The sequence below is a fragment of the Toxotes jaculatrix genome, chromosome 18, assembly GCF_017976425.1.
Source record: "Toxotes jaculatrix isolate fToxJac2 chromosome 18, fToxJac2.pri, whole genome shotgun sequence".
NCBI classification, from domain to species: domain Eukaryota; kingdom Metazoa; phylum Chordata; class Actinopteri; family Toxotidae; genus Toxotes; species Toxotes jaculatrix.
Genome location: NC_054411.1, coordinates 16,355,401 through 16,575,720, shown reverse-complemented (window position 1 = coordinate 16,575,720; position 220,320 = coordinate 16,355,401). Strand labels below are relative to the sequence as shown.

Here is a 220,320-nt window from a genome sequence, read left to right as displayed (position 1 = left end):
GAAGAAAGAAAGGAGAGAGAGTCACAGAGTGAGACAAACAGAGAGAGAGAGAGAGAGAGAGATGCCCTCTTTCAATCTGGACTTCTCTGGCAGCACTCTGTTTCCATGGCAACAATTAAAATAGGCCTACATGCGCACACATACAGACACCGTTGATGGACACAGAGATATACACACACACACACACACACACACACACACACAAACGCACACACACCAGCATACACACAATTTGCAATAAGCATTGATCATGTAAATGCAGCGATGTGGCCCAGCAACACACTCTTTTTCATGCATACACACACACCAAACTTGCCATCTCCCTCTCCAAATTTACCCCATTGCACACAATAGTAACCTGCAGCCGCACACACCGACACACACACATGCCCCTAGCTGGGCTACAGATTATATTAGTCAACGCACTGTGTAACTCCAATGATCATTCAGAAAGATGAGGCCATTAAAAAGTCCCATAGTGAGTCAAAGCATGTCTCACAAAGAAACACAAAAGTCTTGTATTAAACTGTACGCTGTTACACGAGCGAGGTTATGACACTAAATTACCCCATTTCCCCGTCAGCCAGCCCTCGCGTCTCACCCACCATTTGCTCTATTAGCCACACCAGCGCACACAGCAGTCATATCAGTTACACACGGGTGGACCACAGATAGCCTCTACCAGTCCAAGACCCTGAGGGTCTGAACTCCCAGATACACACTTTCACTGTGCTTTTTTCCCAACCTGTTTTTATGAGGAAAGTTTTTCTGGATGCACATGAACAAGCAGTTCATGTTTGCATTTACTTAATAGTGTTTGCATAGAATTATTTAAAAAAAATGAAAAAATGCCAAAGCAACCATTTATTTCAGAACATACAAGACATGTATATGTTATAATAAAGAATAATTACAAATAATATTAATAATCTTTTGTGTAGACTAGAGCTGAAATGATTTAAATCAGTTTGAATCAGGTTGATTAACAGAAAATAATTATTTCAACAATACAATAAAATACAATTCTCACAAAACGTTTTTTCTACTTTTCTATAGTAAGATAGAAGAAAATAGTAAGTAAAACAGTAACATCAGTAACTAACCTTGGTTTTTAGACTGTTGGTCAGAGAAAAGAAACACTAAAGCAAAAGCTTTAAAAACCTGGTCTCAACATTTCGGTTTCTCAAAAACTAAATTTTTTGGAAAAAGGTATTATTATTATTATTATTATTATTATATTATTTATTATCCTTAGGTATTATTTCTTAAGAACTACCCTGCTTTGTTACGACTGTGTGGCTGTAAACGACCAGCAGACTGTCATCAGATTTTGATTCAGATGTTACTACATTGTGATTGGTGCACCGAGGTGACATTACACCACCTTTCAGCAACTGAGCCCCACCCACCTTTAACTAGTGAGAAGAAATCTGAAATGTGAAATAACCACAACGGTTCTTTGGTAGAAAACGGTGTGATCTTGTCAGACTCAATTACTTATTATAAGAAGCTGACTGAGAAAATGTGTTTTCATGGCCTTTAAAACACACACAATGCCCTCTGGGAACCTGTGATTGAATGTTTTTTGTTTTTTTTTTTTCAATTTGCCGACATTTTTACACACCGAACAATTAACTGACTATTTGAGAAAATAATTGGTAGATTGATTGAAAAGTCGTTAGTTGCAGCCTTCATTATTTTGTTGCCAGTTTTTCATGCTAAACACACTGTTGCTCAGTGTTTGTGCCACCCAGGATCTGCTTCAGAAATGGTTGCTTGCAAGTGACTGCAAGACACTGCGGTAAACGCACATAAATTCCTGAAAGGATCTGAACGACAGCTTGTTGGTGACCGGCTAAGTCTCAAACCGTATAAAAGATCTATCACACTTTGGTGAAACACATTCCTACACAATATGAGGCCACATTTATTTTCAAATGCAGAAAATATTTTTAATAATACAGCAGGATTACGGAGAGTGCATTTCTTCTTTTTGTACTCAAATCCTTATTGCCTGGTTATGGCTGCTTCAGCCTCTGTTACTGTACAGATGCAAAAAGGCATCGGCCAATTAGGTAAGAACACAGTGTTTCAGGTAGTTACCCACCCCAACCAAACAAATCCAGGTACTAAGTGGACCCAAATGGACTATAAATGGGGTAATAGTCATTAATGAAAGTCAAGGCTGACATGGCTCATATTGCTGTAGTGAAAAGTTGACAGAGCAGGGGATATGAGGCATGACGCAGCTCTGTAATTGGCTCCCCTCTTTTTTTTTGTGTGTGTGTGTGTCAGCTATAAATCACACAATTATAACTAGCAGGGAGTCTACAGTGGATCTCTGCATGTGTCAAGTGCAGACCAGCTATTAGAGGGCAGGTCATGATGTGGTCCTGTATGGAACACACACTAACTGCACACACGCACACACACACACACGTATACACAATCAAGAAAATTGGCTTTCCAGTCAATCAAAATAGCTCGCGTGGCCTTACAGGTGAACTGGCAGCATATTGTTTGAGTTTTGTCTTTAATATATGTGACTGAGCAGCACTCTGTTCCCATCACTACATATTCTGCTCTGACTGTAATAAATCCACACAGGACAGGAAACATTACAGCCGAGAATGGTTTGTGCGCTTGTGGGCAACATAAATGTGTCTGCGTGTGTGTGTGTCTGTGTGTGTGTACTTGATGAATTTGGTTTGAAAGGTTGTGAACAGCACGAGCAGTGGCTTGCTCTCCCTAATGCATTTTTAGAACTGACATTTATGGGTTGGTTTTTTTTTTTTTTTTTTTTTTGCTCAAATGAAAGCCAGCAGAAAAATGTAACCTTAGTGCTAATCTTTAGCGATGAGACGGCTTTGATTCAAAATTGATTCAACGGCGCACAGCGCATGACAATATTAAAAACATTTCTCAGTCCGTGGTAGCGTTTTGTGAAGGCGAGCCCCCTTCCGCCCTGGGGATGTGACCAGGCCACACTGTGGGTCACTGCGCCGCATACTGATGAGCAGAGAAATCAGCTGGATACTGGAATCGCTGCCAAACCTACGATACGTGAGAAAATGAAAGAAATGCTGGTCTAATGTGAGAACTCATTATAAACTGCTCTGATAAATATTCATGCAGCCTGTCTGTGCAGCCTGCTGTGGAGGTGGAAGGTGGTGTGTGAGTGTGAGTGCGTGCCTGCGTGTGTGTGTGATTATGTGTTTGGACCTGTGTCTGTACATGATGTTCTGAAGCAGCTCACCAGCCCCCTCACCAAGGCAGACCAGCCAGGCTCAGCAATCACATGTTCTCTGAGGCTCCAGGACCAATCTACTGGTCTAATGGTGTCTATTCCCAGAAAGAGGGGACGCTGAATCGCTCCCTTCCTCCTCGATTCCCCCTTTCTCTTTCTTTCATTTGAACTCTATTTATCTCTTTCTCTCTCTGTTTTATCATTTTGTCTCTTCAAACAATGCTTCCTCTAAATTCTCCCACTTATCTCTCCCTTGCGCTCGCACTCTCTCATCGCCCTCTTCTCATTATGTGGTAAGTGTCAGGTTTGTCGATGGTGTTATTTGCATGAGAACTGGAGGACAAAGGCGACTGGCAATTTTTCACATTTATTGCCTGGTTTGATATTTAGGAGGACGGCAGAAGATGGCACGGAAAGACAATCTCCCTATATCTCTCCGGATGACTTCAAACTGTCTGTGGTGCATGTACATTATCTTAACCCGCTAAGTCAGGCGTGCTGTAGTAGCTTCATTTCTCCTTTTAATTGAAATGAGAATGTCATGATGTGAGGCTCACAGAAGCAGAGTAAGTACCAGGGGTTTGAGAAATTGCCCGTTACGTCAAACCCACACACACTTGAGGCTACTTACGAGTATAATTCTTTTGTCAGGGCGAGCTTGTGATTTCATTATAAGAAATGAACAGATGAGGAGGAGAAACTTCATCCGTGACTTTTAACGTTCAGCGGGAAGAAAAAAATGTTGTTAAGTTGTTTGGCACCACATTGTGCTTTTCTTTATGTTTCCCAGCTAAACCCACACAGGTGGCATCTTGCCCTGACCCAGAACAAGTGCCAACAGGTGATGAAAGAAAACGTTACCCAGACAACCTCTTTGACCGCGCGCAGCAGCGAGACGTGGGGGCGGCTGATCGCACTCACACAAACTGTGGCACCGTGGTGGGTGGGAAGAAGGGAGCAGACTACCCAGGGCCTAAACTGCAACACTTGCTGTAGCCTTCAAGTCTCTATTTAAAAATAATGTGTCGGGCTGTTTCTCTTTTCACCGTTTTGAAATTGGCTGTTGTTGAAATGCAAAAAGCTGTAAGCAACGAAGGCAGACACAAGCAGAAATGTCCCCCCTAGACTGATTTTGAATATAGGACAGAAGACAGTATTAAACTGTAGTTGATCAGAAAGTTAATGTGGACTGTGGGCTATGGATAATTAGACATACAGATGCTTGTTATATATGGAATAATTACGGCAGCGGGAAAGTGATGGGGGCACAGTCCCTTCCTGTGCATAAGGTCTATGATTACGCCTCTGCACACATTTCCTACTTTATTTATAAGTTGAGTGCTTGTGTGTGACTGTGTGTGTAACCTGCTGTACAGTGTTGTGTCCTCCAGTTGCTTGCAGCTCTACCTCTCCCTTGCTTGTCTGTGCCTGTGCTCCAGGCCTGCTGCATCCAAGAAGACAAGCCACAGAGAGAGAGCAGGCCCTCTTTACGCTAAGCCATTTCGGTCTGGACAAGATGCATGTTGATATTAAAAGTGAATCTGTGTCTGACTTCCACTTTAGCAGCTGCAGCCCCCCGTTAAAAAAACAGCCCTGCTCAGACACTCATCAATATTATCCACAAGTCTATACTTTATTTTCCTATTCAGTCTGGCAGAAGAACGAAACACGCTTCAGGCATCGTCTGAAACAAACCATTGATTTAAAATTTATTTTAAATACGTTTTGTCTTTCTGTTTATGAACATTTTAAAAAGAATATTTATCCAGGGATTTGCTTATGATGCCATGAAGTGTTCATATGTAAGAGAAGATTTTATGGTTCTTGTCATATGTTGCACTTTTTGTTGCTGCATTTTGAAACTTTCTGCAACTTAATGGCAAACTTACATTTTTATTGAGCATAACTGCATTTAGTAAGCTGATGCAACTGATTCCTATATTAGTTATTGCATGAGCATGCAGGGGGCTACAAGCTTTTTAAAATAGTAAGTAAAGATTTATTAAGATAATAAAGTATGTGTCTTATTTATCTGTCTGTTGTAGTGTTAGTGGGGAACCAGAGCGCCTGTGGTTATTTCACAGAGTGCAGTGTGCAGGAAGATGCCAAGAGAACAGAAGGTAGGGGCAGGCAGCAGGTGCATTTATAAAACCATTATTAAATGCATCATGATTCCCAAAACTGGACACTGGTTAGAATTGGACTTACTATGACAAGCTGAAGTTGATCCATACTCACTGGCACAAAGGCCAAGTCTTAACAGACTTTAGATCTTGTGTTGGTGAATGTAAGGTAAGCCCTTAGACAAATCACGCCACTTTCCCCAATTACAGGAAAGTATTAAGTGGCCGTCCCTAATGAATTAATAAAATTATGAGGATCATAAAAGTCCAGCTGGCCACCAGCCAAAGTTCTGTGTGACAAGAAGCCGGGCAGAAATCATGTAAATGCTAAACCCAGGAGCCGTTCTGGAGGTCTGACTTAACACGGGCCTACTGGACTTTGACAACTTCCCATGGCTACTGAAACTGTCCCCTGGGGAACTGTGGATCAGGTTTTAAAAATTTATCTCCAGCTCCAAATTATCCAGCAATCTACACTCTACAACATAATGTTCTTCCACAACATAATGTACCACAGCCTAAACATAAGGTACAAAACTATCTACTGAGCTTATCTGCCCTGATATTGTTATACACTTTTCTTCACTATCACAATCTTCATTGTTATGTATCAGTGATTCACCAGATTTCTCAAAGGTGTGTGCCCTGCTGAATGATCTTATGCAAGGCAACTGTTGCCTGGACTGAACCAAGTGCTCACTGGTAGACCACCTGTGGATTATTTGAGTTTCATCCAGCCCTTCTAAATGTACGCTGAGGGGCTGTAACATGTCCAAAACTGCCTTCTAGCTTATGTATGGCGTACTATTAATGACATAAAAATGAATCTGCAAAATGCATAAAGTTTACTGATAATTACTGGATGTAAATGATGAGGCTTGTTGAGTTGCACTGCACAGTCACCATGGTGCATCTATGCTGGAAGCAGAGAGGCAACACTGGGCATTGATATCAATAATGCCCATATCTGAGTAACCATGCAGACGTGCTGCCCAAGCTCCCAGCAGCTGTTCTTACACCAATCGAGAACGCCCTGAACTCACTTGGCTAATTCCCGGGGCAGACAGAGTCATAATGTGAGGCATTTTGTCATCGTTTCCTGAGCTGTGGCAGCTGGTGAACAGGTAAACCTGCCTGCAGCTGTATGATGATGCGCTGGTCCTGCAGCGAGTCAGACACGGGCATAATGCATGATCAACTTGTTCGTCCGCACACTTCTTTAGAGCCAGGGGTCACAACAGAGTAAAAACAGTATTGTCAAGTCTCAGGTGGTGTGTGTGTGTTTATGTGGGCATGCATGTTTGTTACTAACCATCTTCCATCGACCATCGGCTGTTTATTTCTGCATATCAAGTCTTCTATAGACACAAAGACACTTAAACACTTCAGACTGACAAATGTGTTTTGACAACACTCAGGGAGATAAGCACTTGGTCTCTAGGATCTCTCCCAGGGACACATTTCTATTTACACCTACTCCGCCTCACAGAAGAGACGCTTAATCTTCTCCATGATTTGTGGCTTCCGCACAGAAATCCCTCTCTCCACTCTGTTCTTTCTTTCTTTCTCCTCCATCCTCTTACTTCCTTTACGCCTCATTTTATCTACTTGCTGTCTCTCTTCAGCTGCCTTGCATCAGCATTAGTGCTTCAGTCCATGTGTCATTGTGAAAGACCTTTACAGGGGTGTTTATACGCGCAGAGTTATGCGGCAGACTGCATTGTCTGCTGAAAGGTAAAGCTAGGGATAGGAAGAGTACGGTGCATTGAGTGACCCCCCCGTGCCAATAACGCCGCTGTAATCACTTTAAATGTGTTTTATTGTCAGCTTTTCACAGATTAGAGCTGCAATAATCTGTCCTCCTCCATCCATCTCATTCCAAGCTGTTATTTTTGGCACAAGGATTCTGCCTTTTTGGATTAGTAGGTGTACAAGAGTTTGTTGTTTTTTTTTGTTGTTGTTTTTCTTTGTAGGGCTGAGTGTGTTCGTGTGCGTAGTAGTGAGAAACAACAAGGTTGTATATAGAAAGGTATGTGAACCACTTCATTGTGTGTGGGGAGGGGGGGGGGGGGGGGGGGGGGATCTCAGGTGGATGCGGTGCACGATTGGTTTCTTAAAAGAAGCTACTGGAATACAGTGTGGCTGCATGCTCAAAATCTGCCTCTTCAAGTGGAAATCAACATCTCATGGGTACGCTGGGATAAATCAAAACCCGATCCCTGAAATATGCTTAAGCAAGAACATGGCCTAATCCGCTACTGCACTGTGTCTGCCGTCTCTGCATGTACAATGCACACATCACTAACCCTGTAAAGGGAAGGGGACAAAGAAAAAAAAACCAGTGTCATTTTTCAACACCTCATCCACCTTCAGTAAAACATCTTACATCTTCTAACATCTGGCCACATCTTAATTATTCTGTGAGCTCTCGCAAAGTTCAGCCATTTCTGCAACTTCAAAGGAAATGTGAGTCCACATGTAGTAACAAAAAGGTTACATAAAGTCAGCCACCCATAATATTTCACTGACCTGTCTAATTGATACCACCTCGGCTGACACGCTTGTAGGAAAGCTATCTCCTCTCACTCTCCCCTGCGGCTGAATATTGACTGATGACTTTCATTTTCAGCTATCAATTCTGTTGCTAATTTTACACAGCTCAATTAACTCCAGGTATTCTTGCATGGGACTTTCTATGATTAGAAGCTGTATGGGGACGGATTTGACTATCTAAGCCTTGAGGCCAGCACCTTCGCTGGTTTTCAATAGAAGAGGATACACATATCTCCAGTGGGTTTTTTTTTTTTTTTTTTTTTTTTTAGATGCTGTTTTTTCGCATGATCATCACAATTTTCTTGCCGACGTAAGGCTGCCAGGGCTGTCTCTCTTGCTGTCTTCCAGGGCTGGTGTGCCGAGCGCCTCTCTGCTACAGGATGATGATGAGACGCCCCGCAGGGATAATGACATCTAAGACCGTCTCTCCAACGGATGTCCCCCGGATTTAATCCCACCCAACGCTTAGCCTGAGAGAGAGACGCGCACCCCAGAGAAGAACGGCAGCACTACATACAGACGAGTAGGTTTGCCAGTTCAACAGGCACCAAACGCTGAGGCAAACAAAGAGACAGTTAGTCGGTCTGGCCAGCTCACCGGCAGAAATCCAGCAGGAATAGAAGCAGACGAGATCAAACGCACTACCACAGGTGAACACCTAAGCATTGTGGGTGGCACCAGAGTAAAACTGGTCTCCACAAAGCTAAGACAGCTTTTCTAATCCAAGAACAGTATGACAGGATGTCTACTGCAGACACACTACAGATAAAATGCCTCGGTGAAACCGGATAGTATGTTCTCTGAGAGCTGATAATATAACTTCCCCTGGATGAAAGCAGTTTTTAAAAGCACCTTTTACTGGAGAAGAAATTCTTCTTCTTCGCCTGCTCTCATCCACAAAATGATCAGCACAACTGGTCAGCTACACAATACCCACCTTACAGCTATGAGAGACTGAACGTGTTCTGACCTCTGCAGGTCAGACACACAGTAAATGCAGTGCTTTAAATGGACAATATGTAAATATTTTAGTTTAAACCATTCAAAAAACTAAACTAAGATTATGCACAGAAGGTGAAGAAATAACAGTTTTGATAGTTTGTCAAAGACATCTTTGCATTGTGTTGCAGAGAAGTCTACTGCAGCTAGTCCTGGCCCGTCTCGTAAATACCACTTTGCACCTCAAGAGGTGATAGTGAGTCACTGTGGCAGTCCAACATGAGAGGATGAAGAAGTAGCAACTGTGAGTAGGCTGTAAACCTGTGTTGCTGACATCCTCTCGCTGCAGCATTCCTAAGTACATATCAATACTCATTGTCGATACAGATAGAAAACAGGCAGAGACCATCTGAGATACCAGCAAATGTACAAATGTACTTATTGTGCAAGCGAGATTTTTTTCACTGTAATAAAGAGTTGTTTTATCGGATCTATGGTCTGAAATACAGTAAATAAAACAAAATTATTACATTGCATTAACACCTAAACTAACAATCACATGGATAGTGAATAAAATCATCATAAAATTTTTTTTAATGTGAGATTCAGATATAAAGTCAATCCCACGCTTGAACTAACTTTTCAAACAGCTCAGTGATGCACCAACTGCAAACAGTTTACTTATAATTATTCATGGATGCAAATCTAACCAAACGGTGGCACCGACTATCGGGAGCGTGTGTAAAAGACGATCAGACTCCAGCTCAGGTCAGGAGACCTCCAGAGCCTCTGTGCGCCTGTCTCCATGACTACCAGGAGGACTCCATTTGCAGTGCCACAGTCAGCAGAGTGAATCGCTCCAGTACCTTCAATTAGCAACCCATTATCATTCATGAGTTTGTTTGTGCAAAGCTGTAAGATTGAATTCCAGTTAGTCCTTCCTCCTTGCACTCGCCCGCTGATATAATGTAAAAGGAAGCAGAGGCGGCAGCGCTACAGCGGCAGCCCCGTGCTCCGTTCCAGCTCCGCCACCGCGCTCCACTGGGTTATTTCTGCTTCGCTGAGGCCTCGCTCACCCCTCCTATCTTTTTAGGACGGTGTCAGTTGTACTTGCAAGACACACAGAGGTCATAAATTAGCAATAGGGCCCCTTGAAGGAGACATGTTGTTAAGCTTCAACCTGGTGGTACTCCTAAGAGGAGCTTTTAAGACTCACTGTTTTGCATATAAATATATTCATAGATTTGGGTTTTATTTATTTCATTTGACAGTATAGCGCAGCCGTTGTCGTTGCCCCTTGACAGTGAAAAGCGGAAGAGCAGAGCTGCTTCCTCTCTAGCCGGAGCTGCTCCTCTCACAGTCTCCGTCCTCATGAATGGCACAGAAACAGGAGCCATTTTCATTGTTTATCTCAGATCCAGCGCTCATCTAACATGACCAGTGGACAAAAGCTTTCTCGATTCCATCATAACACTGACTGCTCTCTCTTCTCCCCTTTGATACGGTCACCCAACCCAACAACAACATATTTCACTTGTTGTGACACAATAAAAGGAGTGGTAGTGTGTGGCAAACAGGGCCCACTGGCCTAGTAGCTGTTTCTGTCCTCCAGGCTGTTTTGTGTGATATAATGGTGTTGACCCCAGTGGCGCCAGGACCCTCCATATTGAGTTATTATATTTATGCAACCGCTAAGCTCCTCAGCTATTTCACAATGCTGTCAGCCTACAGTAGTTGTGCGTGGCCAAGGCCTGCTGTGGACGTTCTCAATTTCTGGTGGAAAATTGAGAATTGAGCAACGAGAGGGAGAGAGAGAGAGAGAGAGAGAGAGAGAGAGAGAGAGAGAGAGAGAGAGAGAGAGAGAGAGAGAGAGAGAGAGAGAGAGAAGGAGACAGAGCGAGACAGAGAGAGTAAGAGTCAGAGGGGGAGAAGGAGTGAGCCCTGTATATTTTATTCAGTGGCAGCAAAGTACAATTCATAATCACGGCAGACTGATTCACAGTTTTAATTAAAAAGTAGCCTTATAGCGCCGGTGGTAACATCTTGATTTATGAAGACCCGACCACAGGCTCCCATCCACCAGAGAGAGTGAGTCCACCGTGGAGGAGGAGGGCCGGGGGGAGAGGAGCGGAGGGGGGTGCGAACACTCATGAGGAGAGGAAGTGTCTCGTTTCTCACAGCAAGGTGGTTGGCACTGTGGGCTTATAACTCAGTGCGAGTGTGTCGGAGTGTGAGTGCGTGACAAGCATATGTGCAGGTCTGTCTGTACGACATATCAACATGGCCGATATTAGCAGTTGATTTCAGTATCAGCATATAGGGTGGCTTATATGTGAGATGAAAATGCAATACAGAGGTCCCAAAGCTGTGTTTGAGGTTATTTAGAAACAGTGTCAGCTTTACGTGGTTTGTTGAGCAGAAAGCGATGTTTACTGTTTTTTAACAGTAAAAAGTCCTGATATCTTGTTCACAATTCTTTTATAGCCAAATGTAAGGGGCCTTTCTTTATGTTATATGTTTGTGTTAAAGAAACAAATGTATGCTTATACATTTTTATTGATTTTAAAGCCCTCAAACAGCTGCATGGCACAAAAATCGGATTCCCGCACATATGCGGCCTCAGTGGGGCCTCCTTCCCTTTTTAATACATCCACTGCCAGGTAGAAATAACTGAATTAACAAGTGAACACATGCATCTGTTGTCGTTATCAGTAATTAGATTTTCATAATGCACTCAAAAAAGTCTGTACAATCTGAAATGTATGTGACATACAGCAGAAGTAGCATAATAAAATTTTGGAAACGCTATAGTAAAATGATTTTACACACACACACACACACATACATATATATACTTAATGAGTGACAGAGAAACAAAACGGAATGAGTTCACCTTATCTGACATCCTCAGTAACATGAGCTGCTTCATAAACAAAAGGCAATGCCGCTACCACTAATTTAGTACATACACAAAATACTCAGTCAAACTATGTAATCAGTCAACATTAAACGTTTGCTTGTAATGCTTATCATAACTGCAGATACACTGATACATTCTAGGATTTTTGAGGGCCCTGCCTCTGTGTTGTGGCCCCGAGTACTTAGGTCCACTATTCCCCTCACTACGCTGCCTCTGCTCTCAAATGTACCAGCCTCAAAAAATCCAGTATGAGTCAGACTCCAGTCTGCATGTATGTGAGCGGTTATACTTCAGGATGCTAGCCTCTGACCTGATATACTAAAGATAGATACCAGTGGAGAAAAAAAAGAAGATAGATAGGTTGTGGTATAGATATTGGCTGTAGAATAAAAAAGCCTTTTGGAAAACGGCCAGCGCTGCAAATTTAACCAGGGCTGATGGAATTTGCGTTGGTCTGACAGTAATGTTAAGTTTATGTCAGCCCCTCCATTTAAATCACCACCATAACAGAATCCCTTGATACACAGAGATTTTAATTAGAAAAATGAGAGAGAGAGAAAGAAAGAGAGAGAGAAAAAAGAGAGAGAGAGAAAGAAAGAGAGATAAATGCAGAGAGAGGATGACAGAAAAGAGGGAAAGAGGGAGAAATGGTGTATTAGATGAGAAAGAAGATGCAGAGAGAGCAAAGAGAGAGAGGAGAACAAGGAAAAGGAACAGGAGGGATGGAAAAAGGGAAAGAGTGATTACAGGAGTGAGATAAGTGGAAAGTAAGAGTTCATTGCTGCATTGAAGTGAAAACTAAAAAGCACAGTGTGCCTCTACTTTCCTTATGCTTGCTTTTATTTTCAATGGCTCACTGCAGCGTTGTAGGACTTCTCACTCTCACTCTGTGTGTTCTGTGTTTTTATGCGTGTGCATCTGTGCATGTGTGTCTGCTTCCTTCTGTGCTCTCCCATTCTTTGTCACTCTGGCTGATTGATTTTTTTTAAGGTCTGGCTCACTCTCAATCACGACAGAAACCACATACAGAAAGTATATACACACTTATACACACACACATACTGTACATGCACTGACACTGACAAACCTCATACTCTCGTACACATATGCAGAAGCACACTGGACTGCTGCATCGATTTGAATGCATACGCACACTATGAAATAATCCTTTTATGATTAAGGGACACATGGGCTCAGTATAAAGTAATGAACACACACTGTCACTGTCTTTCAGCCTCTTCAATTGCACAACTGATCTATCACACAGGATACACACTTCCAGAACAACCGAGCAAAACGAGGCTGTAAAGGCAAGTAGATGCCGATCCTACAGCAGAAACTAACATTATGAGAATCAAAAAGACATGTATCTACACCACACTGTCAGCACTGTGTGTCCAATATTTTGTAGGTGTGGAAACACACATATGGAAAATCATTAATGTCAAAATGTTGAGCAAAAAGTCGCCTTAAAGTCCCACACATACACACACACACACACACACACACACACACACACACACACACACACACACACACACACACACACACACACACACACACACACACACACACACACACACACAGGAGAACACAATACGTAGATCCGAGTAACGCTCCACAGAGGAGACAGTATCTCATGTCACCCTGAGGGTTTTCCTACTTCATAATAAATATCAGATACATGGGCAGCAGGTTCCAGATAATGCCAGAGGACAAGTTTGTCATATGATAATTCCAGTGGACTTCAAAGTGAAATATATTATTATCCTGGTGTCAAGACAGAGCTCGGCCTTTTCAGCTTCAGTGTGTAGCAATCCCTATCACGCATACAGAGGGGTCCTCGCACATCATCAACACGTGTTCCATGTTAAAATGCACATGACACTCAACAAAAGAACGAAAGTGTTTTGAATTCTTATGCGACTGCTTTTGTGCAAGCAGGACTCCTCCTCCGCTAGTTTAACTCACATGTTTTTATACAGTAAGAATGTTCATGTTCAGTCTTCAGCCATAGGTGCGTGTTGTTTTTTTTTTTCTAGTTTTGAATGGGACCTGTCAATCATTACCTCTTGTCTATAACTGTAACTATTATGAACATTTATTATCTAAAGTGCATCACAGAGCATATAATTACAATATGTGACGGCCTCGTGAACCAAAAACAGCTTGAATCTTCTGTTACATGTTCAGCTCTGAGGATTCCTATGGACTGCAGACGTCATATAGACCTACTCGTCTGGGACATTTTAAGGCCGATTGCCTCTCTGCCCTCCACTGACTCTTATGATATTGTTAACTACGTGTTTAATGAAGCGTCTCGGTGACCCTGTGTACATACTGCAACATTGCCTGGGTCTGCCTCCAGTCAGCCATGTTTATCTTATTGTCCAGGGAGGAAATAAAAATTTGTATAGCTTTTGATGTTTTATAAGTGAAATATGTTGTGGAATTTGTGGAGGTCAAAAAAAAACCTTCAGAGAACTCAACTCATTTTTGTCAAATTAACTTGGTTTCACGATGGTTCCAAGTCCAGTAAGTCCTACTGATTATCGAGTAGGATGAGAATTCAAAAACTACTCACAGCCTCTCTCTCTCTCTCTCTCTCTCTCTCTCTCTCTCTCTCTCTCTCTCTCTCTCTCTCTCTCTCTCTCTCTCTCTCTCTCTCTCTCTCTCTCTCTCTCCTTCCTCTGCCTCTTTCTCTTACACACACACACACACACACACACACACACACACCCTTAATGAGGGTGCTATCAGGGTCTGACTGTGTGAGCGTGTTCTAATTGTCTCATCTTTCGAGGTGGCACATTCTTGGGCTGAGGCTTAATTTAACACCCAGTCCTCTTTACACCCTGGCCCACCACTGCCACACATGCGCTCACTTACCCCAGGACTCACCCCTCCAAAAGCATTCTTGTACACTAACCGTCACCCCTCTCTCACACACGTGTCATTGTTCACTCTGTGCCCTCTCATCTTTCGCTTACTGCTCCGTCACCCACCAACACCCCATCCTCCACTCATGGTAAATTAATTGGCAAACTGCTGTCATGTGATACCAACTGGATTAGAAACAAGTGTGCAGTCCGATCCCCTTGTTATTCTGTTTACCACCAAGAATACACCTCTGACCCCGCTGCAGAAACAAGAGTCCAAAGTGTTTAGCACCTTTAAAAGTTAGATGATCAAGTCGTCTCCGCTGGCTGGGAGACAGTGGACTGTCTCCAAAACAGTGCTTCTGGTCACAGTATTCATTATTCTGACAGGAGACCAGAATTTAGCAGTAATATTATAATGTGTCCAAATAATTTGTTTCCTTTTCCCCAAACCATGTTGGAGGAATGAGTCTGAAATGAAGCTGCAATAACAGCAAAGTATCAAACGACACATGACAACAATGTGACAAAGGGAAAAGAGTCACTCATAGTGATGGACCTTCACCGCTTGTCTCCACTGACACCAAGCAGCCCAAAAAAAAAAAAAAAAAAAAAAAAAAAAAAAAAAAATCAGTTATTACAGGTTTAACAAAACAAGACAATCCACATGTTGTTACTCAAAATTATACAGGCCCATATCCAATCTGTAACAACTATGTCATATCAATAGTCACACCACAACAATATGAAGACTAACCTATTGGCTTTTCCAGCATTTTCATGATAGTAGACAATGCCACAAATGACAGCGTGTGGAAATTGATCCATAATTAATTCCGCGAGTATGAAATTTCAAGTGCAAAGAAATGTTTGCCAGGAGTTTTCTCAATTGCACAATCTTACATCGGCACTTACATCATTTCCTGCAGCTCTGAAACTCTGGTTCTGGCTTCCAGAAATCAATGCGGGACGCAAACAGGAACAATCGACTGAATACACAGAAGAGGTTAAATGGCTGCATGAGAGCTGCATCGTCTTCAGGTGCATTGAGTTTAATCAGTCGGACTTTGACAAACCTATTATGTTTGTATGCCTTACAATAGCTCACATCACAGCCTCCCTTTTGTCTGTCTGCCTAGTTGGACGTTTTACAGCATCTTTCTGTTATATACGAGACAGACTGGCACATATGAACTATTCTCTTCTTCCCTGCTCTCATTCTCTGGTTCTGGTTCTGGTTCTGGTTCTGGTTCTGGTTCTGGTTCTCTCTCTCTCTCTCTCTCTCTCTCTCTCTCTCTCTCTGCAGCCTAGCTGCCACATATCACAGATTTTGACAGTACGTGGATGAGGTCCCTCAGGGAGGCATTAGCTCCCTATTGGGAGTTCTTCTGCTAAACTCCCGGCGGGCATTTTTTTTTTCTTAACACAACCCAATCAATAACTTTTAATATTATCTACTGGCAAACAGAGTCACAGGAAAAGGCTGTAGGTGGCTTTAGGACAGACCGAGGCTGAGGCTGAAAGCCTGCGAGGCGGCAGGCAGGGCAGAGCAGAGCAGGCCGTGGAGCTTTGCTTTGCTTTGCTGAGGCCACTGAAGCAAGGTGAGCATTAAGCTATGACATTTCAACAGCAGCAGGGCTGGGAGAGGCTGCCTCTCGTCCGGGTTATCTTCAGCTCTGCTCGCAGAAGAGAGCGCTCTCAGGGATGGACGAGGGTCACTGCCCATGCTTGACCATTTCATCTTTGCAACATCACAAACAGGCTTTTAGAGATTTTTTTTTTTGTAGTGTGTGTGTGTGGCTCAGCTGATGATGCACCGCCATCCAATCTCATAGCAGGGGGCGTAGCTCGCTCCTGAACAGTGTATCAGGGAAAGCAATCCCTTTTCTGGTATAAACTGATTTATTGTCCAGCACAGCTTTCATAATAGGAAAGAAAAACGTAGCTTAGTCGAGCGGAGATGAACAAAAAGAAGTTTAAATAGCATTACTTAGCTGCAGCTTCTGTACAACAAGACATTAATCAAATTCTGTAAGCAGAACATTAATCACGTACTAAGACACGAGTGTTATTATTCCGAATTAAAACTGGATCTGAGGAGCTGAACTGAAATCAAGGATGACAACACCAAGTCGCTCCAAGTTGTACAGAGTTATGTAAAACCTATACTCAGTTTGAGCCACAACCGAAAAACACAAAAGTCTTTGGACAGCATCAAAGTTCACTGCCCCTCCCACTGCAATAGGTTTACAGTATAAACCCAGTACAAATGAAGACTAGGCTTGTTTTATCATTTGGCTGCAATCATCTTTTCTCTCAGCTATACAATAAAAACCCTCTGACACCCTCTGCACTGTTACTCCTCCAGGCATGAGCACAAGTGTTTCCTGTCGATCGCGGCTGCGCAAAGATGCTGACCTGTAGCACACACACACACACACACACACACACACACACACACCGAAACAAATCATTCACCCGCTTCAACGACACAACCTCTTGATGAGTCCAGAAAACAACAAGTCAGCGGCAGTCGAGCGCAGGGCTGCTCTTCCAGAGAACTGCTCACATCCCTCCGCACGTTTAAAGTCAAGTGTTGTGCAGACGTGTGCATTCATACGATATTCAGGAATTTCTAGACAGAAACAATCACACCATGATCTAAATATTAACACAAATAGGTACCCACAAAAAAGAAACAATAGTGAAATGCACACACACAAGTATAAATACATGAATTAAACACACTACAACATAAACGTAGAGAGACACGCACATTAATCTCTGTCTTTACAATTGATTCATTATTTGTTTGGCCCAAGAGGGCAGGCACGGAGGGAGACAGGAGAAGCAGACATACACCGTGAGATGAGGGAGACAGGAGCATTCTGATGTCAGACAGGAAGATCACAGTGTCAGATTCTGAAAACCCCCAGTTTAGTCTATGCAGCCAGTAAATTGTGAAAAATGCCCATCACAGTCTCCCAGACCACAAGATGATGTCTTCAGATTGTATGTTTTGATCAACCAACTGTATAAATTCACTTTATGATGACATCAAACAGAAAACAGCAGTGTCTCACATTTGAGAAGCTGGAACCAGTATACATGGACATTCTTCCATCACTTCATTAATCAATTAAAAAATAAATTAGTTGTTGATTAGATTCCCGTTGATCAACGAGTTGTCTCTGCATTAGATTTATCCAACAACTGGAGCACAAACACTGACAGCACCTGGAGCCTCCTCACAGCAGCATCGGAGGACGTGCCAGAAAATAACAGATGCCACCAAAGCAAATGTTGGAAGTGCAACGCTCAGCTAATGATTGGATCTGCAGGCCGTTTTCCAGGTGACTTATGTCACTGCTCCGCTGCTGGAGACAAGGATGAGTGAAGCTGTATTGATCTGCTGTTTTGCAACCCAACCGATGCCACCACACAGACCTCAGCTGTGTTCTCAGGTCAAGTTAAAACACGTGATCCTACCGTGGTCCAGATTCAATTAATATTAACTGAGAGAATTACTCTGCGATTCATGAGCACCAGGGACACCTCGTATGACTGTGCTGCTGTATCTTACAAGTTTATTCAATTACACGATAATTGAACATCAGTGGAGCTGAGATTGAACAATATGATTGGAATTCATTACAAAGAGAAACGTGCCAGGGCGAGTGTGCCGTGCCTGAAAAGTTTCTTCGAATAAGACTGAGTTATTGAATTAATGAGATATGCCCACACGCTGCTGTGTAATGCTCAACATGGTGACAAAACAGAACAGAAAGTAGCACAGGCACATCAGAAGTCATCGTCTTCCTGAGAAAACACACAGCTGCACTCTCTCTATCCCACACGCCACGTCCCCAGAAACAACTTCCAAAACACTTCCTCTTTTCTCCTCCTCTCCTTGTTTCTTTTCTCTTGTCCTTTTCTTCATCAAAAGCCTCCTAACTCCCCGGCTCTTGAATTTGCTCTAATTTAGGAAGTCGAAGGGAAAAAAAAATAAACTTCCTTCGCCTTCAGAAAAAACAAGAAGCATAAAAGAAGAATGATGTCAATTATGAATATTCTCCCAAAATAAGCAGACAAGCGTACTGGCCTATTCAGCAGAAGAATGCAACACCTGACTTAAAAAAGCACTGTTGCAGGAAGACATACATATATATAAATATATATAAAGAAACCCAAGAGGTGCTCATTTATCTCACTGTTCTGCTTCAATACAGAAATCTTAACATTGCATTCTGTGCATCAGCGAGGAGGAGAAAGATGATCCTAAAATATTTCATACTGTATTTCACACATCAAAGATTGTGGCCTCAATATTTTCTACCAGTTTTGTGCATTGGGTATAAATGATGATGTGAAGTCGAAATAAGAGTCTGCTGTTAATTGGATTTGAAAAAATAAATAAATAAAAAAGAAAGTCATGCTGCACTTAATTAATGACACTGAGTGGTAGTAATGTAATGAGGGACCAAAATCCCATTTAGGGCAGGTACACGGGTTGGAGAGAAAGAATTTAAAAAAAAAAAAAAAACAACTCATGAGACATAATTCTTCTGATATGTCTTCATTTTTCCCATTATTCCAGCCAGTGTGTTTTCTAAACAGTGTATGTAAGAGCAGGAAGCTTGCTGGACTTAATAATAAAGCCCAACCGACTAATAACTGGTAACTGTAAGTATGAATACAATTTTTCCTTTCAAAGACAGTGTTGTTAATGAGATCCACCGCTGCTAATTCATATATATGGTAATGTTGTATGACGTAAGGCAATAGTAGGCAATCTGCAGAGTCAGCGTTAGCTGAGGCAGCTGTGTGACTTTCAGCTAACGACAGAAGGCCGAGGGCTGAGGCACTTCATTACGAAGCTGTCGCTCTGCTCCTGGCTCTGGCTAAGGCACTGGCTTCAAGTAACAGGAGGAACTGTGTACTGGCAGCATCTGTAGTGTGCTCACACAGTGTGCACAGAGTCCGTCAACTCCGCCCCCCCCCCCCCCCCCCCCAACCACCCCACCCCACCTCACCTCATCCCCACCATCTCCTATCAAAAAAAAAAACCAGAAAAAATGTAGTTTCTCACTCTTGCTCCTCTGCACCAAGGCTCAGTCTCTTAAACGTCACAGCTGATTAATAGTGCATGGGCAGAGACAAAAAAGAGGAGGGAGGGAGGGAGAGGAAGAAAAAGGAGAGGCAGAGAGGGAGAGAGGTGGTAGGCAAAAAAAGATTGTGAACATCTTATGAGCAATTAAAAAAAAAAAAGCTTAGCACTTAGGAGTGAGGAGATGAATGTATGAGAAAGCGATGGAATGTGCTGATATGATAATGGCCTCTCGTGGGCCCTTGTGGCAAATACATTTGCTCTGTGTAATTTGGTCCTGGGACAGCGAGAGAAGAACTATGTCGTCTTTTATCTTATCACAAAAAACAACACCATCTCTCTCCCTCTTTCACACACGCACACACACGCACACACACACATGATCACAGCTGATGAAGGGCTCACATACACACAAACAACCAAATGGTCGCACCCTCCTGCCACAAAAATCTCATTCAACAAATCCTTTAATTGCCTGATCAATGCCTGTAGAGCCATGCAAATGAGGCCGATAGTCGATAGGGGCTGGGTCAGGTCGAACGTCCACGAGCTGACGCATGCCATTGATCAAAGTGCACTGCGCTAAAAAACCCTGGATTAAACCATTCGTCTGTGGGCTCCACCTTGAACTGTAATGCCGACCCTCAAGCAAACCTGGCGTGAGATACAAAGCCAAAAAAAAAAAAAAAAAAAACGCCTCCAGAAGTTTTCGACCATCCATCACTGAGCTTTAGGAAAGACGCGCTCTTAGGGAGGCTGCAGAAACACACGCAGGTGAGATAAGATGTTGCAGCGGCTCTCTGCAGGGACAACGAGAGAAAACGAAGAACGGCTCGGGCTGTAGAGAGGCCTCATGCATCAATATTGTCTTACCTTGTGTTTTGCCAGCCAAAGTCTCATCCCAGCGTCTCAGAAGTAGCATGATGGTGCGGCCTGGGACTCCTCTCTCCCTCTCATAGCCTCAGACTGAGGGAGGCTGAACTACAATCAAGAGACAAGAGAAAAGACAATATGATTATTGATTGTTAGCAGCTACTGCATCTTAAAAATATCTGAATTTTGATTATTTCCTTTCAAGGATTTCTGGAGATCAGTTTCTGAAGTAAAACACTTTCTGAAACCCTTCTGCTGTCCACATATATCACACTGAAACAATGAATTCAAATTTAGAGGCTTTCTTTTTCCCTGTGAGGAGACAAGACTAATCACCTGGAATGATACCGCCTGTCAACATCCTTAGCCAATTAATAGAAAGATGAGTTTAATTAACTTTAAAAAGTGGAATAAAATGGTCGTGGAAGTAAACTAGTCCGTTATCATTTTCAGGTGTCACTCCAGCAGCAGGTTTGTTTGCTCTATCCAGCCGCACTTTATCAAATAAACGCGTTTTAGGCTTCATGATTAATTGAATTACACCTCTCTACCACCTCATTAGGTGTATGGGATTTACTGAAGCAAATACAGATGTTCATGAATGGAGAGGTGAGATTAAAAAAATGAGGCGACGTTGCCGAGCATTTATCTCTTTTCCACATCATAATCCTTTCGGTGTTGATTGCGAACGTGGACGTTTCTTTTTGTTGTGGGGGGGGGGGGGGTTGCGCCGGAAACTCACAGCAGTTTTAGGTAAAATCCTCGACGGGTCAGGAGGGTACAGCAGCAGTTTCGAGGTAATTGTACTCCACAGGAGCAGCTTCACTTCTGTTCCTCCGAAGAGATGTTTGGCGTCGCTTGTTTTTCTGACGTCTGCCAGTCTGTTATTGCAAAGGGAACAGGGAGGACAGAGGGTTAGAAGCAGGTCACAGGCAGTTAGACTCTAATAAAATCAAACTGCGCTTTGGCACAGTGTTGCAACCTCTGACCCACTCCCCTTACAATTAATAAGCTAAGATTAAATGAAAATGCACATCTCGATGCTTAAAATGCTTATCTGAATACAGTTTGCTGTATTATTGTTTACAGTCCAAATCCAGGGCGAAGGCCATTTCTGATCTATAAAAAAAAAACAAAAAAAAAAACAATGTGTCTCTACCCTTAATCTGTTTAAATCCATCTCACAACTCCCTTTAGAAAACTGTGTGCGCATGTGTGTTTGTGCAACGATAAAACTGTCTGATTTCAGGAGAATTCAGCCTAATATGATAATTTTTTTTTCCAAATACTGTAGTACTGTAGTATTTAATACTCTCTGCCTTCATCCCCAACAACCTCCCCCCAATTACTGCTTGTGCCAGATCAGAAGAACAATAAATAGCTTCTATTAATCCTGATTATCCATAACTATCATGAACACACTCCCGAGTCCATATGAGTGTCTAAACTGAGAGTGTGGGCCATACTTTAGGTAAATAAATGATTAATTGAAATATGTCGATGAATAATAAACCAGTCTCTGAGGGGTAACAGATTGTACTTTTCATATTTAATAGATTGATGGGCCTCGCACAAACTCACAACATGTACACACACACACACACACACAGCAACATGTAATCAAAGACAAACACACTTATGCCATGTACACCCGCCACTTCGCAGTCGACACGTGAAACGGAAGGGTTGAACATACAGTAGATTAAAACATCAAAGAAGGCCTACGCTGCTCTCTTGAAACACCCAGGCTCTTTTAGCTTGTTTCTTAGCTTATACTAATCCCACAAAGGAGGCCCTAAATGTTGCTTTTCTGTACACACTGTGTACTCCCCGTCTCTTCTCATGGACGGCATCTAAGTCGATACAAGTCCTCTTAATCAGCTCCGATGAATTATTGAATAGCCTTTTTATATCAGATCATGACCCATATTCTGCCTGCTTGAAGTGAATATGCTGCCAATAAAAATCGAGATGTACTTTTTAAAGTCGGCCCACATAGGCTTCCTGCTCGCTCTCTAATGGCTGAATAGGATTCAATCACACACTGCAGAACGTTACGAGCTTTAGATGGAGCTCCGCAGACTGACACGCACGTTTAACAAGATGATGGACGAGGTCGTCATGCAGCGTCACACATGATGTGAATCCGAGGTTTTAACTCGTACCACGCCGTGGATTTCAGAAGCTGAACTCGCCTTTGCATGTTTAAGGTGCGGCGTCTGATATGCACACACTAACATGCAGCAGTGCTTTAGAATGCAGCCGTCCCCTCGAAGGGCACAGAGCGGAAGTTATTTGAAGATAAAATATCTAATAGAGCGTTATTGCTGGTTTCATTAATGCAGATGCAGTGCTCAGAGCCAGACACAGGACTTGTATTGTTGTCTCATTAGGTCGCACATGGGGAGAAAGAGAGACAGAGAGAGAATCAGTAGGAAGAAGGGATAGGATTATGAATCTCCTTAGCCCCTGCTGTCTCTTCTCCTGGCCTGTTTATCAATGACGACTGCAAACACTGCCTATGAAATCTCTTAAGCTCTGTTTGGAGACTTTTGGCAGACTTCTTTTTCCACGTAAGCTTCTGTCATCAAACGGTTTCAGACACTAAAAATTGACAGGACGCCTGAAATATGTCATAGCGCCACAGTTGTCAAAATGCAACTGGATTTACTGTTCAATAAAATTTGGTGGCAATGTATACACACACATTATTGATTCAGAATGACGGCACACTTTAAATTTAGCATTACACTCTAACAAACAAACTGGGTAAAACATTAACGGCTCGGTCACATTTGGCAGGAACATTTCCCAACATGCAAAATATGATTCTACCTTCCAAGGTGACTCTGTAATGAAACCTGACCTAAAAAAAATATATATTCTTGTCTGTAACAGAAAGGTCTCATCATCACAAACGCGGTCCAGGACACATGGAAGTGATGCTCAGCTGCATCCATCTTCCAAACTGTTCATTTGGACAGTGATTGCTCACTCTACCACCCAGCTACGCTCTGAGGGACCGGTGAAAGCGCTATCAGCGTCCTCTCCATAACACTGGTCAAATCCGCTGTATCTGCTGCAGTTTTTGAGCTAAGTGGGACATAACGTTCACATCATTGTCCACTTTGCTGCAGCCTCCATTCCGACCACACTGCCAAGACAATTACGTAGGTGTGTTTCACCTCTTCATAAAAACTGACATGTACTATTTTTGTGATCATTACAGTAAGAAGACAGCGGCGAGCCAAGTTATCAGAGGCAGAGTTTGCACCCGAGACGTCCATTTTGCGGCGCGGCAGCTGTGACAGCTTTGACAGACTACCTGGGTTTAAGTGCCCATCTGTGGATAGGCTACAGGGGTCACATGTGTGCCAAGAGCACCGAGCAGAATGGGTAATGATCCTGGGTTATGAGACCAGGTCCCAGGTGGATTTCACAGGTATGGAGCCGTAACCTTGACCGCGCACCGTGTGTGCACACACACATAGACACACACACGGTATAAATTCAAACTGCTGTCAGCCACATGATAGGAAAGTTAATCAGAGAAAAGGGGTCAATTGCTGCTGCACCTATGATGGATAGATGGACAAAGTGCCTGTGTGTGTGTGTGTGTGAAAGAGAGAGAGAGTGTGGGGGTGAATGTGAATTCTGCTGCAGACACAGACTCAAATTTCATTCCAACACACTCCACAAGAAGATGAGATATACTGACAGTCTCCCACTGTGAAGCATTTTGTGTGTCTTTGGAATAACAGCAGATAAAAATAATTACACTGAGAAAAGGGTAATGTAGTCTGCCTCTTCATGTAGATTACTTTATTGATCTACATATATATTCCTCTCACACACGCGCACTCCACTGCTTTAAATAAGAGTGTGGAGCAGCACTGAGCAGGTGATTTGATAGGCAGGAGTGGCTGCTCCATCGGGCAGAGCAGTGGCTAAAGTACAAAACTAAGGATGAAGTATGGAGATTCGTTTTAACATGTGAAGTAAAACTGTCAGACACTCTACATTAAAAGATCTGAGCGTACGCATGTGATTTTATTTCACATGAGTAAAATGCACAAGAAAGAGCATTAAAGGCTCATGGGAAAATAAAAACACTACAAAGGATAAATGGTGGTGAAGTGAGAGGGAAATTACTCATCTGTTATAATCCGTCATTAGCCATTTAAATTCGGCCTACACACACACACACACACACACACACATGTACATCCATGACGGGTCTGCACACCCACATATACACAAACACACACACACACGCATATGAATGCTGGGTTAATGACCAAAAATACTAAAGGTGAATATCTGCATCAGTATAATCATCATCCAAAACATGCAACAGCAACAGCATGTGTGGATTCAAAGCACCGTACTCACCTATTTAACCCTTAACACTGAGAAATATTAAATCTAATCGATTTTGAAGGCTGGAGAAATTGTAAGAATCATGGCTATTACATCAACTAATAGACAAAGATGTTGCTTGAGTCTTTAATCCGCGTTAGTAAAATCCCATTAAGATTCAATAGTTGAAAAAGAAATATTGAAATCAGCTTCAGTCCATTACAAAAAATGTCACAAAAAAAAAAAAAAAAAAAAACGTCCTGAATTTAGAACAGTTTCTGATAACTGTTAATTATGTTTTTTCATTTGGAATCAAATCCAGGATTTAAAGGGTAATTCCACAGGAAAACAGCTATATCCAGAGTCCCTTTATCAGGGTGACGCTTGCTCAAAAGTCCCACTTCCCAATATCTTCATGTTATGAAGAGGACAGGCATTAAATCTCCTTCAGGAAAAAGGGTAGAAATATAAAAGATGAGATGAACAAGGAAATGAGTTGTGTGGTTTGCTTCACTTTGCTATGCATCTGTCTATTGCTGTGCCTCTCTGTGGCACACACACAAGCACGCACACATACACACACACACTCCAAATTATTCAGTTACTTTGCAGTCAGCTTAATACTTCCGAGCCAACCTATCGTCTGTTTTTCTAAAATGCAAAAGATTATTCATGCATAATCTGCCTCTTGTATTTCAATAAATGGAAGTAGTCAAGCTGATGAATTGCAAAATCACGTCACCAAAATGCAAAATAAATAGCAACTCCTCTCTGATGCAAGCAAGTCAATGATGTGTGAGTGGCAGGACATGAATTTTTTTCGGATGGCAAATGAAAAAAAAAAAAAAAACTAAATGGAACAACAAATAAATCAATGAGTGGATCAATTCAGAGGGGGTGAGAGGGTGGAAGTGATGGAGAAAAACAGATGTGAAGAGAGGTGAGTCAAGAGATTAAAGCTTGAGGCAAAGTGAGTGGGAAAAAAAGTGAAAATTATGGTGGAGGAAAAAAAGGGAGAAAAAAAATCCTCTGGATGATGGAGCCAGTGTTTTTTTTTTCCTAGTCCATTCTCTTTGAGTGCTTGTGTGTGTCTGTCGGCGGGAATGAGAGTCAGTTCAGAAAGATACGAGACAGAGAGAGAGAGAGAGAGAGGGAGAGAGGGAGAGAACGCGACAGAGGGAGAGAGAGAGAGAGGAAAAGAGGGCAGAGGAAAAGAAGGAGGCAGAGGAGTGTATAAACACAGATGACACCCCCGACAGAACGGACAAGCGCTGGCTTAGAAATGCGCTTCGAAACAACAGTGCACTGTCGCTCATGAATCAGGCCTGTGCTCAGTTTGACCTTCACCTGATAAACGTGAAGCGAGGAAACTTAAACACGCCTCAGTTTGCTAATAATGGACATTTCCTCTACTGAACGGATGCAGAGTTTCTCCCAACGTGCATGAATGCAAACAAAAGGACGTGTGAGGTGGAGGGTGTGTGATAAAGGGGCATTTCAGACATTTTAATGAAAGAAGAGACTTTTGTGCAACAACATAGAGATGACAGGGCAGTCAGAATGTGGTTCCATGATGACGACTGGAGAAGGTGCTTGCTTGATGAGTCACTGTGGTCTTGGTTGAGGAGAACGAAAAGAAACAACAAGTCAGATAACACAGATTATAGTATGCAAGGGGAAAGTGACGCGACGATGACATGGCATGAGGCAACAATCAGCTGAGAGCCGGATGGGAGGGGAGCCAGAGCTAGATTGTAGGCCAGTGAATGTGTGTGTGTGTGTGTGTGTGCATGTGTCTGTGTCTGTGTGTGCGTGCGTGTCAAGGTGTGTACCCCACACAAAACACCTTGCATACACAGAAAAGGAACAAAGACTTTGAGACAGACACTAAACACTAAATAGACCTACCTATGGTTAGACTTAAGAATCGCCCAAAAAAGATGCATAGGATGGTAGGAGGAAAAAAGAGAAGGGGGAAAATAGGAAAAGGTACAACAGTGAAAAAGCCATAAATAGAAAATACAAGCAAGCCAATTAAAATGCCTCTATTAAAGCTTTTTAAAATAAGGAAATTAAAACAGTGGTGTAGTCAAAAAGTAGCCAAAGTTACGGGTGGAGAGTGAGTGAAGTGGTGGTGGTGGGGGGGAGGAGGAGGAGGAGGAGGAGGAAGGAGGCAGTGAAAGGAGGAGGGAGCGTGGGCTGCACAGGGATAGAAAAGGCTGGAAGTGATAGCAGTGGAGAGGGAAGGAAGAATGAATGAAGGGGGGTAAAAAAGAGGATAAAGGGGGGCAAAAAAAATCCCCCTCCTCTTTCTCTTTCTCTTTTTCTCTGTCTCTCTGCCTCTCTCTCTCCCTCCTTGTCTGGCTCATAAATAGAAGAAATTGTTGACCAGGTAAATGGCGAAATAGATGAGAAGACAGAGGACCGAGAGAGCAAGCAAATGAAAAGGTAAAGCACCTCCCAGCAGCGCAATGAGGAAAAAAAAGAACAAAAAACGAAAGATAAAAGCAAATACTCCAGTGGCCTCCGTTGTCTCCAGTCTATATGTGGGAGGGGGGATTGGCTATTGCCAGTTGTTCCCCTTCCCCGGCTGCCTTCTGCTTTCTTCTGTCTCTCCTCCCAAAAAAGACTTCCCATCCAGATGACAAAAGCCACAGATGTCCTCTCCTCTCTCTCTCTCTCTCTCAACTCTGGTCTGATCTCACGTGCCACTCACACAGGTTAGACATTGTTGCAGCAGCAACGCACAGTATCATCAATATTGCTCAGTGGGAGGAAAAAAAAAAGGCATTGGGGCTGCTGCTAGTCAAGCACTGCCTGCCTCATGAGGAAGGATACTGAGCTGGAATTGCTCTGTCTCCCCTCTCCCGCCCATCCCTGCGAAAAGATGGGAGGAAGGGAGGTGGGCCCACTCGCTGCATTAGTATTCATTGAAAGAGTGTGTGAGAGAGAGAGACAGAGAGAGAGAGAGAGAGATGAGGGGGAGGAGGAGAGGGGTGCCTTCCAACAAATGTCGAGGAACCAAACCGGTGTGCAAAACTGATAAGAGACTGGCTCCCCCTAGAGTCAATTATCAATACACAAGCTCAAATAACTGGAAACACTGGGGGTAAAGCGCTGGCTCGCAAAGTCTAATGACCTGTGACCTGCCTTCAGGGCATCCAAGCACCTGCCGTTTGAACATCTGAGAACAAATTCACTAATCCAGTGTTGCAGTGTGTCACTCCCACTGCATGGCACCGCTGTAATCCACTTACACTGTAAGTCAATGTTGGATATTATAGGGCAAATGTAAAGGACTGAGCTTTGCTTTTCTCTGAAATCAGTGTTTCTCCTCCCTGAGCGAAGAGGCGCTGCCGTCCTTTGAGGCTACACACTCTCGGTTTTGTGTAAAAAAAACTGGACAAATCATTAAAGGACTTTCCGTTCACGTCCGTGGTGTTGTGAAGCAAAGCGATCCTTTTCTCTGCATTTTGCCCTAAGCCAAACTCAGTGTTGCTATGGTGACAAATGACTGCTCAAAAGTGTCCAAATCAAAGCTACTGGCAAACAAAGATAGGTGGTCAACTTCACTCTGTCCGAGTGCCTTTCTACTGTTTCATTTATTCCCACAGCCAACATGGCAGCGCATGTAAAGTTTTGTTCTATCTATAATAAAGTTGTTATTTATAGTAAATGGAAGAAGGAGACGGAGCGAGGCAGAGAGTGGCTGACAGATCCTGAAAGAAAATATGATTACGAATCCCAACAGCCTCCTCTGCTGACCCGTTTACCAGACAGTAATTACTTAACTCACAATCAAACTCCAGCCCAATTTAAATGACAAGTGGGGTGTGTAAAACTGAAGAGCCAAAATTGTATTCAAGTTCTGCTTAATTTCTGCATAATGCATCAGGGACTTACCTCACAATGAAGTTGAAGATGAAATCCATGTGAACGAGGTTCAAAATGTGTCAGAGGAGGAACAGTCGTTGCAGCTTTCCTCTCTCTTGGCTGATGTCGAATGGCAGCATTAACACGGGCAGCACTAGAAGGAGTCTGTGACACATTCAACAGTCTCTGCTCCAGCTTTCGCCGACTCTCAGACATCTGTGAAAATACAACAAAGACTCAGGGAAGAACGAACAGGGTGCAGCCATGTTCTTTTCCTAATGACATACTTTTGGCACCTGTGAGCTCAGGCCTTGCCTTGTGCTTCAGTATAGCAACTGGAGTTCAGCACCTTAATAAACTTTAACAATAACCAAAGAGAGATGGAGAACGTTAGCTGTTTCATATCTAATGTGGCTACATTAAATGTGCACCAGTTGCTGTTAGCATTCAGAGCTCTGATGTAGGAGGTTGACGAGAAAAGTAAAACTAATTTCATCAACACCGGATGGTAAATACACACAAAAGAGCTAAGCGTAGACTACAGGCGCCATATTACAACATTAAGACGCACAAATACAGCCACTTATAGACTGACTGTTTATATCTTTACATTTAATTAACGTTACCTTCAAACTGTTGGAGAAAATGTCAGTAGAGAAGAAGCACCACATGTGTTGGGGACTGTTCAGTGACTGTTCAGACATACCGCCGCCTTGTGGTGGATGTGCGGTAGTTTGATCGACTGTGCAGTGTTGGATTGAGCACGCCTGGTTCCGTGCGCCGAACAATCACAACACCGTTCAGAGATGGCAGCGCTGTCATCACCGCTACGAGTCTGTCGGGGAATACTGAAAGAATTACGAGCCATCCATGGGCCGAGTTACAAACAGTCTCTGGCCTACAGCTATGTTATGGACCAGTTTCGTAAAAATAAGGCGAGTTTCTCACCGACTGCGTCTCAGCTTGCGTTAGCCAACTTAGCCACCTGCTATCACCCACAGCATGGCTAGTGTAAGCTAAACCTACAACCCTTGAATCATAACGTTGCCATTTCGCTTGTTATGTTAAAATAATGTTCGCCCTTCAGCCTTTCGTTAAACGTGGGAATAGAGTGAATATCCGGCTTGTCACTGGTGGGTTGTTTTTACCAACTCTGTAAGCAAGAGTTCACCGCAAGGTGACTGTGGAGCAGGAGGACATGTTAACATCAGTCAGCAGCTGATGAGCCTTAGCGCAGCTCAGTGTTCAGGCGCAGGTGATAAACTACCCCCTCACTCTAATGGGTAATTAACAACACCAGCGCGTATCCAAACCGGAAGTGTGTTTAAATCATCGTCGTTAGGCCTCTTGAGTTAATGTGAAAACGGTATAAGCTGACAGCATCATTCACTGTAATCATCTACCAACAGCTTTAACAGTATTTTCAGTGTTTGTGGTTCCTCGTGTTCTTCTGTCCATCCAGTACACAGCTGCCCGTAGAAACAAATGGTTGGGGTTTTTTAAACAAATAGGCTCAAAGCTTGTGTTATTTATACTTGGGGAAACATGGCTTACCGCAGTGGTTGAATGCATGTGTAGCCACTGAAGCAAAACAGCTAGGAGGAACTCTTGCTTGTCAGTGTGTATTTGTCCCAGCTCTGTAAAGCCTTTAAGGCATTATAATGTATATGGGAAGCTGTGTAGGGTCTGGACCAAATGCTTACTGTCCATTTAGCTGTTACAGTTGATGAAGGGAAAAAAAAACACTGTGGTGGAAAATCCTGTGATATGGGCATATTTGTTTATGTTGTCGTCCGTTAATACAGTCGTGGCTTACTAAACCAGATGGGCCTTAAGGCTTTTCTTAATAAATGTTCACTAGTTTTATTGTTCTCTGTGGTGATTGATTAAATAAACAAAGCAAAAAAAAGAAAGAAAGACATACTGTGCAAAGGAACTGACCACTTGGCAGCCACCGTCACTGTTATCTACTCATGTTATGATCTGATTCATCATTTCATTTTCACTAATATTTCCTTTCTTTCCCTGCTAACAGGTAACGGGAGAAAGGTACTGCCGTGCCCAGCAGGAGGCACACCATGCCTCACACACATACCTGTGCCTGCTTGCATCTACCAGGAACCACCTGGTTCTGCACAACCTTTACCATGGCAAGGGAGAGCGCAGCCCTGAGGAAGTGGCTAGCTTAGTGGGGCTCAGGTTGCCCACACAGCCAGGAGGCAAAGGCTGGGAGAAGTGAGGACAAGGAAGGGTCCTACATCTTGAAACTCCCCAGAAATGGCTTTTCTGTGGCTGATTCATCTAATCTCGTACCATTCGCCTCATATTAAGGGATAACTGTAACTCCAGCTGGCAGACTGGAGACTCTGCCATCATGGACTGTATTGAGGGAGCACCTGTTGTCGGGGGGTGGGGTGTTGAAGCAACTGTGAAAGTATAAGTAATGATTAAATATCTGTTGTTGAGCTGTAAATATACTGTACCCTACAGCTTATCCACGCCTACTTTTATTTGTTTCCTAACTGGTGAAGTTTCTTTTGAAAACCAAAAGCAAACATTAAAAAAACCTGTAAATACATTTTCCATTTTGATTTCATTTGTCCCAGTAAAATATGAATCACTGTTACACTTCCTGTGTTTTTTTTTAAGAACTGGGTTACACATATCACATTAACAAACATCCTGCGTGCATGTGAATTAAACTGGTAATTAAATCCATCTATTACTAAATTTACATGCACAGAAGGAGCCAGAGCCAAGTGAATATATATCACACTAATCAAATGGATGGACTCACTGAGGATATTTAACATATGTTATTTGTTGAATGTGAAATTAGTCACATGGGTTTGGTGAATTCATGTCTTCATGGTCACAACTGTTTGCCCAGTCATCTGTGAAGTTCTTTACAGTTTTTCCTATTTCACCTGTCGTCAGCTAAAGCGTAACACTGCCTGTCTGCCAGCTGTGTTCCAATGTTTTGTATTTGCATGTGTGTGTGTGATGTGGTGGACAACAAAAAGCAACCTATGTACAGTCTAATGCAAAACAATGCAATAGCCCTGCAGTAAAAACCAGCTCGATGAAGCTTCTGGGCAACCTAGTGTAGTTAACGAAAAATCACAATATTACAGTCTTTGTTGCTGATGGTCTTGGGCTTATGCAGAAGATGTTTGAGACATTTGAGAGTATATGACTGAGCTCATTAAAGGTTATGTCTTTTTTCCATGTTTTGCTTGTTTGCTTTTCCTGTTTACCCCCAGCTACAAAACAAGCAGCTCTTCAAGTTGAATAGCAGTGGCCATTATTACTAGCTGTTAACAGCAACTGTTTAATCAAGGTTTCAAGGCAACAGTGTTGCTGCTTCGTGCATCGGTGGCAGACACAGCAACACTCCGCAATGGGACAAGAGGAAAAGTCTTAAAAGTCCTAATGTTAGATGCCAAACACAAACAAACTGCAACAGCAAAGAGGAACAGTGGTAACAAGTAAACCCTCATCATCACTGCAGGGACACTTAAAGAACAAAGACTTGACAACACCACAAGCTGCAGCCTATAGCTGCAACATCCTGACCATGAGCTGTTCAATATGTGAGCTCTCTCTCTCTCTCTCTCTCTCTGCTGCCTGTTCCCTCCATCCACAGCTCCCTCAAACAGTACCTCAGTTTTTTTCTGGCCTAATGTTATCATCCCACTTTTTTTTTCACTAAATCTACCCTTCCTGTTTCCTCTTACTCTCCCGTGGTGACTAACATTGCCTTCAGTGTGAATTTAAATAGACCAACCCTAAAGCAAAACAACTCACAGTGACACAGGGAGTAAGACGTGCACCCATGCACTGCCCCCAAACTAACACATGCACACACAAAAAATACACACACAGCCCTGGAAAAAGGAAGCCCAATGCATACTGACACACCAACGGCTTGTGTCAAAATTCATATTGTGCAAAAAGCAGGATGTTAATGTGCCTCTCCACACCCCACGGTTTTATGTACCCTGGAGCAGACAACCATGACAAACAGAATGAGAAGGAAACCCTGACAAAAGCTGACTATCACTGAAGGTTACTGCTACTGTTTTTGGAGGGAGATTTGGAGGAGGCGACTCCCCACAGACTCTGTACCCAGACTTAAGTTATGCAAGTCTTAATATTTTTAATGTCAGCTCAACCTGTACGCATGTGGGGGTTATAATCTGTGGGAAATGGTGCTGTCATCCCGATGCCCCGCTTTTGGTGAACTCAAACATTTTATGAGTGAAAGGTGGTGACATAAGTGAGCGTCATGCTGGTAAGAGGAAAAATTAAAGAGCGGAGGAGGAGAGGAGGAGGGCGGAGACACCTCCAGCCGTCAGAGTGGAGGCTGACTTGTTCATTCCTTGGTTCGGTAAAGGGGAGAGGAGTCTGCATCCCTAACTTCTGTCTCCGAGAAGACGAGGGGAAAAAAACACGCATCTGTTGTGTTCAGCGGACCAAAGCGCGCACTCTTCTCTGGAGGAGAATTTTGCGCTTTGAAGCATCTGGACACTGGTGCAAGTTACTTCTTGTTTATCAAGGTTTCTCCAGGAGCTGGACGAGCACATAAGGGAGAAGTCGGTCGAGAAGGCAAGTTGATTGCAAAAAGCACAAGCACGAAAGGGAGGATAAACAACAAACCAAAAGGAGCGGAGAGAGGAGAGGTGACACGGCCGAAGCGACATGTTTGGCATGATCAAGAATTCGCTCTTCGGAAACACCGAGGAGACGGAATTTAAACTGCTCAGCAGTGAGACGAAGGTAAGCACCTGTCAGACACAACTTAACCACTCTGATATCTTTAAAGCCTCTGCAATTTCTGTCCTATGCGTTTCTCTCCGTGGCTTTTGGCGCGTACAGCGATCATTACGCACAGTAATCCTGTTGTACTGTAAAGGTCCACGGTCTCTCCCTCTGTTTGCATGGATATTTAACCAGCTCTTAACTCCAATTTGGTTATATTATGGTAAATTCGGTTTTAAATGGTCGTGTTTCAGTGTTTCCCTGCTGTCATCACAACCCCAGTAACCTTGACTGACAGCTGACTGACAGTTAATTGCTTGTGACCTATAAGGATGCCTGCTGAGCCGCAGTGTGGGGCAAAGGGGCAAACCAGCCAGAGGTCCTCTGCCAATCAACAAGGCAGACATGAATGAAGATGGCGATGAGCTGTGCATAACCTTAAAACAATAATACACGCACACATACACACATACGAACACTACACTAAGGTCAGAAAGGTTTCCTCTTCACCGTTAACCGCAAAGCTGTGGGTCACTGCTTTTTCCATTATGACACTGTGGAAGCGTGCGTGTCTGTGTGTGAGAACCAGAGCTAGTGCGTGCACACATACGTGCGTGCGTGCATGCGTGCGTGCGTGTGTTTGTGTGTGAAACCTCAGGGGACAGGCTAATTGACCCTGCAGTGTCTTTGGTTAACCCCTGAGCTCAGATATGGACTGGCTGTGTATACTGATACACTGACCATCGCTGAGGAGGACAATGACATAGAAAACCGATGTCACAGAGGAGGAAGGGCATGCCCTCTCCATGTCCGCATCCCACCGCTTGTTATGTTTATGTACATAATGTGTTCTCCTATGCTTAATGTATGCACACGCGTTGGACAGATTCCAGTAAGCTCAGTGATGTGTGTTATGGACTGAAGGAATGCCCAGCAGCCATTTCGAGGTTCTTCTCTAGTGCCCCGTTGACCTACAGTGCACCACTGTAAATGTGCATCTAGCCATGTAATGTCACGGCTGGAATGGGTTTTGAAAGTGGCTTTGTGTGTCTTTTGTCTTTGAATAGCAGCTAACTTTTCACAGAGAGACAAAGGACTTCCAGACCAACTGACCAGAAGGGCAGGGAATCAAATGACCCAAAGTGACATACACTCACAGAACAGGCAGATCTGTTCTGACACTGCATGCAGACAACTCATGTCTGAAGCTGAAATTCAAAAAAATAGACTGTTGAAGCCAGCCGTATGTGCACAAATGAACAAACTGAAATTGAAAAATAATGCATTTTAATGCAGAGCCGTCCAAGAAAACGTTCACGTTTAATTTGACAATTTGCTGAAAAGTGTGGACAGAGAGGATCACCACTGATCAATCATAAATGCAGCACAATGTCCAAGGGCACTACAGAGCGTTCACCTCTGCCGATGTTGAAAAGTCAGAGCTGAAGCTTCATCAAATCTCTGGGTTTGACTGATGTTTAAACAGCAGGCATTGAAATCAGAGCTCGTCACCTGATCTGTGCACTTGTCACCCGCCTGACTCTGACACCCTACACTCTTAATTAAAACTGACACAGAATACAGAGGAGCTGCCTTTCAGGGCATACACACATACCTATGCGCACGCACACGCACACACATATTCACAGCAACACATCGGTGAAATTTAGTTAGAAGTTTGCTAATGAATCTAGACAATCATTTTAACAGCAAATGAAATGACAAGGCAGCTTAACAGCCACAGTGTTGATTATACCTTTTATCTGCTTTGTTCAAGGCACAGAGTAATTATCACTTTATAAGCTGGCATAAGACAGCGGTTAAACACACACACACATATGCACACAACCACCAGACACATGGCAGACAAATTAATTGCACCACTTAACTAAAGTCGGGCTCTGCTTTCTTGGGATGTCACCCGTACACAATGTTAATGGTGGTCCCACTGCCAAGCCATACGGACCAAAACCCTGGTAATTGCTATGCAGGAGCCTGTGTACCTGTCACAAGTTAGACTTTCATGATAACATAGTGTTATCTTGTATGTGCTGAGGAATGATTACAGGACCTCCTCACAGGTTTGTCAAGTCCTCAGCGCTGAGTAACCACCAGAGCTGGATCTGAAGAAGATCAGGGAGGATGAAAAGTTTGTTAGTGACACAAATGCGGCAGTTGGAAGATATAAAAAAAAAAAACCAAAAAAAAAAAACCCTGTCACTTTAGTATGGGGCCAGAGTCACAAATTCATTTACAAGATGAAGATGCAATCATTCGCATGATATTTTTAGATTTTAATTTTCCTTCAGGGAAGAGAAAACATACTCAAGGAGCACAAGTGAGAATGAGAATATGCAGTGGAAATGATACCCTGAGCATATTTCCACTGTTGCCCTTTTTTTTTTTTTACTGCTGATATTATGTTTAAAGAAATCTGCAAAATAATAAACTGTATATTTAACAGCAGCCAACAGTTTCCTATAGATTCATGGTAAACATTATAAGGAGTACAAATGACAATGGCATTATAAAATGAAATTACAGTGCTAAAAACTATTAGAAAAACACGCACAGAGCCATACGCTATAACACACGCCATAACTACACAGTATAATCATGTTAGAGGAATGAGGAGATGTATTTGAAACCTGCATCACAGTCTCTACAGTAACCAGATTCTTTCAAAACCTATTAAAGTTGTTGCTCAGCAGCATAGTTGAGTGACTGTGCTCCACATTAACCCCACTTAATCATATTTAATGCAAAACTGTTGCATCATATTAACACTGAGCGCCTAGGAGTGTGTGTGTGTGTTTGCCTATGTGCTGTTATGTAACTGTGCATCTCTTGCCTATTATTCTCTGTAAGCTGACTGAACCCTGCAGAGCAGAAGAAGAAATTAAATCAAATCAGTGTAAATACATTTCATCTGCATCTTATTATTTGGCTGCCCACGATGGGTTCACACACCCACGTGTGTGCAGCCACACACACACGCTCACACACAAACACACGCTAAACCCTCCAAGTGTAAACTCCTGGGGCTTTCGTCCTTAGGAGCAGATTGTCAACATCAGTGTGTCAGAGGTGAATCATATCTGAGCTTAACCTCTCCCATGCACCCATCCCCAGGAAGAGAACAACTGTATGTGATTTTGCACGTGTGAGTGTATGTGCACAAAAGCAATTTCAGTGCATTTGTGCACTTGTGCATGCCACAATGTGTAGCTGTGGTTGGCCTACTCATGCCTGAAAGCTAACCCCTGATTTCACTCTCTTCCCTAGGATGGAGTAAGCTTTGAGGTGCGGCGATACGATGCCGCCAAATACGCTGCCGTCTCCTCTGAGGGACGAACTTTTGACCAAGTAACAGGGGAGCTAGTGAGGAAGCTGCTCATGTACATCGGTGGGAGCAATGAACAAGGTAAACTGATCAGAAAACAAAACTGGTGGAACAGAGCACTAAGATTTCTTCATTAACATTATAGGATCCAATGTGGCTCATTAGATGCCTCTGTTAGCTTTCCTGTTCACATGGCTAAATAAGGGCCGCAAGAAAAGTATGAAGCAAGAGTGTTTTTAAAAAGTTTTTTTTTTTTTTAAGTCTAATTCATTTAATCTAATAGAGATTGAGTCTTATGAAAGCAATGGAGCAGAAACACGTAACATTTTTAAATTAGAGTAAGTGTTTTGCCTAATCTTTGACAAGAGGTGCGATTTACCTGGCCCGTTTTGCAGTGTCTGGATAAAAACTGTGAGTGCTGGCATTTGCGTTATGATATTATCTAATTAACAAAAAAATCACACAAATCCTGACCTTTAGGTTTTGGTAGTCTGCTTTTCAGGACCGTGGAGTTTCTCTGCTCCTCTCTCCTCTGTGTTCCCCCTTTTTTTTTTTCTTTTTAATGTCACTCCCTTTTTTGTCTCACATATCATCCTATAAGGTGAATCCATGGGCACAGCAGCTCCCATCATCATCACAGTGTACCCACGGAATGACGGCGTTCTGTCCCGCCGGTTGGTGGTCGGCATCCGTATTCCCTCCATCTACCAGCAGAGCCCCCCGACTCCCACCGACAGTGCCGTCAGGATTGAGGAGCGGCCCGGCATGACCGTCTATGCTCTGTATGTGTCATTTAAACATCGTGGTATTATGCATGCTGATTTGAGATGCTGCAAAATGCTGAGTGTACTAGTCATTTTTTATTTGTCCAGTTTTTGGAACCGAATATAGCTGAGAAGGAGCAGAGTTACCTCATCTGACCCGAAATGCACTTGAAGCTATTTTATTTTTGGAGGCCTCATTTAATAAGTTTAGTTTCCTGCAGGGTGATAGTGGTGGAGATGGTCCTAAGGCAGATTTACTTGACCTCAGTGGTGCATTTAGTTTTAAATATCAGTGTGCATTTCTACATTTTAGCTCCCTGTTTCTTTCTAATGAGACAGCACCTCCGTTAAAAAGTCCACATAATTCACCCCAAATGAACTCTAATTAACCACGTCATTTAGATCTTCCCTGTCCCTTTTTGCTGTGTTCGCAGACAGTTTGGAGGCTTCGCAGGGGAGAGCGAGTACCGAGCAGAGGCCTTGCGTTTGACACGCACCCTGGGTGAGACAGCCCCCTTTCAGCGCAAGCAGTACTTCTGCTGTAGCTACGACCCACCACTCAAGCCTTACGGACGCCGCAACGAGGTGTGGTTTCTACAGGAAGAGCCGTAGGAGGCGCCGGATCACGGTCAAATCTCATGCTGAATTCTTTATTCAAGCTTAACTACCCTTTCACCCCTGACAGCCCTGTAGCTCTAACAGTATTTTGATTGGTAAGAACAATATGGGGACTTGATAGACCTTTGAACGCACATGGACAGACAGTGATTACCCATGTTGCCTTTACCCATCTAGTCTTCTGCTCGTCACACATACAGTATAGTTGCCACTCGGAAGTTAGGTGTTAAAGCAATGGGACAATTTAGAGTTCAACATCAGTGCAGTAGCATTCTCTCATTTCATTATAACATTTTCTGTGTTTCTGATTTGAACTCACCCTTGTAGCTCAGAAGCATGAGTGATTTCAGGCTGGATATTAAAGAAAGCACCTTTAGGAAAACTGGTCTGCTCCTGCCACTGGTTTACAGCTGTGGAACAGAAAGTGAGAAAACAGTGAATAATCTGAATTTAAATACAACTGAACTGATTATTTTCATTCCTTTAAGAATTACATGTTTGTCCTTACCGGTAGATGAAGTCCCTGTAGAGATCCCATCTCCCTGAAGAACGCACAGTAGGCCTTTGCACATCTTTAAATTAGTTTATAATATAGTGATGGCAACAGAGAAATGTATAGAATTAACATTAGACACATGTTAGTAAAAAGCACACATCCTTTTCCTGAGTAAGGAACTGGAAAGAAACAGGAGCTGAGCCATAATGTGGAACTAGTCTTTATGAATTAATGGGTGGACAGCTGTGAGTGGAAATTAGCAAGCTATTGATATGTGTTGTTATATACTTTGTGATTATATGTTGGACCACAGAGCATTTGTGTGTAGTGGATATTTTGTGTCTTAGTGCATGACAATGCTGTCTTTATTTATTCAGACTCTAAAAACTGTGTTATGTGATACATCTGTGCAGTGTGATTTTCTGTGGTAAGAGTGAATATGATGTTCGGGTTTGATAGTGTTTCATAACATAATAAATATCTTATTCAGTTAGAGTGGATCATTTCTACTGTCTTATTTCTTTATTTTGTCAGGGACAGTATCTGTTACTAAAAGGTGTTTGTTTCTGGGTGTGACAAAGACCAGACAAACACCATCTGTTGTTTCACGTAACTCAGAATAAAAAAAAAAACAAAACAAAAAACTTAAATCTGAATTAGTCAGCTTCAGTCAGGAAAATTATTGCCAATAACCTTTCATGATGCAAAAGAAAGCAAGCAGTACGCAGCAAACTTGAGTAACTGAGGGATAAATAGTAATAAATTATCAAATATTTAACATTAAAACACAAGCATAACTGATTCAATGCAAATTAGAGATCAAAAATCAGTGTTTTAATGATGAAAATGCCAATTAGATATTTAAAACCCAATTAAGTTATTTTCAATATGAAGATTAGATAAACCTGTTCAAATTTAACGGTTTAAAGTCAGATCGATGACAAAAATATCAAAATGTGAAATTTAATAAATGACATTTATTAGATTTTAATTGACAAGACAGAATTCAGCAAAAGGAATAATAACTGCAAAAGAGATATTAATATACAGACATTTGATTAATTCAAGCAAACTAAAACTCAAACCCCCCCCCAAAAAAATCCTCTCTCCACTAATACTGTGTGCACATCGTCCTTCAAACAGGTGTTTAACTGATGCACACTGAGGGAGATTCAATTACACGGCCTGTTGATGCCTCACCCTAGTTTAATTAGCAATAAATGGTTCGCATTCAAAAGTTTCAACAGGAGGAGAAACACCCTTAATATATCGGTGTGGCCCTGTAACCCCACACTGGTGTGATTACTCAAACAGAAGAGTTCTAGTTTCAGCTTGGCTTTGCATACATGAATACAATAAAAGCCAAGAGTAGACCAAAGGGTCATTCAGGCAACCCCAGCTTGTCATCTATAACCTTATGATGTGAGGTTAAAATATTGCACATACATGGACTTGTTATGTAAGAAATCTTTCTGATCTCTTTTTTTTTTTTTTTTCAAACCTTACGCGGCTCCTTTTGATAACCACCACCTCTAACAGATGTTGAACTATGAAGGGGACTGTGAGACACGGGTCATATATAAACTGGAATTACTTAGACTGTAATTTAACTGATATAATAAAGGATCACATTGGTCTTATCTGAAGGAAACTTCAACTATGAGGATCAGTCAGATATTGTGTTACTAAACACTATTCAACCCAAATCTGGTTTTGTATATAGATAGCAAATATTCAACGCAAACCTCTATAGGAAACACACACGGTACTTGCAAAGATACTGCAAAAATACTTTACTGCTTACAGTAGGAGTTGCTGTTGTTAATAACTATAAGAACTGCAATCAAGAAATTGCTACAAAGTGTTATGGTAATAAATCTTTCTTTAAAAAAAAATACATTCCCCACGCTGCCTCCTACTTTCAGCTCTTAATAAGGACAGTCCAGGTGGCCTTATCCACGTTCTAGAAATCTAGACAGAAATAAAATAAATCCCATCACTGAGAATGTTAAGAATGACGAGACTCTGAAAAGCCAGAGTTAAAAATGGTCAATCATTTGAAATTAACTTAAGTATAAGGAATGAACAGTAGCTAAATATTGTGATTGCTTTGCAGGCTATTCAAGAATCCAAAATATTCATTCATTCATTGGTGAATTATCACTGACATCTTTGAGCCCTCTATTACTTGTATTTTCTGTTTTGTAATCTGCAATAAAGTGGGTATCCAACAACATTATTCCTTGCTTTAGAATATATTTACGATACAGAGGAAGAGAGGAGTGTCATTGAAGTGACGGCGCCTGAGCCTCAGTTGCTTTTCTTGCTAGGAGAGTCTGGATAAGGTGCATATGGTGGAGGCCGCTCCTGTGTGGCAAAAGAGAGAGAGAGAGAGAGAGAGAAAGAAAGAAAGAAAGAAAGAAAGAAAGAAAGAAAGAAAACATTTTTTAAGTGAGATCTCTTGTCACTGCAACACAACTGCAGGAGAAGACAAGTAAAGCAGCTTACCATGGGCATGTAGACATTGTGTGGGTTGCTGGGATTGTAATACGCGCTGCCCGCTGCTTCAGCCGCCTTGGAGTTACCTGTGCATGAAATGAAACATGACAAAAACGGTGATGACTGCTGAACCTATTTAGGAACAGACGCTAGAGCTCCTAACACTGTAAGGAGAACTGATGCGAGGACGACAGTATTAGTCATGTGAAGCACAACAACTGACAGCTCCAGAAATCCTCGAGACAAAATTCAGTGGCACAACCCGAGGATGCACGGAGGCAAACGTCCGACTCAAGCTCTTCCTTAAAATAGACATATGACAAACTGACATTTCAGCAGTGCACCAAGCTCACCCCACGTGCAGAGTGAGACTGTTTTCTCTGAAATCCACAAGGTGCCAGAAGTAGCCGGAGTATCGGGAGGGAGAGGAGGAGGGGAAATTGTTCATCCTTTGTAATTTTGATGTGTAGTAAATGAGACATCAGCACCCCTTTTTTTTGGTGGTGAGCTTTGAAGTGATTCACTTTGAGGCAGACAGATCAGATCTGACGGGTGCAGCGACACAGACATACAGGGAGGAAAAATTAGAGAGACAGAGAGAAACAGACCTGGAGGTGGTGGTGGTGCTGCTGCTGTCCAGTTCTGAGGTGGTGCAGACCAATTTTGGGGTGGCCCAGGGTACGGAGGAGGTGGGGCCATGTAGTCAAAACCAGCTGGGTACATTCCTGGAACACAGAAGACAGACAGAAAAGAAAGAGAGGTGGAGTTTTAAGGTCAGCTGAGGTTATGGTCTGTTGGCAATTAGTTACACAGCAAAGAGCACAAAAAACCAAGATAGACCAAAAAAAAAACAAAAACAAAACAAAATGCTGACAGGAAGAGAGAAACTGGAGCATTATTTGTGCCTCAAGCATTCGTTCTTATGTGCAATGAGGACACTGGCAAAACCTACGCATTCAAAAACAAATATGCATGCACTGCATACACATGCATGTAACCTTTTTTACTACATTTCTATTGAGCATGAAAGTGAAAAAAGAAAGTGAATGAAATCTACAAAACAGAGCCAGTAAGTTGTTATTTTAGCCAATTATATTTGCCAACCTAAAAGCACCACACTTTATTTGTCATGGATACCTTCAGTCGAAGCTATTATATAAATGTTACATTGCAAACTACTCAAATCTGTACCTGCAGCAGCTGTTGGATAGGTGTAGCCCATGTTGCCAGCAGCAGGGGGAGGCCCCTGGTAGAATCCATTCTGCTGGGGAGGAGGTGGGTAAGGATAGCCATTAGGAGCAGGTGGAGATGGGCCGTAGCCATTCATCATTCCAGGTGAAGGATAGCCGTAAGAGGCAGCACCATTCTGGGCTGGAGCAGCACGAGAAGCTGGAACACATGAGGAGAAAATATTTTTTCACCGCCCTATAAAGGAGCATTCAGTTGGATATTTAGCATTGTATAATGCTGACTGTAGTTATTAAGAAAACTAGCATTCTAACCATTTGTAGCCAGTTTGAAAAGATGCTGTCCCAAATCGATGGCTCCTCCACTGGGGAATGACATCTTGAAATGGGCCTGGCCCTCCCAGCCACCTGATGAAAGAGTTGAATACATTTACAACCAATTTAAAACAAAAGCTACATGTGTTTTATTATGGATGTCAGCAGAAGTAACTATGACATGTAATCATTTGATTTGGAATAACATAATACACCTAACTGCATTTTATAATGTGACTATCATGATTATTATAGCTGGAAAAATAAATAAATAAATCGAATCATAACCTAATGATTAAGAGTAAAAACAAAAGGCCACCTACCACCAGGCTCAGCTGAAACTGTCCCCTTGATGTAGTTTGCTGCAAAAACTGGCTGCTCAATGCTGCAGCCCTTCATCAGATAATAGGGGAACATGGCTGAACCCAGACAATCCTTGGTGTTACTGGACACAAACAGCAACTAAGCCAATGAATGAGGGAAGAGACAGAGAGCATGTGGGGAGAGACACAAGAGGATCTATGAGAGTATGAACACCATCAACTTTCCAATCAAGAGGAGAGCTGCAGTAATGTTATATTAACTGTATTTTAGGCAATTTTGTCTGTACCCTGTATGGTGTGAGGTAAACTGTGCCCTTCTTGGTCCCCTTCAGCAGGTCTGTCTTACAGGTGACATCGCTGAATGTCAGTTCCACGTTCTTACATTCCCTTAAAACACTGGGTAAAGAAGAAGCAGGTGAAAAAATAATGCAACCTGTTACTGCCACTGTAATAGAACCACGTATACAACTGTCGCAACATTACAAAATATTATGCTCGAGTCTAACATGACTGTATTTCACAAAGTGTAACTAACCTTACTCACACAATGTTAAATGAGTATGACATATTAGGTTTGACAAGATGTCAACATCCAAACGAGAACTACCTCTATTTCCTGTTTTGATAGTCGGCTAACGTTGCAAGTTAGCCATCTTGCGTAAACCTTACTGTCAAGATGTAAGGAGGGTCTAAAGTAGGTCAGTAGTAAAATCATACTACATCGGTTTAAAACAGTAAACACAACATTTGAACTGTCTGCGCACATAGCTAACACAACAGTGTTAGCTGTGCGCAACAAATGCCTTAGCTATGCTAACGTTAAAACCAGGCCAGCTAGCGGGAGGCTAGCGGTTGGATAGCACTGTGTTGACTACGCACTGGAAAACAGAAGGTAAACAAGCCAAAAAGAGAGGCGACAGACAGTTAGCTAATGTAATGAAGCACACAGAAACAACATAAAACACACACCTTTCTCCGTTGTTTACCAAAACGCCGCCGTTCTGCGAATGATTCCGATTCAAAGCCATGTTTGGGATCCGTCTTTTGCTCTCCTGTTGCCTGACACAGTCTGACCGTCAGCCCTGCGGGGGATGCCCCAGAAACGTCACACGCGTTACGTCACGACACCGTCTGACAACTCGTGATTTTACCGTGAGACCGTCAACATCATTAACATACAAACATGGTCTGTTTCCCAAACCTGCCCGTTTACACCACCGTTTGAAATCGGATCGGGTGTAAACGGCTGAAGGTTTAGTAAAATATAAGTTTTAACCTCACCATGGGAGTTCAACGTTCAGGACTCCTGAGGAGAAGAGCTGTACAGAAATTCATTATGTCCTGCAAGAAAATGTGTCCTGGTAAAAACAACTAATCTTAATTTGACAGACACCACCTCATTCACGCGTCAGATGAAATTTTATGAGTCATTTAACCTGCCCATGTGCAATCTAACCTGTCTCTGCAGTTAGCTGATGGCAGCTCATTACCTGACGGAGTTTTGATATTAATCACAGATGTATGGGGACAGCATAAATGAACCCTGACAGGATGCAGAAGTGAATAAAGGTTTAAGATTTCTTATGTAATATGTGGATGGGTACAAGTGTTGCCATAGGGAGAGGGGGGGGGGGGGGGTCGAGGTTGGCAAGGTCTTTGAGTTACGCAATGATTTCATTTAATGGCTCCCTGAGGATACGCTCGGCCATGCATGCGCCCAGCATGATATGTATTATTTAAGGATTGACCTTTTTATTAATCACCAGCTTATTCTGTCCTGCTTTTCAAATCAGCTGTAATCCTGGAACACAGGTGGATAATGCTGAGAAAGTCTGAGACATTACTGCACTCTTTTCATTACATGAATGACAACAAGCGCCTACCTTATAGGAGTGAAGCTGTAGTTCCCCGCCTGAGGAGGAAGCAAGCTTCAAACTAATCAACACTGATTAACAGGTGTCACGTGACCCCGTCCCCCCAATGTCAAAGAAAGGACCGGATGTTTCTGAAGCCCAAAACTTAAGGAGATGAATTATCATTTGATTTCTTTAGTGTTTGCCCTCGCGGGTCAGCACTGCTGGTGCTTCTCAACCGTCCCGATGAAGAAAACACCTGAGCAGAAGAGAGCACGGCTCGCCCTGCCGAGGGTCACCTGCTCTGCTCGAAGAATAAAAGCCGTGTTTGGTCCTCTTGTCAAAAACAATATACACGTTACAGGTAAGATCCATGAGAAGGCTGGCAAAGAAAAATTTATATTTAATATTTCATGTTTGAAAATCTCGATATTGCACTGAATCCATGAAAACTGTGTTTGCTCTGTTGTTTTCTCAGACATGTCAGGGGCCACAGTCCCTGTGCCTCAATCTGAGGGGCCCTGTGGGGTGAGAGTGGGCAGAGAGAAAAACCAGAGCCTCTCCTTCTTCAGCAGATATGACAGCTGCTACGCTCAGATTGAGGTAAAAAATAACAGTTTGTGTGAGACTTTAAACAAGCAAGTTCTCCCTTTTGTCAACCCAAAAGAGAAAACAGATATGCAATGTGTGTTTGTATGTTTGTAAATCCAAAACGAGCACATGTGGCTTCTTAACATCCATGTTGTGACGACCTTTGATCCCCAGAGCAGCAAAGTGGTCATACCTCTGCAGGTCCAGCTGACAGGAGAGGATCAGTGGTTCAGGGTAAATATCAGCTGTCCTCTGATAAAGAGGTACAGCGAGAGGACTCCACTTAATCCAACACGTGAGTGGACACAGCTGACAGAGCGTTAACAAACTGACGTTTTGCCGTGCTAGTTTATGAGACTAAAAACATGGGTCTTCCCCAGCGTTACCTGGAAGGTGTGACACAGAAAGAGCTCTGCGTGTGGACTGTGGCCATCAAACCATTTCCAGCGATGCCTGCTACAAACTAGGTTGTTGCTATGATGCTCAGGATTTCACCTGCTACTACAGACTCAATGGTAAGATTATCCATGGTGGTACTGAATACATGGAAGTGATTTGGGATGAGTTTGCAAAAACATCCTCCCCAACATACTGGCACATTTACTGTAAACTGCATTTTCCTGTCTGTTAACACACCCTCCAGCCTGCTCTCTGGATGGACATTTCGTGTTCTCAGTAAAGGCTACAGACACAGACCCGCCTATCACACCCAGCAACCTCATAGTCAAAGATCAGCCGCAGTGTTTCCCTGTGGTCACCACCCCGGACACGGCCGTCTTCAAGATTGGAGTCATGGACTGTGGTGCAAAGATGAGGGTGATGCTGCTTGTCGAGAGTTTTATTTCCAAAATAAGATACCTATTATCTGAATAAGATATCACCTACTAACTATATATACAGTAAGTTATGCAGAGTCACTGTCAGTAACCAGCTGTTTGAATTTGGATCCCTTCTCATCTGTCTGACTTTTAGGTGGATGGAGATGTTTTGATCTATGAGGTGGAAGTGGAGGAGCTGAATAGTGAACGTATAACCGAACATTCTCCATTTAGGTCAGTTTTGACATCTTGTGCACACTACTGTAGGGCTGATAGCTCCGGCAGAGTGCTTACTGGTTCAAAAATAATTTCTCACAGTGAGTTTATACTGTAGTGATGGCAAATGTACTGATAAGTGTGGGGTTTCAGTCTCCAGGTCCTGTGTGAATATGCAGCATCGGATCTGAAGCGTGCAGCAGACTTGCTGTCCTTGTATGCAGTGACAAACCCACCGCCTGTGGTTGCACTGGGAACCATCAGAGTGCAGATGAGAGTAGCCACAGGTAATAAAATGGAGAGCAGTATGGGTTTGTTTTTCATGCATTTTGAATGTGTCAGGTCCTCAGAACAAAACCTAAGCGACTGTATTTGGGAATTATTGTGTATTATTGTTTTAGATGCATCCTTCACATCCTTCTTTCCCGAGGACCAGCTTCCACTGACCTTGCCCCTGCGTGAAGCTGCGTATGTGGAAGTTTCCATCGCCCAGCCGTCCCCAGACCCCACACTTGCCTTGCGTGTATGGGATTGCTTTGCTTATCCCACATCTAGACACTCTGTGTGGACACTTCTCTACGACGGGTAGGGTGGTGGCAGTTATAATAGTAACCCCCCATCCAAAAAAAAAAACATTTACAGAAGTTACAGTGCAACTGACTGTTTTTTTTTTGCTCTTGGATAGATGCCCAAACCCTATGGATAACATGAGAAGCTCTGTCCCTGTGGACAACCAGGGGAAGACTAGCTCCCACTCCCAAATAAGGAGGTTTGATGTCAAGACCTTCGCCTTCGTGGACCCTAATACAGGCCATCCAAGTGTGGAGGAAGTAAGGTGTCAGTAATACAAGAACGTGTATCTCTTTAGACATGGCAATGTGTAACTTTGGCAACTTGGTTGTGTAATCTCTCACTTAGATGTACTTCTACTGTTGGGTGGAAATCTGCACAGATGATGTTGACTGTGCACAGAGTTGTGCCATCATTTGTGAGTATATCATGTTTCACCTTGTGCTTTTGTATGTACTTTGAATTTGTGTAGCTGTTAATCTTCCCCCTCCCCTCTCACAGCATCTGAGGGTGGAAGACAGAGAAGAGAGACCATGTCTGAGTCAGACCAGGTCCACTTGGTGTCCTTAGGGCCACTGTTGCTGGGACAGAACAACTCTGAACTAGAAGACAATCCATGTGTGAAACAGAACACAAGTCAGTCCTACTCAGTGCCAGACTATGGTCACAGTGTGAATGACCAATGGCAGTACTTCAATATAAATGGTTTTTTCCCTCTTCCTCAGTGTTCAGGGTGACAGTGTATACCCTCTCTGGTGTTGGTGCTGCCCTGCTGCTGATCCTGCTGTTCACTGCACGGTCAAGCATCGCAAAGTGTCAGAAGACAGAAATGCAACAAGCTTGTGATGCGCAAGTTGACAGTGAACAATGTCAATAAAATCATTTCACCTTCTCTAGTGTGCATTCAAATATACGTTTCTACTCCTCATTTACTTCAGGATTGGATACTAAGACACTTGTGTGATTATTTGAGATAAAGAGTAAAATTGTTTGTGATCATAAAACAAAATCATTGGTTCAGAACAGTTCCAAAGCACAGTTCATCTCCCCGGAGGTGCAGGTAATTCAATAACCATCAAAATAAATCAATCGGAATAATATTGGTTTAATGACACAAAAATGCTCCTTTATACAAAAGGTTTGTAATGTAGCAAAAATGCACAAAAGCAGTGAAATGAGCAAACAAGATTCTCGGTAGTTGATTCAGTAAGGTCGGAACTTTCTCTGTGCCCTCAGCAGAGCTATTCTCTGTTTATCCTCCTCAAACTTTTTCCTCAGTTCAGCAATATCTGAAAAAAAAAAAAAAACATAAAATATAGTTAACAATCACAGAGAATCTTCTTCACTAAACAAGTTCTAGCCTCCAGATGGAGTAAAAGTTATCAGTAATACCATTTAAATATAAGCAACTTACGTTCTTTCTGTGTGTTTTTGTGCTGCCAGGTGTAGAAGTTCATGAGCTCTTTCCTCTTCTTCTTCCGCATCTCTTTCTGTAGAGTCCTCTGGTTGGCCGCCTCGCTGTGGGGACGGGCCTTGGTGCCCTTGTGGCCTCTTGTGACTTTCACCCAGCCGTCCTCGTCCTCTTGCTGCTGCTCAGCCTCCTTCCTCTGCCGCTCCGCTTCCTGTGGCAAAGAAAACAAACCCAGGCTGAAGTCGAGTGGACTAGATGGCAAGGGCCGATGCTGATAGGACGAGCTGCAAAAATTCTCACCTCTTCTTTCCGCTTGTCGTAGTCCTCCATAAAGGAGTTGACTATTTGTTGCAGTTTGTCCGGCTGAATGAAAGACTCTGTGTACTGTTGAATCCATTCTGGTGGAAGAAAATTCACCACATAATATGCATGCATCTAATAACTAGTTGACATTTAAAATAAATACAAAGCAACAACTACAATATGAAATAAAAATGAGAAAAATAGTATTAAATCTTAAATTAACAGAAAAAAAAGCCAGTGCAGCCACTCACTCTGTACTCCTGTCCTCACTGGACGCTGCTCTGTGCAGACCACCAGTGGGACACTGTGCGGGTGTGATTTAGCTGCAGCTACACTGGAGGACTTCTGGAACACAATGTAGCCGACTTTGAAACCCTGGAGGAGACGGACAGAGACACAAGAGATAAAATAATGACCTGAAATATGCTGAATGTACAGGTAGTGTGAATGTTTGTTTATAATGTGACAGAAGCAAGAGGCCAAACCTTTTTTTCAGCTGGTTTGAAAAACTTGGACAGCTTGGGTCCAGACTCCTGAAAGGAGCCCGGGTGGTCTCTCAGCTCCACGGACTGAACACAGCCGAACTGCGAGAATAAGTCCCTGACAACAGCCTGAAACACAAGCAGCAGGGCAGGAATGACAGTCTCCAACTGTTACTCTACGATGACAAATTAATTTAGATGATTTTAAAAAATCATCTGGACCTGATACACTGACTGAGGGACAGCTAAATAAACGGTACCTCTGAGCAGTATGGGGGGATGTTGAGGACAAATAAAGTCCGGTCCAGCGGTCTGTGCGAACTTCTCTCTGCTCGTACTTTGTGCTCTTTCACATACAGTTTGTGCTGTGCAGCACTGTCGGAGCTAAACTGTAAGGACAGCACTGCGAAGAGAGACAGGAGTAAAAACCTGAAGCCAGCACATCATTCAGTATAACATCTGTGATCACCAAGCGATCCCTGCCCTCCAGGCTGTAGAGGGATACTGATTCATAATCACCCAAACCGTGTCAGGTGACAAGAAAAAAGTTCAGTCCTCCGATTAATCTGTATTGTAGCAAAAAGCTGAAATAAAAATACTTAAGTTTGACAAACCATACCTGTAAATCCTCCAGGAATAATACAAGCCTGGCTAGTAGCATGTTTCTTCTTGGTCGGTGCCATTTTGGTGGGACCTTTCACACCGGAAGTACAAGTAAAACGCAAACGGAAGGGATTTGAATGTTTTTATTTTATTACTATTATTGTTGATGTTGTTGACGTTAGAAGTAAATTGAAACACAGCCCAAATAAAATTTAAACGATATGGATGTCTGCATCGTATCATGCCTGTTTTTAATTTTTTTTTTTTTAACCAGTGATGTTTACAAATAGCCATTTCAAACACAGGAACTCTCTTATAAAATCTCCATGTTATTGTTTTTACTTTATTACTTTAACCTACATAAATTTTTTTTGAGCTAAAAAAAATATATAACTATATAACTATTTCATTTGAATGCATTCAGGTTTCAAAATAATTCGATATTACTTTTGTTTTGGGGGTTTTAGTAAATATATAATATATGGAGTTCCATGTCCAAAAGGGAATTCCTTTCACAGGTAATGGTTTGAATTTACTGGCTAATCAAACTGTGATAGCACCTGAGAAAGGTAGATAGATATATAGATATAGATATAAATATAAATATAAATATAGATATAGATGTGTGTATGTGTGTGTGTATGTATGCATTAGTTTTTTGGCAGACAGGAAAGACAAGTCGTAGGCAACATCTACAAAGCTAAATATTTAATGGTGACATTTCACAGACAGATCTTACCTCTCTAGTCTCTCAACTGACAGACCAAGAAAGCAACAGAAAGTAATTTACAGGCCTTGGAAAATAATCTGAGTGTAATGTATACTAGAACGAATTAAACATTTACTGCTTCAAAAACTGGACAACCAAGTTAAACCAGCCACAAACAGAGCACACAAGAATCTGGATTCCACAAGAATGGTAAAAACCAAATAAAACTTCAACATAATATGACTGTTTGAGAACTGGTTTAGTGAAGTGATGGTATTACAGTTTCTGTCTATCTGCAATTTACACACAAGATCTTTTCAGTTATTTTGGCTTTCAGACCTCTTCTCCAGTTAGACAGAGCTGTGCCAAAGATTCAGTGAAGGCAACTTAATTGTCCTGCGTAATCAGACAGACATGGTATCTACTGAATTTTGTTATTTCTGTTAGTGTCGTTTGGTCTATGTTCTGTTTTATGTCTATGATTGTTTTATGACAATCCAAACAGAGGAACAAACTATATAACTGAACACACCTGTGTGAATGTACAGGGCCTTAAACATAACAAATCTCTCAACAACGACAATGCTGATCAGTATCCATCAATTAGTTTTTAGGTCTTTTTGCCCCTTCTCCTTTTTTGGGATGTTGGCGTTGATAAGAGTTAAACAGGAGTATTTAAAAACCTCAACATATTCAAATGGGATGACATTGAACTGACAAAAAAAAAAAGAAAGAAAAAAAAAATCCCTACACATCGACGTTGATTTGGCATCCCACACCACAATGGATTAAAACAACAAATCACGTTTCTTTCCCCTGGTCCATCTCAGAAGCGAACAGGTGACATTTGGATACCACAAAACCAAAAATGGGATGTTGCGTATCCATGAATTTCACGTTCAGAGTTGTCATGTATATCAAATGTGTAAAAATCAGTTTCATATGAGAATGGTGACTGCCTGCTGTCAAGGTGAAAACCACAGTTTGTACGTGGACACAGAGAATGCAGTAATACGTTTATGAAAAGACAATGTATTCACATTAGACATGAGTTATATCTTGATGCGAAAGGCGGTGGCCTGTGAGCTGGGGGGCTCAGTGGTGGAGGTGGACTGTGCAGTGGACTTGAACAGAGCTTTGAGGATGGTCTGGGGGTCCACCTCCGGAGTGGGCTGAGAGGAGGCTCGCTGACCAGCGGGACGAGACAAGGAGGGGGGCAGACCGTCTTTCTTTGTACTGCTGCCTGCGCCTGGAGTGTCACTGAGCCTCCTGCAGGAGCCCAGAAGAGAAAGGGCTGTCACAATTCCTCAAGACCACAAAAGGTTAAAACAGTGCAGAGGGTTCTGCTTCTGCTTTATCTTCAAACTGTAGCTGCAATGCAAATCACACTGGGTTTCTGAGACACTAGTTGGTAACAGCTACTGCCTCTGAAATTTAAACATAAAGCTTGTGAAATAACTGTTCCTTCTTTGGGTCTTCAGGTAGTACTAGGCAGTGCTCCCACAGGTCAGAACTGAGAACTGGGTGGCATTACACTCTGTTAACTTCAGACACATGGTTCTCCTGAAACTTCTTCCATCACAAATTTAATTTTGCAAGATTTCCATCACAAAGCTAAACTTGATTACATCTAATTTTATCAAAACCTATTGTGAGTGATCAAGTGGAAACACTGTGTTCTTTGCTTAGGTGGAATAAGCCAATCACAAAATGTGTTTTCTGAGTGAATGCTTCTTCACAGGCAACTCAATGTACCACTAAATAGCTTGCTTAACACTTGTTCAAATGAGGTAATAAATAAATCAGGCCCTGATAGTCACTGCTTGAGCATATGCAGTTGATTACATTTAGATTTAGTACAAGCAATTTCACTGATCTTTATACGTAAAAGAAAAACAGCAGTTGTAGTAACTTACTAAAAATATGCAAAATAAAGTATGTGCATGTGAAAACAGTCAACTTCAGATTAATTTGAAATGAAGGAATGAAGCCCTGCAGGCTCACTTACAATAGAATGGGCTGATCAGATGTGATGACATTTCCCTGAATATGAAGGTTACACTTCATGGGTTGGCCTGGGGGCAGACAAGAAGAAAAGATAAGAAAAGAAACAATGATACACAGAAACACTCTTAACTCCTTCACTTTGGTTACTAACAGTCTCAGCAATGCAAAGCAAAACCAACCAGGCTATCCCTCAGTTCAACAAAAACAGCAAGCATTTACAAAGATGTCCTCAACCAGCAAACTTGTCATTCAGTACTGTAGGATTTAATCTGTATGCAAAACAGGAGAAAGTGCCCAGAACCCAGAGAACCATTTGATGTGTGTGTCCTTGCTACTGGCACTCACCGTCCAGGCAGCGGTTGTTGTACTTCCTGTATGCGCTCACAGCGTCCTCTTTACGGACGAACACCACTTCAGCCACGCCCACCTTCACCAGCCGTGCTCGCTTCAAGGCACCGCACACACAGAACAGTTCCTGTGGATAAATAGATGGAGAATAAACAAACGTATGAGTCATCATGGAACAACAACATTCAGCACATCACTGAATATCAAGCATAACAAAAGGGTTATAGGCAAACAGTGGGATTCACTCACAACTATGTCTTCCTCAGTGACCCGGGGATGCAGGTTGTTCACTGTTATTTTTGTCCCCTCCAAAGGACTGAAAGCAGGCTAGAAAGAAATATGACAAGACCACATGATAAAGCACATGCAATAAAAATGCCTGACTTAAAAAATGTGTGTAAGTGTTGTGGTAGAGATAACAGGCTAAATGTCTTAACTAGATGTCTGTCTACCTGCACCAAATTCTAAATGTAATCAGTTGAGTGAACATCAAATACTGACATGAAATCAATATCTGGATCAGCCATTTTACTGTAAAGGACTAAGTAAGGAAGGAAGCATCATGTAAAATTAAGAGAGATGGGGAAAGCAGAAGGTTTGAGGTCTGGAAAAATATTCATAATATACAAACTATTAAAACCCACACGTCTTTTGTTTTTTAAGCTACTTAAGAGCTTATCCACAAAATGTTTGCGATAGCTTATATCACTGTTCACAAAATTAAATCTGGATACTGCTCAGTATAGGAAACGTCAGCCATGTGAGACACTCAATGTAAGCATTTCTAATAGATCGACTTACTCAAACATCAATCAAACTTAACTTGGTTGGTTTCTCTAAACAGGCTAAATTTGAAATGTTACTCACCTGTTGTATCCACAGTAAATGCAAATTACTCTGAATAACAATATAAGGTGGAGACAAGCTACAAAAGAAGAATGAGTGCATTCTGAGATACAGCTGCAATCAAGAGATGCTTACCTGAGGGAGAGTAGGAGCCGTTGCGCTGGTTTCTGCTGTGCTTTGCTGGAGGGTCCTGGAAACTGGCTGCAAGGCTGCAGCTGAGGACCGGGCGGCAGCCATGCTGGTGTTGGGCCGGGTGGGAGCCACAGGAACCGGAGGACGTGGAGCTGTGTAAGCATCGTTTTTAACCACCTTGGTGATTGGGGCTGACATGGAGAATGTGGAGCCTACTGCGCCAGACTGTACAAAGTAGAGGAGTTTAATTTAATGAGGGACTGAAATACTTGCTATGCGGTACTTAAAGTTTGAGTTGAGTCCTACAGTATATGAGATCAGATCTTCTGTCTAGAAGCAGCTCTTACCCGTGATTGTAGCATATTGTTTGCAGTAGTGATCTTTATTTGTTTACTGGAGGGGCCATCATGATCATTTGTGACAGGCTATGGCAGACAAAATGTAATAATTAGCACCACATTTCATAGTTTTAGTCATTATACAGGTGAAACAGTGGTCTTTCAGATAAATATTCTCATAAACGCAAGAGTTAATCGCAATCTGTCATGTTTGAATATTCCAAGAAAAACAGCTCTACCTGCCCAGCCGCACGTATGCCACCTGACATCCCCACAGGACGTTGCTGTGAAAGGAAGCATCACACATTAGTAAACACTACAGTACACTTGTGTAATAACATAAACATACAAACATGTAAGCTATGTCACAGATCTTTCGTAAACAAGATAACTTATTTTAACCTAACCTGGATGGTCTTGGTTATTTTCAAGGGTGGGGTGGCAGCTGACTGTGTCTGTGTCCCTCCAATGCTCCTCTTCAGGCTCAGCCTATCACGAGCATCTATCATTCTTTTATTATTGCTCAGCTGTGGCATAGGGCTGCCCCTCACACTCAGTCCTTGTACATTAGGGGCAAACTGCCTTGTGTTCACACTGCCAGGAACACTGGCGTGTATCTGTATCTGCGGCACAAACGTCGGGCTCTGTAGTTGGTGTGTTACTCCAGTTTTCTGCGTTGTTTGTGCGGGGACACTGAACTGATTCTGCCCCTGTTTGCGTGAGTTTATCATCTGACGAGCGTCTTGCACTCCTCCCGCTCCTCCCCTGCCACGGATTTTGAAGCGAGCATCTTTCTGTCCCAGCTTTTCTCTGGCATCTTTCACTTGAAAACCTGAAGGGAGACAGGGGATTGGTGGCACACTTAGTTTCAATCCCCAAAACATACCACTCACACGTCTGTTCAGTGGTTTTCACTCAACATAAGGCATAAGTGCACATAGCATTTGTCTGTGCAATAATGGTGGCCCTTACCCGTTCCCCCTCCAAGCCGCTGTCTGACATCATTAACCCCAATCTTCTGCCGGGCATCAAAACTCTTGCCAGTGCCTCCTGCACCCCATCCAAACGTGGGCCTGAGAAAAAGAAAAACAATTCAACACTGGTACTGAAACGCCTACTGGGATTTTATAGATGGTGCTGCTTTTCACATTTTAAGATTCCAAAATCTCATAAAAAATGTTAAACATTTTGGCAGCAAAGCATGCAACATTAAAGTTCATTACTTTATCAAGTACAATTTTTATTGTTTTCACGCAGTACAGGAGGTATGCTTTTAGAGACTGGCACAGCGTTATCTGATATTTACAACAGAATATAATTTCTCCTTCACTTCCTAACAGTGGTGGAGGGCCAGCATTATTAAAATCTAAACGTAGATTTGAGCAAACTACCATCCTAATTTAAGCCAGTGCTTGTTTTGCTGCCAACATAAATATTAGTTTACAATATCATGAATAGTAGCTTCGAAGCTAGCTACACTTGATTTGATGCTCAGCTCCAAAACACAAGCAAAGTACTGATTTTCAAGTTTCAACATTATCGAGATTACTAAAATTTGCTTAGTTTAAAAGGGAGTTTGTTGAATAAGTAATCCATATTTTCCAGATTTAAAACTGAATAGCTTCAGACTTAGGCCTACATATAATATCAGCTGCATAGCCTAGCCTTTACGACGAGGCTAGTCAGACGTTGCTGGGCTGCAATGGGCTAACGTTAGCTTACCGTAACCAACTAGATACAAACAGCCCTCAATACTCGTTAAGCTTTTAGAAGTGTTACTATAAGTTGCCACGCCATTACAAAGTGAATATACATCCTTGTAATAGTAGTTTTACTACCGTTTAGCTGAAGCCTTGAGGTTAATACCGCGCTGTCGTATCACTTCATCCAAAGAAACGTCTGCCATTTTCTCACACTGCCTCGAAGCGCATGCGTACATGAGAAATCTTTAAGTAGGACTACGGAAGCCGATGCATACCAAAATGCAAAATGGCGGTAGGGGACTGACGATACGTTGAAGTGTTTTAATTGATTTGTTTATTGATTATGTATTTCACCATTAAGAAGTGATGTTGACGAAGTGGAGAAATACGCACTACACTGCCAAATGATGTGCTGTCCAGTTTCAAATAAACAATCTGCAATCGATTGCTCTGGTAAAAATGCGACTGACGTGCATGCCTTAGTACCCATGAGCCCTTGCGCCACATGATCACAACAAGTACTGTCTTTTAGGGGCACAAATGTAGAGTCTGGCCAAAAAACACAGTGTAACATGTTATGTCTACAAACTATTCTTTAAGAGACACACAGCCGTTAGTTTAATCTAAAATAAACTGCTGCCGCTGAGCCATCTGTAGCACCCTAACAGAGAATGCCTGGACACTGTCACTATGCCGGTCTTCGTGCATTGAGTAGGCATGCCTTAAACTGATGAGTAAGGAAAATAACGACGCGGGGTGACGCCCGTGTCCTCGTTCAATTAACGAGATGAATTTTTGAAAGGGGACAGGTCTGCTTGTTGAGGTGACTCGCCTACTTTGCGAGATGCCTCGCAGGACAAGGACCTTCCCTGAACCCCCACAACTGTTATAAAAATAAAAGAAAAAAAACATACCCAAGTCAACGTTTTGGTATAACTACTTAGAATGTTTAAATGAACACATTAGTTAAAACTCAGAATGCAACATCAAAAATACAGTTTGAATCAACATTTCTCTGATGCAGAGAACAGTCAGTTGCAAAAATGTAAATGTAGTTTACTGAATAACATACAGCACTGTTGCTCTGTGTTCCATTAGTGCGCGCCTTGAGCAGAGTCAGTACCTCGACCAGTAAAGTGCGACGCTCATATTTTATATCTGGTTTAACTAAACTGGGTCTGCTGCTGAAGATGGTTATATAGGCATAATTTCACACGTTGCTTCATAGCCTGCATTGTACACGAAAATCATATAAATAAATAAAAACATTTTTTTGAAAAACAAAACTTGGTCACTGAGCAGAAAAACTACAAGTCCCAGCATACAGTTGGGCAGACGCAGCTCCAACTTGCTGGGTCAGTGCCCTCGAGCTTTTCATCACCGCTGCCTCACGTCAGTACCTCGCGGATCCGTTAGAGGAGAAATGGCTGCAGCTCTGTCCCGTGCCCTCAAACTGCCCGGTAAGATGCGCTACACGTATTTCTACAAGACAGACAAAGAGACGTGTCAGACTTCAGCTTATAATTTACTGAAACCATCATCAGCCGGGACCAGGCGGTCTGTGGTGGTCTTCTCTTTCAGTTCAGCTCTTTAAATGCAATTCATTGATTGAACGCCCTAATTTGTCTCACACAGTTTCATCTGACATCCGTATCATCGTCTCACGTCAGTGTACAGGTTTTCCAGAGGATGTTATATAAGATGGATTTTGTTTTGTGTGCATGCAGAGCAGCACACTGACATGTCTCTGTCCAGGCGTGTCTGCTGCGTGCTGCCTGTTAGCTAGCTGCTAACGGTAAAGTGATGCAGAGTAAACTAGCAAAGCACGACAGTAAATATCACATCTGACAGCGGGCAAAAATACTGGACTGCATATATACACTAACACGTGTACGTATTACATATGTACAAACAGTGTTGTACATTCGCTGTTTTATTATTGTAATAGTATTTAATTTTTAATAGTGTTCTTTTGCTATATTTTGAGAGGACTGTAATTGTGAGCAGGCTTCGATATTTATTTGTTTATTACTTTGAAAAAATAAAATAACATGTAATCACTATGAAATGTATTATTATAATTGGTAGTAGTATAAAGATGTTATAAATAAGATAATTTAAAAAAGAAAAGTATATATATATACATATATATACTTTTCATTGTTTTGATAACATGGAATTGTCAGTGGGGGAAAAAAGTATTATGTTTTGAGGATTAAGGGACAGCAAAATGCATTACTGGATGTTAAGACCCTTACCTACAGAAGGAAAATACTATTATTTTTAAATTCCCAGAGTAAAGAAAGCATACATCTACAATGCTCCAGTATTGCAAGGGAATAAATTAGTAATTGTGTATCAATAATATATCAACTTTGTATTACAATACAATAATAAATAACTGAGTAACCACACAGGACAGTTGATCCTCACCAGCACTTTCTGCGCTTCTGCAGGGAAGAAGGGCTCAGAGCTTGGGGAGTACGACCCTCTCACCCAAGCAGACAGCGAGGACGAGAGTGAAGAGGATGATCTCGTGCTCAACTACCCCCGAAATGGCCTTGGCAGGGACAGCTGTCTTGGCACGGGGTCCTCGAAGCTGCGGGGTGGCAGGTCGGGCAGACTTGTGGGGGCCAAGGATGAGGCACAGGAGGACGAGGAGGAAGAGGAGGACGAATGGAGAGAGCGACTCCCCAGCAAATCCAGGCAAGACCGAGGCGACAAGAAAGGCATGCAGTACTGGAGCCACAAGGACTTGGGCAGGGACAGGGCGGGGGAGGACAGAGGGGGGTCTCATCCACTGGGGGACGCTGGGCTGGGGGTTCACAGTACTGATGCGGAAGAAAAGAGGATGAGGACGAAGAAAGCTGTCCGAAGTGCGTTTTTCTTAGTGCCTCTGGTCTGCGCCACATTGCTCGTGCTGCTATGTGCATTCCTGATCCCTTGCCAGAAGGGAGACCTGGATAAGAGGCCACAATGGGAGAGAGCGCTGGGAGATGCAGGAGGTAAAAGACATACATTAGCTATATTTTAGTATTTTATTTTATTATTATATTTACCAGAGTGCTGCCATCAATAATAATGCTGTCTTCGTAAGGACTTGCTGGGAGTCTCTTTGGCTAGACAGCATGGGCTCACCCTTTAATTAGTCATCTGTAATTACACAGGACTGTGAGCATCACCCTACCTACCACATGTTCAGTTTCAGCATGCTCTATGAAAGTATTGTAGAGTGACAATAAGTATAAACCCAACAGTATTATGTCTTTACTAACAACAATAGTATGTCTTTAATGACCAGATAAAAATATTTAGCAGTACTTCAGAAAATGCACATGGACGATACAGCCAAGAAATGTGATCATCTGTGTTTTGAGGCTTAAATTCTCTTATACTTTTTATGTCATATCACAGTTTGTAGACTTATAAGTTTCAGTCAAACACTGACTAGGATTCAGTGGGTGCTCATTTTGTTGTGCTTTCTCGGTCCAGGTGTCGCTCCACCCGCACTGGCGCTGTGGGATGTTGACGGTGATTCGGTGGAGGATGTGTTTCTCGGTGTTACTGAATGGACCACTGACACTCATCCCACACAAAGGAACAAAAGTAAGTAAGTGGGGAATTCTTTGAAAAGGCGTGGACAGTGATCCTGATTTTTGTCCACCTCACTGATTCGGAAAAATTTGTTAAACATAGGGGCGCTTTGTATAAGGACAGTGGAAGAGAATGGTGTCAAAACATCCTCGTCATGTGCATACGTCACCTTCCTCTATGTGCCTGGATAGCACCTAGGTGCTGCAAGTATCTTAACAACCCTTAATTATGCGTATTTGTGTAAAATTTATCATCTAATCTTATCCTGCTGATCCTGATTTAAACCTGAATAAACTTTAATATCTCATCCTTTTTTTTTTTAAAAACTTGTTCAACCTTTCTCGTTTTTTGTAATCCTTTACGTTTCCTTGGTTTCATGATGTTTGACGTCTTTTCTTCATCCCAGTTTACAGTGCGGTGGCGCTGTCTGCAGTCAGCGGTCAGGTGCTGTGGAGGAAAGTCATGGGGGAGTCTGTGATGTACATCCAGTGTGGTCTGCAGTACAGCTCCCAGCCGTCACCCGTGTGTCTCCTCATCAGCAAGTCCACCCTCATGGCTGTCAATGGCACCACAGGTTAGAAGACAAGCTATTTAAGCTACATACAGCGGGTAAAATAAGTGTAGAGCACGTCACCATTTTTCTCAGTAAATATATTTCTAAAGGTGCTATTGACATGAAATTTTCACCGGATGTTGGCAACAACAAAGAAAAGAAAACAAATAAGTCATGTGTAATAAAATGGAATAACAAAGGGAAGCAGTATTGAACACATGAAGAAAGGGAGATGCAAAAGAGAGCAGAGACACCAGAAATCTATCAGTATTTAGAAAGCAATTGTTATTGTCCAAGAGCCAAGAACCACTTGTGGAAAGCTTCAGAAAGACCTGGAATTAGCAGGTTGTTTCAAAGAAAACAATAAGAAATGCACTCAACCCCTGTGGCCTGTATGCACGCTCAGCACACGAGACTCCATTGCTGAAGAAAAAGCAAGTGGAAGCTCGTTTAAAGATTGCTGCACAACATTTAGACAAGCCTGTGAAATACTGGGAGAATATAGTCTGGTCAGATGAGACCAAAACTGAACTCTTTGGATGCTGTAATACACAATAATACACACCATGTTTGGAGGTCAAATGGCACTGCACATCACCCCAAAAACACCATACCAACAGTGAAGTTTGGAGGTGGGAACATCACACCCGAGCAAAGCATGCGACTAGTTTGTCCATACGGGAGGCTACAAACCTTTTGTATTTGGTCTTGGGCGAAGTCAAACGGATCAGCTGTCCTCATTTGGAGAAACACGTCAATAAGGGTAGCCTTCCCCAGGTATTCAAAGTGTAAAACAAAACAAGGTCAAAGAGGTTTTCTTTCACTCCTCAGGGAAGAACTTATCGTCAGTCCAGCTCAAGAACATTGAATCCCAGGCGGTGTTACTCCCAGACCTCCAAGGCGACTCGGTCCCAGACCTGCTCATAGCCACCCTTCCTGCAGATGAGGTATAGTTACAATTGTATGTTAATGTTTGGGCTCCCTCTTTTTTTCCACCCAGAACATCTGGCTTATCCAGATGTTGCTTTACAGACTTCAGACTTTGACTTTGGTGATGAGGTATCAGGTAATATTTCCTTCTGATGACTCTTCCATGTAGACCATGTAGAACAGGGGTGTCAAACCTGTCCACAAAGGGCCGGTGTGGCTGCAGGTTTTTGTTCCAACCAAGCAGCAGCACACCAGACTTGACTCATTTAATCAACTGATCTCAGTCTTCAGACAGTTGATTGGTCAAACTGTGTGCTCTTCATTGGTTGGAACAAAAACCTGCAGCCACACCGGCCCTTTGTGGACAGGTTTGACACCCCTGATGTAGAACCTTCCCACAGCTCCTCCAGTTTATTTTTTTTTTAAATTTCAGACAGTGGAAATTTCAAGCTGGAAGCATTTTGATTTTTTATAGCCTTCATATTCAGTAACTACATACCTGTTTCTGCTGTATTCATTTTCAGGCTTTGGATCTCTCCCTGACCTTGATCTCTGGGCTGACAGGGGCACAGCTTGGACGTTCTGTTCCTTTCAATCTCACTGGACAAGGAAAACTGATCGGCCCTCTGCTTCATGAGACACAAAAAGGGGCATATTACATCCTATTTGGACTAGGTAAAGGAATATAAGTCAGCAACCAAAGTACAGGCCTCAAACATTACTCTAAAAAAGACTCAGTTTCTCATGTTTTAGCATTATGAAGTGACTGATTCAGCTCATTGCCATTCTACAAGACTCTGTGTTAATGTCGGTTTCCTCAGGTAATGTGGAGGCCATCTCTCTGCGTGATATTTACATTCGCGCCACTGGAAAAATGCCCGTAACTCAGGCACTTAAAATTAAGGATCCGGTGTGGGAGGAACCGAAGAAAACCAACTCGTCCTCCTTCGTAGACATTTACAGGTACGCCTCAGTGACTGGCACTTGGCTCCGGTTACGCTGTATAGACGTTTCTTTGTCTGTTACATACTAAGCCTTTAATCAGACAGTATGTTCCAGAGATACAGTTACAAGAGTGATGCCTGAACTATCAAACGAGTGCTGATTTTATTCCTCTGTTTATTCCACTGGAGGTTGTAAACATACACAGTGACAGAGACTGCAATGACAGCTACTCTATTAGACAGTTTGTGAACTGAAATAAGTCCCAGTCTCACCTCTGTGATCTTCTTTTCCAGAGGATCTGAGGGTGTGGAGTTCCTGCTCCCTCTTGTGTCTGGTTTAGGCAACAACCACAACAGCCTGGACACTGTTTCTAACCTGAACTCCACCAGGAGTGACTGGGTGCTGGTGTATGGCTCCAGCAAAGTGTCAGTGCTCAAACAGAGGGACATGCGCAAAAAATGGACCTTCAACTCCCCTCCCATTCACAGGTAAAGCCCCTCTGCGTATCACTATGTCACTACTGACTGAATTACTATTACATTTAAGCTACTTATGCTCATTAACTGCTGAAAACAAAATGAGTTCCATATATATATATATAAGAGCTGTGCAAAATAAAATATTTCTTTTCTGGTCATAGCCAACCAGCCCTGGGACACTTCAATGATGATGGAGTCCTGGATCTTTTCTTTCAGCATTCGGCAAACGGTGTCATGAAGGTAAAACAAGCAGTCCTTACGTACACTTTCTTTCAAGGCTCGTATTAATGCAAGGAAACGTTAGGGACACCTTTACCTGGCTCTGATGGCTGTGTTTTTCTCCTCCTCCCTGTCTGACAGGCACAGGTCGTTGACGGGGCAAACGGGCAGTCTCTCTGGTCAGCAGAGTTCGTGTGTCCTCGTCTTGTTGTGGAAACTTCGGCGATTTCCACCTCGACGGGCCAGTCAGCTTTCCTTTTTTGGGCCAGGGAACCAATCAGTGCACAGAAGAATGTTACCAAGACAACTGTGAGTCTGTCACAGAGGATTGTAGAGGGAAATCAGTTATTCTCACTCAATACAAAAAATGTGCAGAAAACAGAAAGAGCCTGTTCTGTATGAATCATGTTCACGGCTTATTTTACTTCATTGTCTTTGAGTTTGAACTGGATCCATCAATAAAATAGTCAATGTATGTAAAAAACAACAACACCTGTCCATATTGACTTGTGTAGGTGGCACCAGGTGTTGCTGCAGCTGAGCCTCTCATCAGAAAACTCTTCTTGCTGCACCCTGCATATCCCACAATCCTGCTGGAGCTCACGAGTACCACAGACACCGCAGTCGCCTCTGCAGGTAAAAGTCGCCATAGTTCAAATGCACTCTGGCTGCAGAATATTGTAGAACAATATCTGTTTTTGTACCGTAACCACAAACATTTGCTATCCAAAGGTCTGATCAGCTGTCATGAAAAGTGTTTCAGTAGTAAATGAGAAAAAGATGCCACCACAGTAATTACACACTAAGTAATTCACATGTCCACATCATAAAAATAATCTACATCTACGTATTTTCTCCTGCTTCCTCTCTGACAGTGAGTTATCAGGAGCATCAGAAAGACGCCTCCTACATCACCGTATCCTCCCGGCCCACGCCTGACTCGGAGCCCGGCGCTCAGATAGTCAAGAGCATGAGCCTCAGAGCTGCCATCGCCAAAGGAAAAACTGTTAGAGTGGTGGAAAGCAGCAAGGCCGGGGCACCCGTGAAACCCGGAGCGTTTGAGGTCAACAAGTTCTTCAGGCGTCTGTCCTTCAAACGTCAGGTGAGAGAGACACGAGCGTGAGACGCAGGCGGTCGAATCAGGTGGAAGAGCAGAGCCCAGACTTGCTTGAGGCTCACGTTCAATAACAACATTCGATTATAAGCTTCTCTGAACTGTGTTTCTTTGTTTAGTGATGAGCGGGTTCGCCGCTACCACACCCTGTGTCACACGAAGCGGTACGACTTAAAGGGGCTCATGTGAGGATGAAAGGGACATAAGCTGCTGATAGCTCTGCACTAAGGAGATACTAAGAATTCATTTGAGGCTGTTTACGTCCTGTTAGGCACACTGAGTACGAATTTAATTTCTGTTACTTGAGAAAGACGCAGATTTTACTGTAAAAAAGAACAAAACATCATTTGTAGGTAGGCATTTTGTTTGTATTATTGTTTTGATTTATTTTATTGTTTGTACAATGATAAAGCTTATTTAAATTATTTAACTTGCAGAGAGGGAAGTCTGTAAATTTCAACTGAATGTTTATGATCGCGTGGACTCGGTGGCAGAAGAATAACTTTATCACTGACAGTGAAGATGAAAGAACATCTCCATGTGTTTACAGTATGCACAACTATATAAATACAAGGCCAGTATATTCATGTGGTGTCATCTCCCCCAGACATGCATTTTGTCACGAAGCCTCTAATTATTCTTTCTGCTCATTGCCAAGTGAAGTAGTATTTGTATTTATTGCTGTACAGTATTTATTGATTTATTGATTGCTTTAACGTTTTGATCTTTCTTGTTTGATTTATCTTGTCAGATTTTGTATGAGTGTATAATCAACCACTGTTTATTTTCTCTGAATAATGTGGCTGCAAAGGGTTATGGCATTAAAATGTAAGCTCCAACTTCACGTTACAAGAGAAAGTATAAAAATGACTTCTTTACGAAAGACTGCACCGTGCATCCTGTGATTATTTCCACCCTCATTCCAGCATCTCAAGTTTCTGTGTTGCACAGACAACCTGCTAATAAGGGCTTTCTATTGGAAGAGGTGATCGGTGTGTTGTTGCAGTAGCGCAGGGCGGCGCTGTTGCACCTCCACGTCCAGAACTATCTCCCGTTTTCCGCATTGCTGCCGCATCAAACGCTTGTGAAAACATGGCGTCGGCCCTGGGTCGCCTGGCCAGGCTGTCGGTCCTGAGAAACGCCCGCACCTCGCCGCTGAGCGCCGCCGACGGGCCGGGGAGGACCGTGGCACCGTGCCGGACAGCCGTGTGCACATCCTCCGGTGCCATTCTGCCCAAACCCAAGAAGGTGAGTGTCGATTTGAAGGGTCAGTGCGGTGTGTGGAAATAAAAAGGAAACCTGCTCGGTTACGAAATTAGACACCGGCAGAGAAGGGAGGGGAGCTCTCCTCGTAGAAGATGAGTGAAATAATAAGTTGAGTGCGTACTCACAAACATGCTAGTAAACAGCTCTGCTGCAGTCTTTCTCTCAGATATTAGAAGAAGTCATCCTTGGACAAGCTGCTTGACTTGAACTAACTTAGTTGTCTCTATGGTGGGACTGTGTGACACTTGGGGAGCAGACCCCCTTCGGCCTTATCCGGATTGCTCTGGTAGTGGTGCCCTTCTTGTATGTGGGGACTCTGATCAGCAAGAACTTTGCTGCGCTGCTGGAGGAGCACGACATCTTTGTCCCCGAGGACGATGACGATGATGACTGAGGGGTGTGTAAGGCTTCCTGGTTATCAGGTATCACTGGCTTGGATTGTGGGCTTCACTGTGAATTGTGGCAAAAAAAAAAAAAAAGTATACACACAGACACACACACACACTTGCTCAGTCTATTTGGTGCATGGGCGACAGCTGTGGGAGACATTCAACTTAAAGAGGCCCTAACCCAGAGGGAGACCCCTCCACTACAGTACTGACTGCTGCATTTGAGTACAAGCTGAAATATGGAATTTCATATTTCCAACCATTGTAAATAAAAAAAAGTTTGCAGCATGTCGAATTAGTATGACTGCCTACATACTCAATGGTCAACATTATTATTATTTTTTTTTAATTTATCCCACATTGGCAGCTCGAATGCACCAGTAGAGAGGGGAAGAGTACAGTTCAGTGTAGTGCCCTTGTGTGCTTCTGTTTTGTTTGTGATTTTTGCAGCTGTTGCTGAACAGATTTCTAAGTTGATAAACTCTGTCCCTTTATGGATGCAAATTAAAGCAGGATAAACATAAATAATTTTTTTTTTAAAAAGTCACAACTCATTTTTCTTTCCTCCACAGATCATCTTGCTTCATCACTACCACCTGGAGGAGTCTGAGCCTCTGAGCAGATAAATGCCTTCCTCTGCTGTGTTCTTATGTCACCACTGTCTGCACTGGATTCAGGGTTTTTGCTGTTATCCACACTGTTATAGGGCTGTTCCAGGCTGATCATAGCGTACTGTATTTGCATGCACTACTCAAGTCTTAATAAAGGTAATGATAATTGTAAAATGCAGCACATGCTCACTGATGTTTGGTACAAGTGGATGGCAGTTGTGAAGACATAAAACAGACACCCCACAGTCAGTCACATCCACAGTGCAATGCTGGTGTCACATAACTGAATGTAACAATGATGAACATAAGTTCTCATTGTTTATGTTTATGACGTCTGTCCTAAACTCTACTTCGAATGAGCCACCAATCAAAATACAATACAACAAAGTGATTAAATCCCTGCTTGATATACAGGTACATTTAAAGCACAGTCGAATTCCCAGGTCCATAAAATACCAGAGCAACAGTTCTTCCATACTATTTAAAAGGGGACGTTTCATTCAAAATCTCCAAATGGAAGACATTGTTGAGAACAGCTTCATTAAGAATTAAATAATTTGTTGAACTGTCCCTTTAAGTTAATTCCAATAAGACTATGACTGAGAACAAAAGACACAACTTTAGGCATGTGGTAGTTAAGTGTGTATTTACAGTAAAGGGGAACATCTGTTTCACTGGACACAAGCAAAGGGAGGACAAGAGATCAGCAGGTAGCTACACAGTTCATGGGTCATGGCCCCGGTAGAATTTGGACAGGAAGTCAGTGGGACGAGGTTCCTCGGTCTCATGGAAATAGCGCATTACATGGGTCTTCTGCTTCCAGATGTGGATTGTTTCCTGGAGCTCCATTTTACCCTGAGGATTAAATAATATGTGCACACAAAAATGTTTAAGTGCACCTGAGAGGAAACGGCATATTGTTGGAACAGCCAACTTCTACACTCATTCAACTGAGGTGGGAAATTTGGATCCACAAACACTGATGAGAGGTACTGGACGGCCTATCAGTTCTATAAACAAGGTAAAATGATAAACTGTTGATGTCGTTCACAGTTTAGAGCAAAAGTGACTTTACCTTAATGACTAGCATGTCAATCACACGGGGGTCGGTGATGTGCTTGTTCTTGTCGAACATCTCCCTCACTTTGTCTCTTCCCTGACGCGTTGTGATGTCCAGCTGAAACACTGCAACTGTAGAGAAAGAAATATGAGCAAAAAGTCAACGTTTCGTCCACATCAACTTCATCCAGGAACTCAGGCGTTGGCTATGAATACAAAACTTAATAAAGTAACAGATTAATGGTTAGACTGATAGACTGAGCATGTGTGTGTGCTCTTTACATAGAAAATGAAAATATCAATACTCACTACTATTACCATTTAAATTAAAACACTGAGCTATTATGGGACTGATGAGGTGGACAGCTTACAAACTGTAAGCAGAATTTAAACCAGCCTCAGTTTGTGCTTCTCCTGTATTAATTAACTGGAGCTGAATGTAAACATACATTGTACATAAAATGACAGACGCCCTCAACTAGGACATAAAGACAAATTTCATCTTCATCAGGTGGTGTCTCAGTTACATGGGTGAGTGAAACATTTTTTTTTTCATGGCACCACAATCTGAAATACAACTGATAAGTATTGAACGAAATAGCGGAAAGACTAAACATTGCACAGGAAAAAAAAGGAGCTCGCTGTTTATCGCTTTCTCATTATCCATTTACTTTACATTATAATATCAACGTTTTTATCAAAAGCTGTGAAACAGAAAACGTCTGCACAAATGTATTATGTTTAGGTTGCTACTTGCTAGCAGCTAATGTTATGCTGAACCTTCACAGACACGACCTTGACGCTCGCACCGCTTTTATGTATTTTTTGTCCTCCCCAGCGGACCGACATACCTGTGTTAGGGACCTCTCGGTACCAGGCTCGGTACAGCTCCCGGACCCTGCGCTTAGCGTCATCGAGGTCTCGGCTTAAAATCGGTTTGACAACTTTAGCGGCACCAGTCGCCACTCGGGTCGCCGTCGTGGACGCCATGACAGCTGCCGCTTAAGCGTTTCCGGTTTTTCTTACTCGATGGTGTAATTATGTTGACAAACACTGTGGTGCCACCTAGAGGGAATTCAGATTCAAGGAAGAGACGGTCTGTCACCGACAGCCAGGTATAATTAAGGTATATAGGTGTTTGGCACCACTAAAATCCAATGCAAGTGTTTCTGTTGAACTGTTTTTTTATTGATTGCAAAAAATGTGTATAATTTACAAAGATGATACAGGCTCTTCAGTATATTAAATATGAAAAAGTTTTCAAAAGGCAGGTAGATACGTCATTTTATCACAATACATACTGTCAATAAAAAAAAAATTGGCTCATCAACGCAACACCTGTCATTTGTTGTGGTGGCGGCACACAAATGCCGATTATGATCAGGGGGGACTGGAAGCATGAGAGTTCCTGCTTCTCAGCCGTGGTTTAAAAATAAAGACATCTGTGATGTGGGACAACGTTCATTCAACAGCTTTTACAAGCATCCCAGGAGAAAGCTGACCCCAAATACGCCTCTATATAATCAGATCAACTTCCGATTCAGCTTGCCAGGAATTAGAAACTTTTGCTGTCTTGTCCTGTATTAATCCCATTTTTTTGTTTCAGAATTTCGCATTCACAAGCATCACACAAGCACAAATATTACTAGGTAGAAAATAATTACACCAAATGATAAGCTCCCATTTCTAAAGAAACGTGTGCCATTTTCACAGAGTAAACATGACTCAAAAGCTGTACAACGGAAAACTGAGATGACAGTAGCTCTTCTGCAACTGTGCTAACTCTTGCTGTCTCAGACAGAAGACACAGTGGCAATGAGACATTAATCCAACAAAAAAAGCTGATACAGCACAAAAACTCTTTATCTACAATACCTGATAAAAAAAAGAGAAAAACATGTCACTCAACAAATATTCCAGTTTTAAGACCAAATGCGCACTCATACACGCTTGTACTCACAAAAGCAGTTAAAAAGCAAGTTAAAATTAAAAAAAAAGAAGAAAAGTGCAGTTTTATATATCATGTGTGGCCCAGTGTAATGAAACCAGCTAATAGCTACTCTATGCTGCTCATTGGCAGAATGATTGAAATCTAAGGCACTATCATGGTCCCCACACAGCCAGAACTGTACAAGTCCTACAATCATCTCCTCTGCTCCTCTCCTGTATCTGTCTTTGATTCAGTCACCACGATGCAGACACACCTGCAAAACAAAACAAAAATACACAGAAAGATTTTAAAAAAAAAAAACTAGCCAATACAAATTTGAATTAATACCTGCCTCTAAAACTCTCAGTAGGGGCAGTGACACCGCACATCATTTCCCTGTCTATTCTACACGAGTCCACACCTGTCACTGTGTCTGGCAGAACATTAGTACCAGCAGCAGGTCCTCAGTGGTCCAGGCTGTTGCCCAGCTTTTGCCCCTCCTGCAGAGCAGCCATGGCCAGCTTCAAGTGCTCCTTTAGACTCTGGATTTCTCGCTCGCTCCGGCCCTTCATCCCGCTCAGCTCCTCGTGCACCTCCTTATATCGTTCACAGGCCAGCCGTTTCTCCTGTGGGGCAAAGAGCGTCAGACGAGCTCAAGTTCCCCAATCTGCTACATCAACCTGCTCTCGTACTGTCTAAGTTTTACATTACATCCACTAAGAAGAAAACATTCTGTCTAAATGTGCTAGAAGTGTGTTTAAAATGAGATGATTCATGTGGTATAACACTTGGTGTTTATGGACCACCTAAGCCAACTACATAGATTTATCTTTACGACTATAAGACATTTAACCATGACATTTTTCAAAGATGAGAGGATTAACATTCCATGTTATTCATGTAATAATGTAGGATTTATACAAGAACAAACAAAAAACCACCCACAGTACCGTGTTCAGAAACTGCAGTTCATTCCTCAGACAGCTGATTTCCTTGTGCAAGTACTCAATCTCGTTTTCTTTCACCCTGAGGAGAACCTGGGAGAAAAACAAAATACTGTGGTTTTCTTTTACTGCCAAAAAAACAACACGCAGAACATATTTTTATGACCCTCAATCCTTATAATTATCACTTGAGTCCACCAAAAACGCACAGTAATTGTGCTCTGGGTGATTTATGATAAGCCGTGTTTCTCTGTAATTTATACAGTACATAACTTGGGCTTCTGGCCAATTGCTGCTTATCATGACATTCCATTTGTATTCTGAAAACTACAGCACAAGTTTGGTAACCAGAGAGAGGATATATGAAATGCTAGATTTTTGCCACATTAGGTTTTGCTTTATTATGCCTCTCAGAGACTTGGTGACATGTCGGTATCATGTGTTTGGACAGAGCACAGGCAGGCTTCTCTCTGAGACTGATGCTCATCTCATGAGTTCAGGCATCTCCCCGATGAAGTGACCTTCAGCCAAATATGTAAAACTCACTTCTTTAGCACTGTACATCAGCAGAAATGTATTTATGAACACTTACTGTGACTTAAAAACTGCATGCCACGCTTTACATACCAACATGATGCCTGTTAAATTTCAAACTTGCACTATTACCTCACCTATGACATTTAGTCATGCAGGAGTTTCCTGAAACTGCATAGTTAGAATAGTTGCAAGAGCATTTTTAATCTGTTCTCCCCCAATATTACCAACTGCACACTACTCCATATTAGATCTGTAAGCTTTAGTATGATTTAATTGTACATGACATCAGATGACCTACATACACGTACCTCTGTGCAACACCGGGCTAAACTACATCCAGTAACTACACATTTTATTTTATCCATAGTGCAGCTACACTACTTTGTGATGAGTGAAATTTGAACACTTAACTAAACTAGAATTAAAAAACTTTTGTTTTTCTAAGACTCATTCATATGTGTGCACCCCATTACAGGTGTGGCTGTCCGTTCAGAAAGTTATAAGAAACCAGCAGACACCCCCCCGCCTCATCTGCTTTCAGTTCTGAGTATTCAGAATCCGTGTTTTTACCTCTAGTTCACCAGCCGTCCTGTCTTTGTTGTCCTCTGCGCCCTGATCTGTGATGGGAGATCGTATACGGCTGATCTCCTCTGTCAAACGGGCCTTTAAGTCCTGCAGAGGAAAATATTTGGTTTTTAATCATTTTGAATGACGCCCACTGATGGATCACTGGTCTTATATAGCCGGAGTGCAGATTCTTTTCTGGCATTAAAAGTAAATCTTGTTGAGCCTGGACACTGCACAATAACAGGCTGATGAGAGACCTAATTGTATAGTTGAGAAATGTGGGACCATGCTTCTCAAAATTTCTCAAAAGTCCAAACATTTATAGTCACACAGTCTGTAAAAAATCTCATCGTGTATTTAAGAATTACAACATCAACGAGAACAATCTTTCACCTCAGCTTAGTGATGACAAGACTGCTCCACCTCACCTGGTTCTCTTTCCTCAGCTGCTCCATATCTCTCTCCTTGCGGCTGATCTCTCTCTCTCTCTCTGCGTTGCTCTGCTCAGCTCGGTTTAGCTCCAGACACTTCTGAGAATAGCGATCAGAAAGTCCAGCCAGCTCTCTGTGCAAGGACTGAGATTCTGCCCTGCAGAAACAGACCAATATCACATAAAACTGTTGTAGAAATCAGAAATACATACAAAATAATCAGGTTCAGAATTAGTAATAATTAGCTCAGTGATATACTCTGCTATGCATACTTCTAAAGCTAAGTTTAATCTTACTGTATAGTACGTATTGCATTAATTAACAGCAACATAATGTGGCTCATAAAGTATGAGTGTTTTGTCCATTTTCATGAGGAAAATATTTTCTGCTGTGGTTTTAAAACATCTTTACTGCTCATGACCAGTAGCCACAAAAATAAGGAGTATGCCATGAGCAAAAAAAAGAAAAAAAAGAAAAATGCAGAGTAGGCAACACAGATAAGCCCTAAAATGCAGGTTCCAGTAGCAGACAGCGTTGTGTCAAAGGCCTTGTGAGGCTTACAAAGGAAAACTAATCCATGACCAAATTCTTCTACATTCCTTAAGTGCCTAACAGGACCCAGTGGCCGCTGTGGTAATGGCCTTGCTTAGACGAGGAGCCCTGGATTATTGTAGCGTCTGCAAATTCTACCTTTTATTTTGCAGAAAACCCTTTTTGTGGCCAACTAGCTCCCACTTAAAAGCACAAGGGAGCTATTCACATAAATTACCAATGCTGGCCTGCACTGCTGGAGACTGAGGGCCAGGCTACAATAACTGAGAATTTATTTTCAAGGCAATATGGACTAAAGGCTTACACAGGACAGAGGTCCTTGTGCAAGCTCTTTATAAGCTTGTATTTCTACATACATGGAAACTATGTATTTTTTTCCAATATATTTTTGTTAGCTACTCAACAGCCATGCTAACAGACATAAACACTGGATGACTGTGTCTGTTAGCATGTTTGTGGGTGACAAGTATACATCTCTATCACACAGGCAGAAACTTTGATTTGAAGTTACTCACTGTTGTTGGGCTTGCAAAGTCTGCGAGTCTAGCACCCCGCTGCTTAGCCTCTTGACTTTCTCCACCTCTCTCTCCAGCTCCTCTTTGTGTTTCTTCTTCAAAGCCTCCATCACTGAAATACAAACACACAAGCGTGACACAACTGCTACATGATCTCTCTATAACAGCACCTCAAGCTTTTTCTGACTGGGGAAACTCGGGGATCAAAGAAACCGAGACCAGCTGAGAACAGCTCTTCAGAACAAGGTTTGATGTGAACACAAAACGTTTTTTTATAGCCTTAACCTGCATTAAAAAGACAGTCAAGTTAAAACAAGTATGCATTATCAACATAGTATGTATTTTGTAAGATTAAATGACATTTACATAATTCACAGACATCCAACACCTGAATATGGAAGTGGAATGAGGACACTACAGAGGACAGAGAATAACCCAGTGATGATGATAACACCCCGTTCCTATACTACTTAATGTGAACAGTGAACTCCATTTGACCTTTGACCCCAACCTAGATTCTTTTAGGACCTTCTTGATGATTGGCCTCAGTAAAATTAACTATTAGTGCTGTAACATTTAATCATATTTTATTAAGAAAATAATGGCTGCCTTCACACATGCGTAACACAGCTATTTTGGTCTTTATAAACTTTTCTCCCCCGTCTGGTGCTGACCTCGTGCAGTGTCCTGGGTCTCCTCCAGCAGCAGCCTGTCTTTCTCAGCCTCTAGCTCCTTGATCTGGCGCTCGTGCTGCCTCTGCAGCTCCTCCAGCGCCTGTCGGTGAGCGCGCTCCATGGCTGCCAGGCTGCGGCCGCAGGGGGCCTGAGGGCCACAGCCGCCCCGGACACCTCCACCACCTCTCCCTCCCCCTCCTCCCCCTCGTTTCAGTTCCTCCACCTGCTGCCTCAGTGACGCCACCTGAGAAAAGACAAAGACAGAGGTAAAGCCCACTGAGCGACAGAGGTGGGGGACAGAAGACTATCAATGTAATACGTGATTAGCATGTTTACATAAGATGGCACAGAAGCTGGTGTTGGCAGTGAAAGACATAAGCAGTAACACTTCTGTTTTTTTTAAATGAAGTACGACTCCAAAGCTTAACCAGGCCCAACAGGAATAATTCAAACTTACTGAACTGCAAACACAATAACCTGAATGAACACTTTCACCAAATCAGTGAGTCTGTTGCAGAGTCCCACTGCCAACATGTAATCTACACATAATCACAGGCAGAACCACCAGGTTGAGCCATTGTTTTCTTATGGAAACACTGATGATGCCAACATTCACTCCACTGCCACCCCGGGTTTTGAACATTGGCTGGATTTTATGCTTGTTGGTGCGCTTGAAGTTCAAATTATTTGAACTTTAACCTCCCCCACAGCTGATCTATCAAAGCCTGTCTAATCAGATTCTCGCTAAAAGAAGAGGCTTAAACACAGAGGAAACGTCTGGGCCACAGCCGCTTCTCTTTAGCATGAATTTAACAGCTGTTTCTAAATCATATGAATATGTATGATAACATATCGTGGTGCAAATCAGCCTGCGTGTCATGTGTAAACAGCCTCAGTGCCAGAGTCTACAAACCCAGATTCAAACAAAGATGCACATCACAACACACAGAGACAGAACAGACAGGAGCTTCAGCAGCATTTCCCATATCGCTCGTAATCTCCTTAGGTGCTCTCATCATCACTTTTTATGTTTTATTTTCCACTGGATAATATTTCAAATGGAAAACACTGCTGAAGAGTAGGGCTTGGTGAGAACATAGTGACTCAAGTGTTAAAAGCCAGAAACAGGAAATGTTACTTCATCCGGACAGATGAAGGGTTAATTTGCATTTTATTTAATTTGCAAATTGGAAAATCATCTCCACGCACTACCTCCCTCTGCAGCGCCTCATTGGCTGGCTGGTTGGAGGAGTGTGATCCCATTGGTGGTAAAGAGCTCATCTTTATTGGCATTTGTTCAATCTCAGCCCACTTTTTCTCTATCTCATCCTCCATGCGCAGCCTTTGGTTCGATCCTGTGCCCGTGCCCTTCCTGGACAGCACAGCTTCCCACTGGCTACTTGTGTTCCTCTCCTCCTGCCATTGGCTGTGCTCCCTCCCCTGTCCCTCTCCCGCTTCTCTCTGACTGGCTGGGAGAGGACTGGAGGAGGCGGAAACAGGGGACAGCTCAACGTAGTCAAACCTACGGTGAGTGGCCGGGGCGGAGATCGGAACCTCCGACTGAACATCGCTGTGACGTGATGAGGGGCGACGGGAAGACAGCAGAAAGCGTGACTGGGAGTTTTCCTTGTCACTGCTGCTGTCAGGTAATCTAAAGAAGATTAGAGAAAACAATTCTAAATCAAGGTAATCCAAATAAAATCAAACAACAATGAATAAATCAAGGCATGATTTCTTCTTCGACTATCTGATACCCTCATAAATCCTCTTTTAAATCAACTAAAGAAGTAACTGATCAATCACAATTTCATCGGGGTTGATACAATAACTAAATCAATGGCATTCAAGGCACAGTTGGCGGTGAGTCATTATGAAAACAGAACATACTGAGTACTGCCATTCTGTGTTATTAATGGGCCTCTGATTCATCTACATCTGCCAAAGCATACAGCAGCTAAGACAAAGGCAAAGTTACTGGTGCATGTGAGCAACAGAGCCTCTTATCTGACTGTATTTAGCCAAGGCTGAGCCGTGGCAATTCGAAAGAATGCTAACCGGTGTTAAAATACTGAGTGTAAGCAAGCACATCACAGATTACTGGTAGAAGGAAGCATACAACCTGCCTAGAGGCTGCCTTTTAGGGCAGGGAGTTACCAAAAACCCCAAATAATGAGTAACTTCTTCAATGAATTAAAGTAAGACAAGCAAATGTTAATTTTTACATTATAATTAATCATCTGCAAATATGTAATTCGGTCATTTTCAGTCAATATAGTAGCTGTAATAGCATCAGAGGTCAGAGCATGTAAATGCATGCAAATGATGTATTTCTAAGTTTTAGCCTCTCAAATCTCAAATGCATCTGACAAAATGCTTTATGCTCCACACAAAAGTTGATTATATTAATGTTTTGTAAGTTTTTGACACATTCAACAATTCAACTGGGAATTACTGTGTGAGGTCTGGAGAGCTGCTGGGCCGGATACACTTCTTTAAAACCTCGATCCAGTTCCGCCTGATCCCAGCCGTCATGGCAGACAGCGTGAACACGGCCTCCCGCGTCTGGAGAACAAAGAAAAAGAGGACGCAGTTTAAGGTGATACGAAGATGTGACACAACTGGGATGAGATAGAGATGATAAAGGAAAACTGAAAGAGAAAGATACAGAAAGAAAGGTGGAGGAGAAGCAAAACAGAGATGTGAGTCATGATAACGGAATAACAAGTAAATGAAGCAGACACTGAGCACGGGTGTGGTTAGGGAAGACAAAAAAGGGGGCGAATATAAAGAAGAAAATCAGTCACATACACAGTCTATGGAAGAGTCAAACCTGTGACATAGATATTCACCTGTATCTGAAAGCCGTAGTTCTTCTCCACATCAAACTCAGACACCTTCACACAGGATTTTAGGTCAATCTCTCCGTCCATATCATCTTTCTGTGCAGGAAACACAATAATATGCTCACAATCGACACAGAAACAGGATATATTCTTCCACTTTTTCACTGCCATGAATGATACAATATTCTTGTTTATGCTTGAAATGCTCATGCAAGCTTTTTTTTTTTTTTACTAAAAACCATGACTGGGTTCATTACAAAAATCTCACATATGCAACAGAAATAAAAATATACCTCCTCTGCACATGAGTCTCTGTAGTACTTCAGTCCAGCATCAGTCAGAACAAACCAGTGCTTCTTCCACTGAACACATAAGATATTGATTAATCCAAGATTGAACTGAGATCGGCAGCTCTTAAGTACAGATATGAAAACGATCAAAACAACACAAGGATAATATCTGAAACTGTAACATCAAACAGTGTAGTATTAATATCTTATTTTGAAAATAAGTCTGGTCTGAAAGAGCAATGACAAGCCTTGACAGTGACACAGAGAACCCTCATGTTAAAGTGAGGACTTACAGTATGTGACATGTGAAGCGAGAAGCTAATTCACTCAAGCATATCATTCAAAGAGAAGAGACACCTGTTGTGCCTCAAGCCATCAAGCAATTACAGTGATAACAGGATAATCTACTGCTATCACCTTACACACAACCTTTCTCATTAGGAAGGAAGGATCGAGGGTAGTGAGGATGGAAGGAGAGGAGGATGTGACACCTGACTGGAGTACGAAGCTCAGCTTTACTGTACTTTACCTCGCCACTATCGTCCAGTTTTGACATCCATCCCTTTTTGAAGTTCAGGAGGTCGGGCTGCAAGGCAAGGAGGACACGTGTCACGTTCGCTGGCCTTCATTTGTATGTTTGAGAGAAATGTTACAGAGCTTGAAGGACAGAACTCTGTTGTCTGCGTTTTACAGAGAACAAACACACAGGTAACGTCAGCAGAAACAGAAAGAAAAGAACTAGATGTAACAAACAAAACAACAGGACAAAGCATGCTACAAGCCCACATCGAAGGGTGGGGCATACTCAATATAATGACATCTCAAAACAAGAAATTAGCAGCAACCACACCACCACAGGCTTCCTATCACTTTACATGAAGACAACAGATACAATGCTGGTGACTTATTTTTCCCACAAAGGACATAAACCAGTTTCTATTGTGGAGAAACTTTCTTAAAATGCATGTTGAAACTGGTACAGTCATTTAAAGTCAACTTGTGTATACACTTCTTTGAAACTATGTTTTGAAACATGAATACTTTTAGATCACTACATTACCTAATGCTTTAATTCAGTTTTAGCACTTAATATTCATCATGATGATAGTATTGTACATTGTGATCATTCAATAAAGCCCTATGTTGTTTAATATAGCATCTCAACAAGACTGTGTTTCAAACAGGGTGCTGCTCTGTTGCACTGCAGCAATGCAGATATATGAAAAAGGGCACTGGCTGCAAAGAAAGATGCATATGAAGTGTGAAAAATGACAGGAAACAAATGAGACTACAAAGGAAAAGGACACAACATATCTGAAGAAAACAAACAGAAAGACTAGGACTTGGAGCAGCACTTAGTAAAGGAAGAAAAGGTTTGGAGACTTAACAAATTTGGAAGGGAAACACCAGTGTCTACAGTCCCTCTTTTGCTCATGACTCAACCCTGATGCACATTATGAAATATTTTGCATGTCTCTTGCTGCAGCTGTGTGGTAACAGAACATACATTAATGTACATGCTTCAGCTACTCTACACCATTTCCAGTTTTTGCTTTTGACACGGTGGCAGGAAGAGGACAACTCGAGCCAGGTACCTCAAAATCTGATGATCCCAGATTAAGATTAGGCAGCTTTCTCTAACATACATTCCTGACTTTGCTTATCTCTCTTTCACTAGCGTGTACATTCCTCACTTCTAAATCTCTTACTGCATTTGTCGTCTCATCTCCCACTGGTGTCTCATTTCCATCACTTTTCTCTTTTCTCTCTGTTGCAACTGCTTGTTGTTCATTTCATCTGCTTTCTACATCATATTGTTCTGCTCCCTCTTTGTTTGAGCTCTTATTTAATTTCTCAGTCTGTGCTGTCATCTCTAACCGCCCCTATTCTGTATTTATACTCCCTTCCTGGCTTGAGTTGTGTTCTTGTAAGCCACAGCACCACCCAGTTTTTCTCTGCATAAGCCAGTTCATCTGTGCTACTGATCTTCTTTAATCTAACTAATTTTAAGGTCTGATGACCATCAACAGGCTGCGTGAAAGGAATAATGTGTTGAGCAACACCATGTTGAGAAGACATGGATGTATTACTAAATTTGATAAGCCCTGTGTTATATTTAATTTTTCAACATTAATAAATGATGTGGATAATCACAACTAATGGCTGGATCATCAGGTGCTGGATCATCAAATACAATAGGAAACCTGTTTCAGAGGCTGACAGCTGTATTTTGTAAGACAGAGGAGATTAAAAAGGATAATCACCGGTGACTGTGTTTTCTGTCCTTTTTTTTTTCTTCCTCACCAAAACTGTGCAAGTACATGGAAATAAACTGCAGGAGCAAGTTACAATGTGTCAACCCTCATTATAAATTAATGTTATCTAGACAATTCATGCCCATAAGCAGGGTGAGGGAGCGGCCATGAGGGGGGCAGAGAAAAGGGCAGCATCTGTTCTGAATAAACCTAATGCAGCAGTGTTTCTCCTTGTCATGTGCTTCAAGATCAGTGACCTTGCTTAAATGGTCAGAGGCAGGAGGAAGAAGGTCAAACGCTGGCGACAGTTCGGGACAACGTCCACTCTTCCTGACTCCTGTCTCCCATCAGTATAGAGGAGCATTGTCTGGTGAGCTTAGCCTTGTCCTTTGGGCCTATTACAGCATGTGTGGTTCCCTTCTTCACTTGCTTTCTGTTCAGTTAAACAGATTAGCTCTCAGAACAATGTGAATAGGAGCATACCTAATGATGCACTCACTGTGATCACAGTTCATACATTACAATGGTACAGAGAACCACATACCTGGATGTTATTTTATTTTAAAAAATAATAAATAAATAAATTGAAAGGTTTTCTAGTTTGTCTGTGTGCAAACAAGGACCATGTGTAACAGTTGGTTGTAACAACTGACACACAGGCTATAAGCTACTAACACTTCCTGCTACTGTAAACAACACAGGGTCAACAGATCACACTGCATAACACCTGGAAACTTTCTTTTTAAGATTTGCCACAGAAACGTAGGAATCTTGAGTTAGCTGAGCACACGGGCGTTACAGACAGCACAACGAGTATGTTTCAGTTTTAAGCTAGCGAGAAGTTGGGAGTCATTTCTGCCCATTTAACGTACACACCCCTCGAATCAAACAAACGGTGGCTAGAAGAGTCCGTTAAAAACTAGCTAAAGAGTCCACATTAACATTTCTTAAACACAAAACATTTAAACAAGGCAGATCTCTGCCCAGGTGCTATCCATTCACCTATCTAGGTGAATGGATAGCACCTGGGCCAGGCTTCATTTGAGATATGGTAAATGCAGGAAGAAGTGACAAGACAGGAAAAACAAACTGCTCTGAAGGTGTAACTGAACTTACCGTCATGATAACAGGGTCCAGAGAGGGTAAAATAAAGACAAAAAAAAGGGAAAGTACCGTTACCTCACGCAAAACAAAAACCTCCTCCTGCTCTCAAACGGTTCACTGCCCGGCTTAGTTTAACCACTCAGGCAAAAATATGACTTTCTTTGGCGTTACGCGAAATTAAATAAAACCCCGCCATTCATACCCGTGTTAACTTAACCAAGCGGACCGCCAACGTCCATGGCAGATTTCAGCAGTTTGGGGAACGTGCATTCATCCGACTAAAACATGGACAAACCGCTGGAATTTAAAGGAGGAAAAAAAAAAGTTTTAATTTCTCAACTTTCTGACAAGTCGTGGGAGGCTAGTGTTAACGTGTGACTTGGCTGTGGCTGTGGCTGTAGCTCTGCTCGCTGCTCTCTCTCTCTGCCCCTGTCTGCCACTTCCTGGGCGGATCCGCGAAGATCGTTTGAGAAAACAAGCCTACCTAACCGCACGGTGCTGGCTCTGAAAACTGGGGTCCGAGGACCTCCAGGGGCTAAAAGGGGATTAAGTGGGGGGTCCGCCCCCACCTCCCCCTCTTACCCCCATACTCCCCTGCCACATGAGAAGTATTTTCGTTCTGATTAATTGCACCCACAACAGATTATGGCAACAAGAAAATGTACAAAAATGACAAATGTTCAGTTTGAGGTGCCACTACTTCACTTTTGCTGAGACCAAACCTCTGAAAAAGTCTTTGGGGGATCAGTGACACGGAAATGTTTAGTTATCCCCTACTTTTTACAAACACACAGAACACATTTACTGGCTATATATATATTTTTCCTAACTGAATATCTTTGGGCTTGCATACAAAGTGGCACTCCCCCCTCCAAAATCCTCTCTTGGTAGCTATTGGTTTCAGTTCAGGAATTTCAACACATGCCCCAGCAGACCACAATTGACAAAGCTCAGTCAGTCTTATGAAATGCCTCTAGGGTGTAGGTGAAGTCTAAAGGCACACAACAAGCAGAGAATTTATAAAAAAAAAAAAAAGCCACATGCTGTAGATAGAGATACACCAGCAGGTTGGTTTGCCAAGTACATAAAAACCTGTACGATTATACACAGATTCTGTGTGAACACTGGACAAGCTGCCAGCAGCAGCCTAGTAAATATGTAACAGAAACACTGTGTATACTGAAATAGATGAAACTGCAATGAACTGGCATTGAACCATGTGTGCTTTAGGTTTATGGTGTTCACTACAAACATTAGAGATAAGGGAAAATCAACTGTACAACTTCACTCCCCATATGGCCCAGTGGGAGAGAGGTTGGCCCCCCACACACACACACACATTCATATAGTAAGAGAACACACTTGTACTGTAAGAGGACTGGCTACACCACATACCTGCATTTGCTCTGATCTGTGGTGATTATCTTTCCAAGAACTGCCTTCATCGCCTGTGGGACTGCCAGACCTCTGGAAAAGAACAGCTTGTAGTGATGAAGATAATCAAAGTCCTAAGGAGCAAATACAGAAACCTCCAGAGGTTCCCATCCACAGACTTTTTCAAATCTGGTGTTTACTATGTGGAAAATGTGGTTAAGTATTAACACATTAGGCAGGTGAAAACACAGTTCTACTGCAATGGATTATACTATGTAGGTGGAAAAGGTACTTAATACAGTGCACATACTGTTGGATTTAAAGCCCAATTCCCAGCCCTTCTATATTCTCTCTGTTCCCAGTTATGTCTCTGTGCTTTGCACAGAGACATGCAAAGACATGAGTACTGTTAACCTTTCATTAAAGGTAAAATTTTGCCAGAAATAATCATTTTTTCAAGGTTACTCCAGGAAAACATGGATTTAGACAGCAAAATCAAGAGGAGAAGAACAAAAAATTCCTTCACCAGTCTACCTGCAGTGAGGTGGAGGAGTGAGCCCGAGACAGATACCCAGTGCCACCATAGTGCCACTCTCTTTCAGTGTCCACTGTATCTTCCCAGTCTCTGGATGGATGTTTGCTCAAGGAGTGGCTAGAACAGCACAGACAGGTTATCAGTGCGTTTGGTCAAATTTATCCAATCTGATGGTGCGAAAGAAGCAAAGCCATCTAGATTTAGGATAAGTTGTTTGTAATCTGTTACATTAAATACCATGAAATATGTGTAACTGTATCAGTCTCACTTTGTGGTTTAATATATTAAATCTAACCTGGCTGGTTTGAAGAGCTCCTGTCTCCGAGAGGGCTGCTGGTTCTGTAGCCGCCTCATATGGTCTGATCCCTCCCTCTGATGGATCATTTTGACCTTCGGCAGGTCGGCCATCATGGCGTATTCCTCCCTGTTCCGTCCCGTAGACCCCACTGACAGTTGGCCCGACTCAGAGGACTCCATGGAGCTCTGGGAGGAGGTGTGCCTCCGCATTTGAATCTGAGGCGAAGGAGAAGGGCTGCGTGTGCGGTGGGAGGGCCTCTTGTCATTAGGAGAGGGGCCACAATCCTCAATGACGTGTCTCTCAACCCCAGATCTGACGCTGCCAGGGCTCCTGGGTGTTTCCAAAGTGACGAAAGCTGTTCTACTGCCGTTCGTGGTCTGTCTAGAGGGTGAAGCAGCACGAGATAATGAAGAGCTACGAATGGAATGAGCTGATTCCCGCCAGGACCGTGGTGAGTGTTTGGAGTCAGATTTTGAGTCATTGTAAGTGTTTTTTCTGTGGAGGGAACCCCTGGAGTCGCCATTCGTGGCATTTCTGAGGACTGAGTAGCCTGGTGGGGTACTGTTGCCTCTTCCAGAGGGAGAAGAGTTGCGGCTGTTGTGTGTCTTGCTGTGCAGGGAACTGCTGGTTTCGTTTTTTTGCAGCGAACATTGGTCAGTAACGTCGTACCTTTTCCTTGAAGGCAATGAGTTGTGGATATCACGACTTCTGACAGAGCTGTTTCCTTCAGACTTGCGCAGCAGAGACTGAGAAGGAGCTTCATAACTTCTCCTTGAAGGTGAGGAGTTACGACTTCCAAGACTACGACTGTTTGATGAACCACTGGTGTCAGTTTTTCGAAGTTTATACTGGCTTGGGGTTTCATAGCCTCTCCTTCCAGGGGAGGAACAACGACTGTCACGACCTCGACTGCCACCAACAACGGGGCTTGATTCAGTCTTACGGAGTATGGATTGACTTGGTTTGTCATAACCTCTTCTGGGTGGAGACAAGGTTGGGCTTTCATGTTCAGGTTCCTGATCATTCAGTCCATTCTTTGCTGTTGAATTTCGCAGCAGTGCTTGACTTTCAACATCGTAGCCCTCTCTTATGGGGGAGCCACAGCGTCCATAGTGACTATGTCTGTTCAGAGACATAATTGATTCAGATTTACGAAGGAGGGATTGGCTAGACGAGCTGTAATTTCTCCTTGGCGGTGATGAACTGCGACTGTCACGTTGACTGTCAGAAGTTCTCCTAGATGGTGATGTAGTACAACTGTCACGCCCACGTCCGTATGGTGCAATGTTGGTGGTTTCAGTTTTGCGGAGAGACATTTGGCCTGGAGGGTTATAGTTCCTCCTTGAGGGAGATGAGCTCCTGCTGTCATGACCCTGAACACTCAAAGACCCATTTACTTCTGTTTTCCTCAAAGCACTCCTAAAATCAGAAATTGTGCCAGATTGGGTTTTGACTGAACCTGCAAACGATTTAAAGTTTCTTGGCAGAGTTCCTGACTCAACACGTCGGGCATGTGTGCTTTGCAAGGAGCTTCTGGATCCCGGTTCTGTTCCTTGAGACCACCCTCCACCATCAAAGTTATGCCTGCTGAGGGAAGCAGTGGACTCACTGCGTCTGAATGGTAAATTTCCACGTGAGGGAGAAGAAGAGCGAGACTGCAGAGCTGAGCTTTGCCTTGAGGAATCAAAACGCCCTGATTGATGATAGGTAGAAACGTGAGATGAAGGGTTTCCCCGGCCATATGAACTGCCAAAACCCTTTCGGACCGTTGAAGCCAGAGACTCTGCTATCTTAAAAGGAGTAGGACTTGGAGAGCGAGGGCCGACTTGCGCCTCAACCTCAATGGCAATTTCATAGGGGTCAGGAGGAGGGATTTCAACAGGGAGATCCTCGTTTAGATTCTCCGGTATTTGCCTTTCAGAGGCCACACCAAGATTAGGATTTCTGAAGGGGATGGTGTCTTTGGGCTCCACATTTCTGCTGCCGAAGATGGGACGTCCTCTTTCCAAATGGCGGAAAGGAGCAGGCGGGCTGTTATCACGAAGAGAACGGGCACCCGCTGCCCTCCCCAGGGAGAAGTAGCCACTTTCACGTTTCTCTCTGTCTTCACTTACCCCTAGAAGACAAAAGGAGTCAGGCAGTGTGACAAAAATAGAAAGAGGACGGGATAAGAGAAATAAGAGATGCACACATCAAAGTTCAACTACTGAGCAACTACCAGAGGTTTCCTGACACAAACTGAGCTATATTGTATTACTGATAATTGCTCTGGGACACCTCAGCTGGTGACATCAAACAGTATTGCCAAGTAAAGAACACCTTTGGCTGTAACTGGATATGGATTGGTCAAGTGCAAAAAGTCATAGGTTTACTGAAGGCTCAGTCTACTGGTCCACAGAATCAATATAGAGAGCTACATGTGTTCAAAAAAAGAAAGATTAGGTGGTGCTGTCACATTTCTCCCTCTCCTTACTGTGATTATTTGATTCTTCTGTATCCCATCAGCCAAGAAATGAATGTAACAACTGACAAACAGAATACAAGGTCAGCTTTCACGTACCTGACCGCCTAGTGAAGCCATCTCTGCTCCGAGCTTCGTCCATCCACGCCCGCGGGTTGGGCCGGTGGGGTGGAGGGTCAAGCCGGGTCATGCCAAGTTTGGTCGAACGGCGGCGGATTGGCAGGTATTCGTCTTCTGCACTGACAGAGCCGCTGAACTCTTGGTAGTCGCTCAGGTCACGACAGCTACATGGAAGGGGAGACGGGAGCAGAATGACGAGGGTAGAGATAGAAAGGTGAAAGATTGAGAGAGTGAAGAGCCAGGAGGAGGGGAGAAAAGAAAGAGACAAAGACAAGGAAGAAAGAGAAGCATTAAAACTGCATAACATGGATTCCATAGGAAAAACTATGCAAATGCATCACACAACATGAAAGTTTGTGGTCTGAGAACATGGTGCATAGAACTGGTGAGATTCAAATAGCATGACTACACACTACAGTACTTGCCAATGTTTTAAAATGATTAAACAGTACTTGTAATGACAAGTTTAGCTCATTAAAACACTTAAATTATACATTTAAGTCTACAAGACAGGTCTACAAGTCCATACAACATATTATCACAGTCCAGCATCCCTACCTGTCAGTGCTGTCGTCGTCGTCGCCGTCGCAGATATAAAGCTCACAGTCGGGGCTCAGGATGCACAAAGAGCTCTCCCCATAACCTAGACGTCCTCCAGTGACATCACAGTAGCTGCTCACCACCGACAGACCGTCAGAGTCCTCCTGATTGGACGAGAAGTCAAGACACGGGCCTATCACAATGTCGCAGCAAACTCCATCTCTCTCTAAGTCACAGACGAAGATGCTCTGATGATCTTCTTGACATTGACTGTACCTCCAAACAAAGGTGAAGCTTAAAAAATAATATCAAATCTTGGACAGTTTTTTTAGTGTGTTCACAGAAAATAGGTAGTGACTTTACATCAGAGCAGGAATGCACATACGTAACAATCCTACATCTGTCTGGCTAGGTCCATCTCTGAGTATAAACGGATAGGTGAACAGTGTCTGTCCTCTCTGACACACACTCACATGTTCAGTCTGCTGTTCGATTAGGGTTACACCTCTGTAACACGACCTGCCTCGTGGCTTTCCTCATTCATATTTCATCACTTTTTTTTCTTGCCATAAACTCATCTCTTGGAATAGATTGTCTTAAAATGTGATGTAACACTGTCTGTAAATGTCAGTAACTGGCACAGATCTCTACAACTTTCAGGACATTGTAAATATGGTATTACAAAGGAACTTTAGCGCTACAATCCACTGTCCACCATGTTTTGAGATATATTACTGTCACCAGAGAACTGCAGTTATGTCATGAAAGTAGAATAAACAGAAAAATGCAGACTTGTCACAGTTTTACTGTAATACTGTGAACATGCCCATCCTTTCTGTATATTGCCCCTTTGTCTAAAATTACAAGTGATTCCCGAGAGGCCAGTAAGTGATCCAGCTTCGTTAATTTATAATGGGAGCTGCTGCTATCGCCCTGCTCCTGGTCGTTACCTCTCATTCGTCGTCTCTGACCTTTTCTTAATTTACCCACAAGCAACAAAGCCTCATACAAGATCTCACAGACTGTGCTTACATGTTGGCTTCATTAAATTAAGAGACACTTTGTGATATTTTACTCACACAGAAACACTGACATTGAAGACCCATTTAAATATTCTTTCCAGTTCCAAATTGTATCATGAAATTTTGTTGATCATTTCTGATCTGCAAGACAGATAAAAACTTGAGCAATAGCAGTGGTGTCCCCTTCTGTTTCCCTTGACTTCTCATCGAACCCCAGTGTATTGACTCCACCTGTGACCTCTAATGCTCTCTTCCTGCCCATCTTCAGGTCGAGCTAATCCCATCACTCAGCACTTATTCTACTCTTGTGCTCATCTCTACCCAGTTACCTAGCTGCACAGTACATATCCCGCCCTCTTCCTTTCCGGCTTCTCTTCTTTCTTACCTTGCTGCTGGTGTCTCTTTCCTCTGCCTGGGATGGGATTGGCGTTAACAGCACTCCTTTACCTGCCCCAGTCCCAGTTCCAGTCCCAGTCCCAGTGCCTGATATGGATTTCTGCTGTGGTGCTACCTCAGTGCTCTCCCCTGCGCCGGCGTGCAAGTGCCTCTGGCGCAGGCAGTCATGGCAGCGGGAGGGGTCGAAGATGTTGGGCTGGAACTTGGGGCAGATGGGCTCATCGCCGGAGAGGGGCATGGCTTGTCCGGAAGGGGAACCTGCCCGCTCATTGCATCCCACACAGAAAACTGAGAAGGAGGGACAGAGAGCATTTTCACAATGAAATATACTGTAAAAACAAACAAACAGTATCAACAGAAACCATACAACACTTCTATAAGGATGAACGAAGGACTGTTATGATGACTAAACCACAGGAAGTCGTTGCACATACAAAACCCAACAAAAGTTTAGTAGCGTTATGTACCACTACATGTTGTTGTAGTGAAACAGTTCCAAAAACCTGCAGGGCACCTTTCACAACACAGTGTTTGGTGACATAAGAACAAGTAAGAACTGTAATAGTCTTGCTTTTAAGTATAACAAAAAAAAAGATCCTATATGCTGCTGAGTCTGGCTGAGACTCTGTTACTGCAGACAGGTGTAAGCACAGAGCGTATTAAGACAGCAAATAGTAGGATAGTGAAAATAGCAGACATTTTGTGATGTCTACATTAATAAAAATGGTAAGAGAATTGATGAGCATTACCTGACAAGAGAAGCTCCCACCGTCAGCTCAGTCTATAATATGTCATTAGGAGTCCGAGGATAAACTGCCCATCAAACCCCCATCAGGCACATGCCTCCTCTTCCCCATGCTCTCTATCCTCTCTAGCTGCCAAACTCTCAAATCAATCCGATTGGCTGCTCTCACAATGAGGGAAACTGAAGCATCCATGGCGGCCATGACGGCTCGGAGTTGACACAGCAGAGACCCTGGAGCACACACAGACCTTGAGCCAACATGGTGCCAGTGGCCTGCCGGTTCCTCTATTGAGGGGTTGTATTAAATATCATGGGCTTTAGAAAGCGAAATGAAACGCTCATGCTAGTGACAGCTGGCACACGCTGGCTCAGGTTAACGTAAATAAATAAACACTGGTGAGGTGGGGCGGGGGGGCTTTGACATACATTAAAACCAGTGGCTGTGAGGTTTTAGGTTCTTCACCCTAACAGTGAATAAGATGCTGTAAAAGAAACAGTGGCTGGTCCTTCTTTACATCACACACAGGTAACACGGAGCTGTGAGGAAACAGAGCTAAGGGTTGATTTCCTGATGTTCTGGAGAGGATGTTGACAACAGCGTCAGGTTTCCTATTAAACAATGGAGCACAGAGGGACAAAATTCCTCACAGAGCACACTGACAACGTGTGACATACGACTTCAACACAAGGGTACTTATCAGCAAGGTTAATCTCTTATTTCATCAAAATTTCGGTTAACACAGTAAAGTTTATTTTAGGAAATAACACTACAGAAGCAGTTTCTTAGAAAAATGTACAAATTTGAGCACAAGGTTTCAGGTACTGTGGTAGTATTGTCATAACAGACTCCACGATGTAGACACTGAGTGTCCACAGGAGCTTGTGTTGACTTTACAAACGTCTCACGCTCAAACACAGGAGCATAAATCTGACACAAGAGGTCAGATCTCTTCACAGTTCACAGTTATTTTTACACACAATCTCTTTCAGTCCTGATGATGCACCCTCTTTCCAGTCTGTCGACGTCTCTGCCACTTGCTGGTCCTCCCCGCTCTCTTTTTCATCTCTGTGACACCAGGTCTCTTGTCTGTCGGACGGCCTCGTCCTCCTCGGCCTTCCTGCTTCCCTTTCCTCTTCCGCTTGCTGTTGTAAGTGTTGAGTGACGCCGTTAGGGAGCGGATCCTGCAGCGGGGGGGGGGGGGGGGGGGGGACAAAAACCCAGAGCTGGAGTGAGAGCGGCTGGAAGATGACAGGCAGATAAATTTAAGAAACATCTGAAGAAAGTCATTATGTCACCACTGTGGGTTTGGGGTGTGTAGCACATTTAGCACCAATCAGAGAGTGTGTGTGTGTGTGTGCAACCACGCATTCACTGCAATTACTTAATCCAACACTTAAGTTATTAAAGGTCAAAAATGATGACAAGCATTTGTCACAAGTCCCAGAGCCCAAAGTGACGCTGACAAAAATCCAAAATACCAAAAATACTCAATTTATGAAAATAAAATGCAAGTCTCAGCTGTTACGCTGAGACTTTTCTTCATGATGAACAGCTTACTTTTTGTTCATGATAGGGTTCCCGGCTTTTCTTGGCATTGCATTTGTTTTCTCCTCCTCTTCCGTCCCCTTTTCTTCATCCTTACTCTCCCCGTTAGCCTTGAAAGCAAAGATCCTCAGCGTTAATGCTGTTTTATTATCATCATCATCGTGACCATGTAGAGCTATGAGCAGTAAACCCAAAACTACACCCAACGCCAAGAGAGAGCAAGAGCGCACCTGAAGCCTGTTAAGATGAACTAAAGCTTATCTGTTTACCTGATTTCCTGCAGGCCCAAGCAGGTGAGCCCCAGTGAGGTCGAGATCACTGATGGTTGTAACGGTGACGGTGTGGTTAGGGTGATCGTACTGTACAGACTCTGTCGTGCTGGTTATCACATCTTCCATATCATCTTCATCGTCCTCTGAGAGATGGAATGAGGTGAGGGGAAAAAAAATAATCAGTACAAATTCTAAATGGCTACTAACTGGTAAAACGATCTACAACTGACTTATTCTTTTTACTCACCTAGAGCTTCTGTCCTCTCCTTCAGCATCTTCATGTATTCCTTATGCCTCTGAAAGCAGACAGCCAAACATAACATCAGTACATCCTTTCCTTCCTTCCTCGCACAGTTCACTTTGTGTTGACCCAAATCAGACGTTAACCCCCTGCTCTGCCACTTTACACTTACCTCTTCCCGAACTCTAATTTGCTCTTCCTTAATTTTCTTTTTAATTTCTGCCAGTGCTGCTTTCCTCCTTTCCACCTTGCGCTTATGGAAACCGGTAAGGTAGTCCCTGACAGACAAGAAGAGGAAGAAACTTAAGGAAAAGGTCAGCTTTTTCAGTCTCTGTGGGTTAATATATTACATCAACAATACAATAACATTAATAATTAAGTCAAACTTGGCGTGGTATGTTTTATTTTTTTAAGTGAGACATCTGGCTAATAATTCAAACTAAAATCTTGGCCAACAAGGGGGGTTTAAGGATCATGTAATACAGAAAGTTACTCAAATAAAAATAAAACAAGAATTAACAGTATTTCCAATGGACAGAATAAAGTTGGACACCTTAATACTTCAAAGGTTAAAGAAAACTCTGCACTAAGACATCTGCACTTACTTTGTTTGGGTTAATTCTGTCATTTAAAAAACAACAACACATAAAACACGATAATTTGCGCTTAAAAATTATTGTTCAAAAAAACATAAATACTTGGTAGCAAGCTCATGCTAACCTGATATTGGAACAGTGACGGCAAATGCTAAGATGCTAAGAAACTTACTGTCTGTCTTTGTCGTCAAACGTTACGATGCATTTGTTTTCTCTCTTCTTCGACCCTGGCTTGAATTTCGCTTTATTGGACACATTGTTGTGCTTTTTTCTGTTCTTCATGTTGTACACGTGAGTTTACCCTTCGCTACTTCCGGCTTGTCTTTTTTTTTAAAGGAGCGCTTCAGTAAACGTCGTCCGACTAGATGCACGTACAAAGCCTAAAGAGTTCCACTCAGACCAAACGTTCAGGACAACATGATGATTTTGCTGTTTCAGACGGAGCTTCCGGCTTATCAGTGACTGTGGTCACATCACAACTCAACACGAATGTTTTAAGAGACGCTGTTGCTGCTGCTTATCTTATACTGCTTATTAACCACATGATACATATATTGTCTGAAACTGCTTATCTGTTGATAGCATGATGTCTTTAGGGTCAGGTCTCCTTATCTTACTGAGGGATTCATGAGAATGTCAAATTAGATTACATGGTCTGTACTTGATGATATAATAACAGCTGCTATTCTAGTCTCCTTGACTCTTGCATTTCACATTTTCTTATTAAGTAACTGCAATGTCCTCTGCCACCTTTGTGGTAATCAACTGTTTTCAGCACCAGACTGCCACTCCCTCCAGTGGCAGGGACTCTTTATGTATCCAGGCATGTCATCTCTCTCTGTGAATTGCTGAGAGAGTCACATTTTGACAGGGCTGTCCAGCGTTCACTGTGCTACACAGTGTGAGTGTGAGAAAGAGGAAACCAGTGATCTTCACACAGCTGTCCTTATCAGATTTACACTAGCATTCGCACCCGGCCAGCACTCATGTTCAGATGAAATACAAAATGTGGTGTTCTCTCTTTTTGTCTGTTCCAGTGTTTATATTTGTACTTCTCAAATTACACATCCACAACCAGTATGATGCTTTTACTTTTGAAAGGTCATATATGCGCCAACCACTGCCATGTGCTGTTTTATTATAAAACAAACATCAAAATGAACACAAAAATTCAGACAATAAAATACATCACGGGGAGGCAAAAAACATAATTATGACTGCAAAAACACCAGCCTGCCAACGGCTGGTTGTTGCTTTCTTGTTTACCATTCAGGAAAGCTAAATCTAAACTTCTATAAGTATTGTCAGGACTCCTTACGTTACTTATTGACAGCTTGAGTTGACCTGGAAGACAGAGTTCTGGACATTTCTAATAGCATAAATGTGTGTTTGCTTGTATTTTACAAACAACATAGAAATTGCAGCATGTACCAAAGAAAGAGTGATCCTAAAATATCGTGCTAATTGTTTAAATGCGGGATTTAGCTGTCCAATAAAATACACATCTTCCTCTTAGAGATTCTCCCTCTGACAGTTTCTGACCCTAGGCTGCTTTACCAACATAAAACAATAACAATGATAAAATTGAAAACTGCTCCCTTCCAACCTCCCAAAAAAAGCATTTATATTAATATTACATAAACATTAAATAAGATAATCAGAGCACAGAAAATGGGAATGACAGGGGGAAAAAGCAAAGTGGACAAAGATTTCACAAATCTAAAACTCCTCCATCAGTCCAAATATGATGAAACATAATAGTTTTTTTTATACATAACATCAAGGCCATTTTGCTTGAGAGCTTTACATTATGTGTGGACATTGCTTCCGAGAAATACCATTTCTCACTTTTATCACTGTGTTTAGACCATCTTCACTTAATTTTCACGCCTCAAGGTGACACTCCACCCAAAATCTTTGGAGTATCAGATGCTCGCTGCCTGTAGACTCCAAAGATGTCTTTCACAGATGGACAGCAGGGATGCTGAATACTCTGCCTGCACTATTCCTGGCGATTTAACACATACAGTGGAAACCTGTGACTACCCATCATGAATTCACCGTTCATAGCCACTGTTCCTCATCAGAAGAAGCCACATTGCAAGGTTACAGCAGGTGAGTGTTTGATAGTAAAATGATTTTTGGTGGAGAATCACTTTTAAGCGTGAGTCAGCCGACTTTGATGGAGACCATTACGAGCCTAATCTGACGCGTTACAGTGCTTTCTGTGACATTCGTCTTCTCTCAAGCAGTAAGTAAGAACTTCCTGTTTATTCTACTTCTGTTTATCTGCCTATGTACAACCTATTTACAATCACATTGTGAGTTTGTATGCAATTCATTTAATATGTACAATACCGGTCAAAGGTTTTAGAAGACCCTCATTTTCAAAGTCAAACTGAATCAGTCCAAGTCCAGTGAATAATCTTAAACAGAACAAAGGTAAGATGTAAACTGCCCGTCCCTTTCTTCATTTCTTAATTCCTTTTTCAGACATTAAGAAACTGGTTAACTTGCAGCTACAATTCCTACAAGTGTCCCAACTTTTGTTGCTGACTTATAAACCCTCTGTCTGTACAAAGGCATCGCTGGAGCAAACTCTGTGGCTACACCCTCTGATGCATTATTAGGACAATACTGTTAGGTAGGAAGTGGTATTGTATAATGTTTTCACACTGGTGAGAAAAAAAGCAGAAACTGAGGTAGTCTAAAGCTTTTGACCGGCAGTGTATATGAATTTGTGTGAATGTGTGTGTCTGTAGGTCCATGATTGACTGCTTCCCTCTGTTATTTAGATGTTCCGCAAATCCAATCATTTTTTATTCCCTGTGTCTTGTCTGATAGGAAGGAACATGTCAGCAGTAGCTGTCTGCCATTCTTGCAACAGCAAGTCAAATTCCTATAGTACTGTCCTGCTGCATCCTAAAGCCTAAATAAAGCAGCTCAGAAAGGTTTGATCAGAATGACGCTGCACTGGATTGAAGCGTCGTTTCAAATGGTCACTTGATTCAAATTCAGGGTAACTGACATGGTGCTTAAGTATCCTATTTTGCTCCACAGTACAATGCTGGCATTGTACAGTGTATGAGGTAGATAAGAAGAGACACTACTCAGCACTGTACAGTTAAAAGCAGGCTACTCTCTGTCTGCATCTTACAGCCCCAGCCATGCTTAACAGATCTCGGCTGCCTACTCTTCAATACCCTACAGCCCTTAATCGAAGCTTGCAAGTTTATTAAGACATTACATATTTATTGTAGCGCTCATGATGCTGTGTGTCAATAATGATTGTACAGCTTAGCATCCTACAGCTAATCAATGCACTGCTGCATTGTATTATCTTAAACAGCTATGAGATAATGGTCCCTTTTCCCTGTGGGGCCTATTTAACCTGATATTCCATGTGGTTTAGCATTGTTTCTAACGAGGCAGTTAGCCAGCATGGTACCATTAATAACCAGAAGGGGGCGTGATTGTACTGCAACACTGCAACTAAGCATCAAAGGAGCAAGTGTGTAGCCTTTAGGTGTTTAGCCGCGTTGTGGCTACTGAGAGTTATATGAAGCTGTGACAGTAAAAATCAGCTGTCTGTGTGTGAGAAAAGTTTGAAGCAAGAGTCATATTCATGGCCCTCGATCAGCGTGAGGGTGACAGTATTATATAGAATTAAATGTTGTTGGTGGATGAGTCTGGTTAACATCTTTGTATGTATGACAGTAAATCACAGAGTTCATTTTTCAGTGTATTGTGAGTAGCCCTAATCTGAGTGTGTTTGCGTGCGAGTGCTCAGGAGGCGGCGATGGTCGTGCCCCCACTGAGGCGCAGCAAAATCTGCTGACAGTCCTGCAGGGACCGACGGTCTCCCACCCGCTCTAGGGTGCGCTTGGCCTCGGCCAGCAGGCGGGCACGGTGCCCGGGCGGGGTTAGGAGGGGCATGGGCAGGTGGCGGCAGGCCAGCAGGATGGCATGAGCCCTCTCCCTCTCACCCAGGACGCATTCACCTTCTGAAAGCAGCGGGTGGGGGGTGGGAAAAATGCAGGTTAGTGTCCGTTGCCTTCTGGTGTGTACATCTTTGTGTGTATGAATACAGCCTTGTGTTGCTCTCTAGGGCTGTGTAGAGTGAGCTTTTCAAATTCACCATTAATATTTAAAATTATGAATGACCATCAGGGAGCTGATCCTGAGCCAGCAGTCAAGGTGAACTCCTACTCTCAGCCTGTGTGAGTGGATATGATTCAGTGAGGATGGTGATTCTGAGGTTTGTACTTCACTAATCAATGTATAAATCTGAGTTTGAGTTTCCTTACCAGCCGTGTAGGAGCTGTGTGTCCTGCGTCGGAGGTTGTGCTCCAGCAGCTGGTGTGTCCTCGTGGGACTGGCTCCAGCCATCAGCCTCACTGTGGTCTCATGAAGAAACACCTGTCGGACACATCAGAGCCACAATGATTGTTTTGTCTGTGTGACGCAAAAGCAGGAAAACACTCAGCCCTCATATGATTTCACTCCACATTTTCTATCTGTGATATATACAGAAAGCATTCTGCCTTCAGTGGAGGCTTTCACACAAAGCCCCTCGCAGCACAAACAGTGAACATTTTTCAGTCAGTTGTCGCACAACAGAGTCTCGTTCAGTGATTATGATAAAGTTCATGTGGTTCTTCGGGGTCTTGCACAAGTCAAAACATAACAAATGATAGCAAGCGCTGTGAAAGCAGCAGTTGTTAAAGGCCCCCTGGCTACAGTAATGACTACTCCAGTGAATCATACAAGTAGGACTGATGATATGTTAAACTGCGGGGAGATTTCTGCAGCTGGTGAGACTGGGAAGGAGTTTTTCACACAGTAAATACAGTGATATCATGAACAGCATTAGCAGGCCCCAGCTGATTTACCCGCTTATAATCAGAGCAGCGCAGAGCTTTTGGAAAACACTGAAGGTTATAAAGTGCCTGAAACATATTGTGGTAATTATTTCTTTTACCATTTAGCTTGCAACATCTTAACAATTGTGAATAGCTGATAGCTTTTCAATCTTTTCAATCTTTTCAATCTTTTCATTATCCTATGATTGTTTCTTTCTACCCAAACTTTAGTGACTGTATTCCTGATTCCTTGACACACAGTAGCTCACATATCTAGCCTTGGATGTACCTTGTGTTGTGCCTGTCTGTAGCACTGGGTGAGCTTTCTGAGGGCGCTGAGGTCCCTCTGGAAACCAGCCAACTGGGATCCAGGTGCCGGGCCAGGTTCTCCGTTACTGCTGCTCCCGCGCTGCCATAGACTGGTCCTCAAGGTCAGCAGAAGGTCACAGACCAGGAGCTCCACCCCCTTAGGAGAGACGAGGGACAAAGGTCAAAGAGCTGTTTTGTTGCATTTACAAAAGAAATACTGATTTATATTGTTCTGAGGTCGATTTATATTTGTAAGAGACGAATTTGAAACCCAAGGTGTGACTCAAAGCTGCCAGTACAACCACAACCCACCCACAACAACCAACCACCATCATTATCAGTGCACTTTGCCCGACATGCATGCTGAGAATCAAAACGCCAAACTACATGATGTTCAGTGCTGTCTCGTGTGAAATGGTGGGGTGTGTAGTGGGTGCGTGCAGATTGGGGAGGCCTCTGTACTGCACTGCAGACACATTGCACTCGGCTTCAGGATCATGCAATGCAACTACAATGCACCACAGCCACCTCCTGCCACCCACACTGTGCACACACACACACGCACACACACACACACACAAACACACAGTACCACATCAGCCTTCCTGGACCCCAAATGAGCATGCAGTGTGTGTGTGTGTGTGTGTGTGTGTGTGTGTGTCTTTGTAATTTGAAATGAAACATGCAGTGTAAGGCAGGTTTTTCTGGAGTCTGTGTGTGTGCAGTTGAAAGACAGCAAACCAGATTACGTAACAAGCACAAACCCAGGGCAGATCTTAAGATATCAGTGATAGTGTTTGTGACAGCTTCTTTGTATTCTACCTTGTTCAGCCAGTTCCCAGACTGGGTGAGCGGTACGGAGATGCTGGAGCGCAGGTAGCTGCTGGCTCTGTCACAGTGGGACAGGCAGGTGACTACACCTTCCCCCTTCAGAGGCGACAGGCTCATCTGAACGGCTTTGCAAAGCAGCAGCACAGCCTTAGGAAGAGAGCGGCTACAACAGAGAAGTTAGACAGAAACAGTGATGGGTGGTTACTCTAGGGTTTTTTTTAAAACAAGGACGGATATGTTTATCTTTATTTACATCCTTTAGTTTAATCGAACATTGAGGTTTGGAATCTATAATCCTGTGTAAAAGGTTTGACTTCGACGTCTCTGAAAAACCAAAAATGACCAGTTAATTTAAATGAAATGCTTCACCATGTTTACTCTAGTCTCTGTAGTGTAGAGTGAGAGTCTGTGCTTTGTCATATCTCCACACAGAGTAACAAGTTTTACTTTCACTCACTCAAGAGTGTGCAGAGCCCTCGGCATTCGCTCGGCCTCTGCCAACAGTGACCTCACTGCAACATCATCGCCCTGCAGCCAATGCACGGCAGCCTTTAAGACCACAGCCCACCAGCGACTCACTGGGTCTCCCACTGGCAGGAAGAAGAGAGGGAAATTATATAGAAAGGAAAAAAAATGACATGAACAACAGTAAGTGAGTGGAGAAGTGACTGTTCTTGTCAAACTTCAAATGTCAAATGAGAAATGATGTGGTGGTTATGACCCCCCGTCGCTCTGTCTCTCGCAACTTTCCCGCTGTATCAAAAGCCGCGTGTGTGATGATATTACGCTTTGTGTGCAGCTTGGCTCACTGTCAGGCCAACAAGAACTGATTAAGACTGTAGCTAATTAACGTTGCTTGAATAGATCACTAATGTGTTCATATCCACAGCAAGTCATTTATTGCCACAAATCAATGACTGCAAGTGTTATCTGTGATAATCCAATAAAATGTTAATCCTAAAAGCTAAATTGGCAGTCAGTGCACGGCAAACGGAGCCAAGAAAATCCATTCACGTTAACAGTAATAACTCAGATGGCTTCCTGGTTAATCTTCACAGAAGATCGTCCCCCACACACAAACATCCTATGTGATTCATGCTTCTTTGTAAAAGGGAAGAGCTGTTCTCTTCATGCTATTCATACCTGGAGTGGTGGTGTGATTGGGAGGAGTCGAGAAGGGCGGAGGAGGGGAAGGAGAGTCCTCTGTACAGCTGTTCAACAACTGGAGGAACTCCAGGGCACTGGAAAACTCCCTGAAAGAGCAGCAGACCAGTAAAAAGAAGGGAGGGGTTTACAGAGTAAATCTTCAATTCGCACCAAACTGTCAAAAAACTCATCAGTAAAGACCCAGAGCTGCCTGGTGCTGCAGCCCTGCACCCCCGCTGCTGCTGCCTGCCTTACCCAGAGTCGTTCTTGCGTTTGCCTGCTTCAGAGTCGCTCTGCGGCTGGATGAGGGTGTGAACAGCTCTCTCCAAAAGCTTCCTGCAGAAACATCGGTGCAGCTGGGCAATGGGGTCAGCTGAAGGAAGATCAAAACATAGCAAAGAGGAACAGGTCAATTTTAGCACACAAGATCTGTTTTAACAAAAAAAAATCTTTAATACAAAGGAGTTTTTTAAAAACTTTTTCAAAAAAAATGAAAGAAAAATAAAGTTAAGTCAGCTCCTCCATTGAAGACATACCTGAGTCTCTCTGAGAAGTGTACACGCCATCACTGTTCTCTGACTTCACTGACCAATCACAGCTCAGGAAGAACTGCCGGCCCAATGGGGTGAAGAGCCAGCGCAGGCAGTCAGGGATCGGCTTGGTCTCTGATTGGCTGGCCACACACTCTGCACAGCTCAGCAGGTAACCCTGAAGAGACAGACACGCAAGAAAAGACGCTGATGATGAAAAGGAAGCTAAATCAGATATGAGTGAAACAGACTTATCATCTCCTCTGTCTGTTTATGTTTCTGTGATGATTTATGAGATAAAATGAATGAATATTGAAACACAAGGTGAGGACAGACAGACGATGGACCGGGTAAGAGACGTACAGGCAAACAGGAGAGGTGGTGGCCCAGCACAGTGCGCAGGGCTGTTGCTGCAGTGACATAGATCTGGGAGAGCTCGGCAGAGGCCATCTTGCCTTGGGCACTCTCGCTGAGGTTGACAGCGCTGAGAGAGAGAGACAAAGCCCACAGGCTGCTACGCTGAGGCAGCTTTCCTACAGAGAGAAAGAGAGAAAGAAAGAAAGAAAGAGAGACAGAGAACAGAAACTGTGTCACTGCATTCAAATCTTCATAGCTTGTGAAATCTCTTATTTAACCACTGTCTTTTTCCTGGCACTGTCTGAGGACATTTATTCTGCAGTTCATTAACTTTAAACAGTGAATCCTATCACAGCAGCCTGTGTACAGCAGCAGTCCACTTTGTTCTCAACACTCACCTGTGAGTTGCAGCTGGCTCAGCCGGTGGTAAACCAGTGCTGCGTCCCTCGCACTTGTCCTAGCCTCCTCCCCCTCGTGCTTTCCTCTGACCTGGTGAACAAGCCAACCAAGAGGAGTTGGACGATGCAAGCAGTAGCGAATCAGATTCCAGGACAGTGAGCAAACCAGGTCCAGTTTGGTTGAGGGAAGAGCTCTGGTCAAGACGGACAAGCAGGTCTCTAAACTAGCCATTGCTGCTGTGTAATCTCCCTGCAGGAAAGAGGAGAAGGGAGAAACAGGAAGCTGTTTAGTATTCAGTTAAGACTGACGGGAAAGATACAATGAAGGTCACGAGTTAGATCTGAACACGATATGAACAGACGCTAAAAATAAACCCACGCAGTGAACAGCCTGGGCTAAACCGGGACATCAAAATGTGCTCTTCAATAGGTGGAAACACATCAAATCAAAATTCTTCTAGCACATCCAAACTTGGCAAAGACAGAATGAGTGGATCCAACATTCACACTGTCACATGAAATAAGTAGTTTGATCATTCTCGCTATATTTGGAAATGCTACCTTTTCAACTTTTCCCAGGGCTGATGAGCACTTACCCTGTTGAGATGCACGTCGGCTTGTTTGCGATGCCTCCAGAAGGACACGGATTTCGGGGAGTGAAGGGGAGTGACAGGCTCCCACAGGTAGAGCACCCTGACACAGCCCCACACCGCTCCCACCCCACTCAGCACCCACACCATCACCCACGGCAACAGGCACCGCAGCCAGGAGGCTGGAGGATGAGAGGAAATGAAACATGAGGCACAGTCACAATGCATTTTAGAATATTTCCACAACCTGCATCACAAATTCATGATAAATTTATGATAGACTGGACAAACCATAGTTTTTAAAGACTCTTTTAAACTTGTGTTATGAACACTGATAAACAGTGGGGTCAGCCCTGCTCACCAAAGTCCTGCGTGTGACTTGGGAACCAGACAAGCGTTCTAGATGGTCCATGGCCCGCAGACAGGGTGTGGCTCCCCGAGGCTTCAGAGCCCAGAAGAGACGGCAGTGGGTTCAGGGACAGGCAGAAGAAGGTCAGGGCGCAGAGAAGCAGACGAGAACGATCCATCACTCCAACGGAGGAGGGAGAATCTGGCTCACTCTTCACCTGACAGGAAGAAAGAGAGAGATAGAGAAAAGGTTCACAATAATGAAGACCAGCCCAAATATAAGAAGGTATTTTTTTCTTTTACAGAAAATTACATTTGTGAAACTGGGGGGTCTTCTAATATTCAAGGTCAAGACAATTGTGTGTTACCAACATCGGATATTCTTTCTGAATGGAGCAAGAACAGCTGTAACAATGGCTCCTACAGAGAGCGCTGTATTATGGGTTGCTCGTAGCCTAGAGAACAGTAGCACAGCACCAGTGTGTAATCTGTGTGTTACCTGATCGTGATCCAGCAAGGGGCTGCCTGGCTCTGAGTCGACACAGTAGGGAGAGAACTGGTGAGGGGAACCGGAACCAGAGTCCGAGGCCGGAGGTGACATCATCACTATTTCCTGTTTGAGCTCCACATCTTCAGATAGCGTCACTGGCTCTGAGATAGAAAGAGAAGACTCATTAAAATCCCAAGCAGCTACAGATTATGCTCTGCTTCCAGTAATGTAAAACACCTACTGTTCTTCTGGTTGGCCATTTTAAGGGCCAGGTTCTCCTGTCGTAGTTTGTGGTTGACCTGTTGCAGGTATTTGATGTAGTCGATGGCCTTCCTCAGCACTCCTGACTTATGCATCTAGGGAGAAAGACGTGAAGGAGAACATGTGAGGATCCAATTTCTATCAAGCTCATGAGTGAAATCAGTGGATTTCTTTTTCCAAATTTCACACTAAAGCAATTTATAGAATTAAAACAGCTAAATAATATTTAACCATCCTAGTGCTAAATCCACTAACCTTTGCGTCGTTGCCCATGACCAGATCTCTGAGCTCCACGATTTTGTCGTTGATGGAGGACCGATACCTCTTCTCGATGATGTTGTGGGTTGTCCTCCTCTCGCCCTCCTTCACCACTCCACCTGGACCTACTGCTCCTGCCGTCACCTGGCTCTGCTCCACGTTTGACCTGGCTCCGTTAGTGCAGTGGGTGGAGCCTGGCTGTAGCTGCTTGATTGGCAGCTTGTCTCCTCCTCCCATCACAACGGGGACGGTGGTCAGGATGTTGCTGCTCATCAGCGTCTGGGGACAGACATAAGTTTCAGTGTGACGTATCAATGTGATATTGCAGAGTTTGAATTTTCAGGGACCAAAATTGTGACTGATATTAACAAACCAAATCATTTCTACTAGCTTCATACCGGGACTTGCAGAGCTGTGTTCTGGATGGGTGTGGTCAAGGTGGTGATCCCTGTGGGGCTCTGCATGGTCGACAGCACCTGAGTGCCATCTGGTTTGAGTGTTGTGAGAACCAGTGAGTCTGTCTTCAGAATCTGTGGCTGCTGGACCAGAACCTGGTGGAATGACACGCAAAGATCAATGTGGTACTTGCTCATAAGCATCTACGCAAATACACAAATTGCCAGTTTGACTTGTTGTCTGACTTGTCCAACCCTGCTAACAACAGCGATGCTACTCACAGGTACTTGCTGCACCTGCTGTTGCACAGCGTGGACTGTGGTCGGCGCAGTAGAGAGAGTCTGGATGGTCTGACCTGACGGAGTCAGAACGCGCTGATGCTGAATGGTGACTGGATGGAGCTGTGGTGATGTCATGATGCTCTGCATCTGTGGTTGGAGGACTGGGAAGAGGAGACAAGATGACTAATGAAGACAAATTTAAATTACAGTCTTGATACAGATCCTAAGAACAAACCATTAAAAAAAACAGAAGAGTGTATGATGATTTTAATTTTCATTTTAATTTCAACAGAATACCCTCCTTTAGTTACCTTGGAAACCAGGAGCAGGGCTCTGGTGGCAGATGACCGGGTTCTGGATGAAACGAGACTGCCCACCATTGGAGGCAATCATCACAGTTTGGGGTGCCTGGGTCTGGATGGGGAGGGGCGTCTGACTGTGGGTCTGAACCAGTGTGTGGACAGGGAAGCTCTGAGTCTGCATAGGAATCCCCTGGGTGTGCATCTGCATTTAAGTAAAAAAAAAAAAAAAGATGCATTTCCCTCTGAGATTCTTAATGCAACATAAGACAGTTTATCTGCCTTCTTTGATGTACGGTTCTCAGGAAAAAGGTATTTTACTAAAGATGATAAACTACATCTCTCAGGCTGACAACCGTTTTGCTGAGATGTGCAGCGGTGTTTGTGGGGATGCTGAGCTGGATATCACATTTTAGAGTCTGTCAGTACTCTGAAATTTTTCCCATGTCAGCAGAAGCTTTTTTTTCGTGCACAATAATAGAAAATAAATCCACACTGTCTCCACAACAGACAAGGAAATTACAGCTGGAGAGGCAGCCACTTTGAAACCAGCCTAGGACTTAAAACTACAGCACTGGTTCATCACTGCAGCAGTCATTTGCCGCTTTCAGGACCACACAGTGATCCAAAACTTCACCAGCTTGGCCCTGAACATACACTAGAGGACAAACTTTTGGAAACAACTTCAAGTTTCTGTTCACGATGTCTCTCTTAAAAATCAATATGAGTTCTATGAATTGATATTTGGGATGTATTTACTGCATGATCAGGCTTTGCTTTCATTGATATGCACTAATAATCGTGTTTATTTTGTTGCAAAGTATACCAATGAAACTATGATTTTTTTTTGGGACAAATTTGATCTTGCTTCCAAACTTTTGGGCTGTAGTGTAGTTTTAAATATCCTATCCTATTTCCCATTAGATGTAATCGTAGAATGAGTAAAATGTGGGTTATTATCCATGACGATACCTGGATGGCAGGCTGGGCTGTCTGTTGGGGCTGAGGCTGGATGGGCTGGACCACTTGAGGCCGTGGCTGAAGGAGCGGAGGGCTGCGGGTCACCTGCTGCTGCCCCGAGGAGGCTGTGGTGGGGGAGGGAGTCTGAGCAGGGGTGAGGGGAGGGGTGAGGGGTAAAGTCTGGGGAGAAAGTGTCTGGGAGGCAGCCAGGCTTATGTTGGAGCTCTGGTAGGCAACAGGGGTCGGTGTCTGTGGAGTTTGGGGAGTTTGAGGGGTTTGAATGGCCTGACGTGGGGTCATGTTGGCGCCCCCGCTCTGTAGTGAGCTTGCTGCGGTCATCTGGTCCTCAAACAAGTCTGGGAAGTCCCCCACCTGGTTGCTGACAAACTGCAGCATCTCTGAGGAGATGAAAAAACAGAAGGAACAGAATTACAACAAGTTTCTGATGATTTGATGAAGAAATCTAATTCATTCTGCTGATTCAATGATATGAAAGATGAAAATAAATTTAATAGCTTATGAGGCATATGTCAGCATCTTAGCAATTCTACACATTCAGATGGTTATATACCACAGAACGTCATTTAAATAACAAATTTTGCATTTACAGTTTCACTCTGCAGTGGTGCTGTGTCACTAAAAGCAGAAAGTGTATAATTTGGTGAAACCTGCAGAGAAACATTTGCTCCATAAACTAAATCCCATGACTGATGATGATTACTTGCCTTTAAGCCAAGGCCTTGCCTAACACCCAATATTACAGCAACAGGAGGTAATCATTTATGAACTGCTTTCAAGTATCTCAAGTGTCCTTGAGAGGGATCTCTTCAGCTGACACTGAATACAAGGTGGCAAGGTTGTCCTACTGTATGATCTGGCTAACATACGTGAACACTGTTTACCACTAACAGATAAGACGAGAAAAGCCCAGAGAGTGTCACGGCCTGGCCTTGAATTGCCGCATGCACGAATAGAAACCAGCTACTGTTGTGGTCATAAACCAGTGAAATGACTGTGCAGATCCAGATAGCCTTGAAAAAGAGTGTAGTAATCTTACAGATGGCCCCGAAAGACATTGAGAGCAGGGTAAAAGAGCACTTAGATAAAGAATCAGTCAGCTCTGAGAGACCTGATGGATGGATGGATGGCATTATAACGGTGATGAATGTGCACTGTGCCCCTGTTGTTAAACACTAGTGCGCAATACGTTAAAGGCCACCGAAGGGCATTCAATAATTTATTGCTTGCATACATTAATTATACAAAACACATTAAAGCTTATTAAAGACTTAATGGTGTTAAAATAGGTCAAGCTGAGCACTTGGTTGTTTATTAGGTACACCTCGCTAAAGCTAATGCAACCTAATACAACAGCCCTGCAAGACATCCTCCCTTCATTAAGGTTAGAATGTTTTGGTTGAAACTGACGTATTTTGTTGTCACTTTGGAAGTTGTAGTTTGTGTTGCTATTGAGTGAGAAAATATGTACAGTATCACAATATCCCAATGTAAAATTACACATACTACAATAGATTTTTTTCCCCACCATTTTCCAGTTTGGACCAGGACTACAAGACTTTCAACAACTGCCATACAGGCTCCGTGTAGTGAAAGCTGCCCTAATGAATCTATTGCACTGATATATGGGTTCATATGGGTTCAACCATCAGGGTCAATGAAGTGTCAACAAGCAGAGCCTGCAGCCTGAAACTCCTTCCTATTAGACAGCAGAGCAGGACCAGACAATATAATCCAGAGACCACATTTATTGACTCTTTCAAAATGATATGAAATCACTAAGCACACCCCCACTGATGAGGCCATTTATAATATTCTAAATGGGAAAACTGATTACAGATGAACACATGTCCTGAGTGCCAGAGACACTGGACAACATTCAGACCAAGAGATCTGAAAAGCCTTGTTGAACTCTACCGATGTTACAGTGAAAGCTAACAACGAGTTTGCTTACTTTACATGAGTAAGTGAACTCCAATCACTACATTTGTGACACCATAATGACTGACTGCACTGTCGTCATTTCATTTGTTAGAGGTTTTATATCCCTCAGCTGCAAGGAGTGCCAGCCTGCAATACTATTTTATCGACGACACAATATCAATCCAAGTGCAATGACACATGAATGAAATGAATTTAAAAAACTATTTTATCTTCGTATCTCTTCACCTCTTATCTTTGACTAATAAAGACAAGCAATCTGAAATAACTTAAAATGTCTATGTGCTATTTCATGGTATAACAAAGTGCAGTGAAGTAAAGACTTCAGTGACTTGGCTCTAATAATTTTGCTATGTTTATGATATAGTTTAGAGCTGCAGGATGCATTTTATTTTTTTGTAGCTATTATGATGTTAAATTTCACAATAAACACAACACTAAAACAGGGCTAGGATACCAGGAAAGGTGAAAACTGACACATTAGACAAATAAAACGTACATACGTCACAACATCAAGGGTTCTCATCTATATCAGCAACAGAAAGCCAACTTCCTGTTACCTGTGGCTGTAATCAGTTATTACTTTGCAATAGAGTGTATAAAGCAATAAAGGTATTTATAAATAAAGGTATCTATACCATCGCATATATTTATTTTTCTGTTGTCTACAATTTCATTTTTGATGATTTAGGACTGCATCTGTCGACCCTGCAGGAGAGTACAGAGGTCTGTAGAACCAGAGCTACAGCATCTAAACAGTGGTGCTGCTTCCTCAATCCTGAACATAACTGATATCTATAATGGTAAAAACTAGAACAGTAAGGTCAAACCATGCCTGCAGACTGTAGCATGGCACAGTAAAACTGACTGGCTGTTTAGTTCAAGAGCTTTTACCAGCCTGTCCTTCACATGTCACATACATGCACACATGTATGTGGCACATTATGTAGGCAGACACTCTAGACCATGCACTTGTACAGCTCCATGGGGGGCAGACTGTTAATGACAGACAGAACAAAGCAGCTCTGAGCCCCCAGTGCTTCAGACAAGCTGACACAAAGGGTAAATCCATCAAAGGGGGACAGTTTCCTAGGCTGCACAGACCAAAAAAAAAAAGAAGGTTATATAACCAGAGCCACAGTTGCTAAGGGAGTAATTGGTAGAGGGAGAATGTTCTAGATGAATATAGGGTCAACTGCTTGAGCCCTTACAGGGGCCTCTTAGACCTTACTCTCAAAAGAAATGCACAAGGCTCGTCTGGAGAACAAAGGTTAAATATCTTTTGAGATGTACGGCAGAACAGCTGCTGCACACAGAGACAAATAAAAGCTATCACTAATCAGATGATATTCTATTCAAGATCTGAAAGAGGCTGTGAAAGAAAAATTGTCTTCCCAATAGTTAGGGAGAAAATGTCCACGATTTTTGTCACTGCAGTAAATCTTTTATTTTGCAGTTGGCTGCTCTGTCTAATGGGGAAATTGTAATTATCAATTAGCTGTGGGTCAAACAGAGACCAAGCGAAAACAAAACCCAGTGTTGGCTGTCTTTGCTGCAGCTTGCCTGTGAATTCATCAGTCAAACCTCTGTTGTCATTTCGCTCTCTCACACAATCTGTACATTCCTGTCTTTTGACTCAATGATTAAGTGGGATTACATAACTGTGGCCGGGGGTGTGCTGTCTGCTCATTCTGTGTAAAGGCCCCTTTTGAAGGATGAATTAACACCAGACACCCAAAGCAGGTAGAGTATGAGGAATGCTTCATAGGCCTGTGCCCAGTATCATCAATGTTGACCATTACTGTCTGTAACATACTGTAGCCTTGTTATTGTGCTATTCTGAATTGGTGAGTTAAACCCATTTTCCACTAAAACAGTTTTGTCCTGATAGTCAATTTTGTCCTACACTGTCTAACACCACACACACACACACAGTTCATCAGTCCGGTCTGGTGACTTAGCATTCAGTAAAATTCCACCCTAATGGAAATCTGGTGACTCTGCGCTGGCCAGCGTTACACCAAAAGCCCAGTCTTTTCACTGTGTGCCAAAGGGTGAAACTTGTTTTGATTAGCGGGAGATTTAATCATGGATGCTGTGCGTCTGCTTGCAGAGCGCAAAACTGGATCTTAACACAGATGTTGTTCCACAAACTTAGCTTGATAGTTCTGCAGAATGAGCTCAGAAAAAAATGCTCAAAAAATGGGAAAGGGTTTCTTCATTTAACTCTACAAAAATACTTAAATATTGACATGAAAGTCATTGAGTAAATAAATATTTTTTTCAGAAGGTGTTCATTTCATGGCTCTTGGATTACAGTAATAACACAGTCAAGCTTGATAAGCAAGTTACACTCTTGTGTCACTGCCCACATACACAGCTTCCTGATGCATGACACCTCTTACTGATACTCAGCTCTGCTTCATGGAAAATAACACTCTGCCTATAACTTCACTCAGTTGCTTGTCTATTAAAGTCTGACTGTTTATGGAAATACACAGCACTGACTAAAATAAATAGAGCAAAATAAAACTTTAAGCCTTAATTGTTATTCCAGAGTACAGATGATGGCTTGAATGACTCCAAAAGTCAAAAACTGCAAAAAAGCTATTCTATATTTGCAATGTGCAGATTTTGGAAGAATAAATTAGACTGACTTAATTTAAATCCAATAAGACAAACTGGAGAAAACCCTACCAGTCAAAATGTTGCCAAAATAACAAGAGCTGTTTGGGATGAGAACTATTAGCCCTCTTCAACACACAAGCTGTATCACGAATACTTTAAACACTGAACTTTGTGTCTTGTGAACTTCTCACTTAAACCATACACAGACCTGCTCAGGACCTTCCGCTCAGCAGGTACGAGCATCTCACAGAGCTGTCAGACTCAGCGGAAACAGGCTAACTCTGACTTGGTTTGGAAACGACAACACTCCACACTGCAAGCAGTGACACAAATACTCACCGTCGATGTCTCCCAGGGTGAATTCGTCCCCTAATTCCGATAAAGTCGGGTCCATGTTCTCAATGTACTCTCCGCTGTCCATCCTGTTTGTCAGCAGCTCGCCTCCCCCGGCTGTTACCGCAGGAGGGTCGCACGAGAAAAGAAACAAGGTCCGAAGTCTGTTCAGTGGCGTTCAGCAACGCCTACAACACACTTATCTGGTCGTGGAGATTATTCTTACCCGAAACAACCGTGAAGCAACACTAGGGCCTCAAGAGAGGCACACTTTTACGTCGATACACTCATTCACACCGATTTCTGCTTAAGACGACGCCATCTTGTTTTACGCTCATTACGTCATTCACAAACAGACTCTGTGGCCCAAAGCGGGCGCTGATTGGCCGAAACCTAGCTGTTGTTGTCATGAGACCAGTCATCATCGTCCAATGACAAGGTCGTATTTGCCGTGGTCTGATAGTACGTCAACCATCAGAAGCTTCTGTGTCATTTGAATAAACCGCGCCCCCTATCTTCATGACAGGAAGCGGAGCTCACCAGGCCAATCCAGCACCTTACAAATACTGAGGACAAAAACAAGTAACAACAAGTAAACAGCATTAAATAAAGGATAAATAATTCAGACGAGGCATGACATGCATTTTCCTGCTATTATTCACTGTCCTTGATATTGTGATAAAGTTGAGTGTTTAATAAAAACACAATGCCATATACAATTCCTACAGTTCCTTCAAATAAATGTTCATATTTTTCACCACATTCCTTCACATAAATAGTGTACTTAAAGGTTATCAGCTGCCTTATGTGAAAGAAGCAATAACCTAGTAACAAGAAACTCCATTAGATGCATGCTAAAGTTTTACTTAGTAAAAGTAAATTCTGTCAAATATATATATATATATATATATATATATATATATATATATATATATATATATATATTATATATCTATAAATAAAGATAGAAGCAGGGAAATACAGATTTAGTATATAGTGGATTAAAAAGTTTGGCAAAATATGCAAAAGTACAAGCAAGTAAATGTGCAAAAGTTATGGCACTACAGTTGAGGCAGTTGATGTACTGACAGAAAAAAAACAACTCAACAACAGGGGACAAGAAATTAGGTAAAAATACTTGTGGTAGAATATTATCTTTATTGTTCACTTCACTGCAGCAAAGGTTGACACACTAGTGAACTGCTGATACATTAACGGCAGTTGAAAACAGTGTGGTAGGTCAAAAGCAGTGTTAATACGTAACTGCAAAACTCAGGTTTACATACTACAGGATGTGAAACGTTGAAATACAGCCACCTGCTGTCACCCGTTAGGATTTATAATTCTTTTTACTACTTCAGTCCTTTTGTCCATTTTCAATGCTCATTACTGTAAAAAGTAAGTTTAATTACATGAACACATTCATCTCACACCCACAAACACTCTAATATTATGCTTTAGTACTGTGCTTCTTTAAAAAGGCAAAAAAAAAAACATTTGTGTTTATGAAATTCAAGTCATTCATTCATTCAAATGAGCTCACACATTTTCCATAGTCCTGTTTCCTTAAGTAAATGTCTCTTTTCTTTTCTTTCTTTTACAAAAATGGGTATGAAGACTTTCAGTCTGATTCCAAACCAACCACTTGAGTCACAACCTTATAACAATCAATTTAGCGTTTGGAAAAAAGAAATAAAGCAAAGGTATCACAAGACTGTGTACCTAATATCCGTTACTGGTCATTCCACACAGCACTGCAAATGTTACTGAACTCAGTCGCCAGCCTCAGTTTTAACCAACATTCACTAGTAGAATTTCTGCTTTATCTCAAAGAATTTGTGATTCCTTGATCATGTATTTAATATTGTTTTGTATTACACTGCTCCAGCTACTGGTTCTACATATTTGAGGTGGTTTATAATGACATAGTAGACACTGAGGGAAGCTACTGTGGAGTGTAGGATTTCATCGAGGGCAGGAGAAAATGTGAATATGATCTCATTCACTGGATTACAGCTCCAGTCTTAGCCTGTATTCATTTGTTCCAGTGGACCTCATAAGACTTCTTCTCTGAGTAACTTGTTTCTGTTGCTCCTGTGCCACTCCTGACTTTTTCCTTTACCACTCTCACTACCAGACCACCAGCCAAGGCAATGCCTGCTGCAGCTTTCCCTATCTCAGCCACTGCAGACAGGATGCGTGTCGTTACCGCAACGGTGCCCCAGGGATCTGAAACGACCCTGCTGGCCACAGTCGGTGCTGTTAACCCACATACAGCACCAGCAGACCCAGCTGCCACTGGGACGTTCACAGCCATCTCCTGAGCTAAGGCAGCCCCAGCTGCAGCACACTGAGATGTCCCAGAACCTGCAGCTACAGTGGCCACTGCATGCTGCCCTGCTGCTGAAGCTAAACTCCCCTGAGCTATAGAAGCATTGGCTACACCTGCTGCTCCTACTGCTGCAGTTTCAGCTCCACTGAGGGCTGCTGTGCTGAAAGCTGCTCCCTCCAGAACTGCGCCTAAAGCAGCCCCAGCTCCCAAGGTGCCCCCGACTCCTGCAGCCATCCCCACAGTAGAAGCCCCAATGACGCTAACCTGCCCAAGGGCATCCAGAGCACCCTCCCTAGGACTGGCAGCCACAGAACCAACAATGGCTCCCACAGAACCACCCATAACTCCACCTGTTGCTGCTCCCAGAGCCACTGCAGTTTTCCCGGAAGCTGCTGCTACTATGGCCCCCACAGCTTTCCCGACACCCGTACCACCCACTACAGACATCCCAGCTAACTGACCTGCAGCAAAACCCACCGAGTTTCCCACAAGAGACGCCCCAGCTGCAGCTGCTAAAGGGGCAGCCACTCCAAACATTGCCCCAACCGCCATCCCTGTGGTTCCAGCAGCTACCAGGATCTTAACTCTGTCCAGCACCTTAGCAGAGAGCGCTGCCTCCTTTCTCATGCGAGACAAGGATGAACGGAGAGTCTGTCGCCTGCTGACGGCCCTGCTGCAGCCCTTATGCCTGCCTCTGAACTGGCCCCTACATTGTTCAACTCTGTCCCTAAGGAGGCTGAATGCATTCCCTCTGCACTCCTCTGTCCATCTTTCCACCCTGAAATCCTCTTCATTTCCTCTTTCCAACTCCCTCCGGCTGAGCCCCTGTGATCCTCTTTCACTGCTTTCTGCTCTGTCAGACTTAAGATCGCACTTTCTTCGTTTTGCAAGTTTAGTTTCCTCCGTGTTGCCGTTGTTTCCACCATGTTCCTCCCCCTCTGCTTCCCCTCGCTCCCTCAACATCCTTTTCTGCTCCTCCCTGATGGCAGTCTCAGCCTCTAAAAACATGGCATTAGTGTAAAACCCTCTGTTACTCTGCTTCACCATCTTGTCCACCTTCATCAAGAGTTCTTTAACTTGTGCCAAGTTACTGGGGTCTCTGTTGTTGAGAACATGGTACCTGCCCCCACACCTGTCAATCAGAGCCTTGAGCCCAGCAGGTGCAGTCTTCCTCAGGTACTCTTCGATCTCTATGCCCTCCAGCTCATCGCCTCTGGTAAAAAGAACCATTGTGTGGTGGCAGACTGCATCCACCCCAAAGATCTTCGTCATCTCACAAACGGCCTGGTTCTCATTGTCTGTATATCGTCCTATGGGCACCACCAAGAGGAAAGCATGTGGGCCAGGGGCAGAGAGAGAGACACACTTGGCTATCTCTGCATGAATCTGCTCCACACTGAGGTGAGTGTCCCCAAAACCTGGCATGTCAACCACCATGACTCTCTTCATCCTCCTCTGCGTGACAGCCTGGCCGTCCTGCTCAGCATCCTCCTCCTCTTCAGGGAGCACGGTGCTCCCAAGCTCACAAACCTGCGTGACAGAGCTAGCACTGATCTGTGACAGGAACTGCCTTCGGCCCAGGATGGTGTTTCCAGATGCGCTCTTGCCACATCCAGTCTTTCCGATGAGGACCAGCCGCAGTTCTTCGCTCCATGTGGTTTCAGAGTCGTCACCTTCCTTCTCATCCTCCACAACAACCAGATCCTTTTTCTCTTGCTCATCCCCTGATGGACAAAGCACACAACAGAGAGTGTTTGCAACTTATTTCACTGTCATTGTAATTACATACACACAAACCATGGACTCCCTCATTATTGAAAGACAGCTATCAAGACTTTTATAGTCTTCTCTGACTGTTGCTAATGAAGGCAATAAACGTTTTATGAGCTGTAACAAGCATCGTAAAGTCAGTGTTTGTCTGGAAGGTTCTGCACAGAAACAACACATCTCAGCTGAATGGGTTAGCTGTACACAGCTAGCGTTACGCATTATGTGGTTAGACTGGATGTTATTTTTATCTCAGTGATCACCAGCCCTGAAAGATCCCCACAGATCAGACATCAAATGCAGAGATCAAGTTTTAATCCCGTTTATTAGCGACCGTTAGCTAAACAGTGAACAGTTGTAGTTATATTGTCTGTCAACAGTTAAAACCTCATTAACAAGCTAGCCTTAGCAAGTAGCTAACTTGTGCTGAAAACAGTAACCATCACAACATGGAGACATGATCTTACCCGGGTCCATGTTATTAGACATCTCTCTGAGTTTTTACTAAAACAGGTCGCTTCTTCTCTGCACTCAATCTTTAGCTATCATCTCCTTAAAGTGGCTAAAGCTACATGTTGGGTTAACCTCAAACTCTGTTCTCCCCCAAACAAAAACACTTGACTTTAGATGCAGAGTGTGAGTGGCTGCCCTCTGTCGGCCGATCTGTTCAACTACCTGTGTGACACTGACACACACACACTCATATTCACACAGTGGGACTTTGAGACATATATTTTGTACATATCAGTCACTTTATTTCATTAAATCTGATAACAAAATGGCTTGTTCATTCTGCAGCAATGATATTCTTTCTCTGAATATACATATAGTTTGTTTTTTTTTTGTTTTTATTTTATAACAGTCGTAATACTATTTTAAAATTACATCAATCTCGAGTCCATAGGTCTAAACCATTAAAATGTCAATTTCCAGCAAAGGTAAAAGGAAAATGTGTAACAAAGAAACAGGTGCAGGGCTGTGAGATGAAGAGTCACATGCTGTATCACTGGATGACAGATCTAAAACAATTCCTGTTGATTCGGGATCATTTAAGTGAAACGACTACAGAGGTTGGTCTGAAAAGAAGGGCTGATGGTATAAACAAATCCGCCAAATGAGTAAAACTAAAACTATTGATCCCCTCAGATGGTGATAAAATAAATATTCAAACACACTTTAAAAAAAACAAACCAATGGTAATGTTACACGTTACTGTCCTTCAAACAAAACACTCCACCGGTCCAAAGTTTTAGCACACCTCCATTTTTCCACTTCTTAATGAAATTAAAGCACAGAACAAATGACTGACTCATTCAGCAGCCGAACACACACGTGACCTTCTTTCTACAATGGAAATAAAACAATGTTCGTCCCAACACTGTTTCCACGAATGTATTGCACTTGTAGTTTGCTTTGCTTTCACCTCCTGTCCAGTCCATCCTAAACCAGCTCCATGGGGTTTAAGCCTGAGGACCATACTGGTCTTCATCATGTGAAGCCACCGTCTAGTTCTCTTCTTCTAATGTTTTGGGTCATTATCTGACCAACCAGTCTCTCTTCTTTGTTACTGGGCTTTTTCTCAGCATTCTGATAGCAACATACAGTCCTACTTCCTGCAGCACAGTGTCGTCCTAATAATGCATCGGTCGGTGTAGTAACACAGTTTGTTCCTACACTGCCTTTGTACAGGCAGAGGGTTTGTAAGTCATCAACAAAAGTTTGGACACCTGTAGGAATTGTTTGCATTAACCTTAAAGGCTTCATTTACTTCCATTGTTACAGGAAAGCTGTAAGTTAATCAGTTTCTTAATCCCTGAAAAAGGCCTGTTTTCTATCAAATTTACATGAGTTTTCAGAGAACCTTTTCTTTTTATTTTATTACCTTAGGCAGTTTACAGCTGACCTCTGTATCGTTTAAAGATATCCACTGGACTTGAACTGATTCAATTTAAATAAAAGCTGCAAAATGGGGGCGTTCTAAAACTGTTGACTGGTAGTGTGTAAGAGATGTCCTTACTACTTCAAGCAGCAATAAGAACAGAAATCTGCCCATTCACAAGCATCCCTCTAGAAATCTCTCTAACAAGTCTCAGTGCAAGGGGAAAAAAACATCAAAGAAAATGAATTAAAACTCTATTCCATCATTATATCAACCTTAACCTAAGCAGAAACAGGCCACATTTTAATGAGGTGAGATCAAATTTATATTTGGCAACCACATGATATTTGAAGCATTTTGGGCTTTGGACACATTAAATCTAGACCAGACACAATACAGTAGGGTTTTGCAAAGTTCTGAAGCAAATTTATTATACTACAATTACTTATATTACCAAAGTACAGTTATGTAATCAAGTTATCAAAAAATGAATTTCCCTTATCAACTCCTATTCCAGAGACATCTTTTACCCCCAATACAACGTTAGATTTTCAAATTATAAATCACCAGGAGAGTACAGCAATTGAGGCCTTTATCAGACTAACCTCCACCTCCATTTTACTTTGTTGTGTCACATTGAGGTTTCCTTTCTTCTTTTCAACAGAGCACCTGGCTTTTGTACAAGTGAAGGCAGCTTTTACTTCCTTCACCGTCGTCTGAGTCTACAAGTCAAGCCACCCCTTGTGGACTGTGCGTATGCTCCTTCCTCTCCTTCTCTGCTCTGCACAAGCGCCGAGGTGCAGCGCTATAGCTCGGTGCGGGAGCGGGAGATGCGAGGGCCTTTCCTGATTTCTTTCCTCTTCTCTTCCTTCCTCCTCCTCTTCTCCTCCTCCCTCAGGATCTTCTGGAAAGCCTCTGCGGTGTGAAGCACCTGAAGCAGATTAGAAACGGCGAGAGATGCAGATTTTTATTAAAGCTATGTGAGTGAAAGTTTTCTTAGATTAGGGACTATTTCTGAGAAGAGCATGATAAAGTGAGTGAGTATGTGTGTGTGTGAATATCCCTCTCATGCTCTACACTTTTGTTACAGGTTGAAAAGGTGTGATTTGGAGGTTCCAAGGGTGTTAGAGGGCTGTCACTGGATGAGTATTAATGGCAACTAGGGGGTCAGTGGAATGTTAATGGCTGATGAGGGAGCCATTAAGAGTGGTCACTGGAGTTACTACATGTGCGTGATGATAATGCAGAATCAGGCAGAGCGGGGACCAACATGTACACATGTCACTCACGTCGTCTCTTTCTGTGCGGTAGGGGTTTATAAAGTCTGGGGATTTCTCCGTTATTCCCAGCTCCTGTGACATCTGAGAGCGGAGTGGTACAGACAGATGACAGAGGGGAAGAAGAAGAAGAAGCACACCATCATTTCTTCAGAAGAGATAAGGGATGAAAATGAGACAGCGTCTCATCACTTATTCTCCAGCTAAAAAGAAGTATGATGCAATTTGGCAAGCAGATGCAGAAAAAAGCCTCCATTAAGTAATATATCTTATTCTCTCATTTCTGCTTTGGAGACTATGTGCTACATGAAATAGAGAGGAGAGGATCAGGAACTCAGAGTGGGGGGTTACTGAGGCACAAGTGAGGGCTGGATGCTTACTTTCAGGGTGCTAACTGGTACGGCTTCAAGTCTCAGAATTAATCCACTATATAATCCTCTTGGCACATTGCTAAGGTCACAGATTAATCCTGCGAGAGTTTAGTTCGTTAACCCTCACATTAAAGAGGGAACACCGTTTTATCTGCTTTGCTCTTTCAAGTTTCAGAGGCAACAACGCATCATGGATGAACCGAAAGATAAAGGACACACTTTGTCAAAAAGAGTCGAAAGAGAGGTATTAGCTGACATCTGAGGACGTATTGTCCACTGACATGACAGAAGATTGCACTGACATATTCACATGTAGTGTAAAACCTGCGCTGTGTTGGTTCTGTCACCTTTGTCTCACTGTGAACTACATATTACACCGCTCTGTTTTATTGCAGCGTTTTCCACCCCCCTGCAGAGGAAAGTATTCATTTCAACCTGCACTCACACTGAATTCTGCATGTACACTTCACAATAAAGCTGTAACTATTTAATTCAAAAAACGATTTGGTTCGATTCGTTTCCTTCAGCAAAAATCTGACGGATCATCACTTCTAACATTTTGCTCAGGTTTCAAATGCTCAGAAAACTGCAAACACAAACTAAACTGAATTAGTCATCAATATTAAAACCCATGTAAACTTATACACACAGGCACAAGTTGAAAGAATTACTCATTTTCATGTTGTCAAAGCTTGTACTTTTAGCCTGAAACCACGTTAGCTCTTAAATGTGGTCTGAGTCCATGTTCTCAGCAGCTTTATCAAGGCAACTACACTCTTTCTTTCTGTTTAGCTCTGCAGAACGGAGAACTCACAAATATCATCTAAATTTAGCCAGTCGAAAGCAGACATTTTTACAGTCGGCATTCAAAGATATTCAAAGCTAGAAGCTTTGTCTTACAAGTGTGAGGACATGTTGGTGGGCTCCTCCTGTAAATACCCCCGTCTGGTTGCAGAAATTCAGCCCCCAGCGCAGCAGACCACCCCAGTCGGCATTCCGGTCGTAGTAGTGGTGGACAATGCGGGGAAAACGCAACGCCACGTCTCCAAAAAATGCTGTATTCTCCACCACGTGGGAATAAGCTGCAGAAGTTGCAATAAACAGAGGACAAAGAGACACGGGTATGTTAATTAGATGACAATTTTGACGATCCTACCCAAAATTTTATTTGTGTTGAGAAAACACAGGACATGCTCATAAACAGAACAAAAATAAGAGCGCAGTTTAAACAGTGGTTGATTTTGCTCGGAAACACTCAAATGCGTAGAGGCAGCAGTGGGTTGAATAAGCCTGAAAAGAAGGGAAGAATATATTCAGACAGACGTTAAAGAGAAAGTGGATATTATCGGCTCCTGCTGCTTCCAAAAGAGGATACAGATGAGCGAAAGAATGACTGACAGAGGTGGAGCTTTTACAGATGGCTAAAGGAACACCAGTCAGAGGTGGTGGAGATAGAATCAGAGTGTGAAAGACACCCTAGAGTTGCTGTTAAAATAAAGGGACTTATATAAGCAGAGCCAGAGAAAGAGACATTGAAGAAAAAAAAAAAATGAAAAGATGAGACAGCTGAGGTGTAAAAGTGAATCAGACCTTCTTTGATCTTATCGTCCATGGGGAAGGGGTCGTCGGGCTGCATGTTGGCCGCAACCAGGACTTGTCTCGAGTCCTCCAACACCTTAAGAATGACAGAGAGAGGTTTGTTTGCTTGCTTCTATGTGCTGAGAATTAAAGTCGCTGTGAACAAGAATGACGAAGGTGAACAAGAATAAGAGTCTACAGCCATGCTAGCGGCTCTTTGAGGCTGCTTTGAGCTAAATGCTGATTATTCCTATCATTACAATTTACACACCACTTTCCCACAGGGCAAACAATATGAGTGGTTGGGTAACTAGATTTTGAAGCAAGAAGTGGTTCTTAATGAGTGTTTGGATAATAAAGTTAAACTGGGGACTTGTTTGAAGCCTTGTCTGACTGTTGCGTTGCTTCTTAAGTTGCATCAAGCTGAATCACTGCACCAAAAGATCTCGCAATTTATGCGATATCTGGTAAAAAAAAAAACATCTTAGCATACACAGACATCGATTGGGATTAGAGTCAGGGTCTGTGGAGACAGTATTAAAAAGAAATATGAGCAGAAACGCTCTTTAACAACACTATCTCACACACACACACACACACACACACACACACACACACAGAGAGGTAGAGAAATGCTGACACTGTATTTCAGGCACTGAAGGTTGACTATGCTAGCTGTCCTTGAGAGGCATGGAGATGCATAGATAACTGTCCTCTGAGAAACATATTGTAAAGCAACCCCCCCCCCACTCCCCAGCACAGTGCAAGTGAATGGCACTCTGAGCAGCTGAGTCTGATTTAACATTCAAATGATTGCGAGGAAACATGCTGATGAATGTAATCATTGGATTTGAGGCCTCTGATACTCTGCTGGTCTGGGAACCTTCTTATCCTTCTATCTGCTGAAAGCACAAGAAGGCTGAGCTCTCACAAATAACTTGAGTTTTTTTTTTTTTTTTCTCTCATGCTTGATTTTGCTGCTGCCCAAAGACTGCGTGAGCATATAACATCAGCGTGCACATACACACCCTACCTTGAAGAGTCCTTTGAGCATGATGTCTATGATCTTGTACTGCTGGTTGATGTCGTTCAGCTCTACCAGATTCTTGAGCGCGTTCAGCTGATCTTTCCTCTTGGTCTCAAACAGTCGCTTGTCTGACAAGAGGAGGTCAGGAGGACACACGGTCTCCACACGGGCATAACTCACATCAGTGCTCACACACGCATCCATCTGTCACACTGAAATGCACAGAAATGTATTCATGAACATGCACTCGTTCACACTCAGTGACTTGCAACACACACACACGCGTGCAGACACGGTGACATCCATGCCAGTGTGTTTGGCAGCAGCTCTCCACAGTGACAGCAGAAGGATACAGATCTCCAGGTTGGAGTCGTGCCTCGGCCTGTGCGTGTCCGAGTCTGCCGAGCTGAGGGCTGCAGCGGCAAGGGCCACGACCACCGCGCACACGCTCTGCATGGTCAGCAGGGGGCGGCAGAGAGGCGCTCCTCTGAACACAGAGACGACAAGCCGTGAGATGTACATTAAATCGTTAAATGTCAAAATACTGGCACAGAGCTGCGTGATTTCAAAGTATTTAAGGCTACAGAAGGGAGACTGCACATCTCCTCCACAAAAATGAAATTCTCTGGCTTTGACTGTCACGCTGAACACATTTTCTTTTGATACAGATTTCAATTTCATTTGAAAACGAGGCTTTCACTGAAATAGTTTTCTTATTCATGAGGCCATTTTTCTTCTTCCCAAGCTGCCAGAAAGGCACTCTCTTCTGTGGTACTTGTGGAATATGTGAAATAGAGAGACAAGCTTTTGTTCCTTTTAAAAGACACATCTAATGTCTGGCACTTGCAAAATCCCCAGAGGAACTTTTACAATATCTGTACCAGAGTTGCTCGTTGCTCTTTTTTTCCTCTCCCTCATCCCCCTGCTCCCTCTATATCCAAAGCAGTGGCCTTCTTCAACATTTTAATTCAGCTGCAACTTCCTTTTCCTCAGAGGCTTTTTATACATTTGAAAGGGAGGGATGAAAGTGAGAAGATAAACACAACAGCTAAAAATAGGACCTCATCAAATGAAAATTTGATGAAAGCCAAATTTTTAAGAAAGCAGAAGTAACTTCAGGGGGGGAGAAGACAATGCTGACGAAATGCTACAAGACATAATTCATATAATTCATGCATAATTTAGCAGGGGCTGCATCAATGATACAATCAGAGGGATGCAGAAGGGTACGGAGGACGGGTGGCAAGAGATGAGCAGAGGTTGGGGCTTTTGGAGGCGGGCTGTTGGGGGTTTGAGGAGTTTGAAGGCGAGCCCGTCCGGGAAACAACAGCTTTCCTGGAGAATATTTCATCTGCCTTTGCTAAGACACAGCCATAAACCTGAAAGACACACAGATAGGAGAGAAAGTGCAAGATAGAGGAGGAGTACGAGGCTGTGCGAGAGGATAATGAGCACCAGGGACTTGATTTTGCACTGACAGAATTAATCTTCACGAGCTTGTCTGCCGACTCCTGCAACTGAAGGACTAGGAAGTGAGCAAGCGTTTCAGGGTGTTAAAGTTAATTTGTCCCCTTAAGGATCTCACTCAAGTCAGAGGGGAAACGCATGTGCCCCAAGACATAGGCTATCCCTCTTCAGAGCGCTGACAACATGGACCAAAAGCTGTCATTTCACACTGAAACCGCCTCCTGTTTTACAACAGCTTCACAGCGTGTCCCGATAGCAGCATGACAACTGTCCAAAGGCTCTTGTCTAACAGCAGATCTCATTATTCCAAACCTGCCAATATGACGTGAAAGATCATACTGAAAAAGAAAGCTAACTCCCTCTTACTGCAGCTACTCTTACTTGCGGTCTCTGTGGTGGTCAGTGAAGTCTTTTTTAAAGCTAAAACTATTTTTCTATTTGTTTTTTTGTTTTTTTTAACTGAGTCAGCATAAAAAAGTGTTCCTGAAGACAGCTGAGTGAAGACAATGTTCGATTAAGGCCTATTTGTGCATTCTGGGAAGATCTTTTTGGGTAGCTTCCCAGCTTTCTGAGAAATGCTGCACTAAATATCCTTAAGTGCTGGTCAAAAGCCTCAGTATGTCTAGATAACAGCCAAGGAAAGGGGCCCTTGTCTCTCCCGTGGCAGCAGCTCGTCGGGTTATTTGATGCTCCTGTGTGCTCCCGAGCAGGCGGCCGTGTAGCTCCGGCAGATATTTATGAGCAAAAAGGTTATCGCCGCTGGCACAATTTAATGCAGTCAACACATACATCCAGCAGCTGCAAACGCTTCTGTGAGGTGGGGCAAAGTGCTGAGACTTTAAGAAGTAGCATAGGAAGGACATTAAGAGGGGGATCAATCATCTCTAATGTGGCATGGGCAGCACAGAAATGAGAGTCTAAATGCATCCATTAACCGTAAGCAGGCAACCAGCACGATTACACAGGATGATCATCTTAGGAAATCGAAGTCCAAGGAAAATGCAATAGTAAAGCACACGCCATTTTTGAGATCCGATTACACATGGATGAACAGCGACCAAATCAGAGTGACTGTGATACGCTGCGATATTAACTTCAAGTGCCCCTTGACCTTATTTCTTACATGAGGCGAACAACACGGACATGAACACACAGCACACACATCAGCCCAGTGCACATATTGTCGGACCATTAATACAAGACAGACGCTCTGCAAGAAGTGTGCTTCCATATTCTGCCCTACTGAATCCTGGACTGGCTGGGTTTTCCTCCAGCCAACCCACTGATGTTCAGTAACCAAGGTGGGAGGGCTTGGTTCAGATTTGGTCCATCACTAGGCGAGGTGCGTTTGCCGCAGGGAGGTCTGAAGGCAGAGTGGTTCTTGCTGAAGCCGTTGTAAGCCCACGTAAATCTCTTGGCCGGAGATTTTCTTCTCAGCCAGCAACAATCTCCCGTGGCAGAGGGACTGAAGTTTTATTTCCTGTGTGGGTGATCCAGGTTCCAGCCTCTCCAGATAAGCAGGGCTCCCATATCTAATCATACTACAGACCTGTGAAGATAGCTCCACTCTGCGTGTGAATCCCCCGTGGTGTGAAAACATGCATCCCATATTCTACGATGCAGTGCAGTGCCAACGTGTTATTATTTCTCTGATCCCCAGAGGACACGCAGAAAATAAAGAAAGAAATAAAATATCAGAAAATAATCTTCAATCAAGGGTGGGAAACAATCCAAACTGCTAAACAACAGGCTCTGTGACATTAATGTCAAGAGAAGAACTGACCCTTGAGGTGAAAGCAGCTCCCAGAGAGGGTGGAATAAGAGAGATGCTTATCAGACAGCGGGATGTGCAGCAGGAGTGGATCCAGATCCCCCTCAGGCTGCCTGCCTGCTGTGGGAGGTTTGAGGTTCAAGGACTGGCACATCATCTCTCTCTCTCTCTCTCTCTCTCTCTCACTCACTCTCTCTCCCCGGCTCTATCATCGTTCGTGCAGAGGCAGAGCCACGGACATGCGTGATGGTGATGATGATGATGGTGATGATGATGGCTGGGTCTGGGTAAAGACTGTCATGTGGACCATCAATTACAGGTTGCTTAATTGATTGCATGTCCCCTACCTGACCCGTGCTCCATTCCGTCGCGCGACTGTCTACAGGCTATTAGGAGTTTATTTCCTGTCATTTTCAGCCCCTATAATCACGCGCTTTATCACGAAGCTGCGATTTAAGATCACATCAAGTGGTCCTATGCATCAACCCCGCAACATCTCACTGTTTATATACGGTTTCCTCAAGCGTTGCGCTTTGAGGAATTAACCAAGTAATTTTGAAGTCGCTCCTCAACAAATCGATCCCGCCTGTCATCGCAGCTGTTTGCCCCGCCGGATCCATCAGCCAGCGGCCAGCGCTGCACATCCGACCGATAAAGCCCTGGACATAACAGCCACAAAACTCGCAGATCACTCACCGTGTTGCAGCGAAAAACGGCGGCGACACACAGCAGCGATTAGCAGGCAGCGTTTGCTCCAAAGTAGTGCAGTTTAACCTTTTGTCTTTTTCTTTTTTTTTTTTTTTTAAATAGTCTCAGCGTAAAACGTTAAAGGTCGGCTCGCCGATGAGAGGTGGCGGTGGTGGTGGTAGGGGGCTGACGGGACAGTCAGTTTGCTCCTCTGGATCCTCAGGTGACAACAACACGGGCGATGGAGGTGTTCATTTACATGCGGCTCTCGCTGCTCCACTCCGCCAGCGCCACGATCGCACCGGCTGGCTCGCTTTGGACGAATGACAGCGAGCGGGCGCTAAACACGGAGGAGGATGTGGTTTCCGCACGGAAGATTTAGGGAGAGACACCACCGGAGGCACGGGACAACGTTCCGTTTCCCTCTATGTTAAAAAAATAATAAATTAAAAATAAAATAAAATAAATAAAACGTTATTTATATATATATACATTTTTCAAAGCTAAGTAATTAAAGTAATTAACAAAAAAATCAAATAGGATTTGTTTTTGATTATTTTGTCAACTTCTGGCTACATTTATGTGTATTTCGAAGATTAAAAAAATTATTTAAATGAACATGAGGAGTTCATCTGAGCATTCTGACTGAATCCCCACCTTGAGGCATAAATATATAACTTTAGTGCTAAAGAATTACATTTCTTTTCTTTCCTGGAAAGTTGACTTCATAGTTAAAAGGTCCTCTAAACATCTGACATCTTCCCGAGCACATCACAAACAGCAGCTGCTCCCCACAGAAGCGGACTCTTGTCCACATCACAGTCACTGTGGAACACACCAGTGGCCTCTGAGGTGCCACAATCTCACAAACCTACAGCTCGATGAAGCCTACAGGCGATGATGGCAAACCAGTTTTTCTAGTCTACAGTTTTGTACAACCACAACCCTCACTGAGTCAAAACCTCCTCCGTGGGCATGGTAAAGAAAGAAAGAGCTGAGGACTGAGGTGTGGGATGGCGATAACCACTGCAATGACCATGTTCATTACTTCTTTCATTTCCATGTGTTGCATGAACCACAGGAATTTGTTCTACAATAAAGTTAAATGTATTATTTTCACTTCTGTTTAACACCCCAGGGCCCCATGGGATTCAAAGCAGTATTTTAATTTTGCAGTGGCTTTTAATTTGATAGAAAGTCAGCTTATTAACAGAATCCATGAAAATGACTTGTATCCCAGTAACAAATGGCTGCAGTAATGGCAGGTTTCACCTTGACCACTTCTGTCACTCCACAGTTGAAACATTCAAAAAGAAATCACATTTTTATAAACACAAAAATGTCCAAATGAGGTGGATGGATATCTGAATATGAACTTAAGGTGGTCTTGGAAATAACAGAGATACCCTGGTATAGTGTGCTTAAATACAGCATCACTCAAAAAGTATCACAAGCACTGAGGTTGGTCTATAACACAGGCACAGATAGGTTTTAGACTTGGTATTTGTTATAATGCTGGATTGCTGCATAATAACTAAAGACCATAGTTGAGCTTTTGTTTCTTTAGCACTGCCTGTAAACTGAAATTACTTTCAAAGATCAAGTACATGCTGTAAACTATCTAAAAACTCAGGCAGGAGCATGTGCTGCTTTAAGAGAAGAAGTAAAGAAAAGCAAAACATGTTTAGGAATCAAAGACGTAACAATAAAAGAACAATGAAAAGAACTGTCACACTAAAGGTGTAATAATTCCTAGACTCAGTATCAGTCTGAACATCAGCCTGTTTTCAGAGTGAAGTCAGCCAAACAGATGGACACATCTCCAACATGCCTGCAGACAAGAGTTAAGGAGCAGTGAAACAAGGTGGGAGAGATGGTGTGTGTGTGTGTGTGTGTGTGAGTGAGAAAAAAACATTTCTGAAAGCAAACAATGTTCAAAAAATATTATTAGGTTTCACTTCAGTGTATTCAAACACTGTGTTTGCTGAACATATGAGTGTAAAATATTTTTATGAGCATGTTTTGTAGTGAACTACTGTTTAAGTCACAGTGTTCCACACAAAGAATATGAGTGTGTGACTGGATGAAAGGCAGAAAGTGTGTGTGTGTGTGTGTGTGTGTGTGTGTGTGTGTTTGTGAAAGAGAGAGAGAGAGAGAGAGAGAGAGAGAGAGAGAGAGAGTCAATCAGCAAGACAGATGTAAAGAGCCTTTGAGCACTGACTCTGACTGAAATACAGTAACGATTCTGTTGTACAACACACTTTGAAAGAGGTTAAGTGAAAAGCACAACACAGACATTCAATAAATTTCTAGAGAAAATCAATGACGACGCTCTGCTGACAGTGAAGTACAGTATGGTTAGCGTCCTCAGTGTGCTGTGCTGAGAGTGTGTGTGCATGTGTACGTGTTGCTGCTTTCCCAACAGCCCTCAGACTTACAGAGGCATGTTTGAGGTTTTTGCAGAGCGTGAGCTGTGGCTCATGTATAGGTGAGAGTGCATGTGCCTGCATAGTGCGGTGTGTCAGCATGTGTTTGTTTCATATAGTTCAGAGGTGTTTATGAGTGTGTCTGACTTCAGGTGAGGGATACAGGACGTTGCTTGACACGCTGGGGCCGCAGCTCTCGGTTGGCGTCTGCGGGCCGAGGGCCTCCATCACATCGCTCACTCTCTGCTTGTGCTCCTCTGTGAGTGGTGGCTGCAACACTCTGCTCTGGATCTGAATGAACAAAAGAAGCGTGAGATTTTTTTTATTTTGTTGAGTTAGAAGGGAGAAGAGAAACAGGCCAGAGAGAGGAGCAGCATGAAGAGAGAGAGAGAGAGAGCGAGAGATGACAATACTGGGACTAAAGGTTAACAGGCTGTAAAGAGGGGGATGAGAGGACAAAACCAGAAACTGGAAAAATAAAATCAAAAGAGGCTTAAGGCTTAAAGTGGGTGATAAAAATTTTCTTAAAAACGATAGAAAATACATTTTTGACTTCAACAGGGAAATTTTTGTTTGTAGAATTAGAGCATTCAAGAGCAGAGGGACACACACACAGAGACACACACACAGGGGATTTGCAGAGTGCTAAATAAGTAAGCAAGACAGGAACCGCTTCTACCACAAAAATGAAACTATTTATTTCAGCTGTCAAAGGCACATACAGGAGATAAAAAGCGTACAAAGGCTGTGGAGCAGCAAATAAAGCTATTCTGTAGATTTAACTGTATACTTTAGGCAATAAGGAAGGGTGAACACTTGTTGTAAGCAGTGTAAAGAAAATGAAAATCTTGCAGAGAATATATGAAAACTCTTCAAAAGGTAAAAGGTCGCAGGGCATCTACAGCAGCTCCACGCAGCCTCAACAGGGAAGCAGATTCTGAATACAGGGATCACTGTTCCAGTTTGTTCATGAAGAACCGCCAAGTGCCGGCACAGAGCTGCCACTCGTCTGCTCCCCTGCATGAGCCACAGGTTCAAAGACGAACCAAAGGTCACTTAAAAGTACGTGAGCGGATCCGCAGTTACTTAATCACACCGCTGGCTTTGATCTCCACATCCAGAACGAAGAGCTGTGAATGTCAGCCGGATGTTCCAGCTGGTGTCGAACATAAAAAGAGCAGGAATGAACAAAACAAGGTTCCAAAACTACACGATCTTTGTGAAGATCAGCTGGACTCCCACAGTGTCTGTGCTTACTTACACTACTCTGGCAAGATTCATTTTTGATTTGACACCAACAAGGCAAGATAATAACTGACGACTACAACTTCAGTATATTTGGTTGGCAGAAACCAAAAAAAAAATTGAAACTTTAACAAGTTTCCCGAGAGAGAAGCAGCGTTCAAGGATCTTCATGCACAAGTGAGTGTTGCACTCAAAGTTAAAGCTGTTTTTATTTGGCAACAGTTCCCATCAAGTGACTCTAGAGGATGGTATTTTGAGGAACAGACGGGTGAAGCAAAGGGCAGAATAAAGAAATGGCTCCAACGCTGTTTAGTAATTGAAAAGAGCAAAAGGGGGAAACAGAGGTGAAGGAAGTGGAGTTACTGGGGTGAAAACAATTTGGAGTGCAAAAAGAAAAGGAGAGAGGAAGCACAAGAATAGAGGGAGAGACAGAAAACGGTAGAAAGCGAAAGGCCGGGTTTGTGTAAGCGAGAATGAAAGGGATAGAAAGAGTGATGGATGACAGATTCCCTCCAGACTGTGGAAAATTATTAGAAGTCTGCAGGCTTTAGAAATTCTAACAAGAGGCTCTCCCCTAAGATCAGCTCCGATCTGACAAGCTCAATACGCAGCACAAGCTGAGGCGGCTTCACCGCTGCTTACTCTAAACACTGGCCACTGCATCACACACAGACATTACACACAGAGTAAGAGACAGGAAGACAAACATGCAAATGTATTAAGAGGCGGAAACAGCCAGGGGCTAAAGCTGCAGAAGCAAATAATGCATGTGTGCTCACAGCATTTGTATAAACACACACGCGCGCACACACTCTCAGTTGACTCAGTTGTCATGACTCATGGGGAGGAAGTAAGATAATGGTATGATACCAGATCACAGACAAACATGCACAGACAGCTTATGCATGAACTGAGATTACACTTCAGTACAAACACAGATCAACAAAACCTAAGAAGGTTTAATGTGTACAAGTGGTGTGTGTGTGTGTGTGTGACAGACTAGAGCAATGACAGATGACAGAAAAACCATACTGTTGTGAGTCTGTTAAGAGACGTGTGTCTGTCACACTGTACCCTGCCTTCCCCTAAACTGCCTCAATGTCCCCACAAACAGAAGAACATGAGACACACACACACAGTTCATGATTCCCTGGTACACACTGCACTGGGATCTGCAGCCGTCTTTCAGTCGCTCCTCTGATTCTCAGCTACGCTCAGAATACTAAACGTGTTTCTGATCATATATGGATACGATGCCGAATTTGAGCTATTTGAGCTATGCTGCTGTTCCTTCTGTGTTTGATAACCCAAACCCAAATGGTCTCTGTGCAACTGTCCAATCAGCCAATCATGTGGCAGCAGTGCAGTGTATAAAATCATGCAGAGGTCAGGAACTTCAGGTCAGAGGAGGAGGGTCAGACTGGTTGGAGCTGAAAGGCTGCAGTAACTCAGATGGTTTCTTGACATCTGTGCTGAGCAGAGGAGCATCACAGAGGGAACAACATGTCCAACGTTGAGGTGGACGGGCTACAAAAGCAATCACCAGACCCAATCACCAGACGCAGCTGACAAATCTGCAGATATGAAGTGATTTGTGACAGAAATTTTCCAAGATACTTTGGAATCAATGCCTGGAAGAATTCAGGCTGTTATGAAATTAAAGGGGTGTTCCTAATAAATTTTTCTGGGGCTAATCTGTGTTATTTGGTGAATGAGATGAACTGTATAAGAGGCTTATGAACTTTTGGTAGGAGGCTGTACATTTCTAAACTCAGTGTTTCTACATTAACAATATCGCAATGTTACAGGTGGGGAAAAAGTGTTATATACACAATAAACTGCACAGCCACGGGCATTTTATGCCATTTTGTGTTTGTGCTACTCAAATGGCACACAACTCATTTCTGAATACACCACAGTAAAATGCTAACCTTGAGGATTCTATTTGCATGGTGGTGGAAACAAAAGCCCAAGTGTCACAACCACATGTTGGTATTTTGCTGAACCTGTTGTTCTGTTCCCAGTGTTGGAGAGAAATTTCAGTGTAACTGCTGGCTAACAATTCCCATCTTTGATGGATACGCAGAGCAAGCACAGAACAGTGTAGACTAATGGAAATAAGCTGTTGTAATTCATCGTTCTACAAACAGTAGAGGCCTTCAGACCAACAACACTGTTGACTGGTGGGGTTTACATCCAACATCAGCAAAAAAAGCCTGAAGCGTATTTACCACTAACAGCTGAGGTTACTGAATTAATGTCGATGACAAGTGCTATTAGATAGCAGTAAGTCTTTCCTTTGTGTCGACTGAGGTGCCTGATCATTAACAAAACAATTACAAGACAGGAAGCAAGGTGCAGAGTGGGGAGAACACAAGGCTGTTTGTGTGAGATCTGTTGCAGGCAGCTGCTTAAGAAGCAACTTAGTCTGTATGTGTTTATGGAGACATCAGCTTCAGACATCAGCTTCAGACCACAGCCCGTATTTCAGACTGCAGACCACAGACCACAAGTACCAAGACGACATCCTCAACGACCTCTGACCTTACACTTTATCTTTGATCACTTCAACATTAAATGAAAGCTCTCAATCAGCCTTTCACCTGGCACCAGCATGTGAAGTGTAATAAAGTCCAACACTCAGGCTACTGTTGTAAATTGGCATTATGCTGCAGCTGCTCTGCAAAATGCTTCTGTTTTATTTGCATAAACAAACCTGGTCTTTCCCATCAACATTTCCCCTCTCCCCTCTCTGTGTTTTGCTGCCCGTGCTGTTCTCCACAGCAAATGAATAAAAATTTCAAAGTAATATAAACACAGTGTGAACCCGGCTGATATCCAACTTTGTCTGAACTTGATTCCTTTTGTAATTCATTCATTCAATGAATATTTATTTTCACAGGTGCCAGCGTGTAAAAAGCCTATTGCTGTGAGAATCCACGCAATGTTTTCATTACTTTATCTGTGTGTGTGTGTGTGTCTAAGCGTGCATGTGTGTGTATCTGTGTGCACAGGTCTACCTGTGTGAGGAAGACCCTGAGGGCCTGTGCTGCTTCCTGACTGAGCTCCTTCACCCCCTTCCTCTCCACCGCCTCTATCACCTGGAGCAGGTCAGGCTCCCACAGCACTGCCGTGCTGCTGTGCTGCAGGAGCTGCAGAGGACACAAACACACAGATGTACACATAAAAATGCACAATCATGCACAGATGCAGTCACTAAAAAACACAGGAGAATTAGACTGAGGACGTGAGGATGGCAAAAAGACAAAGAATAAAAAAAACACCCAAAGAGGCAGAAATAAACAGAGGAAAGCATAAAGAATCGAGGCGATAATAAACATGTTATACTATCGAAGTAAATTTAATTTATTAAAGTAGAAATCAATTAAATCTGCTACAGTTTTGTATAAAATCCCATCAGTACTGTGCAACGTGTGTCTCAGTGGGTTACAGCTGACCAGGAGTTCCTCCCTTGTGTTCACTGAATAATAAATGAAAAAAAGTGTTTACAGCCACAGCTCACAACACAAAATATGATAATAAGGTTTCTTTAATTTCTGGGTTGTATTGTGTAACAACACTGTACTGTATTCACTCTCATAACTTTCGATACTTTTAATATAATATAAATATTTATTAGTTCTCAAAAACATGCCCAAGAAATTATACTTGGTGTGAGTGGCATTTTGAGTGTGTGTGTGTGTGTGTGTGTGTGTGTGTGTGTGTGTGTGTGTGTGTGTGTGTGTGTTAAACCTCTCACAAGTGAGATGAGTCTGAGAATGGCAGGGTGCAGAAGGCAGCTCTCTCCTGAGCTGAGCAGGCAGCAGAGGAGGAATCGACTCCATGGCTGACACACCACATATTTCGCTAGCACACACACACACACAGACACACACACACACGGAAAACAAAGCCAGGGGGAGAAAAATGACATGTCAGGATGCCTAATTCAGATCAATGCGGTTTAATTTTGCTCTATTCCTCCTGGTGCAATTACATAAAGTGGTTAACGACTGAAAACTTAGCCATAAGACACAACATCAAGACGCAAAGCATGTATAAAAAAAAACATGAATGCTACACAGATACACAAATGAACAGACACAGTACAAATACCCTAAAATATCATTTTATTATCACACCTTGTTTTTTTTTCACCTCATGTACACGTGCACACTAACTCATTCCCAAACTGTCTACCTCTGTCTGGTACCTGTAACTTGACTCTTCCTCTGGAGGAAGCCCAGCAAGGAGCTCAGACAGTTGACTGAGGCTCTCAGCAACAGCTCGTGCTTCTAAAGAGAAAGAGACAGGGCAGAGCGAAACATGAGAGGGAAGACGAGCATACGCATAAAAATGAAGAGCATCTTTTTAGACATCTTCCATCTCTAAAATATCATAAATGTCATATCGCTGCAAGTCATGAGAGCCACAGAAATGTGATGCGCTTACTCTGACTAGACAGATATGAACACAAACACAGCAACAGATGCACAGGAAACAGACATACACACACACACACACACACACACACAGTATCCCACAGACACATGCTCGCCAACGGACAGAGATGCAGCCAGAAACAAAACGGAGAACAAGGGAAGACTGGAGAGAGCAACTGAGTGAGGTTTTGATAATGCATGTCTCTCCCACAGTGGGGGTGCTGGCAGTGAGCCCTATGTAGTGTCCAAAAATACTGAAGTAGGCCAGGTGGATATAGAGACGACAGCGGAGAGTTGCACCCTAATCCTGAAGCAGAGAGGAGGAGAGAAGAAAGGAGTCAAATTTATGAGTGGGTGGGAATGAGCAAGCGAGGGAGATGAAGAGGCTGGAGGTAAGAGAAAGGACAGAAGCGGACAGTAAGATGAAAGGACAGGTTTAAATGAACAGTGAGGAGAAAGGGAGACAAAGAAAAAGAGGAGAGATGAGTCAAGAAAGCGTAAGGGGAGCAAAGATGGGAGAGAACAAGCTAAGAAGAGAGGAAAAGACAGGATAGGAGAGGAGAGGAGAGGAGAGGAGAGGAGAGGAGAGGAGAGGAGAGGAACTCTGGAGCTGCAGCATTTCGTTTCTTCCTGCCACCAAACCAGAGCATTAAGGAGCAAAGAGAGCAAAACAGAGGAGAGAGGAGAGGAGCTGGGAACTGTTACTCATCAGCCGCTGAACGGCAGACTACAGAGCACTGAACCAGAGCTGAAGCTCAGTTCAGCACTACAGTCTTTTATACAGAGAGGAAATGCCACTGGTGTGGAACCAGAGGCTGGCATCGCTGCAGCACAGGCATCGGATAAAAAAGAAACACAACACGCACGATACCCAATTATCCCACAGCTCGCTTGTTTCATCCAGATTATTTTTAGACTGCCAAACTCAACTACATTAATATCTCTTTAGCAAATATATATGTTAATGTTTCTGTTTACTTCTCATAATTGAGCTTTACATTTGGTATGTGTAACGCTGCTCAATATAACATCAATATAATCAAATGATCGGTGCACTGGAAGCGTACACCAAAATCAACATGTGCCTGTAGCATTACATTTGAAGGTTTAGCCACTGAAATAAACAGGGTAACAGGCTTACACACACCCTCCCACAACTACTCTTGACCCGTGTGTATCCACACGACCTCTCTATCTGCAGATTTAGGAGTTCCTTGTTCATCTAAACTGTTTCCACGCTGCTTATCCTTGTTAGAGGAACTGCCTGTGGCGGTTTCTCTTTGATATTTGCTTGCACTCTCACTGCTTCAACTTCCTTTTCACGTTTCAAGTACAAAGCCTCACAATTTGGTCATTATGTGCTACTGCATGAGTGTGTCAGGGTTTTAAAAATAATTTGAGTTTATGTCAATTTAGTGGACAATGTGTCCTGGAAGTGAGCTACATTCAGTGTGTATCTCACCTCCAGTTTATGGATGCGGTCGAAATGCATTACACACTCATTTTGGTGCCACTCATAACTCCTGAAAGCCTTGTGATTCATTGATTCACAATGTTTTAGCTTGAGTTAAATAGAAAAATTGAATTGACTTTTATTGTGTGGCTGTTCAGACTTGGCAGTGAAGGCAGCAGCCAATACACTTGGTTGTGTGATAGACCGCTTTAGTGCTTCGTATTTACGCGGTACCTCTGTGCATGGTGATGGCGGAGCGCTGCTTTGATCATAAAAAAAATTACCAGCTTGAAACAACAATAAAAATCAAGGGGCTGTGCAAGTATCAACATATGTAGTAGTTCAGAGCACAGCTGACGTTAGTACATTAGATTCTTTGTAATCTCAGCTGGCACTGATGTTTTGGACCATATTGGTGGTTCTTAATCTGTGCCGGCTCCCACCCGGGAGAAGTAGTGCTGCACCTATTTAATGTAAAATGAATGCCGGTGGGACACCCGTCTGCCTCTTTTGCAATAAGTAACCAAAGTCAATACACCCAGCTACATGTAATAACATTTTGGAGACACCTGTGATTGCTCTGCACTGGTGTGCCATTCCATTATGCTAACTGCTAAATCAATTGCAATCTCATTTTCTGCACAACCTTGTTTGTGAAAGGCAGGTTCAATGTCAAGCTGTAAAAGACTTAAAAGATTACCTTTATGTTATCTCTGCTGCAAGAGATACAGGTTGGAGTGAAAGTAAAGAAAGACAGGGAGGGCATCCTCATACGCACATACCAGACACAACACAGAGATGGATGAACGCGTTTTAGATGATTTTCAGTTAAATTTTCTTTTTGGTCTATTGATTCTTCAAAAAATGTTGATGAACTTTAGGGCAAAGCCATTAATTTAGAATAAAATCGAAGGCTTGAGCTCTCAAAGGAGGTTTTTATTTCATGTTTCTTTCTCTTCCAGAGGCTGGGAAATAAAGGTTTTAGAGAACGCTAATAATTCTGTCAGGTTTTTCAGAAAGCCCTGAGGTTTTAGGGGGTTGTTTTCAAACAATGCTAAGGTTTGAAAATGTTTTTTTATTGGGTGCTAAAGTCTTGGTTAAGCCCATAGCTGTGTGAGCACATGGTTATGTACGTCTGTTTGAGAATAGATTGACACTGATAAATCTGACATAATCGTTTTGTTTTTGACTCTTTCAATGAACACTTTGAGCATCCCAAGTCATTATTTGCCGATTTATAGAATTAAGAATAAAAAGGCTGCATTAGAGAATGGCTGTGCACGTCCCACTAGTCTTTCATTATGTACCCCTGCTCTTCAAGCCACCTTTCAAAACGATATTGTTGTTGTTCACAGCTGGAATCGTCCTTTAACACAAGAGCAGCTAAATTTTTAGCCATTAAAACGATACATCTGGTAGCCCTCCACCTTTCATTACAACACAGACGTTACTGTAGGTGTTCTCTGTTATTTCCGCCTCTCACAAACAATGTTGATGTAAAATCCATATTGTGTTTAAGAGCATACACAGCAACAGCAAACAGCAAAAACAACTGAGCTATCTATACCAGTATTTACAGATTGACTGTACTGACCATTAGCTTAATGGTCAAACTGTGTCTACAGTAATTTATTTTGCCCTAAATCTCCCTCATAGTTTCCTTTTTAGGGCTTGTGCAGACCATCTCACTCTCTCTCTCTCACACACACACACACACACACACACACACACACACACACACACACATAAAGAGAGATATATAAATCCCCCCAAACTATTACAACCTGCAACAGAAGTCCGCTGAGAGCAGTTGAGAGGAACTGGGCCCCTCTGGAGCCAAGCGGGTACAAGGCTCCATCTTGGACGTCCAGGGGTCTGGGCCCGACCAAGCCAGGACCGGTGCTCACACATACCACTGCTGAAGCTAGGTCAACATCAAGTAGAACCTGCAGCAACTTCAGGAAGCTGACTGGAAAGAGAAAGTGAGAGAGAGGAGGAGAAAAGGAGAACTGGTAAGTGGCTGGAAAGTCAAGGGGAATTAGAACAAGATGGAACGCTTAAACACACAGGAGAGCAGGAGGAAGAGGAGAAAGCAAACAAATGGAGGGCAATGCCACAGGAGGAACAGGTACACAGCAGAACAGAAGGGAGTGAGTGGGAAGTGGAAGTTTAAAATAGAAAAATATATTAAAAGCGGGTAGCAGAGGAGATAAAAGCACAGAGGAGATGCAGAATAACAGATAAAAGGAACCGTGGGGAATTTTTGAATTGATATGGGACGGAAAGGGTGGGGCAAGAAGTTACAGATGTCAGGGCAGAGTGTAGAGAGAGAGAGTGTGTGAGGCAGTGAGAGACAAGGTTGGAGGAAGGTCCACAAGACTGAGGGATCAAAGTAGTGATGGAGATAAAGAGAGAGACATGGCCAAAATGATTGCTAAAACACAGCGGGGTCCAAACTGAGAGCTGCCAGCCATGTGAATTGCACTTGTGCCATGCACACCGAGATTAGAGCTCTCTGAGGGAGGGAGGACTCAATTAGTCGCAGCAAAAGAAAGGGAGCAGAGACAAAGCACAGAAAGAGAGATGGAAAGATGAATGGATGGAAAAAGAAATGTAGAATGTAAAGCATAAGAGTGGGAAAAAAAAAAACAAAACAAAACAACTAAGAGACAGAAAACCAGAGAGGAGATGGAGCGAGAGAAGGAGTGAAGAGAGAAAAAGAAAGAAAGAAAGAAAGAAAGAAAGAAAGAGAGAAAGAGAGATTGGAAGGCAGAGGGAAGGAGCCAATACATCACAGCAATCCTGACAGGCCACTTATCCAGCTGACAGACAAAGACACAGGAGCAGCAGGGATGATCTGTCTCCAAGCGGTGCAGCGGGATGTGAGCCACTTAATATAATGAAAGTGTGTGAAATGCATGCCCAGGGTTTGGTTACCTCTGCCAAGGATAAAACACTGACAAACAGTCACTTTGCCCATGGAAGAATACACGTAAACCAAACGCTGGTGAGCCTCGTTAGTCTATCCTGAGGTTTATTCAGCATATGGAGAGCTGCTGCAGTAATCAGGTTTGCCAGACGCTGTTCAAATCTGAACCAAACCCTACTCATTTCCACGGAGGTGTCTCGGTTTTACACATGCTCTAGTCTGTTTGCAAATGCACACAAAATTACAGAGAGGATGAAGTGAGGAGAGATTGATAGAGTACACAACACGGGGAGAAACAAGAACACAAAGGCAAAAAGAGAAAACATGAGCCGTTACACGCACTTGAGATGAGCATAGCACATGCATTGCTGATGTTTTAGCATCTGCTGCCTGCCAAGGGCAGAAGTCTTTCAAAAATAATTATCGGCTAAAATTCTGAGTCTGTTACCCAGCAAGAGATTGTCTGTGTTTCTCTTCTGAACAAGGAGTCGCTGCACAGCTGCGTCCAGGCTCCAACTGATGCTCTTATGGACCTTAAATAATGGAGAAAGAGAGCAGGAAAGAACAAGGGAGAGAGGGGAGAATGAGAAGAATAACAAGACTAGGGCCAAAAATCTCTCATTGCAAGTAAGAACATATTATCCCTACAGTTCCGGCAGAGAGCAGAGAAGAATGTGCACTGTTTTACACCACAACTTTACTGTGACAGACAACAACCAGCCACAACATTAAAACCACTGACAGGTAATGTGAATAACATTGATTATGTCGTTACACTGGCACCTGTCAAGGGGTGGGATATATTAGGCAGCAAGTGAACAGTCAGCTCATGAAGCTGATGCGTTGGAAGCAGGAAAAATGGGCAAATTGCTGAAAAAGTTAATGATGACTATGATAGACAGGTGTCAGGACACACAGTGTATTAGAGCTTGATGTGTGTGTGGGGCTGTGCAGCCACAGACTAGTCAGAGTGTCCACACTGACCCCTGTCCACCGCCGAAAGCGCCTACGAATCACAGAGCAGTGGAAGAAGGTGGCCTGGTCTGATGAATCATGTTTTCTTCTACATCTTGTGGTCGGCAGGGTGCATGTGCATTGTTTAGCTTGGGATGACAGAATGAACTATGGGAGCAATGTTCTGTTGGCAAACCCTTGGTCCTGGCGTTCATGTAGATGTTACTTTGACATGTACCATCTATCTAAACATTGTTGCCAAGGACAGCCCTTTGCGGCAACAGTTGATGTTGTGGCTGATGTATATCAAACGGATCCAGTTGGTGTTTTGTATTCTGCGGCCCACACCTGAATCTATGGCTCTATTTCGCTGTATGTTTTGAGTCTTGCCCTTGAAGACGCCTCGACTGTGGGAAGTTTTATCCTGAAATTGTGATAAGAGCAAAGCAGAGCTGTCGTGTGTACCTGAGCGGAGTGAACACGCTGCAAGGTAATGAGGGAGGACAGGAGTAGATGGCTGCAGCACAGCAGGGCTGAAGGCGGACAGGCTGATGGGGAGAGGGATGGAGCAGAGGAGGAGGTGGAGGAGGAGAGGGCTGTCTGCAGCTGGTCCATCAGTCCACTGTTGGAGAGCAGCATGGAGACAGCTGGAGAGGAGAAGGCACTATGTCATCACACTTTGATGGGATCCGCACTTGTGTGTGTCAGCGTGTGTGTGTGTGTGTGAGTAGCAGTTGGTCTGGATGACTACACAGTGACGTGCTGCGTGCACCCACCCACAATTATGCAAACACACACGCTTTCACTTCTTTGTGGCACCTGTGAGGTCTCTGGAACTCGCCAACGCCAACTGTGGAATGTGTGTTAGGCTTGTTAAACTTGACACACATTCAAACTCAAATCACATACACACACACCGGCCCACATTCAAACACACAGCACAAGCCTGCCACCTCAGTGCTGATCAAGCAAGGTGCACGTACATTTTGATTTGACTTAACATGTGATGTAGAAACGAGGTTATAGCATCAGCAAAAATGAACAGAATACAAGTGCAAATGATTAGCATAATAATGGGGTTATATACAGTACATAGGCAGCCAACCAGGTCAACTGTAAGTACTAGAAAAATTATAATTTCATAGTATTTAAAGTTATAATATCCGAAAATTTGAGTTGAGACAGAGGAACATGTTCCTATTCCTGTACAACACACCATCAGCTGAAACAGCTTCCGGCTCGAGGCTGAAATAAATAACTAGCATTTGTAAACTGACCACTTGAGGTGAGGAAGCAGATGGTGGATGTAGGTAGGCTGCAGCAGAGGCTGTAAAGCAATGCTATGGGCATAATTAGCTTTGCTTCCCAATGGTACCCCTGCTCCCAGGCCACTAACCTCACCTTATTAACAATAAACCAGCTTTTGTTTTTGGAAGCTCGTGCAGGCAAATCATTTTGCTTGTAATAAAATCAGTTCTATTCAATATGTAATGATAAGTTTCATAATGAAGCTATTTCCTCTATATTTTGATTTACTGATTCCAGTTTTCTTTTGGCTTTATAGGTTTCAAGAATGGTTTTTGTTTTCTCTTGATTCTGATTATTCTATATGTTTTTCTCTTATCTGCAAAAAGATAAACTGTTTGTGTTCAGTGTGTTTGTGTGATATCTCTGAACTTAGTGTGCTAACCTTGTTAATTAAAGGGGGTGTGGGGAGTATGTGTTTGCATGTGTGGTTTTGTCGATGCGTATGCAATACTTTGGCTTAGCAAGGTGACAACTCAACCCTGAGCACTTTTGTGTAAATGTGTGAGAAAGTCTCAGACTTGACAGCATGACTATATGTGCACAAGTGTCTAAGACAGTGTCCAAGACTGAGCCACAGCCTGTGTACCATAAAGACGTGCAGCAGGTGTCAAGCTGTATGCTTATTATTTCCTGGGTCTCAATGCTACACACTTGTCAAGGTCAACCTCTCACCTCTGTCAAAACAGGGCAGAAGGGGAGAGACGTTGAAAGAGAGGGACGGAGAGACCGAGACAGAAATGTGCCGAGGGTGGAAGAGGCAGAGTGTGTGAAAGATGCAATGTCAGGACTGTAAAGACAGTCAGACAAATACGTGAAGGTAGAGAGACACGGAGTTAGAGAGACAGGGAGAGTGTGTCTAACCTCTGTCAGTGCAGTGTGCAGGGGACTGACTGAGACAGCAATACAGGTAGCTGAAGGCAGGCAGCAGGCTCTCTGTGTTAGTAGGCTTCAACCGTCCTGCTATATTACTTACTGACACACACAAACACACAAAGACACACACATTCAAGTCTGTTGGCTGGTGGCTCACTTGTCTCTCATATATTTTATCTGCAGTGTTCTCAAAAGCATTTGATAAACATTTCATCCACAGACACTGACACATAATGTGACAGACAGATAAAATGCAACAAGCTGAGCTTTGTCGTTTTCTTCCTGTCACACCATGTCTTCCATCAGTAGGTAAAAATTGAATTAATCTGATCTGCTGGTGAAAATGTCAAACATGAGGGGCTGGAAAATATCACTAAAAACACATAATGAAGTTCTACTAATGCAATAAAAAGGCTAAACTAAGCAGTAAGGCACAGAGGGATGAGGGGAGTTGACATCGAGGCAAAAAGCAAAGCGAATATGTCTCTAATAATAATGGGCTTCAAATCATAATATGCTAGAAGACACGTCGGGTAAATTTCTGAACAGCGTTTTCATTTGCACATCAGCAGTGAGCGTTCACCTGAGTAGGTTTGTTGATGATATTAAATCAAAGATGAGCGAGGCCTCCACTCGGGTGAAGGAAGCAGCACAACAAACCACAGAAAAGCTGTGGTACAGTCGCTAGATGGTTGTGTGTCTGTATTGTAGCATTTCTGTATCTAGCAAGTGCTTTATTGAATCTGCCTGTAAAGTAGGGCGTGTGATTAACAACACAGACTAATGTAAACAATGTATAGAAACTGTTTGAGGGTGTATGCTAATAGATGAGGACTACGCTCAGTACAACCTGCTTGCAGCACCTTTCGACCTCACCATGGTAGAACAGCTTGAAGTGCACTCCATCCATCTTGCCATAGGAGGAAGATGAAGGCGGGTCGGTGGCCTGCGTCACACAAAGCAGCTTCAGCACCAGAGGGAGTGAGTTCACTGCTAAACAAAGAGAGAAAGAAACAAAGTACGACTGGAAAAAGGAAACTTAGAAAAGAGGTGGGAGAAAGACACAGGAAGGCAGATACATAACTAACTAACTAAATATGAACACAATGAAAGTGAGTGAGGGAGAAGAACTCAATTAAACAGTTAAAAGAGACAAGAGTGAACAACACACATATACAACTGTGTGTATATGTGTTTGAGGGAGAGAGAAAAAGATGAGGGTGCAAGTAAAAGACTCCTAGTTTTCAGTAAAGCCAAAGTAGAGGACAAACTAATATCTTAAACAAGTGAGAGTATCTTGCATTGACTTGTGGACTTCATGATGTTGTTGTTTGCCAGCAAGAGGTGGCTGGAGCAAACAGTGATCATCAAGAAGAAGCAAGAAGAAAAAAAAAAACTCATAAAATGTTAAGATGACTGTGAATGCTTAAATTACAATATTCAGAGTCTGGATCCAGGGAGGGTTCAGGGTGGAAGAAACTCACAGAGAGAAAGCAGAGAGGGAATGTGAAGAGGGAGACGAGATGCAAGGAGACAAAGCGCGGGGCCACACTATCAGGATAGAGACTGGAGAAAGATCAGGCAGAATAGTCATCTACATACTCCCTTCACCACTGTAGTGCATAACATTAAAATATCTCCCCTTGGGATGCCGCCGCATTAGAGGCTAATGTAAAGTATATATTAATGCAAATTACAGAGGGCTGAACTGGAACACATGCAGGATAACAGTCTGTAATCCCCACAGGGCCTGGGATGAGCATAAAGCAGGCAGAGGCTAACCACAGCAACAGTTTCTGAATCCCCCAGCTGGTCCACTGGTGTTGTGCCCTTCAGCAGCGCTCATTAACCTGGTCAAGTAAACAGATATAATAATGCCATCTGGCAGACACCTCTACCTAAAGCACACTACAGCACCAGATAAGCATGCACAGAGCTGAACCTATAGACCTTTAAGAGTTCATGCACTGCCTCATCTGGACAGGACAGCATTTGATTTCACAAGAATCAAACCTACACCGAACAACAGTAACATTATCGAGGAACTATATGAATTCACTTTTCGTGAATTTGCATTGTGATGACATGATCATATTGTATTATTGTTATTAAGTCAAGATTTGCCTTTTTGCTCTTTCCTTAATTCATGCTATCTGAATACTGAGGTTTAAAACTAACATTTTATCAAAGCTGAAACCAATCTAAATAATAATAACAGCCTTATGCACACTGATACTGCTGTGGTGAAAAAAAAAAATCAGTGCTATAGGTTTCAAACAGGTAGTCATGTAGATAAACTGGCATCGCACTGTCTGTATTGACAAAGGATGCTGGGAGGATTTGTTTTAATGGATTAATGGTTCTTCCCTTTAAACATTAATCAGTGGCGACAGTGTTCTGGGAACTGCTTTGCTATTTCCTTCCAATTTAAAACAAACCAAGTTTTGTGAGACACTCTGAGATTACATTTCAGTCAAAACCAAGTTTGCCTGGCAGGAGAGTTAAAACAAACAGCACCATCACAACCCCATATTACCGACATATAAACTAACCATTTTACGCTACTAAAAGACATAACACCCTATTTAATTTTTTAATACCACTCTCTCTTAATGTGACTGTAATCAGCCTGCGTTCAATTCTGTCTTTATAACACTGTGCAACCATCAGAAAGAAAACATTGCAAGGGTGAATGACCCAACAAACCTAAATGGGCACAGGTATTCTATCAAATGATCCACTATGTGAGAATAATTAAACTAAGTGCTTTCGCTTGTGCCAAATGGACCAATTAATCTATGAAAGTAACTTTATAGATGTCTTACTCTGTTTATACCAACTGTTATTTCCATGTCATTATTTAAATAGAGTTTGTTGACCTTCTCAGATCTGACTGGAATGATCCATTCCCTAAACAAGGAGCAGACAGCAATGTGTGTGACTCCACCTGCACACATGTACTTGGGACCCACACCCAAGGCAACGACACCGCTAACTGGGTGTGTCCAAAAATTATTATAGTAAAAGTTGCCACAGAATGCTTGGTCAGATTTAGTCTTATTTAATTAAATTCTGATTTAAAAACTGATTTAAAGCACGTTTTTATTGACTCTATACTGTATTTTATAAATGGCAGCAACGGCACACAACCATTTGTGGTAAGAACATGAAACACTGATAGAAGTGACAAGTTTGCATCATTTTGTTTTCTTGTAATGTGCTGGTCTCATCAAATGTGAGGTACACGCTATGTAGTGGGAATTCTGTGGAGACACATTTAACCAAAATAGCTTTTCTTAATCAAAAATAACTATTCGGTCAATACGAAGAGATGGGCATCTGAGACCAAACAGCCCAGGTGTGGCTGCTGCTGCTGGCTGTTTATAAAACTGCGATTTAATTAAGTAACTCTTTCGGTGTTTGCTGTGTGGGGAGAAAAAAAACTGTCAGGGTGGATTTGTTCTATTACATCTCACAGTTTAGGAGTCCACTGGGTAAACCCGTGAGTGTATGTATGTGCGTGTGTGTGTACACGTGTGTGGGTGTACTATGTGTATGAGCCTGTATAGGGACGAGACAGTTTCATTTAAAGCTTTCATTTGCTATGCTAAGTTTTAATATCTATGACTGAGGCAGAAAAACACCCAGGAAGAAAACAAAACGATGCCTGCATCATAAAATGTAAACTCAGGAGAGCAAACAGCCACATTTATCTCAATCTATTAGCTCTATTTAACTGTATCTGTGCTTTAATGAGATATAACTGGGCGTCAAATCAAATCTGTTGGCATTTAACTTGCAGCATGATAGTGAACAGTCACTGCTGTAGAAAATCTTTGCAAAAATGGGTGACATTCTTTTGTGTGAGGAGCTAAACGTATTATTGCAGCGATAGATTCTGCAGCCATAAGAGCCAGAAAGTTATTAAGGTATTAGTGAGCGCTGCTGTGTCTAAATTTGGCCACAGTGTATGACTAAGCTAAGAGGTTTGAAAAACTGAGAACAGTTAACTCCTTAAACGATGTGTCTGCACAGCAGAGACCAGTAAGCTTTAATAGACAACAGTGCAGTTTTCATCATCAAAAGACAAAACAATTGACAGGTTTATGGCCCATGAGGAAGCTAAACCATAAAGTGGTATAAATTGGTTCAGTGTGATTAAATTAGAAGAAACAGTAGGTCTGTGTATGTGTCTCTCTGAGTCTATGGGATTATATATGTTTACAGCATGTGTGCATGCAGTGATAGTGTGGTAAACGCTGAATCTAGGAGCCAGACACAGAATAGAGAGGGTGTGGTTCAGAGTGCAGTCTGTTTAAAATATGCTCTGTTATCAGAAGTTGTGATCAAGCATAACATATTCAAAACTCCCTGATTGATTCGCATTAATTTCATATGAAAGAATCCATTAATGCTTCATCACTGCACTGCAGGTGCATGAAGCTGTCATAAAGGATTTATGCAGGGTGATTTATCTCTGAATTTCCAATGAATTGCTAGTAAAAGTGTAAATGAAAACCGCTGTTCCAGTTTTCATCACCTCTACAAGGAGCTTTCTTGATAAAAACACTGCCTCACTAATCATAAAACTCAACAAATTCTTAAACTGAAACAACACAGTACCAAACTTCCCAATGTCTTCCATTACAGTACATCTCATCCTATCCCTTGAAATAAATTTGAGCCATGGGGTAGCTGAATTGAACAGATTTTTGCCTCAAAAGTGTTTTTTCAAAGGATGAAACAGAACCTCTACATAATGATATTCTTCTCCTGTGAGTATATGGTCTCTTACCCTGTTTAGTGCCTCCCTGTTCGAGCCCATGGCCCACGTTCTCCACACTGAGCCTCTGTAGTGCCTGGAGAAGGGCTGGTCTAAGTTTGGTACACAAATCCAGCTCATAGTCTCTCTGACCACGCAAAAGCACTTCCAGTACCCCCAGGGCTCGCTGTGCCAGGGGGCCCTCCCTGGTGCAAAGCATGTCCTGTCGTCATACAAACAAACAAGACAAATACAACGACAGGCAAACTTTAAAACAAACACTATTGTCTGTATCAGTATTATCTGATACTGTGCAATGGGACACGAGTCTTATGAGTGTGACACAATGCAACAGCAAATAAATCCAAGTTCCTGTTTGGTTCTCACCAGTAGGGTCAGTATGACAGCTGGGTACTTCTCTATCAGAGTCAGAAGCTCTGTGGTTTCTGTGTCTGGCTCCTGATCCTGCCTCTCATCTGCACGGCTTTCTCTCTTCTCTCCCTCCTCCCGTACGTCTGCCTACACCCAGGAAAGAAAAGCAACCACCTTTTCATCAGTTCTGATTTCCATTTGCGAGAGTTCAAAGGGAATTAAAAAACAGTCTAACACATCACATGCAACACTTACTCTGCTGGAGTGAGATTAATTGGTGAAACTTGTTGGAGTGAAACAAGTCAAGCACATTCAATTAAGTCGGTGAAAATTACTCATTTACTATAGTAAAGTGAGTCTGAGATAGAAGTGAAACAACTCTGCCCTTACCATGGTCTGCCCTGCATCTGTGTGCTGTGCCTGCTCGGTCAGCCAAAGTTCCAGGACCAAGGGCCCAAATTTCTCTGCTAGCTCCGGATAGTGACAGATGAAATGGAGGAGTGCAGGATGGTGGAAGTAGAGGGAGGAGAAGCTTTGGCAAGAGGAGAGTGCCTTACTGATGCAGTTCAAATGAACCTTGAGAAGGTTGGTAAAGAAAGATTGAAAAAGATGAGCACACACACACACACACACACACACGTCAAAAAGGGTTTGTTTTTCTTCAGAACCCAAATGTGAGACTGCTTTTTAAACCCCACTAAAGTAGAGACCTTAGTCACAACAGGACATATTCTGTACAGCATCTGTATGTACACACACATATACTACTGTTACTAGCTTAAAAAAAAGGTTAAGCCATAATTATTATTACTGCCGCTGAATCATCTGCAGCACAATATGGATTTTGCATCAAAAGATGAACATGAGCTGTCAAGCTTGGATTCTCAGCTCTTCATGGCCTCCACATTAATGGTTTCCACATTAAACCGAACAGAACTCTAGTCCTGGTACATGCTGTTCTCTTTCTCTGTGCACAGAAAACAACATCACGTTGAGCACCTTCATCTTGATGAAATTTTGACATGTTAATGTGGCACTGCTTGTCGGTACACAAGCAGTGTAAAAAAAAATATAACAATAGGACTTGAGGATTTTTTTCACATTGTTAGGTTGATTCAAAGAACAGAAAATAAAAAAAAAAATAAAAAAAACTGACAGCAGACTTTTTGTCTTGGTTGTTAAGGTGTATTTTGGTAAGCATCAAAGATAAGGGATGAATGGTAAAACAGTTCAAAACACTGAAAATGTATGAAAATGAGTCTGAGTCAACATGACGAAAATCTCCCTAACAGTTATGATCTGCAAGGTATGGAGGTTTACTACTGCACTACCTTTGTAACCTACACAGTGTGTGTTGATGTGTGTTCAGTGAACTGATCAGTTACCCCATCCAGGCTGGGGCTCTTGTCCTGTGTCACTGCCAGCAGGTAGAGGGCAGAGCGGAGCACAGAGCGAGGCGGGGCACAGCTGCCCTGCTCCTGCACTGAACGCAACAGCCACATCACACAGGAGAACACTGTCTGGTCTGGGAGGAGCCTGAGAGAGAGAGAGAGAGAGAGAGAGAGAGAGAGAGAGAGAGAGAGAGAGAGAGAGAGAGAGAGAGAGAGAGAGACACACACACACACACACACACACACACACTAATGATGACATTAACTTACAATATTACAAATACCCACAGATGTGACCAAACATTTACATCTGAATGTATACAAACACAAAGACACAAAAACACATGAATGTCAAACAAACCTCAGCAGACACGCTCAGTGTGAGGGGGTAATAATGTGGACAAACACACAAACTCTGTGTGCAAAGCAGACAAAGTGCTCCAGGGCCATGTTGATGTCGCAAACTTGCTATCGCCCTTTCTCACGCAAAAATACACACACACACACGAACACAGTGCAGAAAAATCTATACCATCACAAACACACACACACGTATACACAGATCCTATCATCTTGTACACATACACTACACACACTCAGCCCTCCTACACTATGTAAATCTCTGGCCACAGCTACCATTAATCTTGATGAGACCACACAGTGGCAGGGAGAGGCTTTCATCTCCTTCCCCGGGGGTAATGCATAGCCGAGGTTCCACTGAAGGACAGATTAAACTTTCCAAAGAAGCTGATGTCTCTCTGAGGCCATAAAATATGTACTTAAGAAAACCCTCAATGGGCCATGGCAGTGCTACTAGAGCAGGGAGAGATCTACAGCAACATGCAAAACCAGCTGGCCTTTTTTTTTTTTTTTTGGGTAGGACCAAGTGATATACTGATATAATTCTGATGCTGTGATATGACACCAGCTACCAGCTGGGATTTTGGATATTTCATTACTGTGATAGAGCTCAAATGTTGTATTTTCTGCTGTCATTAAAGCAAAGCCAAGCGGTCCTTTGTGAAGACATTTTCTCAAGTTATTAAACTTGAAGCTGAGTAAAATCAACAATGAATGTCTCTGTTTCATCATCATCATCCACATTAATAATGAACGTTTCTCAAAATTACTTTTATTATTGTCAAATATTTCTGGAAGCACTTCTGACATCTCTATAAAAAACTTCACCTCAATATTGAGAAGATGTAACATTTGGTTAAGGCAATATCATCGAAGCCATACTCCCAGTTTTATAGACAGACAAAACTGGGGCACAGACTAGTGGTGCAGCTGGCTGGCTGCCAGCACTAGTATAGAGTACAAAGAGGTGTGGTGACATTTTACTCCTTATATTGATTCCCTAAGCACAGGTAATACAGTGCTACCAAGAGCTACTCAGCTGCCACAGAGTCAGGAAATTACTGGCTTACTCAAAGGCGCATTTTAAGGTGCAAGTAGATGCTGCAAAGTCTGTATACCTGACTCAGATTAGGCTTCCCCTTCTTACAAAACCACTCTGCAGCAGTACCGCACACGTGTTTAGAATTTGTATCAGTAAAATGCTTTTTATTGATACTGAAATACTTCAATACTCCAATTACCAGCTCGTGAGATTTCGCTTTTTAATAAGCAAAATGTCTGCAAAACCAAATGCCATTCTCCTCTTTCAGCACCATCTTACCTGTCTCCTTGCTGCAAGGCAAGGTGCAGAATTATCACCAGACAGAACTGAGTGGCCCTTGGCCCTTTATATTCACACAGCTGGAGTCCTGGATTCTCACACAGCAGAGAGGGCCAGTCAGACAGACGACAGCACAGAGAGGGAAGGTTGTACAGCAGAAGATTCTCCACCTCCTCAGCACCTGGGGGATGAGCAAGGAAGTACAACAGAAACAGAAAGTAAAGGTTTAATAAACAATGCAAAAAGTAGGAACAGGACAAAGTTATAGAAAGAGGGTGAGAGTGAGCGAGAGAGAGAGAGAGAGAGAGAGAGAAGAAAAGAAAGAGGAGAGAATATGGATGAAGGATGGAATAAAGTAAAACACAGCAGAAGAGGCCCTGAGGCCTCATTTACAAAGGACTATTACTCACCAATTTTATGTTTACGACTAAAGCCAAGCCAAAGCTGTGGTTTATGAAAAATTCATCTGGAGGCTAAAATGAGTGGGGATATATTCTGATTTCACACTTTTCCAATTACCTATATTATATACAAACATAAAGCCAGTATTCACCATTAACCAAGCTATAGCTGTCATGGATGCTTAAATTCAATTTCATTTAAGACATTCTTTGAAAAAGTCATACATACATATATAATATAGCAAAGTTAAAAAAAAAACAAAAAAAAAAACAAACTTTTTTTTTTAGCAAATGAGCTCCCTAAAGAAAAGGAAGACAAGATGGAGAGGGCACATGAAACGATGGGACGGGAACAGTGAGAGGGGAAGTGAAGCTGCGAGAGAGAGATGGATGAAGACGAGAGACAAGAGAGACCACTGTGATATATATGAATAAACAATACAACATAAGATGGGAAAAGATAAAAAAAAAAAAGAGAGAGAAGAGACAAAGGGTAACCATAGCAGGGAATTCAAAATTTTTTTGTGAAACAGCAAAAAGAGTAGATTTATCTGCATTGGCTATCCGTTGCCTCCATCTCTGAGTGGTCTTTAGGGAGCGGTGGGGGGCAAGGGAAGAGAAGCTAGAGAGAGGCTTATGCAACTTATAAAGGACTGAAAAAGAACAACACAGAAAGAAAAGGGAAAACAGAAAATGGTGCAGTCTCTTGCAGGACACGGGAGAAAGACAGAGAGATGGCACGAAGGGAGGAAACTAAGCCATATGCAGTTTACAGTACGGGGGAATCATGGGGAAGCTGGCGAACAGCACCGAAGAGAATGAGCACGTGGAGATGGCAGACAGGGATGAGGGTCACTGATGCATGACTGCACAGAAGCTATAAAGCCACAGAAGGGTCTGTGGGGAGTGAGACTACCAATCAGCCAGAGAGGGGAAAACAAAGTGAAGAAGGGAGAGGAGTCAAAGAAATACAGAAAGGAGGAGGAGGGGAGATAAATATAAACAGGAACCAAAAGGGTACGTGGACAGCAGGAAGCTGCAGATTCATGGCAAGACAGAGGGTAGGGCCAAAAAGAGAAGCAGGGAGAAGAATAAAAAGATGTCAACGATGACTAAGGGAGTCTCAAAGGAAGGACTGGGAGAGAGAGGAACACAGCAAAGGACAGACAGATGATGAAGATGAGAGGGGAAACAACAGATGGGAGAGAGACAAAAAACAGACCTACAAAGCATGCTGCAGTGACATGTTGCCTCCTGTGCAGGTTTTGATCAACAGAAAAGAACAGAAGAAGAAAGAGAAGATGAAAAGAAGAGAAACACTGTCTTAAATGCCCACAGCTGTTGTACAGTTATCAGACAGTTATGCAAAAGCACAAAGGATACCGTTTAATAAATAGCCAACAATTAATTAACATTATCAGAGTAATTCAATTAACAAAACACACAATAAAAAAAACTGACAAAAAGAGTGCACAAAAGAAGACAGTGAGGAGAAACAGCAAAACTAAAATCTATTTAAATTCAGTTAAGAAAGTTTGAAATACAGACTACAGTGGACTTTTTAAACAAGAGACATATCCAGCACAAAATGGAACGATAAAATTCAGGATTAGAGTAAAGAAAAATGAGCGAGAGAACGGGCTGAAAATGAAACTGAAACAAAACCGATAAGGGCGATGAAAGGGAGGAAGATGTTGACAGGGAGAAAAAGGAACAAACAGGAGTCTAGCTCCACAGAACTCATTATTCACAGCCACAAACACAGATTCCCACATCTACACAGTCGCTCATACAACTCTTACATCTCATTACCTCAAAGAAATATTTTACTCAACTATGGTCTCAATGTCACAACACGTCCCCCGAGAACAACTGCAGTTTTCAATAAAATAGCTTTTTTTTTTTTCATGTCAGGGGATGTCACCGTCATGTAGAAAGACACAGAGAAGGAAGCAGTGGTGAATTTTGGTTATACTCAGTTACTACTTCACTTAGCTGAAGTTCATTTTCTTTAATATTATTTACTTCAGTCTCGCACAATAATAAGCAACGGCCCTTTAATTTGACATGTTATCTGTGTTGTCACAAAGTGCACTTACTTTTAAGAGACCTTAACTCTTACAAGGAACATAGAAGCAGCAAGCAAACACTGTTCAGATTTCAATTCAATGCCATGTTTATACTGTCTATACTTGTTTATACTATACTGAAGCTGTCATTTAGTGTCTTTGTAAACAGTTTTTCTAAAAATCAAATTTTTCAGTTTAAGGCAATGACTCCACTTTTTCTCTTTTTGATAAATGTCAAATACAGACAGCCTGACCGAGTGAGCTGATGTTGCTGAATATTACATTCCTTTCTCCTTTGAATTCTGCCAGGTGACAAATTTTATGAACAATAACTTTTACTTCAGCTAGGAATGTACATCAATATATAATAATACACCAATAAATTAATTATCAATGACAGAATGAACAAATAACTATGATAAATAAATGAATGATGGTTACTCAAGTCAGAATGTCTCTATTTCTAATTCACTCCCTCCACAACAAATGAGTTTTACTTCACTCGGTTGTTCGACTTTAGCAGAAAGATGTAGGTGCTAAAACACATCATTGTATGCACGTTTACACAAAACAAACACATCTTGAACACCATCAACACTTCCATTCTGCACAGCAGTCTCAGATAACTGGTAGTATGACTTCATTGCTTGGAAACTGACAGGAACAACAGGGTTTTTTTTTTTTTTTTTTACTGGTGCTACGTGTAGTTCTGTGAGCAGTGCAAGTGAGTGTGTGCATATGTGCATACCATACTGGTAGGAGCCAGAAGCAGGGTCTGACTGGGAAAGCAGACACATGCTGAGTTTCTGTAGAAAACCACAGCACGATGCATTCAGATTAGGGTTCCTGAAAGAATTGGTAAGAGAGAGAGATACACACAAGGCAGAGAAAATAAACACAAAGAAAAGGCAGGAGAAAGAGAGCAGGGAAACTGAAAACAGAAAAAAAACGAGGGCACTTCAGACAAACAGAGCACACATCCTCCACAGTGCTCGGTCAATACAGTGAAAAGTGAACAGCGAGACAAAGGACAGGATGTGCCTTGACTTAGTCCTTTCAAATATGAAACACAGACACGGCGTGGTTCAGTTTCATTACAGCTCAGAACTGAGGGGCCTAAAGCCTGCTGAGTCAACCACATTTATGACCGCACTGACACACACGAAAGCACAAACAGACGCACTCACACACACATACACCCACAAAGGCACATATACTTACATACGCAAAACAGCTAAATCTAAACACACACAACAAAATCAGTATGCTTTGATGCTGCAGATCTGTTGCTCTGAGACAGACACACTGCTGAGAAGACTGGCTTATTGGAAAAAAGTAGACCGAGTGACTCAGAAATGACAGATGCCTCAGTCGTGTTATCTGTCTCATTGTTCAATATGCCCCGACAGAGAATGATAATGAGAATTTTCTGAGCCACTGTGGCTTAATACACACAGACACACACAGACACACACATCTTTTAGACAGCAGTGCTTTGTTAATTCCTGTGTATAAGTGTGTGTGTGTGTCCTCAGGTTATCCTCTTACAGTGTACCTGTTTCCTGCACAGAGGAGGCCTTTGTGTTCCAGAGCAAGCCTGTAGAAACCAGAGGACGCTGGAGGGAAGAGAAGGAGAAGAGCAGAATAAAGGAAGGATGAGACAGCAAGAGAGAAAAGAGAAAGAGGAGAAGGATGATGATAAAAAACACTATTTATATAACACACTTCAAAACAAATGTTTTAAAGTACATCACACAAAGAAAGGAAACAAAAACATGACAAAGTACGCACATATTCTAACTGAAAATCTGCAACTAAACAGCTCAGTACTCAGAAAAGGTAGACAAATCTTCAGTCTAAGGACAAAAATAAGCACGGGTTCAACAAGTCAGTGGTTTAAAAGTTCTCAGCACACGAAGGAGAAAGCAGAAGGAGAAGAGAAGGAGGTAGAGAGACATCTGACAGAGCGAAGGGGGAGAAAGACAGAAAGAGAGAGACACCTGTCATCATTACGCCAGAAATCAGGTGCATGATTCAGCTTCAGTCCATGTCACATTCCTTCACATTTTAATCTCACACCTAATTTTCAAACTATCCCCCCCCCCCCCCCCCTCACACATGGTATTCTAAAAATACTCTGAGGCATCAGGGTGAAACGCTCATCATATGGCTATACAGGAGGTAATGGGACAGCAGTCCTGTTGTAATTCTCTGGGGCGGAAAAAAAAACTACATCGTAAAACTGTATTTAATGTCTTGGCTGTTTCAGTGCTGCAGAGAGAAAGAGAGAGAGAGAGAGAGAGAGAGAGAGAGAGAGAGAGTGAGAGAGAGAGAGAGAGAGAGAGAGAGAGAGAGAGAGAGAGAGCACCCCTCACTTATTAGTGAGAAGTTTTAATTTCATAAAGCTCCTAACTCACTTTCTTCTGGACCTATGCCAAGGCAGGTACTGCTCAGCCATATCTGCAGAAAGCTGTTCTGCTTTGTTAACCACTTCCAGCATAAATATAAAGCTTATGTTTCTTTTTAATGCCTCCACACTGGCTTCTCTAGATGCTCAAGGCAACAAGTTTCCTGTCAATAATTGAGGATCATCATGTGGACTGCCAGCTTTGGACAGATTGCTTAGTTTTTCCCCCTGCAGTGATATGAAATTTCATCAAGTCAACATTCAGGCATTTAACCCGATCTTTGACGAGAGCAGAATCAACCGTGAGGCATTGCTGTTTTCTGCCAGAATTTGAAACTGCGCAAAATATGAATTTTAATTCTATAAACATTTCCTCGCTGCAGAAACAGAAAGGTTCAGTGGTTTAGAAGAGAACACAATCTATTATGTGATAATGAAATGAAATGAAATTTATTTCTCGTTGTGTGATTAGCTGGGAACTGTGCTTTATTGTGAAATTGCCTCTGTTTGTGCTTATTTAGGTTAGTTAGACATTTAAGATTTTAAACAATGTACTGTAAACAAGGTGCTCGACTGACAAATTTGCATTACAGCAGCAGCCTTGTTTAGTCATATGTTTGGTTAGTATGGCTCTGTTTTGTATTCCTGTATGGGACAGACATGAAGAGGCCTCTAGTTTCTCTGAGGTACGCACTGGCACTATATGATGCTGGTAAGACCAGAACCAGTATGTACAAAGCTGGCAGTAACAAGACTGAAAATGTGGGGCTAATTTAAAAACATGAGCTGTGTGGACTGTCCCTGCACCCCCTCATCTCAGTTACTAATTTCATGAATCTCATCAAGGTTTGACAGAACTTTTATGTTTTACATTTTCAGTTCACCACTGAGATCCATCAGATAAACAAATATTTAACCTCAGCTCCTGAAGCACTCGGCCCATCATCTTAAAATAAGAAAACGTGTCCACTCTGAATGCTCGATATCTCATTTCATTACAAGGCTCATTTACTCAGTTCCAATTCTGGGTGAATAAAAAATAAGACTTAATGTGTTACTTATTATTCCAAATTTCATGAAGGCAGTAGGAGATGTGTTATATAATAAAGGACTGTATGAAACAAGACTAAGAGTCTAAGGCCATGCTACTGGCTATGTGAGGCCGTACTAACATGGTGATAATGATAATACTAACATGCTAATGCTTAAAAAGGGCTAGAGTAAAAGTAAGATCATGAAAGTTACAGGCTGAGAGGACCGTGAATGTGTGTATGGCAATCCATCCGATGCTAATTCAGTCTGGACAAAATTGCCAGGACCAACTGCATAACAGAACAACACCTCCACACACAGAGCCATGCCATTAGCATGGCTAAGAGCAAGCAAGTAAAAAAAGGGTTTAGGGATTTTACAGTGCAATTTAACTTACATAATGATCTTGAATATAACTTCTGACATTGATATAATATTTTTGAAATATTTCTAAAGCGCCAACGCACACGTCAATGGAATTAGTTATGCCTATAACTATAACTGCTCTAAATCAAGATTAAAGATTACTAGAAAAGATTCTGCCAGAAACAATTCATGTGGCCCAGACAGGTTTTATAAGACAAAAACAGACACACACTGCATGTAATGCAACACATAACAGGCTGAAGCTATAGTGGTAGGCTTGGATGCAGAAAAGGCATTTAACTCTGTTAGATGGGACTTTTTATATAGGGTGCCGGAGAGGTTTAATTTCCTTGAGACGTTTATCAAGCCCACACAGGCTCTAAATAATAAACCAAAGGCTGGAATCAAGATTCATGGGCGCATCTCGAGCTCCATCAGTTTATGGTGTGGCTGTCGACAGGGTTGTTCTGAGTCCTCTCCTCTTTGCTATATTTTTGGAACCTCTGAGCCAGTGGATAAAATGAAACAACCAAGTGTCTTGGAGTCAATCTGTCACAAGATTTAAGTCAACTAAAATTCATCAATTATGATCCATTACTCTCTAGGATAAACTCTGATATTGTAAGAAGGAATCTAATTCCCTTTATGAGCATTACCTGAAGAGTCGAGGTGATTAAAATGAATATACTTCCAGGGTTACTGTATCTGTTTCAGACATTGCCAGTGGAGGTAATAGACAAAGATTTCACAGAGTGGGATAAAATGATCACAAGATATATTTGGCAAGTAAAGAGACCGAGGGCTAGATATAGAACTTTGCAGTTACCCAAAATTAAGGGAGGGCTAGCTCTCCCTTGCCTGAGGAGCTATTAAAACACTGTTGAATCTGTGTAATCCCTCCTACTCAGCAAGATGGAAGGGAACTGAAGGTACTACAACAGATGGTGTTCCTATACTAGGCTATAATAGGTAATAATAAACTAAGAAAACACATTAGGGAGGAGATGAATCCATGGTTGGGCAAATCTCTGAAGATCTGGTTTCATGACAGGCTGTATATGATTTACTTATTTATTATTTTACCAAACAGAACACATGTCAGGTTAAAATCTTGGGAGAGGGGACTCTTAAGGGCTCTCTATACTGAGAGAAAAGCAGATTGCTGCCGTGTTTTTTGGGGCTGCCCCTCTATTAGCTTTTACTGGCAGGAGCTAAAGAAATGTAGGAAGAAAATATTGAAGGTAAAATTTCCTCTAATCATTTAAGGGAAAAGGAGACGGGGACGGAGGCACCTAAGGTTTAGGACTGGGTTCATATAATACACAATATATATACAATGAAGAAGCTGAGTTTGCCTTCCAGATTAGAACTCGATAAATTTAATAGAACGTGGGAAAACTGGATTGAATATATATTTCTTTATGATATTACTACACGATAGAATGCAGGAGAAGCTCCTGATTCATCGCTAAAAATGGAGAGAACTGACAATATTCTTTACTGTGCTTTTTCCTTTTATTTGTCTTTGTTTAATTTAAAACTAATCGAAAATCTATGTATATATATCGTATGTATATATACTGTATGTATGGAAGCGTGTTTGCATACAATTACCCGACCTACCTAGTTTAACTGCAAAGACTGGCATGAGCGATGGAAGGAGGGCGAACTGGGAAGACAGGATGGAGTAGAAGTACTGCAGTATCTGCGCGCTGGGCGCACGCTCACACATCCTCTACACACAGACAAACACAATCATCAAAACACAAGCAAATGACCAAAATATAAACTGTAAACATTGTTCCTTGCCTGACTGATTTTTAGCCTGAACAGAACCAACTTCAGAAAACTATCACATAAAAAAAACAATTAGGTGCACTACAGCAGAGGCACTGATCGATAGGCTCAAATGTCCATGTGTACACAAAGCTAATGAAGACAGAGGCTGTGTGGCTGTGGATATTAATATAGTCATTTAGAAGAACCGCCAGACAGAGCGAGATAATCATTGTGACCTATTTCTCAGAAAGGAGAAGAGGGGAATTGCAAGATCGTTTTCTCAAGCGTCGGGCTACAAGTGTGTGTGTGACAGAGAGATAGAAGGCTAAGGAGAGAAGGTGATGAATCAAGTGTGTGCATCTGTGTGCGTCTCACAATGACGGTGGGTATCCAGATGGAGTCGCAGCAGTGAAGCACACAGTGACACAGAGACTCCAGTGAGTCCTGAGCATGGCTGTGTTTAGATGGTGCTGTGAACGTGTTCTCCTTCAGAACAGGCTCTGATGCACACTCCTCAGCCAACCTAGGACACATACACACACACACATTCACTGACATTCACACATTAACACTTTCAATACAATACTGTTCAATACTTCATACAATCAAGTGTTTTTGAAATAAAACAGAAATGGAAAAAAAAAACCCAGAGACATAAAGCAGAACTTTTAAGTAAAGTCATCATCAAATAATGAAAAGACTGAGCACTTTGCACATTACTGAGTCAGTTTTGTCTCTCTAGAATTCTGTCAATCGGTGATTTAACTCCATGTGACCTCACAACGTGCTGACCTGCAGGCAGCCTGAAAACAAACCAGGGCCTGGAGCAGAAATCCTTCGGACACGGAGGCCTGGCTGTTGGGGCCTGACCTCCTCAGACTCCCCTGGAGGATAATGGAGGGAGATGGGGGGAAAAAATAATACCAAAAGAAACAGGATGAGAGAAAAGAGGACAGAAGGGAGCAGAAGTGGAACAAGACACAAGCAAATCTAATCACATCACCAAGCAAATTATCATCTTATCAAAGCACGTCATCCAAAAGATTTCCTCAAGGAAATCAGCAAAAGATTAATCTAAATGACAAAACTTCTCCATTAAAATCGACCCCCAGAAACACTAAAATCTTTCCTTCTGTTTCTTCAGTGAATATCCATCTTACAGGTCGCCTTATGACTGTGTGAATCTTAATCTCAAATCTGTATTGTGCCGTAGTGTGATTAAAGCGAAACCTAGTTTTTGTTTAAGTTGGAACATGAACACATGTCAACCAGACATATCTTGTTGGCTGTCATGTAACTATCACTGTCAGAAGTGCAATGCTCTGTCTGTCATATTTCAGACAGGAATCAGGATTCAGAACATAAGTTAGCAATGAGGGACAGCTACGTAAAGATGAGACCACAATGGGATGCTCGGACCACATCCATCTGTGAACTCAGCCTTCATTTTGATCTCAGCTACACACCTGTAAAGTTTTGTAACTGCATCTTGGACAGACGTGATGTTATCTTGGTGACAAAATCTGTCTACAGACAGCTAAGACATATAAACATCTGCCAAAGTGCTCAAAACAGCCTCTGTGGTAGTTCCTGCTACAGTAGTGTCTCCGGCATCACATTTTGCCATGATGACACACAAACACATCGAACATGTCAATCATACATGTATTTGTGTGACATGTTGCCAGACAGCATCAAAGGCAGAGATGTCAGTGTTGTTATTAAAGGCACTGATAGCCACATAAAACAGTGTTGCCACAAGAGAGGGCAGCAGCACAGACATTTCTTTTCACTGTCAGTTTATGAATTTTGTATGTTCTAACTTTGTATTATACTTGTGCATAAAACATAAGGCAAAACTAACTCACGGAGCTTCGCCGACGAGCTGAGGAGGGTAAGGGCAGCTCAGAGAATCTGTTAGTGATGGCCTGCACCAGTCCTTCCATCTCCCTATACTGGACTGGTCTGGACTGGTGGTTCAGTCTGGAGAATTCAGACAGTAGGTTGGGATGAAGGGAGGATGGTGAAGGGAAAAGACAGGATAACAGCACATAATGTGCACCTACATCAGTTTATCTACAAGTAAGTCTGTGTGTGTGTGTGTTCACTATTTTCCTGTAAGACCGTACAGGTGTCACTCACAAGACAATCCCCAGGATATGACTGCACAAGTGTCCTTGACAATATGTGAGTCATTTCTCTACAGGGTGTGGGTTTGTGTATACCGGAAGAGGGCGGAGGCAGCGCTGGCACCCTGCGTGGCAACCAGGAGGCATGGGGAGGAGATTCCAGCTATCACAGTCTCTGACACCGCTACAAACCCTGGACCAGTGGGGAACAGACGCACACTTGGGGGCTGCCTGTATTCACACACACACAGACACACATACAGCACCAACCCCATACCCTGAAAAAAATGCAGTGCATTCATTAACAGATAAATAAATGCCACTGTTAAACTGTAACCCAGCAGCCAGGGAAGCAGATCCTAGAAAAGACAGAAAAACACAGATCAAAATTCTATAAGAATCACTGCTGTAAGCAAATAAATAAATAACAGTTAGTTGAAATTGTATGGTACTGTGGATTTATTAGACGAGTCAGTGAGAACTCTGGCAAAGGTACAAAGAAAGTCAGCACGCTTTCAGTGATTTTCGCTGATATGGGTTTTTGACATGGATGTCAATAAAGGCTCATCAAAAAGCAGACAGTCTGTTCTTTTTGCCTGATCCAACTTCTATTGTCTGGCTTTATGTTCCAATACCAGCAGTGACGTTTTGCTGAGTCCCAATGAACCCAACCTCCCTCTGTCTCTCTCACTTACACACAGACACTTGCTTTCTCTCTTTCAGGGCAGGCACACATAATAATAAACAAATAGTGCTGACCTATTGGTGTTACAAAGATCACCGGAGTATGTCTCTGGTCCATGACGCAGCACCACAATATCTGTTGTGCTGTTGTTGTGCTGACTGGCTTGCTGTTGCCACAACAGTAGCCACGTAGAACATCTTAAATAACACAGGCATACACGTAAAGGTGGACACGCAGACACAGTGGTGCTTTACTACTGATTCCAACACAGACACACACAAAAAAAGCCACAAACACGCATATGCACACACACACACACGACCTCCCCCACATACACGCACACACTAGCTTGTTCAGCACTTTAAGAGCGTTAGGGACAAATTTCCCTCGCCATTTCAAATCTCTTATCCCCTGTATCACTGCCACGTGACGGGTGGAACATTCCATTAAAATTATGTCAACCTAGCAGAAATATGACAGTGTCTTACTGGCTTGTGATATATTTTCATCTGCGAGCCAGCAGACAGTTAATTCAAATCTAATTAAACTTCCGAGTGCACCATATTTAACATGTTTTACAGGGGGTTGCTTCTCCATGTCGCTGTAGCTGAAGTTGTACATCCTGTTCAGTTTGTGAAAAACCCCTGTGGTGTACAAAAAATCACTAGCATAACTGCGTGCGTGGTTTTGGCAACATCATCGATATTAAGCTTCACGGCTATAACCTACACTGAGACGGGACGGCTGCACTACAATGTAGTAACTGATCTACTGATACTTCTGTACCAAGTCAATGCTAAAATTCTGCAAACATGACAGCACTTGTTTTTTTAAAGTATTGTAGGTACTGAAAATGCATATAGAAGATTACAATAACAGCAGCACATGGAACGGCGGTGGCAAGTGCAGAAACAGGTCCGCTGTGACTTGTGGGGAAAAAAAAAACAAACACCAAGAGTCACTGAGTTTGAGGCAGATCATCAGGGATAAGTTACAGACAACAAAAAGGTGGGTGTTTGTATGACAACCCTAGATTTAATAATATCAACCCATGTGATTAATTAAACTAATATGGATTTAAGGCACTGAGCAGAACACTCAGCAGCAGATATCTCTAAACCTCTATAAATGAACTCTAAAAACTAAGGTTTTTTTTCTGATTTAGCTGAACTGCCCTTTAATATGTATACTGTAGGTGTAACAATACTTCCATTTGCAAGAAATCGAACAGGGACCTTCTGATGAAAATGTCAACATGAACAACAGCTGTAGAGAACTGGGATACCCTAATTAATCCATAATTACTTCTATTTTGCTGCAGCTGTGTCTATTCTCTGATGTGACAGCGCTCTGTTGAAAGTGAAAGACGGTGTACTAACATAATTTTGAGTCAGTGAACAAAGATGTCCGGTGCGGGAAATTTCAAGGGAGCTGCACATTCAGTGAAAGTACAGTGGAATAATTCTGGCATTGCGCCAGTTCGGAAAAAAAACCCAGACGAATCTCACCTTTCCAGTATCTCAGTAAGGAGCAGCAGACCTTGTTTCTGCACTTCCAGGTTGGACAGCTGTAAAGCCTCCTTCAGACTGCGCACCAGGGATTCAATACCTAACACAAACACACACACTCATTGCATCAAAGAAATACTGGACTCAACTTTACACATGAGCAGGCAGGCTACCCCCCAAACCCACCCCCAACTCTCACATTAGTCCAACCTTGTTCAGTGCCAAAGTTATGAGAGTGCTCTGACAACACTACAAGCTACAGCAGCTTCCTACATTACAATGAGTGGCATGCTCATAAATGTAACACATGCACAAAGGACGCACATACAGCAACACACAATCATGCATGTTGAACAAAAAGTGGCACTGGTACATCTTTTTAATTTACTGCAACACAGAATCTGCTGTAATCATCTCATGTTTATATTGAACTAGAGCAAGAACTTAATAGGACAAGCAGTGGCTTCACCAGACGCCCTGTGTACTGGTAAATTAAGTCTGTACTTCAAGGGTTTTTCAAACAGTTTCTCTGGAGTGGAGCTGAAGTGCTGCAGGATTAAAGAACACCACAGACAGCGGAACCTCAAATACGTCATCTACTGTAAAGGCGCACACAAAAGGCGTACAAACACACACACACATACACACACACACATCTGTGTGCCAGAACAGTATTCACTACCATTCATTAGGGAGGCCCAATCCTGACATTTTTGTCAATATCTAATTACTGCAAGGTTCTGTGACCCTTTTTGTCTGATAATCATATTTTGTTACAATAGAAGCATCTATCTGGTTGAAATACACAGTATTTCTCTGTTCTTCATACACACAGAATCATGCCTCACAGGTGTTTTCTGATCTCTCACCATAGACAGAGTGACACTGGGAGAAGAACAGCGAGTCCTCGGTCAGTAAGACCAAACAGCTGTAGGCAGACCACAGCAGCACCTCACTATTAGCACAGGCCAGACGGTCAAACAGAAACCCTGGAAGGGAAAACAGAGACGGAGAGAAAAGAGAGGTTTTCAGAGCAGCATTAGAAATAAAGTTAAGAGAGAACAGTGAACAATGCTACTCCTCCGTAGCATCATACCGCTTCTAAAATATGGTGTAATGTCTTCATGCAAACTTAGCGCAGTACACAAAAAATGATGGTAACATTCTCTTTTGAAAGTCTCACCATATTTTAAAATTCTGGGACAAGAGGGAAAAACAAATAGAATCACTGCAATGACGAGGAGATGCACAAAAAACTAGTGGACAATGCAGCAAAGACAGAGAAGAGGAAGAGAGAGTTAAAAGGGAACACAGAAGGAGGCAGAGGAAATTATTTGTAGAAGGGAAATCAAAGAAGGCAGCAGCTTGAATAGATAGCATTTCCCATCTACTGAGCTTGTGTGTCTGTGTGTGCGCATCACCAGGTACGTCAGCCTTGATGAAGGGAGCGCTGTACTGACTGGGAGAATGAACCAGGACAGATGCAATACACTTAGCGCTGGTCACCTGCAACGTCTCATCACCACTCAGCAGCAACTGGAAGACACATGTTATGGGCTTTATTAGACTCCACCGATCAGCTGAAGACGCATGGCGTTCAAACAGCGTGCCAGGCTTCTCTTCTTGGCTCATATAGTGCTGCCATGTTACACTGTCAATAGTAGTTTGCATGATTTTCTTTGTTTAATTTTAGCGCAGCCTTGTTACTGTTTTTTTTGCGAATGTAACAATGATTACGTTTTTTCCATTCTCTTTGCCTTTCAACTTCTCTGTAGTTTTCCTGCAGTTGTGCCTGATTAATAGTTAATTTATTTGGTGGGACGGATTCTAAAAGCAACACGTTAATTATGTTTTCGGAAATAATTTAGATTCGGGTGATTATTTGGTTAGGCGTTAGCTTTATAGCCACTCATAACACACTGATGATCTACAAAAAGACTACCAACGTCATGAGCTCTGCTGTAATGTGAGAAATGACTGAGGCAATCTAACTAGATGTAATCTACGCACTGATTTCCCAGACATGAAGCACAAATATTTGTCCAGGGTAAAACCCCGCAAAATCCCCATTCAAAGGCACATTAATCCAGGATTAGAACTTCTTGTTATGATTATGGTCAGTGCCAGAATGCAGGTCTTGCGGGTGGGAGCAGGATGTTTGGACAGAGACCTGTTTCAATATGAGAGGCAAATGGCAGTGGTCAAGGGACTGTTGCTCTTGGTTTTGGCTGACGATCTGGCTGCTGTTGGTGTGGATGCTCTGGTTCTCATCGCACATGATCTGATCGTCAGGGGTGTTCATGAGAACTGCCACTGTCTCTCCCAGCTGCACCAGCAGCCACAGCAGGTCTAACAGATGAAAGACAAGGTGTGAAAATGAGTAATGACGACAAATATATGTGTACATGTTCAACATGTTACAAACTGAACATATGTACAAATCCTAACACACTAAGGTTGATAGATACACTCATAACTATGTCTGTGTCTTCCTGTTTCTTTTTGAAGATCTGGCATTAGACATAAACTCATGCTACTGTCTCTGTAACATCAGTGTCACAGACAAAACTGCCTTCCTGCTGTTCATTGGTCTGTTTCAGATACCATAACCAAAGACACTTTTCAGACTTATCAGACTACCTCTGCCATTATGAAAAAAAAATTCTGTGACAAAGAGATTCTTCACAATCTGTGGGGGAAAAAAATTCATAAAAATGCAGAATGCATCTTGCCAAGGCATAGCATGAATCAAAATATGATAATCTGTAGCTATTTCTTAAAAAGCGTTTCGAAAGGTTAGGTCAGTCCACAGTAAGGCATAATGATTTGGACACACCCCTCGTGTGGGAGAAAAAAAAAGTGGAAGAAGCCTTGGGAAAGATTAGACAGGTGGTCCAAGTGTGACTTAAGTCCAAGTGTCACTGTACATACAGATGAGCGCAGAGGCCCGTGAGTTCACTGAGGCCCTCCTTTATGCCCTTTTAAACATTAGACATTAAACATTAAGACTAACTGAAGTTTCACAACATATTTTAGGATAAATAAATACACCAATTAGAACTCAACAGTTGTGTTATGTTGTGTAAATTATTCTTTTCCATTTTTGCCATCTGGAGACAAATTAATAAAACACAAAACAAAAAGATAAGAAACTAGGACTCTCAGTAGAGTGCATATCTCCGCCAGGGCCAAACAACTGTAGACATGTCTGTCTTGCTCTTACAATAGAAAAATAAAGGGAAAAAAAGAAGTAGTCTGATAACATACATGATTTGTCATAAAACATAGGAAACATAACTCTCTGTGCAATGCGGATTCAGCATTTTCATCCGACAGATATGGATTTTTATCAGGATTTGCACCAAATTATACAAACTCTCTTCTCTGGCTCATGTTCCATCCCTCCACCAAGTTTGGTGCAAACTGGTTCTGTACTTTGTACTTTACTGTTCTGTGCTTTGCTTATTTGTCAGTATAATCCTGACCAATCAACAGGTGAAGGTAATAATTAAAAACACCAGATAACAGATGAGAAAAATGTCTTGAATGCTCTTTATACGATAAAATGCTGGAGAAAAAGCATAATAATCCTGTTTGATTCCTCCATGTTGCTGTTCCCTCCGGAGCTGGTGAGGGTAAGCTCATTAATATTATTTATTTGAAATTACTGAAACCACTACAGCAACAGCTCAAATATAGCTACTCTAAAAACTGGACTAAATCCACCTCCCACTCTATTCCAAGCCCACTATGAATCTGACTTCTCTCACAAGCTGTTACAGCAATATAACAACTTCAAATTTCTAGAAGATAAGGACTCTATTTCCTTTTCAATAACTCTTTTACACCTTGAATATTTTGGTTATCACCACAGCAAACGCTGTGGAGATTTCTATCCTTCAAACAAGTCCAAACTCTATATAACTATAAGATGGCAACACTCTCTGAGTATAATGCTTTCTCTTTGTCCTTTTAGCCTCAACCAAGATTCTGGATCTTCCCCAAGAAAGATGATGATGGACGTGTTAGTTTGTTATCGATTAATAACCCCTACCAACAAGTGGAGACATCTTGTGATGAGACAGTAGTTGATGAATTCAGTTTGGTTCTGATGGGAAAAAAAACTATATTTGCCACCCATGATATAAAGTCTTTTATTGAAGTCCACACCCAAATTGTCCTCATCCAAATTTAGTCCCAGGCAGTTGGGTGTGAGGCTATACGCTCCATACATGACAACAAGGTCATAATGGCCTTTCCCTCTGACTGTCACCAAAGTAGTTGTGCTCAGCTCAAAATGTCATCCAATTTTAATGACATCCTCCCCTTATCTCCACTTGCAAATTGTATTTTTCATACTTGCTTAAGCAAGGCATACAGTACTGAGCCCAACAACTTCAAACCTTTTAGATGATAGCAACTTAATCTAATTTAGTCTATCTAGTGTAATAAATCTAAATGAGGCCAATAATATATGCAGTTTTTCATCCAGGCAGCTAATGATGAGCTCAGTGATATATTTATACATTTGTCTTGAAAAAATAAGTTTCTTCACAGTGAAACCAACTCACAAAACTCACTCTACACACACATGGCCATGAAAACTTTCAGTTCTAAAAAGAATATTAAAATTTTCTCCAGCAGAAAAATGTATCCTGGCTTTGCTCCAGACATTAAGCTACTGAAATTATTGAACATGATTAATATTCATTTGCCGAATACATAAATATAAAAAAAAGAAATCTAAAAACATTTTGAGGTTAGTGTCAATTCAAATTCCTATTTTGTCAACATGGTTTATCTTCATTTATGCAAGACATTTGAAATCATCCTGCAAAATGCGCTGTGCATGTCAAGATGGAGAGCAGACCTTATTTTTCATATAACTTATTCCAAATAATTATAATAGCAGCGAAAATTAAATAAAGTAAACTGACAGATGTTTTTCTCACCAACACAGTTGTTGATGAGCTGTGGGGACCCTGCATTGGCCAACGTCCGCAGCAACAGGATACACACTCTGTCCCTGATGGCAACGGGCAAAGACTGGGCTACCAAGCCCCCGGCTGTCCCAAACAGTTTGAACCACACATGTATGGCCGAAGCCTTCAGCGCTTCATCTGGGTAAAGCAAGGCGGAGCACAGACACTCCAGCACGGGCACTGTTGAGCAGAGATGGGAAACAGATGCACAAACACATAAATAAACAGAGGATTTACACAGAATAAAAGAGCAGGATATTTACATGATCATGTGGGGAAACTGGGTCGGTGCAATCGCAACAAATAAATATCTTACATGTGAATGGAATAATTCAAGTAAAGGGCGTTTAGTCATGTGTATTAAGATACCCCTAAGCTTAAATTTTCAAGATAAGCCTTCTTCATTTGTGTGAGTGGGTGAGCTCAAGTGACACATGAGGAACACAGAGAAACCCACAGGAGAGGTAAAGGTAATATACTGGCAGAGAAGCACAGACAGACAGACAACAAAAGCAACGAGATGACAACATGGACGGGCAGCATGCCACTGGTAAAAAAAAAAGTGCAGCCGTGTTTCACCTTAACAAACTTAAGTTATTGCAGACAATTGCAAAGCCAACAGTGGAGGGGAAGTTGGCATGAAGATGAAAGGATGGAAGACTCGCTATTGGGGGAGAGAGCGTAGTAAAATGGCAGGCGAGAAAGAGATTGAGTAGAGAAGATTAAAAAAATATATTGAGAGTAGGATAGGAGTCTTTTGTCTGAGCGCAGCAGACAGGAGCTAGAAACTCCCAAGTACACTGTCTGACAGAGAGAGCATGATTCAAATTCGCAAGACGGGAAAAAAAAAAGAGAGAGAAAGACACAGGGCAGAGATACACTTATGGAGAGAGTGAAACTCACGGAGAGCAAAACAGAAAGATAAGAAGAGACAGGTAGTGGCAGAAAGGCAGAGTTATTAGAGGAGGGAAACTCAGGTGAGAGTATAAGACATACACAGTGAGGGAGAGCTATGCACTGTGAGTTACAATAAACAGAAACATAGAAGGAGAAGATGGGCGATAGAGCAACACGTCATTGCAATACATATAAGTGCATATGTGTGAATTTAGAGTACTAGACCATACACTTTGGAAAAACACATACATAGCCCCCATGTTTTTTGCCCTGAAATAAGCTAACTAATTAAATGCAAATAACACAGATAACACTTCCCCAGTCATACAGCCTTTGAGGCCTTAATATCTTCTAAATAATTACTATCGCCATTGAGACATGCACTAGGAGGGGTCCCTCACTTTATAAGGAAAAAAAAATCCCCTGACTTCTATCATGCGAGGATTTGGGAGTTAGAGTTGCTTCAATAAAATGTGTTGCCAAGTTGCCTCATCAGTCTGTCTGTCTGTGGAGAGAAGCCATCATTCTCCCCAATGGCTTCAGCAGACAGTAACTTGATGAACAGTCAAATTATATTAACTGACATTTTTGACATTTGCATGGTTTGCAGTAACTCAGAATAAAAAAAAAAATGGAATGACATTCTTAGGGTAGTTTTTCACACATTATTGCAAGCTCTGTTAATTATTTATTTTATTTATTATTGTAATTATTAAAGCAGTTTTATCAATGCAGAAATGTAAATAAATGAACAAATAAAAACATTAAAAGCATTAAAATCACTGCGACGCAGTCAACAATGTCTATTACTAATTTTTAACCTAAAACGAATCAAGTGATATCGTGAATGAAAGCAGGAGTGGCCCAACAATGTGTGTACTGAAAGAACGATGGTAGGACACAGTGCTCATTTCATACACCACGCTTCTACTCAGATCAAATGACTGACCAACAGTGCTGGAAGAAGAGTAGGCCTTTTTCACAGGATGGATGAATATGCTGGCACAGTAAGGGAGAAATTAATTAGTAACCAAGCTCTGTTAATGAAGTATCTTAACGCGAGTAAGATAACCTTGAGCGTTTACATGACAATTATAATAACCACATTACTGCAGCATGCAATCAAATTATTGGATTACATGAAAGGATCGGGGTAAATGTGATGGAAGGTGAGCCACATGCATAGACAGAGGAGGCTAGAGTGAGGAAAGAGAAGCAAATAAGTATATAAGAACAAAAGGACTGACTCTGAGAACACAAGAATAAACAATGTTAAAGTGCAGGGCAGCGTTGGAGCTGAAAGGAGACAGAGGAACAGAGACTGAGCGAGTGTAGAGGAGAGAGAAAGAGAAAGAGATGACAGAGTAGGAAAGCCAAGCCCAAGCCCAGCTGCTCTGTGAAGCAGATCAAAACCCATGTGAGGCAGGAGAGGCTCCCAGACATGTTTGATTAAACCAAAATATATGAGGCGGCCAAGATGAGAGCCAGGCATAAAGGGAGAAGGAGAGAGAGCGAAGAAGGGAGAGGGGGAGGAAGAAGAGGAGACCTCCACAGACAAAATGTAAGAGTGGTACAAGGATGGGTTGGAAATAAAAGCTCTACTGTTGTCTAACATCACATTTTATGACGCACATTCAAAAACATGAGGCAGACAGAGAACTGAAACAAAGAGATTAGACAGTTTTTTTCTTTCCTTTGCCATAGAAAACAAAAGATTCATTTCCGTTTGCCTCGTTTACTGTTTTGCTGCCCCACTGTGAAGCTGTGCACTCTCCGTCCCTCCAGTGATCTGCTCTCTACAGCATTTCTGTTGTTTTTCATTCGCTGCTTCACCCAGCTTCACAAAATCCTTCTGTCTCATGTCTGGATTTTTACACTTCCTGCTTCCAGTGTTTCCCACACATAAAATTTATTTGTTTGGCCCACCCAAATAAATCAAAGCCCTCAAAGCCAAATTTTTTTTATGTATGTCCTTCTTTTAAATGTCTGTATAAAAATAAAGTTAAAAGTGCAGACTGATTTGTCTTATCAGAGAAATGATGTCCTTGATCACTTAACTTTATCACATAACTGGTCGTCCTTGTTATCTTTTTCTCCCTTCCTCTTTTCTTATCTCATTAATGCTTCATCCTCCCTCCCTACTCCCTCATTTTTTCTGTATCCACTCCTCCGTTAGGACCTGAGGGAGTAAGACACCAGCAGAAATAAGAGTGGGAGGGGGAAAGAGAGAGAAAATAAAAAAGCAAATTCAGGCAGAGAAAAGCAATGGGGTGATAAAAGCCGAGGGGTTAATCAGTTAGATAGGCAGGCAGACAGCGAGGCAGAGAGAGTGTGAAATGTGTTGGGTGCTCTGGGCTCTTGTTGTCATTGCCGCGCTGTTGTCGTTAGTCCAAACAGCCCCACAGAGACATGCTGAGTGACAGGCCACAGACAGGCACACACAGTCAATAGTGGCAGCCCGCATCCTGCATCAGCATCACAACAACCCATCACTACCTGCGGCTGCTCAGGGGAGCTTGTAAAACTCATGAAAATACATGGGAAGTGGACACACGTAGCATAGTAAAATAATTATGATGGCTGCTTCTTTGGCATCAGGCTCACATTCACTCTTGTCTATAAAAACAAGCACTCAGGCATGACACAAACACACTACAGCGCACAAAGGCGCTCGAGGTTGATTAACGGTGTCCATTAAACAAAGTGGCGTAATGGTTCAGTGAGTAGACAGGCGTCATACAGGTGGTTGTAGAGGAGATTAAATCTGTGCAGGTGTGTGTGAGAGGGCTGGTGAGGGGCATTATTGTTCTGCCTCACTACACTGCAAAACTATACACACATATATAGATGCAAATATATCCATAAATATGGGGAATTTCAGGGGAAAGGTTGGATGAACATGTATTTATAACTTTTGTAGCTTTTTTTTTTTTCGATTTTTGCTATGAGCCGCCATGGGACGGGCTATGCAGACAGAATTTTAAGTGTGGACACTGCACATATATCTCAATGCAGCTGGAGTGTAATTGAAAAGGTCGTAACAGCTTGAGAAACTGAATTGAGAAAAGTTCAGGGCAAAGGATATGTAAAATACAGTTTTTTGTCATTTCTCAGAAGGAGAGGAAGTGGAATAGGGTACAGCATGGAGAAAACGATTTCACAAGTGGACACAGTACAATTATTTCCAAGGATTTGAGATATAATTAAAAAGGTGAAAACAGGCTGTAGTGGTTGAATTGTGGATATCCCTTTGTGAAGAGAACAAGGGATACTGAAAATTAAATATTCCTTCAAATCTTTCTCTTCCATTGGAGGTGAACTTTCATATTTCTGACATATTCCAGGATCTCTGCATCTGAGGTGAATTGTCCCTGCATCACTTTAATTTTTTATTTGACTGAAAGGTGTGACAGCATAATGAGCCATCTGACCTGACCTGATTCTATCTCACATGAATTTTTAAAACTGACCGAATCCATAAAGCTTCTTTGTGGATTCTCTATTCTTATTTGAAGGAAAATGTGTGTCCTAAACGACAATTCAGCAGAGTAACTGTGACTTAACCTGGGTGCACAGTTCAAGAACAATCTCCCCACTACATCAACTTTTTATCCACTACTGAGAAAGTTAACAAGGCAATGATATGAACTGCTGACAACATTTGCATGTACAACAGCTGTTTATCACCTGCCCTCTAACAGCAATGTTGATACCAAAGTGGACTCTTATATTTCAAAACATCAGTTACTGATATGGACTAGAAGTGCTTGTAATAACCATTTAAAATTCAAATTCACATGAAAAAAAAAACACTTGCTTCCCTTGATACACCACTGCCTGTATAACTGTGAGATGTGATTGGGTGTCTGTTGCATCGTCTCACCATACTGAGTCACCAGGCAATGGGCCACGCTGGGGACTGCTTCCACCAGGGTCCCCAGGAAGTTAAATGTGGGCAGGAAACCTTTCACACTGAGCTGGTCACTTAGCTGGACAGGGAATGCACAAAATTAAAAAAAAAAAATCAGCAACAACTCACATATAACTATGTAAAGGAGCTTGTCTGGATGAAAATGGCTAAGACACTCATTCACACTGTAAAGCGTCACAGCACATTAGAGCTACAGAGGGCCCAACATCAACAAGATTTCACACACTCTATACAGAGACAGTCAGGGACATTGTACAATGAGATGAGCAAGTAATACAATAGAGAGCTTCAGATAAATGTCAATAGTCAATGATAATATCTGCCACTACAGTGTTTTAATAATACTAATGGTAATACTAATAGTAAAAATACATTTTATTTATACTGTGCTTCTAAAGACGCTCTATATAAATTAACCATTAGCAAACAGGGCAAAAGATGCAGTATTAAAATAGGTGGACAAACAAAAAAAAAAGAAGTCAAAACTAAAGCTCTACACTGTAACACTTTTGCTTATGACATGTTATGTATGCAGGTTTTTTTGCTTGTGACATGTTATGTATGCAGGTTTCTCAAAATCACCTCTTCATGGCAGTTGTAGCAGAACAGAAGGACTGAAATTTCATTTTACACTATGTTGACAAGAAATCCAGCTACACCTACTACAACACTCCCACTCACACTGCAGAACCACTCACATATTAGAGACACATGCTTGTAATTCTTTTTCTTTCAGAACTCAGAAGACAAACCTGCTTTTTTTCCCCAGTACTCTGTCAGACCACATAAAAACTCATTATTCTCAACGGAAGATTCTTTAAATACATTTTCCTTAGAACGATCTAATCAGGCTCTATTCTAGTTACATAAATGAAACTTGTCTGCACCTCTATGTGGTCGTATACCTCTGTCATCATCAGTAGCTTTACAATTTTCCACCTGCAGCATCAGCTGCTGAATGAGGGTTTTCCACTACTGTCCCCCCCAGAGGTGACACAACAGCAGCAAGGTGGAGACAAGCACACTGCATGCTAACTTAACAACCCTCAGAGGATCTGCTGCTAGTTATTCAAGTGCTGCTAAAAATTTTAAGATTCTGAACGAGTTCCTGCACCTGTATTTGTAGATGAGCGAGTGTGTTTCACCATATGTCTGCGAATGTGTTTGTCTCACCTGTTTGTGTATCTCATCCAAAACAAAGCGAGCTGACACCTCACTCTGCAGCTCTAAAAGCAGCTGAACCAGCACTGGCAAACATAAACACACACAAATGAATGCATGTGCTCAGACACACGCATCAAGCAAAATAACACAGCTAAGCATTCACTAAATAAACATCACAGTTAAGTAAAGTTCATGTTGTAGGAAAATCTCTACTCCACAGTTTTTTTCTCTTTAAATTCTTTGTTTCATTTCAGGATTTTACTCAACGTTTATCTTGTGAGTGACTGTGATATCATGAGTTGAGCTTGAAGGACTCTTGGACTAGTCCTGATGTCACTACATACTATTGACAGTCCACACTGTTTATTAACAAAACATCTTATGTCACTGCCATAAGGACAAGAGCCAGGGAAGAGTCCTGCCTTTCCTTCTCTTCATTTGTTCCTCCCCACACACATATAGCTTTCATGACTGCATCATTTATAGGGTTCAGATGAGTTTCAAAATGTGTTCTTCACACATTATCTGTGCAAAGAGCAAGAGCAGTGTCAAATTTAAAGCACTCTACTAACTATTACAGCAAAGTGGTCCCTAAGGTATTTTGACACAGCCACCATAAAATCATTCTGTCACTTGAACTTACAGATACATCTGTTTGCATTTTGAAAGACTTAGCTGCAGTGAGACAAATCTGTCTGTGTGCTATACTCTGATAGTTCGCTGAGAAGCTAACATTAACCCAGGATACAAAGAATCTGCATATGGCTGGCTACAGAGAAATGTGTACTTAAACAATGCACAGTGCAGCAGTGAGAGAATATCAACATGGGAAATTAGGTCAGAGCCTTCAAAAATGTTAAATTTAGATGCTGGTACTGTAGAATCAATGCAAGATCACCTTAGTTACCAGCACTGACGATTATCACAGTCAAAACGAGTATGTGTGAGAAAAAGCATGACAGTGTGCACTTTCACTCTGTCTGTAATACCGTATTTCATCTATACAGAAAGTCTATGTTTGTGTGAATGCAATGAGAGTAGGATGTGTAGGCGTGTGCATATAGGATGAATGTGTGTTTGAGTGTGCACCCACACACACACACACACACACACACACACACACACACACAAAGAGGCATCTCTTGACCTTGGTGAACCTTTTCCAGAGTGGCAGGTTCCTCCACGGTGTGAAGCATACCTAGGAACGGAACAGGCTAGATTTAAAAAGCAGACTTCACAAATCCATTGAAATGCACAGAGGTCTCATGGAGGTATAATGAGAAAAAGGAAGCTAGAAAATGAATAGACATACATGAAAAAGAACAGACCAGGCTAAGAAGTATGGTAGCTTTACAATATAGAGGATACAAGGTACAAAAACAGGATTGAAACTATGTTATGGAGTTTCAAGCACACTGTTTAGAGTGCATCCTGATGTAAACCTGCGTGAGAGTCTCACAGGTTGCATCTACTGTATGTTGGATTAGTTTTCCTGGTTTCCCAGAACACATAGCAGTAAAAAAGGCCACATAATGAAGCAAGTGTGTAACAAATTATACCAGTTCTATGAGTGCGTCTGTAAATACTACCTTACAAGCATGCATATAAACAAGCATAATGTGTAGAGAGGGGATAAAAGGCATATTCAGATAGGATTATGCTCTCATTGGCACATGGTGTAGCTCAGTCCAGCAGACAATCCCCACAAGCAATGTAATGGCTCTTTTAATGTCTTGTCATATTGGTCAGAGCTTTATGGGCTTACCGTTTCACCACATATCCTCTCATTGCAACTAATTTGATTAGAGCTAAAATGATATAGGCCTAATACTTTATGTTGCAATAACCCAGAGAAATTCATCCAGAGAGGGGGAAGTATCAGTAATATCCTCTGATGATGCAACACCATAAAAACACGCTGTGGTATAATCATAGCAGAAGCAGAATGGAACTAACCAGTGCTATTTAATACTCACACACTATACCTTCAAGATAAAGAGCTGTAACAATTCATTCCTCGCTTAAAGATCCCCATCTATCAGCCTATTTTGTTATCTGACATGTTGTTGACTATTCTGTTCTGTGAGAATTTGAGAAGAGAATTTGTCTGACTCTGCGATCAGCAGAGTATAAAACTGCAAAGCGACCAAGTAACAAAGAATGACAGTCAGGTTATCCGATTTTACTGCTCAGGTAATGTGATAAGATTTACTGCCTCATTAGTTCAGTCTGACCTTGCAGAAAAAGACTGACATCAACAACTGTGAAATGACCAAGAGGATATTATTTCCAATGAAAAGGAAGGTCATACCACCAAACTCAAACCAGTGAGATGTCTCAAACAACCAGTGCTGGTTAGTAATGCTCAAAAATGAAACAGAGGATCTGTGCACTGCTCAGTCACACTTACTGTTTCGTAATTCATAAGTGACCTCTTCCAAACAGTCCAGGAAAGTCCAGTACTTCCTACTGATGCCTGATAGTCCTTCTGTCACATCCTAATCTTGTGTTGTACATGACACCATTTCTCACCCAGTAGCGAAGCTGTGAAACGCACAGAGACTCTGTGGTCCTGTCGGAGCAGCTCTCTCAAGGCCCCCGGAGAACACATCAGCACCCCACTGATTCCAGACAAGGCAAAAGACTTCCTCACTGACTGTACAGCAGAGACAGAGGGAGGGAGACAGATATGAGAGGGCAGATAAAGCCTGTGCATTAAGGGATATTATTGGGTTAATGTATTTTACATAAATAATTTCCGGTAAATTCTAAAACATGCTAGAGAAAGGACATGCTGGGTGATAAGACACACCTATTCCTTTACATAAATCATTCAGTGGAAGGAATTAACATGAGTAGGGGGAAAGCTTCATATGTAAATAAGCTGAAACAAGTTTATGATGTACCCCTCACCGCAATATCTTCTCTGTCAATCATTTCAATGACACAGGCCACACAGACCAGCAGCCCGCCTCCCTCTGTAGGACCCAGGCGGCCGCTCCATTTTGGGTCGTGTCTGAAGTGAATCTTGTCATAAACAATATCCCCGCTCGCCATGTTGGTCATTACACCTGCTGAAACTAAAAATACAGAACATGGTTTATCAAGTGATTTTTAAAACTGCAACTCAGCCACGTGAGTTAGCTACGGTTACTTGCCTACACAGCAACTTTGCGTTAGCTAGCTATAGCATTAACGCTAACTAATTAGCGTTAATGCTATAGCTATATGCTATAATTTCCCTGTCGCGCTCCTCAAAAACAAACTTTTCAGTTGCAGTTTGTGTTTCCTTCTTAAAGCTTCCGGCAAAGAAAAAAAGCTTAAGTATTTAAGTATTTATCACAAAAAATTGTTCATTCAATTCAGTGAACTAACCATAAAACTGATCAATAGAGTCGGAGATTAAATTCCATCCCACTTCACCATTGCAGCCAAAAGGTTGAAGGGCGCAATTTAACACGCCCCCTTTTCAATCGTAACTTTATTTAACAACCTAGCGTTTGCACAGCTATGTTTATGGTTTTTAAGAGGAAGAGGTGTGTTCAACCCACTCAAAATAAGACAATTAGTGATCAAAATCAAGTTTAAATCACACCAAAATTTCACATTAGAAAAATGTTTCATCTGCATACGCTAACAACACATTAGTGAGGAGGTAAAAGCCAGGATCTTTTCCAGTTTATATTATCTTTCAAACGTGAAGTTTCTTTGAAGAATTTATCAAACATCTTTATTTTACACTTCTTCTCATACTGTATATGTTTGACATTCCTTATCAATAAAGATGATGCATCTAGGCACTCTCTATATTAACTGGATTAGACTGAAAGGCTTTGATCAAAGAGCTACATTATTTGAAAGGAATTGTGAACTTGTGAAGTGAAGTAAAAAATTGAGAATAATCTGTATGTTTCTGTGGAATCTCAAATAGTATGTTAATGACTGTTGGCAGTGATCGAGGCACAGCTGTACAGACTTTATATGATCCCATTTCACTTATTAAAACATATCACAGAAATACTGTTTGTCATGCCATCGCATTTACAGTTAATCAGTTTTTTTTGTTTGTTTTTTTTTTTGTTCAGCTGAATTGCCAGAACAGCTTCTTAGGTCCCACTTTCCTTCTCTGTAGTTTGTTCATCAACAGTGGGGCTCAGTTATTTATGCAGTAGTGCTGTTAAAAATGTATTCAAATTCTTATGAAGTTCAAGGGTAGGTCAATGTTTTATATTTTGGCAAAATGTAGATATTATAATCTTCAAAATGATGAATCAGCATCAATTTGTCCTGTAATGAATGTCATTGCTGAATGATTTGCTGTGAGTGTATGGTGAGATGTATGAGTTTGTTTTTTAGTATCATCTTTCAGTGAAGGCCACAATTTGGTTATCGCCATGACAACAAAACCCTCTCGGCAACTGAGAAACTATCTGATGATGTGAGCGTGGGGGCGAGTATCAGCCACTACCAACATGTCAATTTATAATCTCTCTGTACTGCTCCTTAAACACAGTTCACTGCACATCAAAGTAGTGCACGACATCGAATGCAGCCAGCTCATCTCTGCCTCAGTGTGAATGTGTGTTTGTGTGTGTGTGTGTGTGTGTGTGTGTGTGTGTGTACAGTGGGCTAATCTCTCATAGTTTAATATGTGTTGCCTTTGACAAATATGCTGTGCACCAGCAAACTTACTGAAAGCAAAGTGCACTGTGTTAAGACTGTATGTACAGGAAGTGGTCAAAGCCTTGTCTGGCTGACAGAGAAGAGTAGCAGACCTCTGAGAAGAAGGTGGAAAATATTTGTTTTTAAAGTCTCCATTTGCACTTGGACTGGAGCTAAATCCATCAGTCTGTGCAGTTTTATTGGTCCCTGAGAGAGAGAGAGAGAGAGAGAGAGAGAGAGAGAGAGAGAGAGAGAGAGAGAGAGAGAGAGCGACAGGGAGAGAAAGACAAACCAACACGGAAAGAGAAAGAGAGCCTTCCTCACTGCTCAGGTGGGAGTCAATGCAAATCTGTCAACTTTATTTGACAACAGTTTCACATAGACAGTTCTTAAGGGGTCGGTACCTCACAGAAACAAATGGATCTGGCTTCTGTCCAAGCATAAGTGGAGACTTAACATGCCTTAACATGTGAACATTTTTCACACCATTGCTAGCTCTTTGCTTTTCTGTCCTTTGGCTTTATGTCTCTTGAACCACTTCCTGTGTCCCCCCCCCCCCCCGCACACACACACTAAGATTAGTCTGTAGTGTGAAAGAATCATGTAGTGATAGATCAAGAAATATTTTCTGTTGGTTTTAGTCCACAGCCCATACAGCAGCCATCACTGGGGGCGTTGATCTAACCTAAATACAGCTCTATACCTTTTTCCAGTCACCTCAACCCACACTTTGTGACAGCATTGCTCTGCTCAGTTTTATTGTAAGATAGTCCATTGTTTCCAATGACAACCACAGTAAAGGCCATTTGGTGGCCTTTTTTTTTTTTTTTTTTTTTTTTTTTACCACTAAGGCAAACCTGTATATGTAACTGCAGTTGAGACTGTGTTTTTCTTTGTACTATCAAGCTAGTTTACTGCTCATAAACTATATAGTCACTGTTGATAAAACATTTACACCAGTTAATCTCTTAAGAAAAAGACCCTAAACCTACATATATATATCCTAGAAGGGCAGATTTATCAAATCAATCAATCATACTGTAGCTATAAAATCTTGGATTATTGCTGAACCCCAGTAGTCCACAAATAACACATCAGGTCAAAAGCCAACTTGACCCGATATGTTACTATTTATAGCACTGCTTTTAGTCATTTAGAAAAAGTTTGGTTCTGAGCAAACGAGGAGGCAAAGAAGGAAGAGGGCGGAACAAGGGACACGTGTGTGTGTGTGTGTGGGAGCAGCGGCAGTCTCTCACTCGGGTGTAACGCTCAGGTGCGCCTCACCCTCGGAGGTGAAAACTCCTGAAGTCGGTGCGATGGATTACATCAGATCAACAGGCGGTCATTTCTGAAAATAAATAAATAAAATAGTAATAATAAAACATGTTGAAACAGCGGAGCAGCGTCGGAGAAAAGGACGATTAAAGTGAAGGAGTCGACCGACGGTAAGAAGTTAGAAGCTTCTAAGTCAATGTCACTTGTTGCTCATTCAGAGCATAGTTTTTTTGTAACCTGGTGTAGAAAATGTATGGACAATAATTTCCACATTGTGTTAGTTTACAATGGCTATTTTCTGACATACATATTTTTATACAGACGTATGTATCTGTATGGTATTCTTTGGGATTATTATAGGATCAGAACAATTCAAATAGTAGAAAACAATTTAAACTTATAGCTGATGTAAATGTTCCATGATGTGTTGAGGCTTGTAGTAACTTTATACCAACTTTTGAGATGAGTTAGGTTGTAGTCTCTAATAAACCTGGCATGCTGGAGCATTCATTGCCTACTACCTAGCTGTTCATTTAATGTAGAAAATAAAAGCATCATAATCTGCCTTCAAGATTTTCTGTGATGTGTGGTAACCCTGGAAGGTGATGCCCCCTGTGGTTTATTTACACAAATGAATGTACTGCTTTTGTTTCCTGAGGCATTAGAAATATTACTCATCAGATGTTTCCATGCACAGCTGAACTTGCATTTAGAAGAGTGACAAAAGTCTATTTGCAAATAGACATCAAACCCTCAGCATGTGGGCCACAGTGCTGAGATAAGAAAAAAAAATTACCCTACCACAACCTGAAATGCCGATATGCAACAAACCACAATGAATTTGTAGTGCATGTCTCTCCATGGTCAAGGTTTTTTTTAATAGTATCTAACCCTACTGTTATTCTTTCAAGTGCAGTGCTAGTGCACTTTGCAAACACTACAAGATTCTCCTCCCTGGCTTGTTGCCTTGTCTTTGTGCTGCCTCAAAAAAGTCAAACTCTAAAGCTAATTTGCTCTCTCAAATGTCTCATCAGCACTTTCCACAACTGATCTAAGACATAAATAAACAAGGGAAAAGTGTACCAACAACAATGGTTGGTATTACCCCTATATGTGTGCATCCCCCATATAGACAGTGTACATTGTGTGCAAGTCACTGAGAGGTAGCATTTACAGTGTGGGATGTGGCGTCATTGTGGCCAGAGCCCTCATATTCTGTCTGCAGCTTGCACCAACCAGGGGAGTATTTGCTTTCACACAAGGTCACTGCACTACTGAGCTGCACACCAGGAATTGACTTGATAGATGAAATTCAAAAAAAAAAAAAAAAAAAAAAGCACTGAAATTTGAGGCTTTCCTTTAGATGGGAAAGTGGTGATGAGAGATGGGGATGACAGAGATGATAGAGTTTGAGTATCCCCTTTTTACAAAGATGCTCTTCAGATATGAATGCTCGGAGCGTGACGTAAACTGAGGCGACGTGAAAATCACTCCAAACTGTGGGACTGTGAAAAGAGAGAGGAGAGAAAGAGGGAATGAGAAGAAAGCCAGAGACAAACGAAAGAGAGAAGTTGCTGACTGAAGAGGAAGGTAGGGGTAAAAAGCTAAGCCAGACTGCATCTAGCTCCAAGCACTGAAAAAAAAAAGAAAGAAATTGTAAGACAGATTTTCACAAAAGAGAGTGATTGTAATGATGAAAACGCACTGGAATTGATAAAGAACCATCATTACTGCAGCGGTGAAGATGGATTTCTATCTTCATGCTGATGATGTGAGGAGATTCGTGTTTATTATGAGGAACGAATTTTGGCTCTTCTACATGAGATTACTTTTCTTCAGTTAATTAGATTGATGGGTCAGTTGCTTTGTGCGCTGACAGACTCCATTCAGAGCGAATAATACCCGTGTCACATAATACTGGGTAAAAGAAGAACAAAACAGAGAATAGTAAGAGGCACAAAAATAAACGCTTCAAGGCCTTTTTCATCTACTGTGTACAGGCATTGTAACTTTTATCCATTTATGCACCCACACAACAGCACTACTCAGCTCAGCCTATACTCACCCTTCAAGTCGGCAGAAAATTGCCTTTTGCTGTAGAATAATCTGTGTAGGCCTGACTGTATATTCTCTTTTTTTTTTTCATTTCATTTCCTGTTATACACTCCTCCAGGTTTCTAATGACTTTCACCTTTCCTCAAACTCTCCCCAAATTCTCACTTCTCTGTTTCAAATGTCTTTTCTCATCCCATCTTCCCTCTCTGTGGCTCTCAGCTCGGGGGTCCTAATCCTTCTTTCCATGTACTAACCAATCCGTCACACCTCCAACTATTTCTTCATTCTCTCAAGCTATTCTCTATCTTCCTGTGCTTCACTCATCTCTCCTCTCCTTTCCTTTCCTCTCCTCTCCTGTCATGTCTGTATCCATGAGGAACCCACCCCAGCGTCGGCGCTCTCTGGGTCCTGTGTCCCCCAAGCGCATATACAGAAACCTGTCCGTCAGACTGAGGGGAGGAGAATCATCTGTTGCTGGGGAAATGGACACACCCAAGCACCTCAGCAAGTCTGCAGATGCTGTAAGATATTTACGTGTCATTTTGAATGGAGGTCCGGTCATATTGTCTAAAATGACATGTCCCGTCCTCAGACTTGGTCTCACTGTGGTTGAAATTATTAGATCTTTCTTTGACGTTACATGCTGACTCTGTATCACTGTGCATTATGCATTATCCCAGGCGAGACTGCTGCTTTGATTTACGATTTGATTTATGTTTAAGTGTCCTGAATTACTGTCTCATCCACTGCCTCCTCGTTTGCACAGCAACTCCCATTCCTCTCGCTCATAAATTAAACCTCTCTCATGGTATGAGCCCTCTCTTTCTACCTCTCTCCCTCACCTGCCCGCCCTCCTGTGGCCTGACACTCTTCCCTCTCCTACTCTCCATTAGTACAAGACCCTGTGGGAGGCAGTGGAAAATGAGGACACTTTGGCTGTACAAAGCCTGCTATCCAGAGACCACACCAGCTGTGGAGGGGGAGGAGGAGGAAGTATGTGGGAGAGAGGAGAGAAGAAAGAAAAGGACTGGGAGAGAGAGAGGGAGAAGGGGGTGAACAGGGTGAGCGAACAGGGCCTGGTCCCCCTGGATGTGGCTGCCCTTACTCACAATTCCCCTCTGCTCCATGTATTGGCAAAGGCAGGAGCCAGGCACAACCCTGTTTGTAAGTCTTCGTGTTTTAAAATATCATAAGTAATGAAAAAAAATTCTGTTGGGAGTGGATGGTTTTAAAATGCTGCTGTAAAGTCACAGTTCAGTGCAAATCACATACAGATTCTATCCTTTCTCTTGCTCTTTCTCTGCTGTATTTTCTTCTCAGTGTGTCGACCGGCAGAGTGGGAACTTAAGCTGGATGCTCTGGTAGCACTGGCGGGTAAACGGGTGGAGGAGAGGAAGAAGGAGTTAATGAGGAAGACGGGGGCAGGGCCTCAGGCACAGTCTGACGTCCAGAGACAGATTCGCCTCTGGAGCCTCAGGCTGCAGCTGTACTGTCGGATGAGAGAGAACTTCCAAAACACAGGTCAGTGGTCTTGGGTCAACCTGTGGCATTTCTTGAACCATGGCTTGGGACACAAACCTGCTATAGTGGGGTTTTTTTTTCAGTCCTCACTTGCTAGAAGTACAGGTAGCCCTGCATTTTCTGTCCTCTCCAAACTCAGTCTCAATAGTGTCGAACTAGTTTTTTTCCAACCCTCCTCTTCAAAGCCCTCCACTGCTTACAAAGGCCACAGCGATCAGGTATTCAGCCCAACTTCTTTCTTAAGTTTTAACGATTTCCCATCTGGACTCTTGTAACTCCAAGCTAGCCTCTAGAAAGTCTCCCTCCATCCCCTTTCACCTCATTCAAAATTCAGCAGACTGCCTTGTCATCAACCTGTCTAAACTCTCCCATGCCCTGCACTCCCTTCACCAGCTGCCAGTGGCTGCTTGTATCAAATTCAAAAACTTGGTGTTGGTGGAAATATGAGTGGAAATCCACAGCTCCAAGGCTTTGGCACACAGCCTCTTTGCACCTATATTTTGCCGTCTTAATCTTGCTTTCCCTGCACCAACCTGCTCAAGTCTCCTCGCTCTTCACTGGTTCAAACTCTCATGTTTTTTTGTTTTGTTTATTAAAAAATTATATGATGATGTCCCCTCTGCACTTACTTTAATTGCTCTGTATAAACATCTCTGCTCTCATTTCATTTGCGCTTCCAGTTGCTTTATGATCATGGCTTTATTGTAAGGTCGGTGAGGCCCTGGCGCTTCTTTTTGGGTGCGGTGAAATTAAGCTTACTCTCATTACAAATCTCTCTGGGTAAGAGTGTCAGCTAAATGCTTAAAATTTTAAATGTAAATGTGTTTTTGTCTGAGGCCTATGACTTAATCTATTCACTCCAGGTCACAGCTTAAGTTGAGCAAACTATAAAATCCCTTTGGCGAGAATCGAGGAACAGAGCACAATTATATTTGATCACTGCGCAGAAATTCATTTTACTGGGCTGGTGTTACAGTTGCTATTGCAATAATAATGTTGTGATAGTTTACTGATCCCTGTAGGGAAACGCTTTTAACTTGCTCTTTTCACATCCAGGCAGGTCAGAGTGCAGGATCAACTCCAGAGCAGAGATTCAGTGTCTTGGGGCAACACAGAGCTTCAGGGGAAGAAGCTCTACACTTTACCAGCAGCCGTGTTTGCTCAGGTTGAGGGCCAGGATAACAAGATTTTTGTAGAAATACAAGACAAACTTATCAACCAGAGGCTGTCTGTTGAGAGAAAAAGGGCTTTTTTGCTGGACGATATAACTCGCTTTAACTATGTACATAAACTTTGCAGGTGTAGTTTTATAATCAAGACTACTGAGATTCGAATAAGAAAGCGTTTTCATAAGACCATATGCTGTTCAGTTCTCTGTCACATTTACTCTCAGAATTATCTAGCGCTCATTTTGAACACTGCTCTGTCTTTTAAATGTTTCACGCAGAGCTCCCCAGTCCTCCCAGTCATGTGTCCATACTGGTGACCAGCACCTCCTCTTTGTTTGTGGCGATCAAAGAGCCAGAAGGCGACACCATGGGGCTCATCACCCGCTACAGAGGTAGGTAGTAAATAACGAGATTTTGATATATTACAGATGGATGGATGGTAGATGGTTAGATAAACAGGTTACGAAGATGTATAGCAAAAAAAATGAACAGAGGCATGATGGATAAGTGAAGGAATTGATGGAATATTTACTGCATTGGTCCAATATAATCAAAGCCTCATACATCATTTAATCTGGCAGGTGTAAAAGCTCTATATTTATGCACCTAGTTTGGCTCTCTGTTTTTGCTTCTTAGTTTTACAGCGGCATAAATGTCATACTTTGCAGCCAAGGGTAGATTAAGCCCAGGTACAGCAAGTTCCCGACACTGTAAACACTCAAATCCTTAGTTCTCTCCTATGGGGGTTTTGAGTAAAGCCAGAGAATAATCTGTCAGTGAGATTGTTTTGTGTTCGTAGTGGAATGGAGCACCTCAGCCAGCTTCAAACGCATCCTTGGCTCAGCCCAAGTTACAGAGACCAAGAATCCCTCCTATAGTATCAAGGGACTCACAGCAGTAAGTCATGCAGCACGCACACACACACACATGCACACGCACACACACAGGCAAGCAAACATCAGGTCATCCACAGATAGTAAACAAACACAAATTCAAATAGTTCCAGGACACCTAATTATGCACACACATACAGAACTCACACAACAACTCTTGACCCACACACAGACTGTATTTATCATGCCCCCCCCCCCCCACCCACACCCACACCCACACCCACACCCCCACCCACACCCCCAATCATCATCTACTGTGCTGAACCACTTCCCATAAGAGAACACTTATCCCGCTCAACTGCCTCACTTAACCAGATGAATTAATAATGAAAGCAGTATGTGATTTCTTTGTCCCGGAACGGACGATTCATAAGGTTAATGCATGATGATAATTTGGTGGCCTGGTGCTTTTCTAAATGCAGGGAGTGCATTACTTTGTAAGAGTGAGCGCCTACAATGTGAAAGGATGGGGTCCGCCTCAGTGCTCTACTCCAGTCAGCGCTGCCCCCTCCAGTGAGTATACCGAACTACAAACTTTGATGAACGTGAACTTGCAACTGTGAAAGGGCTCCATTCTTTTTCTCTTTGTCCCTGTGTAATGAAATTACTTGGCTGACATCAAGCTTGATGTGAAAGAAGTGGAATGCTCTCATGGCTGGTAGATTAATGAATTATTAAAATGCGAAGGATTAAAGATGCCATTGTGAGTCAATGGGCCTTGTACCCATGCTACTTCGAGTCTGAATTCAACTCATAATCTTTCTTGCGTGCCATCCCCTCTTTCTCACTGCATTACTTCCTGTTACTCTGCGCTTCATACAGTGAAATGAAGCAAAAAAAAAAATGCCACATAATATTTTTGAGATGGAGAATAAAGGCAGAAAACATTAAAATAAATGCAAACGTAAGTCAGAATACAACCACAGAAGTTATATTAGTGATGTTCCGCATGTTGCAGTATCACTTAGGCAACAAATTTAACTTGAAATTCATATCCAACTTTAAAGGAGATGTAATTTTAGCAGATCAGAATGAATCAGCACTGAAATTTTCAGAGTCACAGCACACAGATGGTCTCTCATTCAATTGTTTTTGCCTTCTAATCACCAACACAGGAGAAAGCAGCGCTCAGGACTCACCTGCAGATGAGTTCTTGATGTTTTAATGATTTTCCCTAATTGCTTGAAAATGAAAGTGATGATTTGTTTCTCTCTTGCTTCCTTTGCAGGTTGGAGAGAGTGCATTGGTGTGAAGTCACAGTTCAGAAACCACGAGGGCCTGGTGAGGAAACTGCTGGAAGACGCCAGAGAACCACATTACAGAGGATACTGCATAGGTAACACTGGGTCTTTAGTGACATAACAATTGGAACATTTATATGTGCAGTTTCTATTAAGCAAGCATATACAATATGGGTACATATTATTTTCTGTCACAGTGTTGAAATGTCAATGACATAAAACAAAAATATACTTGCTTTACTTGCATATTTTTTCTCTTAATATGTACATATTTATCATTAAATGCAATTAAATCAAAGTCTTAATTTTTCTATTAAAATCTGTTACTCTTGGTGTACCATACCATAGGTGTACTAGAGTTTGTTTTCTGTTGTATTTGTATTAATTAAGATATTGTGAAATGTCAAAAAAACATAATGAACATCAGGGAAGCTGCAACATATTTGTTACGATGTTTCATAAGCGTCTAACATGCTCCCAGTACTGCATTTTATTCCTGCTTTATGACACTTTATCTCAGCAGCATGTACTGTATGTGTCAACTCTATTCACTACAAAGAAAACCATTTCATCACCTTCACCCAGTCAAATATCTTGTGCGTGCACAGAGAATGTACCTTGGCAGATAAAGTGATTCTCATCCTGTCTGATCCTCCTCTCCTTCGCTCTGCAGAGAGCTCTAAGCCCCAGAGTCCCAGCAAGCGTCTGTCTGTGTCTCGAGGCATCAAACAACTGTTCCAGTCCGCCACCAAGTTTGTTCGCCTCCTACAAAGGTAGCGCTCCATCTGTCTTACCTGTCCCACTGTGCCTTGAGGGAATGGAGAGTAACGGATTAAACACGATACGATTACAGCAGTGTGGACTACAAAGTACAAGTCCAAATTCTTATCTGTTACGGTTATTGAAAAAGAATAGTAGTCACATTGAAGCTGCTGTAGCCTCAAGATTAGCGAAGAGTTCCTTTGAGGAGGATGATGGTTGAAATCACTGAACTGTGCCAAGTTGCGAGTGACTGATCAAGGCTTTTCACTGCCATGTACGTTCAGTGAACGTATCTCAGAGCAGATGAACGGGACAGCTCTTAAGCAGGAAAGGGTGTTAACTGCGATGGAAAGGAAGCACCGCTTTGCTTTAAAAAGTGATTGAACGCTGCACAGATTACTCAAACTGTGGCGGTTCAAAGGAAGATGCTTTATGAATATAGGCACAACCTGCAGTAAGGTTGAGTGTTATTAACAGCTGACAGTGATAACAACATGATTAGAATATTGATATATTTAAAAAAAAAACATCTATAATGTTGGTCTGTGAAAATTAAATTTCCATGCTCTTACATTACTTGAAGGATTAGGACTGAAGGTTTTTTTTTTTTTTTTTTGCTTCCATTATTGACTTATGGCTGTGGCCGTAGCAGAGAGCCAGAGTATCCTATTGTTGATTTTATCGGTATGTTCTCTTTATTTGGTCTCTCTCGTATTGATCTCATTAGGGGCGTGTACTTGGCAACAGTGTTCTACCACAAGGAAAACATCCTGGTGACAGCTGACGATCAGATCCCACTGGTGGAGATCCAGTGCTGCTCCACCTCTATCATCCACGACTTCCTTTGGTTTGCCAAGGTGAACTGTCAGCAGATAAACAGATCCAGTGTATATTCAGCCCTTATTAACATACAGTAAATGGTGTTGGTATTATGTAAATCCGTTTGGAACACAGTCAATTCACCAATTGTTTTCATAATCAAACCCACAAGTCTTCCATTGTTTTCTTAATTGTTCCTACATACTTCTTGTTCCTACAGAATCAAGGCTGTGTGATTTTCCTGTGTGAATTGCAGTTTAAAATTGAATGAATGTATTTTTTTTTCTTGCAGTTGTCCTGTGCTTGGCAACAAGTGCCCTGGCTCCAGCAGGCCCTTTCCTCTGCACATTCATCTCCCTCCTCACTCCTTCAGAACAGGCACAACATTTTAAGAGCTGTTTCCCAGCTGCAGGTAGGAAGTTAAGCAGCTTACTCTGCATGATAAGAAGCATCAAAATGGGTTAATTGCTATTTTAATTACCTCTTTACATCTCTTCTTCCTCCTACTCTTCTTAATGCTGCCTCTCTTCACTATCTCAGACTCCATACCTGTGCTGCCAGAACCTGAGTTTCACTGCATTAATCCCTAATATCCTCATATTTATTCTTTCACATGTTTCTGTTTTACCTCTCCACCTTTCTCTGCCATCAGTCTTCCCTGGGAACAGTGGACCTGGGCCAGGTGTACTACGAACCTCTGAAAGACCGGCAGGGTAACGTACTACTGGTGACTCTGAAGGAGTTCCCAAACTTTCCCAGGTGAGAAAGAGCCTTTTATTACATTCTGTTAATCTGTTAATTTTTTTCCACAAAGAGCATCAAAGGAGGCTTTAACCTCTGTCATCTGTTTCAAGGACAGTTTACAATTCACCAATCAGCTGCTCATAATGGAATAAACAATTTTAAAGTCTCCCAGGGTGTCATAGACTCCCAGTCTGTGACACTTTATTAGTCCCCGAAATCAGAATGTCCCTTGCCCAAGGGAGACAATAACTTAATCATAAATCAGGACTTTCAGGTCATCCAGTCTTTTTGTTGGTTGGAGGTCTTACACTGGCCATGTTATACTAAAACAAATGAATAAAACTGAGTTTTTCAATGATGGTTCAATGTGTTTGCATGTCATTTTTACCCTGACTTATCTGCTCCACTCCAAGCCCTCCGGACCCTCCGCTCCACTGGATCCCCTTGCACCGCCTGGAAAAGAACCGCAGCAGAACTCCTCTCCTGCCTGAGCCCACTGCCATGGACATGCTCTATGAGCAGTTGAAGGTGAAGTATATTGACCTTCCTGACATGTTTTTCTCTCCTGTGCAACTCAAATAACCAAGAAAATACATTAGAATGATTTAGCCCAAACCAATTTAACAAGCAAATTCAAAACAAAATTAGACCCAGGGAATAAAAGGCATCTGAACATTACATCTTAATAACTTAATAATGTTCAACACCACACCTGTTCCTCTCTGTTCTCCAGGAGAAGCTGTCCTTCCACAGGCACAGTGTTCAGTGGGCCCCGTCAGGTCTGTACGTGGGCATCCTAAAACTGTGCAGCTCAGTAGAACAGATCAGGGTCCTGGTGCCTCAGAGGCTGCCCAATCTACTCTGCCACACGCGGGTCCGACACAACGCCCATGTATCCAGGTAACACAAAGACCATAGCTGTCATTCTCCATACTGTATTGTACAAATCATACATACATACAAACATAAACAGTATGCAATTAGTAGTCAATGTGCCACAATGTGCAAAAAAGCAGAAATATCATACAATTATAGTTTGTTTTTTTCGTTGATTGTCTCAGGAGTGCCATCTGGCCTTACTTATTATGCCTTTTATAGCAATGTTTTGTTAACGGCATTGTCTGACAGAGAGGAGTGGGCATGGCTCCAGACTCATGTTTACACCACAGCCAATGGCAGTGTTCAGAACTTGTTGAGCGGCGAGGACGAGAGCTTAATGGAGAGCGGCGGGCTGGTGGAGTTTGTCAGGTCTCTGAGAGCAGCAGTCACACATCTCCTGACAAAGCTCAACATCCCCCTCTACAGGGTAAAAATGATTTCACACAGCCACTTTGGAATTCTCCATCTGAAACAATCATTTTATAAATTGTTTGTGATTTAGAGGACTGTGGTGAACTGGTTTGGATTGTCAGTATTTATCATTGTGTCCCTGACAGGCCTACCAGTATGGTGTGTACACTCGTGAGCTGCTGCAGTTTGGAGACAACCTGTCCATGCTGCTGCTGCTGCCTCCCAGTGAGGACTTCAGCTCCAGTTACTGGCCTCTGGTGGGGACCAAGGAGCCTGGTCTCACCATGCCCCTGCAGATCTTTGAGCTAGGTAGGTGGAGAACTGTAGTCCACAGATATGGGACAGCAAGGTGTCCTCAGACCCTTTGAAGAAAAGACACAAAACAGTAGCATCTCATAAAAACGTATAAATTCTCCTGAGTTTGATGTAGTGATTTGTCTTTGCTCATCTAACTCTGACTCGTCCCACAGTTCACTTCTGGACGTATGAACGGGACTTCCTGTCTCACTACTGTCAGGCCTGGGTGAGGCTGGAACTGGACACTCATTTGGCCCAGCAGGCTCTGCGGGAGGCGCTGGACACCAAAGAGGTGCAGGAAGCCCGAGAGAGGCTGAACCACATCACTGAGCTTTCCCACGTAAGATCACGAAAGCAGAACAACTACACCAACTTGCTGGTGCTGTTGCATAGTTACATCTGTTTTGTCTGACTTTTCTTTCTCTACATCTCTTCTTCCGTGATTAATATAGGTTTAATGAGGGAAATGAATAAGAGATAAAGCTTTTACTTGGATTCACACATCAGTGTCTTTGATTAATGTGTGCCATGCATAATATTTAATATTTTTAAAATTTCACCTAAAGACCTGTCACCAGGAAGACACTTGTTGTAGATTTAACTAATTTAACTGTTTCACTTCCTCTGTTGCCCTTTACCTTCCTGATTCGTCAGCGTCTGGATGTGGTGTGGAGGGATGCCCGCTGGATTATGGACTGTCTACAGTGCGTTCGGTCCAAGCAGTGGGTGGGGGCGGTGCCACTGGGTCTGGTGATGGGAGGAGACCCACCACCGCGTCCTGATGGGGAGGAAGAGGAGGAGAGTTTGACTGCCAGACTGACATGGCCCAATCGGACGCAAGCAAAGAGAAACAATACAGGTACAATGATGATGTGGGTGGAGATGGGCAAGCCTGTAATGATAGCACAATTTTAAAGACTGAGGCAAGCAAATAAAACAAATTCAACAAGATTAATATCATAGTTAAATAACACATACAGTCCACCCAGTTACCATGTTTCAACCATTGCTTTGTGTGAATAACTGCTGTTGTAACAAGCAACTCTAAATCAGCTTGCTTAAGCCTGAAAGATGCCAGAAATCAAGGATTTCTCTTTCTTAAAGTTTTTTTGTTCTCTTGTTTCCCTTTCAGAGAGTTTAGCCAGTGTGACTCCCCCAAATGTCGTCACTGCTGAGGTCTCTGCTCCAGCAGGGATCATGGTCGTCCCCGAAGAGGCTGCGCTGGTGTTGATGGAGGGCGTCGCCAAGGGAGGGTACCCTGTGGACGTCACGGCCCAGTCAACTGTAGACTTGGCGAGCATTGGCTCGTCTGAATTAGGATGTGCAAGCTCTTTAATTGAATCTGGACTAGAGCCTGCCGCTGTTGCACAGCTGGAAGCGGGGTACACGGCTTTGGACACGCAGGAGTCCTACAGCGCTGAACAGGACTTTCCTTCCAGCATCACTGAGGTAATCCGACCAATGGAGATGGCAGAGCTGGTGGACATCTTGCCCACACTGAGTCTTATTGAGGAGGAGATCCCCAGTGGCCCGCCCACGCCGTCAGTAATGGATATGCTAGAGAGCTTTGGATTGGGGATTGGTGAACACAACAGCTTCTTTGACTTAGGGAATTCAGATTTGATGAACGGAGCTGGGTGTCTCTCACAACCTGACCTGCTCTGTAACAATGGCAGCAACGTGACAGACACACACAATGAGAATATGGTGTCGCAAGGACAGGACTTACCGGCTTCTCATAACATGTTGAGTGCCACTGGTGGTGATGTGCCTGTTTTGAGATGGGATTTTCCTCCACAGGATACAGAGATGCAGCAGGTGTCCAGCAAGGGAGCATGCTTTCCTGTGAGAAACCAGGTGGAGTGGGACAGACCCTCCAGCAGCTCATCCTGATATCGACTCAAGTCACAGCCTACTTTGAACTTGTATCAATTTTAAACCTCAGTAGGCTGCACACCTTTGACTCATAGAGAATAATCCATGTGCTTTGTAAATAACTGTGTCCATTTGCACAGTTAATATGAACTATTGCTAGGAAAAATTTAAGTGACATCTAGATGCAACTTCATCTTCCACATCATTGCAGCTGATCTAAAAATGGATGTGGAAAATTAAAAGAAAGATGCCATCACTAGACTAATTTACATGGTTTGCACATTTCTGGACCTGTAGTTTGTCTTTTCTAATGTACAGTCCAGTAGACCTTCCTGTGTGCGTAATCTAAGTTATAGTAACAGTTTTTATGGCTTGAAAATCCATCACTCACTACAGCACAAAGCAACATTGCTGCTTGTTGAAGCTAGTAAACAAACTCATTAAATGCATACAGTTCAGTAAAATGGAAGTGTTTGCTTTGCAGTCTATGAAAAGCTGTTACACTGTGGTTCTCTTTGGTTTACCTCTGTGAACTTTTGGCATTTGTTAACAAAGCAGTAGTGAGATTTCTAATCCTGTTGATTATACAGTAACTGCTGTCATTTGTTGGCATCCACTTCAGCTGAAACTTACACACACACACAAAATTCAGACAAAGAAAAGTATTAAGTCAAACTGTGAGTGCTGCAAAACAGTCCAAACTCAAGATACCAGCTTACAGTAGTGAGAGGACATAGAGGATGATTTCCTCTTTAGTTTCTTCAGTCATTTTCACGAACGATCCCTCACTACAAAGGCCTGTTCAAATGCAGGCTTTCAAAAAGATCTCCACTATTGCATTTCTTTGCTTGCATGTACCTACTTTGTAGCACACACAGTCCCAAAATGTTTTCTGGGTCTATTTCTGGGCTTTTTGTTCTGTAAAAAAATTTGGCCTTAAATTGTTGTGTCCGTATTTACTGTATATTTACCTCCTCTTTTCAGTCAGTCAGCCAGAGATGAAGCTATAGCTTAGGGAAAAAGTAGACTGGTTAACCGTTTTGGGAGTAACCAGAGAGAGGGGAAATTGTGCTGATTGAATAAAAGGTTTGGGAGAGACATGCCGCAATAAAACAAGTTACCACAAGGACAATGGAGACTAGACCGACTGGATAAAAGGCTGTGGAGAGATATTAGGGATGTGTGACGAGGGCCAGAGTGAAGTAGTTTTCACGGCTGAACCTTTGCTATAGTTTTTTTTTTACAACAGAGCCATGAAGTAGCTGAAAATACCAGAACAGATTATTCGATAGAAGAACAAAATAGAATGGAATTGCCTTTCTTTGGAGTCAAGCGCCTTTCAACAGGGGTCAATGTGGCTGTTTCCACAGCCATATTGACCTCCACAGGACCTTTTTAAAAAATTAACTTTGGACAAAGTTCACATTATAAGCGAGGTATTATCTTTGGCAGGAAAAAAAGAAATACTTACAGTAAGTAGGTTATAACATTTAAATGCCATGAACATGTGGACACCCAAATTTTCTGAAGGTCATTATGTATGTTAAGTTGAGTGAGTTGGAACTGCCCAAAATAATGTTGTTTAAAAAATCCCTTTAAATAACCTCCTGTGAGGCTGTTGCACAGTTATTAAGCATTTCCTGTTTCATTTTATAGGTGTTTTGCATTTCTTATATTTCTACTTCAATGCCTGTAACATTTTAGTTCAACATATTAAAGACCATGCACATCCCTACAGTATGTACACTCACATAGGTGTTTTCACTTATTTTACCTAATTGGACTTCTTCTCAAGACTGTATGAGTCTGTACAGACTGTATTTTATTGACATACCCTGTTGCACCTGTTAAGGTAGGACAGGGGATGGGGCGGAGTCTAATAAACTAGACTTAATGAAAGTACCTGAATGGTTGAGCAATTCTTTTAAGATGTGTAATTACACAGGTTATTAATGAAGTGAACACACAACAGAGATTCACTGAAGGGCAGTGAATTGTCACATTAATTATATCTCATCCTAATGATGTGAAAACATGGGGATATCCATTTATGAGTCTTAGGTTTAACAAGACAATCTAGTTGAACAATCTCTTGAGAGTGTTCCCCCTGCTGTGCAAGCAATTAGTAGCCTGAGTAGATGTACTTTGTAAACACATTAATTTGATAAGGGATCTATTAAAATTTTAATTAACTTGGAGAATATTCTGCCTAACATCAAATAGTTACTGATTCGAAGATCAAAGCTGAACTCGGTCACATTTTTTTCTGGAATTTACATTATTATTTCATTTAATCATTATTGCTTTAGCCACCGATAAGTGTGCCTCCACTGGTTCATTAGTGTTCATTGCCCTCCAATGGTCAAAATGAGGAACTACAACAATCAATTACGCTTGCTGCTAAAATGTACAGTACATTTCAGCACAGTTGGTGTGATGCACAAATATATCTTAAAGACAAACCAACAGATAGATGCAAAGTAGTATGAAAAAATTTTGTAACTGCAATATGCTAAATTTGTAAAATCAGTGTCAATGCAGACTGTAGACTGTTGAGGACTGCTACAATGTGTAGGGCAAGAGTCATGTTATAGCTGCAGGTGGAAGCAGCAGTCTATTTGCACTAATTTGCCAAATTTTGTTTTGCAGTCCCTCACTCATGGATGGTACGCTGGCTTTAAAAAAAAGGGGGGGGGGGGGGGGCTAGCATGTATTGATAACAGTATACATCAATGCACATATTACTGATTAATGCTTAAATTAGTCTGAATATCTGTAGGCCTATTGTTTTTTATAAAGTCAAAAAATAACCGAAAATATTAATATAGGATTGTGTCAGTTTACCGGAGTGATTGTAGAATTATGAGTTTATGCTGCCCTCCAGTGGTTACAGCGCGAAACTGCAGCATCACATAATTTTTGACATCAGATTTGATATCAGGATCTCACCATTTATGTAAATACCACTGTGATTATAACAAGTAAGGATGGCAACGTGCATTGGTGGTACCTGTATGAATAAAGAGCTGTTTTCTGGTGTAGGGACCAGTCTCCGCCACATGATAACTTTTCTTCGGTGTTATAATTTCAGGGCTCTTCAGCCTGCGTCACGGTGGCAGTGTGGAGCATCCCTCTGCTCTTCCAAGGACTGCGGACTAAACTGATGCTTCCTGAGGTTTGCTGGAGATGAAATGACAATTAAAAGCAAGACGACACCTCAGTCGCAGCCACAGCATACGGAATCCGCCCTGTGTATTTTCGGTCACCGGAGAACCGGCGGAACAAAGGCTTTTTATCATAGTTCCTCTGTTAGGATGTCATCGTCTGAAAATGCTGCGTCAGAGGAAGGTATGTCCATGACTGATACCACACTAAGTTGGTGATCAGGGCAGCACGTGTGGGTTACAATATACACAAAAATAATAACAGGTATTTAATATATGTAAATAAATATAAATAAGATTCTAAATCTCAAATATTGTCTACATATTTGTATGTAATGTATGAAGTGGTATTTATTTAAAGTAGACTAGACAGTACTACTGCCAGAAGGGCTAATATAATTATAAAAAAGATAATAATGTGCATGTACAATGATTGTACTTCAGTCACAGTGTGTGAAGCATCACCTGCCACATCAGAACCTGAGCCTCTGAGGATTGTTCTGCTGGGGAGGACAGGAACAGGCAGAAGCTCCTCAGGCAACACCATCCTGGGCAGGTCCTCTTTCTGGGTCGACGTCTCCCCCTGTTCAGTCACCACACAGTGCAAAAGACAGAATGGGACAGTGAATGGGCGTAGCATCTCTGTGATCGACACTCCGGGGTTCTTCCACACTCACCTGTCCCCTCAGGAGGTCATGGCAGAGGTGGGGCGGTGTGTTGTGCTGTCCTCTCCGGGACCACACGTCTTCCTGGTGACTGTAAAGACCGGCAGGTTCACGCAGGAGGAGAGGGACACCTTGGAGTGTATCAAGGCTACATTTGGGCCTGGAGCCACCAGGTTTATCATGGTGCTGTTCACCTGGGGAGACCAGCTGCAGGGGAAACTCATAAAGGACTTCCTGGAGGAGAGCCATGAGCTACTGGAGTTTGTCAGCAGCTGCCACGGGGGGTATCACGTCTTTGATAACAGAGAACAGGACAAGACCACGGAATGTACACAACAGGTCATACAACTCCTGAAGAAGATAGACAAGACTGTGGCAGAAAATGGAGGAGATTGCTATAACACTGAGATGTTTAAGGAGGCTGAGAGGGCCATCAGGGAGGCACAAGAGAGGATTCTGGGAGAAAGAGGGCCAACAGTGGAGTCCTCTCATAAGGAGGGTGAAGACAAGGAGGAGCAGGGACCGGAGTTTGAGAGGAGGAGAAGGAGGGAAGAGGAGGAGAGGAGGAGGGAGGAGAGGCTTTTCTGGTGCGAGCTGGTGACCGCGCTGGGGAAAGGTGCTGCAGAGGGCGCAGGGATCATGGGGAAGGATAAAGGGAAAGGGAAAGCGGTGAAGAAGGCGAAGGTGGTGGAGAAGGCAGCAGCTCTGGCTGCATCGCCGCTCTCCATCAGTTCGGCCGCAAAAGCGGTGGGAGGGGCTGTGAGAGAGGGGAGCAAGGTGTTATACAAACACAGAAAAACGTTCTTCCCCTGATGGATACTTGACCACATTCAGTAACATGTTTTTTTCAGGATACAAGGACATAGTGGGGCCTATGATCTTTATTAAACATAGTGGTGACTATGTGTGAAAGTTCACTTTTTCCATTGTGTATCATACATCTAATGCTATCAGTCTTTGTTTAACATCAACCCAATGCACCAGCACTTTCAGCACTTACATAAGAACGCATGTATGTATATGTGCATGTTTGTGTGTGCGGGCCCTTCAGAAAGGTAAACATCCTGGTATGTTTCAGCCCATGTGGACTGGCAGCAAAGAACAAAGCCACACCTTTGAATTGAGAGTCTCATGTTATAATAAAAGTAATGTCACAAAAATGGTGTGCAATTCAACTGTCTATTAGTAACACATCTGCAAGCGTCAATCTAAGCTTCTGCAGAAATTCCAAGATGCTCCAACGCCATTTTCCCATTTGTGAACGACACGACAGGACAGTTCAGTCAAGGTAACGACCCAGGAAAGACATCAACATCTGTTTCACTGAAACGTTACAGCAGTTATCTGTTCCATCTTTGGCTTCATTTATGACATGACAAAATGTTTAGCCCTTTTTTTCTCCCACGAAGAAATACACTGAAACACAAAAAGACAATGCTGAAGAGGAAAATACTAAACATTAACATAATTGGAAGTAAGAAAAAATATATATAATTAAGTAAACTATTTAGGGAGTGTCTAACAGTACAGGACCAAAGAGGAAGACACTTTGTGGAAGATTAGAGTACAGTTTTACACTGCAGTATTTGTCATTAGTGAAAATCAAGACTGAGTTTGTGAAATGTGGTAGACAAAGTGGTAGAACCTTTGACATGAAGGTCTGGGCGCTCTTACAACTTTAACACAGGAGAAACCGGATCTGGATCTGTACTGTGTGGAAACTAAAGCTACAGACAATCTGACTATGCGCTGTACAAAAAGGCATCGGCCAATCTCAAGTACACTTCTGTGGATTCAATATTACAACTGTCTTCAAGGCCAACGGATTGCTCAGTACTTAAAAGAGGGGGAAAGTAAGGACAAATACACAGTCTCCATAGTGTTCAGCCCTGCCTGAATTCTTTGAAAGTTCCACGTGCACACCAGGGACACATTTCAAGTGTCACATTTGCATCTTATGAAAGGAAAAAAAAAAAACCCAAATCACAAACTTACAAACACACCAGAGCATATATGCATACATATGCACACACACTCACAAACACATAGACTCACACACAGTCTGACAGAAATTCAATTTGTAGAGGTGCACTCATTTTGGCCTACAGAATGACATCAGACCATTAGTCCCATTGCTAAATACATGTACAGTTGAAGGGCAAGGTCTGTGTTCGGGCGCTGAGCTGTGAGCAGGCACAGATGGGCGGCTGTTTAGGGCGCAGATGTCCGTCTTTAAACGGGCATCGGCAGGGTCATCTTCCCTTTTCCTCGAAGCACTGCGGACAGGCAGGGGGGCAAAGAGGGAGAACGAACCAGGTGTGAGAGAACAGCTGGATTTTAAAACATTTAACTTCTTCTCTGTTTACCAGGTGAGCTGACACCAAACGCTAGACTCACACTCTTCAACCAGATTCACACTCTTTGCTTTAACTGCAGTGTAGAAGGATCCATACGCCCCTCAACTGAAAAGGCAGGAATGAAACTAAACATCTCACAATCTGTGTATCAAGGAAAAATACCAACATATACTGCATTCTGCTTACTCCCTTTGTTTCATATCATTAGAAAATGTTGGTTTGGGTATTTTTGAAAAACAAAAGACAAAAGTTTGGGCTAGTTTAATAAATTATTTTCTTTTTTATACTTCACACATCAAGTGATTGAGCAGTTACTCAAGTCAAAATACCTGTTAGCAGTAGCTCTATAAATAAGAACTATAAACATAAAAACAATATAACTATTATGACCACTTATGTTAACAAATGGACTGGTTTACAACAGTCTTCACTCACCCTTTGTGACGTAAAGGTAGAAGAAATCACAGTAGAAAATGGTCTGCACGACGCCAGACACCACTGCGATCTGGTCAAAGAAGCCCTCTGTGTGGTAACGCCACATCCAGTTGGCTATGTAGAGGGCTCGGTAGAGGCCCAGGAAGAACAGGTAATGGGTAGTGATGGACTCCGCCTCGCCGGTGTTGGTGATCATGAAGAGTTGCGGCATTATGGCCACTGCCTCCAGGAAGATGGAGAAGGTCCAAAGGATCTGGGTGGAATCGGCAGGAGGGAGACACATGAGTTGTGGTGAAATTAAACTTTCAAATGTAGAGGCTAAGAATAAATATGAGAAGAGGTGTCTTAATGAGGCAAGCTAAAAGTACATGCATATAATAAAATCAAGAAAAAATAAAACTTAAACTAATAATAAATCTGGCCTGCTGAAACTTAAATGATACAACTGTATTCTCGGATGCAGGACTCATTTTGTGTCCCATCCTGCAGTACTGAAGACACTGAGTGCTTATTTACCTCCAGTGGGGTGAAGGCGTAGTTCTCCAGGAAGGACAGTCCGATGACTGGCACCAACAGAAACTCCACACGGAAAGTGTCGCTCTCCAAGTCGTATGTGTTCCTGAAGCGCATGTAGATCAGGTACACAGTGGCATAGGACATAGCCAGGAAGACCACCTGAGACCAGAGTATTGATTATTGGCCTTGGAACATTCATGTAAACACAGTGAAACACTGATAATAAGACATGAAGTCTGTCAGTGGTCGGCAGGTCTAACTTACAGTACATGTGTAAATACATGTGTGTATTTAACTCTGTGTGTGTGCTACACGCTTACCTTCATCACCGTGTTGTACGGAGAAATGAAGACCGTGAACAAGTCAAGGTACCTGGTGGTGAAAACTAGTGCAAACAGCACCTGAGACTTCCCAGAGATGCCTGAAGACCAAAAACCCAATCATTAAAATGAGATTAATCAATGCCTAAAACAGATGATACAGCAGAACAGCTCACAGAGAGGAGAGGAAACTGTTAAATTTCTCAAAATGTTTTGATCTAACAGAGACGTAAGCAGCTACAATGGAGATTTAGTTTCTTTTAAAGATGTAGGCTGCTGTTTCATAGGTGGAGCAGGCAGCAGATTGCTTTGTTAACATTGCCACGTAGCTTGCACTTCTGCTGAACCACTCAGCGTTATGCAAATACCCCCAGTAACACACTTATCTGCTATCTACAACGTATTTGTGAATACCGAGCCACTGCTGGATCTATACTGTAGTGCAGCATGCATATTGCTAGAGAGAGGCCGTCCAGTCATGACAGCCCTCAGCGGGATTAAAGTGCAGTGACGGCAGTGTGAGCCTACCAGCACAGGACCTGGACCTCCATATCTTCAGCAACAGGATGATGATAGCCACCAGATGTGACACGTCACCCGCCAGGCGAAAGACGTTCATGTTGCTTAAGATCCGCTTCAACAACAAAAGCTTGATGCCAACACCGTACAACAGGCCTCACACGTCCTCAGGAGACAGGCCAGAGTTGTTCAGCCTCAAAAAAGCGAACGCAAAAAAAAAAGGGAAAAAAGGAGGAGACGAAATGAAAATGTCAAAAATAAAGGAGGACTTCTGCTTTGTCCAAAGCGCGCGCCGTGTCGTTATCTAAGGGCGTGCGGACTCACAAGTAAAGTGTGTATTGATTCCGCTCACAAACTCTGCTGTGCGTGTGCGTGTTGTGTGTGTGGGTGTGCAGCAGCGGCCCGAGAGGAAAGTTGATTCAGAGGAGGTGACGTGGCTGACAGCTGGGACCAGCAGGACCAGCGTCAAGCTGACCCGGATCAACCGAATACGACGAGTTTCCGGTTCTTTTTGTTTTTCAAAATAAAAACTAGCATGGTCAACACGGTCACTTCCGTTAGGCATTTAACCCTTAAAAACAATTACCCTTCATACTACTTAATTTACATGATTGTCGTGTTTAAGTTAAACACGTTTAGCGTTGATAACTACCGTCATGTCATTCGTTACAAAAGTTACGGTTTTATTTGGAAGGCAAAATCCCTTCATATCCGGTGCTACTTTCTCTGTCTAACCTGATGCTACTTAGAGGACTGGTTGTCTGGTGGGCCATCCTCAAGAAGTACTGCTCTCATGAAACAGCAGATGGCGATAGGCTGCAGGCAATGAGGAATTAGGAAACCATTCTTTTCAATTGTTAGGAAATCATTAAATTACTTAAACTGATTTTCTTTTTTTGTGGCACAACCCATTCTCCAATATCAGATTACTGAAATTAATCTTTCTCTCTGTCCAAGTCCTTAGAGTGATTGTTTAAATGGATCGTACACTAAATGATAAATGTCTCCAGTCTTAGATAGCATTAAATGAATATAGGCTCAATTAAATGTTATTAGATGCATAAATGTAATAAAGTAATCGGATTGTGTTGAAATGATCCAGGCAGATAAAAATTAGTGGATTGCAGTAGCAATTGTGTTTCATAGTGGATGATGAATAATTATCTGTAACAGACTGTAATTTGAAAATATCTCGTTCCACACTGGGAAGGATGTTTTAAGTCTTCTCCGGCTGTGCTGCTTATATTTCTGATCTTTTGGTTTAAATGAGATTCATTGAATATAATTTTTTTTTGTTGAAATAAAAGGGCTTGTGTTTTTAAATGTCAAATGCTGGATTTGTGATATTAAAAGAATCATAGCGTGTATCCCACTGCAAAAATATGAGTGACTTTTATCCAGTGAGGGCCTGTAGCATAATTGTACTGAGGCTTTTCAGTGTTTTAAAATACACTCCACCCTCTCTGACTTCACTGTCTTTTGACATTTCCATTCCACCTACCTCCCTTTCTTCCTAATTCTGCCTTCTGAATCACTGTCAAAACCTAAAACCACTCTCCCTCCATTTCTCATCACCGGGTGTCTCCCTTCCTATCAAATCCCACCGTCTCCACCTCCTCATTCGTCCTCCCTCTTACAGTAATCTACAAATTGCAGCTGAGTTCTGGCATCACACACATCCTGCTCCCCTACATCCTACTCTCATACTTGATACAGTAAAATCAGCACAAGACATCTGAGATTACAGAGGAAATGCTTTCAGCCTACTTAGAGTGCATCTGTGAGGGGGCACCACACACCAGTGGAGAGTACACAGCTTCTTTATACACCCCTGAAGCATCCAGCACAGAGCCTGGTCCCTTTATCTGCCACCAGGCTGTTCAAGTTGAATGTTACTCTCAAGCAGAAGATTTCCTATTATTCAAACTCTGATACATCAGATGTGAACAATGAATAAGGACGATAACATAGACTATATATATGTGTGTGTGTGTGTGTCATCAGTCTGCTTTGGGCGATTTATTTCAGACAAGCATGTGGATGAAGGTAGATCAGCAGACAGAAAGCAGGAAGTGTACTGTAGAGGACATCCTCTGGACAGAGCTGACCCATACATATGCTACTGTAATGAGGGTGTGCTGAGCAAAAGGTTATGGGAACTAATCTGACACCCAGGCCTGATTAGTAGCTATTTATACATACACGCAGTCCCGTCTGCACCGGGGAGTCTGTCTGCTTGGTCATCTCCTCCCTAGATTCTGGACTGTGTGACTGTCTGATCAGTCTGTCTGCAACCCTCGACCTCATCCTTTTTCTCCCATCTTACACAGCCCATCTTTTTTTTTTCTGGACTGTAGTGGTACCCAGTCATTTAGTTTCTCATTCTGTTCAAACCCACTCTATGGACCCCCACTTGGCAAAGACTCCTCTCAGCTGTGAGCACTGACACTATAATGGGTGAAAGCTATGATTATCTTTAAAATGAGGCAAAGGGTAAATAGGTATAATCATTTTGACAATCACACAAAATTTGAATTATTCACTGAGAGCTTCCTTTTAAAGCTTGTGCATTATCACAATTTTCTAAGATTATGTATTATGTATGGGCACTGGTATTTCCTGTCACTACTCACACACTTGTCATGTTTGATTGACCCTTGAACAGTTCTTGTCACGTCATCCTCGACAGCAGCACTCAAACAGACTTCCTTCAAAGGCATTATTTTCTTCTTAGTGTACCTTGTTATCCTGATATAAGCTCCCTCCGTCTGTCCTCTAAGTTTTCGCTTGCTGTTTACCTCACTGTTGCTGCTACATACAGTACCCTGTCTCCATCCGCCCCCTCGTTCCTTCTCTCTTAAATTGTCATATGGGCAGATGTAACACCCACATCCCTATTCAGGGGAAGAGGTTTTGAAAAGAAGTAAAATAGGTACCACCCCCCCAGTCTATAATTTAGAAGGGAGAGGGAAGGAGGGAGAGCAAGAGGTAGAGAGAGGGAGGGAGAGACGAGGGGGCTAAAGGGGAGCTGCGGGTGAGAATGGTTTCCATAGAAACTGTTTTGCTCAATTCATATTTCATATAGTCATCTGGATTCTGGATGAAGGAATTCTAAATGAAACCAGCAAATGTCTCAAGAGATCTTTTTATTGAGCACAATGAGACTGTGTCAATCTTCATTAGCCAGGAGAACAGCTGTGAGAGCACACAAAGTTGTGCTGGGATTGTTGAGCAGGTTTTGAGGTCTGCTGTTGTGCCCAACAACAATTTAAATTTTGCTTTTGACTGTACGTAGGCCTTGGTATTGACATCACAGATTATTAGAGGAGACACTGTCTTTTACTACCAGCAGAACTGTCAGTGTTGCCACTGACCCACCTGCCTATCATTATACATTTAGTATAAAATACTCTTTATAGCAGCAGTCGTGAATGACAATTAGATACGCATTTAGATTTATTTTAAGTCGATGGAGTGTCTTGGTAGCCTTAGTGGGGCTAAGGTGCCGAGCAAGGTGCCTGAGACATTTGTTGCATGACATTGCATGACATTTGTTGCATGACATTTGTTGCATGACGTTTCCCAGTTTTCTCAGTACCCTCATGTCCTGTAATCTCTCTACTGCCACTAGAAGGCATAAAACGTTCAACAACCATTTAGTCCAACAGCAAAGGCAGTTATACTCTACAGGCTCAGTGATTCTCTGCCATCAACTTGAATGAATTGGAACATCACTGCTGAAACCAAGAGGCTGGTTGAAAGGTACTTCAACCAAATACCCATAATACAATTCTTGTACAGTACAAGTCTCTTGCACCCACTTGTATGCTCAGCGTGTCCTAAACGGGTATTTTCACTGCTGTTTCAAGACGTAAACCACATCTTTCGCTGGCCAGAAGTCCTGCTCAGCCGCAGGTCCCATTGGCTCACACCTTGCAGTCAAAGGACAACACCCGCCTCCCACCCCATCTCACATCCATCATGTAAAGACTACAGTATGTGAGAGGTACTCCACTGAGAAAATCAGTGCACTTCAAGTTCGATTCTGCACTGAATGTCAGGGCAGAAACCAGTGTTGATGCAGCCTTTAGTGTTAACAGAGCTGTGGGGCTCTGAAGGTTTGACTGTGTTGAAAGACTAACATGCACTGACAGTGAGCTCACTGCACCGGCAGCGATAGCGAGGTTGGAAACCATCCATGGCACAGCTGTGAGGGAGTAAATGTAAAGGGATTATTTTTACAGGCCGATTTACAGCAGTGCTCCTCTGTTGTAATCACTATGGTGCTACACACTTTTAAACTATGATGGCAAGTCAACCACTTTATTTCCAAGACCTCACGTTTTCCTTGTCTCCCACCTGTTACAGTATCATCCCTGTTGTTCCTCAAAGAAAGCCTGGAAATCATGAATCAAATGAGTTCTCGCTCGCTTACATGGGCACATCAGGCATTATTCAACACCTACACATGCTCAGAGTGCACAAAGTGGCAGCCCCCCCATAGTCTCATCTCCTCTCCTTTTTTCTCTTTTCATTTTTTCTCCTCCTCTCCTCTCCTCTCTTTCTCCATCCATCCATCCATCCCTCTTTCCCTCCCTCCCTCCCCTCCCAACCCATGCTCTGCAGAGGGGAGATTGACACAGCATTTTCAGCTCGGGTTGTGTGAGTACGCACAGGAGAGTGCGCACAGACAGGATTATAGTCAGTGAAGGAGGCAGCGGAGGACAATAAAGGATTAAAAGAGAAGAAACAACAGGGATGAAACAGTGAATAAGCGATGAAGAAGAAACTAGAAGAAGAAACTCAAAAGGGAAGGGATCACAAACCCCAGACGTCTAAGGATGTGGGACCTTTGCCCTGGACAGTGAAAGTGGGATTTTGAGAAGTGAAGTGGTGCTACACAAGGAATTCAAATTACAACCAAGTGACTCAAAGCACCAACTAACTTGGAGGGTGAGTATCAATTACAATCAGTTATATTAAAATTGTAAAAGCAGCTCAGTATCAGCAGGTGCTGTGAGAGCTCATGTTGGTCATTTGTTGAATAAACTAATTTCACAACTTCGCTCTACAGATGACAGACATGAAGAGCTGTTCTAGTTTTGCTTACAGACAATGGGGGAGCTTTCATAATAGTGCAAAATAAGCACTGCGTCAGACAAGCTAAAGCTCGGGCATCATGGAAACCGCTATGTCGTGTAGAATCAAGTGAACAGTCACACAACTGCTTCATAGACTGTAAATCTCTGCAGCACAGGTGAGGCTCAAAGCCAGAACCTGGAGGCACATCAGGACACAGCAGGTATAAAATACACATTAAAGCAATGGTATTGTTGCGCACCTGTTGATCTACTTCAAACAAATGTGTTGTGACATGTTACATACAAAGCCAGTCTTACATTTTTGTTCATCTTGAAATTAAACCAAATATATATATATATATATATCTTTAGCCTTTGGAAAGGCAAAGGTAAACTCTCAAGATACCTGGTACCTGGGAGGAGTGGACAGAGAAAAGAAACATCAGTGATATAAATGATCACTTAGTTACAAGAATGGAAAACAGTGCTGTGATCTATTTTGCCTTGATTGTCACTCTGAACTGGTCTTGTCTTTCGTTCAGACAGCCCTAATGGCCTTTTCAGGACCAGTCAGGAAAGCAGCATTGACCTGGACTGACCAAATATAAATAAATACGTCCACTGACGCATTTCACTCTGGTGGAGCAACTGATCTGTAAGCAACTGAGCCTTTACATACAGTGAAATACACAATACGTTTTGGAAAGATTAATATAGGACAATATTGGGAAAAAAAAAAACCCTGAAGAGAAACCAAGACGGAGGTTGTCTGGGATGTGATGGTAGTGTGGGAATAATTCTCTGCATGGCTGACTGCTTCTCTGTGGGTTGGCTCGTGACAAGCAGAGGTGAAACCAGGTTACATATTGATCATTTTTCACATAGTACATGGTGGTTAAAAAAAAAAGAAGAAGACGGAAGTGAAATGAACGTGCTCAGTCTGCTTACAGACTGTGTCATTGAAACCGGTGACACAAAAATCCTTTAAACCAGACTTAAGTGAGATCATCAGTCTTGTGCTTGATAATTAACCAACTTTTTAATTTCACCACAGTGGAAAAAAACACACGAAATAAAAGTTTAACATTCATGACCTGTAACACCACAAATCACTTCAGAAAGAGGAAATCAGCAGGTCCTTAATTACATCACAAATGTTCAACAAAAATGTGCATCCCACAACGAACTTAATAAACTAAAAAAAAAACTGTACTGTACTTTTCATGCCAGTATGTTTGACAGTCAGATTTACTGATGTTATTATTTAAAGTGGAAAACACATGTTTAGGTTACATATGGCAATTTGCCTTTGAATGCATCTGGTAATTTATACAAATCTTTTTTGTAGACAGTACGGTAAATTTCCGCTCTTCTGTGACCAGTTATGAACATCATATGATAAAAAAATGAGTCAGACCACTTTGCATAATTGCTCCACTAGATGCCATGTCTGCCAGGCCATATCTGGGCACAAAGCCCTGGTATGCAGACTGGATGTATAATTTCTTTTTGTGGCAGATGTAATAGTGTGTTTCATCAGGGGCGATTACTTAAGGCTTTAGGGGAAATGGACACTTCTGCATCTTAATCCCAGCACCCCCCCCTTACCCCCCACCCAATCTGTTTGTCTTTGTCTTTGTCTTTCTCTCTGTGCCTGTTTTGGGATTAACAGTCAGGAGATCTCCAGGAAGTCGCTCATTACAGAACGACCCCACCTTTCTTATTTCAGTGTGAGAGATTATGACTGACTATTAATCTGTGATTTATGAGATTAGGAAGGAGTTAGTGATGCAGAGATACAATAAAAGACTTCCACAACTCTGCAAAGTCTTACACAAGAGTACACACTAATGCATGTACAACATGGCTGCAGACAGGACATATAGGAAAAAGTTAGGTTAAAGTTAGTTGTACATACACAGATAGCTGGAACAACCAATGATCATTTAAACTGATAATTATTTCCTCTATAATAGATTTGTTTTTGTCCAAAAAATATCAGAGGACAGAGGTGAGGTCTTTGAATTGTGTGTAGTCAGATTAACAGTCCAAAACCAAAAGACATTCAACCTTCCATGATAAAAACATAAAAAACAATGAAATAACAAACTTAAAAATCAAAATTGAGGTTACAAAAAAACCCAAAACCTGTGAATTCTTGAAAACGTCTCTCATTGTAGTTAGACAAAATCACTAGGAGCAACACATCTGTCTTTTCCTTGTTTATGTTTTTACTCACTAATGGATCACAAAATTCTCCAAGCAGTGACACCTCTTCCACCTCATTTAAAATCTACTTAAAATCAAATCTAGATGTTGTGTGGCCTTTTCACTGCCATCTCTCCCTCACCCTCTGACTCATGTTATAAGAGCACTTAATAGTGTATACTGTTGCCCCCCCTCCACCCATCACACCACAACACTGTGTCTCTGGTGACTCTCTCCACTTCGCTCCATCCGCCAAATGCCACAGGAGACGTGTTCCTATGGAAACTAGCTTCAGTGAAAGTCCCCAGTTTTACCTGGTGACCATTAACTGGTTTGTATTGTGTGTGTCTCTTCTTTGTGTGTGTCTGCTGTAACACATCTGTACCTACAGCCTCCTGTTCATTAAAGGCATCAATATCAGTATCAATAAACCCCCGTTTTTTCACCAAAAAGGGAAACATCACTGATGGTCGATTGTCGGCTGGTTGCCTCTTCCTTTTATAGATACAGCTCGGAGGTGGAAGAAGTTATTTGACAGCTGAGTCGTTGGTTGGAAGCCAAGGACACCTGTGTGGAGACAGACACACACAAAACGTAAATATATAATCCAGATGCACAGTATGGACACATGAAGATACAGATGTGTCTGTGTGAGCGTCAGTGCAAAGGAACATTGTTTTCCAACTGATCCTCTCCTCTTGAGCATGTAAAATCATTTAAAACTGAGTGTAGCTACAACCTATTTCAACCTTCAGCTTGTATTTACAATGTGCTTTGTGCTACAGGTATCATGACAGAAAGACCATGTGACAGGATTTTCTTTTCCTTGTATTCCTGGACACAGAGTTTCATTTGAAAATGGGTAGAAAAACTCTTCAGCTGTGTTAAACTTGTACTTTGTCACAGTTGAGCAATTCCACTGCTGTAGAGCGTGGGAGATGTAGTTAGACAGGGATCTTTGAAGAAGATTTTTAAGCATGTTATGGTGCCAAATGTGTCCTTTTATTCAACACGAGCCCAAATTTTAAACCAGGAAGAGCTTTGAAAAAGACACAAAGCTGTCAGCAATGTCATAGTAGAGCGTATTGTTGAGTATGCGTGTGTGTGAGTGCTGGAGTGGTAGGGAGGTGGGTGTAGTTTTGGTTTGAGCTCAATAGACTGAGTGAGAACAGGTTTTATCTAAACTCCTTTTCTTTCATTTTGTACTCTTTTATCTACAATCAAGGTGTGTTGATCACACAGATGAAAACCTGCCACACACACCCACACACATACATGTACAGGATTTCAACAAGCAAATCCATATATCTCTTGAATTACACTGTGAGACTTAAGGTCCACGGCAGTGCGGTGTGAAAAGATAATCCCTTCATAGCTGTATGTACTCTTAACAGTAGGGTCGGACAAGGTCACAGCTCCTTAAGATATTTCACAGAATCAAATCAGGATTATGTCTAAACCCACATCTTTGGCTCAGTAAAACAACACACAACAACCAGACTAGAAACACAGACCCCACAGTATCATGTTTAAACACCGAACACAATGAGACGAAAAGTCATGAAATAAAGTCACATTAGGTTTAAAAATAGTTAAAGAAAGTTTTGGGTTTATTGAAGTGTCGCCTCTCAGTCTGATTTACAGCCAACAGCAGCTGGTTGTGTACGTGCTGTAATTTGATTTCGCTGATCTTATAAGAAGTGATGTGTGCTTATTTTGTTCATATCTCTCTCTTCTCAGTGGTCTTCGCAGTGGTTTTTGAACCGTCTCCACACTGGAGACCTGATCTTTGGGAGCAGGACAGAGTCTGGCCTCCCACCCTGGCCCCAGAACAGTGATCAATGGTGCCATGGGAACAAGTAGGTCCAACAGGTGAGGGTTTAATGTCATCTGGAGTCAGGATCCTGTCTAGGACTGTACCTGAACTGCAATTAATTCTTTGTCTAATTAAATCCTGGTGAGTTTTACAAAAGCCTGAATCTACTGCTGGATTGCAGCATTCGTGTCTTAAATTCATGTATCATTTGGCATCACTGAACTATTTTGCTGTTGTTTTAAGCAATTTTTCTGCATGAACTTTCAAATGATTGAACTTTATGTCTTATTTTCTTTCATTTTGTTCATCAATTGAATGAGTAATAGAGTTACGGTGTCAAAGGGCATCACAGCAGCCCTGTGACAGCCCAGTGTCACAGAAACAGTTCTATCCATTTGTGTTGTTGTCTGGTCTGGAAATCTCAACATGGCCAGTAAGAATGAGCTTGTTGATTTGGCAAGATAGTCAGGGGGTGAGTCAGGCCTCAGCTCAGAGATATTTACAGCAAGCAGATCCTTAGAAAGGCCAAGGCCATCCTACACTGTCCCGACCCGCTATACACAAAGAGCTCTTGCCCTCAGGCAGCTGCATCAGATCGCCTGCAGTGAGAAAAACAAGACTAAAGTTTGCCTTATTGAATTAATGACCATCAATGTGTTCAACACATTCTTTTCTGTATGAACATTGTTTTTTCACTTCATACCACAACATCTCTGATGTGGCCTTTGGCACAATAAAGACTGACTTCATGAATAACAGATTGATTTGTCATTAAAAGAACCAAACCCCCCCCCCACCTCAAACATTGGGTCTCTCCTATCAGTGGATCAATGAATGATGAAGAGGGAGAGTTAACATTCATTTACATATGATAACATATACGAATGTCCAGCTCAAAATGGGTTGTCTGATGGACACTGACTCAGATGTAATCCAATAATCTGTGATGACAGCAATCCTTCTCACATAGCTAAACTGAACTCACCTTCCCAGCTGGTAATCCTCCATGTAAAGGAGAGAGACAGTTAAGTTTGATTCATACACTCAGGTTACCAGGAGTTTGGTTAGTCTGAGTGATGTCGTCATGATCAGGAGTTAATAATAAGTGTTTAACCACACTTACCAGTGTCCCTCAAACACTGGGGGTCCCTATTTCTTAACTGATACTGCCCTCATCCCTTGTACCCCCAGTGAGTCAGGTATTATCCTCCTTTCGATCTGTCTATGAGATGCTGCATAGTGTCTTTGTGTTCTTTAAATGGTACACTGGGATAGTACACAGGGATCAGGAAGATTAATAGCTCATTAAGCTGTCTTCCTGTTCTTTATTCCTCTTCCCATACTGTACAAACTGTTTTCTGTTCCAACATCAATTTATCATGTGTGTAATTTCCTAAATCTTTTAGTGATGGCAGGGTGGGAGACCCAGAAACAGCATGATGACCATTGTTTAACTCAAAAACTTTACAATGAATGAGTTCAATTGCGAGTTTGGGATCAATTTCTCCCTTAAAAAGAGGAACTGGTCAACAAAAATCATACTGATCATTCAAGAAAGTGAATTAAAATGCTCTTCTTTCAATTGAAATGTCAGTTTGTTTGTGTGCTGAAGCTGGGGTCAGAAGTGAGCCTCCATTGTGTCAGTGGTGGAAGACAAGACAGATGTCCATTAAAAGGCCACTGTAGGCTGTTTATACCACATTCATTTCTAAAATTGGAAATTGAAGTGTTGTCAAACCAATCCTGATCTCCCCCTCTCTGTTGTTGACAGGTACAGCATTGTGTCAGACATTTTACCAGAGGAGGAACGTCAGAAGATCTCTAGCTTAGGACTCCACAACGGCAGCAGTTCCCCCAGCTTCCGACTGCAGTCAGCCTGCAACACAGAGACAGAAGACAGTGGGAGGAGGTCGGTTGCCTCCGCTTCCGTGCCCAGCACGAGGGGACAAGGAGGGATGAACAACTACAACGGGAAGATTCTGACAAGGGGCTCCAGCCAAGTACGGAGCCGATTCGTAAAGAAAAATGGACAATGTAATGTTGTATTCACCAACATGGAAGAAAAGAGGCAGCGCTACCTAGCTGACATCTTCACCACCTGTGTGGACATCCGCTGGAGATACCTGCTGCTTATATTCTGCACCAGCTTCATGGTGTCCTGGCTTTTCTTTGGAATTATCTTTTACACTGTCTCCCTCGCACATGGGGACTTTCAGGAGCACCCTACTGTGAAAGGTGATGGGCTGGGTTTGACGGGGTTGCATGGACCCACCTCTGGACACACAACTGGTGGGCAGCCACAAAGGATGCCCTGCATACTTCATGTCCAAGGATTTGTTGGAGCACTCCTGTTCTCCATGGAGACCCAGACCACTATTGGCTATGGCTGGCGCTGTGTTACAGAGGAGTGTCCTGTCGCCGTGATAACAGTGGTGATCCAGTCTATTGTAGGCTGTATCATCGACTCTTTCATGATTGGCACCATCATGGCCAAAATGGCACGGCCAAAGAAGAGGAACCAGACCCTCATGTTTTCCAAAAACGCTGTAATTGCCCTGCGTGATGGAAAGCTGTGCCTCATGTGGAGGGTGGGAAACTTGCGGAAGAGCCACATTGTGGAGGCTCATGTTCGTGCCCAGCTCATACGGTCATATGTCACAGCTGAGGGTGAGTTCATCCCCTTGGAGCAGATGGACCTCAGTGTGGGCTATGATGAGGGCACAGACAGGCTGTTTCTAGTTTCCCCGCTGGTTATAGTCCATGAGATAGATAAAGACAGCCCCTTGTATACTTTAAGCCGAGCTGATCTGGAGGCAGATGACTTTGAGATTGTTGTGATCCTGGAGGGGATGGTGGAGGCCACGGCCATGACCACCCAGTTCCGTAGCTCCTACCTTGCCAGAGAGATCTTCTGGGGTCACAGGTTTGAGCCCGTGATCTACGAGGATCGGGACCGCTACAAGGTAGACTACGCTCGCTTCCACAAGACCTACGAGGTGCCGTCGACGCCTCACCTCAGCGCCAAAGAGCTTGATGAGGCTGCAAGCCGGGCCTCTTCTGCTGCTTCTCCTGCCTCTGCATGTAGATCCACACAAGACTTGATTCCCAGGTCGCTGAGCGCCTTCTGTTATGAGAACGAGGTAGCACTGAGCTGTGGGGAGGAGGAGGAAGACATCTTTGACTCCTCTCAGATTGTAGGGAAGGAGAGGGCAGAAGAGAGGAGGACTTCACTTGCCATGGACTTCCAAAATATGTTCCAAGACACTGCGACCACGACATCAGGCAGTCACAACGTCATGTGTGTTCTAGACATGGACAATAACCAGATGGAATTTGACATCCTACAGACTGCTATTCCTCTGGATCCTGTGACCTACAAGAGTGAGCAAGAGATCTAAAGAACAGAGGGAGGTTATGAGGTCCCATGTCAGTCTTCTTTCACCCACAAAATTGGACCTGAAGAAGGATCTCTTGGTGGTGTGTTCAGCTTTGGATTGCATGTACAGATGTTTAAACCCCTTTGCCTTGCCAGTGTTGTTTTCTATTTGTTAGTTTTTTTCTTCTCATGGAGATTGAGCATTAAGAGAAAGAAGAATTTGTTTCCCTAAATAACTTTTGGCACATACAACTGCATTCCTCAGAGAGCCATAACAACCAAGCGGACCGATCTTGCCGGAGGACGACGAATCACAGCACTGACGGGCTCCTAGCTCCTTTTTTTTTGTGGATTCATTACCAAAGGAAAGCACAATAACAGAAAAAGTCCAGAAACTTGAGTCATGTGTTTGACTGTATTTACATTTTGCATAGCTAGAAATGTACTTTTATTGAATATTTTCTTTTTTTCTGTGAATGTAAACAAGAGATTCTATGAAAGCAATAGCACTTTTGATGTACTTCTCCTCCTTTTTGAAGAGGACTAAGCTCGAGACTTAAATGGTTGATTTTTAAGATACACTCTTTTATCAAAGTGTGGTCAGTTTATGCTTGATAATTTCCATGCTGTTCATGGATTTCAGTGGTCATCATGCCCACAATAGTTTCCTGCAAAGTCTGCTATTTGCTCTCTTGTGAGACTGTTTTGTTAAATCTTTCCCTGTAAAACATAACAAGCCTCCCTCTATCTCAGTGTTTTAGTATGCATCAAACTATTGATTGTTGATTTTGCTGTGCAGTACACCAACAAGACCATTCCAAGTGCAATCATTAAGTGTAGCAGAAGGAGTTTCTTATTCTGAATGTGATAAAGATTACTTAAGACAAATGTCCTGATTTATTGCTGTTTAGAGAGAAATCACTGCATTTTACAACTTCTGTTAAAACAGTTTTTCTTTTGAAAACAGAGTTGCATTTAAGTGAACGTGTTGAAAACAAAACAGAATACTGAACTCAGCGGTAACCCAGAGTTTTAAGTAGATTGTAGGTACTAAAAGTTACTGTTTACTTTATGAATCAGTTCAAAACTTGTTCTTGGTTTGTTTCTTGTGGAGGTCGCAGCCAGTGATAACAGAAACAATACTGAGAAGTTGCTTTAATTCATGTGTGTGCTGTTACTGTTCGCCAAAGGTCTGGAGTTGGAAAGTGAAACACAGAGAGCCTCTGATTTATTATTTGGAAACGGGGGTGCATGAAGCCTAAGTGTACTCGTTGTTTTTGTTAGTGGAAAGTTGTGAAGCCAATGTGAAGCACAACAGGAAACAAAGGGATAAAGGTTGAGGAGTATAGTCTCTGGAAATGTGCAATAAGTCACTGGATTTGGAAAGACAGCACGAAGTCAAGTGTAACTGTGTGTCAGGAGAATTGGTTTGATCGAAGATGTCGCAGTGGTTGAATAATAGATGGCATTTGGCTATCAGTTGCCCTCTTTTGTTGCTGGGGCAGGAAAACAGCTGGTTCAGCATGCTGGTAGAAGCAGATGGTACAATACAAATCCAAAAATATCATCCACACCTGTAATTAAACTTGACTGTACTGACTGCATTGTCAAACCTGACAAATCTCACCCATCTGGTGCTTCAAGCAGACTGAAACCAACAAACGTTTAAATACAGTTTGGCCATGATATAGACAGCAACCATCACATCTTTACCCCTGGAACCTTTAGATGGGACCATGCAGCTGTTAGACCAGTAAACCTGCTGCGCCTGATGATACTACAACTCTCATTCTTGAATGACTTTTTACTTTATTGTTCTTTTTGTCTTTTTATTTCCTCGCTTATTATATTGCTCGAGCAGGTGTGTGTTTTTGAATTCACGTGATGTGGTGTGAGAGGGTGGTTGTAGACACTGACTGATATATACATGTGCATCTTAGCATTCAATGGTATTAGATTTCAAAATGTAATTAAAATTACATTTTTATTTTATTTTATTTTATTTGATCTCAATTTTCATTGCTAAAGATGCAAAATCTCAAGGAACATCTTAAGCATAATATGTAAACACTTTTATTGACTACTATACACTGCCAGCCAAAATAAAAAATATGACATTTATTCTAAAGCAATATATTCATACATTTGTTATAAATAACTGACAAATATATACGTCACACTTGTACTTTACTATATGAATGTGTACTTTATTGTACATTTGTTCTATATTTGATGTCTAGATGCGTTTTTAACTGTACAGCAGGCTCAGTGTCTATATGCTTATCTGCTCAAAAATACTAACTACTTTCTTCTAACCACTGAGAGTACCTGGAGTGTCCCAAACACAAAAATATTTATGTGTAAATTCAAGGCAGTTCCTTATAAAATTCAGCTGACTGACATGAACACTCAAATTCTCAGCTAATCTGCTTAATTCTACACATCTAAGTACACATTACCTGAAATTCTCTTACTTTTATTGCAAGTAAGTATGAATTTTAGGTTATTCACAAAGAACTTATTATTAACCTGCTTAAGACTCATCCAAAAATGTGAAAATACTTGAAAGGTTTTGATTGGCAGTGTATAATGGTCATTATGTTATGCTGGTTTTGAATTGTATAACACTTCAACATGAGCACAGAATGAAGCCGACCTGAGCACAAGAAAACAATCAGTGTAAATGCCACTTTGTGTAACAGATGTAGTATTTTTTTTTCCTTTGCTGCAAAGTCTTCCTGCTTCGTATGAATCTAATGATTTTCCAAACCCCTGCTTGGAGATAAAAATGCACTGAGCAAGCTGCTGTCCTTGAAACAAGCTGAAAAGAAAAAAATATATAAAAAATTACAAAGCACTTTATTCTTCCTTGTATACCTTTTGACGTTGCAAATAAATATTTATATAATTTTGGTTGTTTCTGTTTTTGGAAGTAAATCCATCCAGGTAAAAGGTACGTGCAATGCTGTACCAGTCCACAGACACAAACAGTCCCTCATCTAATGCAGCTCAGCTGTGAGTGCTGAAGCTCCTGTGTTGAAGTTGTGTGCTCGTCTAGAGCCACTAGATGCCTCTGCAGCCATTTCTATCACAGAAGGCTGCAGCAGAAAACACTGAAGCATATGTTCCCAGAGGAAACTCAAATCTGGATCGTCAACTTTGAATGCACAAAAGCTGAATACAAATTTATGAATATTCTGGAAAAAAAGAAAAGACATTAGACTTTAATATCCCATAGACAAATGTAGGAACGACTTTTGGCCTCCTCTAGTTGTGTGTGATGGCTGAGCATCTGAACACAATGTGACTCTCTTTGGAAAGGAGTTAGACTGGAGTTATTTCAGTGGCATCTCACAAGAGATAACATGATGGTGCCGGGGAGCAAAGACAACAGCCCTGCACACAGGGTCTTTAATTTACTCAGACTGATTACTGCCAGCATAATGTGAGTTGGAGTCTTAAGTAGCAATAAGAATGATCATTTTTTTCCAATCAAAGCTAAACAATAGAGTGAAGAAGATGTCAGTCAAGTGTGCTCTGGACACTGTCTTTAGAAGAGGTCTGATCAGGTGTAAGACACCACCATGGTTCTGCAGGGCCTTTGAAATACCACATCTGGTGCCAGCAAGCCAATAATCATTTATATGTATCAGAACAGGTATACACTATGCAAACTTCTGACAACACGGCATCGTGTTGAAAAACGTCAAGCTTGGTTTTAGTAAAACAGTATTTTTACACATACATGTTTGCATAAGATGCATAGCCTTGATGGTCTGGCTAGAAACTAGTGAATTATGACCACCTTCACACTGCAGCTTGAACTGTATAAATTCAGTTTCTTCTACCAATGAGACATCATTATAAATTTTTCTCACGGTCAGTTGCTGTAGATTACAAACTTAATTAGTTGCTGGATTTGTGACTCCAAAAACCCGTCAACCCTCGAAGGGTCCATGCCAAGGACATAAAACACATCCTTTTTGGAGTCTAGTCTTGGAGACGTCCAAACTCCCCAGATCTGATGACTTTAGGATGAACTGGTCACTAAGGCCTGCCAAGAGAAAGGAGCCAACTATTCATGAAGTGGAGGTCAGTGCCCCCTGCTGGTCTATCATCAGAAAACTGTTCTTCAATAGCTCTAACACACACAGTACAGCAGATGCCAAACTGTCCAATATGCATCGCTAACAGATCTGAATAACAAGAATTTCTCAGGATTGTGTGAGCTGTTCTACAGTCATCTTTTGATCTGTCGGTGAAAAGAACCGAGTTGCAAAACTGACACAAATACATGACACAAACAAACTACAGCATGTGGATGTGATTTGGGTTGACCAAAGAAAACAATTTTTTACTTTAAGTCACTTTCAGAATCAATTGAATTAAAAAAAAAAGTGATGATATTTTGTTACAGTGCTACCATCAGTCTGGTTAAATTTTGTTCTGAGAGATTTTAGACATGTCTGCAAGCTGAAAAACAAGAGGAAGAATCTCAGAGAGAGAATGCAGTGAGATTACCGCCTCCTAACACTGGACAGGTTATAAGCTATAATCATGTAGCAAATCTACAGTTTTCCTTAAGGTACACTGGTTATACAGAGACACCAAAGGTTACTTTACCATCATCTCTACCATGGTGGATATCAACAGCAGGATTGCACTTTGACAGAGAGGACTGATAGCAGTGTTTGCTGGGAGGTACTTTCCTTACACCAATATGTAAAGTCACTATATATTCCTATACTATAATGATAATTTTCCTCCATTTCTCCTGTGTTTTCTTTCTGTCTAGATTTTAATCAAGTTAAAATCACCCTGTGCCACCGATAAGCAACTTCCCCCTTTCAGTCCTCATGGCTGTCCTGTCCTTTAATTATATATCCTCCATCTCTGTCTGTCAGTCTGTTCCCACAAGAATCATGTCAGAAAAAACAGTCGACATGCCGGACCTCTGAACCTCAGGAGAGGCATTTCTGCCGGTGGATGAAAAGATGAAAAGAGGGAAATGGGGAGGATGGGGACAAGTTGCTCAGTAACTGCAGGCCTCGAGGCTATCAGCTTTTCATTAGCGAGTCAGTGAGTGAGTGAATGAGTGTGATCGGTGAGATGGTAAAATAGGAGAAGCCGTGCTGGGCCACATCAGCTATTAGGGTGATTTGGGGGCTCCCACTGACTCCTATTGTGTATTGTCTCCGAAGTGAGTAACTGAGGCTTAACAGTGAGCCTTTGTGTGGGACATTTAACTGCCTGTTAGCATGCTAATTATGGGATGGGTGTGTGTGTGTGCCAGTGTGTGTCCATCATCTTCTGTGTTACTGCTGTGACCCCTTTTCAAGCTCCTTCCTGTTGTTTTGATCTTCTTCACTTCTGTCTTTTTTTACCCTAAATCTGTGTGCTCCCTTTCTCTTATTTGGTTTCTCTCTCTCTCTCTCTTTTTTTTTTTTTTTAAATTAATCAGCTGCTTCTGATTCTGCTATGCTTGGATCAGTTTCGCTTTGACTCCAACATTTGAACATTAAGTCCTTCTCACAGTCAGTGTACGACATTATCTTCACATCTAGCTATGGAAAGCCTAATTTCGGACATGCCCCTCTTTCATCAGTGACAATTCCTCCCGCAAACTCTCCAGCCATCTCGAGCCTGTGCTTCGTTTTCACCTGTCTCCCTATTTGCTGGATTAGAAGTGTAAGATTACAAATTCCCAAAATACTTTTGGCAGGAGAGTTCTACCCCAGAAGGGAGAAGAATGATACTGGACACAGTAACGTAAAAATCAATCAAATATATTATATATTTTTTCCTAGGGGGAGTGTCTCTTCTTTAGTGATCGTTCAGTCTTGGTGCATATGCACATCTCATTCAGATAAGTGATAAATTACAGTTTTGATATTTCTTTTGGGCAGCGTGTTGACCAAACGAATCAATGGGCTCTAATGTAAGTTGATGGCAGTTAAATAGTATTATCACAACTGATCATGAGGAAATGCCATCAAGCAGAAACGACACTGAACAGTAAGAAGCGTTTCTCGCTGACCGTGACAAGGCCAGCTTTGTTTGTTGGGCCTGATAACTCGGACATTTACACTGGAGACTGAATGAGAGTAATGGGTTTAAAGACCCTAAAAAAAAAAAGTCACTCAAGCTGACATAATTTACAACTGACGTGCACTGCAAATATCTGCATTAGTACAAATTCTGCTGCGGTACTTTCATGTTGGTACACATTTATGCTCATGCTTATATTTTCTGTGTCTATCAGTGTCCTTTTTTACTTGGCAGGCCCTGATTTAAAATATCATTTGCTGATATGGTAACTTTCCTCAGCTTAGTGGCAACTGACTTGTCTAGTCATACTTTTTTTCCATTTTAATGGCTGTTGGTCAGGAGGCTTTTGAATTTATGATCTTTGTAAATCATGCACCGACAAATTTATTACAAGTACTGAATTCTAACTGCCCCTAACATTTTGTTCTTTATATACACGTACTGCAGTTTGTAGCAGTGTGCGCAGCCCTTCTGTGTGGGATCGACTGGTGTTCACCTATAGATGGTACATGCACATGTGTCTGTGTGTTTGTATAACTTTATGTGTGTATATGTGTTTGTCTGTGAACAGTTGGATATGCAGTACAAATATCCAGATTCACATTTCTGCATGAAGCTTACATGTCTGTCTGCACGTTTTACTTAAATGCGTGTTTGTGCACGTCATGCATGTATGTATTTCTGTGCGTGTATGAGTGTGTGCGAGCGTTTGTGTGTGTTTGAGTGTATGTGAGCAGCTGTGGGCCCTGTGTTTGAACTCTAGCTCACATGGGTAGAGCGAGGGAGGGCCGCAGGGTGAGAAGGCGATGGGAGAGGGGACTGATGCCCGGCAAACTCTCCATCTCCCTCTCCCCTTTCATCTCCCTCTCCCAGCATCAAACAACAAACTCTTTCATTCAGGCATCTTTGCGGCCGGCCGCCCCCAGACCCTTCAGGCCCCCACCCGTTCACGCTGCTTAATTCAATGTTCCGAGAAAAACTCATGATTGGAAAGTGACTTTTTTATCCTTCTCCTTTTCCATATCTCCTCCTAAGATGCATCACTCCTCTTCCTGCACTCCCCAAGTCTGTTTTTAACTCTTATATCAAAACAGCTTCTGTCCTGTAAACACAAAGCAAGTAAAGCTCAGGTCAATCCACCCTCAATGCAGTGACAGTGAATACACTTCCAATGAGCAGTCAGAGACCAAAGCATGATACCAAAGCATTAAAATGTAGTTATGAATATGCCGTTACGATAAATGCTGTAGAACTTTGAATGCAACTTTGGGTCTTTCTTGAAGGACCTGGTAGTCTATCACAAACTGAATGGCTCAGATCAGCTCTTCATTTGCTCAATAACATAAGTGAGCAACCAACATTTTCTGCTTCAGTTCCCTTAATCCAAAATGAACCCAAACGTTGATTACTGTCAACAAGTTGGATGCCAGGAAGATGTACATAACCTAACAAGTTTCTAACCTATTTGTATGATTCATTTCTTATTGAGGAGACGTAAAACAATATAATATATATAATATTATAGATGTTGTTAACTTTAATATTATGTGGAAAAATTAACAATGCTAAAACTAGATCGAATATTAGGTTTCATCACAGCTGCCTGTGCAAGCATGCTACATGCAACAATCTCACACAGTTATCTTATTCTTACTTTAAACTAATAGTCAGTGTTAAGTCATTTGCAATTTTAGATACTGGCTGTAATGTAGTGAAATTTATAGGGATAAATCAAATTTTATAAAATGATAATTTGCATAAAATTGCATAAAATCTTCATCTATATTCAATAGGTAATAGGTATTAGGCAACGAGGGCCCTTATAAATGACAGTATTGGCAGTGAAATGAGTAAACAAAAATAAGTATATAATATAAATTCTCAGGTGAAGCACAAAACACAAGGCACAGTAAGTCCAGTATTTCGGTAAATGTAATCAGTTACTTTCCACCAAGCATGTTTCTAGGTATCTGAAATCCATGTTGTTGTGCTCAGCTACCAGGATGTCAAGCTAAATTAGATGTTTAATGAGAATTTTGTTTTGCGTCCAAGGGGAAAAACAGTCTGTGAGAGGATCATTAAAGTCGTACATTTTTAGAGAGGCACATCATTGCTGTGTGATGATGTCCCAAACAGCAACCAGCCAGACATGCAGCAGAAGCGTCTTAACAAAGGACACCCTTGTTGCCAGCTGAATTCTTGAACATCATTTTCTGCATTTTCCTGCAAATGACTCAATCTCCTCATCCCTCGCCTCTCATTCCGCCCAATTATCATTTTTCAGGCATGTCCCCATGTCCTACAGAGATGGGTTCTTTGGGAGTTTCCAAAGCTTACCATGAAATCTGCTTAAATGTGCAGGGGTGTGTGAGGGCTTTTAATGCCAAAAAACACACGCATATACACATTCTACCATGCACACACTGCATGGTAGAAGAAGACAGGGGTGAATGTAAATGAATAATGCAATTGATTTTGCTTTAAGAGGGATGACAAGACAGTTGCGAGCGATACAAGGCACCATTGAGGATTGATTCTCTTTCTCTTAGTCCTCCAGCATCGTCCCCCTTTTTTCTCTTGCCTCTGGTCGCTGTCACAGCTGCAGCAGGACTGAGAAACCCCACAGCTTTCAGGGCTGGTCTTGGCTGATACTAAAGGGTGTGATACTTTTCAGTTTGTGCTCAGTGCATCTAAAGTTAAGTGTATGTATGTGTACAAATGAACGTAATCAGAGTAAATTTGAACTGATGGCTCCAGAAGTCAAAAGTCATCTGTATTTAAGTTAATGCAACTAGGATGCATGCCTTTTACTTAAAGGGGTTATAAGTTTAAGTTATACGTTTTTGATATGGCACATATGGCACAAACATTAGCATTTGTTTACTTCTATTTCTGTCACTTCTTGTCCTTTACTGAAGGTAGCATTCTAACCAACTAGCCCCGGGCTAACGGGGCTAACGCTGGTTATGGAGCCATAGCAAAACACTTACATATAACACCTTTAATCCAAAGGTGAGGATACACCAAGATTTATCCTCTGAAAACCATGAATGCCTAAAAACTTTAACCTGCTGGTGGCACTAGGGGAAGACTCAAAGAGTCAGGCAATCATTAAAGACATATGGATGTATCCTCTGGGTGTTATAGATATATGTAGCTTGCCATATTTGTTGTAATCTGCTGTTGGTGGTAGAGGACAGGTCATCATTTCTTCCCCCCAAAAAAGTATAACAGTCTTGAAAATCAGCTCTCCTTCATTTCAAATGTACCTGTCCATTAACTTGTTGAAGTAACACAAACATGAATCCCCAACAAAACACCGCAACTCTAAACACAGTATGATGAAGAACAATTGAGCACATGGCACTGCCAACTACCTCCTGACAGTGAAACCAGGAAACAAAACAAGTAGAAGGATGTTTACAGAAAACCAGCAGAGATCAGCCACAGGTAACGACACTCTTTCTCTCTGTTTCACCCAGGACCCTTTACCCCAATACCCCCACTCCCTCCAGCACCAACACCATGCTTCCCCATGCACCACCATCTCAACCCCCATGTATCAATTTCCTTTAGATGTTCCCCCTCACACAATTGAAGTAACTAGATTCTTTCCTTTGGCTGGCCAGTGGAGATATGAAGCAGAACACACAATGGGCTATTCACTAAGGTAGCCACACACACTCTCACACACACACGTCTCAACCCCATTCATCCCCATCTGACTAGCACCAGTGGCAGCACTGTCCGGTTCTTAAAGCCCACACACGTATATGTCCTCCTGTAACATGCTAACATCCATACGAACAGATGTAAAAAAGCATCTGGGGGCACAGCTGAATTAACTATTATAATGGAGAGAAAAGATCAAAAAGGTTTTATGGAGGGCTGAATTATTTTTGTTTGAAGGTTCCTTGACATTTTAATAAGAAGTACAACTCATATTTATCACCAATATATGATGGAACAATCTATAAATTAGCTCAGTTACCTGGGTTGAAACCCCTGTACTGTAGTTTTCTCACACAAAACTCTTTCCCCACCAGCTCCATTCTGTGGTTGATCCTGACCTTTGACCTCTCACAGTGAACTCAAGCTCGAATCCTGCTTTTACCGTAAAGTATAAGACAGAGTTGATTACATTCATAATAACTTAATAACTGCAATAACAGTAGGCCACCGGATCCGTCTGCAAGCTTGACTGATTCACTTCACTGACCAAATACCGACACACCTGCTCTGTCCTGCACAGGTGCATGCAGGTAGACAAGGGGTGAATGACAGAAAATGAGACCAAGGGTGTCACAAAGGGGTAAGGAGTGCGTCTGTGAGTAAGAGAGGGACAGAAACTGCTTTCAAATCATACTACAGTGACTAACGTAGACACAATCGCATTTGTTGAGATCTTTGTTTCCATCTTTGCTCAGACTTTTGACAGCACCACACTAAAGTCATTCTTACACCCATATGAACAGACTCTTCCTGTGAGTCAGCACGAATTACCCTGCAAGTGTATTTGTCTGAACAGGAAAACACATAACACACAATATAAACACTGCTTTATAGTGAAAAAATTATATTGCAAAAAAACAACTACAAAAAAAAACCATATCACACCAACCACGTGACTAGATCCAACAAACAACTGTATGTAGTTCACAGGAAACATAAGCTGAGTAAATTTTATCATTTGGTAAGTGTAAAATTATTTCTGATTACTTCAAATGTTAAGAAATCACAGCATATTAATTGAAATATATGTAGCAACTTTATGTTCTTATCTGGCTGAAGCAGTACCTTTGTTGTTATTTACTCTAAATCCAGTATGCTCCACTTTTATTTATTTATTTATTTATTTGTGTTCACAGTTCTGTGGTGATGGTCTGACCCTGGAGTGGGGCACCTGCTCTGATGGTCACAGGACTGCGGGGCCCATGTTAGGCTTCTGCAGACCCGCAACCTGCTGACCTTTAACTGTCACCCTATGTGCTGTTTGTGTCTCCACGTCCCATCTGCTTTACAACAAACTGTCACTGTCACTGCCTGGTTTGTGTTTGATCATCTCTCAGTTTTTTTTATTTTCTGTCTTTTCTGTCTATGTTGTGAGTCTTTTGCAAAGTAGTCCAGTCAAAAATGATTAGGTTATAATGGAATTGCTTCAATGCAGCAAAAATATTTACTTTAACACAAAAATAGTTTTAATTTGCAGAGTGAGGCTCAAGAGTTACAAGTGTGATATGTGGACAAAGAAATCAAATCACTCATTTAGTCAGAATTATAGGAAAGCCATTATTGTTACGAATTTTCAAATCAGTTGTGTAACATTACAGAGTACCATTAAAGTATTATTTCTATCAACAAAGTTAATTCATGCCAAGAATCCAAAAATTGGGTTATACAGTAAATCATTTACTATTTATTAAATTAAGAAAGAAAAAAATCTACCAAAGGCCTGATGTCTTGTATCATTCCACTGAGATCAATTTCTTTTAGTTACTGTATAGTTTAGTATTTTAGTAGTTTGAAAGTTGCTTTAAATGTATTTCTTTCTCATTGAAAAAAGATGTAAAGCTACCTCGGTAAAACTGAATTTGAATTATTACAGCCCAAATAAAAATATTGAATATTTTATCATGGGTGACCTACTTTTAGCCAGCTGCAAGACAGGGCTTTGACACAGTAAAAAAAAAATAGATTTTCCACATAATACATAGGCCTGATAGAAAAACAGTGAGCTGAAAGCACAACGATCTTAAATAACAAGGCTCATTAGTTCATTTGTTTTTCCAAACTCTGCATCCCTCTCCGCTCCACTGATATCTGAACTAACTCTGCACAGACTGTCAAGACATGTATATATTATTCTGAAAGAAACTTTTTTTCTGACAAATGATTTTTTTTTTTTACTTAATTTGCTCTTGTTTAATAATTTTCGCCTTCCCTTTTCTCCAGATAACGGCAGGGAAGTTTTCTCACTGCAGCTTTAACAAAAGAAATAAAAATCTGAAACACATTTTGAAGCATGTTGTCACAGTGCCAGTCATCTAAATTATGGCCAAAACATAAACTGCGACCTAATTCCTTCTTTATTTCATCAAGCAGCAGCAGCATGTCTCTCAAACATCTTGCGGCCACAGAAAGGATTTTTTAGTCTCATTTAAACGCCATCAGTTGGTGGAGCAGTGTAACTTTGTTAGGCCTGTTCATTTCCTTTAATTTCTCCCCACCTTCATTATTTGTGCACAAACACACACACACACACACACACACATACACGCGCGCGCCAAAACAAACACTCACGTCAAACCGAGGACGGGCCGCAAATCCTCAGCTGCACAGCGGGAGAGAAATCCCCGGAGTGGCTCTCTGAAGGTCCCCGGTTTTAAAGCTCCAGGAGCCGGACTGTCCCATCACAGCTCCCGGGCTGAGTCGCCGCGCTCCTGGAGCATTTTTCCTCTATATGTCAGAGTTTGGTGAGACGCGGATAAAGAGTGGCGGTAGAAGGGAAGACACAAGCCTTTCCCTTCTTTTCTTTTCTTTTTTTATATGCACAAAACTGCTTTTTGTTCCCCCTCTTT

At 42.3% G+C, this 220,320-nt stretch overlaps 19 protein-coding genes, 1 long non-coding RNA gene and 1 other non-coding gene across 27 annotated transcripts; 9 read left to right on the top strand and 12 right to left on the bottom strand.

Annotated features, from left to right (window-relative positions):
- Window positions 1–29,637: 29,637 nt before the first annotated feature.
- On the top strand, window positions 29,638–32,101 carry fmc1 (formation of mitochondrial complex V assembly factor 1 homolog). Its single transcript, XM_041061729.1, has 2 exons — window positions 29,638–29,808; window positions 30,909–32,101. Exons 1-2 carry the CDS (start codon window positions 29,680–29,682, stop codon window positions 31,110–31,112), a joined length of 333 nt encoding a protein of 110 aa, XP_040917663.1. The 5' UTR covers window positions 29,638–29,679; the 3' UTR covers window positions 31,113–32,101.
- A 1,246-nt stretch (window positions 32,102–33,347) lies between these two features.
- LOC121198795 (heme-binding protein 1-like) lies at window positions 33,348–39,347 on the top strand. Its single transcript, XM_041063119.1, has 4 exons — window positions 33,348–33,652; window positions 36,920–37,058; window positions 37,579–37,759; window positions 38,176–39,347. Exons 1-4 carry the CDS (start codon window positions 33,575–33,577, stop codon window positions 38,351–38,353), a joined length of 576 nt encoding a protein of 191 aa, XP_040919053.1. The 5' UTR covers window positions 33,348–33,574; the 3' UTR covers window positions 38,354–39,347.
- A 465-nt stretch (window positions 39,348–39,812) lies between these two features.
- Window positions 39,813–44,284, bottom strand: wbp2nl (WBP2 N-terminal like). Its single transcript, XM_041063118.1, has 8 exons — window positions 44,149–44,284; window positions 43,467–43,575; window positions 43,180–43,318; window positions 42,857–42,949; window positions 42,546–42,743; window positions 41,963–42,079; window positions 41,364–41,440; window positions 39,813–41,222 (listed from the first exon to the last, which is right to left on the bottom strand). The coding sequence occupies exons 1-8, from the start codon at window positions 44,205–44,207 to the stop codon at window positions 41,166–41,168; spliced, it is 849 nt and encodes a 282-aa protein (XP_040919052.1). The 5' UTR covers window positions 44,208–44,284; the 3' UTR covers window positions 39,813–41,165.
- A 922-nt stretch (window positions 44,285–45,206) lies between these two features.
- LOC121198291 (zona pellucida sperm-binding protein 4-like) lies at window positions 45,207–48,104 on the top strand. The gene is made up of 12 exons (XM_041062303.1): window positions 45,207–45,396; window positions 45,511–45,635; window positions 45,798–45,918; window positions 46,004–46,138; window positions 46,267–46,439; window positions 46,596–46,675; window positions 46,811–46,944; window positions 47,059–47,242; window positions 47,343–47,487; window positions 47,576–47,645; window positions 47,729–47,863; window positions 47,953–48,104. Exons 1-12 carry the CDS (start codon window positions 45,207–45,209, stop codon window positions 48,102–48,104), a joined length of 1,644 nt encoding a protein of 547 aa, XP_040918237.1.
- A 214-nt stretch (window positions 48,105–48,318) lies between these two features.
- Window positions 48,319–50,126, bottom strand: rrp7a (ribosomal RNA processing 7 homolog A). Its single transcript, XM_041062990.1, has 7 exons — window positions 50,043–50,126; window positions 49,684–49,826; window positions 49,427–49,552; window positions 49,193–49,316; window positions 48,939–49,036; window positions 48,642–48,849; window positions 48,319–48,516 (listed from the first exon to the last, which is right to left on the bottom strand). Exons 1-7 carry the CDS (start codon window positions 50,104–50,106, stop codon window positions 48,431–48,433), a joined length of 849 nt encoding a protein of 282 aa, XP_040918924.1. The 5' UTR covers window positions 50,107–50,126; the 3' UTR covers window positions 48,319–48,430.
- A 593-nt stretch (window positions 50,127–50,719) lies between these two features.
- On the bottom strand, window positions 50,720–56,319 carry poldip3 (polymerase (DNA-directed), delta interacting protein 3). The gene is made up of 10 exons (XM_041063515.1): window positions 56,245–56,319; window positions 55,379–55,479; window positions 54,814–55,238; window positions 54,646–54,690; window positions 54,416–54,493; window positions 54,072–54,293; window positions 53,340–53,417; window positions 53,088–53,217; window positions 52,744–52,810; window positions 50,720–52,004 (listed from the first exon to the last, which is right to left on the bottom strand). The coding sequence occupies exons 1-10, from the start codon at window positions 56,310–56,312 to the stop codon at window positions 51,788–51,790; spliced, it is 1,431 nt and encodes a 476-aa protein (XP_040919449.1). The 5' UTR covers window positions 56,313–56,319; the 3' UTR covers window positions 50,720–51,787.
- Window positions 56,320–56,826: 507 nt separating this feature from the next.
- LOC121199162 lies at window positions 56,827–56,980 on the top strand. Its single transcript, XR_005896417.1, has one exon. It is a non-coding gene; the product is annotated as a U12 minor spliceosomal RNA (small nuclear RNA).
- Window positions 56,981–57,498: 518 nt separating this feature from the next.
- Window positions 57,499–64,829, top strand: fam234b (family with sequence similarity 234 member B). Of its 2 annotated transcripts, XM_041063162.1 has the most exons (13): window positions 57,499–57,569; window positions 58,566–59,114; window positions 59,602–59,715; window positions 60,110–60,277; window positions 61,088–61,203; window positions 61,711–61,861; window positions 62,008–62,149; window positions 62,425–62,619; window positions 62,772–62,850; window positions 62,971–63,138; window positions 63,345–63,465; window positions 63,705–63,931; window positions 64,063–64,829. In XM_041063162.1, the coding sequence occupies exons 1-13, from the start codon at window positions 57,533–57,535 to the stop codon at window positions 64,063–64,065; spliced, it is 2,070 nt and encodes a 689-aa protein (XP_040919096.1). In that variant the 5' UTR covers window positions 57,499–57,532; the 3' UTR covers window positions 64,066–64,829. The 2 variants fall into 2 exon arrangements, with proteins under 2 accessions (XP_040919096.1, XP_040919094.1); XM_041063160.1 differs by having other exon boundaries at window positions 63,705–64,829.
- LOC121198831 lies at window positions 60,130–61,810 on the bottom strand. Its single transcript, XR_005896371.1, has 3 exons — window positions 61,686–61,810; window positions 60,950–61,192; window positions 60,130–60,259 (listed from the first exon to the last, which is right to left on the bottom strand). It is a non-coding gene; the product is annotated as an uncharacterized LOC121198831 (long non-coding RNA).
- A 166-nt stretch (window positions 64,830–64,995) lies between the features above and the next one.
- Window positions 64,996–66,387, top strand: LOC121198829 (essential MCU regulator, mitochondrial-like). Of its 2 annotated transcripts, none has more exons than XM_041063165.1 (3): window positions 64,996–65,191; window positions 65,466–65,606; window positions 66,171–66,387. In XM_041063165.1, the coding sequence occupies exons 1-2, from the start codon at window positions 65,036–65,038 to the stop codon at window positions 65,601–65,603; spliced, it is 294 nt and encodes a 97-aa protein (XP_040919099.1). In that variant the 5' UTR covers window positions 64,996–65,035; the 3' UTR covers window positions 65,604–65,606; window positions 66,171–66,387. The 2 variants fall into 2 exon arrangements, with proteins under 2 accessions (XP_040919099.1, XP_040919098.1); XM_041063164.1 differs by having other exon boundaries at window positions 64,997–65,191; window positions 65,466–65,631.
- A 451-nt stretch (window positions 66,388–66,838) lies between these two features.
- Window positions 66,839–68,276, bottom strand: ndufa6 (NADH:ubiquinone oxidoreductase subunit A6). Its single transcript, XM_041063163.1, has 3 exons — window positions 68,120–68,276; window positions 67,285–67,400; window positions 66,839–67,064 (listed from the first exon to the last, which is right to left on the bottom strand). Exons 1-3 carry the CDS (start codon window positions 68,256–68,258, stop codon window positions 66,933–66,935), a joined length of 387 nt encoding a protein of 128 aa, XP_040919097.1. The 5' UTR covers window positions 68,259–68,276; the 3' UTR covers window positions 66,839–66,932.
- Window positions 68,277–68,434: 158 nt separating this feature from the next.
- triobpb (TRIO and F-actin binding protein b) lies at window positions 68,435–80,352 on the bottom strand. 2 transcript variants are annotated; one of them, XM_041063280.1, is made up of 13 exons: window positions 79,923–80,352; window positions 77,081–77,137; window positions 76,555–76,623; window positions 76,268–76,357; window positions 75,871–75,980; window positions 74,628–75,069; window positions 73,419–73,662; window positions 72,745–72,856; window positions 71,675–71,834; window positions 71,250–71,351; window positions 70,149–70,235; window positions 69,620–69,824; window positions 68,435–69,472 (listed from the first exon to the last, which is right to left on the bottom strand). In XM_041063280.1, exons 1-12 carry the CDS (start codon window positions 79,926–79,928, stop codon window positions 69,663–69,665), a joined length of 1,641 nt encoding a protein of 546 aa, XP_040919214.1. In that variant the 5' UTR covers window positions 79,929–80,352; the 3' UTR covers window positions 68,435–69,472; window positions 69,620–69,662. The 2 variants fall into 2 exon arrangements, with proteins under 2 accessions (XP_040919214.1, XP_040919215.1); XM_041063281.1 differs by having other exon boundaries at window positions 74,631–75,069.
- A 7,757-nt stretch (window positions 80,353–88,109) lies between these two features.
- nol12 (nucleolar protein 12) lies at window positions 88,110–90,377 on the bottom strand. The gene is made up of 6 exons (XM_041062957.1): window positions 90,229–90,377; window positions 89,633–89,738; window positions 89,467–89,515; window positions 89,217–89,362; window positions 88,960–89,057; window positions 88,110–88,583 (listed from the first exon to the last, which is right to left on the bottom strand). Exons 1-6 carry the CDS (start codon window positions 90,336–90,338, stop codon window positions 88,388–88,390), a joined length of 705 nt encoding a protein of 234 aa, XP_040918891.1. The 5' UTR covers window positions 90,339–90,377; the 3' UTR covers window positions 88,110–88,387.
- An 800-nt stretch (window positions 90,378–91,177) lies between these two features.
- Window positions 91,178–107,615, bottom strand: srebf2 (sterol regulatory element binding transcription factor 2). Of its 2 annotated transcripts, none has more exons than XM_041061895.1 (20): window positions 107,299–107,615; window positions 102,385–102,770; window positions 101,425–101,617; window positions 101,114–101,274; window positions 100,835–100,987; window positions 100,434–100,715; window positions 100,159–100,273; window positions 99,927–100,078; window positions 99,441–99,645; window positions 99,086–99,261; window positions 98,490–98,739; window positions 98,098–98,267; window positions 97,741–97,912; window positions 97,460–97,577; window positions 97,202–97,311; window positions 96,516–96,648; window positions 96,050–96,221; window positions 95,208–95,384; window positions 94,364–94,475; window positions 91,178–94,060 (listed from the first exon to the last, which is right to left on the bottom strand). In XM_041061895.1, exons 1-20 carry the CDS (start codon window positions 107,378–107,380, stop codon window positions 93,843–93,845), a joined length of 3,537 nt encoding a protein of 1,178 aa, XP_040917829.1. In that variant the 5' UTR covers window positions 107,381–107,615; the 3' UTR covers window positions 91,178–93,842. The 2 variants fall into 2 exon arrangements, with proteins under 2 accessions (XP_040917829.1, XP_040917830.1); XM_041061896.1 differs by lacking the exon at window positions 91,178–94,060 and adding an exon at window positions 94,121–94,272.
- Window positions 107,616–108,432: 817 nt separating this feature from the next.
- On the bottom strand, window positions 108,433–112,018 carry LOC121198063. Its single transcript, XM_041061897.1, has 2 exons — window positions 111,859–112,018; window positions 108,433–111,348 (listed from the first exon to the last, which is right to left on the bottom strand). Exons 1-2 carry the CDS (start codon window positions 111,878–111,880, stop codon window positions 109,328–109,330), a joined length of 2,043 nt encoding a protein of 680 aa, XP_040917831.1. The 5' UTR covers window positions 111,881–112,018; the 3' UTR covers window positions 108,433–109,327.
- Window positions 112,019–112,144: 126 nt separating this feature from the next.
- Window positions 112,145–121,792, bottom strand: LOC121198978 (coiled-coil domain-containing protein 134-like). Of its 2 annotated transcripts, none has more exons than XM_041063393.1 (7): window positions 121,458–121,792; window positions 117,877–118,010; window positions 117,530–117,651; window positions 116,509–116,593; window positions 115,819–116,000; window positions 114,560–114,631; window positions 112,145–114,201 (listed from the first exon to the last, which is right to left on the bottom strand). In XM_041063393.1, exons 2-7 carry the CDS (start codon window positions 117,977–117,979, stop codon window positions 114,076–114,078), a joined length of 690 nt encoding a protein of 229 aa, XP_040919327.1. In that variant the 5' UTR covers window positions 117,980–118,010; window positions 121,458–121,792; the 3' UTR covers window positions 112,145–114,075. The 2 variants fall into 2 exon arrangements, with proteins under 2 accessions (XP_040919327.1, XP_040919328.1); XM_041063394.1 differs by lacking the exon at window positions 121,458–121,792 and adding an exon at window positions 120,774–121,428.
- An 824-nt stretch (window positions 121,793–122,616) lies between these two features.
- LOC121198712 (meiosis inhibitor protein 1-like) lies at window positions 122,617–171,691 on the bottom strand. The gene is made up of 32 exons (XM_041063011.1): window positions 171,548–171,691; window positions 171,167–171,290; window positions 169,782–169,832; window positions 168,644–168,717; window positions 167,423–167,528; window positions 162,613–162,822; window positions 159,831–160,009; window positions 159,082–159,196; window positions 158,530–158,649; window positions 157,661–157,760; window positions 155,564–155,698; window positions 155,207–155,321; window positions 154,131–154,222; window positions 153,714–153,861; window positions 153,183–153,294; window positions 149,310–149,370; window positions 148,503–148,600; window positions 145,285–145,465; window positions 143,598–143,748; window positions 142,603–142,788; window positions 142,228–142,359; window positions 141,874–142,063; window positions 137,955–138,071; window positions 137,067–137,177; window positions 135,363–135,544; window positions 134,392–134,476; window positions 132,799–132,983; window positions 129,333–129,414; window positions 128,880–128,986; window positions 128,140–128,271; window positions 124,038–124,165; window positions 122,617–123,279 (listed from the first exon to the last, which is right to left on the bottom strand). Exons 1-32 carry the CDS (start codon window positions 171,689–171,691, stop codon window positions 123,225–123,227), a joined length of 4,008 nt encoding a protein of 1,335 aa, XP_040918945.1. The 3' UTR covers window positions 122,617–123,224.
- Window positions 171,692–174,550: 2,859 nt separating this feature from the next.
- Window positions 174,551–189,136, top strand: LOC121198481 (ankyrin repeat and fibronectin type-III domain-containing protein 1-like). Of its 2 annotated transcripts, none has more exons than XM_041062664.1 (19): window positions 174,551–174,741; window positions 176,846–177,147; window positions 177,520–177,790; window positions 177,947–178,147; window positions 179,595–179,708; window positions 180,116–180,213; window positions 180,632–180,722; window positions 181,438–181,545; window positions 182,124–182,223; window positions 182,940–183,069; window positions 183,324–183,443; window positions 183,684–183,790; window positions 184,189–184,303; window positions 184,509–184,675; window positions 184,904–185,081; window positions 185,212–185,374; window positions 185,536–185,702; window positions 186,017–186,221; window positions 186,495–189,136. In XM_041062664.1, the coding sequence occupies exons 2-19, from the start codon at window positions 176,986–176,988 to the stop codon at window positions 187,253–187,255; spliced, it is 3,258 nt and encodes a 1,085-aa protein (XP_040918598.1). In that variant the 5' UTR covers window positions 174,551–174,741; window positions 176,846–176,985; the 3' UTR covers window positions 187,256–189,136. The 2 variants fall into 2 exon arrangements, with proteins under 2 accessions (XP_040918598.1, XP_040918596.1); XM_041062662.1 differs by having other exon boundaries at window positions 176,745–177,147.
- Window positions 189,137–190,516: 1,380 nt separating this feature from the next.
- On the top strand, window positions 190,517–191,879 carry LOC121198287 (GTPase IMAP family member 7-like). Its single transcript, XM_041062297.1, has 2 exons — window positions 190,517–190,585; window positions 190,852–191,879. The coding sequence occupies exons 1-2, from the start codon at window positions 190,552–190,554 to the stop codon at window positions 191,877–191,879; spliced, it is 1,062 nt and encodes a 353-aa protein (XP_040918231.1). The 5' UTR covers window positions 190,517–190,551.
- A 59-nt stretch (window positions 191,880–191,938) lies between these two features.
- kdelr3 (KDEL endoplasmic reticulum protein retention receptor 3) lies at window positions 191,939–195,628 on the bottom strand. Its single transcript, XM_041063489.1, has 5 exons — window positions 195,223–195,628; window positions 194,695–194,795; window positions 194,375–194,533; window positions 193,859–194,111; window positions 191,939–193,342 (listed from the first exon to the last, which is right to left on the bottom strand). The coding sequence occupies exons 1-5, from the start codon at window positions 195,311–195,313 to the stop codon at window positions 193,299–193,301; spliced, it is 648 nt and encodes a 215-aa protein (XP_040919423.1). The 5' UTR covers window positions 195,314–195,628; the 3' UTR covers window positions 191,939–193,298.
- An 8,723-nt stretch (window positions 195,629–204,351) lies between these two features.
- Window positions 204,352–207,716, top strand: LOC121198880 (ATP-sensitive inward rectifier potassium channel 12). The gene is made up of 3 exons (XM_041063241.1): window positions 204,352–204,374; window positions 206,090–206,546; window positions 206,616–207,716. Exons 1-3 carry the CDS (start codon window positions 204,352–204,354, stop codon window positions 207,714–207,716), a joined length of 1,581 nt encoding a protein of 526 aa, XP_040919175.1.
- The last annotated feature ends 12,604 nt before the right edge of the window (window positions 207,717–220,320 follow it).

Bases quoted from the DNA above. Each gene is read 5' to 3' on its own strand.
- ndufa6 (XM_041063163.1), bottom strand. From the start codon at position 68,258: ATGGCGTCCACGACGGCGACCCGAGTGGCGACTGGTGCCGCTAAAGTT. The intron at 67,401-68,119 runs GTATGTCGGTCC...CTTTCTCTACAG, and splicing joins CCGAGAGGTCCCTAACACAG to TTGCAGTGTTTCAGCTGGAC. The intron at 67,065-67,284 runs GTAAAGTCACTT...TTTAATCCTCAG, and splicing joins TTGACATGCTAGTCATTAAG to GGTAAAATGGAGCTCCAGGA.
- nol12 (XM_041062957.1), bottom strand. From the start codon at position 90,338: ATGAAGAACAGAAAAAAGCACAACAATGTGTCCAATAAAGCGAAATTC. The intron at 89,516-89,632 runs GTAAGTGTAAAG...GTCTGCTTTCAG, and splicing joins AAATTAGAGTTCGGGAAGAG to AGGCATAAGGAATACATGAA. The intron at 89,363-89,466 runs GTGAGTAAAAAG...TCCATCTCTCAG, and splicing joins GGAGAGGACAGAAGCTCTAG to AGGACGATGAAGATGATATG.
- LOC121198287 (XM_041062297.1), top strand. From the start codon at position 190,552: ATGTCATCGTCTGAAAATGCTGCGTCAGAGGAAG. The intron at 190,586-190,851 runs GTATGTCCATGA...CTTCAGTCACAG, and splicing joins AAATGCTGCGTCAGAGGAAG to TGTGTGAAGCATCACCTGCC.
- poldip3 (XM_041063515.1), bottom strand. From the start codon at position 56,312: ATGGCAGACGTTTCTTTGGATGAAGTGATACGACAGCGCGGTATTAAC. The intron at 55,239-55,378 runs GTAAGGGCCACC...GTCTCCCTTCAG, and splicing joins GCGGCTTGGAGGGGGAACGG to GTTTTCAAGTGAAAGATGCC. The intron at 52,005-52,743 runs GTAAGTGAGCCT...GGGCTCCTGCAG, and splicing joins TCTGATCAGCCCATTCTATT to GAGGCTCAGTGACACTCCAG.
- LOC121198063 (XM_041061897.1), bottom strand. From the start codon at position 111,880: ATGTCTAATAACATGGACCCGG. The intron at 111,349-111,858 runs GTAAGATCATGT...TTTGTCCATCAG, and splicing joins GTCTAATAACATGGACCCGG to GGGATGAGCAAGAGAAAAAG.
- rrp7a (XM_041062990.1), bottom strand. From the start codon at position 50,106: ATGGCACCGACCAAGAAGAAACATGCTACTAGCCAGGCTTGTATTATT. The intron at 49,827-50,042 runs GTATGGTTTGTC...CTCTCTTCGCAG, and splicing joins TATTCCTGGAGGATTTACAG to TGCTGTCCTTACAGTTTAGC. The intron at 48,850-48,938 runs GTGAGAATTTTT...TCTTTGCCACAG, and splicing joins ACGACAAGCGGAAAGAAGAG to GAAGCGGAGCGGCAGAGGAA.
- LOC121198712 (XM_041063011.1), bottom strand. From the start codon at position 171,691: ATGGCGAGCGGGGATATTGTTTATGACAAGATTCACTTCAGACACGAC. The intron at 167,529-168,643 runs GTGAGACAAACA...TTCCCTGTCCAG, and splicing joins TGGATGAGATACACAAACAG to CTAAGTGACCAGCTCAGTGT. The intron at 123,280-124,037 runs GTATCCCTCACC...TCTTGTCTGCAG, and splicing joins AGCGTGTCAAGCAACGTCCT to GCATGTTGGAGATGTGTCCA.
- fam234b (XM_041063160.1), top strand. From the start codon at position 57,533: ATGGCTGCAGCTCTGTCCCGTGCCCTCAAACTGCCCG. The intron at 59,716-60,109 runs GTAAGTAAGTGG...TCTTCATCCCAG, and splicing joins TCCCACACAAAGGAACAAAA to TTTACAGTGCGGTGGCGCTG. The intron at 62,851-62,970 runs GTAAAACAAGCA...CCTGTCTGACAG, and splicing joins CGGCAAACGGTGTCATGAAG to GCACAGGTCGTTGACGGGGC.
- LOC121198978 (XM_041063393.1), bottom strand. From the start codon at position 117,979: ATGCAGAGCGTGTGCGCGGTGGTCGTGGCCCTTGCCGCTGCAGCCCTC. The intron at 117,652-117,876 runs GTATCCTTCTGC...TCCTCTTGTCAG, and splicing joins CGACTCCAACCTGGAGATCT to ACAAGCGACTGTTTGAGACC. The intron at 116,001-116,508 runs GTCTGATTCACT...CAACTTCTGCAG, and splicing joins GGACGATAAGATCAAAGAAG to CTTATTCCCACGTGGTGGAG.
- kdelr3 (XM_041063489.1), bottom strand. From the start codon at position 195,313: ATGAACGTCTTTCGCCTGGCGGGTGACGTGTCACATCTGGTGGCTATC. The intron at 194,534-194,694 runs GTAAGCGTGTAG...CTCTGGTCTCAG, and splicing joins CGTACAACACGGTGATGAAG to GTGGTCTTCCTGGCTATGTC. The intron at 193,343-193,858 runs GTGAGTGAAGAC...GCCTGTCCGCAG, and splicing joins CTACCTTTACGTCACAAAGG to TGCTTCGAGGAAAAGGGAAG.
- srebf2 (XM_041061895.1), bottom strand. From the start codon at position 107,380: ATGGACAGCGGAGAGTACATTGAGAACATGGACCCGACTTTATCGGAA. The intron at 100,988-101,113 runs GTGAGTAGCATC...TCATTCCACCAG, and splicing joins AGCAGGTGCAGCAAGTACCT to GTTCTGGTCCAGCAGCCACA. The intron at 97,913-98,097 runs GTACGTCTCTTA...CTGTCTCTTCAG, and splicing joins ACCACCTCTCCTGTTTGCCT to GGTTACCTGCTGAGCTGTGC.
- wbp2nl (XM_041063118.1), bottom strand. From the start codon at position 44,207: ATGGCTTTGAATCGGAATCATTCGCAGAACGGCGGCGTTTTGGTAAAC. The intron at 41,441-41,962 runs GTCTGTTTCTCT...TTTCATGCACAG, and splicing joins AGCACCACCACCACCTCCAG to GTAACTCCAAGGCGGCTGAA. The intron at 41,223-41,363 runs GTAAGCTGCTTT...TTTGCCACACAG, and splicing joins ACAATGTCTACATGCCCATG to GAGCGGCCTCCACCATATGC.
- LOC121198829 (XM_041063165.1), top strand. From the start codon at position 65,036: ATGGCGTCGGCCCTGGGTCGCCTGGCCAGGCTGTCGGTCCTGAGAAAC. The intron at 65,192-65,465 runs GTGAGTGTCGAT...CTTGGGGAGCAG, and splicing joins TTCTGCCCAAACCCAAGAAG to ACCCCCTTCGGCCTTATCCG.
- LOC121198481 (XM_041062664.1), top strand. From the start codon at position 176,986: ATGTCTGTATCCATGAGGAACCCACCCCAGCGTCGGCGCTCTCTGGGT. The intron at 181,546-182,123 runs GTAACACTGGGT...TTCGCTCTGCAG, and splicing joins TTACAGAGGATACTGCATAG to AGAGCTCTAAGCCCCAGAGT. The intron at 184,304-184,508 runs GTGAAGTATATT...TCTGTTCTCCAG, and splicing joins TGCTCTATGAGCAGTTGAAG to GAGAAGCTGTCCTTCCACAG.
- LOC121198795 (XM_041063119.1), top strand. From the start codon at position 33,575: ATGTTTGGCATGATCAAGAATTCGCTCTTCGGAAACACCGAGGAGACG. The intron at 37,059-37,578 runs GTAAACTGATCA...TCATCCTATAAG, and splicing joins CGGTGGGAGCAATGAACAAG to GTGAATCCATGGGCACAGCA. The intron at 37,760-38,175 runs GTATGTGTCATT...CTGTGTTCGCAG, and splicing joins GGCATGACCGTCTATGCTCT to ACAGTTTGGAGGCTTCGCAG.
- triobpb (XM_041063280.1), bottom strand. The intron at 76,358-76,554 runs GTATATTTTTAT...TTTCCTGCACAG, and splicing joins GAGACTCATGTGCAGAGGAG to AAAGATGATATGGACGGAGA. The intron at 70,236-71,249 runs GTAAAAACACGG...TTTTTCTCCCAG, and splicing joins GGACGGCTGGTGAACTAGAG to GTTCTCCTCAGGGTGAAAGA.
- LOC121198880 (XM_041063241.1), top strand. From the start codon at position 204,352: ATGGGAACAAGTAGGTCCAACAG. The intron at 204,375-206,089 runs GTGAGGGTTTAA...TGTTGTTGACAG, and splicing joins GGAACAAGTAGGTCCAACAG to GTACAGCATTGTGTCAGACA. The intron at 206,547-206,615 runs GTGAAAGGTGAT...ACTGGTGGGCAG, and splicing joins ACTTTCAGGAGCACCCTACT to CCACAAAGGATGCCCTGCAT.
- fmc1 (XM_041061729.1), top strand. From the start codon at position 29,680: ATGGCAGCGCTGTCATCACCGCTACGAGTCTGTCGGGGAATACTGAAA. The intron at 29,809-30,908 runs GCGAGTTTCTCA...CCCTGCTAACAG, and splicing joins ACCAGTTTCGTAAAAATAAG to GTAACGGGAGAAAGGTACTG.
- LOC121198291 (XM_041062303.1), top strand. From the start codon at position 45,207: ATGAATTATCATTTGATTTCTTTAGTGTTTGCCCTCGCGGGTCAGCAC. The intron at 45,919-46,003 runs GTGAGTGGACAC...GGTCTTCCCCAG, and splicing joins GACTCCACTTAATCCAACAC to CGTTACCTGGAAGGTGTGAC. The intron at 46,945-47,058 runs GTAATAAAATGG...TTATTGTTTTAG, and splicing joins GCAGATGAGAGTAGCCACAG to ATGCATCCTTCACATCCTTC.